Here is a 245,182-nt window from a genome sequence, read left to right on the forward strand (position 1 = left end):
CCAGGTTTAAGGAAGGACATTCTGGCAATTGAGGAAGTGCAGCGTAGATTCACTAGGTTGATTCCTGGGATGGCAGGGCTGTCTTACGCAGAGAGATTGGAGAGATTGGGCTTGTACACGCTGGAATTGAGGAGATTGAGAGGGGATCTGATTGAAACGTTTAAGATAATTAAAGGATTTGATAGGATTGAGGCAGGAAATATGTTCCAGATGTTGGGAGAGTCCAGTACCAGAGGGCATGGATTGAGAATAAGAGGTCAGTTATTTAAAACAGAGTTGAGGAAGAGCTTCTTCTCCCAGAGAGTTGTGGAGGTGTGGAATGCACTGCCTCGGAAGACGGTGGAGGCCAATTCTCTGGATGCTTTCAAGAAGGAGCTGGATAGATATCTGATGGATAGGGGAATCAAGGGATATGGGGACAAGGCAGGGAGTGGGTATTGATGGTGAATGATCAGCCATGATCTCAGAATGGCGGTGCAGACTCGAGGGGCCAAATGGTCTACTTCTGCACCTATTGTCTATTGTCTATTGACTGAACCTTCTTAACTAACCTTCCATGTGGAACTTTGTCAAAGGCTTTGCTGAAGTCCATATAGACTACATCCACTGCCTTACCTTTGTCAACATTCCTCGTAACTTCTTCAAAAAATTCAATAAGGTTTGTCAAACATGACCTTCCACGCACAAATCCATGCTGGCTACTCCTAATCAGATCCTGTCTATCCAGATAATTATTAATACTATCTCTAAGAATACTTTCCATTAATTTACCCACCACTGATGTCAAACTGACAGGTCTATAATTGCTAGGCTTACTTCTAGAACCCTTTTTAAACAATGGAACCACATGAGCAATACGCCAATCCTCCGGCACAATCCCCGTTTCTAATGACATCTTAAAGATCTCCGTCAGAGCTCCTGCTATCTCTACACAAACTTCCCTCAAGGTCCTGGGGAATATCCTGTCAGGACCTGGAGATTTATCCACTTTTAAATTTCTTAAAAGCGCAAGTACTTCCACCTCTTTAATTGTCATAGGTTCCATAACTTCCTTATTTGTTTCCCACACCTTACACAATTCAATATCCTTCTCCTTAGTGAATACCGAAGAGAAGAAATTGTTCAAAATCTCTCCCATCTCCCTCGGCTCCACACATAGCTGACCACTCTGATTCTCTAAGGGGCCAATTTTATTCCTCACTATCCTCTTGCTTTTAATATAACTGTAGAAACCTTTCGGATTTACTTTCACCTTATTTGCCAAACCAACCTCATATCTTCTTTTAGCTTTTCTAATCTCTTTCTTAAGATTCCTTTTACATTCTTTATATTCCTTGAGCAATTCCTTTACTCCATGCTGCCTATATCTATTGTAGACATCCCTCTTTTTCCGAACAAAATTTCTAATATCCCTTGAAAACCATGGTGCTTTCAAACCTTTAACCTTTCCTTTCAACCTAACAGGAACAAAAAGATTCTGTACCCTCATAATTTCACCCTTAAATGACCTCCATTTTTCTATTACATCCTTCCCATAAAACAACTTGACCCAATCCACTCTCTCTAAATCCCTTCGCATCTCCTCAAAGTTAGCCTTTCTCCAATCAAAAATCCCAACTCTAGGTCCTGTCCTGTCCTTCTCCATAATTATATTGAAGCTAATGCTATTGTGATCACTGGACCCGAAGTGCTCCCCAACACATACATCTGTCAGCTGACCTATCACATTCCCTAACAGGAGATCCAACACTGCCCCATCTCTAGTCGGTACTTCTATGTATTGTTGCAAAAAACTATCCTGCACACATTTCACAAACTCTAAGCCATCCAGCCCTTTTACAGAATGAGCTTCCCAGTCTACATGTGGAAAATTAAAATCTCCCACAATCACCACATTGTGTTTACTACAAATATCTGCTATCTCCTTACACATTTGCTCTTCCAACTCTCCTAGAACAGCAACAAATTCCACTTCACATTCCCACACCAACGTGTCTGTCCAAGGCCTCCTTCACTGCCAAATTGAGGCTAGTCTCAGATTAGAGGAATATCGCCTTGCTAGTCTCCAACCTGATGACATGAACATCCATTTCTCCAACTTCCGGTAAACACTCCCCCTCTCCCACTTACCTCACCTGCCTATCATGCCCTTTACCTGGGTTCACCTATCACCCACAAGATCTGGTTTCACCCCTTCCTTCCACCTTTCTACACTGGGCCATCTCTCTCATTCTTTCTCGTCCTGATGAAGGGTCTCAACCTAAAACGTTGACTGTGCATTTCCCTTCGTAAATGCTGCTTGATCCACTGAGTTCCTGCAGCTCCTTTGTGTGTTGCTGGACTTTAAGAACAGTCTTTTAATGTGCCAAATGTTTGGTTGGCAGTAAATATAATAATATTCTTCTATACCTTGGCTTATTAAATGACTCATTGTGTCTGCCACAGCAACACTGGTGCATGATATGACATCATATTGTGAACTCATATGGGCAGTAGAAAAGCTGGCCCCACAGCACAACTCATCCAATCTGAACACAGTGCCTTCTTGAGCAATTCCCATTTGCCTGCACTTGGCCCATCTCCTACTCCTACTCCATGTCTTTAAATGTTGTGATTGTACTGCCCTTCTGCCACTTCCTCTGGCAGTTCTTTTTATATACTTCCTGTGGAAAAGCTTCCCCTTAATTGCCCTTAAACCTTTCACCTTAAACCTATGCAATCTAGTTTTGACATAACTACCCTGGGAAAAACTTTGTGACTATTTATCTTAACTATACCCTCACAAAACTTTACCATGAATTTGTGGAATTTATTACCACAGGCAGCTGTGGAAGCCAGTTCGTTGGGTGTATTTAAGGCAGAGACTGATAGGTTCTTGATTGGACATGGCATCAGTTATTGAGGATATGGCACCAGGGATTGAGGCTGAGGAAGGAAGAAAAGAATTTGCCATGATTGAATGGTTTTGCAGACCTAATTCTGCTCCTATATCTCACCGTCTTATGGTCCTAAATTCAATCTGCGATTCCTGTGCCCATTTCTTCAGCTGATCTACATTCTGCTGCAGCTTCAGAAAACCTTTCTCACGATTCACCACACCACCGATTTTAATGTCATCAGCAAACTTATTTATCATTCTCATGTAAAACATTGATGCGTATGACAAACAGGAGACATACCATCATTCGCTGTGAGACACCACTGATCACAGTCTACCAGTTTGAAAAACAACCCTCTGATGCCTACCCCCAAGCTAATCTTGTATCCAACTGGCTAGCTCACTTTGGATCCAATCTGATCTCACAATTCAGACCAGTTTGAGGGAAATGTGATTTAAAAGTCACTGATCTTGCCAATTTCTGTGAATTCACTAATCTATTGGATGCATTTCATCAGTTCTCAATGTGTATATATTTTTTTAAACAGCAATGATTCTAGGGACAATGCAAAGCAATTCACCAGTGGAAAGGGTATAAATTGTGCATTCAGGGGGTTTGGGGTAATGTTTTGGGGCCTCACCAATATGCTAGCCATGAACAGTTCTAATGATCAACTGGAAAGTGAGCTGTGGTGAGAGGGCTTGCATATGCCTAGGTAAGTGTTTTAATGCTTGTTATTTTGTCCTAATAAACATTGTTTTGCAGTTCTAAGTAGATCATTAGAATTTGTACCTTTATAGCCTATCCATGTCAGATCTGAGAACCTAATTGGTGTAACAAAACACATACACTCCAAACATCAGGGCCCCTGCTTCCTGCAGCCAATCAAGAGTGGGGTCACATGGGTTGCATACAGCAATATCTTAAATGAACAAACCACACAAACTTAACCTTTCATTTGCCAATACAGAAAAGTAGTATTGCTACACACAAGAACAGCACTCACATTTGGAATTGATCATATTCTCCCCATTGCTGTCTAGTTGCACACAAGGAATTACATAATGGCCCAGGGAATATCGCCATTATGTGAGTCAATGTAGAGAGTAACAATGGAGAAAATATTTAAATGAAGCCCTAATAATTATGTTAAATGGTATTTGCCACTTCTTTTTTCATCTATTTCTGCCTCTTATTTCACAGAGGAAGAGAGATAGTTTTTATATTTTTGTCTCTGGATTTTGTATCCAGAAATTAAATATGTCTTTTGCCTATGTTTCTTGTTTTTCTTGTGTGATCATTTTGCTTTTCCCTCATGTTGCTAGTGCTGGGGATATTCCCCTGACAGCGGTTTCCATTGTAGTGAAATTAAAGCAGAAGGAATGAATTTCAGAAATTAGTTCTGCAAATAATAGTGATGATTTTTAAAATTATTGCACTCCAATTGGAATTATACTTTCTCTCACAAGGGAAAGAGATAATCTCCTGTATCCAAGATTGTAAAATGTGCACATTTAATTTCACAGAGACTCACAGACTCAATTTATAAGAAATGGGAAATAATTATACAAGACTTTTAATAAATCTATAGATGTATGAGACCTAATTTTATCAAAAAATGCACACAGTGTACTGGATATCCAGGAAGGAAAATTCAACATTAACTCTGGTCATTTTAATTCCCAGTTGACAGCATTTAGTTGAGTTCCTTCACAGCAGTAGCCAGTAGTATTACGTTCAGGGTTGGAACAGCAGTTCAATCTACCACTGGGGTTGCCGGATGGAAAGGACTCTGCCCTAACTATGATATTATGATTTACAACAGTACTGCTTATTATAGAATAAAGCAACACTCTCCACCAGAAAGTTTCCATCAAGGGCTTCTGCACTGCAAAGCCACTTTATTCTCTGTTGTCATCCAACTACCAGAGGGAATTGATAACAATTCCTTGCTACAGTATATAAATTGATAACTACAGTAAAAGAAGTGAGACTGGTGAGCTTACGAGGAATTGCTGAAATAGGGTGAATAATGAAGGCCCTTGGCTGACGAAGGTCAAACCCACTTTGCAAGATTCAGCAGAGCATTTTCACCTCCCCTGACATAAGCCACCAGAGTTTTAGAGATATTTCAGGATTGCTTTGCATTTTATAAGATCCATGCAATGGCATTGAATGCAACTGCAACAAAGGTTCCAAAGTGCAAGTACATATGGTGGTGTTGTCCATCATGTCCGACAATGACAGGAAACCTGTGCGGGAGAGCTTTTAAAGTGGAAAAGTCGTTAGACTGGGGCAGTTCCTCTCTATCAACCTTGGAAGTCCAAATCCGGTGGTGTGAACAAGTGTCACAAAATGGCATCTTCCTTGGGTGCAATGGGGAATCATGACATCTTCTGTGCCTTATCATCCTCTTTGCTTTCCATAGATCACTGCAGTACTGCCTTCCTGACAATTGGATCTTACTGTAGATCTCATCCACCCAGTCCGCCAGGGCTGACTTCACATGCCAGGACAGGTATCTCACCAGGGTATGAGGCTGCTGGCTACCCTACCTGGTTTAGCTTGCCTATCAAAACAGTGAACCAGGGTGTGGCTGTTGTCACATATAAACAGCTACTTGGAGCCACTGGTGAGAGCTGAGGGTCTGGTGGGGACCAAAAGTAAGTGAGCTGCCCCAGAATGGATAAATAAGCCTATACACCCCATAGACCCAAGCAAAGTACATACATGTTACCTTATACTATGTCGAGATTCATTTTCTTGCAGGCATTTATAGAGAAAAGAAGAAATGCAATAGAATTTTATGAAACATCTATACAAAAAATTGACAAACAACCAATATGCAAAAGAAGCCAACATTTTTAAATACTGAGAACAAGAGTTGTTAGGAGTCATTGAAAGTGAGTCCGTAGGTCTAGGAATAAGTTCAGAGTAGTGGTAACAGAGGTTATCCATGCCGTTCAGGAGCCTGGCAGCTGTAGGGTAATGGACAGCAAACACGAGGAAATCTGCAGATGCTGGAACTTCAAACAACAACACACACAAAATGTGGCAGAACACAGCAGGCCAGGCAGCATCGATAGGGAGAAGCACTGTTGACGTTTCAGGCCGAGACCCTTCGTCAGGACTAACTGAAAGGAAAGATAGTAAGAGATTTGAAAGTACTGGGGGGAGGGGGAAATGTGAAATGATAGGAGAAGACCAGAGTGGGTGGGATGAAGCTAAGAGCTGGAAAGGTGATTGGCGAAAGTGATATAGAGCTGGAGAAGGGAAAGGATCATGGGACTGGAGGCCTTAGGAGAAAGAAAGGGGGGGAGCACCAGAGGGAGAAGGAGAACAGGTAAACAACTAAATATGTCAGGGATGGGGTAAGAAGGGGAGGAGGGGTATTAACGGAAGTTAGAGAAGTCAATGTTCATGCCATCAGGTTGGAGGCTACCCAGCCGGTATATAAGGTGTTGTTCCTCCAACCTGAGTTTGGATTCATTTTGACAATAGAGGAGGCCATGGATAGACATATCAGAAAGGGAATGAGACGTGGAAATAAAATGTGTGGCCACTGGGAGATCCTGCTTTTTCTGGCGGACCGAGCATAAGTATTCCACGAAACAGTCTCCCAGTCTGCATCGGGTCTCACCAATATATAAAAGGCCACACCGGGAGCACCGGACGCAGTATACGACACCAGCGAACTCACAGATGAAGTGTCGCCTCACCTGGAAGGACTGTCTGGAGCCCTGAATGGTGGTGAGGGAGGAAGTGTAAGGGCAGGGGTAGCACTTGTTCCGTTTACAAAGATAAGTGCCAGGAGTGAGTTCGGTGGGAAGGGATGGGGGGGGGACGAGTGGACAAGGGAGTCGCGTAGAGAGTGATCCCTACAAAAAGCAGAAAGGGGGGGGGGAGGGAAAAATGTGTTTGGTAGTGGGATCCAGTTGGAGGTGGCGGAAGTTACGGAGAATTATATGTTGGACCATGGAGGCTGGTGGGGTGGTAGGTAAAGACAAGGGTGGCGGGTGGATGGGGTGAGGGCAGATGTGCGGGAAATGGGAGATGCGTTTGAGAGCAGAGTTGATGGTGGACGAAGGGAAGCCCCTTTGTTTAAAAAAGGAAGACATCTCCTTCGTTCAGGAATGAAAAGCCTCATCCTGAGAGCAGTTGCAGCAGAGATGGAGGAATTGTGAGAAGGGGATAGCCTTTTTGCAAGAGACAGGGTAGGAAGAGGAATAGTCCAGGTAGCTGTGAGAGTCTGTAGGCTTGTAGTAGATATCAGTAGATAGGCCGTCTCCGGAAATGGAGACAGCAAGATCAACAAAGGGGAGGGAGGTGTCGGAAATGGACCAGGTAAATTTGAGGGCAGGGTGAAAGTTGGAGGCAAAGTTAATGAAGTCAACGAGCTCAGCACACGTGCAAGAGGCAGCGCTAATGCAGTCGTCGATGTAGTGAAGGAAAAGAGGGGGATGGATACCGGTATAGACTTGGAACATGGACTGTTCCACAAAGCCAACAAAAAGGCAGGCATAACTGGGACCCATACGGGTGCCCATGGCTACACCCTTGGTTTGGAGGAAGTGGGAGGAGCCAAAGGAGAAATTATTGAGAGTAAGAACTAATTCCGCTAGACGGAGGAGAGTGGTGGTAGAGGGGATTTGGTTAGGTCTGGAATCCAAAAAAAACCGAAGAGCTTCGAGACCATCTCGGTGGGGGATGGAGGTATATAGGGACTGGACGTCCATGGTGAAAATAAGGTGGAGGGGGCCAGGGAACTTAAAATCATTGAAAAAATTCAAAGCATGAGAAGTGTCACGAACATAGGTGGGAAGAGATTGAACAAGGGGGGATAAGACAGTGTCAAGGTATGCAGAAATGAGTTCAGTGGGGCAAGAGCAAGCTGAGGCAATAGGTCTACCTGGACAGGCAGGTTTGTGGATCTTGGGTAGGAGGTAGAAACAGGAAGTGTGGGGTGTAGGAACTATGAGGTTTGTGGCAGTGGATGGGAGATCCCCAGAGCTAATAAGGTTGGTGATGGTATAGGAGACAATGGCCTGGTGCTCCTTAGTGGGATCATGATCAAGGGGTAAATAAGAGGAGGTATCAAAGAGTGGTTGCTGTGTCTTGGCCAGGTAGAGGTCAGTACGCCAGACAACAACAGCTCCCCCCTTATCAGCAGGTTTTACAGTGAGGTTGGGATTGGTGCAGAGGGAGCAGAGAGCAGAGCATTTGGAAGGAGTGAGGTTGGAATTGGAACAGGGTGTGGTGAGGTCAAGGGTAATAGACAGTTCAGGTTCATGGATCATTGGGATCTCTTCTGGGGGAGGTTTGACCTGTACAAATGTGATGGGTTGTACCTGAACCCAACAGAGGCCAATATTCTCGCAGGCAGGATTGTTATAGCTGATGGGGAGGATTTAAAATAATTTGGCGGGGGGGTGGGAACCAGAGTGAAGGAACTCAGCATGTTATGGATGGTAAATAAGCAAAGATAGCATGCAGTAAGTCTGCCAGGAAAGCAGGCAGACAATTGGACAACATTGCAGCCAGCAGGGTGAGTATCAGTGCATGATGGGCACAGAATAACATAGGTAACAAATAAAGTACACAAGGTTTTGTATCTCAATGAATGGACTATAAGAAATAAGGTAGATGCTCTTATTGCACTTCTACAGATTATCAGGTATGATGTCGTAGCCATCATTGAATCATGGCTGGAGGAAGATTGTATTTGGGAGCTGGATGTCCAATGTTACACCTTGTATTGGACAGATTGGAAGGTAGGCAGAGGGGGTGGCATGGCTCTGCTGGTAAAGAATGGCATCAAATTAGTAGAAGGATATGACATAGGATCAGAAAATATTGAATCTTTATGGGTTGAATTAAGAAATTGCAAGGGCAAAAGCACCTTGATGGCAGTTACTTTCAGGCATCAAAACAGTAGCTGGGATGTGGACTACAGATTATAATGGGAAATAAGAAAGGAGTGTCAAAAGGGCAATGTTATGATAGTCATTGGAGATTTTAAAATGCAAGTAGATTGGGAAAATCAGGTTTGAAATGGATCTCAAGAGAGTGAGTTTGTTGAATGCCTGTGAGATGGCTTTTTAGAGCAGCTTGTCATTGAGCCGACTTAAGGATCAGCTATGCTGGATTGGGTGTTATGTAATGAAACAAAGGAGATTAGGGAGCTTTAGGTAGGGGAAGCCTTAGGGGGCTGTGATCACAATATGATTGAGTTCAACTTGAAATTTGATAGGGATAAAGTAAAGTTTGATGTGACAGTATTTCAGCAGAGCAAGTGAAATTGAAGTGGTATGAGAGAGGAGTTGGCCAACGTATTTTGGAAGGAGATGCAGCAGGAATGAAAGCAGAGCAGCAATAGTGTGAACTTCTGGGAAAAATTAGAAGGAATTACATATACTTTAAAAACAAAGGAATATTCAAATGGCAAAACAATACAACCGTGGCTAACAAGGGAAGTCAAAGCTAATGTAAAAACAAAAGAGAGAGCATACAACAAAACAAAAAATAGTGGGAAGACAGAAGATTGAGAAGCTTTGAAAAACCTACTGAAAGCAAATAAAAGAATCATTAGGAGAGAAAAGATGAAATATGAAAGCAAGCTCAGGATGGATAGTAAAAGCTTTTCTTAGTAAGTAAAGATTAAATGAGAGATAAGAGTGGATATAGGACCGTTTCGAAATGAAGGCTGGTGAAGTAATGACAGGCGCCAAGGAGATGGCAGATGAACTAAATGAGTATTTTGCATCAGCCTTCGGTGTGGAAGACACTAGCAGTGTGCCAGATGTTAAAGGGTGTGAGGGAAGAGAAGTGAATGCAGTTACTATTATAAGGGAGAAGGTGATCAAAAAGCTGAATGACATAAAAGTACATAAGTCACCCAGACCAGATGAACTGCACACTAGAATTCTGAAAGAGGTAGCAGTTGAGGTATTAGAAATGATCTTTTATGAATCATTGGACTCTGGCATGGTTCCAGAGGACTGGAAAATTGCAAATGCCACTCCACTCTTTAAGAAAGGAGGGAAGCAGAAGAAAGGAAATTATAGACCAGTCAGCCTGACCTCAGTGGTTGGGAAGATGTTGGAGTCAATTTTTAAGGATGAGGTTATCGAGCACATGGTGACACAGGACAAGCTAGGACAAATTCAGCATGTTTTCCTTCAGGGAAATTATTCCCTGATGAACTTGTTGGAATTCTGTGAGGAGATTACAAGTAGGATAGATAAAGGAGATGCAGTGGATGTTATTTATTTGGATTTTCTGAAGGCCTTTGACAAGGTGCTACACATGAGGCTGCTTACCAAGTTAAGAGCCCATGGCATTACAGGAAAGTTTCTAGCATGGTTAGAGAATTGGTTGATTGGTAGGATGCAGTGAGTGGGAATGAAAGGATCCTTGACTGGTTAGCTGCCAGTAATTAGTGGTGGTCCACAGGGGTCGGGGTTGGGACAGCTTCTTTTTAAGTCATATATCAATGATTCAGATAATGGAATAGATGACTTTGTTGCCAAGTTTGCAGATGATACAAAGGTTGGTGGATGGGCAGGTAGTGTTGAGAAACAGGAAGGCCGTAGAAGGACTTAGACAGCTTAGGAGAATGAGCAAGAAAGTGGCAAATGAAATACAATATTGGAAAATACATGGCCATGCACTTTGGAAGAAGAAATAATGTGTAGACTATTTTCTAAATTGGGAGAAAGTCCAAAAATCTGAGTTGCAAAGGGCCTTGTGCAGAACACCCTAAAGGCTAACTTGTAGGTAGGGTCAGTGGTGAGGAAGGCAAATGTAATGTTAACTTTCATTTCAAGGGGACTAGAAAAGAAGAGCAGGGATGTGATGCCAAGGCTTTATAAGGCACTGGTGAGGCCTTGTCTTGAATATCATGAACAGCTTTGGGCTCGTTATTTAAGAGAAGATTTGTTGGCATTGGAGCTGGTTCAGAGGAGGTTCACAAGGATGAGTCTGGGAATGCAAGTGTTATCATATGAGGAACATTTTTGGATCTGGTTCTGTACTCGCTGGAATTTAAATGTTGAAATGCCTAGATAAAGTAGATGTGGAAAAGAGGTTTCCCATGGTGGGGGAGATGAGGACAAAAGGGCACAGGTTCAGGATAAAGGGTTGTCCATTTAAAACAGAGATACGGAGAAATTTCTTTAGCCAGAGAATGGTGAATTTGTGAAATTTGTTACCACAGGCAGCTATGGAGACCAGGTTGTCGGGTGTATATAAGGTGGAGATTGATAGGTTCTTGATTGGCCATGGCATTAAAGGCTTGGGGGAGAAGGCCAAGGAGCAGGGCTGAGGAGGGGGATAAAGATCAATCATGATTGAATGGTGAACAGATTCGATGGGCAATGTAGACTAATTCTGCTCCTATGTCTTATGGTCTTATAGTCTATAACTGTTCCTGCTTGTTATTAGCAGTGAGAAGAGGGCATGGCCTGCATGGAGATAGTCTTTAATAGATGCTTCTTTCTTGTGGCAGTGCTCCATGCAAATATACTTTACACTGGGGAGGACTTTGTCTATGATGGGGTGGGCTTTATCCTCTATTTTCTATAGACTTTTCCAGCTTATTACATTGTTGTACCATTTTTGTATAGACAGGGAGATTGATTAGTTTATATTCTTAATGTTTTACTGACTGACTTTGTTAGCTCCAATTCTGCAGATGTTGGAAAGTCAACAAAGTACATAGCAGAAATTCACATCTGATAAAAGCACTGAGTATTGCATTATTGTCCGTCTCTTCTGATAAATAAATATGGAATTCCTTTCTCAAAAGGCAATATGATCAATTAGCTATTCATTTGTATGTCACCCTAATCATGTCATGTATACATCAATCTATTAATTGTAGAAATTCCATTAAAGCACTTCCAACTATTTAAAATTACTGTTTTATCTGTCGATGGAGAACAATTTCTCTGAGGCTCCAGGCCAAAAATAATTCACAAATACTAAGTTATCATAAACAAAATTAAAGTCAGAAATGCCTCGATACTGGCAACCCAGTTAATCCAATAAAGTCATTTAGTGATCACTGAATTAATTACTTTTTCAAAACATTTGAATTATGAACAATGAATCAATAGTTATCAACAGTGATAATTCAATAATGGATATTAATATTCCAATTTAATTATGTCATGGCAGATTAAGCTTAATTGAAGTGTATTGTCATTTACTGAAGTACAAAGGAGAAAGATACTTCTAAAAATTAAAGTGGATTAAAAACTGCATCTTGTATTTCTGTATGATCCTGTTCAAAGAGCTTAGTGTTGTCGAAGGTCCAATCCTGCTCTGCCTACAATGGGCACAGTTGAACTGTATTGATGGACAATCCACACAGATAATTGGTGAAGGCAGTGCGGTAGATGAGGTTTACATGGACTGTAGTAAGGCTTTTGATGAAGTATCACATAGGCAACTGGTCTAGAAGTTTAAGGTACACCAGATTCAAGACATGTTGGCAAATTGGATCCAAAACTGGCTGGATGATAGGAGACAAAAAGTAGATTGTTTTTCAAACTGGAAGTCTGTAGTAAGTGGTGAATCTCAGGCTTAGTACTGGAATCGGAGTTGTTTGTTATATATATTGCTTGGATATAGGTGATTTAATTAGCAAGTTTGAAAATGACACTAATCTAAAGGTTGTATAATTTATACAAACTTCAAAAATAAATGTACTTTGAATCTTTGAATTGATGATACTGTAGATGATGAAGAAGTTTCTCTAAGGATACATCCAGTAGATCATCTAAAAAAGTGGATGGAATGGTGGCAAGTGGAAGTTAACCCAAAGAAGTATGCACTTGGGAACTCATATTATGAAAAGATATATAGAGTAAACATAGGTAGCTTAAGAGGACTGCTGAAAGTGGAGACTGCATGTATACAGGATAGTGAAAAAGGCATTTGGAATGTTTGCTAATTGGCCAAAGCATTGAGTATAAGAGTTGAGACATCATGTTGTAGTTGTACTTTAGTTATACTGCATTAGAAATATTGTGTACAGTTTTGGTAACCAAGCTCTAGGAAGGATATGGTGGCAACACAAAGAACACAGAAGACACCCACCAGGATATTTCCCAGAAAAGTCAGTTGCTTTATGTACAGACTGGATAGGCTAGTTTTATTCTCATAAGAACATAGGAGGCAGAGGATTAACTTTATGAAGGGCATTGACAAGATAGGTTGCAAGAATTTTTTTTTCTGCAGGGTCAAAATAGAGGAGAAAGGTTTAAGGTTAGAAGGGAGAGATTTGAAGTATTTTTGAAAGATGCATTTTTTATACAGACAGTCGTGATTATCTAGAACACATTGCCAGAGTAGAGAAAAGATGCAGATACATCTACAATATTTTAAAAGCATTTAGATGGGTACTTAGATAGAAAGAATGTAGAGGAATATAGTGCTATGCAGGCAAATGGCATTGGCATAGATTGGCATCACAATCATATATCATGAGGGCCCCATTTCTCTGCTGTGCACGTCTGTGATTTCACAAATGAGTCCAAAATGTTTGCACCTCTTGTTGGATTCTCCAGATACTGTTTCAAAAACACCTCTTCCTGCCCAACCTTTATCTCCTGTATTAGGGAAGTTACAATCTATATTGGAAAAGCTAAAGTCCCTGACAATAATAACGATTTTGTTCCTGCTCCTTTCTATGTTGGTGGTCTGATTAGCAAACTTATGAGTGATATGAACATGACCAGTGCTGTGGATAGCAAGGAAGGTTGTCAAAGACTACAGAGGATATAGGTCCATTGTAAATTTGAATGGAAAACATGTTTATTGGGCTTTTGCATATTCTGCTTGACCGTAAGGGGAGGAGAGAGAATATCCAGAAAGGCTGCAATCTTTGATTGTGATGGCTGCTTTACTGAGGCAGCGAGAAGAGTAGATGCAGTCCATGATATACTGAGTTGTGTCCACAATTCTCAGCAGCTTCTTGCAATCTTGGGCAGAGCTGTTGCCATACCCAAACCATGATACATCTAAAAATTGGTGAGTATCAAAAGGGACTTGCAAATTTTTTTTAGCCTCCTGGGAATTTGAGGCCCTGCTGCTTTTTCTTTGATGTGACATCAATGTGGTTGGACCAGGAGTCTATTGGTGATGTTCACTCTTGGGAACTTGAAGTTCTTAAATCTCTCAAGCTCAGCACCACTGATGCAAACAGGAACTTCTGCACTGCCCCCTTTTCTGAAGTTAATGACCAACTTTTCTATTTTACGAACATTGAGGGAGAGGTCGTTTTCATGACACCATTCCACTCAGCTCCCTTTCTCTTCCTGTACTCAAACTCATCATTATCAGCAATTCAGCTCACTACAGTGGTGTCATCTGCAAACTGGAAGATGGAATCCAAGCAGAATCACAGTAATGATTGTATAGGAAGGGAAGTAGAGGGCTAAGGACATAGCCTTACCATAGAGGTATTCCTGCCAATCCTTACTGATTGTGGCCTGTTGGTCAAGAAGTCAAGAATCCAGTTGTAAAGCGCAGTGTTGAGTATGTTTGAAATCATAGATCTGAAGGCAAAAATATAGTCAAAAAACAACTGTTTAATGGAGTTGTCTGCTGTCCATATGCTAGAAAGATAAATGCAGGCTTACTGAGATGGTGTCCTTTGTGAACCTGTTCTATCAGTAGGCAAATAGAAGTTGGTTGAAATTATCTGGGAGACTAGTGTGGGGGCTTTGGAAATGATAAAGAAAAGTTTCACCAAGATATTGCCTTAATACAGTGTATTAATTATAAGGAAAAATTAGACAAACTTGGATGGTTTTCTCTGGAGCATCGAAGACTGAGGAGATAAGCTGACAGAAATATATAAAACAAAACTGAATAAGATAGACGGAGTCTTTTTTATCCCCCAGCAGGAAATGTCGGTCTCTTGAGGACATAGGTCAGAGGGAGAACATTTAAAGGAGATGTGCAAGGCAAGTGTTTATTTTTTTTTACACAGAAAGATAGAAGATGCTACTAGGGGAGGTGGGTAGAAACAATTATGCCAGCAATGTTTACGAGGCATTTACTCAGGTGAAGGCAGAAATTGGAGGTATATAGACCAAGTAATGTAGGTGGGATTAATTTAGACTGGCATCATTGTTAATGCCCATACGGTGGACAGATTGACCTATTTCTGTGCAATATTGTTCGATGTTCTACATTCTGTATACTGCAGTGGAAAGTGATAGGAAAGAAAGGGAAGAAGGAAATCACTCCTGCATGTTTGAATGCTATTGGAAGAAATGATATTGACTATGTTTTGAACAGCTATTGCCAACAGTCCTTGATCACCAGCAGCTGACAATGATGTCAATGTGCATTTTCTGCTTTCTCTTCTCACCTGCCATTGCACAAGTTTGACCATATAGTTTAGCTCCCTTCTCTTCAAGCCAACTTAAAGAGTCTCACTGTGAACCTTGTACCGAGAGCAGATCATCACGGTAAGTTTGGGCTGTAAATGCAGACCAAAATTTTGGAGTTGCCTCCATGCAACTCAGCCTTGAATTAGACTTGGCTATGGAGCAGCAAACAAATGGCAGCAGTTTATTTGGCCACTGTGGCACTTACACCAAGCTATTCTCATTTTCATGACATTTTCCAGTTTGCGATGGCACAGCCCCAAGTACTATGTGTCAAAATAGTAATGGTGACAGCTGCCAGGGTTACACAATGATCCACAACCCAATCTTTGTAGCTTGTTTCTACCACCAGTTATTAGATACAGCTTTATTAATACAGTGTCTGCCAGTCACATCACACTGAATAATTTCCTGCTTCAGGAGCCCTCAAAGTGCCTCAAAAAGTGAACAACACAAAGCGCAGCTTCACCACCAGGCCCTCTGGAAAAGTGGCTGTGGTGACAAGTATTCCACTGCAGCAGAAAGTTTGAAGAAAGTACTAATAGTTCACTCAGAACCCATTCCCGTCATCTCCAAGCTTAATTAGACAGTAAGTTCTGAAAGCTGAGCGGGAGGAAAGCTGAATAATTTGCAGCATAGGTCATGAATGGTCTGTCATTTGAAACAAGGATTAATTTGTAGCTTTATTGTAAATAGATTATGAACAAAGCATATCTCAAATGAAGACAAAATCTGAATTTGTAGTGCTTCCTCGCCATCTGACTCGGGTATCCTTTGCAAATTAACATATATTTTCTTGACTCTTTTTTTTTTAAAAATAGGCTAACAAGTTATTAAGCTTGTTAGTTTGTATTTTTGCCTTGTTCCTGTACACTCTTCTGTCTCCTCTTAGCCTTGGGTGATCTACATCACTTTGGTCTCCTAACAAAATGCTGTATTTTCCGTATTATAGTTCAGCTGAATATATGGGAAGTATTTTCAGTTTTGATTCTGAATTTGATATTTGACTTTTTGCATTAAAGTCATTTGATCTGATTAATCTTTTAAACCTGAAAAGCAGCTGTCATTTTCAATGCTTATAAATCATTTACAATGCAGATGAACTCTAAATCAAATGAGTCCTTGAAATAATGTGGTAGGAATTTGTTTTCAGGAAAAGGTAATATCTTATAATTCATTTCAATACTTCAGACCTGGAGTATATGCTGACACAGAAATGCAAAGCAGTCAGCTAACCTCTCAGTAGAATTTAAGTAGAATTCTTGCACAGCACTGTGATTGGAAACAGCACAAGCTAAAGAACTGTGTGCCTTGAGATAATTAAAACAATTATAATCACTTAGAGAGCTGAGAGTACAAATTGTCCTAAGTAACAAATGGATTCCACATGGATATGGATGTCAATAAGGCAACGTTATCTGTACGTTGGAAAATAATGGCACCAAAAGCACTTAAAGACTGATAAGGATGAACAATGAAATAACTAGTTCTGTCATTTGTCGAAACACAATGCAAGTTCAAGACACAGGGTGCTGGAATCTGAAGCAATGATCTACTAGAGTAACTCAATTAGCATTTGTGGGAGGAAAATAATTGTCAATGTTTTGGGTTGAAACCCTTCATCACAACAGAGGGTGGAGAGGTAAGATGATCAGTATAGACAGGAGAAGGGAAGTATCATGAAAAGATTCTGAGACAATAGGTTGACTGAGGGGAGGTGCAAAATGATGGGCAGGTAGTGCCAGCTAGGGAGGTCAGTGGGACTGGAGTTGGGAGACTGGCAGGTGAATGATTATGGGAGCCGGACAAAGTGAGAGGATAAAGAAAAGAAAACAGATGGAGAGATGTCGGGGTGGAGAGTGTGAAGATGAGAGAAAGCTTCAGGAAGGAGATAAGCAGGAAGGCAGCACTACCAGAGCTGATTAAGAATAAGTAAAGGAAGTAAGAATGAGAACCATTAGAGAAGGGAGAGGTGAACAACAGCTGAAGCTAAAGGGGGAGTGGGCGGAAAAAACCTGTGGGTGAATTGGGTGAATGTAGTCACGAGGAGGAAGGGGACTAAGATGGGTGAAGGGTGGCTGGGGGAAATGTGGGAAAGAGGACAAAAATGAGGAGACTGGTGAATCAGGGGAGGAAGAGACAATAAGAGCGTAAGACATAGCAGCAAAATTAGGCCATTCGGCCTAGTGAGTGTGCTCCACCATTCCATCATGGCTGATTTTATTATCCCACTCAACCCCATTCTCCTGCCTTCTCCCCTAACCTTTGACACCCTTAGGAGGGGAGCAAAGGGAGTGGGGAAGATGGAACAATCAAAGGGCTGAGGTTTACCTAAAACTGGAAAACTCAATATCCATGCCATTAGATTGTAGACTACAGCGGAAAAATACACTGTAAGTTGTCACTCCACAGGTTTGCGTTAGGGTTCTTCCTGGCAATAGAGAAGGTCAAGGATGAACAGGTCACTCACTCACTGTGGCACAGGAAGAACAGTTGAAATTGTAACTTGAAGCTCAGAGTGGCCATTATGGATGTTATTTGTTAGTCAGAATTCTAAATTTAATAATAATAAGGGCGCACATTCAAATATAGGGTATGTTGGGTGATTGTAACCCATATGCATCCTTTGTAAACCCATATGCATCCTGATCTGGGGATTCTTTACCATAGAGATGAATATATTCAAGACAGACATTGATAGATGCTTGGATACAGAGGAGAATTAAGGGACATGTGGATAGTGATGGAAACATGAATGGATATATTAGTTCATATTATTTAATGGTTGACCAGCTTTGAGAGGACTCTTGTGCATGTTTCCTCTGATCTTGCTCTCTAGTCACCGCCCTACTTCATTCTCGACGTTCAATGGCTTATCTCTGGAAAAAGATTAAGTTTTTGTATATTACTAAGATTTTATATGATTCTCCTCAGCTCCCTTCTCAAAGCACTGACCACCAACTCTGCACGTAATCGCAAGAAACTGCAGAATTGCGAACACAACTGAGCACATCATGGAAATGAGCCTCTCTCTGTGGACTTTGTCTATACTTCTCACAGCCTCAGTAAAGCAGTCAGCATAATCAAAGACCTCACACACCCCAGAGATTCTCTCTTCTCCCCTCTTCCATTACGCAGAAGATATAAAAGTCTGAAAGCAGGCACCAACAGACTCAAGAACTATTTCAACCCTGCTATTTTAATAATACTAAGTAATTTCTTAGTTCAATAAGATGGAATCTTGACCTTAATCTACCTTATTATGATCTTTCACCTTATTGTTTACATGGACTGCACTTTCTGTGTAGCTATTAAACTTTACCTTGCATTGTTACTGTTTTACCTTATACTGCTGTTATGTACCTGTGATGTGACAGTGGTGTACTTGTCACGTGACAGGTGTTGAAGCTATACTGGACTTGAAGTAATGGTCTTGTGATGATGGTGGAGTGACATCATTTTCCCGCCAGCAGAGGTCATGGGACAGGGTTTTTTTTTTGTTTTTTTTTGTTTTTTTTTTTGTTTTTTTTTACAGGGTATAAAAGGAGGACCCCTCCCTGTGAGGAGGGGCAGTTCGTGGCTGGATTTGCCATGTTGACTTCATGCCACTGCGTGATTTAGTGTTATGATGCAGTTTAGTTGGAAGATGAAGTTTTATTTAATGCCTAAAGTTTAAAGTGTCATTGCCAGCAGTTTCTGTATATTACTGCTAGTTGAGAATCAGTGGAGAGTGAAGACCAGAGTTTGGGAGTTAAAAGATCGAGGAGAATCGATTTCGATGGTGAAACAGGTTTGATCTTGTTTGATCCTCATTCGGAAGGAATTCGTTGACTGTTCTCGTGTTAATCTCTGTGAATAATAGCAGAAAGGATTGGGAACAGTTCTGTAAAGGAAAGGTCAGCGCCTTTAAGCAGTTTCATTTGTCCATCTTCGTAAAATTCTTCATGGGAAAAGTTTGATTTGGGAACCGAAACAACACGACGTGAAAGAGAACTTAAATCATCTTAAAAAGTCTCTCCCTTAAATGGACTGTGAGCATTTTGAACTTTTGCAATACTACTTTGAAGAACTGTTTTTGCAACATCACTTTAAGAACTGGTTAAGCTGCCGCACAGCAGCTGATTTCCGGTTAGTGATTTGTTTACTTTTGGGGGGTTTGTTTTCAGTGTTTAATAAATGTGTTATTTGTTATAAAAACCCCTGCCTAACTCATATATTTATTGTTGCTGAGTCCGTAACACTGCCTTAAGATCTGATCTGTATGAAAAATATGCAAGACAAATATTTCACTGTATCTCGGTACATGAGACAATAATAAACCAATTCCAATTCTGATTTCAGCCATAACCTTCAATTGGCTAGCATCAGCCTGGAATCTACAACAGAGTATTTCAGATCAGCAGGGCTCAGCTTTGTAGGGTTTTCGCCATGATACCAAGGTCTCTCACATACTCTCCAATTCCCCTTTAAAACTTAACTGCACGTTTATCCTTTTACACTTTGTGGAGCTGTGCTGTGCAAATAATTGCAACAGAGGCTATACTTGAAAAAACTTCCGTTGGTTGTGTAGCATCTGGAGACATCCTGAAGTTATAAAAGATCCTACATAAATTTAAATCCATCCTTTCTAAGTTGCTCATTTTATTTTCCTGATCCTTAATAACTCACTTTTACCAAAATAAAAAAATAAATGTTCACATTTCAAGAGAATGCAAAAGACAGTTAGAATGTATGCTTAAGGAGATATAAAGATAGTGGAAAAATCTAATGGAAAATCAGAGTGGATTAGAATGAGAAACCATTGATATGATAACACTTAAAAATTACTCTTATTCTTAGTACTAGCCGACACTTCAAAGCACCTGATTGAATCTGAATTGAATCCTCACTCATCTGCACGCAACATACAGTTTTTGGGCAAGTATGAAGTTTGTACTTTGGGAGGTCAACTGCAAGCTGAAGGTATACCCTTAATGCAAAGACTTTTAACAGCATTAATATACAGAGAAATCTTGGAGTCCAAGTCCATAACTTCCTTAGAGTAGCCATACAAGTATACAGAAAATGAAGTTATATGGCATACCTAGATCCAAGATGGTGGCACGACACAGCTTGCAGCGGCCACTCCAGAACTGATTATCTGTTATTTGTGAAGCGGGGTGCCGTGTGCAATCAAAATCGATTGAAAACAGATGTGGAAGCATGGAGAAACATCGGGAAATTCCAGGTAGACCTTCTTCGCTGCTGCTGCTGCTGTGAGGTCCGGGACTCTGCTGGGAAGAACAGGCCCCCAGTCCTCGGGGTCGCGTTGCCGATGGCCGTTGGCAGGGCTGTCTTAATATGCTTGGCAGAGGATGGTGCTCGGAGGTTCAACTGACTCAGGTCGCTTTCGGTGTGGGCTGTGTCTGCGAGGCTGGTTTCGACGGAGCTTCCATTGTGTGCTACGTCTGTGAGGCTGAGTTGGGCGGCGCCTTGTAAGTTCATAGCGGGGGTACTCCCTTCTGCCACCGGCGTGGGATGGCGAGTCTGTCGGGACCCTGGGGGCTTGTGGAAACTGTGGTGATTTCTTTTGAACTTACAGTCCTTTAACATCTTGGACTATTTTTACTGTGCCCATAGTCTGTTTTTTTTTGTCAATTATGCTATTGTTTGCACTGTTGTAACTAAATGTTGTAATTATGTGGCTTTGTCCAGATCTTGTAGCTATAGTTTTTGGTCTTGTATTTGTCTGGTGGATTTGGAGCTCCTTTCTGGGGAACGCGCCGGACGGTAGCACGATATTAATATGCAGCAGCCTCTCCAGACCCTGGATTGGGGATTGCCAAACGTTATGTGGATTTTCTGGTGTAGTCTGTTTTGTCATGTGCTTTTGTGATATCATTCTGGAGGAACGTATTCTCATTTTTTAACTGCATTGCATTTTTGGTTTCTAAATGACAATAAACTGAATCTGAATCTGAATGCTTGCCTTCATTAGTCATGGCATTGAGTATAAGATTAAGGAAGTCAATTTGTAGCTATATAAAAAACCTTTGTTTAGACTACACTTGGAGTATAGTGTGTAAACCTGGTTGCCACATTAGAGAAAACTATTGGATAAGGTGCAGAAGAGGTTTCAGCAGAACGCTGCTTAGATTAGAGGGCATGAGCTATAAGGAGAGATTGAACACAGTTGAGTTGTTTACTCTGGACATTCGAGGATGAGGGCAGACCTGATAAAATCATAAGCAGTGTAGCTGTGGTGGACCACAGCTCTTTCACGAGGTAGAAATGCCAAATGCTAGAGGACATACACTGAAGGTGAGATGGGGAAAATATAAAACAGATGCATGATGAAACAAACACAAGAAAATTTGCAGAATCTGGAAATCCAAAGCAACACATAAAATGCTGCAGGAACTCAGCAGGCCAGGAAGCATCTATGGAAAAGAGTGAACAGTTGATATTTTGAGCCAAGACCTGAATCCTGAGGAAAGATATATTCAACTTTTAATGGAACAAAATTATTGACATTCAGAATTTCCAAGTTTACAATTCCAATAATGAAGTGGAATAAAAGTTAAAACTTAATTCAGAATGTTGACTGTAAACATGCTTTTTTATTCTAGTCCTTCATATTTTGTCCAAAATCATTTGAAACAGTAGGTAAAATAATTCTACATGACAAAAGGTCAAAATGAAATATTGTAATATTAGGCTTCTACATATTTCACTTGGCAGGATTTTTCATTTAATTTAAATTAGGTTTGCAATATGACTAGGTTCTCTATTGCAAAATTAAAGGTCCATTGCAAAGTTTGCATCATACATTTTTGAGATGTTTAAAAAACTTTTAATCATTGATCAATAAGTGTTCGGGAAAGCTAATGAGCTACATCATAGAGTAATTGCTTTTATTTTGGCATAATTTATATTCTCTCTGTGTTACGATAGTAAGAAATTACTGAGCATGCCCCAGAACAATTTATATCCTGACATTAAAACTGTTTTTTTATTCAATATGTCCAACAGGGAGCATAAGTAAATAGATCATCGGTGCAATGAAGATCCACGCTGAAAATGTTCATTTAAAATGACAACTTTCATTGGTATCTCAGAAATCAAGACTTACAACACCATGGGTAGCAATTTCACTTGTGCCTACTGCCAGTGAGTAGAAGTATAGAACGATTAGATAGATGAAAGTATGGCTAAGGAATTGATGCAGGAAAAAAGGTTTCATATTTCAGAACTCTTCTGGAGAAGGTATGAATTCTATACAAAGGCTGGATTACATCTGAACTCCAGGAGGACTAATATTCTTACAGGCAGGTTTGCTAGAGCTGTTGGGGAATGCTTATAGTAATTTGGCAGGTGGATGGGAACTGGAGAATTGGACAGTGGGTGGGGCAGTTTGTATACAAGTAAATGCAATGCATAGTGAGGTTGTGAGGAATGACAGGCAGATGAGTAGAAAAATTTTCAGTCAATGATTGAAGTGTGTCTTTAAACTAAATAATAAGTTCAACAGTTTGGAAAAGTGAGAATAAGTTCAAAGGGAATGAGTGTTTAGGAGAATTAAGGTAATGAAAGTCACCAAGATAAATAAAAAGACAAGAAGTTTAAAAAAGGGAGAAGAATTTAACTTCTTGCAACATGGGACAAAACTGAAAAGACACTTGGCCATTAGTCAAAGGGTCATGAATAAAGGACTGAAACTGTTATATTTGAATACACATAGTATATAGAATAAGGTAGATGATCTTGTAGCACAGTTAGAGATTGGCAAATATGGTGCTGTGGACATTACTGAGGTGAGGCATGGCTGAAAGAAGGTAACAGTTGGGAGCACAACATAAGACTATAAGATCATAAGACAGAATTAGGCCATCTGGCCCATCGAGTCTGTTCCGCCATTCAGTCATGGCTGATCTTTTTTCTATCTCTTCCTCAACCACAGTTCCCGTCCTTCTCCCCATAACCTTTGATGCCATGTCCAATGAAGAACTTATCAATCTCTGCCTTAAATACATCCAATGACCTGGCCTCCATAGCTGCATGTGGCAACAAATTCCACAAATTTACCACCCTTTGGCTAAAGAAATTTCTCCGCATCTCTGTTTTGAAAGGGCACGCCTCTAGCCTGAGGCTGTGCCCTCTTGTCCTAGACACTCCCATCATGGAAAATGTCCTTTCCACATCTACTCTGTCTAGGCCTTTCAACTTTCAAAAGGTTACAGAGATTGCCCTCCCTCCATCCTTCTGAATTCCAGAGAGTACAGACCCAGAGCCATCAAGCGTTCTTCATATCATAACCCTTTCATTCCTGGAATCATCCTTGTGAACCTTCTCTGGACCCTCTCTAAAGCCAGAACATCTTTTCCAAGATGAGGGGCCCAAAATTGTTCACGCTATTCAAGGTGAGGCCTCACCAGTGCCTTATAAAGCCTCACCATCACATCCTTGCTCTTGAATTCTAGGCCTCTTGAAATGAATGTTAACACAGCAATTGCCTTCCTCATCACTGACTCAACCTGCAAGTTAACCTTCAGGGTTTTCCTGCATGTAAAAAAAAAGGCAATGTTATAATTATCATGGGAAATATCAATATGCAGCTAGATTCTCATCACAAACAATAGCTAGTAACTTCTCTTTGGAGTTAGATGACATATTAAATGTGCCTGTAAAAGTAGACAGATGCTGTCAACCAAAAACACTGTAATAAAGACACACATGAGCAAGACAGAGCATACTGAGACTCACACTCTTTGATTGAAGGTATTTTGCACACTTTATCTGTTTCAGGACAAAAAGACGGCAATTGGGTGACCCTGCGGTTGGATGGGGCTGCAGTGAGGATCCAGGTGAATGCAGGTGCAGCAGCATTGCTAGTATCAAAGATAGCTTACAAAGAGAAATTGCAGCAACTCACGCCAGAGGGGGCAAGGTTGATTTTAAAGATTTACACTGGTGAGGTTGTTCCAGTGAGGAGAGTAGTACTTGTTACGGTGAAGAATAATGAACAGAGAAAGAAACTTCAACTGTGCATTGTCAAAGATGGTTATCTCGTGCTTCTGGGCCACTTGTGGTTGGAACAGCTCAAATAACACTGATACAAAGTGCATTTGATTGATGGGAGCACTGGTCTACAAGAAGTAATAAAAAAACACATAGACGTATTCAGTAGAGAACTGGGCAGTATGAAAGGTGTCCTGCTGAAGGGTTCTGGTCCGCAAATCACTCTTTTCTTAGATGCTGCCTGGCCTGCTGAGTTCTTCCAGCATTTTGTGTATGTTGCTTGAATTTCCAGCAACTGCAGATATTCTCTTGTTTGAGTATGAAAGGAATTACTGTTAAAACTGGCTGTTAATCTTGACACAACACCTGAATGCCTGAATGCAAGATCTGTTCCATACACCCTCAAACACAAGGCAGAGGCTGAATTTGAAAGACTGGTGCAGAGAAAGGTATTGGAACCAGTGTGTGTATACACATGGGTAGCTCTTGTGGTTCGTGGCCTAGAAAGGGATGGGTTTTTAAGGCTTTCTGGAGACTTCAAGGTAACCATTAACTCAGTTCTTACAGCTGATCAATACTCTCTTCCCCTTATTGATGTCCTTTTTGCAGAGTTGGCCAGATAACAGATATTTAACAATAGACAATAGATGCAGAAGTAGACCATTCAGCCCTTCGAGCCTGCACCACCATTCTGAGATCATGGCTGATCATCTACTATCAATACCCAGTTCCTGCCTTGTCCCCATATCCCTTGATTGCCCTATCCATAAGATACCTATCTAGCTCCTTCTTGAAAGCATCCAGAGAACTGGCCTCCACTGCCTTCTGAGGCAGGGCATTCCACACCCCCACAACTCTCTGGGAGAATAAGTTTTTCCTTAACTCTGTCCCAAATGACCTACCCCTTATTCTTAATCCATGCCCTCTGGTACTGGACTCTCCCAGCATCTGGAACATATTTCCTGACTCTATCTTGTCCAATCCCTTAATAATCTTATATATTGCAATCAGATCTCCTCGCAGTCTCCTTAATTCCAGCGTGTACAAGCCCAGTCTCTCTAACCTCTCTGCGTAAGACAGTCCGGACATCCCAGGAATTAACCTTGTAAATCTATGCTGCACTTTCTCTATAGCCAGGATGTCCTTCCTTAACCCTGGAGACTAAAACCGTACACAATACTCCAGGTGTGGTCTCACCAGGGCCCTGTACAAATGCAAAAGGATTTCCTTGCTCTTGTACTCAATTCCCTTTGTAATAAAGGCCAACATTCCATTAGCCTTCTTCACTGCCTGCTGCACTTGCTCATTCACCTTCAGTGACTGATGAACAAGGACTCCTAGATCTCTTTGTATTTCTCCCTCACCTAACTCTACACCGTTCAGATAATAATCTGCCTTCCTGTTCTTACTCCCAAAGTGGATAACCTCACACTTATTCACATTAAACGTCATCTGCCAAGTATCTGCCCACTCACCCAGCCTATCCAAGTCACCCTGAATTCTCCTAACATCCTCATCACATGTCACACTGCCACCCAGCTTAGTATCATCAACAAATTTGCTGATGTTATTCTCAATGCCTTCATCTAAATCATTGATGTAAATCATAAACAGCTGTGGTCCCAATACCGAGCCCTGTGGCACCCCACTAGTCACCACCTGTCATTCCGAAAAACACCCACTCACCGCTACCCTTTGCTTTCTATCTGCCAACCAGTTTTCTATCCATGTCAATATCTTCCCCCCCAATGCCATGAGCTCTGATTTTACCCACCAATCTCCTATATGGGACCTTATCAAATGCCTTCTGAAAATCGAGGTACAATACATCCACTGGATCTCTCTTGTCTAACTTCCTGGCTACATCCTCGAAAAACTCCAATAGATTAGTCAAGCATGATTTGCCCTTGGTAAGTATCTAGATATGCCACTATTTCATCTTTAATAATGGACTCTAGCATCTTCCCCACTACTGATGTTAGGCTGACAGGACGATAGTTCTCTGTTTTCTCCCTCCTTCCTTTCTTAAAAAGTGGAATAACATTAGCCATTCTCCAATCCTCAGGAACTGATCCTGAATCTAAGGAACATTGGAAAATGATTACCAATGCATCCGCAATTTCCAGAGCCACCTCCTTTAGTACCCTAGGATGCAGACCATCTGGACCTGGGGGTTTGTTAGCCTTCAGTCTCATCCGTCTACTCATCACCGTTTCCTTCCTAATGTCAATCTGTTTCATTTCCTCTGTTACCCTATGTCCTTGGCCCATCCATACATCTGGGAGATTGCTTGTGTCTTCCCTAGTGAAGACAGATCTAAAGTACTTCTTATATTCTTCTGCCATTTCTCTGTTTCCCATAACGATTTCACCCAATTCATTCTTCAAGGGCCCAACATTGTTCTTAACTATCTCCTTTCTCTTCACATACCTAAAAAAGCTTTTGCTATCCTCCTTTATATTCCTGGCTAGCTTGAGTTAGTACCTCATTTTTTCTCCCCGTATTGCTTTTTTAGTTATGTTCTGTTGTTCCTTAAAAATTTCCCAATCGTCTGTCTTCCCACTCACCTTAGCTCTGTCATACTTTTCTTTTTAATGCTATGCAATCTCTGACCTCCTTTGTCAACCACTGTGACCTCTTTCTCCCCTTTGAATCCTTCCTCCTCCGGGGGATGAACTGATTTTGCACCTTGTGCATTATTCCCAAGAATACCTGCCATTGCTGTTCCACTGTCTTTTCTGCTAGGATATCCATCCAGTTAACTTTGGCCAGCATCTCCCTCATGGCTCCGTAGTCTCCTTTGTTCAACTGCAACACTGACACCTCCGATCTGCCCTTATCCTTCTCAAATTGCAGATAAAAACTTATCATATTATGATCACTACCTCCTAATGGCTCCTTTACTTCAAGATCGCTTATCAAATCCTGTTAATTACACATCTTTAAATCCAGAATAGCCTTGTCCCTGGTCGGCTCTCATACAAGCTGTTCCAAGAATGCTTCTCGTAGACACTCTACAAACACCCTGTCCTGGGGTCCAGCACCAACCTGATTCTCCCAGTTCACCTGCATGTTGAAATCCCCCATAACTACTGCGACATTGCCTTTGCCACATGCCAATGTGGCAAGATTTACTTGTGTCAAGCATACTTGCAGATGCATGTGGAGCCAAGGTCACAGAACTATAGTGACTCACAAAGGAAGGTTCAGATACTAAAGGCTTCTGTTTGACATCACCTTGGCTCCTGCACTTTTTCAGTGAGCAATGGCCCAAATCTTGAGTGGGCTGGCAGAGGTGCAATGATCTTCGGATGACTTACTCATTCCTGGAAAAATGAGTCTGAGCATCTACAAGGCTTGGATGCTGCACTACAAATAATCCAGTAATATGGGCTGAGAGTCCGGATGAACAAGTATGAGTTCTTTTGACCTTCGAATAAATACTTGGGCCATATGATCAACACCTCAGGGCTTCATAAGGCGTTATCAAAGATGAAGGTAACCACAGGATGTAAGACAATTCTTAGGACCACTAACATACTACACAAACTTTGTTCCTAACCTAGCTACCATGCTGAAACCACTTTATGAGCTTTAAAATAAATCAACACACTGCTAGTGGACAGACCATTGTGTAGAGGCTTTTAAAAAGGCCAAAGTACAATCTGACGTGCTCACACATTTCAACCCATCTTTGCCCATACAGTTGGCCTGAGACACATCATCCTATGGTGTGAGTGCAGTTATCTCACACACCATGCCAGCAGGTGAAGAGTGTCCAATCACTTTCATGTTCAGCACATTAAGCAAGTCAGAAATTCACTATGGCCAGAGTGGGTAGCACTCACTATTGTCTTTAGAGTTACAAAATCCCATCAATTCCTCTTTGGCTGATGTCTTACACTGCTGACAGATCATCGCCCCTTGCTGTCAATTTCTGTTCCACATGCCAAGACTCCTTCCCTGGCTGCTGGTCGAATGCAACATTGGGCTCTGTTATTATCTGCACATTGGTATGATATAAATCACAGAAGGACAGAGCACCATTCAAATGCTGATAGACCACGCAGACTTCCTTTAGCTGTTACAGCTCCAGAGCCATCCCTGAAAGAGATCTTTTACTCCAAGGAAGTACTACAGCTCTGCTAACTGTAGTGCAAGTTCTATCTAAAGTGGTGAACAGGGCGTCTCATGAATGGGAATGAGATCCAACCATAGAACTGAAATCTGACCAGTCTTGATGGAAGAAGCTCACAGTCCAATCAGGAAGTTTAATATGGGGCTACTCTGTTGCCATTCCTACGCCATTCCTACAAGTGGTTGACAAATGTGGTAGAAACATAGAAAACCTGCAGCACAATACAGGCCCTTCGGCCCACAATGCTGTGCAAACATGTACTTACTTTAGAAATTACATAGGTATACCCATAGCCCTCTACTGTTCTAAGCTCCATGTACCTATCCTGGAGTCTCTTAAAAGACCCTATCCTATCCGCCTCCACCACCGTTCCCGGCAGCCCATTTCAAGCACTCAGCACTCTCTGCGTAAAAAATAATAGTTCAGATTTGATTTGAAATGGTGAGAGAACAGATGCTGTGGAAATACAGAGAGATTTGGAGCAATGTGCATAAAAAACCTACGCCTGACATTTCCTCTGTACCTACTTCCAAGCACCTTAGTACATTGTCTCATCAGGGTTCTATAAAGCTGGACAAGACAACTCCACATTTGTACTCAAATCCTCTTGCAACAAAAGCCAACATACTTAGATCCTTTATTTACAAATTTCATCTATTCATAGATTTTCTTGCACCATTTATTTGGAAAGCCATCTTTTACTATTTTCAGCAAGAAGATCATAGTTTCACACTGTTTGCCTGAATTCTCCCATGACAAACACGGCAATGCCTTGTTAATGTCAATTTATATACCAGCAAGAAATCGCATTGAGAGAAGAGACTGACCAGCCTTTCATTTGTGATGCAGTTTAGGGTCAATATTGCCAGTGAAAAGTTTTGCTTTGTGACCAATATGCATGGTATGTCACATTGAAACTTTTCAAAGGCAGTTCCTAATCTGTTTCATTCTCACTTTTCATTAAGGCAGACACAAACTGACATCATCCATTACATAACACATATGATAGCTCCTGCTCCATAAAGCCAAGCAGCAGACAAAATCACCACTACAACATGTTCTTTTGTAGCAAACTAACACAGGCTCCATTTCCTTGTGTCTCTCATAAGTCAAATGCTGTTTAATGTTCCTTGCCAAGACTCCGCTCTGGTCAGAAAGTGGTATAATGACACTAGAAAATTGTAAGGTTTGGTAATAGAATACCATAACATTGTACCACATCTTGGACTCGTATACTTCCGCAATATTTTCAGATTTTCTTGCCTTTGAAGTTGTACATTCAAAATTAATATCAGCAGACTTTTGGATATTAAGGAAATCAGGGATTATGAAGTTGGTACAGAAAACTACTGAGGTGAAGGATCAGCTCTGATCTTACTAAATAGCAGAGCAGATATGATTGGCCAAATATTTTTTCTGTGTCTGCCTTCTCCTGGACTTGTAACAATCAATTGCTTCTATTTTAATCCAAGCGTAAGCAATTTATATCTGGACAAATGAACATCTGCTGTTTAAGTTTTGCAACACATTGTACGTTTCCTGAAAAATTCTAATATTCAAAAATGTTCTACCTCAGTCCTCTTGGCTATTTGCACAATAATTGAATATTTATTAATCCAAACCTTGCAGTGAACTTTCCACTGTAAATTGGAATGAAAATTTCTTATCGTACAGTAGTTTTATGCAGGAATAAAGGGCATTATGTAAACTGATGGTCGAATATTCTCAACTTTTCACACTCACATTCAACTGTCATCCAAGTGCTGTCCTATGAAGACTCCTACCAGATCTGCATATAGTCAGCCCATAATGTTTGGTTGCAACTGCTTAGTTATATATCATCTTGCAGTCACCACAAAGTCAAACTGTTTTGTGTAATTTAGGTACTTCTGCAGCTGGTGTGCCCAGATCCTGGGTTGTCTTCTCCGGAAACTCACCTTGCTTCAGTTTCTGCAGTTCTGTCTCCATCTGGTTCTTCGATATGTAGAGAAGATTGCCTTTACATCTGGTTTGGTAAGATGAGTTCTGTATGCTATCATACGCATGTAGGTATTTCAGAACACTTTTGCATTTTCCCCTTTTATATACCTATTTGTGATTTTGTAATATACATATGACTTATGACTTTCCAATCTAGCCTTCATTTCTGAGACCACTTCCTGTGCAATCTTTACTTCTCTGTTCTTTGTCTGGCTGCTCAAATTTTAGCCCTAAAAATGTCAAGATTCCCTCAGAAGCCACAGTAAAGAAAGGAGTTATTCACATTTACTCCATGCATGTTCCTGCATTCAGCTTTCATTTCTAAACACTTCCAGAACCTCACCACTTAGCCATTGGAAAAGAACAAATCTCGCCAGGAGTGAATTTTATTTGAGCCAATGAAAAGAAGCAAGGTGTAAGCAGAGCTGACAATGTGGGAGCAACCATTGTGGGAGTGAGCCAGTGTTAAAGTGGTTAGGATTTGGCTCAACAGGCTTCGACGAGAACAGGCGGAGGTTAAGGTCATTTGTTATCACTTGTTTCGATTGTGGAACTTGGTATTGAGAAGTTGGAGCCAAAAGTGTAAGAAGTCCAGCAAGAAGTAAGTGTCCTGAGTGTGAAACTCAAAATTTTCAGAGAGGAGACACAGGTAAGAGCAGGTAAGCTTTTTTCTATTGTCTGTAAATCCTTACTCCTTAGTTCAGTGTAGGCAGTATCATTAAGGCAGTGAAATGCTTCTCCTGTGAGATGTGGGATTTCAGACACCCCTTGTTTGAGGGAATCTCTGCTCCAGGCAAAGCCCAGTGGAAACTCTCAAAGTTGATATGCTGGGTTTAACTTTTTGGAGTGAAGGAAGCCAAGGGAAGACCCAGTAGAGGTATATAAATTAGTTGGCTTAGATAGGGTAGATAGTAGGAAATTTTTCACCATAACATGGATATCTAAAGTCAGAAGGCAAAAATTTAAGGTGAGGAGTAAGAAGATTAGATAAAAAACAAGGATTTTTAAATGCAAATATTACTTGCTTTCTGAAACATACCACCTAAGGATATGGTGAAGATACTCTAATAAGATTGTGTGGAAGACTTCTGAAGTGTTTAAGAAATGGCTGATGTGCTACGATATGAAGCTGCAGAGGAAATCAAGCAGAGTTCTTCTGTTTATTGACAACTGTAAAACATTCCCTAATGTAGAATGTTTGAGAAATACCCAGCTGAAATTTCTGCCTGTCAATACAACATTATTGGTGCAGCCAATGGATATGGGAATCATAAAAAAAATTAAAATGTTGTGTCACAGGAAGTTGGTGAACCACATTCTCAAAGCATTTGGAGAAAGTCTACTGATATCTCCTTCAGCAGCTGAGGAAATGAGTGCAAGGGTTAACCTTTTTCGGATAGTGCAGTTTGTCAATGATAGTTGGCAAGAGATAAGCAGCAAGACAATTCCAAACTGTTTTGTTCACTGCACTTTCAAGCATACGGATGTGGAGATGCCAGAAAAGGGCAGGAGTGAAAATGAAATGATTTCACTACTTCAATAATTTGGGGACTACACAGAATTTGATGGTATCAATGATCATCTTGAATGTTACAATGAAAATGAAGATTTGGAGGATGCATTGTATCAAAACACCAAGGTGGGGAACACGGAGATGAGGAAAGTGACGAGGATGAAACAACGGAACCTGAGCTAGTGACTACACAGAATGCCAGGAAATTTATTGTTGGATTATGACATTACTTCATGCAGGAAAGCAGTGAAGCAGCCCATTATCGGCACTAGATGTCTACACTGATTTTGTTCATTTGCAGTCAATCAAAAGAACACTTCAGCACACACTCGATTAATTCCTCTGTTGGTAACCATTATGAACTAATACATAGTTTTACAGTACTCTAGTAATTTTGATTATGTTCTAATTTGTTCTACATTTCATTTAAATCCTTAATATGTTACTCAGTTAAACAGTAGTTTGTCTCGTTTACTGCCTTCCTAAGTACTTCCATGAAACTCTGGATAATTGGAGCGCCTACTGAACTGGGCCAAAACATTCTGGTCCCAAAGTCCACATTAACCGCAATCCACAGCACATTATTATTTACTTAGGGAGATGACTAGTGATCTGAATGTATGAATACAAATCTGACCATAGCAGCTGGGGGATTAAATTTATTTATTTATATAATCCTAGAATAATATAACTGGCAAGCTCTGCAGCAGATAATGCTAGTTCATCATAGCTCCAGTGAACTATTTTGATCCTCACCTCCAGCGTTTCTTGCATGGAGTTTGTATGTTCTCTACCTCTGTTAGGTCCTCTCTCAGTCTTCTCTACATCCCTGCAGTGAAAGGAATCTATTGGATTACCATAAAGCCAAACTGGTTCATCAACAATCTGCAATGAAGGAAATCTGCCAGGCTCAACTGGTCCAGCCCATATGGCCAGTTAATGTGGTTAAATCTTTACTGCTCTCTGAAATAGGCTCATATAGGCTTTAGCAATAAATCCTTTTTCAACAGTCACATGCACAGGCCATGAAACAAGCAAGCAAAAATGTCCGTACAGCACACATATTTACAAATTTATTGCATTCAAGTGCATTTCAAGTACACGGAAGTAAAACCTCTATAATTTTCAAATACAGTTACAATAATGAAGTAGAGTATCAACTCCAACACTGTATATGGAAAAATATCTTTAAACCATACATGGCAACAAAGGTGAACTTATAGATCATAGATTGATAGAGCTACACAGTCCTTCAGTCCAGCTTGACAATTTTAAATATTGGAATTGTACTCACTCCACCACTTCATCTGGCAGCCTGTTCTATATACGCACAAACCTTTGTGTGAAAGTCAAAGCCCTCAGACCCTCTTTAAATCTTCCGTCTCTCACCTTCAACCTACAACCTATGATCTGTAGTTTTAGACTTTCCTACCCTGGGAAACAGACTATAATCTGAAGTTGCTTATAACCTGAAGAAATTTTGGCGTTACCCAAGCTTCCTTTGCTCCAGGGAAATAGGCCCCACATATTCAATGTCTCCTTAGAACTCAACCCCTTCAGACAAGGCAATATCCGTGTGAATCCTTTCTATGACCTTTTTAACTTCAAGAGCCTGGGACATGAATGCCAAATATTAAACTATTTCAAGTTTGAAATAGTGCAATGAAGCAATCTGTTCAATGTCACCCAAAATCTGGCCCTACGTGTCATAGCCCATTCAGTTTTCAAACAGCTGGTATCCACCTGTGAGTACCAGTGGCAGGGTGTCTATTTTGAATCATGTTTAACATGTTGCCCTGTTGCATTAATTATGTCTTTCTAATGTCAGACAGCTAAGCTGAACTGAAGGCAAGTTGGTGTGAGGCCATATTTGAACTTGCGAGGCTGGGTAAAGGGAAGCAAGAGCCATTTTTGTTTCTTCTTGCCCCAGAAAAATATATCAGCACTGCTCCTGTGGTCCTTTTCAGTTGGACTCGCAGCCAAGGATGGGACAGAAATTCAGGCAGTGATCTCTACCAGTGAGTCAGGGTGCTGTGAGTTTCTGGAGCCCCAGTGCGCCAATTGACTTTCAGTGATTAGAAATAAGTAGGCCACAGTTAGATTTATAAAAAGCAAGTAAATCCTATCTAATTTAAATTTAGTATGTTTCCGAGAAGATTTGATTTTCTCAAAACAGAGTCAAAAATAGTTTTGCTGGGCAAAAATAAACTAGCTATTAATGAGGCTCAGCACTCTAAATCAAGAAATACATCACCCATACGTTGACAAACAACACTTACAGGTGCAGAAATCCCACTTGAAAGTAACAATTCATCATCAGCAAGCATCTCAGAGAGAAATGATTCACAAGGGGTCAACACAGCAGGTTCCCACTACTCCAGTTAAACTTTTGCCTCCTACTCATGCCTGTGCAATGATTCATCTAATCCAGCCCCCACCAACTCCCCATCTGCAAAATGTAGGCAGTCCATAGCTGTGCTGGAACTTGCAGCAGGTTGTATGAGAAACACAAATTCTGTGAACTCCCACTTGTTTCCTTGCTCTTGGACCTCAAGCTAGATTTTGCTGTAAGCTTCCAAATATAAGTAAATGTTACATAATAATACAGGGAACTCAAACATTCACAAATGGCCTTAAATTAATAACCTAGGAATTCTGCACTCATTTGTCTGACAGTAAACAGGTTACCACATACACAATGCAACAGGCATGCAGTGCTCCTCAGGTACATATTTAAGTATCAATTTATTATTGAATTTTCTTTCCACACATCAATCAGGAATGGTTCCTGGTTTCAGAGTGCATGTCCATCACCACACATTGATCTCAAACAGCTTCAGACTTGCAACTGACATGAAGGCCCATCACACCCTACACAATTCAAAGGTATCATTCGGTTATCACATGTTAAGTTGCTGGTTTCTCATGTCAAGCTGGTCCATTTCAGGATACTTTTGCACCATACTTCTCCTGTACTTTGTCAATTTAGAAAGTCCACTTCTTTATGTAAAAGAAATGTTGTTTTATTGCAGTATTTGTGTTTCTTGATCTTCTGGCTGAGGGTTTGGAACATTCAAAATGAGGCTGGAGAAAAAGAAAGGAAAGACAAGAGGAAGGCAATGTAATCAGGAACCAGAAGGGGCTGTTCACCTTCGTCTCACTGACCATCATGCAGCACTGGAAATTCTCAGAGCCAGCTCAATCCCTTCAGTGTTGCCTCCAGGCTCGGCTGAATTTCTCATTCAATCATTAGGGATGGTCATTAGTCATGGGTATCTGATGACTTCCTCTATTCTTTTACGGCTTCAAAGTTAAGAAGTTCATTGGACTCATGGTTCCTACTGGGGATCTGAAATTTTTTCATTAACCTAGCCCGTCTGTTGTATTTTTTTCCATTATCTGCCAAGCATAAGCAAAGCCTTTCTTATCTTCTGAGAAGAGCTTCAAAGCAGGGAAAGGTTTACAGTCAGGAGACTCAAGTATCACCCTTTCTCCAAACACAGTAGAGTTGTAACAAAACAGCATAATTTTTATTCCCCTCTGTCACAAGTTCCCCACCTTAACCTAGACGTAATGGTTTAACTTGCTATCAGATGAGGAAGTATGGAGAAGAGAGCACCTCTGAAGAGTGCCAGCTGGAGGAAAATGATTCAAAGGAACTGATGGGTTAATTAAGAAACTGTAATAGATGGAGTATTGGTGAAGAGGGCGATCAGATGAGTGGAAACTCTTTATTCAGAAGGGAAGTTCACATGCTCGATAATGGAGTTGAAGTCTGCTTAATGTAATGGCATGTTGAAAGCTCCAGCTTCTCCTAGGCTCAAGCAACATCACAAAAGCTCTTCCCTTTTGCACACAATTCTCTTGTCTTGAAATTACAGAAAAGAAAGCAAGAAGAAACCTTGTAAAATAAAAATCACACACACTGAATCTAACTTCCGGATAGTGCATTGGTCACGCACACCCCTTATCTAACGTGCTTGAAAAATAATTGTGCTCGAGAAGGGTTAGAACTCTATTGTTATTTTCTTAACTTTATTTGCCATCTGGGGGTGGTGGGGAAGGTGGCAAAGGAGTTATGTTTTTGATGGCCTCACATACAGGTTTCACAGATACCCAACAATATCAAAGATTTCTTTTTCATTTGTTTATACAACAGACAGCCAAGTTGATCAACATGCAACAATGTCACAGCTAATGAGAAGATGCTGCCAGTATCCTGTAGAGAAGTGGATGAGATTGTGGCAGAAAGAGGAAATGGTGATCAAGAGCAGCAGATTGTGACTGGGAGTCTGACTATGGGGATTAAGGACAGAAGATGGCAGTGAAAAGGGTGCAAGATCACTATCAGGAAGGAACGATCACACAGGAATGAAAGAATATTGGTTGAGGAGGTGAGTCCTATTGCTAGGGGGCCATACATATGGTGGAGTTTAGTGTTAGATTGTAGACTAACTTGCTAGATTAGAGGAAGGACTCTATCAATAAGAAGAATATGTCCATACAGATGGAAACCTTAGATCTTTTGTGCCAAGCAGCACCACCACTTTAGTGGATTAACAGCCCTACCTTCTTTATCTGCATCATGGTTTAACAAATTGGATCCAGGCATGTCACTAGTGCAGGATCAGCTCAATAAATTGAGCTTCACAACAATGGGTTAATCGCGAGCAAGAGCAGAAGAATGCAAATTGACATGAGCTAAATACCAGGCAAATATTCCACTGTAACTCTCCTGGCCCAGGAGGCCCTGTAATGGGAAAGTTACAATATAAAGTAAGAAGTTTTGTTTTTTGCTACTGATATGATTTACAGCCTTGTAAAATAGATGAAATAATGGTGATAATATAACTTCTGAAAACAAACTGCCTTTGTCATAAATGGGATGTGAGCAAGTATACACAGAAGGGTCAAAGCTTGATCATGTGACTCTCTTTTACCATTGGAGTGACCTTTATTGGTGACCTCATTCCACAGCTTAAATTTATCAGACTGGCAAGACTCTCTCAGAGTAATGAAACAATGTAAGAAAACTAGTTTGAATCAATATGTTTAATTAAAAATGGTAGTGATCTGTTAATGGTGTAGTTAATGAACAGCAAGTTTGTTTACATGTTGCTACATTAAAGTAAAATGGAATGAAGTTTTGACTGAGAATAGAGACAAATAAATGCTGATGTTATTTGATACAAACATTACACAAAGCCAGATAGTTTTCCTGATAAATACAAACATAAATATTTAAATCACTGTTTCAAATTTCATGAATTACTGTAATTTTTTTTAGAGGAATCATGGTCAACTGTAACTATATATTCAGAGAATATACATGTATGAATTAACCTATAAAGGAGTCTTCTTGCATGCTAATTCACCAAGAAGTTGCATTGAATATAAATGTTTCAGAGAAGAGCTTCAATCTGAAAGTTTTATTCTGTATAGGATTTTTAAGGAGTATTCCCTCCCAAAAGAAAAAGATTTGGTACTGTACTTAAAATTTCAAATAAATTGGAGTAATACTCTTTCTATGATCCTGTTGAAAATAAGCATCCTAAACCAAGCATTTACCATAAAAATATGGATTAATTTACTAAATGTCAGCTTAACCAGTAAAAATTAAAGCAGATAGCAAAAATTGTGATAGTTTTGTTAACTTAGCAGCATAGGAAATACTAGACTATATTCTATTTAGAGATGTAGTGCAGAAAAGGCCCTTCTGGACCAACAGGCTACAGGACAGCTTCTTTCTACAAGCCATTAGACTTATAAATTCACAAATCTGTACATTGCAACAGAGTCATTACGCAAAGATTTTTACTCCCTCAAGTTGTGGGACAGATGAATTTAAATAAATTCAATTCAACGGCCCTTCAAACGCGGAAGTTACCACAGCTCCAACAATTTCTAAAAGTTTTTTCTGCCAAAGGCACTCCATGCAAGAACAATTCAAGGACATGTAATTGTTCACAGCTCTCCACCATACATCTGTAGAAATATACAAGAGACTTCAGTGACAAATCTCTTCAAACTCCAAACGAAGTATAACTGCTGGGGTGCCTTCTTCATAATTGCATCAATGTATTGGGCCCAGGACAGATCCTCCGAAATGCCGACACCAGGAACTTGAAGCTCCTTATCCTTCCCTCTGCTCACCTCTCAATGAGGAATGGTGTGTATTATCTTAAGTTCTTCTTCTTGACGCCCACAATTAATTCCTTGGTCTTGCTGACACTGAGTGTGAGATTGTTGTTGTGCAGCTAGGCAATCAGACATTTTTGTGAGTCTCCTCTTCGCCGTCTGAGATTCGACAAACTATGGTGTCATTGGCAAATGTATGGATGGCATGTGAGCTGCGCCTAGCATCTATGTTGATTGTCAACAAGGAGATTTTATTAACAATCTGCACTGTTGCTCAATAAGGAAGCAAAAGATCCATTTGTAGAGGGAGGGACAGTGGCCCAGGCAGTTTAAATTTCAGCATGGATGAGTTGGGTTAAAGCGTTTTTCTATGACTCATGACTCTAAGCCGGAGATTCTGTTACAGAGGGAGGTGTTGAGACCAAACGTACAGTTTACCAGCCAGCATCTGTGGAATGTGTGGAATGATGATATTGAATGCTGAACTGAAGTTGATGAGCAACATTTTAAAGTATATTTATTATCAAAGTAGTATATAGTGTACTACCCTGGGATATGTCTTCCTGCAGGTAGCCATGAAACAAAGAAACACCTTTCAACCTGTTCAAAGAAACTAAAGAACAAATCATGCAAATGGCAAAAGTGAATGATTGACACACAGAATATTAAAGATCAAACTGCAGAGTCCTTGAAGTGATATATGGTTGTTCAGTTTAGTGTTGTGTCATTCGCTGACTGCTGCCTGCAGAGCCAGTCTGCACCATAGTGCCCCAAACAAATTGTACAAAATAGCAACAGAAGAACAACAGAAACCAGGAACACATGGAACATGAACCACAGAGTCCTCCAAAAATGCGTCCACAGCCATGAGCCACTCTGATCAAACCTTGCAGCTTGAGGAAGACTCTTGCATCTTCCTCCAGGAGCAGTGAGCGAGAGGGAGAGTGAGGCTGGTCAAACACAGATAGACAACACTGAACACCCACTCTCCTTCTGCTCTTGTCCCCATTAATCTCAATCTTGCTTAGTGCTTTAATCAACGAGGGGCAATGGAGCTTATCATAGGTTTGCACTCCGCCTCTAGACCACAAACACTGCTTTCAAACTTGTCAAATTTCCCCGGAGACAGCAAACGTACCAGATCACTTAGTCAGCTCAAAGACACATTATTAAAATGTAAATTATAGCCTCCTATTGCACACTGGTTAGTAATAGAAATATATTTAAAAGAAGTAGTTTTGCAAACTGTGTAGAACTTCACTGTTGGTCATGCTGATCGCTGACACCATCTTGTCTTAGATTCTGACGTAAGAGACACTGTTCTTCAGGTGGAACAGAACTGAGTGGAGGGCAGAGGCTATCACAACATTAGTGAACCACTTTGAGTGATATCCAAACTGGTAGAAGTCCAATATAATGGGAAGGCAGAATTTAATGCAGTTTATGAGCAGCTGCTCAAAGCGCTTCATTGTTATTGATGTTAGTGCCACTGGACAGGAGGTGTTAAGGCAGATTACCATTGGCCTCTTTGGCACTGGAATGATGGTAGTGACTTTTGGCAAGCATGATGGACTGTTTCAGAAAGATGTTAAAGATGTCCGCGAGAATATCTGCTAGCTGAGCTGCACAGTCTCTCAGCACCTGGCCAGGTAAGTTGTCAGACACCACAGCTCTACGTGGGTTGACCCCCAACTAGGGTCTTCCTTACCTTGGCTGTGGCAAGTCAGGGTGTCTGCTTGTCAGAAAGAGGGGGCCTTCTCCTACACATTGTTCAGTGCATTAAGCCATGTGTAGAAGGCATTCAACCAATCAGGAAGAGAAGTGTCACTGTCATTGATGCACAGTGTGGTACATTATGACCTGAATACACAGCTACATTCATCATGTGTTCCTGCTATCACAGGAATTACTGTAGGTTCTCTATGTGTAGTCCCATTTCACTTTCCTGATGGCACAGGAAAACACATCTCTTTCTGACCTAAGAGTCGTCTTATCCCATGGACTGAAGCACAAAATGTTGTGCTTTCAGCAATGCCTAGACCTCTGCTGTCACTCATGGCTTCTGATTGGTGGAAATGGTAATGGATTTAATGACGCCATCTTTGTTACACTTAACCGGATCACTGCATATGTACCAATGTTTATATGATGATCATAATTACGATCTTCTCTCAGCCACAACTCAGTGATACTCATGACATCATATCTGCCAATTTTTAACTGCACTACATAATCATCTAATTTATTCAAAGTTTAAAGTCCAAAGTAAATTTATTATCAACGCACGCATATGTCACCATATACTAACCTCAGATTCATTTTCATGTGGACATTCACAGTAAATACAAAGAAATGTAATAGAATCAATGAAAAAACACAGGTAAGATGGATAAGATGGGCAAGATTGAACCAATGTTCAAAAAAACTGTGCAATTACAAAAAAACAACAAAACAATAATAATAAATAAATAAACAGCAGTGAGAAGAGAGCATGGCCTGGATGGTGGAGGTCCTTGATGATAGATGCCGCTGTCCTTCAGCAGTGCTTCTTGTAGATGTGCTCAGTGCTGGGGAGGGTTTTACTTATGATGAACTGGGCTGCACCCACTACTTTTTGAAGGCTTTTCCATTCAATAGCTTTGTTGTTTCCATACCAGGTTGTGGTGTAACCAATTAATATACACTCCACCACACATCTATAGAAGTTTTTTATGCTGCATGTTCCATATACTGTGTTCAAATAAAGCTCCTTTAGTTCTATATTTATCATCCTTTTAAATTCACCCCGATGTGACTGAAAGTCAAATTTTCACCCTTTTCTAAACTTCTTGTCTCTTTATTTATTCTGGAGACTTCTGTACCTCTGTTGCGCTGTCCTTCACTTTTACTTATTCCTCACTTTTCTAAACTGTTCAAACTTCTTCAAACCTACTATTTAGTTTAAAGACACAATTTCAATACATACCAGAGACTGCAATTTTTCCATGTTAACCACCTATCCTTCCTCAGAGAGTCTCCACATACTGCATCTCCGTCCTATCACTCTAGTTCCCATCTCCCTGGCAAAATAGTTTAAACCATCCCCAACAACTCCATCAAACCTGCCCTGAGGGATATTGGTTTCCTGCAAGTTCAGGTGTAACAGTTCCTTTTTGTATAGATCATGCCTTCCCAAGAAGAGATCCCAATGATCCAGTAATCAGAAACCTTGTTCCCTGCACCAATTCTTTAGCCATGATGAGAGGCATTGATCGTGTGGATAGCCATAGGCTTTTTCCCAGAGCTGAAATGGTTGCCACAAGAGGACATGGGTTTAAGGTCTGGGGAGTAGGTACAGAGAAGATGTCAGGGGTAAGTTTTTTACTGAGAGAGTGGTGAGTGCGTGGAATGGGCTACCGGCAATGGTGGTGGAGGCAGATACGATAGGTTTTTTTTTATTAGAGACTTTTGGACAGGTACATGGAGCTTAGTAAAATAGAGGGCTACGGGTAAGCCTAGTAATTTCTAAGGTAGGGACATGTTCGGCACAGCTTTGTGGGCCAAAGAGCCTGTATTGTGTTGTAGGTTTTCTATGTTTCATGCATTCATCTGGCAAATTATCCTATTCTTTCGTTCACTGACACCTAGCTGAAATGTAAAGGATTAAAGTGCTTGCTAGTCAAAAGTTGCTTCTACCATGTCAGTTGTTCATTGGCTCTTACCCAATGGTTGCCTTACGTGCTACAGCACCATCTTCCAATTCTAGGTGCCCCAGCAGTATGAGACTAGCACATACGACAGACTCATTCTCTTTTCTTTGTCTCCAGGCGCTCAGCTTCACACAGAGGTCACGATCAGTGCTGAAGAACCATTGCAGATATAGGAGGCCCTCACGCACACTCAGATAAGTATCTGTTTATTGAATCTTTAGTTTTGTAGTCTTGAAGAGACTTAACAAAGTATCTGTTGAATTAGAAGTGTTACTGAATGTTCAGTGTCGTAGTTTTTGTAACTTAGGGTGCCTTAGATGTTTGGTCGAGTGTTTTACTGTTAGTAAATAAATGGTTAACGTGCTTACTCATATGCTCACCCTCCCCCTTTCTTGGTCTGATCCAAGAAATCACCAACCCTGGCACCTGGGAGAGGCAACGTACCATTCAGGTGTCTCTTCACATCAATAGAATCTCCTGTCTGCTCCTGTAACTATTGAATTCCCTATCAATACTGTATCTTCCCCTCTCCCTTTCTGAGCCACAATACCGGAATCAGTTCCAGAGACCTGGTTACTGCAGCTTTCCCCTGGTAGGTTGTTCCTCACCCCACCCCCCAACAGAATCCAAAATGACATACTTGTTATTGAGGGACATTGGCACAGGGTACTCTGCTCTGTTTTCCTATTCCCTTTCCCTCTCCGGACAGTCACCCAGCTACCTGCCTCCTGCAACTTAGGGCTGACTACCTCCCTATAACTTCTATCTATCAACTCCCCATTCTCCCAAATGAAATGAAGGTCATTCACCTGCAGCTGCAGTTCCCTAACATGGTTTGCAAAGAGCTGTAGCTAGATGCACCTCATACAAATGTAGTCATCAGGGAGACTGGAGTTCTCCCGGAGTTCTGGAGTCATTGAGTCGTGAAGAACACAACCCCTGACCCTGGATTCATTCTCACTGCACTTGCTATGCACTAAGACAATAAAAGAAAGGAACTTACCTGGAACCTTTCCATCTTTGAGCTTAAGACTTAAGCCAAAGCCTGATTGAGTGGAGTTGCAAAAACAACATCACATCCAACATTATTAAGGCTAAGGAAACCACTATGGACTTCAGGAAAGGGAAGTCAGGAGAACACCTCATTGATGGGTGAGTGATGGAAAGAGTGAACAGTATCAAGTTTCTGGGCATTAACATCTTAGATCCTGAGTCCAACAGGTTGATGCTATCATGAAAAAGCAATGCCAGCAGTTGTATCGTGTTAGGAGTTTGAGATTTGGCATGTCACCAAAGACTCTTCTATCTTCGGCCCACTTCCCAATTACCATATTTCATCAATCTTCAGCAATGGTTTTAATACAATCATAATGTTAGAACATGTTTCATGTTTTCTAATCTTGTTGTGAAGTGGTGCATGAAATAAAGATGAAGATTAGTTTTATTTGTTACATGTACATTGAAATATTGAAACATAGGTTGAAATACGTTCTGGATTGAAATGCACGTCCTCAGATCAACACAGACCGAGGATGTGCTGGGGGCAGTCCATGTGTCACCGTGCTTCCAGCACCAACATAACATGCCCACAACTTACTAAACCTAGCCACTACATCTTTAAAATACCTGAAGACACTGGAGCATATGGAGGAAGCCCACTCAGAAATGTGAGAATGTACAAATTCCTTATAGACAGTGACAGGATGAGAAACCTGATCAGCAGCTCTCAAAAGCATTACATTAGCCGCTACATTCCAACATGCATGTTTCCATTTTAAAACTTTCAGCCAGCCTTTTCTGGTCTGTAAGCATAGTAAGCTACTATTACTGGCAGCTTTACAATGTGACCATCATGAGAAAGTACGAACGCAAGAAAATCTGCAGATGCTTGGAAGTGCTTATTACAGCTGAGCTAGTTTCGGTGTCTGACTGGTACATGTTTTTAAATTCAGCATGCTTTTTAAATAGTGGCAATTTACTCAAGGGTACAACTCAGAGTAAAGGGCCATACCTTTTGAACTGAGATGAGGAGAGATTTCTTCAGACTGAGGGTGGTGAATTTGTTACCAAGTCACTGAGTCTATTTAAGGCAGAGATAGATAGATTCTTGATTGATAAGGCAATTAAGGATTATTGGGAGAAGGCAAGAGGATGGAGATAAAGAAATGAACCAGGATTTATTTCTGTAGTGGAGTCCAGAATTGGCCCAGCTCTGTTTCCATATTTTATGGTCTTAATGTCAATAGAAATCTCTGAGCTTTGCCCATAATCTGATAGTCAGCTACCAGCAGTGTTTATATCAATGTGCTAGTTGTTAACTGGTATTTCAATTTTATTGTCACCATATTTCCACTCATTATTGCCACTCAGAATGTTTAAGCTGTTTTTGTTTTTTCTGTTCAATCTGTTAATAATCTGTTTTTTTTTGTTGCAAGAACAGGAAAACAGATTATTATCTGAACGGTGGCCAATTAGGAAAAGGGGAGGTGCAACGAGACCTGGGTGTCATTGTACACCAGTCATTGAAGATAGGCATGCAGGTACAGCAGGTGGTGAAAAAGGCAAATGGTATGTTGGCATTCATAGCAAAAGGATTTGAGTACAGGAGCAGGGAGGTTTTACCGCAGTTGTACAAGGCCTTGGTGAGACCACACCTAGAGTATTGTGTGCAGTTTTCGTCCCCTAATCTGAGGAAAGACCTTCTTGCCATAGAGGGAGTACAGAGAAGGTTCACCAGATTGATTCCTGGGATGGCAGGACTTTCATATGAAGAAAGACTGGATCGACTAGGCTTATACTCACTGGAATTTAGAAGATTGAGGGGGAATCTCATTGAAACATATAAAATTCTAAAGGGATTGGACAGGCTAGATGCAGGAAGATTGCTTCCGATGTTGGGGAAGTCCAGAATGAGTGGTCAGAGTTTAAGGATAAAGGGGAAGCCTTTTAGGACCGAGATGAGGAAAAACTTCTTCACACAGAGAGTGGTGAATCTGTGGAATTCTCAGCCACAGGAAACAGTTGAGGCCGGTTCATTGGCTATATTTAAGAGGAAGTTAGATATGGCCCTTGTGGCTAAAGGGATCAGGGGGCATGGAGAGAAAGCAGGTACAAGGTTCTGAGTTGGATGATCAGCCATGAGCATACTGAATGGCGGTGCAGGCTCGAAGGGCCGAATGGCCTACTCCTGCACCTATTTTCTATGTTTCTATGTAAGCTTCATTCCCCATGTGCTGTTGAGGAAGCAGATGTCTGCAGAAGGACTTAGACAGATTGGAGGAATGGGCAAAGAAGTGGCAGATGAAATATAATGCAGGGAAATGTGTGTTCATGTTCTATGGCACAAGGAATTTTCTAAATGGGAAAGTGTTGGAAATCAGAGGTTCAGAAGGATTTGGGAGTCCTTGTGCAGGATTCCCTGAAAATTTACGCAGGTTGGGGCAGTTGTGAGGAAGGTAAATGCAACGTTAGCATTCATTTCAAGAGGACTAGAATATAAAAGCAAGAATATAATGCTGAGACTTTATTAGGCATTGATCAGACCACTCTTAGAGTATTGTGAAGAGTTCTGGGTCCCTTATCTAAGAAAAGATGTGCTGGCATTGGAAAAACTCTAGATGAGGTTCACAAGAATGATCCTAGGATTAAAAGGGTTAACATTTGTGGAGCATTTGATGGCTCTGGGCCTGTACTTGCTGGAGTTTAGGAGAATAAGGGGACCATTGAACATAGAACATTGAAATCTATCAAACATTGAAAGGTCTGGATAGAGTGTATATGGAGACGATGTTTCCTATATTGGGGAGCATCTAGGACCAGAAACCATAGCCTGAGAACTTAGAGGCATCCATTTGGAACAGAGAGCAGGAAAGATTTCTTCAGCCAGAGGGTGATGAATCTATGGAATTCACTGCCACAGATGGCTATGCAGGCCATTAGGTAAACTTAGGTTTATAGGTTCTTGATTTCAGGGAGAAGGCAGGAGAATGGCGTCGAAAGGCATGACGATTCAACCATGATGGAGTGACGGAGCAGACTCAATAGGCCGAATGGCCTAATTCTGCACTATGTCTTATGGATTTTATGATCAAATGGATTGTATCATATTTTTGATTTAATATAGTAATTTAAATTGAAATTATTTGTCCAGGATAATTGATGATGATTCACAAATGCTCTTTATTTATGACACAAAATGCAGAGAATGATTGAACATTGATCTCGAGGAAGCTTTTGTTCTAAAGACGAATAGCATGAAAAATAGATATGATCATTTTTAAACAATGCAACAAGACTATTGGAAGTTTTCATTTTGTTTTGATGTAATTGACTCATGGTTAATACTTGAATGAATAAATTTCTACCTAAGTGACAACAATCCAGGGTAACGAACACTGATTTGGTCACACTATTTAATGATGTTTCCTGCCAAAATATGCAGTTGGCGCTTTAGATCTCTTTCAGATCAAAGTTTCAATTGGAAACTATAATAAAACAAACTGTCTGTGGCTTGTCTCAGAGTCGACTCCCTTCAGCCTTGACATTCATGATAGTTCTTGCTATTTTATATTTCTGTTTACAGTTGCGACCACATGATGCTTATCAATGGAGAATTGGCAGATACATCAAATCTATATTACTACCTTTTGATTTCTTAATCACTATCTAGTTTTCACCACCTTCTTTCCAGATTCTACTTTTAAGTCCAGATATTGCCTCATCAATCTGAATCAGAAGCCTGATATTTTTTAATAATTTATTGTATTCATATTTATTTATTTAGAGATTCAGCACAGTAATTGGCCCTTCCAGGCCAAAGAGCCAATTATACCCATGTGAGCAATTAACCTACTAACCTGTACGTCTTTGGGATGTGGGAAGAAACTGGAGCACCTGAAGGAATCCCATGCAGTCTCAGGGAGAATATATAAACCCCTTATAGGTGGCAGTGGGAGTTGAACTTGGACTGCTGGCACTGTAAGACATTGCACTAACTGCTACATTATTGGGCTGCATCCAAATTTAATTTAATATTTAAAATCTCACAATAAGGAGATTTTAATCACCTTGAGATGGAACCCTGCAAGGGAACAAAACTTTCTGCTGCTGTTCTTTAAAATTATGATATTAGAACCTTCAATATTAAATAAAGTTTTGCTGCTGGGCATTGAATATAGTCTGAAGGAAGTTTGGCTTGTTGCGCACACAGCACACACATAACATAACATTGAGTTCTAAATCCATCATTATACACACAAAATCCATTTCCAATATTCCAACACAAAATGCTGGCAGAACTCAGCAGGCCAGACAGCATCTATGGGAGGAGGTAGTGACGAAGTTTCTGGCTGAAACCCTTCATCAGGAGTGAAGTAACATGGGATGGTCGAGGGGGGATAAGAAGTGGGGGGAGGGATGAAGTAGAGAGCTGGGAAGTGATAGGCTGAAGGGAAATGGGCTAGGGGGAAGGTGGAGAATTATGGGAAATAAAAGAAAAAGAAAGGTAGGGCTGGGGAGAGATTATAGTGAGGGGGGTAAAAGAAAGAGAACGAGAACCAGACTAAAATAATAGATAGGGATGGGGTAAGGGGGGGAGGCAAGGGTATCAATGGAGGTCTGTGAGTTGAATGAGGCTACCTAGGCGGGAGATAAGGTACTGCTCCATCAACCTGCGTGTGGCCTCATCTTGACGGTAGAGGAGGCCATGGACAGACATGTCGGAGTGGGAGTGGTCTGTGGAATTGAAGTGTGTGGCCACAGGGAGATCCCGCCACTGCTGGAGGACCGAGCGCTGGTGTTCGGCGAAACGGTCTCCCAGTCTGCGGCGGGTCTCCCCAATGTATAAATGGCCACATCGGGAGCACCAGATACAGTATATCACCCCAGTTGACTTGCAGGTGAAGAGGTGCCTCAACTGAAAGGACTGTCTGGGGCCTAGGATGATGGTGAGGGAAGGAGTGTGGGGGCAGGTGTAGCACTTCTTCCGTTTGCAGGGATGAGTGCCTGGAGGGAGGACAGTGGGGAGGGATGGTGGGGGGGATGAATGGACAAGGGAGTCACATAGGGAGTGATCCCTGCGGAAAGCCGAGAGTGGAGGGGGAGGAGAAGATGTGGCTGGTGGTGGGATCCTGTAGGAGGTGGCGGAAGTTACGGAGGATTATACATTGGATCTGTAGACTGGTAGGGTGATAGGTGAGGACCAGGGGGACTCTATCCCTGGTGGGCTGGTGGGGGGATGGGGTGAGGGCAGAGGTGCATGATATACGGGAGACACGATGGAGGACAGAGTTGATAGTGGATGAAGGGAAGCCCTTTTCTTTAAAAAAGGAAGACATCTCCTTTTTCCTAGAATGAAAGGCCTCATCCTGAGAGCAGATGTGGTGGAGGCGGAGGAATTGAGAGGAAGGGATAGCATTTTTGCAGGAGACAGGGTGGGAGGAGGAATAGTCTAGGTAGCTGTGGGAGTTAGTAGGTTTGTAGTAGACATCGGTGGACAGGCTGTCTCCAGAGATAGAAACAGAAAGATCTAGAAAGGGGAGGGAGGTGTCGGAAATAGACCAGGTGAATTTGAGGGAGGGGTGAAAGTTGGAGGCAAAGTTAATGAAGTCAACGAGCTCAGCATGTGTGCAGGAAGCAGCGCCGATGCAATCATCGATATAACGTAAGAAAAGAGGAGGATAGATACCGGTGTAGGCTTGGAACATAGATTGCTCCACATGGCCGACAAAAAGGCAGGCATAGCTAAGACCCATGTGGGTGCCCATGGCTACACCTTTAGTTTGGAGGAAGTGGGAAGAGCCAAAGGAGAAATTGTTAAGGGTGAGGACTAATTCCGCGAGGTGGAGAAGAGTGGTGGTAGAGGGTGACTGGCTGGGTCTGGAGTCCAGGAAGAAACAGAGAGCTTGGAGACCTTCCTGGTGGGGGATAGAGGTATATAGGAACTGGACGTCCATGGTGAAAGTGAGGCGGTGGGAGCCAAGGAACTTGAAATCTTCAAAGAAATGTAAAGCATGGAAAGTATCACGGACATAGGTGGGAAGGGATTGAACAAGGGGAGATAAAACAGAGTCAAGATAGGCAGAAATGAGTTCAGTGGGGCAGGAGCAAGCACAGACAATGGGTCTGCCTGGACAGACAGGTTTGTGAATCTTAGGTAGGAGGTAGAAACGGGAAGTGCGGGGTGTGGGCACTATAAGTTTGGTGGCCATGGGTGGGAGATCTCCTGAGCTGATGAGATCGGAAATGGTTTGGGAGACAATGGACTGGTGCTCCCTAGTGGGGTCATGGTCCAGGGGTAGATAAGGGGAGGTGTCAGCGAGTTGTCGTCGTGCCTCCGCTATGTACAGGTCAGTGCGCCAGACAACAACAGCACCCCCCTTATCAGCGGGTTTGATGGTAAGGTTGGGATTGTTGTGGAGGGAATGGAGAGCTAATGTTTAGTCATTCAGTATTTTCATAAATAAAAAGGACAATTAAGGAATTGGGGCATAAGACCATGAGACCATAAGACATAGGAGCAGAATTTGGCATTTCAGCCCATCAGATCAGTTCTGCCATTTATTATCCATGGCTGATTTATTATTCCTCTCAACCCCACCCTTCTGCATTCTCCCTGTAACCTTTCCCGCCCTGACTAACCAAGAATCTATCAATTCTGCATTAAAAATACACAATATCTTGCCCTCCACAGCTGACTGTGGCAATGAATTCTACCGATTCACCACCCTCTAGTTAAAGAAATTCCTCCTCATTTCTGTTCTAAAGGGACATCGTTCATTTCCGAGTCTGTGCTTCCTGGTCCTCAACTCCCCCACTATAGGAAGCATCAACGTTCAATAAATTTCAATCAGATTCTGCGCACCCCCCCCTCCCTGCCGCACCTTCTAAACGCTAGAAAATATAGGCACAGAGCCATAAAATGCTCCTCATGCATTACCATTTCATTCCAGGATCATTCTCATGAACCTCTTCTGGACCTGCTCCAATGCCAGCACATCCTTCCTTAGATAAGAGGCCCAAAACTCCAAGATAAGGGTCACTATTCTCCAAGTGCAGTCTGAACAATACCTTGTAAAGCTTCAGCATAATGTCTTTGCTTTTATATTCTTGTCCTCTCAAAGTGAATGCTGAGACTCCCGCCCAGTGTCCACTTGTGACATTGGATCAAGCAGCGATAGAAATAGCTGACAGTCCTCTGAAACAGGCATTAAAAAAGGTGAGGAACACTCAGAAGATGAAGCTGCTTCTCTTCTGTGATATGTTGGGTCTGTTGTGCACACTAATGAGGAGTAGTAATGCTTGGTTCCTGACACAGGTGCAAATCACATTGAGACCGATTAGAAAATATGGCAGGTTCATTTGCCATCTTCCCAACAGTTCTAAAAGACATTGCTGAAGGTTTCCAACAAAAAGGAGAACTTTAGAGTATTGATTTGGTATTGAAGCTGGGAGACTGCAGCCAGCCAATGCTCATGTGCTATACACTTTCTGCAACCTCTCCCAACTTTCAGCATAGCCACCAACTTAGGTAGGCAGTGCAGCCTCACATCTTGTAAGCTACTGGTACACATCAGCAGAGACTCACATTAAGCCATTACCTCAGGTGTTGTCTTTTGTGGAGATTGTACATTCGGTCTGTTACCAAGTGGTGATCCAGTTTACACCCAATCCTAAAGACATGTATGTTAGTTGTTTATTGTCCATTGTAAATTACCCATAGTATGTTGGGATTTGGAGAAGTTGATAGGAATTTGAAGAATACAAGAAAATATGGATTAATTGAAAATTAGTTGTAAATAGACATTTGATGTTTGGCATGGTCTTGGTGAGCCAAAAGTATCTCTTAAGGCACAAGATCATCTATCACAAGGTCATCTGCTTCAGTAAAAAAAGTCACATTATATTATATTATAATTATAATATAATTATAGAATTATATTGATGAAGCCCGAGTCTTAATTTTGAATGAGGTGCAGATCATTGAGTTCTAGAGTATAGTCCAAAAGAGACAATTGTTTCATGTCCAAAAATAGGCATAACTAACATTGTTTATCTGACACTCCAACAATCAAGACAGAAAGACCATTGCTGCAAACATTATTCTCATAGCCGAGTTTAATTGTGGATCCTTTATTCAACCATCTACCACACTATCCAATATTTGTTTATACTTTTGATCTTAATGCTATTCCAGCAATTATTGATTCACCTATCCGGATGCATCATAGTTTGGTTTGGCAACTGCCCTCCCTTTGTCTGCATAAAACTGCAGAGAATTGTGGACACCTTGCAGCACATCACAGAAACCAACCTCCCCTCCATGGACTGACTACACCTTGCTGCCTTGTTAAGCAGCCAACACAATCAAATACCCGAACTCATCCCCTTTCCCATCCACACATTCTCACCTCTCCCCACTCCCATCAAGCAAAAGCTTGAAACCCGGCTCCAGGACAGCTTCTATTCCACTCTTATAAAATTACTGAACCGTCCACTAGTATGATAAGATGAGCCCTTGACCTCACAGTTTATCTTGTTACGGCCTTGCATCTTATTTGCAGCCTGCATAACTGTAGCACTTTATTCTGTATTCTGTTATTGTTCTTCCAAGTACTGCTCAGAGCACTATTATAATGCATGGATAGCATGCAATACAAAGTTTTTCACTGGACCTCTGTACATGTGACAATAATAAATCAATTCCAATTATTCCCACATCCTGTGGAAATGTCAGTGTGAAAATAATCACCAAACCTTTGGAAAAGTAATTTCTGTAATGCTGTCTATACATCAGACCTTTGGTTACAAAGGAAAAGATTTTGAACAAGGTCATGAAAAATATAGCACATATCAATTAGAACAGAATTACTTGAAAAAAAATAATTGACCTGGTGAGTAAAATCAATGGCAAGATAATTGAGAGTGAAACTTCCAAATCATACTACAAATGAGACAGATTCAAAGCATCATAATAAGGGTGCATGGGCAATATGTTTGCATATTTTTTTCTGAATTGCAGAAAATAATAGCTTATATTGCACTTTCAATCGTATTAATAATTTGCATTCTCCAAATTTATCCATTTTGATGCACTTGTAATGTATTCTAGTAATAAAGATAGAAAATATTTTCAACAGGCAAACATTTAATATGCTCGCTTGAGATTTCTCCCATTTGTAAATTTAATTGCTGAGACTCATACCTCTAGTGGATACATAAAACAACTTAAGCAGTATTTCCAGCCTATACATTCAATGCAGCTTGAAAAATCTGCAGAACATGAAAATGATTATTTGCTTTTTATGGTATGCTTTTCCTTGAGCTCAAAGCAATTTACCTTATTGATAATCTCTATTTTTTGTTAAAAATGTGATTGTTTAAAATATGTAATTACATTTGCTATGCAAGATGTAGATGTGGTTTCACCACAGAGATCCTCAGATAAGACAGAGAAGCAGAGTTAAGCCATATGGCCCATCGACTCAGTTCTCATTTCTAGTGATGAGTGCTAACTTGGAATATAGTCCTCAGACATTGAAAGTTAAAATATGCATTCCCAACTCTTGATAATAGTTTCATCAGATGGTTTCAGCATTTTCTTGATTTACCTGGTTATACGTTGAGAATTAAGCTGAATTCTTTCAAGTTGAGTAATTGAAAACAAATATTTTGTATAATACAATTCCGAGAGCACTTAAATTTGATTGAAAGCAAACACTCCCTGTATTACACTTACTGCCATTGTATATTTCACTTCAGCAAAATGATCACATCTGCCCATTACAGAGTCTCACAACTGTCAGAATCATTACTAATCAAATATCTCCGCCTTCACTCTCCACATGGTAGCTACTGAGTGAGTACCACTGACAGAAATCTTGATATATAGTCTTAATTTTCTAAAATATATAATAAAATCTGTGTTTACACTTCACCTGCCGTCCTACACTAACAGGAAATTGCAAGTCCCATATTAACCCACTCAGGTAAAATGCCTATACAGATTTATGAAAATGAGCCAATCATAAACCTCCAAATACACACTATTCTATTACCAAGCTCTTATCCCAGTCAATCTTTCATGTTTTCTTACAAATTCACACTCAGTCCTCATTTTGAAGTTATCACAATGCATTTTTCTTTCATCATGAAGAAACAGATTTACAAAACAACATTTGAGGTATCTTTATTTAGGAAGAAACTACACAAAGCAACTATGTATCTAGCAAATAAATAATCCTTTGTAATGAAATTATGAAAAAGGTTTACTTCTGTTTGCATGAATTTTACTGTTGTACATAATATTTAGAATGTGCTTCAACAAAATAGGATATTTCCCTGCTATAGGTGAGTGTGATTGTGGTTGACCAATAATAATAATATTATTATTAGTATTACAGGATCAAACTCAAGAATTACCTCATAGCTATTTATTTATTGCAACACTTTAAGGTTCTTTCAGCTAAATAAATTTTGAAGTTCCACCAAACAACAGGATCAATTTTCAGGAAAGGATAACTTACCATAATTCAGAGTTCCCTCTGAAAGGTATCTGATCTTTTGCAAATAAATACAATCTGTCCCTTCCAGAACAAAACGCTGAATGCTGCCTTTTCTAAGCAATTGCTAATTATGGTATGAAAATAGGACACATCGGTTCTAATCATTGTATTTGCTACCTTGAATATTTTAATCTCAGTGGGATTTCTATATCCAGTAATTGCTGAAGAAATTGCTCTGTGGTACTGGCTGAGATTGCCAGAGGCAAGCTGCTACCTTTGCAGTGATTGTTATCCACGTTTGCATGATTTCACACTTACTCCATACGTTCAGTTGTCAGATGGAATATATGCCACAACATGAGTAACCTGATGTGCTTTGACAGATAGACAGAGAGCAAAAAGAATCAATTAAAGTTCTTCACTGCTGAAATCTAAACACAAACTTACTGGAACATTATGATGCACCTGTTAAGTAGTTTGCATTTTGAAGTCCTGTAACCTTTAAATATTTCCCAGCTAGTTTAGGTAATAGCAATGTTAGAAAGTTCCAACTCATTCTGAGTTTATCTGTCTCTGAAAGTGAAACATTATACATTTTGTTTTGTCTTATAAATCTGAGGGCTTGTGCCAGATGTCACATTTCTTAGCTTGATAGACATTCGTATAATCTCATTGATCAGAGCTGGACAAGAAGAAATTTGAATATATAATAGACCTATCATTATTTAATATTTAGCTAATTACAATTGTTGCATTGAACTGTGTAATTATTACTCTCTTTGTAGTTTAACTTTTCTATGCTTATTTGTGTTATTATATTGCTACCAACATAAAGTAATGTTGCTGTTCATTGTGTTCTCTAGTGGTTGTGGTTGCTTTTGTAATAAGTTAGTTGCACTTGTGCAAATCATATTACTTGAATAGGGACTATCTGATTGGTTAATTGTTATCTATGGAAATTCAATGGATTTAGCAATCTGATTTAAAAAGACTTCACCAAGTTGTCTCAGTCTCTTTTCTCTCTATTCTTTCCCCCTTTGTTCTTTCCCCTGTCACTCGGACTGACAATTCGCCTAGATCTTGCTTCAATACACCATCTAGTGGAAGCTTAAGGGTGGAGGAAAACTATTTAATGTTGCTATCCTGAAAAAACAAATCAGCACTAAAAGTAACATTATATTCAAATATAGTTCATACAAACTAGAGGAGTACCTAAGAAATCTTCCAATTGTCATCTAGTGTTTAATAAAAAGCATTTAGATTGCAATCCGATGAGAAAAAAAATATCATTTGAATACCAATAAAATATTGATTGCAATCCTTCAAAATATCAACAGCAATCCTATAAAATTCAGATTGTAATCCTAAATTCCAGCTGCAATCCTATAAACTTCCTATCAAATAAAAGTCTAATTATAATCTTAAAATAATATTTCAATTCTAATCCTAAAAAGATTATTCCAATCACAATCATAAGATATTTTGATTGGAATCCAATAATATTTTCACACATTCCAGTCGTATTTCAATCACTGTCCAAGTGATTGAAAAGTATGTAAATTCAGTGTTCTGTAAGCTTGAATTAAGACAATTGTCAAAGTCATGAAACCTACTTCAGAATAAGGGGGACCTGAACCACTTGTGTGTGAGCAAATGACTGAGCGTTTGAGTTCTTACCTGAAAAAAAATCAATTTGACGAGATTAATGAAAAAATCTAGATGAAATATACCATCGCTGTTGATTCTATTACAAACCATATAGTAAGGTCGAGAGAATGCCTGAGGGAAAAGATAATTTGGATGAGTTTTAGCAGTTTTATCGTAGTTAAAGATATGAACTCATAATCAAATGTATGAACAAATGAAAATGTTAATGGAGCAAATGGAAAAGCTAACTGAACTATTGGAAAAAGAAACAGTGAGTTGTGATAAACTATGAAAGCAGCTTGATAGAGAAAGTAAAAAGTCGAAAGACCAAGTCTTTGAATGAGCAAAAAAACAATATATATGTTGTAATCAGATCGAAATGCATTGTACAGAGCAAATAGAAGCAGTATCAGAAAGCTCCGCAGGGATGTCAAGTAGGTGTTTCAGCCAGTGACACCTCTCCTTGGGTAACACACCCCAATATTGGACAGTACTCTGAGACAGCACCACCATCCAAACCTCAAGGAGTTATGGTACAGATATGACATGGACTCTACAGTGACCTCTTGTGACTCAAGTGAGGAAGACAGTGAAGAAACAAGAGGATTAGCACTTGTTCTAATAAAGACCAAGGAAGTGAAGATGCAGAACAATGAAGATGGAACCTATGAAAGACAGATGGCTTTCCATCAACCATCTGAACCAGAAAAGATAGATAAGAAGTCCAAAGAAGTTCTACATCCTAAAAAAGATTTGAAAACCTGAAATGAGCTCCAATGTATTAAGAACATGTACAAACTGTACTCATATGATGACATCCAGATTTTGACTACTATGTTGTGTCTTCAGCAAATCAGACAGTTGACTTGTAGAGTTGTCTATAAAGTGGGAGATGACATACAATATGGTTGGAATGCTATTAAGAGGAATAACAGGCCTAATGCCGACTCATTGGAGGAAAATGATTAATTGCAAGCTGAAAGATTTCTTAAGATGTTTCTGAATATGAAAAATGCTGCAGGACAGTGTGGTTAGGTTATTCACGAGTTCCAGAAGTAAATGAAGATAACATAGTTGTCTATATGTATGGTCCCTTGAATTCCAATTTTATGGCTGGGTTTGAAACCACATTTTTCCACAATGGTGAAGCTGACAAAACGGAATTGTATTGAAGTTGGTGGTCCATGTAGTGAGCTAATGCAAGCTGTGAAACAAGGGCACTGGAATATCAATATCCAAATAAGGTCATCATAGGTGGATCAGTTATCTGTTACCCAACAGCCACTGACCATGGGTCAACAGTCATTGCTTGCAAGTCCACAGCCACAGCTACTGCAGGTGAGTCAAGAGCCAACACCTTATGAATGAACAGAAGAAGCCAGACATTAGAGCAACTCCTAACTAGAAAACTAAACTAAGTCCATTTGAAGTGGTAACAAGCAATCATATGCCACTGCCGGGAGCCCCCAATCTGAGACAGGCTGATATTATGGCAGACTGTTTAGCTAACTATTGTGTGGAATTAGCCCAAGCTGTACAGTCTGGTTCCTCAACAGATTTCTGCTGCTTGGCGTGATTCAACAGAAGGAGGACACAATCTGATTCCTGGTGAGTGGGTCCTATTTAAAAACCACATAAGGAACGACAAGGAACTCAGTGGGAAGGTCCTATCGAGTGCTGTTAATTAGCAACTCAGCAGTGAAAGCAGAGGATAAAAGTAAGTGGATATATGCTAGCCATTGAAAGCGAGCCAAAGTTGTACCTGATGAAGACAACAAGTGCTCTGGTTAATGTACTAGTAACCTCTGGCTCATTGACAATGTTGCTCGGTTACAGTAAGCTAATCACTTACCAGTCAGAAGACTTCAAACAAAGTCGACAACCATTATGAAGTTTATACTAATATTATTTGCTGTTATTATATTTTTGCTAATTTTCCCTACTCATAATATGCCAATTGAAATGACCAATAACATATACTTATGAGTTCACATGAATTTACTGATACTGCTGACACCTCTAGCTGTTGGTTATGTCAATATATACCACACAAACTGAAATAGTCATCATGTGTAAGGTAGTTCATCAAAATCATAAGGCATTAGATTTTCTCTTCACAGTTGGGGGGGGGGGGGGAAACATGTGCAGTTCTAGGCAAGGAATGTTGCACTTACATACCTGATGAGTCTGAAGGCAAATGATTTGACTGATCATATTCATAAAGAAAATGCTAAAGCACATCAATCTGATGGATGGGATTTCTTTGACTGGATTTATTTAAGTCTAGGAAGCTGGGGTTACTCATTATTACGAGTCATATTATTTATCCTGATACGTATTATCATAATTTGAATGAGGGTGATTATTGATTGACAATTCAAACTCACATTATTGTGCCTCCTTGCAAAGACAATCTACCTAACAATGACATAATCCTATGAAGTTCCAGAAGTTTGATATTTTGATAAGTTTGATATTTCCATAACTTTTTAATTTTTAATTATTTTTAATTATTTTATGCGTACTGTAGTTACCACGTTTATCTGCCTATAAATTTTTGGATGTAATGATTTTGGATGTGTGATTGAGAATCAAAGGGGGAAATGTAGGATTAGGCTGAATATTTGTTACTTTTGTTGTAGATTAACTTTCTCATGCTTGTTTGTGTTTTTGTATAATTGCCTATAATTGTTCAATGTGTTCTCTCGTGATTGCTGTTGCTCTTGTAACAATGGTTGCAGTTGAGGGTATCACATTACTTGACTATGGGCAATCTGATTATCTCTAATATGCTTTAACTAACTATGCTCTGATTATCTAATTATCTATGGAAATTCAATGGAATGAGCAACCTGGTGTAAGAAGACTACTCCACATTGTCTCAGTCTCTTTTGTCTCCCATCTTTTTTCCCCTTTGTTCTTTCCCATGCCACCTGGTTTTCTTTCTTTCTCTCTCTCTCTCTCTCCCTCTCTCTTACTCTATCACTCCCTCCCTCTCCCTCTCCCAATCTCTCACTATCTCTCTATCTCTGTCTCTCTCTTGCTTCTTCTTCCTGCTTTCATCTGCTTTGTCCTTGTAACAATAAACAATTGTTAGCAACAAGTTTATGCCTCATTCTTGACTTCTGAAGAACCGTGGATCAAATTCCTTCACAGAAAAAACTTACAGATTGCTTTAAGCAGGAATTGATAAATGATCAATAAATCACACCCTCAGGATATTTCTCTCAATTTATTTCATTTAAGAAAACTACTGAGCTTCTTAAGTTAACATTTCTAAGCAGTGCCTTTATCCAAAAACAAGAGAAAAGGTCCTGATAAAATTCCTCCTGCATTTTGTGTGAATGACTTTTACCCAAAAGTGGTGTTCCACATATTACCAAAAATCCATTTGCCTGTGTACAAAGAATGCATTGATACAGCAGATCTGGCAGAACTACTTACCACATAGAAGAAAATTTAGAGCATACAAAGCTCAATGTGTTGACTGTTGTTAACGATCTTTCAACCAATGCTAAAGTAATCTTTCCAGTTAGTCTGGATTTTTTTAATACTGCCTTCAATTTTCAAGAGTTAACGAGAATTAATAAAGGATAAATGAGACTTAATTGACTGATGTTTCATCTTCTGAATTTGTTGCAAATTGCAACTTATCTGAAATCCAAGGTATAAAGCAAACTCCACTTATCAATAATAATGATGAAGTTCTGATGAAGGGGCTTGGTCCAAAACATTGACTGTTTATTCCTCTCCATAGGTGTTGCCTGATCTTTTGAGTTCCTCCAGCATTTTGTATATGTTCCTCTTATCAATATGACCTGTTTCACAGACTATATCAATACATGAAATATTGCATATGTTAAAATGCTGCTGTCAGAATAAATTACATATGACTAGTGTGTATGCTACAATAAAATAACTTTATTTCCTACTCCAGTATGATAGATCTTTTTGATTGACCATACTTGATATAAACTCAAAGACAAAAATAGACCAGGGTGCCACTCATAATAAAGCAAAGTATTTTAATTTTAAAATAATTGCCATTACCTAGGCTGCACAAAATCCAGGAAAGTGTTCAGTCATTTCCACAACAGAAGAGAATCAAATGGTTTGATATACTGAGAGCATTAAAAGAAGAAAAAGCTCCCAAGTTTGAAAACAAATTAAACCCTCTTAGCCCTCATTTCAAATAGAAACAAATACAGTAGAAATCAACCCTGGAGGGTGGAAACATGGTGAATGTGGAGGCAGGATGGTATGATCATTCATTATAGAAGAACCGTATTAGCATAAATTTCTCCTTAAGTTCCATCGAATGTCATGCAGATTCACCAGTTGGCTGTTGACAAAAGTAAACCAATTTACCATTTTAAACTGTGGTTTGGGTAGAACAGTTTATTCAGTCTGCATTCATATAGGGGATGATCTATTGTGGATTGGGTGTTGCTTGATAAACCAGATTGATTAAGGAGCTTAAGGTACAGGAACCCTTAGGAGTGGGTGATTATAATATGATAGAATTCAGTCTGCAATTTGAGATGGAGAAATGAAGTCAATGTATTAGTATCACAGTGGAGTAAAGGGAATTACAAGGGCATAAGAGAGGAGCTGGCCAAAGTTTATTGGAAGGGATCACGAGCATGAATGGCAGCGGAGCAGCAATGGCTGGAGATTCTGGGAGCATATCAGAAGGCACTGGATAGATGCATCTCAAAGAAGAAGGAGCATTCTAAAGGCAGGATGATGCAACCATAACTGACAAGGGAAGACAAAGCCAACACAAAGGCAAAAGAGAGGGCATATAATAGGTAAAAAATTAGTGGGAATCAGAGGTTTAGGAAACTTTAAAAAAACAACAGAAGTCTTTTTGGGTTGAGACCCTTCAGCAGGACTGGAGAAATAAGGATTCTCAGCCTGAAAAGTCCACTGTACTTTTTTCCATAGATGCTTCCTGGCCTTCAGCATTTTGTTGGAGTATTATGAGCAGTTCTGGGCTCATTTAAGGAAGGAGGTGATGGCATTGCATCATATGTGGAGCATTTGATGTCTCTGGGCCTTTACTCACTGGAATTTAGAAGAATGAGAGGGGATCTCATTGAAACCTATCAAATGTTGAAAGGCCTAGATAGAGTGGATGTGGAGAGGGTGTTTTCAATGATGGGGGTGTCTAGATCCAGGGGACACAGCCTCAGAATAAAGGGATGCCCATTTAGAACAGAGATGAGGAGGAATTTCTTTAGTCAAAGGAATTTGACTCCATGGGCAGCTGTGGAGGCAAAATCATTAATTGTATGTAGGGTGGAGATAGGCTCTTGATTAGATAATGTGTGAAAGTTTACAGGGAGAAGGCAGGAGAAAGTGGATGAGAAGGAAATAGATTGGGCACAATGAAATGGTGGTGCAGATTCAATTGGCCAAATGGTCTAATTCTGCTGCTATGTCTTTTGATCTTGTGTTCTTATATGGCAACCCTGCCATCCTGTTAATTAATCTGGTGAGATTACTTTCCACATTATCTGTAGCATGTATCTCTTTATGTAGGAGAATAAACTGGTACACAATATTCAGGATTCAGTCTTTCCAGATTGCTTTATGACAGATCCAATTGTCTTTATCCTTGCACTAAAATTACTCTTTTGACAACCTAACCTGGTCCCACAACACCATCTCAATAGCATTTTCTGAGGAGATTCAGGTGTGCAAGGCCACCCTTCTAACAAATTTCTGCAGGAGCACCATCCAGAATGTTTGGTTTGGCTGCATCATCGTATGGTATGGAAGCTGCAAGGCATTGAACCACAAGACCCCAGCGTATAATAAAAACTGCTGAGAGGACTACCAGGGTCTCCCTCCCCCTTATTTGTGATACTTACTGAGAGCATTTTATAATTAGGTCCCAGAGCATTGTTGAGGATCCCAGCCACTCATTTCTTTGATCCACTACCATCAAGAAGGAGGTACAGGAGCATCAGCACTCAGACTGCCAGACTAGGTAACAGCTTCTTCCCTCAGGCTGTGAGAATACTGAATACCCTGCCACCATCGAGGTCTTCTCACTAAGACAGTGAGCTGTGAGCTGCTTACTGTTTACTCTGCTGTTTATTGTTTACTGTTTATCTGTGCTATGTACTACATGCACTTTGAATTATATTTTCTTAACCTATTTGTGGTAATATTTTGCTTTTCGTGCTGTGTGTGATATATGGGATCATGGGTGCACAATAGTCCATAAGACCATAAGATTTAGGAGCAGAACTAGGCCATTTGGCCCATTAAGTCTGTCGCACCATTCAATCATGGGCTGATCCAAATCTTCCAGTCATCCCCACTGCGCTGTCTTTTCCCCATACACTTTGATGCCCTGGTTAATCAAGAACCTATCTATCTCTGCCTTAAATGCATACAACGACTTGGCCTCTACAGTCACTCATGGCAACAAATTCCACAGATTTACCACCCTCTGACTAAAGTAATTTCTCCGCACCTCTGTTCTAAGTGGACTGCCTTCAATCCTGAAATTGTGCCCTTTTGCCCCTCATTATTTTAAATACCTCTATAAAGTTCCCCCTCAACCTTATACGCTCCAAAGAATAAAGACCTAACTTGTTCAGCCTTTCTCTGTAACATAGGTGCTGAAACCCAGGTAACATCCTAGTAAATCTTCTCTGTACTCTCTCTATTTCGTTGTTATCATTCCTATAATTCGGTGACCAGAACTGTACACAATACTCCAAATTCGGCCTTACCAATGCCTTGTACAATTTTAACATTACATCCCAACTCAATGCTCTGATTTATAAAGGCCAGCATACCAAAAGCTTTATTCACCACCCTATCCACATGAGATTCCACCTTCAGGGAACTATGCACCATTATTCCTAGATCACTCTCATTCCTCAATGCCTGACTGATTACCATGTATGTCCTATTTGGATTATTCCTACCAAAATGTAGCACCTCACACTTATCGGCATTAAGCTCCAACTGCCATCGTTCAGCCCACTCTTCTAACTGGCCTAAATCTCTCTGCAAGCTTTGTAAACCTACTTCATTATCCACAACACCTCCTACCTTAGTACATCTACATACTTACTAATCCAATTTAGCACCCCATCATCCAGATCATTAATGTATATGACAAACAACATTGGACCCAATACAGATCCCCGAGGCACACCACTAGTCGCCGGCCTCCAACCTGACAAACAGTTATCCACCACTACTCTCTGGCATCTCCCATCCAGCCACTGTTGAATCCATTTTACTACTTCAATATTAATACCTAACGATTGAACCTTCCTAACTAACCTTCCGTGTGGAACCTTGTCAAAGACCTTACTGAAGTCCATATAGACAACATCCACTGCTTTACCCTCATCAACTTTCCTCGTAACCTCTTCAAATAATTCAATAAGATTTGTCAAACATGGCCTTCCACGTACAAATCCCTGCTGACTATTCCTAATCAGACCCTGTCTATCCAGATAATTATATATACCATCTCTAAGAATACTTTCCATTAATTTACCCACCACTGATGTCAAACTGACAGGCCTATAATTGCTAGGTTTATTCTTAGAACCCTTTTTAAACAATGGAACCACATGAGCAATATGCCAATACTTCGGCACCATCCCCGTTTCTAATGACATTTGAAATATTTTTGTCATAGCCCCTGTTATTTCTACATCAACTTCCCTCAAGTTCCTAGGGAATATCCTGTCAGGATCCAGAGATTTATCCACTTTTATATTCCTTAAAAGTGCCAGTACTTCCTCCTCTTTAATTGTCATAGTTTCCATAACTTCCCTACTTGTTTCCCTTACCTTATACAATTCAATATCCTTCACTTTAGTGAATACCAAAGAAAAGAAATTGTTCAAAATATCCCCCATCCCTTTTGGCTCCACATATAGCTGTCTACTCTGATTCTCTAAGGGACCAATTTTATCCCTCACTATCCTTTTGCTATTAATATAACTGTAGAAACCATTCGGATTTATTTTCACCTTACTTGCCAAAGCAACCTCATGTCTTCTTTTAACTTTTCTAATTTCTTTCTTAAGATTCTTTTACATTCTTTATATTCCTTGAGCACCTCATTTACTCCATGCTGCCTATATTTATTATAGATCTCCCTGTTTTTCCGAACCAAGTTTCCAATATCCCTTGAAAACCATGGCGCCCTCAAACTTTTAACCTTTCCTTTCAACCTAACAGGAACATAAAGATTCTGTACCCTCAAAATTTCACCTTTAAATGACCTCCATTTCCCCATTACATCTTTCCCAAAAAACAAATTGTCCCAATCCACTCCTTCTAAGTCCTTTCGCATCTTCTCAAAGTTAGCCTTGCTCCAATCAAAAATCTCAACCCTGGGTCCAGTCCTATCCTTCTCCATAATTATATTGAAACTAATGGTATTGTGATCACTGGACTCGAAGTGCTCCCCAACACATATGTCCGTTACCTGACCTATCTCATTCCCTAACAGGAGATCCAACATTGCCCCTTCTCTAGTTGGTACCTCTATGTATTGCTGCAAAAAACTATCCTGCACACATTTTACAAACTCCAAACCATTCAGCCCTTTTACAGAATGGGCTTCCCAGTCTATGTGTGGAAAATTAAAATCTCCCACAATCACAATCTTGTGCTTACTGCAAATATCTGCTATCTCCTTACAAATTTGCTCCTCCAATTCTCGCTCCCCATTAGGTGGTCTATAATACACCCCTATAAGTGTTACTACACCTTTCCCATTCCTCAATTCCACCCAAGTAGCCACCCTAGATGAGCCCTTTAATCTATCCTGCCAAAGCACTGCTGTAATATTTTCTTGGACAAGCAATGCAACACCTCCTCCTCTTGCCTCTCCGATTCTATAACACCTGAAGCAACAAAATCCAGGAATATTTAGTTGCCAATCACACCCATCCTGCAACCATGTTTCACTAATAGCTACAACATCATATTTCCAGGTATCAATCCATGCTCTAAGCTCATCCATCTTTCTTACAATGCTCCTAGCATTAAAATAGATGCATTTAAGAAACTTTCCACCTCTTCATCTCTGTTTATCCCTAACGATGTGATCAACTTTATTATCTTTTTCTTCCTTCTCCCTTACATCTTCAGTCTGAGCGCTCCCCTTCTCTATCACCTGCCTATCCTCCCTCACACACTGTCTACTAGTGTTCTCTATTTGTGAACTAACCTCCTCTCTCCTAGTCTCTTCAAATTGATTCCTACCCCCCAACCATTCTAGTTTAAAATCTCCCCAGTAGCCTCAGCAAATCTCCCCACCAGGATATTGATCCCCCTAGGTTCAAGTGTAACCCATCCTTTTTGTACAGATCACACCTGCCCCAAAAGAGGTCCCAATGATCCAGAAACTTGAATCCCTGCCCCCTGCTCCAATCCCTCAGCCATGCATTTATCCTCCACCTCATTCCATTCCTACTCTCACTGTTGCGTGGCACAGGCAGTAATCCCAAGATTACTACCTTTGCAGTCCTTCTTCTCAACTGCCTTCTTAACTCCCTATATTCTCCTTTCAGGACCTCTTCCCTTTTCCTACCTATGTCATTGGTACCTATATGTACCATGACATATGCTGTAATATATTCTCGGACAAGCAATGCAACACCTCCTCCTCTTGCCTCTCCGATTCTATCACACCTGAAGCAACAAAATCCAGGGATATTTAGTTGCCAGGAATATTTAGCTCCTCACTCTCCCTCTTCAGGATATCTTGGACGTGATCAGAAACATCCCGAACCCTGGCACCAGGGAGGCAAACCACTGACATGTGTTGTGCATTTTGTTATTTTTTGTCAGCAGTGCAGTGCAAGACATAATGGTTGGTGTCAAAATGGTTGATGTGACATGTCTAGTGTGTTTAGTTTAGTGGATAGTGCTTGTCACTCTCACTTTCAGCTTCCACTGCTGGCTAGCAGTCCTGCAAAAAGGAGAGCTGAATGTGTAATTCTCTCCCTGCCAGTACATACCCTCTCCAACAGCAAGCCTCATGCAGTGCCTCCTCACTGGCGACACATGGAATCTGAACTCCTTTTGGATTCAGGCTGAACGACAGAGGACGGGGAGGAGGTCTGGCCCTTGCACACATAGCACACAGGCTCACCTGTGTGTGGACACGCCATGGTGCTCATGAACCAGATCCCCATCTATGGGTAAATAGCCCCACTGCCTTGTGGGCAGGTTTGGGAGAGATGAAAGCTATGGGAGTAAACCCAGACAGCAGGTCCGGAGTGGAGCCCTTAAGGCAGCTGGACATCATTGAATATCCTTCTGGCACCTCCTGCAGCCAAGCTGCTGCCAAATATAATGCTTCATTAGCTTTCCTTTGGACCACAGTGGTGAGGCCGAGAGGGGGATCTCAATGCTGGGCAACTCAGGAATCTCCATACCTTCCATCCAGGCTTGTGATGTTGACCATCATACATTATCCTTCGAGACAGACGCCAACCACCAATCATAGTGCAAGACATAAGAGGTTATAAAAATAAATAGTACAAAAGATGCTGTCCTTCGGATCACAAACAATTCAGAAATCTTATGGTAGTGGGAAGAAAGCTATTCCTAAAACATTGAGCGAGAGTCTTTGGGCTCTTGTACCTACTCCCTGACGATAGTTATGAGAAGAAGGCCTATCCAAGATGGTGAGGGTCCTCTAATGATGGATGCCAACCCTCTTGAAGCACCATCTCTTGAACATGTTCTTGATGCTGGGGAGCTGTATGCCCATAATGCTGAGTCTACAGCCTCCATACCAGACTATGACACAGCCAGTCAGAATGCTGTCCTCTGTACGGCGCTAGAAAGTTGGTGCTTTCTTTCAAGATATACCAAATCTCCTCACATTCCTAAAGAAATACAGCCTCTGGTGTGCGTTCTTTGTCATTGCATTATTGTGCTGAACTCAAGATTGTTCCTTTTGAAGCAGTTGGGAACCTCTGATTATAGCAGTGAAATGTTGAAGATGTCCTTGAACATTCTAATCAGTAGTCGGCATAAAATTTCAGTATCCAGCCAGGTACACCATCAGAGACACCTTGCAATGGTTCACTCTCTTGAAATATAGTCTAATATCAATCTCCAAGACAGATCATTGGGTCACCAGATGCTACGGAAATTCAGAATGTGCATAAAAGGCATAGAGATCATAGGGGAGTGAAGAATCACTGCCAATTATGCTGTTAGGTTTCACCTTATAGAAAGTAATGGCAGTAAAATTCTGCCACAGCTCCCATGATTCTGATTGCCAGAGATCTAGCCCTCAGCAACTTCCGATATCTTTGTTCATCCAGGGCTTTTGGATTGGGAAAACTCAGTATGTTCTCAAAGGCACACACTCATCAATGCAGGTCTTGATGAAGTCAGTGTTGGCTGTGGAATATTTGTCCAAGTCCTGAATGATTCAAAGTTGTCCTGTAAATTGCTCCTCCACCTTCCTTGACCATATCTTCATGGTCTTCTCAATTGGTGCTGTGGTCATCAGTCTCTGTGCATATGTTGGGAATAAAAATGTAACCAGGTGATCGGGCTTGCCAAAGCAAAGGCACAGTATGGCTCAGTAATCGTTCTTGATGGAAGTGTGATAGTGATTGAGTGTGTTGGCTCATCTGGTTCTGCAGATGAAATGATGATAGTTTGTCAAAAACTTCTTCAATCTGGCCTAGTTAAAGACACTACGATAGTAGGAAAGGCATCAGGGTATACTGTCTCATGAATGCTGATCACAATGCTCAACATATTCAGTGGCAGCTTGATATTTGACTGGGTTGAAATGTACACTGTTACCAAGATGACAGTGTTGAACTCCATTGGCAGATCAAACAGATGACACTTGACTGCCAGATGTTCCTGGTTGGAGGAGAAGAGGACTGAGACAGAACTGCTACATCTTTGTACCACCATGAGTTAATAATGATGAAATTCTAACATTTCTTTTGCCTGCTGCTGCCATTTAGTCCACACTGCAGACGTTGAAGCCCTCTTGTTGATGCACTGTGTCTGGAGAGCTGTGTGTGAGCCATGTCTCTTTGGAACAGAGTACACAAGTCTCTGATGACCCCTGGTACTGCAGACCCCAGCCAGCCTACTTGCACTGTAGCTCATACCTATGATAATTTTGAGGTGGAATATATACAGAGTGAGATGTGGGAATGAATAGCATGTTTACAGGGTAATAAATGAAAGAGGCCCATGATTTATTAAAACACAGCTGGAGATTATTCAGTCCATCAAGATCAAGCCAATTTCCAAAAGAGCAATCCCTCTTTCTATTTCCCTGTAACGATATAACTTACTCTCTCTAATATGCCAATCAAATTGTCTTTGATTATTTTGTCACACACCCTTACTAAGAAACATTTTATCTTGGCCAATTAACCTAACAATGCATTTATGATGTGGGAGGAAACTGGAGCAATTTATGTAAATGCAGCCAACAGGCAAATTTGCAAACTCTACATAGATTCAAACCCAAGTCCTTGAAATTCTGGGACTGCAACACCACCTTAATACATTGCTGCAGTGAAATCTAAAAATAATTTTAAAGCTACTTATCATACACTATCAGTCTGCTCTCCCCACAGTCAGAGATTCCTTATTCTAGCATCCACTGACTAAATCTCCCTTCTACTTGTCATTTGCCATTTACTAGCTATAGACAGTATATTAAGGTCAAATAAATAAACAGAATCTCAGGTCCTCGAGCTTGTTGAGTTTTTTGATGATTTTTATCCTCCGGTAATAATTGGGTGTAGCATAACTAATGACTGGCTCAACTAGCCTCATTATAATTGGATTTGTGCAGCAGCTGCAAATTGAAGTTGTACTATTTACAACTTTTAGAGTATCCACTGGAACATTGCAGATTACTACTAAGTTGGGCAATAAAATATAGTTGACAGATATGCTTGGTGCCCTTGCTGCACTTTATGGATGGCTAGATCAGTTATTGGAGATCAAGGCTACAATGTCACTTTCCCTTAGCCGGTAACCTGATGTGCTGAATGATTACCCTGGTGATTCCAGAGGACTACTTGAATGATAAAGCTTCTACCTTTTTCTGCCCAGTGTCATTAACAAGAATTTTTGCTCAGTGGTTGAATCAAACTATACCAATTGAAGGTTCTGAGGCATTAGCTGAATACCTATAGGCATTTTAAAATGATTATTTGACTACATTATAAAGGAAGCCAGTGGGCAAGTGAATATATTTTTCTATAATGACACACAACCTGGTCGTTTTGATTTTGTTATGGGAAAACTGAGTGCCTTAAAGCCACACTAAATGTCCAGCAATAGCAACATCACACAGCAAAAACTCTCAAACAAGTTTCCAAACCTCTTTTATTACTTTATTGTGAACATCTCAGAGTTTACGCATTTAAAATTCAACACACAAGGATCTAATATTCTTAATTGATCTGTGATTTCTTATGAATTACAACTAACATAATGCTATTCACAAATTAAACAGATTTTGCAAATTAAAGACTCCATTACTGAGATCAGTCCAGACATAAACTTCGCTTGGCAAGTAAGTGTTTGGTGCTAATAACATACTTGTTCAGTTTGTGTCATTGCAATCCTTTAAGCCACATGAGTATACAACAAAAGCCTTCTCGTTATGTATAAAATTCATTAAACTGTGACAAAGAAGAATGTTATGCTAATTAAAGTTATTACTTTATTCTTCTCAATATGACCATCAATTTAATTCATCGCCTGAGACTGTAATCTTCTTGCAAGTGCAATTATATTTTACAGATAGCCAGCTGATTATGCAAAACAGAAATAATTCATCAGAAGATTTAAAAAAAGACTAATCAACAAAATATTTAGTGAAAGTTATATCCTCAGCTGTTATACAATAATGAAATCTTACTAACAAATATATTAGTCAAGCTGCATTGGGGATGCACAAAGCATGCTTGATTTTTTGAAAATTAATACATTTAAAAGAATCATTTTAATAAGCATCTGAGAGCTGCAGCTTCAACTAAAAGCATATCGATCCTTCACCGGATGACTGCCCACCAATGCTGACAATATCTCTTGAAGATCTATCTTTGTTTCTCTTGCAAATAACTTTTTTTCAATGTTAAATCCTGCAAGTAAACCAAGCAATGGCCATTATAAGTAACTAATTATGAAAGAGAAACACACTGAGTAAAATGCATACAACCCATGTTGCTGGATAATTTGCACCAATGAAAATAATTAGATTTTGTATAAATTGGTGTTATCCAATTAACAACCTTTGGTACACTAAGATTAATTATCACTTCCATTCATTTCACCTGAAATTATCATCTAACAGTGAACCCAGGAAAATATCGTGCCACTTTCTGCTGCTGTGTAATCATTCTGACTGAATTCATCCCCTTAAAGTGTTGGGGACTCAGTACTGAGTAAGGTACACAAACTCTGACAAGCATAACAGTATTAAACCACCAGCTACACTAGTGAACCCTCAGGCCTAAACTTCTCCAACTGGCACATAGGATTTTTTTCAGATTGGGATGAAATGGGAAAACCCCATTTATCCATTTGATATTTGTGAACTTTCTAACTCAAAGAGTAGCATCCTTGATGTGTATCATGGAGCCTGCTACTGAATTTGATCTGTGAGCATTTAACTACAGGGTGCTGTGTGATTTGGTCTGTACTGCAGCAGAGTAACACAGAGACACCACTAATGCTGGTCATTCGCACAGAGGCCTAGGATACTCCAGAAATGGTCAAAAAGAGATGCACTGATGATATTGCAGGTGAAATATAAGCACTATGACAAGGAACTTCTTTCTGACTGATGCCTAATGCCAGAAACACCTTAGTCTTGTTATCCAATCCACAGATGCAGAAAGCTGGGCAGAAATGGACTCTGATCATTGCCAGACTCATTTGGCAAAAATGCATGAGATTGTGCAGTTAACTCACAAATCAGCAAGCCAGGTTCTACTCTGACTTCAGACACCATCTGTGTGAGCTCACACCATTCTCCCTGTGACAGTGGGGGCTTCCCCGGGCAATCTGGGTTCCTCCCACATTCCGAAAAGTGCTGGTTTGTTCATATGGCTGGCTACCGAATAACACTGTGTAGCAGGATGGTAGGAGATGTGTGTGCGACTGCTTCAGAAGCGCAGAGAGGACTCACCATGATGTTGTCTGGGATGCAGCATTTCCAGGCTCTCCTGTCTGTGAAGAGGGACAGGAGAGCTGGGCTAGTTTTCCTTGGAGCAGAGGAGGATGTTGTGTTCTTGATATCAGTATATATGATGAAGAGCATAAAAAAGGTAGCTAGTGAGAAAAGAATTCCTTAGTGTTACCCTCAACAAGAGAACATTGTTTTCATGTAAGCGGGAGGAGATTCAGAGTGGATTTCAGAAAGGGCTTTCTGTTCACCCAGCTCTACCTGTGGCTGTAGTGGAGGTGCATACCGCAGCAACATTTAAGTAGTATTTAGATGACCACTAGAAAGGCTGTAGTATAGAAGACTACAGATCAAGGTACTAGATAATGAGATAAGTATAGGCCTTTTCTTATGCCTTATTTACTAGCACCAAAGGATTCTTACCTGTAGAGCAGCAATTCATTTCCCATTCCCCTCTGCAACTGCTGATTGATAACCATCACTGTGTCGAGCATGGAGAGCTGAATGATGTGCAGCTGCTTTATCGAATTGTACAGCTCTGAAATATGGCCTTTAACTGACTACATCCACACCGACCTGTCTGCCCATCAACAGTAACTACAACAGACCACATTAACTTTTTTTCTCAGCAGACAGCAATCAGCCCGAGAGGTCATTCGTTGGTGACACAGCACAAGGTTTAAAAAGAGCTCCGCTGCTTTTAGGCTTTGTTCTCAGCAGGCAGTGATCAGTCCAAGAGATTGTTCATTGGTGATACAGTGTGGGGTTTAAAAAGAGCTCAGGTTTACTTTTTGGCTTTTTCCTCAGTTGCGTGGCAATTAGCACTCGGCCGATAAAAAGAAAGAAGGTGTAAATGGAACAGTCATTATTGGAGTGGGTCAGTGTTAGAGTGGTCTGGCTTTGGCTCAACAGGCTTAGGTGAGAACAGACTTGAGCAAGCACAGACAGAGGATCTAAATAAGTAAGAAAGTTTCGAGTAAGGTTTTTTTTAGTACATAAGGTTTTTTGTCATTTAGTGCACTGAGAATCGTTGCAGGGCTAGTGGTATGTTTCTTGCGTGAGAAATGGGAGACCTAAAGTCTCCCTAATAACTACATCTACATAAAGGTTACAGAGTTGCAGCTTTTTAGATACCATGTTAAGGAAATGGAGCTGCAGCTGGATGATTCTGGCTCTGTGACTCAGAAGGGATGGGAGAGAGAAGAGGAGTGATAGAGGATTTGATCAGAGGAGTGGAAAGCAGATTCTGTGAAAGAGACAACCAGATGGTATGTTGCCTCCTAGGTGCCAGGGTCAGGGGTATCTTAGATCTCAGCCAGATGTAGTACAGCATATTGGTACCAATTACATAGATAGGAAAAGGGACGAAGTCCTTAAGAGAGAATATAGAAGGTTAGGCAGAAAGCTGAAAAGCAAGATCTCCAGCATCGTAATCTCTGGATTGCTGCCTGTACCAATGCTTGTGAGGTTAAGAATAGGACAATATGGCAGGTGAATGTGTGACTGAAGAATTTGTGCTGGGGACAGGGTTTCATATTTCTGGATTATTTGGATCTCTTCAGGAGAAGCTATATCCTGAACAAAATGGATGGGTTACACCTGATCCCAAGGGGAGCCAATATCTTGCAGGCAGGTTTGCTAAAGCTGTTGGGTAAGGTTTAAACTAATTCGGCAGGAAGGTTGAAACTGGAGTAATAGGGCTGAGGATAGGGCAGTTGATACACAAGTAGATGCAGTGTATGGGGTGTCAGGGAGAGGTAGCACCTCTGGGGGAGCATGTCGAGTCCTTTTTAGGTGGATTGTCCACCTTTAGTCCCTACCTGGCACTCAGCTCTCACCTTTGGCTCCCCATAGCTGTTTGCGTGTGTTACGAAGGTGAAGCAACTCCGAGGGGCCAAAGGGTACAAAGTTGCCCCCTCCTTTTTGAGAATTGCAAGATCGCTATTATTTCGGGTCTGAGACCCAGGAAATGAGAGAGACACACACAGAATACACAACCAGGTGGAATGTGTCCTGATGTAAGCGGAACGGAACCACTGATTACTGAAATTGTCTCTTGGAGAAGGAATTGTGTATTGAGTACTGTACTATTCATTAAAACCCCTCAGGGGACAACCAGAGTGGTCTGGTTGAGGGATTGCATCATCCCAACCTGATTGACATCTGAGACCCCGTGAGTAAGGATAAAAGAGGGGTCTGGGGAACACCCCTTTAGATGCACCAGGAGAAACTCTAGAAATCCCGTGACAGCATTTTATAGCAAAAGCCGGTGAGAGCTCGTGTGCATCCTCCCTTGCCTGGGTGGCGGGCTCATCACGGAAGAACAGTTTAGCTAAAGGAGAGGTCACAATTGAACGGCCATGACAACGAGACACCTGACGGATTGAAATCATAAAGGAAGGTTGGAAAAAACCTGTAGTGGTAAATGTTCCCATTCTATTTCTCTCTCTCTCTCTCTCTCTCTCTCTCCAAGAATTGCAACACAGTGACACCCAAAAGACAGCAGCTTGTGTGAACTGCAGCGAACGTTATATTTCCATCGGACAATTCATTATCCCCTAGACAACGATAGAGCTTATTTCTTATTGATTACTATTATACCCGCACTTTTAGGTTTAGTTTTGACGACGTATATTATCTGTATATTTGCCTTGATATTATTTTTGTGTATTTTTACTAATAAATACTGTTTAAAAATAGTATCAACAGACTCCAACAGACGTCTCTATCTTTGCTGGTAAGTCACTCAGTTACGGGGTTCGTAACACATGTGACAGCGGCCACGACCTGGGCAATGGCTTCAACAAATCGGCTAAACCAGTTGAGTGTAGCCGACAGGTCTCAAACCCTCGGTGAGATAGGGAGTTGTCTATCCCAGCATGTGAAGACAGACTCCGGCGGATTGAGCGGATGAGACCGATGGAAAGTCTAGCGGTCAAGAAGGCAGTCTCTGCAAGCGTTGTGGAACATGTAGAGCATGACATAGACACAGAAGATGTCCTGGTCATCCACTGCACCTATTCCTATCTCCAGCCGTCTCAACTTTTCTTGCCACTGGATCCAGATAGGAATTGGCAAGAGAGAGTGAAGCTGATGCTAAAACCAAGTGCTAGTCTCAACACAATAGCCGGCTGGTGGCGTAGTGGCAGCAGCGCTGGACTTCGGGGCGAGAGGTCCAGAGTTCGAATCCAGCTGACTCCCTTGCACACTTTACATCCGCGCTGAGCTGAGCATCGAGATAGCAACTCGACCTCGTAAAAAGTACTAATGGCATCAATGTCTTCATTGATGATGATGGACAAACATTATTATTATCATTAGATGCAGTGTGTAGTGAGATTGTGAGATGATAGGGCAAAATTGCAGTCAGTGGGATGAGTTAAATTGTAATGGGGGACAAAGTCAAAAAGAGTGATGCATACAGGACTGGAGGTGATATATTTGAATGCATACAGAATAAAGCAGATAATCTTGTACACTTAGAGATTGTCAATATGATGTTGTGGGCATCTTTGAGTCATGGCTGAGAGAAGATGATAGTTGGGAACTTAAAATTCAAGGATAAATATCGTAACAAGACAGGCAGATAGGAAGAGGGTGTGTGGTGGCTCTAATGGTAAAAAATTATATCAAATCCTTGTAAAGAGGTGACATACCTCTAGGATTGGAAAATGTAGAATTCCTGTGGGTAGATTTAAGAAAATGCAAGGATACAAAGAGACTAATGATATAGGCCTCTAAACAGCAGCCAGGTTGTCAGGAACAAATTACATCAGGAGATAAGAAAAAGCATGCAAAATGGGCAAAGTTGTGATAATCATGGGGGATCTCAAAATGCAGGTAGATTGGAAAAATTTGGCTGGTGCTGGATCCCAAAGAGGGAATTTGTAGAATGCCTACAAGATGGCTTTTTAGAACAACTTGTGGCTGAGCCCACTAGAAGAATGAAAATTCTGGATTGGATTTTATGTAATGACCCAAGTTTGCTTAGGAAGTTCAAGGTAAAGGAACCCTTAATATGATAGCATTTTTCCAGCAGTTTGAGAAGGAGAAGCTAAAATTGGAGGAATCTGTATTACAGTGGAGTAAAGGGAGATACAGAGGCATGAGATAGAAGCGGGCCAAAGTTGATAGGAAAGAGGCACTTGCAGGGATGACAGCAGAACAGCAATGGCTGATGTTTGGGGGGGAAATTTGTAAGGCATAGGAATGATACATCCCAAAGATGAAGAAGTATTCTAAAGGGAGGATGATGCAAACATGGCTGACAAGGTATGTCAAAGTCAACATTAAAGCAAAAGAGAGGGCATATTATATAGGGAAAAAAATAAAAGGAAAATAGATTGGGAAACTATTAAAAACCAACAGAAGGCAATTAAAAAGCCATAAGAAGAGAAGGGATGAAATATGAAGGTAAGCTAGCCAATAATATAAAAGAGGACACATAAAACATTTTTTTTCAGATACATAAGGAGAAAATAGGGACGAGTGAAATTTGAAAATGACACTGGGGTGGTAGTAATGGGGGACAAAGAAACAGTGGAGCAACTCTGTAAGTATTTTGTGTCAGATTTCACTGTGGAAGACATTAGCAGAATTCCAGAAATGTGAGAGTATTGAGGGCAACAATGATTGCTGTTGCTACTACTAAGGAAAAGGTGCTTGCAAAATTGAAAACTCAGAAAGTCGATAAGTCAGTATGACCAGATGGGCTGCACTCCAGGGTTCTGAAGGATGTAGTTAAAGAGATTATGGAGGCATCAGTAATAATCTTTCAAGAATCACTAGATATTAGAATGATTCCTGAGGACTGGAAAATTGTAAATACCACTCCACTCTTTAAGAAGTCTGGGATGCAAAAGAAAGGAAATTATAGGCTCGTTAGCTTGACTTTGGAGGTTGGTTGGAAAGATGTTCGAGCTATTATTAAGGATGAGGTTTCGGAGTACTTGGATGCACACGATAAAGTGGTTTTCTAAAGAGGAAATCTTGCCTGACAAATCTGTTGGAAATAACAGGCAGGATAAATAAAGGAGAGTCAGTGGATTTCCAGAAGTCTTTTGATGAGGTGACACATGAGCCTACTGAGCAAGATAGATCCCATGGCATTACAGGAAAGGTACGAGCATGGATAGAGCATTAACTGATTAGCAGGAGGCAAAGAGTGGGAAAAAAGGAGCCTTTTCTGGTTGGCTGATGGTGACTAGTGCTGTTCTGCAGGGGTCTGTTTTGGGACCACTTCTTTCCACGTTATATGTCAACGATTTGGATGAAGGAATTGATGGCTTTGTGGCCAAGTTTCCGAATGATATGAAGATAGGTTGAGGGGCAGATAGTGTTGAGGAAGCAGGGTGGTTGCAGGAGGATTTAGACAGATTGGGGGAATGGACAAAGACGTGTCAGGTGGAATATAATGCATGGAAATGCATGATCATGCAATTAGATAGAAAGAATAAAAGCATAGTCTACTTTCTAAATGGGGAGAAAATTCAAAAATCTGAGGTGCAAAGAGATTTGGGAGTCCTCATGCAGGATTGCCTAAAGATTAACTTGCAGGTTGAGTCAATGGTAAGGTTTGCAGATGTAATGTTAGCACTCATTTCAAGAGGACTAGAATACAAAAGCAAGGATGTAATGCTATGGCTTTATAAGGCATTGGTCAGACAGCACTTCTGAGCATACTGAACTGTTCTGGTCCCATTATCTAAGAGAGAATGTGCTGACATTGGAGAGAGTCCAAAGGACGTTCACATGAATGATTCCAGGAATGAAAGGGTTAACATATGAGAGGTGTTTGATAGTTCTGGGCTTGTAGTCACTGAAGTTTATAAGAATGAATGGGGATCTCATTGAAACCTATCGAATATTGAAAGGTCTGGATAGAGTGGATGTGGGGAGGATGTTTACCCTAGTAGAGATGTCTAAGACCAGAGTGCACAGCCTTAGAATTGAGGAACTCCATTTTGAACAGAGGTGAGGAAAAATTTCTTTAGTCGGAGGATGGTAAATCTGTAGAATTCTTTGCCACAGATGACTGTGCAGACCAAGTCATTGAGTATATTTAAGGTGGTGGTTCATAGGTTCTTGATTAACGAGGGTGTCACAGATTATGGGAATAAAGCTGAAGAATGAGGTTGAGAAGGATAATGAAGCCATGATGGAATGGCAGACCATATATAATGGGCCATATTGCTCCTATGTCTTATGGTCGGTCTTGTGGTCTTAATGTCTTATATTTTTCCATGCCTTGCCTATTCAACTGCCTGTTTATAACTGTCGTTGTAATTACATCATATTCTACCACCTCCTCTGACAGTGGTAGAATATGTCCAAGTATCAACCACTCACTGTGGGAAAAATCCTTCTACTCAAACCCCCTTTAAAACTCCCTCCTTTCCTCTTTAACCTATGACCTCTTGTTATTGATACCCCCTACCATAGGGAAAAATTCTGACTGTCTAGTTAATGTGTGCCTCTTATTGTTTTATGCAATTCTGCTAGGTCGTCTCTCAGCTTTCTCTCCAGGGAAAATAAACCCAGCCTCTGTGATTTCTCCCCATTACTGGCTCAATCCAGCCAACAGCCAGGTGAATCTCTGCTGCACCCTTTTCACTGCAATCACATCCTTCCTGTGGGGCAGTTACCATAACGACACACAAGATTCTAAACAGTGTTTTGTGAAGTTGTAGGATAATGTCACAATACTTTTATGATCTGCAGTAAAGGGTGGGCATATCTTATACATGCAGACTGCAGTTGCGGGAATATGGAGCAGGAAACAACATTCAACTCAAGTAACATCTGTGGGGAGAATGAAGGTCAAAACTTATTGAGTCCTGATGCAGGGCTTCGACCCAAAACGTTGAGACTTCCTTCCTGTCCACAGATATTGCTTGACTTGCAGAGTTCTTCCAACAGATTGTTATGCTATTTACCTGCTTCGTGACATTGTTTCCCTCTGTTGCAACTTTCAGGGAACTATGGACTTGGGCCCTACCGTCTCTGTTCATCAACATTCCTTGCCACCAACCAGTTACTGGAGTTTAGGAGAATGAGGGGGAATCTTATTGGATATTGAAAAGCATGGGGAGTGGGGGAGTCTGGGACCAGAATGGAAGAATGTCCCTCAAGAACAGAGATGAGGTGGAATTTCTTCAGCCAGAATGGCAAATCTGCAGAATTCATTGCTACTGATGGCTGTGGAGGCCAAGTCAATAAGTATATTTAGAGTGGAGGCTGATAGGTTTTTGATTAGTAGGGACACCAGAAGTTACAGGGAGAAGGCAGGAAAATGGGCTTGAAGGGATAGTAACTCTGCCATGATGGAATTCTGCTCCTATGTCTTATGGTTCCTGTATTTTACCTAACCCTACTTGACTGCCCAAAATGGACATCACATTCATTAGGATTAACTTTCATCTGTGAGTGTTATATCCAGCTTTCCATTGGATCTATATGCTACTGCATCCCTCAATAATTTCCTTTGCTCTTCGCAATGCTACCAGTTTTTATGTCACCTCAAAATATATGTTAAAAAGGTGATCTAAAAATAAGGTGAATTAAATATATTAAAAATAATTAGCAAACCATCCTTTACTTACAAATTGCCGGTTAAGAAATATCATCCACAGAATATCTTGATTTACCTTATCATTCGGTTAGGGTCTGCAGCACGGGCCACAGTCCTCATTTGTTATTTTCATAACCATCTGGAAAAATGCAAGAGCACAGAGTCACTTTAATATGTATGCATAAGAATATACAACAAATTAATACATTTTACAATCAGAAAATTTCTAGTATTTCTCTCTCTTTCTTATGAGTACATTGAAGATTTAATTTGGCAAAAGAATGCTAATTTCTGCTAATAGTCTGAGATTAATGGTGAGCAATATCAGATGTTGTGTCTAAAAACACTGTGGCTGGCTGATGTGTATAAAGCATTAGAATAATTTTACACAATATTGATAATTTGTCTTTGTAAACACTGTGTTACTAGCTCATTTACAGCCTTATAACATGCAAGGAATAGTGGACAGCAAAAATGGAGCACTTGATACATTCTCCTAAATTTTAAGCTTGTTAATCTAGTGTACATGCTGAACCAATATTTCTGGATCAATATTTGTTTATTTTTTCCTCAATAAGTAACTTCATGAAGAATTGTGATTGTATGTTAAACCAATTGATGTGTATCATTGAGGTCCATCAAGTGATTTAACTCAATGGTAGGTTATTTCAAAATGGTTCCAGTTAAATGGTATATTTTACTTGATGAATCCCCACATAAATATAGATAAACTGCCATCTTGTTTTTGTAAAGTACTAAATCTTACCAAGTCAAGTACTAAATCTTACCTAATAAACCTACCCTTGAACTTTGCTGACCTCCTTAAATGAAATCCAGTGTTCTGAATTTCTCCTGTCCCCTTGATAACTGAAATGTAAACCGTGACCTTTCAGCCAATTCTCTTAAATGACACATCTAGCACAACTAGAAGTGTCATTGTTCTAGCCAACCACCAAACATATACTGTAGGTTCTGATGTCCTGAACTAGAGAGAAGTAGTTAGCAGTACGCATGAATAGTATGTTTTTTTCACAGACTTTCTTTAGGAGAAGGAAACCTTGTTTCTAAATAAATGTTTTACCTAGTATTTAAAGCAGATAACCAAGTTACAACCTTTATAATCAGGAAAAAGGGACATAATTAAATCTTTGGGCAAAACTAATAGGTAAAACACTTTTATTCCAAAGTGATAATGTTTTTAAAAATAATTAATAAAGGGAAGCATTATTAAAGGACAAATTTTTAATTAACTATCTTTAATAAATACTGTAAATCCAGCCACAAAAGAGGTGCTTAAGAAGAAGAACAAAGATCAACAAGGACTGAGAAGAGCAAGAAACAGAATCTGGCAACTATTGTTCCAGTTAAGGCTGACACCAACAGGAAAAAGCGAATCTCGGTTCAGTCGCTGGGATGTGTCTAAGGAGAAGGTCTTGCTGGAATGGAAATTGTAACGCACTATCGGACACAATGCTGAGAGGGAAATCAGCCATGACTCCAGCTTTTGATTATTCTCTTCATATAGAAATCAGATGAGAACAGGGTCAATGAAGACACATGAAACTCCAGTAGTTATCTCCAATCTTCAGACACTACTCCATCCACCTTGATTTGTCTGTTTTCCTTCTCTCTCTGCGTCCCCATCCATCAGTCAATTGCTAGTCTTCCGACTCCACCCTTCTCGCCTCTTCCACCAATCATCACCTCCCAGTCATCTTAAACCCCTCCTCAGTTCACCAATTACCCTCAAAGCTCAAAGTAAATTTATTGTGAAAATACATACAGCACTGCGCAAATGTCTCAGGCACAAATATGTACTGTAACTCGGATGGCCAAGACTTTTGCACAGCACTGTATTTGTGCTGGAGAGTGAGTTTGTAAATCTGGCAGGAGCAAAGGATGTTGTAAATGGCAAGGATGGAGTGCCATGGAGGAGAGTAGGATGGGTGGCAGAGAAGGTGTGCCAGCAGTGGTAGGGGTTGCAGACTCACCCAGGCCTGAGACACCAGGAAAGGTCACTTGGTTCCAAACAATTGGATTATTGATCATTACAGAATGTCACTCTGGCACTGCCTGCTCCCTCCACTCTCTTTTCGCCAATTTCCAATCACTATTCTCCTCTTCCTGCCTCCTCCCCACTCTCAATCCAAAACAGAGACCCAGAGTAGAGCTAGATTTATCATCACCTACATATGCAGTAAAATTTGTTTTTTTTTTTTTGCAGTAGTACAGTGCAATACATAAACTTACTGCAGTACGGTACAAAAATCTTAGGCACCCTATCTACATATATGTGCCTAAGACTTTTGCACAGCACTGTATATATTACCACATACTACTACTTTGGGGTTCATTTTCTTGTTGCAATTTACAGAGAGCATAGAACAATACAGCACAGTACAGGCCCTTTAACAGGTCCTTTAACTTCTGCCGGACGATGCTGAGGATGTTCTACGAGTCTGTGGTGGCCAGTGTTGTCATGTTTGCTGTTGTGTGCTGGGACAGCAGGCTGAGGGTAGCAGAAACCAACAGAATCAACAAACTCATTCGTAAGGGTTGTGGGGTAGAACTGGACTCTGACGGTGGTGTCTGGAAAGAGGATGCTGTCCAAGTTGCATGCCATCTTGGACAACGTCTCCCATTCACTCTATAATGTACTGGTTAGGCACAGGAGTACATTTAGCTAAAGACTCATTCCACCGAGATGCAACACTGAGCGTCATTGGAAATCATTCCTACCTGTGGCCATCAAACTTTACAACTCCTCCCTCGGAATGTCAGACACCCTGAGCCAATAGGCGGGTCCTGGACTTATTTCCACTTGGCATATTTTACTTATGATTGTTTAATTATTTATGGTTTTATTTTGCTATATTTCTACACTATTCTTGGTTGGTGTGACTGTAACAAAACCCAATTTCCCTCGGGATCAATAAAGTATATCTGTCTGTCTTCAGCCCACAATGTTGTGCTGACCCTTAAACCCTGTCTCCCATATAACCCCCACCTTAAATTCCTCCATATACCTGTCTAGTAGTCTCCTAAATTTCACTAGTGTGTCTGCCTCCACCACTGACTCAGGTAGCGCATTCCACACCCAACCACTCTCTGAATAAAAAAACCTTCCTCTAATATCCCCCTTGAACTTTCCACCCTTTATCTTAAAGCCATGTCCTCTTGTATTGAGCAGAGGTGCCCTGGGGAAGAGGTGCTGGCTGTCCACTCTGTCTATTCCTCTTAATATCTTGTATACCTCTATCATGTCTCCTCTCATCCTCCTTCTCTCCAGAGAGTAAAGCCCTATCTCCTTTAATTTCTGTTTAAGAAGGAAGAAATATGATAGAATTTTACTAAAAACTACACATAAACAAAGACTGACAAATAGGTAATGTGTCAAAAATGACAAACTGCAGGTTGATAATATTGCGAAAATGTATTGTATAAGTCCTTGAAATTGAGTCTGCAGACGTTAAGATTAGCTCAGACTAGTGGTAAATGAAGTTACCCATCCAGTTCAGGTGGCTGATGTTTGTAGGGTAATAACTGCTCCTGAACCTGGTGGTGTGGAACCCAAGGGTGCTGTATCTGCTACCTTATAATGGTCCAAGAAAAGCATATGGCCTGGATGGTGAGGCCTTTGATTATGGATGCTGGTTTCCTGTGGCAGTGCTCTGTGTAAATGTGCTCAATAGTAGGGAGAGCTTTGTCTATAACGGACTGGGCTGTATCCACAACTTCTGTATGTTTTTTTGTTCCTGGGCATGGTGTTTCCATACCAAACTGTAATACAACAAAATAAGATGCTCTTTACTGTGCATCTGTGGACATTTGTCAAAGTGTTTTGGTGATATTCCGAAAGTGTGCAAACTTCTAAGAAAGTACAGGCGCTGTCATGCCTTCTTTCTAATGGCACATATGTGCTGGTCCCTGGACAGATCCTCTGATATGTTGACACCAATGTATTTAAAGCTAATGACCTTCTACACCTCCCTTCCTCTAATAAGGACTGGCTCTGGACACTGGATTTTTTTCCTCCCGTAGTTGATAAACATCTCTTGGTTTTGCTAATGTTGAGTGAGAGGATGCTGTTGAAGCACCATTCGACCATATTTACAACCTCCCTCCTGTACGTCGACCCATCACTACCTTTAATTCGGCCAATGACAGTGGCATTATCCGCAAACTTAAATAATGTTTTGGAGCTGTACTTTGCCACACAATCATAAGAACAAAAGAGAGTGGAGCAGAGCACTAAGCACACAGACCAGTGCTGAACCTGTGCTGATGGTGAGTTTGGAGGAGATGTTGTTGCAATCTATACTAACTGGGAAGTTGAGCATGTAGTGATGCCAGTGAGAAGATTGAGGATCCAGTTGCACAGGGAAGTACTGCGGTTCAGTTCTTGCAGCTTAGTGATTAGTTATGAGGGATAATTGTGTTGAAAATACCTTGGAATCCATTCTTGCAATTTCCCTTCTTTCTATGTTGGCCACCTCACCACTCCACTCTTAAACCTGGTGCAGCATTTTGCCCCAGAACATTTTATCCTTCCACCAATGCTGCTCGAGCCACTGAGTTCTTCCAGCAGATCGTGTGATCAAGCTTTGCTATCATAACCTATGTATGATTTAGTTGGAAACATAGAAACTATGTTTCCAGTTTTCTATGTTCTATGTTTCTTTGCTACAATAACCCATGTATGACTTAGTTGATCAAGTGGATGAAGAACTAAAGAGAGAAATTGGGCAAGAAGCCCAAAAGAAATCAAAACTTTAACGAGATCAGTGGAGAAAATTGGACAAATAAAAATAAACAGGCTACAGTGACTGACTAGAATCGCTGCAGTTTACACCTGAGTGTTTGATTCAGCCATGTAGAACCTTCAGACTGTTATTTTAACCAAAGTATTTCTAAATGGGGAAGCTATTATGTGGTCATAAATGAAGAAACATACTTCACAATAACAGTGCTTCTCTTTAAGTGCAAATATGTTTGTGCATAGATAAAATGTTAAAAGATAGGAGATCAATGGCATGTTGCTATCATCTGTTATAAATACTGGCTGAAAATTCTACCAGTTCCATCTGGTTCAGTCCCAAATGCGAAGTTCTTCCAATTACTCTTCGGAGATAAAGGTGAGATCTGCCTTTTGGCAAAAGTAAGACTGGCAACGTTTAATAATACAAGATTTGACCATCACTCTCTCCCTGCACCTTGAGCAGAGGCTGTTCCATTATAACCAAGGGTTCAGTTCCAAAGCACAAAATACTATATAATAATAATTCATGCTCTTGCTTGATTGCTAAAGGTTTAAAACTTGCCCATGGCAAAATTACAAACTGTCCCTGCTGTGCTGCTCAACTATCATTTCAATTCTCATTAAACATTATACTCGCTATCCACGAAATTATTTCAAAACTCTCACTCGTGTTACTACCTAAGCTTTGCAACTTTCGTCAGTCCATGGGCAAGCTTGTGTCTCATACTCCTCTGATTCCGGATCACTACTGCTCATCTTCCCTCCACTTCATGCCTCTGCCACTGTCACAATGGCAAAGACATGAAGATTGCTTCTCAATGTTCACCACTTTGCAGATTTGTACCCCCCCCCCTTTTAAAGCAATGTGCTCAATAGCACCATCAATTTCTGATTTCTGCTCAGTGCCTGGCTCCTCATTAAGCATTTCATAATCATTGCAAATGCACAGTGTAAGGGAACACATTGAATTTGTTATTATACACTTGCTAGAAATAAAATCTCTTCTAGGTGCTAAATGCCTCTAAAATAAGTGGTTACTGTTCATTGATCAGAAAATTCAGAATGCAGAATTAAAAATTATAGTGTTGCTCGAAGAAAAAGGCTGACTATGTTTTCTTAATGGGTCACTAATCATGTCGTATTAGAACTACTAGATCAATGTCTCCACGAGTTTATGCTGAGAACGGTGATATTTTCATTCCTCTTTGGGTAGCTTTAAACATTACAATAGACAATAGGTGCTGAAGTAGACCATTCAGCCCTTCGAGCCTGCACCGCCATTCTGAGATCATGGCTGATCATCTACTATCAATACCCAGTTCCTGCCTTGTCACCATATCCCTTGATTCCCCTATCATTACCATATAAATCTACTTAGAATGAAATTTTCTAAAATTTCTATCAACTGATACCAATGCAAAAATGTCAGAAGAGTTTGCACTAAACCCCTCCTCCACGTTATGTAAATAGAGACAGGCTATGGAGCCAAAAAAAAGACTTCTGCTCTCATAGCTCAGCACTCACCGTTCAATAAAACATCTTTTGTTCCTTCTTGCTCTCAGACTGTTGACCAGGATCCACTTTATACCAAGATGTCCTCCCTTACAGCAAAACATGTTGAGGCAAATTTCCCAAGATTCCTTACAGGAAGATGACTATCAAGATTTCAGAACTATCATACTGCAGCTAGTCTTCATATGTCCATTTCTCACTTAAAAATGCATCTCTTCATTTGGACCAACAACCATTTGCACAGTGAAGTTATGTACATGCAGTTCTCCATGTGTTTGCCTACAGCTCACCCCGAATGAGATTGACACACCATTCTGAACATAACTTGGCCTCTTTGTCTTAATGTACTAAAACTTAATCTGTTTTCATTTACTGAAATGATCCTGTCTTGACGATTTGTATATTTGCAAAGGCTACATTTTTCATCATTTTGTCAGGTGGTGAAAATGTTATAAAGCTTCAAAAACAAGAGGAAATCTACAGATTTTGGAAATCCAAGCAACACACACAAAATGCTGGAGGAACCCAGCAGGCCAGGCAGCATCTATGGAAAAAAGTATAGTCGACATTTCGGGCCAAGACCCTTCAGCAGGACTGGAGAAAAAAAGATGAGGAGTAGATTTAAAAGGTAAGGAAGGGAGAGAGATACACAAGGTGACAGCTAAAACCGGGAGGGGGAGGGATGAAGTAAAGAGCTGGGAAGTTGATTATTGAAAGAGTTTCAGGGCTGGAGAAGGGGTATCCAATAGGAGAGAACAAAAGGCCATGGAAGAAAGAGAAAGGTGGGGGTGTTGGAGCACCAGAGAATGGAGTTGGGTGGGCAAGGAGGTAAGGTGAAAGAGGGAATAGGGCATGGGGAATAGTGAAATATGGGGGGTACAGGCATGTTGCATTACCAGAAGTTTGAGAAATTGATGTTCATCCCATCAGATTGGAGGCTACCCAGACGGAATATAAGGTGTTGGTCCTCCAACCTGAGTGGCCTCAGCGCGACACGAGAGGAGACCATGGATTGACATATTGGAATGGATAGTGGGATTAAAATGGGTGGTCACTGAGAGATCCCACTTCTTCTGGCAGATGAAGTATATGTTATAAAGCTTGTTTATTATCATTTCTATGTTTCTGGGCACAGTGCATCTAATTATAAAACCAAAGACCCCATATCCTTTGGGAAATGGATGCCAGCCAAGCCTCATCTGTCTGCTTTTATACCTGAATCAAATTTCAATGTCCACTCCAACAAAAGATCTCATCAGAAAAGTCATCAACCTATCTCTTCCACCACAAATACTGCCTGACATGCTATTTCCTTTGTTTTCTGTTTAAATTCAAGTAGCTTCACCCTGGAATGACTGAAGAGATTGGTTTTATTATTTCAACCCTGTACAGCAGCAAAGAGCAGGTCATTCTCCTTAATGCAGGCTTTGATGCCAACTGTCTCCAAGAATTCATAAATATTCTCTAGAAGGCTCACAAGATCTTCACATTAATGTGGTTTCCTCAAAGACAATGTGGGATTTATAAAATAAAGGTGGCCATCAAACCGTCTCACACGAAGACTTGGGTCTCAATTAACAGAGGATTCTTGCTTAATGTCAAGACATCATTTAAGAAGTTTGTCAACTCTTTTAGTTGGCCTAGCTCTACTTTCATTCTCCTTCACTCCACAGGCTCTGGGTAGTTGAGACATGTGAAATGGGGCACATTAATGAGCTGTTTGCCTCAAGCGTTTCAACTGAGCAGGAATCTGCTTACTGTGAATCTGGTCCCAGTTTCTAAGTATAAATCTTGAGGTACAAATTTCAGAAGGATACAATATAATGTGGATCCTTTGCAGCTGCAACCTCAGCTTGACTGATGAATGATTCAACACATAGGGAGATGCACATGTTTGCACATCATCTATTGACAAGGAACACCATTTGTATTGTGCTTTTAGATCTGCTAAATTTGAGACAGAGAGTCACTTGTGGGGATTTTTTTTTTACTCAACTGCAACACTTGTTCAAATCATTACATAGGTGATTGTCAGTCTATATAAGGAGGCAAGTAAGGTCTCCATTCAGCCCAAATTACTGGTTCTTAGACAACAGGCCAAGATGCATCACTCCTCCAAAACAGCATTGTCTTTTATTTGATGATAGAACAATGTGTCATGGAAACAAATTATCACACCATCCACCAATCATTTTCCTATACTCATCCCCCATCTTTTGCATTCCCATCAACTCCCTTCCTCCCCAACCAATTCTCCTACCACCAACTCAACACTGGGGTCAATTTATAACAACCAATTAAACAACTGGTATGTCTTTGCCCTGCAGGTGCAAACCAGAACACCAGAGATAAATGCATCTAGGCACAGGAAGATCCCCGTACAAACAGGATTGAATCCATGTCATGGGAGCTGTGTGGTGGTACCTAACACATTAGCTGAGACATAATAAATCATATACGAAGGTGATTGATAACTTGTTGGATTCAGTACTCAGTATTTCTATTTATACTCTCCAAAATGCTTTATTTAAACAGGTGTCAGTTATGTCTCATTTGGTTAATTTATACTTGAATCAAAGACAGAAGTCCCACTCTGAAGAGCTGAGTTCCAATTTTGCAATACAGAGGGAGTGCTTTATTTCTGTTGGAGACGTTAAAGTGTGGCCTAGGGCTGACTCTTCAGAAGGAAGTTAATGGTATCAGGGTATGGTTTCGAAGAGCACCAGAGAAGGGAAATTATGCCAAGTGTCCTAGCCAATATGTTTTCCACACTCAATATTATTGAGAGACATTTATCATTTTGCTGTTTGTGGGAGCCAGCAGTGTAGAAATTTGCTAAAAGCACACTGTGGTATTAAAAAGCACAGGATATATGAAACTATATTTTTATTGAAAATATAATTCTTATCCCCTACCTCCACTTTCAATGTAAATAAATTCCTGGTTCTCTTTTAACTATACCATTTGATTACATCTCCCTTTTTCATATTTCCTTTTAAACTGTGTAACTTTACAATTGCAATCAAATTTATCTGCCATGTACTTATCTATCTCACTGTCTCTGTCTTCATGAAGTCTGCTACAAACATCTTCACTGTATACTAGATTCAAATAAAATTGAAAATAATATAATGGTTCAGTTGATTGGCAAGTGTATTATATATTAAAGAATGGAATATCATTTTAATCTATGTAGGACACAATTTACTTCAGGGACAAAATAAAATAGTGGTTATATTCCTAAGCAATTCTCCAGAGGTTTGGACAATTGATCCAGAACCGAAAGCTTAATTTTCACCAAGGCAACTGGTAAATTTAATTTCAAGTGTTTAAGTATGTCTAGAATAAAATAATATCAACATCTTTGAAAAGAATTCAATGGAACTCTTTTTCACTGCTCTCCAACACTTTGACTATGTGCTCAACCAGAATTGCTACTATAACTTCTTTCCCTTACCTCTCCTTCAATTCCCCACTCTGGCCCAACTCTTCCTCCTCACTTCTCCTCACCTGCCTTTTCACCTCTTTCTAGTGCCCTCCTCCTTCCCTTTCCAAATGGTTCACCCTCCTCTCCTATCAGATTCCTTCTTCCCTAGCCCTTTATATTTTCCACCTGTCACCTCTCAGCTTCTTACTTCATCCCCCCCCTTTCCCCACCAACCTGGCTTCACCTATCACCTTCCAGCTTGTACTCCTGCCCCTAACTCCTTATTCTAGCTTCTTTCTCCTTCCTTTCGAGTCCTGATAAAGTGTCTTGGCCTGAAAATTCAACTGTTTATTCATTCCATAGATGCTGCCTGACCTGCCAAGTTCCTCCAGCATTTTGTGTGTATTGCTATGGATTTCCAGCATTTGCAGAATGTCTTGCGTGTATGCTTTGCTGTTCCACTGCAAAGTCTCTTCGAGATATGCCTACCCTGAAGAGATTTAAACCTCTGCAAAGAGAGTTCAGTGAGACCATCTCTCATAGCTCCCCCTCTGTGATCTCTGTTACTCTGACTGTACAAACACGCGCTCACACAGCTACATGTCCCTCTCCCCTTCCCTTTTCATCAATTGTCCACACTAGCCCCCCCACCACCTCTTCTCTTCTCCTTGCCTTCCCATCATTGCCCCCTGGTGCCCCTCTTCCTTTCCTTTCTCCCGTTGTTCACTCTTCTCTCCTATTAGATTCTATTTTCTCCAGTCTTTACCTTTTCCACCTATCACCTCCAAGCTTCTTAATTCATCCCCCTTCCCCCATCCACATGGCTTCATCTACCATCTTCTACCTTATTATATCTCCCCTCTCTCCACCTTCTTATTCTGGCCTATTCCCCCTTCCTTTCTAGTTCGAATAAAGTGTTTTGGCCCATAACATCGACTGTTTATTCACTTCCATAGATACTCCCTATCTTTCTGAGTTCCTCCAGCATTTTGTGTGTGTTGCTCTAGAATATGAACACTTCTGCATGCCAAGATCTTTGTTGTGTTGAATCCAACTAGCACAGATAGCATTTGAGGTAAGGGGTACATCACCCATGATCACACTAAATGGTAGTTATGCTTAAGGAGCCAAATGGCCTATTCTTGTTCCCATTTTATTGTGATCTTGTACTTCTTTGTACTTTTCTCTCCTCCCATATTGGCAAGCTACAAGAAGTCCCCTCCCACACCACAGTTGATTGTGATGAACTCTCTCCATACAACAGATGTACTTTTTGGAGTGCATCCTATTTAACAAGATTCCAACCAGAAAAAGAGGCAAACACAATGGGACAAAGTTCCACTGCAGCATTTTTCTGGAGAGTTAAGGTTGCCCACATCCTTTTACAAACAAGGGAAAACCTGCAGATGCTGGAAATCCATGCAACACACACAAATTGCTGGAGGAACTCAGCAGGCCCGGCAGCATTTATGGAAAAGAGTAAACATTCAATGTTTTGGGCCAAGACCCTTCAGCAGGACTGCCCACAAGTAAGAGAAAATCTACAGGTGCTGGAAATCCAAGAAACACACAAACAAAAGTAAATCTGCAGACGCTGGGAATCTAAGCGGAACCCTTCTGAAAAGTCTCAGACTGAAACGTCAACTGTTTACTTTTTCCATAGAAACTACCTGGCCAGCTGAGTTCCTCCAGCAATTTGTGAGTGTCGTCCATATCCTTCTATCTTGTTTGAGTTTTGAAATGTCTTCTTTACAAACATAAAATAGGTGCCTATGCATTCAAATTGGTAAGTATTGCCACCTAGAGACAATGCTTTGTAACAACCTTACAGTTTGGCTCAGCATTATTCAGAATAAATTAATCTTCAATCAAAAAGTCACTCTTAAAGGAAATAAGAATAATTAATTACCTATATGAAAATTGCAAGGAACAGGGGAAAATGATAGTCAAGGAGCAGGGTGGACATCTCATCCCATGATCTACCTTTTCCTACATCAACTTACACCTAACCCCCTGCAAGAAAAACAGCTTCCATACATGCTCAGATACAATGGGCTGGCAATTAAGTCTTTTTTAACTTAGACCATGATTCTTACGGTGGAGTCAGAGTCATACAACATGAAAACATGCTCTTCAACCTTCCGAGTCCATGCCAAACATTAGCTACTTAATTACACCAAACCTAGTTATTCTATGAACAAACAGACAGAGTTTAGATCTAAGATCATAATGTAAGGTTGGTATTATCCATTATTAAAGGGAGCAGTCCTTTTAACATATGCAAAATAAAGTCTGCTTAAGGAATGAATTATGTGCTGTTTATAATGTAGCAGTTCTCATGTTGCCCCAAGATCATTTGGCCACTTGACTCTTCTGGCTTGACTCTGGGCCTATTGTCCCACAGGGAAGCTGGCTCATAGGCATGGCTCAATGCTGCAAATTAGGGCACAGGGCTGCAAAGTGGGGTCGAGTACCAGTGGCTGGCCACACTCCTAGAATGGTTTTGACAGTCAGTGGGGTTGTACCTGCAGACCCACGGACTGTCAAAGTTCTCATTGAGTGTCAATGGCATTCACCATATTCAAAAGGACTTGGGAGCTATTACAAAATGCAAGTAATATTTTAACACACCTCCCTCCAATTCCCTTCTTTACTTCCTTGCGTTTATTCCCTGGTCCACTGTTCTCTCGTCAGATCCCTTTGTCAGCCCTTTGTTGCTTCCACCTATCACCTCCCACCTTCTTACATCATTGCCAATCTCACTATCGCCCACCTACCTATTTTCCCCCTCTCACCTGCATCCCCATCACATGACAGTTCTTGCTCCATCTCCTCCCCCCACCCCTCTACTCTGGCTTCTGCCTTCTTCCTTTCCATTCCTGAGATAAGGTCTTGACCTGAAACATTAGCTGTCTGCTTCCTTCTGTAAGTAATGCTTGATCTGCTGAAATCAACCAGCATTTTGTAAATTACTAAAAAAGTTATTTTGAAATTAGTGTACTGAAGCCAGCATTTATATATACAAAGCATTTACAAAGATTTAAAGTAACCTAAAACAAAGAAGTACCACTGACCATCTGTCAACAGATATTCTCAAACTGAAGTCACTCTCCTTGCAGTGAGTTTACCTTGGGACATGTTTATTCAGTAGATTTTCCAGCCTGGAACCTGTGATGGCTTGCTGGACTCCATAAGGAGTCCAGGTGTACTGTACAGGAGCAGCCAGAGGCACTGGTGACCTTGTGGATAATGCCACCCCTGGATTAAGTCCAGTGCTGCTTACTTGAGTCTTTCCAGCACAAGAGCCAGAATCTGGCACAGGATTAGCCTCAGTGTTTATGGTCACGATCCTATGTTCATTAAATCTATGTCCCTTAACAGGGAAGGGCCTTTATTTTCACCATCCTGTCTCTTGGCCTTAATCATGGTTTGACTGTCTTTTTGATGTGAAAGCTCAAACAGGCTTCCAATTTTACATTCCTAAACTATTCCTCTCTTAGTGTATCCCAGATAAAACTAGCTCAGCAAACAGCATACTTTTCACTTCAATAAATCTATGATGGTCTTCATTCAATTGGATTTCCTGAGTTTTGCTTTCAGCTGCTTTGTATGGTGTACAAACAATAATAGAGCAAAATTTCACATCTTTAGATCAATCTTCGCTGAAACGATTAACTACTGCATATCGATAATGCATTTGATACTCATTAAGTTCCTCAACAGTGCTAACCTTATCTAACTCTGATACTTCATCAACATGCTCTTGCTTCTCTGCAGGTTCATGCCATCTTTCAGACTTAAGTGATACTGGGTCTTTCTGAGTAGATTGTTCTGAAGCCACACCTGCAATTTCATCATCATGGGTTGTGTGATAGACTTCATTCCCTGCATCCTCTTGTCCATGATAAAGTCCATCTGTTGATGAGGGTAGTGCATCTGAATTCTCCAATACTCTGGTACTATGGTCAGTATTATTAGGCAGACCATCCTCTTTAGTTTTACTGTATTCTTGAATATTTTCTACCAGTCCATCTTCATCCCCTGTCCACCCATTTGGATCATTCCACTGCTCTTTTATCATCCCATAATCTTCCATTCCATGAAGTAGATCTTCATCTTTATGGTTATTTGCGGATGTATCATTGTCATAAGGTGGAATTTCTTCCTCATGAACAATCTCAGCGGGGACCTGTAAAATAAGTAATATTAGTTTTACTAAATCAGAAATTGTAGTATGGTTATCATAGTCTTCACATAGGAATCATTTCAGCATTCTGGTTGAAGGTTCGTTACCTTTGCACTGGATATCAACATTACAACATGTGAATTAGGAACAGAAATAGACAATCTGGAACTTTGACTCTGCTCTGCCATTCATCCACACTGTGACTGATCTCCCACCTCAGTACCACTTTTTTTTAAGAAGTAACACCACATCCCCTGAATCCTTAAATGTCCAGGAATTTATCAAGCTTGGTCATAAATGAAAATAACTCCAAAATTACTCTGCTTCTTTGTTATGTTCATAAAAGGAGAGAATCTAATAGTTTTCATTTTTAAATTCCACCTGCCATCCCCCGCCCACTCGTTTGTTCATATTTCCCTTATGCCTCCGTACTCACAATTCCACCTATTTCAGTGTTATTAGCAGACATTGATAATAGATTGTGAGTACTTTTAGCCAAGAGAAATCCTTTTAATTCTGCACTCGTCACGATTTGCAATCTCCCCCCACCGCGAAGGATTTACCTATTTCACTTATTACTCTCAGTTTCTTAGTCAAACCTCAATCCATCTCAGAATATCACTCTCACACGCTCTACCTTGCTGCCCCAACATTCTGAGCAGGACTTTATTGAAAGCCTTCAGAAAATCTGTTTATCTATTGGTTCCCTCTTTAATATTGTGGCGAGCATTTGGTTCATAATGTCCCACCATAATCCCACAAGAGCATTTTAAAGCAAGAACAATAAACAGTGCTGGTTATTAGAAATGCAGGGCGGGCTGTTGACCCCCGGAGCATCACAGTGTTCTAGTTGTTACATCTTCAATGAAATCCAGAAGATCAGTCAAACACTACTTTTCTTTCATAAACCTACATTGATTGCACAAAACTATTATTCTTTTTAAGATATTTTGTTATTGTATAATTTCATAATATTATTTTATAATTGTTTTCCTACCACTGATATTAGGTTCTCTCACTGAGCCTAGCAGGCTGTAACTATGCATATATTAAGAAAACGCTTAAAATCAATTAGATTCCCACTCATCTTTTTCTTACTATCTCTGCCACCAATCTTTGCTAATAATTCTATTGGATTAATGGCTCAATTATCACTTCTCTTGCTCTCTCAGGGTATAAAGCTATCTCCTTTCCTCTTACAGGAGGTGAATTAATAATTCCACTTGTTGGAGTTCATCCTACGTCATTGGAACCCTACTTTTGTGACTCTAATCAGCACAACTCTGCAGGGAGGTCAAAATTATGGCTGCTGCTTTTAACTCAAAGCATTTCACACTCTGTCACGGTCAAGCTCATTCATTGATATTGAACATGACCTTCGGACACAGGTAAGGCAGAATTTAAGATCATGGGAAGTTGTGTTCACAGGTTTCGAGTGAAAATAAAAAGAACTGCAGATACTGAAAACAGAAAACACCTAGCAAACTGGGCAGCATCTGCGAAAAACACTTCAGGTCTGGGACCTTTCATCAGAGTTCTGTCCAATGAATAGAGTTTCATCAGGACTTACATCAGAATTCTAGACATCCAAAGGTCAGCTGGTGGTTGACCTCTGTCTCTGGCTGAATGCACTACCGTTTAATAATCAAACACCAGGACTGCTCAGAAGGATTCCCAGAAAGAGATAGCTCTTTGGTGTATCCCTGACCTCCTGCAGATTGCCAGAAGCCGACCAAAAGCCAGCTGGTGATTTTACACTAATTTAATTTTACAACTCCCTCTCAAGAATTTCAATGGACAGTCAAGCAGTCTGGATGCAAGTCAGAGCTGGCTCTGGTCTTGGATTGAGAGGCAGCTGTGTACCTGATACTATGGGCACTGCTCCTGACATTCCTGCCAGCCCTAAGCTTTGCCAGCAGTTCAGCTTGATTGGTCGAGGAGTGGAAATCCACATGCACTGGGGACTAACACCTCCTATACACTGTTAATGAACTGTTCATCACCTAAACGATCTGCATTGAGATGTGCAGAACAAGAGGCCTGGGTTGTAGAATACATTTATTTTATAAACTATAGGAGGCCTTTCTCCTTCTCAATTGACTTTTTAATCATTCATATATTGAATTACGTTGTTAAGCAACTGTGGGTAAAAACTCTTTAATCTCTGCTATCCAAAGTGCATATATATTCATTTGGCAATTTATACATTGTTTGAAATATCTTCTTTGAGTAAATATACTTTGAAGAGTAATCCTTAAGGTCAGCAGTGGTGATCCTCCTCTTTCAGCATTTTTGCCCCGTTCAAAAGGGCAACAGGGTGGTACTGCAGTAGTTCTGCTGCTTCACAGCTCCAGCAGTCTGAGTTAAACCTGACCTCTAGGACCGACTTCGTAAACACATGGTTCTTGCTTGTATGCTCCACTTTCCTCCCACATCCCAAAGATGTGCTGGCTGCTATCTTAGATAGCCACTGCAAATAGCCCTAGTGCAGAAACGAGACTGCAGATACCTACATCGGGAGCAACAAACAATCTTCTAGAGGAACTTTATGGGTCAAGCAGCATATGTGGGGGGGGGGGGGGGGAAGAATGTTAATATTTTGGGTCTAGCGCAGTCTAGGTGTAGGAGAATCAGGAGACAGGGAACAGTTATTGGCTATGTGCAGGAGAATAGGTCATGGGGTAAAGGGACTGATGGGATTGTTCTGTGAGCCAGTGCTGGCTCAACGCACCGAATGACTTCTTTCTCTTTCATAAGGAAACAAAGAAATATGAGCAATTCATGAAAAATTCTTGTCCAATAATGTATTCTTAATGCTGTTTCTTTAATAAGGAACCATACTTGCAATTTATATCTTGCCTTCTAACTCATAAGAGATACATGCTTTCTAACAGCTACCCTATCAATTTGGTGTACATAAAAATTCAATTAAAACCACCCATGACTTCAATGTGAATTAATTTTTAAACTCTGGCATGCTTCTCATCAGTCCATCAGTTAGACCATGGACTGCTGAGTGTCATTCAAAATCATTTTTCTCTCAAACTAATTCACCAAAGGAAGAAGATGGATAAATTGCTCCAGTGAACTAAAGGGTATTTTGTCCTGGACTAAAATAAATGAATATTTTTCACTGAAATACATGTAGATTAAATGGAGGAGAGAGATTTTACTGATTCTTTCAGATTATTTCAATTACTCCTGGTGCCCTGGAAACTATGGAAACCAAAGATGTATTTGCACACTGTATGGAGCAACTAATCATAAGTAGTATTTCCCCACTAGTGATCTGTTCAGGAACTGAAGAAGTGCTTGAACACAATTTCCTTCTACTGGAACGGTTTTACAAACACAAGATCTAATTTTTACATAAGATCAATAAAGCATTAAGAGTTTCCATGGTGCTCAAGTTTCCATGAAAAATAGGTGAATATACATTCCACTACACAGGGTGCTACAATAGCGTAACAGTTACTGTGGTGCTATTACAGCTCAATGTTCAATTCTGCTGTCATCTTTAAGGGCCCTGTATGCCCTCCCTGTGGCACATGTGGGTTTTCTTCTGGTGCTCTGGTTTCCTCCCACAGTCCAATGATATATCATTAAGTAGGTTAATTGGTCATTGTAGACTATCCCATGATTAGACTAGGGTTAAATCAGGGATTGCTGACTGCATGGCTCAAAGGGCCGAAGGGGCCTATTCTGTGCTGTAATGAATATTAATTTTACATAAACTTCAAGCATCATTAAAGGAATTGGGACCAAATTATCACCTTGAATTAGTACCAATTATAAATTGAAACATGAGATGATAGCATGCTCGCACTTTTAAGGAAGTGAGAACCAACTCACAAGTCACAACAGATCATCTGCTGTTGTGTTCATCAACAGATTATATTAAAATGAGTCAACTATAAACAAACACAAAAGTATTTACATCAGCAATTAACATTGAATGCAATTGAATATGAATTTTATTCTCCTTTAAGCTTACAACATAATGAAATAAGATCACATTTCTTTGTCGCTGTAATATATTCCCCATATACAGTATATTACTCCACATGTGGTCTATATATATGCAATTTCTTTTCAAAAACTAAAGCTGGGAAATCCACCCAACATAAAATCATTTGAACTGCAAGAGCAAAGTTGGCTAATAGGCAGCTGGAATTGTGTGAACTCTACAGAAATATTAGCTCCATGTAGTGTACTTATCTATGATCAAAGCTTTAGGGAGACTCAAGCTGAAACTTAGCATTAAATTAAAATTATGAATTCAGAAAGCTCTTTCATAATCGAGGGCTTGATGCCTACTTCCTTTTAGTTTACTCTTGTGATGTGGGCATTCTTGGCAAGGCTGTCAGTTCCTTCACATTATAATGTCTGTGGTCCTTCTTCTTAAACAGCTGTACTTTAAGCTTGAAGGTACTCCCATGCTGCTATTACATATATAATTTCACAGGTCTTACCCAATGTTGGAATTAGAATGGCTTTCTGTGATTGTTGCCTTGGAAGGGGAAGTGGAACTCCAGAACATCAAGAGCACTTGTGATTCTGTGTAGTGAAGTTCACGGATTTAAAGAGTGCTGCTAAGGATATATTCATCAGCTGCTGCAGTTCCTGCAGTATGAGCCTGTGAAGGGTATACCGTGCAGCTGTGAAATGCTGTTTGATGGCGTGCATGTTGGTTGTCAGACTGCAAATCAAGTAAACACTTTGTCATAGATGGAAGTGAAGTTCCTGAGTGATCCTGGAGTTGTACCCATGTAGGAAAATTATCTTAACTCCATTACCTGGCTGAATTGAGGATGTTGTCATTTTATTCGAGGGGGAGGCAGTGATGATCCACTTGCCATTGGGAATTATCTCCTTGAATTTCTCGTTATTGGTTGCATTGTGATGTTGATAATGAGAAATTAGAGAACAACATTGCTGTTGGTTGGTAAATATATTGGTAAATAAATTAATTTCATTTAATATAGTCACATGTACTGAGGTAGACTGAAATCTTGGTTTTGCATTTTATCCTATGGATTATTTCTTTACAACAGTGCATTAAGGTAGTACAGGGGACAGCAATTACAGACTGCAGAATAAAGAACTACAGTTACAGAGTGCATTGCAGGTAGACAATAGGTGCCAGGCCATAACAAGGTAGACTGTGAGGTCAATGGTCTGTCTCATTGTACTCGGGACCATTTAATTGTCTTATAATGATGGGATTGAAGCTGTCCTTGAGTTTGGTGGCATGTACTTTTAAGGCAATTGCATTTTCTGCCTGATTGGGGGGCGGAGAGGACAGAATGATTGGGGTGGGCAGGGTCACTGTCTAATGGATGTGGTAGAAGCAGAAATATCAGTAATATGTAAAGTCCTATAAATAACAAAATTTCAACTTACTTTCTGAAAAAGAACCCACTCTTACTTAGTTTTGCGGATCGCAGAAAGGTCACCTGTGTTCTGGCCACAACTGCCATTTTGAACTTGACGTCACATGTCATAAGTACAACAGGTCCTGCAGATGCTGGAAATCCAGAATAACACATACAAAATGCAGGTGGAACTCAGCAGGTCAGGCAGCTTTAATCAAAAGGATGTTTTGGTCCAAGATTAAGGGTCTGAACCCAAGACGCCAATTGTTTATTCCTTTTCATAGATTCTGCCTGACCTGCAGAGTTCCTCCAGCATCTTGTATGTGTTACTTCAGGTTACATGTCATTCTAGCCCTCTTTCCCACTGCTACACCAACTTGACTGCCCTTGGCTTTCTCCATTTCTATGAAAAGGCCAAGAACAAAATGGAAGAATCACATCTTACTGTATATTCCAGTGACTAGCTTACAATGCAATGGTATGAACATTGAATGTTCCAGTTTGAGGAAACAGACACCTTTCTGTTCTCCCAAACACACTCATCTGTCCTGGTTTTCTCCTTCCTTTGTTCACCTACCCTCTGCAACCCTCCTCCCACCTGATCTATCTACCCATCATCCCTCCCCATATGTTTTCACCTATCATCTGCCAGTCTTTCTCTCACTGCTATATACTGGTAAACTTTTATTTCAGTCCAGATGCAGGGTCTCAGCCTGAAATATCGACTTCCTCCTTTTGTCTGCACAGATACTGCACTGCTCAACCTGGTAGTCTGTTATATTTTGTGATACTAGTTTGTTCCTTTTTGCTGATGTTAGTCCAGAGATGGACTTGCCTATCACCATTCATCTTCTACCAGGCAATAAAGCTGGAAGGTTAATTTTAAGAGTAGAACCGAGGTAAATAAGTGAGCCTTGTTTGAGGAGTAGAGTATATAAACTCTGATCCCATTGGACCAACTGGTTATTTTGGTACTAAACCAACTTTCGGATAGAACAAGCATGAAGCCAGAGCTTAGAGAACTGGTAAAGAGGGCTCATAGGTCTAGATGTCCTACTCCTTATCCTAATACTTAACTTTTTATATCACCAATAAAAACAAACCATGATAAAAATTGCTCAAACAGAATTGTCTGGAAAAAAGAATTTGATTAATTATTTGGTCAAATGTATACCTTGCCTTTGAAATAAAATATGAAAATGTTTCAAAACAGCTTGATGGTTATCAGCAATAGCATCTGGTAAACATTCAAGTTTATTAATGATATTTAGGAACCTTGCAAAATCATATTATGCATCTACAAAAGAACAAGAAAAACAAGCACATCAAAGAATGACAAATTTTAACCTGATCAATAGGTAGATCCACTCTCATGTCTGCATCTTCCCTCACCTCAGCAGCATCTTGGGTTTCTTTCCGAGGATCTTGAGCTTTAAACACTCCATTATCTTCTAATCGAAACAAACATAATATCCATCTTGTTACACACAAATGCAATAATGTTTACTTTACATCTACTAACGTTGCTTTGCTGGAAGTATACCATATATTGTGTGACAATCAAATGGCCCAGAAGAATCACTGCCCTGCATTTAATTTTATCAAAAAAATGGTCACCGTTTCTTATTCACACCTACTCTTCCAGCAACAACATTAGCAATGTGAATCTGACTCTAAGGCTCAGTGCTGATGTTAACTTCATTAGTACAGTGTTCCTAGACGGCTGGATTCTCCAGTCGTGAGGTGAGTTGTAATAACTTCTGCAACATTCAATGCTACTAAATCACCAAGTAATATATCAAGAAAAATATTCAAGAATTTTAATGCAATGGTTTATTTCATTAAAGATTTACTTTCAGACAAATCATGATTTTGGGCCATAAGATTACTTGAATGCCTTTTGTCAAATCTATCCCAAGCTTCATGTAGTTGATTAACATTATGTGTTTTACTTAGACCATAGTACCATAAAACCTTAAGGTATAGGAGCAGTATTAGGCCTTTCGGCCCATTGAGTCTGTTCTGCCATTCCATCATGGCTGATTTATTATCCCTCTCAACCCAATTCCCCTGGCTTCTACCCATAACCTTAGATGCTGTTACTGATTCAGAACCTATTAAGCTCCACTTTAAATATACCCAATGACTTGGCCTCTACAGCTGTTGGTAGCAATGAATTCCACAGATTCCCTACCCTCTGGCGAAACAAATTCCTCCTCATCTCTAAGTGAATGTCCTTTTTCTGACCTTTCCATACTTCTGAGACTTATCTCTTAATAATGAGACCCAAATTTGTCGGAGGCTGCTCTCAAGAGTATATGGCCTTGTTTACCTACTTTCCCTTTTTCCCCATTTCTTCTAGCAATATTAATTTCTTGATTCTGTACAAATATTTGCTTTTATATTCTGGCTTTTACATCCTTGCTTTTATATTCCTACTAGAATATAAAAGCAAGGATGTAATGTTGAGGCTTTATAAGGCACTGGTGAGGCCTCACTTGGAGTATTGTGAGCAGCTTTGGGCTCCTTATCTAAGAAAGGATGTGTTGACATTGGAGAGTGTTCAAAGGAGGTTCACAAAAATGATTCCAGGATTGAAAGAACAACACACACGAAGGACAAAGGGTCTTGGCCCAAAATGTCAACAGTGCTTCTCCTGTAGATGCTGCCTGGCCTGCTGTGTTCCACCAGCATTCTGTGTGTGTTCTTGTTTGAATTTCCAGTGTTACGTACCCATGACATGTGACAGTGGTGTACTTGTCATGTGACAGGTGTTGAAGCTATACTGGACTTGAGGTAATGGTCTTGTGATGGTGGAGTGACGTCATTTTCCTGCCAGTAGAGGTCATGTGACAGGTTTTTTTTACAGGGATAAAAGGAGGACCCCCTCCCTGTGAGGAGGGGCAGTTCGTGGCTGGATTTGCCATGTTGACTTCATGCCACTGCATGATTTAATATTATGACGCAGTGTGGTTGAAAGATGGAGTTTTATTTAATGCCTAAAGTTTAAAAGGTCATTGCCAGCAGTTTCTTTATAATACTGCTAGTTGAGAATCAGTGGAGAGTGAAGATCGGAGTTCGAGAGTTAAAAGACCGAAGAAAGTCGATCTCAACGGTGAAACAGGTTCGACCTTGTTTGATCCTCATTCAGAAGGAATTCGTTGGCTGTCCCGGTGTTAATCCCTGTGGAATAGCAGAAAGGATTGGGAACAGTTTTGTAAAGGAAAGGTCAGTGCCTTTCAGCCGTTTCATTTTCCATCTTCGTAAATTCTTCGTGGGAAAATTAGTTTGACTGGGAATCGCAGCAAGGCGACGTGAAAGAGAATTTAAATCATCTTAAAAAGTCTCTCCCTTAAATGGACTGCGAGCATTTTGAACTTTTGCAATACTACTTTGAAGAACTGATTTTGCAACATCGCTTTAAGAACTGTTTAAGCTGCCGCACGGCAGCTGATTTCCGGTTACGTTGGTGATTTGTTTACTTTTGGGGGTTTGTTTTTCAGTGTTTAATAAACATTTTGTTTATTATAAGCACCCCTGCCTCACTCATATATTTATTGTTGCTGAATCCATAACACCAACATCTGCAGATTTCCTCATGTTTGCTCCAGGACTGAAAGGCCTACCAGATTGAGAAGCATTTGATGGCTTTTGGCCTGTAGAGTTCAGAAGAATACCGGGGGGGGGGGGGGGGGGGGAGGGAATCTAATTGAAACCTACCAAATGTTGAAGAGCCTTGATAGTGTGGACGTGAAAAGGGTGTTTCCTCCGGTGGTGGGGTGGGTGCGGTCTAGGACCAGGGGGCATAAGAATTTCTGTAGCTAGAGAGATTAGTGAATCTGTGGAATTGGTTGCCACAGGCAGCCGTGCAGACCAAGTCAAAGAGTATATTTAAGACAGAGGTTAGGAGATTGCTGATTAATCGGGGCATGAAATTACAGGGAGAAGGCAGAAGACTGGGGCTGAGAGGGAAATGGATCAGCCATGGTGAAATGGTGGAGTAAACTCAATGAGCAAAATGGCCTAATTCTGCTCCTGTATCTTATGATCATAATTGATAGATTTTGAATGTTGTCCAGGACAGGTCCTTATTCACATACAATCCTCGTCAGCTGATTATTAAATTAAAGGAAACATCATGGCTGCCAAATTCTGGCCCCTGTAAACAGTTATTAAAGCAGAGCTTGTTTTTATCACCTTGAAGTGTTAACATTCTATTTGGTTTTGAGTAGATCTCCAAGTACGAAGACACACCTTTTTCCATCTTCATAAAGAACCCTAAGGCATCTCCCACTAAGATTTTCCTTCCCCTCCCAGACCACCACCTGCAGCCATATTCTAGTTAAAAAACCCAGTCGCTGATTTCAAGTAGTAGCTTTCTAATAACATCCTGATTGTGCCTTATTGTGGTTGTAAATAATTCATAATAAATCACGTTTTCAATGAGGAAGAAAATTCAAGCCTAAAGTCTTTACAAGTGCAAAATATCTCCTGAGCTAACTTTAAGATAGTTATATGTTATTTTTTTTAAATTAAAAAAAAATGTTCAACAGTAGTTCAATACCGGTAAACAAATTCTAGCAGTGAAGTTACTGACCATACATACAACTTCACTTCCTATGATTAGAATGTAGTCCTGTACTGACATGGATATATGGTTACGGGGTCTTGTTAATCTCCTTGTACAGAATGTGGACAACATTCAAAATCCTCACTGTTTGGGCATGCTCCATCTCTACCACTCCCTATTCCAATGGAAAATGGGCAATATAATGAGCTAACTAGCTAATGTTAGATTCAGACAGCTGTTCCTGCTCTAAAAGTATTGAGAATATTGCATTTGACCTGCACAGAGATTTAGTTCCATGTTGATCCTTGCATTAAATTCTTTGCATGTGTTGCTTATTGTACTCAATTTGTTTATTCACCAATCATACCTGGAATATCACTGATAGCCTCTTAATCTGTAAAATAGCTAGCTCTTAACATAGCCCTACTGCTAAATCACATAATAATCTCAGGGGCTTTGTGACAAAGGAACAATATAAAACTGCAGGCATGACATTACCATTTAAAAATAGCATAAAGTGAAAGGCAAGACAAAAAGAGAATTTTGTGCTAGAGATAGGTGAGAAAGCAGTGCTTCCAGAATAATGAAACAGGAATCAAAGTACTTAAGGAAATAGATTAGCCGTTTGTCACAAGAATAGATAGTGTATCAGCTGCAATAGCACCAGATGAGGGGAAATGAGAACAACGTTCAGCCTATACACCAGCACTCATAGAACATAAAACATTGAGCAGAGAACAGAAAGTAAAGGAGCTGTGCCAAACATGACACCAAATTAAACATCCCATCTGTCTGCATCCCATAACCTTCCACTTCTTGCCAGTTCAGATGTGTGTGTCAAAATTGCTCTTAAACATCACTCTCATATCTGCTTTTACTACACCACTCAGCACACCCACCCTCCAACAGCCCACAGCAATGTGTTCCAGACACCTAATATTCTCTCAGTAAATAAAACTTGTCTCATGTATCTCACCTTACCACATCTCACCTTAAAGCTATGCCAACTGATATTTGACATTTTCACCTGTGGAAAAACACTCCATTTACCCTGCCTGTGCCTCTCATAATTTAATCAAGCTTCTACTTAACTTTGAACACTCCAGAGAAACAAATTCCCCTCAGCCACCAACAATCCAACCTCTTCTTATGGTGAATACTCCCTAATCCAGGCAACATCCTGGTAAATGGTCTGAGGGTAGATGGGTAGATAAATCACTTGGACCAGAAGGACTGCACCTTAGGGTTCTGTAAGAGGTAGCTGATATGTTTGTGGAGGTATTAGTAGTGATCTTTCAAGAACTACCAGATTCTTGAATGTTTCCAGAGGACTGTAAAAATGCAAATATCTCTCCATTCTTTAAGAAGGGAGGGAGGCAAAGATAGGAAATTATAGGTTAGTTATCCTGACGTCAGTGGGTGGCATAATGTTAGAGTTTATTATTAATGATGAGGCTTTGGGGTACATGGAGGCACAGAATGAAGTAGGGTGAAGTTATCATGGTTTCCTTAAAGGAAAATATTGCCTAACAAATCTGTTAGAATTCTTCAAAGAAATAGCAGGCAAGATAGGTAAAGGAGCATCAACGGGCGTGAGGGACAGAAGGCGAGGAATGGGAATAATGGGAACTGTTTCTGAGTGTTTGCTTGTGTCTAGTGTTGCTCCAAATGTGTTAGTGTTGGGTCTGCTACTTTTCACGTTATTTATTAATAATCTGGATGACAGAGTGATGACTTGTGCCAATTTTGCAGATGATACAAAGGTAGATGGAGGGACTGGTAATGTTGATGAAGCAGTGAGTTTGCAGAAGGACTTGGAGTGGTTAAGAGAATGGAGAAAGTAGTGACTGACAGAATACAGTGTTTGATCTTGCACAATAAAAGCAGGGAGCAAATTCAGAACTAGGAAGTTAAAAAGGACATAGGAGTATTGGTGCAGCATTCCCTAAAGGTCAACTTACAGGTTGTGTTGGTAGAAAGGAAGGCAACTGCAATGTTAGCATTCATTTTGAGAGGACTAGAATATAAAAACAAGAATGTAATACTAAGACTAATACTATGAATTGGTCAGATGATATTTGGAGTATTGTAAGCATTTTAGGTCCCATATTTAAGAAAGGATATGCTGACATTTGAGAGGATACAGAGGAGGTTCACAAGAATGATTCCAGGAATGAAAAACTTGTTGTATGAGAAGAGTTTGATTATTTTGGGCGTGTACACAATGGAGTTTAGAAGAACGAGGGGGAAAACTCATATTTAGTGTCGAAAGTCTAGATAGATTGGACATGGAGAAGATGTTTCCAATAAAGGGAAAGTCTAGAACCAGAGGGCACAGCCTCAGAATAAAAGGGTGACCCTTTAGAACAGAGATGAGAAGGAATTATTTAGCCAGTGAGTGGTAGATCTGTGGAATTCATTGGCACAGCTGACTGTGGAAACCAAGTCATTGAGTATATTTAAAGTGCAGCTTGATAGATTCCTGATTATTAAGGGCATCATGGGTTAGGGGCGAAGGCAGAAGATTGGGGTTGTGATGGGAAATAAAGGCAGCTACATAGGAATGGGTGAGCAGACTCAATGGGCTGAATGGACTAATTCTGCTTCTATGTCTTATGGTCTTAGTCTAAACCTTAGAAATGCTTCTTTGTTCCTTTTAGACTAAAATTACACCTTTTATCATCCAAATTTTCCAAACATTCTCTTTCTTTCTCTCTGTACATAGTGGTCCTAAGCTCTAGTCAGATAGCCTTTAAATGACTCCCTCATGTCAGATGTCAATTTATGCAATAACAGCCGCTCCCAGTCTATTCTTCTCAGCTCCAATTGTCATTTACCTTCTCCAATTTAGCATTTTCCTCTGGTCCAGACTTATCCTTGTCTACACTCATTTTGCACAAATTAACAAGGATGTACAGTATTCCTAACTTAAGTATGCTAAATTTTAGTTTCAAAACCTTATTATATCCTACCGTATTTTGCCAAAGGGCCAGTTGAATGCTTGTGGTGTTTGACCTTCATGGGCTTTGCACGAAAAATTGAATTTTTCTCCCTGGATGGTTTTGCTTCCAGATATTTTGATTGCCCTTGAACCATTTGTGGAGCTCCCACAAGTACTTGTCCATCTGCTGTAGAATGGGAGCTATCACCTTCAGACTGGGTATGTGAGAGAGAAAAACATTTTTCACATTCTTAAAATTGTTTCTTATCCATATATAAAAAGATAAAACACTTGCCCAATTAGTATGTGTGACATATTCATTTCTCATTAATCCTTTTTTAATTATCCTTAAAGCTCATGGTAATAGTCAGCAATTCATTTTCCCTTAATTCCTCTGCGATCTTGCTGAACAGTGTATCAATCATCAATCTGGGCAAGCTCATGATTTGTTGGCTGATAAAAGCACTATTATTTACAAAAAAAAATCATCACTGTATTGGGAAAAGCAAGGGACTCTTATGCTACAGCAGTAAAGCTGTAAAACGTTCTTATCAGAAGATAATTTATTTAATTCATTATTCCTATTTGTACAAAATAGCTGCAATATTGATGCTGAGATGGAGATGGTAGAAGTTGGGAGCATAGTCAATTCAAAATAATAACTTGCTTCAAATTGTACTCCATGACACCAGAAATATTTTCTATCCTACCACTTTGAAACAGATTATTTCTCTGGACTTCATTCAGTTTCAAAGATCACACAGTGAAAAGTTGTTTGCATTTTTATGGCAGGTTTGAAGTAGAAAACAAATGTCCCAAGTTACTTCACAGAGATGTAATTAGGGAAGCAAAAACATCACAGCTTTCAACTCCAACAACAACTCTTACATTCCGATCCAAATGGCAAATTATATAATCTTACATCTCCCATTCTCAGACTTGAGAAATGGAGATGAGACTAAACAAATTAATTCTCTTGACATATAAAAAAGTCCTTGCCTCATCAGCCTAGATTGAACTTAAAGAAAGATCCAGCGACTTTAAGGAAGGGCAATATTGATGATTGAAACAATATTCAATACTGTTCCTAGATCTTTTAGCTTTGATGTAAGATGAATCAGATGTAGAATAAAATTTCACCATAGAGCCTTATAAGGTCTCTGAACACCAGTGTCAAAGTAGACTTCCTCCCGATCTTATGTAGAAGTTTACACTTCACATTGCTTTTCTGGACGGAATTAATAAATTACGTCTATTTTGGAGTATTAAAGTAGAACCATGAGGGACCATGTTGTGAATTTCACAATTCAGCCTAAGTCAGATTCAAATCCCTATCCAAAAGAGAAATAACATGTCAAAGGGAGCCAATCCAGTTAGAAATCTCCTAAACTCCATTGTGAATTTCACTGAGATAAATTGATGCTGCTTTTTTTTTATATCAAGCCAACTTTTGCTGCTTTGTTATATTTCCCAAAATGTTCTGCATACTACTGGAGGATTATTGACTTGAACTGTTTAACTTTTGCCACAGATGCTGTCTACTCACTTGACTAAGTCAGCATCAGATTTTTAATTTCATATTTCTAGCACCTGCAGTATTTTTGCTATTCTAAGACAAGGTAACTAATAAATATTATTTTGAGAACAGCTGGGATGCACCCTGTTCAAAGCCTGGAAATCTGGTGATGATGAAAATGATTTCAGTTAGCCATCTGAGAATCAAGTGATTCTCAGTTCAAGGGAGAGATTTTGGATTTTATAAGCAGAAGGGATATACGGATTCTTTCAAACATTTGGCAGCATTCGAGAGAAGATCACAGAGTACCATTAAAAGTTTAGCAACTACAAAAGCCTAGGCTGGATCTACTGAAAACCAGGACAGATGATTAACAGTATAACAGTGACAGTCATTGTTGGGTCGGAGCAATGAACTTACATCTGGACAAATAACTTCTAAAGGAATATCCAGTGCTGTAAACGTCGATTGGACTTTTTTCCACAGATGCTGCATGGCCTGTTGCGTTCCTACAGCACTGTGTGTGTGTTGCACAGTGGATTTAATTTGGGATTTTTTACACTGACCAACAGAAAAATAGTCAACAGAAAACAGATCTCTACAAAGTGATTGAAATTAATTACAAATATCAAACACAAAATAGATTGCACAAGTATTCAGCCCCTTTAACATGCCACACCAAGCGATCACTGTTGCAGCCCATTGCTTTCAGATGTCATATAATTAGTTAAATGGAGATCACCTGTGTGCAGTCAAGGAGCTTTGACTGATTGTAGTAAAAATGCAGCTGTATTTGAAGGACCAACTGCTGGTGAGTCAGTCTCCTGGCAAAAATTACTCCATGAAGACAAAAGATCACTCCAAGCAACTCCATTCAAAAGCACAAGTCAGAAGACGGATACAAGAAAAATTCCAAGTCACTGAATATCCCTTGGAGTGCAGTTAAGTCAATCAAGAAATGGAAAGAATATGGTGCAGCTGTAAATCTGCCTAGAGCAGGCTGTCCTCAAAAACTGAGTGACTATGCAAGAAGGGGACTAAGTGAGGGAGGCCACTAAGAGACTTATGACAACTCTGGAGGAGTTATAAGCTTCAGCAGCTGAGATGGGAGAGACTGCACATGTAAAATCTCCTGCCCAGGTGCTTCATCAGTCAGTGCTTTGTGGGAAGGTGGCAAAGAGAAAGCCACTGTTTTAAAAAAAAAATACACATACAATTTTGGCTAGAGTCTGGCAGAAAGCATATGGGAGTCTCAAAAGTCAACTGGAAGAAGGTTCTGTGGTCTGATGAAACCAAAATTGAGCTTTTTAGCCATCAAACTAAATGCTGGTTGGTGTAAGCCAAATATCACTCATCATCAAAAACAAGGCAACCCTACCGTAAAGCATGGTGATGGCTGTGGGGAGCTTCACTGCAGCAGGCCTTGGAAAGCTAATGAAGGTAGAGGGTAAAATGAATGCAGCAAAATACAGGGAAATCCCTGAGGAAAACCTAATGCAGTCTGCAACTTGGAAGATTTTGTTTTCCAGCAAGACGATGACCCGAAGCATAAAGCTAAAGCTACACAGGAATAGCTTAAAAACAACAAAGTTAATGTCCTGGAGTGGCCAAAAAGTCTAGACCTCAATCCAGTTGAGAATGTGGCTGAACTTGAGAGGGGCTGTTCACTCACACTCCCCATGCACTCTGATAGAGCTTGAGCAGTTTTGGAAAGAAGAATGGGGAAACATTGCAGAGCTGGTAGAGACCTATCCACACAGACTCAAGGCCGTAATTGCTGCCAAATGTGCATCTACTAAATATTGAATAAAGGGGTGAGTAATTATGAACTTAATTATTGTTTACAATTGTAATAAATTTTGATCACTTTGTAGCGATCTGTTTTCACTTTGACATGTCTTTTCTGTTGATCTCTGTCAAAAAAGCCAAATTAAATCCACTGTGATTCAATGTTGTAAAACAATAAAACATGAAAACTTCTAATGGGGGGGAATACCTTTTATAGGCATGTTACATTTAAATGTACATGTTGCGTCTGTCTATTTGCAGGAATAATTGGTCAGTGCTAGTAACATAAAACTAAATCATAATGATTGGCACCCTTTTTATATTTGTTGTCTTTTGAAGTGTACAGAAGTAATACGGAGTTACAGAGAAAGGTTGAGTAGGTTAGGACTTTATTCCCTGGAGCGTAAGAGAATGAGGGGTGATTTGATAGATGTGTATAAAATTATGATGGGTATAGATAGAGTGAATGCAAGCAGGCTTTTTCCACTGAGGCCAGGGTTGAAAAAAAAGAGGTCATGGGTTAAGGGTGAAGGGGGAAAGTTTAAAGGGAACATGGGGGGGGGCTTCTTCACGCAGAGTGTGGTGGGAGTGTGGTGAACTGCATATACCTGTCTGGACATGTCCCCTGCTGACTGCCTCTGTGGCTCCTCCCACAGGCCCCTGTATAAAGGCGATTGAGGCCGGAGTCCGGCCTCTCAGTCTCCAGGATGTAGTATGGTGGTCACTCACTGCTTGTTCCTTCTTCCAGTCAATAAAAGCCGATATCTTGCCTTTACGTCTCAGAGTGAGTTATTGATGGTGCATCAGGGAGTGTGGAATGAGCTGCCAGATGAAGTGGTGAATGCCAGCTCACTTTTGATATTTAAGAAAAACTTGGACAGGTATATGGATGAGAGGGGTTTGGAGAGATATGGGCCATGTGGAGGTCAGTGGGACTAGGCAGAAAAATGGTTTGGCACAGCCAAGAAGGTCCAAAAGGCCTGTTTCTGTGCTGTAATGTTCTATGGTTCTAAGTGAAAATGAAGTACTATGAAACGTGGACTACCAGCTCACTCGGAGTCTCTCTCACACCATAGTGTAGCCTAATTACATCCCCAGATTTGAACTGAGCTGATTCTGACCTTCTGATCAAGGAGTGTGAGTGTATAGTTCCTTGAAAGTGGCATCACAGACAGATAAGGTGGTGGGGGAAAAAAACATTTGGCACTGTAACATTCATAAGTCAGGGAATTCAGTGTGGTAGTTGGGACATTGTGTTGCAGTTATACAGGATGTTGGTGAAGACACACTGTTGTGCTGTGTACAGTTTTAATTACCCTATTATAGGAAAGCTGTTAAGCTGGAAAGGGTGCAAAGATGATTTGTGAGAATGGTGCCGTGACCTAAAGGCTTGAGTTTTACAGAGAGGCTGAGCAAGCTATGACTTCATTCTTTAAAACATAGGAGAGTGAGGAGGATGAGCCCTCAAATTTACTTTGTCCTTCTCTGACACCTTTCTACACATTCTTGATCTCTCTGTCTCCATCACTGAAGACAGACTATCTACTCATATCTTTTATAAACCTACTGACTCTCACAGCTATATAGACTATGCCTCTTCCCATCCTGTCATTTGTAAAACTGCAATTCCATTTTCCCTGCTCCTCTGCCTTTGCCACATCTGCTCTCGGGATAAGGGCATTCCATGCAAGAACTTCCAAAATGTCCTCCTCCAAAGAATGGGGTTTCCCTCCCACCACTATTGAGAGGTGACCTAATAGAGGTGTATAAGATGATGAGAGGCATTGACCATATGGCTAGTCAGAGGCTTTTTCAAAAGGCTGAAATGGTTGCCACAAGAGGACACAGGTTTAAAGTGCTGGGAAGTAGGTACAGAGGAGATATCGGGGGGAAATTTATTTACACGGTGAGTCCATGGAATGGGCTGCCAGCAATGGTGGTGGAGGCAGATACGATAGGGTCTTTTACGAGACCTTTGGATAGGTACATGGAGCTTAGTAAAATAGAGGGCTATAGGTAAGCCTAGTGATTTCTAAAGTAGGGACATGTTTGGCACAACTTTGTGGGCCAAAGGGCCTGTATTGTGCTGTAGGTTTTCTGTTTCTACTATTGATGCTGACCTCACCCACATCTCCTTGATTTCCAACACATCTGCTCTCATTCCATCTTCGTGCCACCATAACAGGGATAGAGTTTCTCTTGACCATATCTGCCACCCCATGAGCCTCTAATTTTCCAACACCTATGCCATCTATAATGGGATTCTATCACTAAGCACATCATTTTGTCCCACTCCCCCACCACTCACTGCTTTCCATAAGAAGCACTCTTTGTGTAACTGCCTTGTCCAGTCATTCCCATCATCCCCACAGCCCCCATCCCCCACTTATCTCCCTCCCAGCACTTATCCCTGCAAGTGGGGCAAATGCTACACCTGCCCCTACACTTTCTCCCATTCGGGGCCCCAAACAGTCCTTTCAGGTGAGCTGACACTTAACTTAGGAATCTCAGTGTCATCTATTGTATCTGCTGCTCCCAGTACAACTTCTTCCACATTGGTGAGACCCAACATAGATTGGGAAACTGCATCATCGGACATCTAGTGCAGGATTTCCTGATGACCTCCATTTCAATATAACTTCTCATTCCCACTCCAACACGCTAGACCATTGCCTCCTTAGACTGATCAAAGCCAAAAGGTTGATACAACATAGTGGACAAGGGCCATATTGTCATGCGTTCTACTGCCATGATGAGACCACACTCGAGTTGAAGGTGCGATACCTCATTATCTGTCCCAGTAGCCTCCAACCTGATGGCACAAATATCGACTTCTCTAAATTCAGATAATATCACCCCCTCACCCCTCTCTCTTTCAGCATTCAGATTCTCCACTCACCCTTTCTCTTCTCACCTGCTCTTCACCTACCACTGGTGCCCCTCCTCTTTCCCATTCTTTGATGATCCATTCTCCTCTGCTAACAGACTCCTTCAGCCCTCTTCTAGCTATCACCTCCTATCTTCTTGCTTCATCCCTCCCCCAATTCACACACTCGCCTTTTCTTCTCACCTGGATTTTCCAATCACCTTCCAGCTTACCGCCCCCTCCCCTCCCCCACCATCGTATTCTGTCATTTTCTCCCTTACTTTTGAGTTCTGACAAATGTTCTCAGCACGAAGCATTGATTGTTTATTCCCTTCATAGATGCTGCATGATTTCCTCCAGCATTTTGTGCATGTTGCTCAAGACTTCCAGCATCTGTAGAATCTCTTGTGTTTATGATATGCCATTGAAAGTGTTTGAGATGCATAAAATAACAACACTTAACAGGTAGATGGCCAGGAAAGGTTGAGAAAGATATGAGCAAAATGCGGGTAAATGGAACTTGCTTAGATGGGCATCTTGCTTAGCGTGGATAAATTGGGCTGAAGTGTCCATGAGCATACTGTCTTACTATATAACTCAGTCTATAACGCTGTTTCTGCGTCAAAATAAATTTAACAGTGGTGTCTGGTATCAAATTACAAATATTTATCATCTTCCACAAAAACCTTTCACTATTTTCATTAAGCTATCAATATCTCCACTAAAGTAGCAAGAAAAAAAAACAAACATTAAAAATTCTTTTAAAAAATTACTTTGTCTATTAAAAGTAATGAAAATTAAAAGAGATTGTTGACAGAATATTTTCTTTTTGCATGTCAACACTTCAATCATATCAAACTTGTCCAAAACATTGTCAATCAGTCATGACAAAAAATCAATAATCGAAGTACCAGATAAGAACGAATTATAAAATTAGTAAACAAGATGGTAAAATAGGCCTGGAGTGTTGACCTCAGTGGATAAGAAAATGTTAGTTGTGGTATAATAGGATCTGTTGGCTTAAAATAACAAATGACAAAGGGTGGAGCTACCAAGGCACTAGAGAGCAGTTTCTTCAAGCTTATCTGCAAAAACAGCTTAATTTCTACTTTTAATGTGTCTTTTTCTTATGGTGGATAGAGTTCTGTCAGTGTCTTTGACCTGCAGCTGCACTCAAACTGTGGTTCTTTATGGCAATAGACCCTGCTCCCAGAGCTCAATGATCGGCTGTTTTTGGATTATGCCAAGGGTGCCGTCTAGAAGACACGCGTGCCTTTGGAGTTCTGATGCTTTGCCACCCTGTGGATGAGCCAATTTCTGGCCAGTGTTGCTGGCCGTGGCATCACGGGAGACAATGGAGTATCAGGAACAGTGGATCAGCTGTCAGGGGTCTCAGTACTCAGCGAATCAGGGTCTTGTTGAACGATTGTCAGATGAATGATTAGTTTTTTGTACTACAGATCATAAACTCTCGGAGGGCTTTGCTATTGCTTGCTTGGTGGGTGGTGGCTGTTGATGCTTTCTGCTGGAAATATGAGGGTAAGGGACAGTTGGTGCTTTGCTGTGTTTATGTGGGAGAGGGAAAAGAGGGATTTAGGGCTCTAACATTTTAAAATTACTCATTCTTTGGGGTACTCTTCTGTTTACATGGATGTCTGTGAAGAGCAAGAATTTCAGGTTGTATAATGTATAATTCTGTGATATTAAATTGAACTACTGATTTCACATTCCATATTTTTACCATGCATCATCTTCTAACCCACAAATGTACAGAGAAAGAATTCTACTTGTATAGAGGGGCTAAACGTGGGACTGTTGTTTTCCAAGCTAATCAACTGCTGGACACAGCCAATTTACCTGTTGGGGAGAGGACAAAAATCCAGAATCACTTGATTCACCATGGGATATGTCATGCAGCTCAAACTGAGAAGACAAAAATTCAAATTAATGGCAATTTAGCAGAATTATAAGCCCAAAATCTGGGATAGGGAACATACAGGTTCTTTGTCAAAGCAGAAAATTAAAATGATCATGCTCTCTAAAACTAGAAAAATGGCACTTCCAATTACCACAGGCTATAGAATTTCAGAAATATAGTTTGGATTTTATTCAGACGCAAAGATTAAAGGCCCATTGTTTTCCTTTTATATTCATTGCCAATCTTCCTCTGTTGAACATAGAATCCATCTTGAAAATTTAGAGAGGTGCCATTACATGTGGTTTGCTTTTACACACCAAACAGCAGAATGTTTAAACAGGAGCTTAACTTAACTGTACCTCACAGAATAATCCCAATAAACATAGATCAAACAGAAAGTGACAGACAGTAGTAACACAAGAAAAGATCTTCAAGTGCACCAGCATGAAGATCATTTTGGCAGATATTAAAGAATAAATCTGCTTTGGTAGATGATAGTCAAAGTGAGTAAATATGAAATTAAACAGATTTTGTGTTATTGTTAAATCAAGTGAACTCCTAATCAATATTGACTGGTATTGAATAGGAATCAAGAACCAGGCCTTTTTGCCTTAACATCCTCTCTGGTTTTTTTAAAAAATTCAAAAAACAAAATACTATGGTGTGTCTTAGAAGAATACATCATGAAACCTTTTGGGCCTAGATTCATCCAGCCCATTAATAATGATTGCTGAACAAAAAGGCAAAGGCAAATCCCTCCAGAATCTTTCATGCTCTGCCTGCAATACTTGTGAAATGCCTCATTTCTTGAGATTTCGAGAGAAAGGACACAGTAGTGGCAAAGAAAGGGGCAGAATCAAGAGGTGATGGTCAGCTGAACCATCACCTCTCCATGGTGCTGTCCCTTCCTTCCTCCTGTCCCAAACACACTTCATTCCCTTCCAGTCACATACTGATTGCTTCTTTCCGACTTGCCAGTGGCATTGTAGCTTCTTCAGACAGTCCCAAGGCTAGATTAAGTTTGAACTCAAAGATTCTTGGAATTCTTGGTTTTTTTTTTACGATAAGGGATAAGTTCAAGTACTCAGTTTACATTGGAATATACAACAAAACCGGAATACCTGGAGATGATCCATGCAGTCACAGAGAGGATGTGTAAACTCCAAACAGAAAACACCTGATATTTAGTTATTTTAATATATCTGAATTAATCAATAACCAATAGCAAGACCATTCTTGGACTTCAGCATGAACAGTTCTTGAAAGCATCATTTTATAAAACATATTCTTTGCTTCATGATGGTACTAATGAGATAAATGTTCCAAATCCATGCTCATTTTCTTTTTAGATTTATTCTTGTCCACACCATTGGAGGGCGTAATAAACTCTTTAGTTCTCTTCTTCCATTTCAGAATATGGATTGAACAAAAGGTCAATCAAAATCACATCCTTAATTTCTTTGCTCCTCTCCAAAAATATGTGCAGCAAATGATATTTACTTACATTAATGGAATAACAGCATTTTAATATAAGAATGTAAGAAATAGGAGCAGGAGTAGGCCATCCAGCCCATCGAGCCTGCCCCGCCATTCAATAAGATCATGGCTGATCTGTCTGTTAAACTCAGCTCCATCTACCTGCCTTTTCCCCATAACCCTTAATTCCCTTACTATGTGAAAACCTATCTAACTGCATCTTAAATATATTTAGCGAAGAAGCCTCAAGCTGCTTCCCTGGGCAAAGAATTCCACAGATTCACCACTCTCTGGAAAAAACAGTTTCTCCTCATCTCCATCCTAAATCTTCTCCCCGAATATTGAGGCAATGCCCCCTAGTTCTAGTCTCATCTACCAATGGAAACAACTTTCCTACTTCTATCTTATCTATTCAAAATTTTGAATGTTTCTATAAGATCCCCTCTCATTCTTCTGAATTTTAGAGAGTACAGTCCCAGGCAACTCAAATTCCCCTTCATCTCTGGAATCAACCTGGACGACCTTCAAAGCCAGTATAGACGTACAAACAAGCTGGATGAACTCAACAGGTCGGGCAGCATCCGTTGAAATGAGCAGTCAATGTTTTGGGCCAGTATATCCTTCCTCAAATAAGAAGACCAGAACTCACACAGTACTCCAGGTGTGGCCTCACCAGTAACTTGTATAGTTGCAGCATGACCTCCCTGCTCTTGATTTGCAAGATATTCCAATTTTGAGGTACCATCTCAAACTGTAAAGAAAAACTACATCACAAAACACCAATAATTCTTCTCCCATTCACCATCCCAATCCGGCTTTTCAATCTGTGCTATACTGTTATAATGAGAATCAACACTTCATCTAGGCAGACTGGTACCCACAGAATTCCGGCTCTTTGCTTGGCAATATTTTTCTCTTTCCTGTGCTTCTTTTGTTTAGTTAGACCACACAAGATTACACAGACTACTCAACATTAACAACACACTGAATAAGAATCTTAATCTTCTCTAACTGGCCCATAATTTCACCCTATAAAGAGAGATGTGGATATATCCCAGACCATTATAGGCACAGTCCTCGCCACCACTGATAGAATCTACATAAGGTTCTGCTGTATCCATCATCAAGGAACAGCATTTCCCAGCTAATATCCTCTCGTTACTGCTACCATTGGGTAGGAAGTACAGGAGCTTGAAGTTCCACAAATATCTGGTAATTGAGCTGACCAGCACAACCTTAATCTTAACTCAGCTATAGAACTCCACAGACCAGCCCTTGCACTACCATGGACTATTTCTAATTGTGTTTTTTAATTTGATGTCTTCTTTTGCAGCCTTTTTCTTCATTAGCTTGTAGAGTTTGTTTATATTCTGTGTGTTATCTGAATCATATGCTGTTGGAAACCAGAAGCCAGTTTTCATTGCGCTTGTACCTCAGCAACTTGACTTGCTCAGATTTCATTTGGTCCACCTCCATTTTTCCTGCCAGCTAGATAAATTGAATATATCTTTTTCTCTCAGCTCTGTAAATTTAACTGTTAATCTTTGCATAGATGCTGTCTGAATTGTTGAATTACTTCAGTATTTTCTGTTTTGTTTTCACAATTCCGGCATCTGCGGTGTTTTTTTTAAATTTTCTTATCTTATTGTACAACAGCTTATTTTCCCACAAGAGTTTCTGCAGATGCTGGAAATCTAGGGTAACACATACAAAATGCTGGAGGAACTCGACAGTCAGGCAGCATCTATGTAAAAGAATAAACTGTCAATGTTTTGGACCAAGACCATTCATCATGACTCTATCAGTTTACTTTACCATTGTAGAAATCCAACTAAAGGTTTGTGAAACAAGTTTTACTTTTGGATTTTTTGCTTCATGTTATTAAGTTGTATTAAATAATAAATTGCAAGTACAATTCCCCAAAGCAGGAATCAAGCAAAGCCTTTGTTATGGGCTATTAAGCTTGGCAAACCTATCTGCAATTATCAACTACAACAGCTTCTTACAGTTTAAAACAATACTTTGCTGTCAGATTTTGTTTTCAAGTTGTCTAGAGGTCCCTCGTGGTTTGATCTCTTGATGCTTCGCTGTAGTGAAAGCTCACACTGTTAATGTACCCTGACTAATTTAGAGGTACAGTACAGACTGTTTGCATTACAATCATGCTTTTAAGTTGATTTTAATTACATAACGTTGCCATAAGAACTTTTGAAAAGCAATGAGACAAGAAGTTATATGCTAAAGGTATTGCAATCATTGCAATAGGTGTGATAATGTGCTTAAAAATTATAAGGTATCTTAAAAATAAATAAAAGATGTTTCCCTTTATATCAGAATTGGTAAAGCAAGAAGGAGCATGACTATTGATTCAGATTCATTAGATGTAGGATCCTTGGCTGTATTCTCAGTAGATTTTGAAATGTTATAACCATGCTGGATACTTGGTCAATGACTGCTCTGATTCTACCAGTTCTACTGGAACAACAGCAGAGTATGGGATGCTCTTTCTACCTCTACATTTAATTTGTTTCATTTTGTATTCATATACTGTATACACAAACAAATAAATTATAGCACCATGGAATTTGAAAAGTCTTAAAATATTTTGGTCCTTGGTGATAAACTTTACTGAAATGAAAATGTTCTTTGGTAATTCCCAAACTTGCTTCCAGCATTCATCATCACCTGATGCAGAGTGGGTCTGATATCACCATGCATTTTACAAACGTCGCTACAATGAGAGTGTTATTTTGCCCCCAATTGTTTCCCCATTCACTGTTATTCTATTTGTCTCTCTGAGTTCAGCGATCACTTGCTTGTCTGATATACATATGCTTTTATTCTGCACAACTTTTGTGGTGGCTTAGCAAACAAGCCAATGTCTGACATAAATACATTGCATACAAATGTCTTGTTTATAATATTTAAATTAATTCACAGGATTCCTTGGGAGTAAACAGTAATAATATTTGAGGGGAAAATTGTGATGCGGTAACGACAAAAGAATACTTTAAATACCTCATGATATCCTGATACTTTGTATGTGATCTCCACATATAATCAATTATTTTGGACCCAGTCCCTATAAGTAAGTGCAGATGTTATTCTGGCAATGGGATTAAGGAGGAGCTAAAAGGGGGTATGTGGCCCACTCTATACCCAGTTAAGGGTGTAACTGGAGCAAAAGATTTTAACTGTTCTTCAGGGGATGCTGTGAAATCTCTATTGGTTTTCATTATCCATCATGAGGTTTTACATCAATTATTAATTGCTCAGCTTTAGGATGTTAGAAATTTATTTCATTTTAATGTTGAGCATTTTTTTTCAATAAGATGTGGAATATTAGAAGACCTAGGAATGGAGAATGTTTCCATTTAATGCATCCTTTGCTGCAAAAAAAAAAATCCAATCCAGAAGTAATTTTTAGCCTTCAAATAAAAGCAACCATAGGACAAACATGACACCTCCCTTGCCAGTAACCAGGAAATGTGTAAGAGTCTGATTATGTGGTATCAATCAGTGTCCTATTACATTTCTGGATTAGAATTACCCTAAAACTCATTACTTCGCAGCCACTTGATAGATGAAATTTTTATTTAAGGCTGATTTTAAATCCAAATTTTAGGAGTGAAAACAACCAATGAATAGTATCAACTTTCCCTCAATATATAGTTAGCTTTGTACAGTAATTGGAAGTGGGAATCTGCCCATGTATGAAATTGCAATGTGGCAGAGTTAATATCAGTGCAAATGATTCCACAAAACATGTGGTCAAACTATACATAGTTATTAAACTAAACACTCCAATTCATCTTTTTGTGAAAAGAAATTACTACTGCCAACCAAAGGCATCATACTTTACTCTTAATTAGAACCAATTCTTTCCTCAGAGACTACTTATTTGATTTTTTTTGCATGTCCAATCTAATTATTCATTAAAGTGGAAAGAAAGGTATAATGTCTAAACTGTGACATATTTCCTTGCTGTTGCTGATTGATGGTATGACATTTTATAATTGATTGTGAAATATTGGCTACCTGCAGTATCAATTATGCTTCGTAGAAAGCATTGGCAATTATGAAATGTCATGGCCTATCCATCATTCACGGGTTCTTTCGGTTTTGTTTTCAGTTTGCAGACTAACTCAGCAAACTTCAAGTAACTGAGTAAATTTTTGATAAAATAAAAAGAAACTGGTAAAATGGAAAGATTTTAGCATAAAATGTGCTTGTATAAAAGTTGATGTCTTTTTCTAAAATGTTTATCAAAGAGAATTTGTTCAATTCTCCATGCAAATTTTTAAAAAACTTTCAATTAACCAACTTTTTTGCTGAAGGGGATTGATGGGGTTGCTCATAGTACTGATAAACTGAATTAACCCCTCATTGCTATTTGAAACTGAGAAAATATGAAGATGCTCAGCCCTTGACTGAAGTCAGCCTGACTGCATTTGATAGTTGTAAGGTCCAAAACACACTGCATCAAAGATAGAAAAGCAAAAAAGTTTCAGCCTTGGTGATTAAATAGTAAAGGAACTGCATTACAAAATTAATTGAAAGCTTCTAATTACTAAGTATATTTGTCCCTTCAAGCCACTGAATCATTAAATCTGCCTGGAAAGCTGAGGAGCTATTAAAATAACTTATGGGAACTGGAAAGTTGTTTCAACTGCTCAAGCAGCATAAACAAATAAAAAACTCTGATTTGAACAGGGCAGCATTGGAAATAATGGCTGAGGAGTTTTGACAGATATGTGATTGGCACATATAAAACGATAATGGAAATTTACCTTTAACCCAATGACAAGACATATGGAAACTAAGCATATTAGTATTCTAACAGTGTAACAAGTTTGTGAGTGTTGATAATGCAATTTATAGCATATTCAATTGTTTGAACACACATTCTAAAAGGGAGGATACAAAACTGTTCCAGTTAATCTCAAATGTACTTTCATAAGGGTACCCTAGTCCAAGTATAGTCTACAGATGAAGTAAACCAGAAACTTATGGGAGAGTTAGACATGCAAACATATCCAAACTTTTTGTTTTAATTTATCTACAATATTTGATTGGGCAATATTATCCAGTATATACAGTTAGAGATAAAGGTATTACTTCCTTTCACACAGTCAATTGATTTGAATGCAACTACAGCATCAAACATAACACAAGGTACACTGCAGATGCTGTGGTCAAATCACCACATACAAACAAGCTGGATGAACTCAGCAGGTCGGGCAGCATCCGTTGAAACGAGCATCAAACTTATAACCATACAACAATTACAGCACGGAAACAGGCCATCTTGGCCCTTCTAGTCCATGCCGAACACTTACTCTCACCTAGTCCCACCTACCTGCACTCAGTCCATAACCCTCCATTCCTTTCCTGTCCATTTACCCATCCATTTTTTAAAATGACTTACATGGTCTGTATGCTTTATACACTAAATGGCCACATTATTAGCTACATCTACCTGATAATGCAAATATCTAATAAGATTAGATTAGATTCAACTTTATTGTCATTGTGCTGAGTACAGACACAAAGCCAATGAAATATTATTAGCATCCAACCAGAAGTGCAAAAGAATGTTATTTACAAAATAATTGCAAATAAAATGTAAGTGCTACAGCATACAGATATAAAAGTCCTGAGACAGTACAATATGGGTGGAATACTGCTTAGCACTGTGATGTGAGGTTCAGCAGAGTCACAGCCTCAGGGAAGAAGCTCTTCCTGTGCCTGCTGGTGTGGGAGTGGAGTCTCCTGTAGTGCCTACCGGATGGAAGGAGAGTAAAAGGTCCATGGTTAGAGTGAGATGCATCCTTGATAATGCTTTTTGCACTGCCCAGGCAAGCATTTATGGTAGATATTCTCAATGGCGGGTAATTGGGTGCCAATAATCCGCTGGGCAATTTTCACACTGGAGTGCTTTGCGGTCTGATACAAGACAACTGCCATACCACACCTGAGATGCATTTGGTGAGTATGCTCTCAATGGTACAGCGATAAAAGTCCATCAGTATCCTGGGACAGAGGTGAGCTTTCTTGATGCTTTGCAGGAAATAAAGGCGCTGTTGCGCATTTTGATCAAGACGGAGGAGTTCAGGAACCAGGTGAGATCATGGGAAATGTGGACACCAAGGAATTTGAAGCTTGATACACACTCCACTACAGCTCCGTTGATGTAGGTGGGGATGTGTGTGTGGCTCCTAACAGGACTGAAATCCACAATGATCTCCTTGGTCTTCTGGGCATTAAGGGCCAGGTTGTTGTCGGCACACCACGCGGCCAGGTGCTGGACCTCGTCCCTGTAGGCCATCTCATCATCCCCTCTGATCAGCCCAATCACCGTGGTGTCATCTGTGTCATTATGGAGTTAAAACCTTGTACAGGCATGCAGTCATAGGTGAAAAGGGAGTATAGAAGAGGGCTCAGCACACAGCCTTGAGACATGCAGGTATTCAGAGTGAGAATGGAGGAGGAGAGGTTATCTAACTTAACAGATTGGGGTCTGTTAGTCAGAAAGTCCAAGGTCCAATTGCAGAGGGATGCGCTGATACCAAGTTGGCAAAATTTTTTGATCAGCTTGGAGGGGATCACAGTATTGAATGCCAAACTAAGGTCAATGAACAGCATTCTGACGTAAGAGTTGGGGTCGTCCAAGTGGGTCAGGGCAGACTGAAGTGCCATGGAGATGGTGTCCTCTGTTGACCTGTTGGTGCGATAGGCAAATTGATGGGGGTCCAGGGTAGTGGGCAGACAGGATTTCAGATGTGATAGAACCAGTCTCTCAAACCACTTTGCAATGATGGGGGTGAGTGCAACTGGGCAGAAGTCATTCAGGCTTGTGGCAGTGGAATGCTTCGGCACTGGCATAATGGTGGCAATAAGCCAATCATGTAGCCGAACTCAATGAATAAAAGCATGCAGACATGATCAAGAGGTTTGCTCGTTCAGATCAAACAACAGAAATGGGAAGAAACATCATCTAAGTAAGTTACTTGGTCAATGGAATGATTATTGGTGCCAGATGGGGAGGTTTGTGTATCACAGAAACTGATGATCTCCTGCGTTCATTCAACCATAAGAGATGGGAGTAGAATTAAGCTATTCGACCCATTGAATCTGCTCCAATATTCTAGCATGGCTGATTTATTATCCCTCTCAACCCAATTATGCTGCCTTCTCCCCAAAATCTTTGATGCCCTGACTAATCAGGAACCTATAACCTCCACTTTAAATATATTCAAAGATTTGGCCTCCACAGCTGTCCATAACAATAAATTCCATAGAATCACTGCCCTCCAACCAAAGAAGTTCTTCCTCAACTTCATTCTAAATGGAAGTCCCTCTATTTGGGGGCTGTGGCCACTGGTCTTACACTCACCTACAATAGGAAACATCCACTCTATCTAGGCCTTTCAATATTCGATAGATTTCATTGAGATCCCCCCCCCCCCCACATACTTCTAGACTCCAGCAAGTACAGGCCCAGAGCGACCAAACACTCCTTATATGTTAACCCTTTCATTTCTGGAATCATTCTCATGAACCTTTTCTGGAACCTTTTCTCCAGCGGGTTCAACCACAAGCTGCTGTAAAAAGCCATTTCCTGGTATTCTTCAAATTACCTCTCTTGGGATCCAGCACCAAACTGATATTCCCAATTTATCTGCAAATTGAAATCCCCTATGACTATCATAACATTGTCCTTACTACGTGGCTTTTCAATCTTCTGTTGTAATTTATATCTTGGCTACTGTTCAAAGGTCTGTATATAACTCCCATCAGGATCTTTTTACAATTGCAATTTCTTAACTCTACCCACAAGGATCCTACATAATTCAGAAAATGTGTAGCTCAGATGGTTGATGGATTCTACATCTTTTGACCCTACAGTACGACCCTACTGATTTGGTTTTATTTTTTACCAATAGGGTCACCCCAGCCCCTCTGCCTACCTGCCTCTAGATCTCTACAGTTTTTCAAAGAACGGTGTGGGAAACAATAAACATACAGTGAGCAGCAGTTCTATGGGTGAAAATGCCTTGTAAATAAGAGAGGTCAGAGGAAAATGGTGTAAGCCGACAGGAAAGCAACCATATCTCAAATAACCACACGTTACAACACTGATGTGCAGAAGAGCATTTAGCATTTCTGAATGCATGTCAAACTTTAAAACAGATGGGCTATAGCAGCAGAAGACCACAAATATACAGAAATACAATCAGTGGCCACTTTATTAGATACCTCCTGTATCTAATAAACTGGCCATTGAGTGTATATTACATTGGTGGAGTGCAATGTCAGCTTCAGGTAAGATATGTTGGGAGAAATAATAAAGCAGGAAAAAAATCCAATACAGTACTAAAGCTTTTTTCTTATTTCAAACCAATACATTTTCCCCTATTTTGTATAGATTCATTGCAAATTGCTATGTTCACAATCATGATTGAAAATACCAATGTAAAATTGTCACCCTGTTACTACACTCACCCATCATGGCTGCAACAAATTGTGAATTAGGCTGTAAATACACTGTGAAATATGTTCTTTGAATACTTTATGCAGTATATGTGTGGACTACAGAACTAGGAATACATGGGATTTAAAAAATGAGCTGCTGGAAGAACTGTGTGTCCCAGCAGCTTCTGTAGTGAGTAATGGACAGACGACAGTTCAGTCCATATGAAGGGCCCCAATCCATAATGTTAACTGTGTATTTCACTCTGCAAATGCCTCCCGACCTGTGAGTTAATCAAGTAGCATGTTGCTTGCTTCAGATTCCAGCATCAGCAGTCTCTTATGTCTAGCTGGAAGGATTTATCTTATGCTATGACACACAAGAACATAAAAAACAAGAGCAGGAATAGACTAACTGGCTCCTTAAGTCTGCTGCTCCACATTTTATAGTTTCATCGGTGATCTAACATCAGCCTTGCCCCACTTTCCTGTCTTCCCCACAATACTTGATGCACTCCTGATCCAAAATGTTCCTACCTCAGCCTTGAACATTTTTATTGCCAAGGGACTATACTATAGACAATAGGTGCAGAAGTAGACCAATTCGGCCCCTTGAGTCTGCACCGCCATTCTGAGATCATGGCTGATCATTCACTATCAATACCCAGTCCCTGCCTTGTCCCCATATCCCTTGATTCCCCTATCCATCAGATATCTATCTAGCTCCTTCTTGAAAGCATCCAGAGAATTGGCCTCCACCGTCTTCCGAGGCAGTGCATTCCACACCTCCACAACTCTCTGGGAGAAGAAGTTCCTCCTCAACTCTGTTTTAAATAACTGACCTCTTATTCTCAATCCATGCCCTCTGGTACTGGACTCTCCCAACATCTGGAACATATTTCCTGCCTCAATCCTATCAAATCCTTTAATTATCTTAAACGTTTCAATCAGATCCCCTCTCAATCTCCTCAATTCCAGCGTGTACAAGCCCAATCTCTCCAATCTCTCTGTTTAAGACAGCCCTGCCATCCCAGGAATCAACCTAGTGAATCTACGCTGCACTTCTTCAATTGCCAGAATGTCCTTCCTTAAACCTGGAGACCAAAACTGTACACAATATTCCAGGTGTGGTCTCACCAGGGCCCTGTACATTTCCACATTTTTACCTGTAAATCATTCTTTCAAATATTTGTATCAATTTTTGTTGAAGTTATACCCTCTAGGAAGTTGAATTGGACACTTCCCATCACAATTTTATGCATGTGATGATGACATTAACATGTGTAACTTATTTGAATTATTTAATGACAGAAATGGGATCAAAAGCTAGATGACCTTTATAAATAACTCACAATGAAACACTCAGCACACAGTCAGTGCATTAAAAATACCAAATACTTGTCAAACAATAGCGTCCTCAGCTCTCCAGAGTGGAGAATGCCAAAGGTGCACCATATTCTAAAGAAGAAATTTAACCTTTTCTTCATCTTGAATGAGCAAGCCTTCATTCTAAATTATCCTCTTTTAGTACGAGATCCATAGGTGGAAAGGGGCCCTCATCATCACACCAGCCTAATTCCATCAAAATTTAATAAGGGCTACTGTTACTCTTAAAATTCACAGAATACATGTCCAATACATTCATAAGATAACCCCCCCCCCATCCTAGAATCAGGATCAATATAATTTTTGACCTGCCTCCAATGCAGGTTCATCCTCCTTTTCATAAAAGTAGACAACCTTCCTTCTGTTTCAACAGCATTATGTAGTCTCCTACCAATTAAACAATCTTCTGCTTTCTGTAGATAACCTCACATTTCCACACATTTTACTCCAACTGGACAGTAGATAATAGGTGTTCTATATTTTGCTTGAATCATTTGTCATAGACTTGCAGTTTCTCTCTCTGCTTCTCCACATCTGCTTTCTCCTCTTCCCTTCTCTTCTGCTTTTCCTTCCATTCTCTAACGTCCTTTGGATTCTTCTCCATCTTTTGGCAAAGATGTTGTGATTGGAAAGAAAGCCAAGTCATTAAGCTTTTTTCCCCATTACCTCACTCAAGTATGCAATTAACCCTTCACTTCACTCTCCTATTGGCTCCTGGGATATCATCTTCTGGCTACACAGTCCACTTGGAGGTTACACAGAGGCATAGCTAGTACAGCGCTGCCTCATGTCTCCAGAAACTCAGATTCACTCCTGATTTCTGGTGCTGGCCGTGTGGAGTTGGCATGGTTTGCTTGTGATTTCCTCAAGAGCGCTTTGGTTTCCTCTCACATCCTGGAGACATGTAGATTAATTTGCCACAATAAGCTAATCTTAGTGTCTGAGTGAGTAGTAAAATGTGGGGACAATAAAATGGGATTAGTTTACAATTACTGTAAATGGGTGCTTGATGGTCATGTGGTCTCACAAAGCCAAAGGGCTTGATTCCCTGCTGACTAGTTCAATCGGAATTTGGATCCTCCATCACCAATCCCGACAAGTGATAAGAAATATTTAACACTGTTCTGTCATCTCTGTTCTATCTATCAAGTAAATAGCATTTTTCATACCCTAAGAGATTCTAGAATAAATTGAACATTTGTATGAATTGCAGCATGTACCCAAAAGCATATAACATTATTTGAGACAGAATTGAATTCTGTATGTATTTAAAATTTTACATAGACTATAAAATTTTGACTGAGAGAGACTTTTTTCCTTGAAGCAGAGGTGCCTGAAGGGGGACCTACAGAGGCATACAAAATTATGAGTGGCCTTTCACTAAAATCAGAGGTCATATGTTTACGGTAAGGAGTGAGAGGTTTGGAGGGGATCTAGTGAACATTTTTTTTTCACTTGCAGAGTAGTTGGAATTTGGAACATATTCTCTGAGAAGATGGTGGAGGCAGATACAGTATCTAAACAAGCACCTGAATTGCCAAAACACAGAAGGCTGCAGAGCAAGTGCAGCTGAATGGGTTTGTATAGATGGGTGTTTGATGCTTAATGTGGACATTCTGCGACAAAGAATCTCTTTCTGTGATAATGGACTCTATCATAAATGGAACTCCCTTGCTCTTTTTAAATCATTTGCAATCTCCTAAATGGCACTTCAGTTTAACATGAATTTCAAAGTTGTGCTTCTAACAATATAGTACTTTCTAGTTTACACAATATTCTGGAGTGCACAAGGCCAAGGCACAGCTGTAACCATTAGGTCAGCTGTCACAACGAACTAAAGGAGAAAAATGGCTTACCACTTCCAATCTTATTAAAAACATTGTATCTGCCAATTAAAATTACAGTTCTCTGCAACCCTTTTGATTCATTTATAAAGCACTTTCTAAACTAATTATAGCCTGTGAAGGATTAACTTCGTCTATTAATTACTGAGATCTGTCAAATAGAACTTACCTTGCTTTATAAGTGTAATCTATTTGCCGTATGTTACTGTTTAAAATAAACATCTTCATATGCTTGAATACGTTGGCAAGCTGCACATTTATACTCTTAAATGTTAAGAGAAGAAGTGGGATGGGGATCTGGAAAATCGGTTTAAGGAGTGCAGTAGTGAATTACAATCAGATCAATCATGATCTCATCAAATGGTGGAGTAGATTCAAGGGGCCAAGTGGCCTAATTCATTATTCTCAAGGGTATATTCATGTGAAAAGCCATATCAAAGGAGGCCAGAAGGACACCTATCATGACTGATACAGCAGAGTTGGGAATGCAAACCAGCTGAGTATATTCAAGGATGAAATCAACAGATTATCAGACTCTCTGGGTATCAGAATATACAGGGGATAGGACAGCAGAGTGGATTTGGGCTCAGGATATTCCAAGGTATTGATTTTCGGAGCAGAGGAGGCACATGGCATACTTATTTAATCTCTTCCAAACTTCCATTCCTCTAACAGAATCTCTCCGCCAGCCAGATAGACAGTTGTCCATTGCTCCCTCATTTGAGATTGTCTCTTCCACTTCTGCAGGCAAGTAGTCCAGATTGAACCATGGCAAAACGGAAGATTTCCTGGCAGAGGACTCAAGGCATTCTGATGGCACCACAGCTTGAAGCCCAGAAAGGAGGCAAGTGAATCATCTCTTGTACATCAGTGGTTCATTGGTGCCCCTGGGGGAAAAGGAAGCATCTGTTTCTTTCCAGCACACATGCCTGTCTAATCTTATTGTAGGCTTTTGCTTGTACCTGTCATACACTCTCAGATGGGACCACATCCAAAGACCCCTGTCAAGGTAGATCCTTTGGTGCCAGACACGCCTAGTCAATTTCAGGCTCTCGTCCTATTCCACAAATCCATCTTGGCTCTTCTTAGACAAAGGTCTGCATTCAATTACGAGCATTTTGACAGCTCTCAATGGCACCATCCCCTGTGAAGCTGGATTATAGTCAGAAAATGGGTAGCGAGCATACCTGGCGCTTAAGCAGTTTTATCTCCCAAATGCCATTACAGCTGTTGGTCTAGAAACAGTGTGTTGGCCTAGAAGCAGTGAGGTGCTGTTGTGTATTCAAGTTTTATCACAGCAAGAGATTACCAGCTGGATGAAGAAAAACATACATCAGCATTTTTAACACTTCCTTGTAAAGTGAAAAATCCCCTCTGATTTGATGGGAATTCCTGGTCCACGAATGGTCATGATGGCATTGAGGACAGAGTATTTTCATTCCACGTCCATAAATACCACCTCCCAAACTCTCATCCTCCCATCCCAACAGGAACCTTCCGCATCACCTATCTGTCTGCATTCCCACATTAGCCTCATCAGCCATGGCAGAACTCGCACAACACAGAGCAAGTCATTCTGTACCCCAAGGGACCACCGAAGAAGAGAAGTCATTGAAAAGCAGCTAACAAGTTAAAATAAAGAATTCAGATCTGCTTTAAGGAGGAGATCTAATGAGATTTAATGGAGCAATGAAATAGCTACAACATGTCACAATGATTATAAATTTCCTTCTGGTGTGCCTCAATTTTGGCACAGAATATTCAGGGAAACAACTTAAGTACCACTTTTGTCATTTTCCCAAAATTTCCAAAGTACATCCTCTTATATTAAAGCAAGAGCACCCCTGTGGATATTTACCCTCATTATCTCTGTGTTATAGATATGATAGTCTGCTAACATGCTAGATAATTTGCTGATTTTCATTGATTTGACACTGTTTCCATATTCATTCAACTATTAATTTGTGGACTGTGCCTAGTTAGCCAGGAATGCTGCCATTCCTGTGTATTTGTTTCTCCAAAATATAACACTATATAATAACCAGTTCTCTTTTACTAAATCATACGTATAGAGTCTGTTTTTTTTTAAAAAAAAGCACCTGCTACAGTGACCAGATCAGAATGTGCTTTTTTTACTTTCATATTATCAAATAGTAATAGCATTGTCAAAGGTGAAAGAGAAGATGTAAAAAGTTTATACCCAATTTATGTTGGTACAATAATAAGCAAAAATTAAACTGGCTGAGATATTTCTTTGCCTTAAGCAAAAAATTGAAGATGGCCTAATCAATGTCTTTGGAAATAATTACAGGATTTGAAATGGTAAACCTGGTGCAGCTTCCTCCTACATGGAGTCATGGAGTCTAGACCCAGGAACCACATGCATTATGGATCTGGATCTCGACGCACTCAGGGCCATCCGGGAGGCTGAAAACTTCATAGCTGAGACTTTTACTGAGGTAGTCACACCCGGGTGCAGGCTTTCAGCTCAAAAGTTCCAAGTAAATTTATTACCAAAGTACATACATGTCACCATATACATCCCTGAGATTCATATTCATACTTGATAAATCAATAGTTGAATAATAAACACAATAGAATCAATGAAAGATCACACCAACTGGGTGTAAGACCACATGAACAAGGCGAGATCCATCTTCCAATAGTACATGGGTGATCACCAGTAAGGGGAGTAAGCAGTCAGTGCAAGGTTTCCCTGTGGCCATTCCCCTCAGCAACAAGTATACTGCTTTGGATAATTGGATACTGCTGGGGGTGATGAAGCATCCAAGTCAGTGGGACTATGGCTAGCCCTGAGGCTCAGAAGAAAGGGTAAATTCAAACAGAGCAATAGTGATAGGAGACTCAATAACTAGGGGGACAGACAACATATTCTGTGGCTGTGAAAGAAAAGCCAGATTGGTGTGTTGCTTCCCAGGTGCTAGGATTCAAGATATCTCAGAGTAGCTACAGAATATTCTCAAGAGGAAGGGTGATCAGCCAGAGGTCATGGTACATATCAGCTCCAGTGACATAGGTAGAAAGGGGGAAGGGGTCCTGCGCAGTGAGTATAGGGAATTCAGGAGGATGCTGAAGATCAGGACATCTGAGGTACCGATTCCTGGATTATACCCAGATCTACGTGCTAGTCAAGGATGACAGTATAGTTAAATAAATGGTTGAGGAAGTGGTGCAGGGTCACGGTTTCTTAGAGAGGCAGTTTGTAGAATGCCTACGAGATGGATTTTTAGAGCAGCTTGTGGTTGAACCCATTAGGGGAAAGGCAATTCCAGATCTGGGGTTGTGCAATAAACCAGATTTGATTGGAGAGCTTTAAGTTGAGGAACCCTGAGGAAGCAGTGATCATAATATGAAAGAATTCACCCTGCTGTTTGAGAGGGAGAAGATAGTCAGATGTATCAGAATTACAGTGGAATGAAGAAAATTACAGAGGCATGAAAGAGGAGCTGGTTGGAAAGGCACACCAAGTTGATTGGAAGGGCACATTAGCAGGGACGATGGCAGAACAGCAATGGCTGGAGTTTCTGAGGCAATTTAGAAGGTACAGGATGGATACATCTCAAAGCTGAAGAAGTATTCTAAAGGGAGATTGAGGCAACCGTAGTTGACATGGGAAGTCAAAGACAGCAGAAAAGCAAAAGAATAAGGCATATAATGTAGCAAAAATTAGTGGGAGGTTAAAGAATTAAAAGGCAGAAGGCAACCAAAAAATATAAGAACAGAAAAGACTAAATATAAATGTAAGCTCAAAGAGAATACCAGAAGTTATTTCAGATATGTAAAGAATAAAAGAGATTTGACAGTCAATATTGGACTGTTGGATACAAAGCTGGAGAAGTAATAATAGGGGACAAAGAAATGACGGATGAAATCAATAAGTATTTTGCATCAGACTTCATTATAGAAGACACTATCAGTATGCCAAAAAATACAAAAGTGTCACGGGCAGAAGTGAGTGTAGTTGCCATTACCTAGAAGGTGCTTGGGATGCCGAAAGGTCTGAAGGTAGACAGGTCATCTGGACCATGTGGACTACACCCTAGGGTTCTGAAAGAGGTAGCTGAAGAGATTGTAGAGGCATTAGTAATGATCTTTCAAGAATCACTAGATTCTGGAATGGTGTTGGAGGATTAGAAAACTGCAAATGTCACTCCACTTTTTAAGAAGGGTGGGAGGCAGAAAAAAGGAAATTATAGGCCAGTTAACTTGATTTCAGTGATTGGGAAGGTGTTGGAGTCACGATTAAGAATGATGTTTCAGGGTATTTGGAGGCACATGACAAAGTAGGCCACAGTCAGTATGTTTCCTTAAGAGAAAATTTTGCCTGACAAATCTTTAAGGATTCTTAGAGGAAATAACAGGAGGATAGACAAAAGAGAGGCAGTTGATGTTCTTTACTTGGATTTCCAGAAGAGATTTGACAAGGTACCGCAAATGAGGCTGCTTAACAAAGTAATAGCCCATGATATTGCAAGACGGATACTAGCATGGATTGGAGATTGGCTGACTAGCAAGAGGCTAAGTGTCAGAACAAAGAGGGCCTATTCTGGTTGGCTGAAAGTGACTAGTGGTGTTCTGCAGGGTTTGGTAATTAACCTCTTATTTTCATATTAATTGATGATGGAATTGATGGCAACATGGCCAAGCTTGCGGATGATGCAAAGACAGGTGGAGGATCAGGTAGTGTTTTGGAAGCTGTGAGTATGCAGACAGATTGGGAGAATGGGCACAAAGAAGTGCAGACGTGCAAACAGACTTGGGGATCCTTGTGCAGGCTTCCCTAAAGGTTAACTTGCTGGATGATTTGGTGGTAAGGAAGGAAAATGCAATGCTGGCATTTAATTTTGAGAGGATTAGAACACAAGAGCAAGGATGTGATATTGAGGATTTATAAGGCATTATTCTGACCGCACTTGGAGTATTGTGAACAGTTTTGGGCCCCTTATCTAGTTAAATAAATGGTGGTATTGGACAGGATCCAGAGGAGGTTCATGAGAATTATTCTAGGAATGAAAGGGTATGAGAAATGCAGCAGAAGCATTTGAAGGGTTTGGGCATGTACTTGGTGGAGTTTAGAAAAATGAGGGGGGGGAGGGATCTCACTGAAACCCATCAAATATTTAAAGACTTAGACAGAATGGATGTGGAGAGGATGTTTCCTATAGTGGGGAATCTTGGACCAGAGGGTACAGATTCAGATTAGTGGGACACCCATTTAGAACAGAGATAAGAAGGAATTTCTTTAGCCAGAGGGTAGTGGATCTGTGAAATTAATTGCCACAAATGGCTGTGGATGCTTTCATTGAGCATATTTAAAGCAGAGGTTGATGGGTTCTTAGTCAGTGCGTCACAGGTTATGGGGAGAAGACAGAAGAATGGGGTTGAGTGGGATAATAAATCAACAATGATAGAATGGTGTGGCAAGCTCAATGGACCGTGTGGCCGAACTGTGCTCCTATGTCTTATTTTTAGGCAACAGTGAATCTAAATTGAGATTGCAGTTTTTTAGAGCATTTTCCAGAACCTCCCTATTGAATTCATATACAATCCAGATTTTAAAGAAATGACCAATAAATACAGACAGAAAAGTACTGTTTAACTCAGATTGATTGATAGTTTTACGGTAATTTCAATTCACATGGCTTAAAGATGTTCATTTTAAAGTAGTTCATTCACTTTCTTTCACAACTTTACCAAGACATATTAGTGCCATATTGTACTTTAACAATGGAGAATTTGAGGAAAAGTCTGTGCAAAGTATTTGTAGAATTATTTTAATTTTGTGAATTATAGTTATGCCATCTAAAATAAACATTATCTAACTGAATTTATAACTTTAGTAGTTATTTTTCAGTAGACATGCTCTAAACAACATGGCAAAGTATTCCACATTTAAATTAATTTCAGTTTTATAACAGACTTAATTTCATTTTAAACAGTATTAATTACTAATGTCTATGCAGGGTCATAAATGGATTAATAGAAAAATCTGTTCATAATTTTGAAACACTGTTTAAAGGATTACAAATATGTTAACTATTTTGACCCATCTCATTTTAAATCATTACAGAAATAATAGATTTATGAAACTGAGTTATTGCAGTAAACTCTAGCCTAACTGTATAAAATGAATTTAATTATGACAGAGCAAGGATAAAGTAACACAATACCTTTCCTCTGGTCTTTTGGCCTCTTCGGATTGGAGGAAGCAGATCAGAATGAAATCTGTAAGGAAATGAAAAACTATCTGCAGCCATTATCATAAAAAGGGGTCAGAATCTATTGACACTTCATTTCCAAGTTCACAATTCATCTTATGCATTAATTCAGGAACTATTTCAAATTCTTCACCTTTATTCTATAACATTCTGCAAGTCACTATATTTGATAAATATCAAATTAAGTGCATATATTGTAAATGCTAAGCTTGTCAAAATAAATTAAAGAAAACTATCAAACTGATCATTTTATGAAGCTGCCATGATAAAGTTTTACAAGATTGGTCAGTTATTAAGATGTAAAATTATAAAGAAATTATCAATGAATCTACTGATTCACAGCTGTCTTGACAACACCTTACTTGTAAAATTGCCATTCCTTTTTCCCAGTTCCTCTATCTCTGTCACATGTGTTCCCAGGATGAGGCTTTCCTTTCCTGAACATCAGAGGTATTGCTCTTCCTTTTTAAAATTTTTTTTTAGAGATACAGCATGGTAACAAGCCCTCCTGGCCCAGCGAGCCCACACTGCCCACTTACACCCATATGACCAATGAATCTATTAACCCATATGTATTTCAGAAATCGGAATACCCTGAGGAAACCCACGTGGTCACGGGGAGAAGGTAAAAACTTCTTATAGACAGTAGCGGGAATTGAGCCCAGATCATTGGCGCTGTAAAGGCTCACCCATATCCCCTCCATTTCCCAGACCTGCCCTCAACTCTGCCGCCTTAAGAGGGATAGTTCTTTTTATCCTTACCTACAACTCCACAAGTCTTCGCAAGCAACACATCATTCTCTAAAGGTTATGTCATATTCAGTGGGATCCTAAACCAAACACATCTTTATCTTCCTGTCACTCTCTGCTTTCTGCAGGGATCACTCGCTCCATGATTCTCATGTCGCACTCCACCGTTCTCCTTTCTGGAACAAGTGCTACACCTGCCCATTCACCTCCTCCCTTACCACTTGCTATTCAAGCCCCCAAATAGTACTTCCAGGTCAAGCAACACTTCACCTGCAAGTCTGTTAGGATCATCTACTGTACCCAGTGTTCCCAGTTTAGCCTCCTCAAAATTGGTGAGACCTGGTGTAGATTGGAAGATCACATTGTCGAGCACCTTCGCTCCATCAGCAACAGGGAAGAATTCCCAGTGGCTAATCACTGTAATTCCACTCTCCATTACCATTTTAACACGGTGTTCCATGGCTTCCTGCCATAATGAGGCCACTCTCAGGTAGGAGGAGTAACACCTCATATTCCACTTGGGTGGTGTCCAACCTGACAGCATGAACTTAAATTTCTCCACCTTCCAGTAATTTCTCCTCTCTCCCCCTTCTCACCTTTTCCCATTCCCTACTCTGACTCCCTCTTACCCCTTCTCCTCTTCTCATCTGCCTATCGCCTCCCTCTGCTGCATCCCCTCCTTCCCTTCCTACTATGAACCACTCTCCTCTCCTTTCTTCCTCAGCCCTTTAATTTTTCCACCTATCTTCTCTTCTCCCATGTGCTCACTTCAACTCACTCACCTACCTTCTCTCTCACCTGGCTTTATCTATCACCTTCCAGATTGTACTCCTTCTCCTGCCCCTACCTCCTTATTCTCAATTCCTCCCCTTTCTTTTCCAATCCAGATGAAGGGTCTTGTCCCAAAATGCCAAAATTTTATTCTTCTCCATAGATGCTGCCTGACCTACTGCGTTCCTCCAGCACTCTGGATTTTCAACATCTGCAGAACCTCCTGTGTTTACTGAAACCTGCTTCACTATCACCCAGTCTCACCAACTTACTATCATCATCGAACTTGCTAATCATACTACAAGATTTCAACATAGGCACCCCACTACTCACTACTCATTGGTCGGAGAATCAAACTTCATACACAAGTTTGCTGACAACACCACAGTGTGGGCAGAATCAAAGGGGTGATGAATCGGCATACAGGAAGGAGATTGAAAACTTGGCTGAGTGGTGTAATAACAACCACCTTGTTAACAACTCAATGTCAATTACCAAGGAATTGATTGGAGACTTCGGGAGAGGGAAACCAGAGGTCCGTGAATTTCTCGAGGGTCAGTAATCATCGGAGGATCAGAAGTGGAGAGGATCAGTAACTTTAAGTTCCTATGTCACTACCTCAGAGGATCTTACCTGGACCCATCATATAAATAATACTGCAAAGAAAATACAACAGCATCTCTACTTGCTCAGGAGTCTGGGGAGGTTTGGCATGTCCTCGAAAACCTTCACAAATTTCTAGAGATGTGTGGTGGAAAATGTTCTGACTGGCTCCATTATGGCCTGATATGGGAGCTCAGAATTCCCTCCAGTAACTGCCCTACAGTCAGGCTCACCAGCCTATAGTTCCCTGGCCTGTTCTTGGTACTACTCTTCAACAATGAAATACCATGAACCACCCTCCAGTTTTCTGAAACTTAGCCAATGGCTAACAACAAAGCCAATATTTCCATAAGGACCTTCGCTGGCCTCCCAGAAGATCTAGGAGTGGACTTGGTCAGGTCCTGAGATGTGCCAATCGTAATGTGCTTCAAGGCTGCAAACATCGCCTTCCACATAAAGTTCATGTGATCCAAGACTTTACTACTAATTACACACATTTCTTTGGCATCCATGATATTCTTCTTAACACCTAGGAAAAATATACCTGCAACTCCACACAAAGGCAGTGCTGGTGGTCTTTAAGAGGAGCTAGTATACAGTAGATCAAAGATCTCATTCTCTTTGTAATCAACAGAACCATAATAAACATTTCTCTTTCTTGTCAGTCTTAATCCCAATCCCCTCTAAAACCTCCTAAGTAGACTGAGCTTCTCTTTCTTCCTCTGTGAAGCAGTTGCCCATATTTCTCTTAGTTAAGGATATTGTGAGAGAATGTTTCTTCCCTGCTATCAGATAGTAGGTGAGGCAATATTACATATTGGACGTTCTCTCTTTTCCCCTCTTCCATTGGATAGAAGAAACAAAAGCCTGGCTCAAGGACAGCTTCTATTCCACTTTATAAGCCTGGGAATGACCCCCTTGTATAACAAGACCTCACAATCTACCTTGCTGTGGCCCATGCACCTTATAGTCTGCTTGCAATGCATTTCCTCTGTAACTATAACCCAATAATCTGCATTCCATTATTGCTTTTTCCTTGTACTCACTCAATGCACTGATGTAATGAAATGAGTTGTATAGATGGCATGCAGATTTTCTCAATGTTACCTGGTGTGTGACAGTAATAAACCAGTTTAGCAATACGGGCCAGGGTGCCCACCCACTTGTCAAGATTCCATCAGCATTACTTATGGGTGATTCCTGGTGCTTGGTGAAAGCCAATCCCAAGTTCTGGCACTCCTCAGAACAGTAACCTTGGCCTAAGCATTTTCAACTGCTTCATCAGTAATCTTAATTTCACAAAATGGAACGTACCCTAACAATTGCACAATTAATTCCAAACTTTATTCCCAGGAAAATAAGGCAGTCCATGCCTGTCTGCAGCAAGATCAACACAATATCTAAGTGACAGCCAAGTAATTATCAGCCAAGTAAATTATCATTCCTATCTAAATACTTCACTTTGCTCAACCATTGCTGTTCCAGCTGCTACCATAAAAGCCATGGCCAACAAACTCCGGGACAACTTCTTCCAACAGGGCATCCGACTGATTAATTCATGCTGATACAAATGTATTTCTGTTACATTGACTGTCCTGTCATACATACTATTTATTATAAATTATTATAAATTGCACATTGCACATTTAAATGGAGATATAACGTTAAGACTTTTACTCATGTATATGAAAGATGTAAATAATAAAGTCAATTAAATTCAACCATTCAAATGATTTTCCACTATTGATTGTCTCATTAGCAACATCCTGAAGGCCACCAATACGCAGAAACTTAATTGCAAATGACATATAAATGCCATTGGGGCTGGAGCAGGTTAAAAACTGGCTAGTATCATTCTCTTTCTCTCTCTCAGTCTTAGTCCCTTCCTGGATTCGCTACCCATAATCTCAAGCCATGATCGTGAATGGATAATCTTCACGTTCGTTATTGGGTTTTCCTGGAACAACACACAGGAGATCCATTATCATCCACAGCAGCTGAGACTGCTTGACAAGCTGCTCATCACTTTGTGTATCCAGTCCTTTTTCCAGCAGTATTCAGTGGTTGAAAGGAACTAGTATATACTGCTTGCACTGTGACACACTGCTTCAACCACATGTCCCAAACTCAGGGCACAGAACACTGAGAAACACCAGGACAAGTGATACAAGGAGTCAATAACATTTTTCCCTCCCCCTCCACTCTTCTATTCCCACTCTGACCTCATACCTGTTCTCACCTGCCTATCACCTCACCCTGGAGCCCCTCATCATTCCCTTTCTCATCTGTACCACTCTCCTCCCCTAACAGATTCTTCCTCTCCAACTTTTCTGTCCTTGCCATGACGCTCGACTCCTGCTAAGCGAATCTGGGGCTTTGAGGCCTAGACCTCACCTATACAGGCATGTATAGATTAGTAAAAACACAACCAGACAAATATATATGTATATAGACCAGACCTTCAGCCCATTCAATTAAACCTTCAGTCGCCACAACTACACTACACCACCCTAGGACAGTGCAATGGCTGAAAAGTAGGCGACACTGCAGCTTGAGGCCTGAGCCCATTGAGTGTGCTAATAGTTCTGCAGTCGGCCACAACAGAGCTTGACTTCTGCTGAGCTAAACTTTGGGAGGGCAGCTCTGACTCTGTTCTGGACATCGTGCCACACCAACCTCCGTGAAGCACAATGGCTTTGTCCCCTCAGTTTGGAGGGCTGCAAGCAGGCGACACTGTGGCTTGTAATCATTAGGTGTACGTTTAAGTAGAATAGTAGCACCTTTTGGTGACTCCGTAGAAGCCGCTGCCACCATTTGCACCACCATCTTAATGGAACATTTTGTGTGTGTTTCTCTAAATCAAACTCCATTCTTTCTTGGACAAATGGTGACATTTTTTTTTTAATTATGGCAGAGTCAGGACACTAGCGCTTCCTACTTAAACAATTGGAGGGAAAACCCCAGCATTTGCCTTGTTGTAGTGTGGTAAACTATATATACCTGTCTGGACATACCCCTCTGCTGACAGCTCCTGTGGCTCCTCCCACAGACCCCTGTATAAAGGCGATTGGGGCACTGCTCCTCTCTCAGTCTTCAAAATGTCGTGTTCCCTTTTGCTGTTAATAAAATCCTATCGTTCACTTCCAGTCTCCGAGAGTTATTGATGGTGCATCAATTTTATTAACAGCAATTTGAAAACATGGAGCGCATTTTATGACCCGACACATTGGATCTCGACCCTCAATCCCAGGAAGCCGGCAATGCTTTCGAACTCTGGCTAGCATGCTTCGAATCGTACCTGGAGGAGATTCAAGTGACCAAGCCTGCCACGATGCACAGAGTTCTCCTCTCCATGGTCAGTCCGAGGGTCTACTCCATGATCAGGGACCAAACGGACTACCAGGGCGCGCTGGATGCCCTCAAAAGGCAATACCGGCGGCCGGTGAACACCGTCTACGCAAGACATCGCTTAGCGACACGGCAGCAGCAGACCGGAGAGTCGACCGTTGAGTTTGTCTGGGCCCTACAGACACTCGTGCGGGCCTGCGATTGCAGGGGGCTGACAGCAGAACAGCATGCAGAGCTCCTAGTCAGAGACGCCTTCATTACAGGGATCAGGACATTGTACATGCGCCAGCGGCTGCTGGAACACACTGATTTTAACTTACGTTCAGCAATCGAGCTGGCCGACACGCTGGAGGCCGCTCTGCACAATGCTGACGCTGTCCAGGCGCGCGATCTCCCACCGGCCTCATGGACGCTGCAGACCCCAGAACCGGCCGGCAAATCAACCTAGGCTACTGCCAGTCGCGAGTCCGTAAAGTCCCCGCAACCTGCCGGCGAATCGACCACGGCTGCTGCCAGTTGCATGTCAGCGAAGTGTTACTTCTGCGGACTCGAGAAGCACACCCGAAAATGCTGCCCAGCCTGAGAAGCTACTTGCTCCAGCTGCGGAAAGAAGGGCCACTTCGCCAAGGCCTGTAAGTCCAAACCATGAGTGGGGTCGAGCAGCGCCGCGTGCGAGGCATGGGGTTCGCTATCTTGCCTCCCTGCCATGTGCGAGGCATGGGGGCAGCCATCTTTGTTGGTGCCACCTCGCCCCACCTCCGACCCACGGGTGCATACCAGGCACCAAGACAGTGATTCAACTCTGGCCTCCGTGACCCTTGACCAAAGTGCTCCACACCAGCTTGCAAGGTCAATGTTGGACATCCTGGTGGAGGGGCACAGGACTAGCTGCCTGTTTGACATGGGCAGCACTGAGTTTTATTCACCCGGACACGGTGCAAGGCTGCGGACTCGTGACATGGCCGGTAAGCCAGAGGTTCACCATGGCTTCTGGATCGCATTCCACAGACATCCAGGAGGGTTGTGTAGCGGCACTAATGGTGCAGGGCACAGAGTATCGGGACTTTGTCTTACTGGTCATGCCTCAACTGTGTGCCCCTGTGCTATTCTGTCTCGACTTCCAGAGCCACCTGAAAAGTGTGACAATGGAGTATGACGGGCCCCTCCCACCAATCACTGTCAGGAATCTTCAGTTCTGTGGGAATTCATCACATACCCCGCTACTGCCCCCACACACACACCGACCCGCACATCCCACCCAACACCATGCCAACAGCCGCACTATGGACACCACGCAGCCTCTCCACCCTCAAGATTCCTCCCTCACCACTGTTCGCCAACCTGACCCCCGACTGTAAACCTGTGGCAACTAAAAGCAGGAGATACAGCGCAGGGGACAGGGCCTTCATTAAGTCGGAGGTGCAGCGGCTGCTCAGGGAGGGGATCATCGAGCCAAGCACAAGCCCTTGGAGGGCCCAGGTGGTCATTGTTAGAAACAGGCAGAAAAATAGGATGGTCGTGGACTATAGTCAGACCATCAATAGGTTCATGCAGCTTGACGCATACCCACTAGCCCGCATCGCGGATATGGTCAGTCAGATAGCTCAGTACAAGGTGTACTTGACCATAGACCTAAAATCCGCTTACCATCAGCTCCCCATCTGCCTGGAGGACTGCCCCTACACTGCCTTCGAGACGGGCAGCAGGATCTATCACTTCCTGCACATCCCCTTCAGTGTCACGAATGGTGTCTCTGTCTTCCAGAGGGAAATGGACCGGATGGTGGACCAGTGCCAACTGGAGGCCACGTTCCCATATCTGGATAACATCGCCATCTGTGGTCACGACTGACAGGATCATGACAACAACCTCCAATGATTTTTCCAAGTGGCCAAAGCTCTTAACCTTACCTATAACAGGGACAAGTGTGTGTTTGGAACCACATGACTCGCTATCCTTGGGTATGTCGTGGAGAATGGAGTCATTGGCCCTGACCCCGACCGTATGCGCCCCCTGTTGGAACTCCCTCTTCCCAACACCCTCAGAGCCCTCAAACGGTGCCTGGGCTTCTTTCCCTATTACGCCCAATGGGTCCCTCACTACGCAGACAAGGCCCACCCCCTGGTCAAGTCCACCACATTTCCCCTCTCAGCCGAAGCCCATGTGGCCTTCAGCTGCATTAATGCCAAAGCAACAATGCATGCGGTGGACGAGACCATTCCCTTCCAAGTAGAGAGTGACGCCGCCGACTTTGTGCTGGCTGCTACCCTCAATCAGGAAGGCCAGTAGCATTTCTTCTCTCGTACCCTTCAAGGCCCTGAAATTCTGCACTCCACGGTGAAGAAAGAAGCCCAGGCCATAGTGGAAGCTGTTAGGCACTGGAGGCACTATCTCGCCAGCAAAAGGTTCACCTTGCTGACCAACCAGCGCTCAGCTGCGTTCATGTTTAGCAACCAACAGCGGGGCAAAATCAAAAATGATAAAATTTTGAGGTGGAGAATCGAACTCTCCACCTACAACTATGATATCCTGTACCGGCCTGGAAGGCTCAATGAGCCCCTTGATACCCTATCCCGGGGAACATGTGCCAGCGCGCAGCTCGACCGGCTATAAGCCCTCCATGCAGATCTTTGCCACCCAGGGGTCACCCAGCTTTTCCATTTCGTGAAAGCCTGGCACCTGCCTTACTCTCTTGAGGACATCAGGATGATGACCAGGGACTGTCAAGTTTGTGTTGTGCAAACCGCACTTCTACCGTCCTGAAAAGGCACAACTTATCAAGGCCACCCGCCCCTTTGAGCAACTGAATGTCAACTTTAAGGGTCCCCTTCCCTCCACTGACCGCAATGTGTACTTTCTTAACATAATCGACGAGTACTCGCAGTTCCCCTTTGCCATCCCCTGCCCCGATACCACCGCCACGTCCGTCATAAAAGCCCTGCGCCAGCTCTTCACTCTGTTTGGATATCCCTGCTATGTCCACAGTGACAGAGGGTCCTCCTTTATGAGTGACAAGCTGCGCCAGTACCTGCTGGCTAGGGGTATTGCTACTAGTAGGACCACGAGCTATAATCCCCAGGGGAATGGACAGGTGGAGAGGGAGAATGCCACAGTGTGGAAGGCCACACTTTTAGCCCTTAGGTCAAAGGGTTTGCCGGTCTCTCGCTGGCAGGAGGTCCTCCCCAAGGCACTCCACTCCATCTGCTCCCTGTTATGCATGTCCACCAATGCCACCCCTCATGAACGACTCTTTTCTTTTCCCAGGAAGTTTGCCACTGGGACCACCCTACCAGCTTGGCTGACGTCCCCAGGGCCAGTGCTGCTCCAGAAACATGCGAGGAGCAATAAATACTCCCCAATGGTCGAGAGGGTTCACCTACTTCATGTGAACCCCCAGTATGCCTATGTGGTCTTACCTGATGGGCAGGAGGACACAGTCTCCATCCGCGACCTGGTGCCCGCAGGAGCACCAGACCCCTACCCTGAACACTCACGGTGACTATGAACCCTGTACCCACCGATGTGTATACCCACGAGACACCATGCACACCAAGCCCTACACAGACTCCTCACGACACTCCCATACCGGGCGTCACGCACACACATGTGGGGCTACTGATGCATAACGGGCTGACACCTCAAGTCAGGCCAGAGCCAGCACAACCACCGTCACTGGTGCAATCATCACCAGTGCTATGTAGATCGCAGCGACAGACTTGACCGCCTGATAGACTTAACCTGTGAATATACTTGTAAGAAACTTCGCCCCGTGAGACTTTCTTTTAAAACAAAGGAGGGGTGAATGTGGTAAACTATGTATACCTGCCTGGACACGCCCCTCTGCTGACAGCTCCTGTGGCTCCTCCCACAGACTCCTATATAAAGGCGATTGGGGCACTGCTCCTCCCTCAGTCTCCAGGATGTCGTGCTCCCTTTTGATGTTAATAAAAGCCTATCATTCACTTCCAGTCTCCGAGAGTTATTGATGGTGCATCATGTAGGTCAAAAGTATGATTTATAGTTACTTTTTAGAGGGAGTTAAGGTGGACAATAAATTCTGCCTTGACAGTGATGCCCATATGTTAACCAGAACTTTTAGAATAGTTTTGAGAATCCTCACATCAGAAGAATTTAGAAATCCAGCATAAGCAAAGGTTCAAAGAGGTTCAAAGGTCAAATAGAGCGCACCATATCATAAACAACCTGACATTTACCCTGCTGCACAACCACTGCCTCATTTATGGCAGAGTCTGCTGGTCCCACATTGATAAAATTCCATAGAACTGGACTGGAAGCAAAACATCCTTGATTTTGTTAACCAACACTAAGGGTGAAGTCACTTACTTCTATTAAATAGCACTGCAATCAAGAGCTGTGTGATTTAATCATACACATAGAAGGCAACGCATCAAAAATGATACATATTTTTCCACCCATGCATTTATTTCACAGGTGATTTACTTTCAGATTATAGATGCATAGTGCAATTGGAATCTTAACCGATAATTAACTTGGTTAAATTATCACATCAGTGGGCAGTGAAATTGTCATTTACACTCAGAGAACAAAATCAATAGTCAATTTTGCACTTTCTTGGTTGAACTAATCTTTTCCTGCATGAACAAGTTTTCAGCCTACATACAAGATGAGAGAATAGAGTTTCTAGTATGTTATTATTCTGTTGAGATATTAATTTTTATGCCACTTCACAAAATACATTAAAATGAATTTAACTGTGGTTAAAAGTAATTATGACTTCCAATAAAAATATAAATATTCAGACATTATTGGTAGGCTAAGATAACCGCTGATAGGGCTAAAACACAGGCAAACCAACTTCATATAAAGCATATAAAGTAAATAAGTCTAGAAATGGGATGCTAAGTTCAAATTTGAAAGTAAAATTTATTATCCGAGTTCATACATGTCTCCGCATACAACCCTGTGATTCTTTTTCTGTGGGATTCAGGAACCATATCTGTCCGAATCTGAACTCCTGAAAGGGAAAGGTCATTACCCAGCAGTCATAGGACACATCAATACTATCAACATAAGCAGAAAGAGGGATGAGGTCCTGTAATGTGAATTTAGGCACTGAGATAGGAGGCTAAAAACAGTACCTCCAAGGTTGTAATCTAGCACGAGTATACAATTATGAAGATAGATTAAATGAATGCACAGTTAAAGGTATGGTGAATGAGGTAGGCCTTTAGGTAGTTGTATCATTGAGGCTGTTTCTGAGGAAAATGCAAATTGTACAAGCAGGACAGTTTGCACCTGAACTAGAAGAGGAGTGATATCCTGCAGGGATGCTTGCTCATGGTGTTGGAGCAGTGATATTACTGCATTTCTAGTAATGTGATTGATAGAAGGGCAAGACAAGCTGCTCAGAATATCAAGATTTCAAGTGCGATGCACGGGGAGGTTAAAGAGGAAGAGGTATTGCAATGTTGATTAGAACAAACATCACTTTGTACTCAGAAAGAACATCTTAGAAAGTTCTCCCAACAAGGACATTGAAATAAAACTTAGGCATAAGGGAAGGGAAATCACTTTGCTGAGATTATAATGGAGGTCATGCAACAGTCAATACAAGATAGAAAAGCAGATACGTAGTCAAGCAGAAAGTTGTAAAATCAATAGTGTTATAGTTGTAAAGGATTTTAACTTCCTCAATCTATATAGTTATTTATTTATTTAGAGATACAGCATGGAATAGACACATCCACCTTTTGAGGTGAGCTGACAACAACCCTGACAACCCCAATTTAACCCTAACCCAATCACAGGACAATTTACAATAACCAATTAAACTACCCAGCATGTCTTTGGACTGTGGAAGGAAACCAGAGCACCCAGGGAAAACTTACACATTCCACAGGGAAGACAGATAGTACAAACTCCTTACTGAGGACACTGGTATTGACCTCCGAACCCCAATAGCAAAACACCAATGGATACAGGATTGCCTTAGCGAGAGGAGGCATTTGAAAAGTGCATTCAAGGCATTTTTCTTGAACCAATACATAGTTAGTCATAGTGATGGGGCTCTACAAAATATAACTTTAGAAAATGTAGCTAGCAGTGGTTGAACTGTCAGTGGGGTATATTTTGGGAACAGTGATCATAATTCTGCAAGTTTTAAGACTGTCATGGAGACATCCACAAATTAGCTTTCTAAAGTTGGTGAAGGGAGCAATTTCAATGGGATAAGGGAGGACTTCGCAGAAACAGACTGAGAGCAGCTTCTTTTGAGTAAAACAATATCTAAAAGTCTTCTAAAAGGGAGGTTGTGAGAGTACAGGGCCAAGGTGTTCCTGTGAGGATGAAAGGTTATGATAGCAAAATTAGGGAAGTTTGGATGGCATAAAAACGTTGAGTCTGAAAGAAGTAAGCATAAAACAGGTATAGACAACTGAAAACAAGTGAGTTTCAAAAAAGGATATAGTCAGTGTAGGAAAATCCTTAAAGATAAAATTATACCACAAAAAGGGACCATTAAATTTCATAAACAGACAACATTAAGGTGAATCCCTAGACATCGTACAAATATATTAAGAAGAAAAGAGTAACAATGAAAGAGCTTAAGGGCAATATGTGCATGACACCAGCAGGTAAATAGAATAAATGCAAGCAGGCTGTTTCCACTGAGGTTGGGTGAGACTAGAACTGGAGGTCATAGGTTAAGGGTGAAAGGTGAACATGAGGGGGAACTTCTTCACTCAGACGGTGATGGGAGTATTGAGCGAGCTTCCTGAGGAAGTGGATTCAATTTCAACATTTAAGATAAGTTTAGGTAAGTACATGAGGAGTGTGGAGGGCTACAGTCCAGGTGCAGCTCAATGGGACTTTGTAGAATAATAGTTCAGCATGGACTAAATGGGCTGAAGGGCCTGTTTCTTTGTGGTAGTTCTCTCTGGCTCTATAACTCTGTGTCAGTATTCACTGAGGAAAAGAATATGGTGTAAGTTGGTGATATTCTGAGTATGTTAGCATTAGAAGGGAGGAAGTGCTGGATGCCTTAGGGTACACTAAGATGGATAAATTCCCAGAAGTCTATGTGATGCATCCTAGGCTGCTAGAGGAGACAAAAGAGAAGATTGTCGTGACAAACATTTTCACATCTTTGTTAGCCATAGTTGAAGTATTGGATGATAGGAGGTTTAACAAATGTTGACCCTTTATTCAAGAAGGGTCGCAGTGACAAATATCTACAAGCCAGGGAGACTCACTTCAGTAAGGAAACTATTGGAAAAGATTCCAAGGGGTAGGATTTAATTGGAAAGGCAAGGATTAATTTGGAATAGTCAGCACAGATATTTTTCATTTGAAACCCTATTTCACAAAGTTGAGTACCTTTTTAAGGAAGTACCTAAGCATATTGAAGGCAGGAATGTGGTAGATGTTTGTTTTTAAACAAACTTTGGTAAAGCCTTTCACAAGCTCCCATGTGGTAGGCTGGTTAATTGAATCCAAAATTGGCTTGGTAACAGGAGCAGTGGTGGTAGAGGGTTGCTTTACTAATTGGAAGTTTGTGACCAAGAGTATATCACAAGCATTGGAGCTAGTTCATCAGATATTTCTCTCTTGGAAACCAATGTTGACAGCAAATGGAAGGTAATATTCTCTGCATATGGCCATTGGCACAGCTCACTACACCAATCCAAAGAAGATGTCAACTCAATTAGTGCAAAAAACATTTTATACACATCAAGTAACAAACTAAATGTGAATGTATGAGATGTAAGTTTGCAGATGATATGAAAATTAATGTTGTTGTGGATATTGAGGAAGGTTGTCTAAGGATCTAGCGGGTGTGGATCAGATGGAAACTTGGAGGAAGCATTGGCAAATGGAATTTAACAGACATGCTGGGCTGAGGGGTCAGTTTCTCTGCCATATTACTCTATTATATTAAAATGCCTACAGACAGGTTAACCACGTATCACACTGGTTGTTAGTAATGGTGAAGACAGGCCTGTCACTTTGTATCACTGGTGGAAGACAGTATTGATGGGAACGGGCTTGTGACAGTGACAAAGCTGAACCCATCAGGACTGAACACCATTTTTATTTACACCTCCCAGAAATATCCTTCAGTACAATATAGTGGTGGAACTCAGCTCACCAGTGCTGAGCAAATATGTTATATATTAACGAGCATTCACTTATCCAGTGACACAAACAGCTGGTTTGTGGCAACATGATTCAGATTCAATCAATATTTCTGAGAAAATTATTTCATGAAGCATTAGAACACTTTGTCCTGTTAAAATAAACAGCTCTCACAGCCCTTTGATAGAAGAGACCCTAAATTTACAAATCTTCAATAGCCCTTAATACCATTCATGATGGCAATTCAAAGGTGTTGCTGGTTCATTTAGCAGAAAAACAAAGAGTTCTCAAGAGAAAACAAAGCAGTGTTCTCACATTGCTTTTGCTCTTGGAAACCAATGATGACAGCAAACTTAAGATAATATTCTCTGGATATGGCCATTCACACAGGTCACTACACCAATCCAAAGATGATGTCAATATTTTATACACATCAAGTAACTTTCTGTCACATGATAAGTGCTTCCTGTCACATGCTGGAGAAAGACAGCAACCAACTTCAATCGTGCTGATGTTCACAGCCATACTACACCAGCTGTTTTTACAATGTTCATTGCACATGTCAAAGACAGAGGTTATAATGAACTAAATAGATTGAACTATTTAAAGCAATTACAAGTTGTGGCTGCCTTCTGAATCACACAACATGCAGTAACCCCAGTTATCACAGCAATGGGAAGTAAAATTGACAAAACTTATTTTGCACTTACTTTGTTGTACTGGTAACTATGAGTCACCACGTATGCTGGAAATCAGCACTATTGAGCACATATTTGTTACTGTATAACACTGTGATTGATACAGACCTGCATTTTATAACACTGTGGCACAGATCCCAATATTACACTGTAGGTCTGGCACCAGTGAGTACTGGTCTATCACTGTATAAATACGTCAGTACAGTACTTCTGCAGGTTTGTCAATAAGTAACTTTGGTATTCAGTCCTATTATTGTATATTCTGGGACCACAGTATCTGTAGTACGGATATATGGTTCATAATGGTCACTCATTGGTGGGCAAGCCCGTTAGATGCCACACTGTATGTATGTTCTCATTCTAATGCTACTGCGCATTCATACAAACTGGCTAAAGCACAAATGCCCTCACCCATAGCCTCCCACTTGTTTATTCTTCCCCCCCCCCACCACAACAATCACCACCTTGAACCCTGCTACTTTCTTTCTTCTATGGCTTTTAAGTCTTTTTCCATCAGATTCCTCCTTCTCCAGCCCTGTATCTCTTTCAACAATCAACTTCCCAGCTCCTTAACTCACTATTCCCCCCACAGTTTAATCTATCATCTTGTGTTCCTTCCTCCCCTCCCCCACCTTCTTACTCTGACTCATCTTTTTTCCCCAATCCTGATGAAGGGTCTTGGCGATGCTGCCTGGCCTGCTGAGTTCTTCCAACATTCTTGTGTGTTGTTTGGATTTCCAGCATCTGCAGAATTTCTCCTGTTTGTGATTGGACTTCCTTGCTTGAAGTCCTTCCCCCTCCCCACTCTTTTATTCCAGCTTCTTTCCCCTTCCTTTCCAGTCCTGATGAAGGATCTCGGTCCAAAACGTCAACAGTTTATTCCTTTCATAGATGCTGCCTGACTTGCCGAGTTCCTCCAGCATATTGTGTGTGTCACTGAGAAAAGGGATGTCTGATATCAAGTATGCAAACCAGGCACAAAACATGCGGTATGAGAATCTTAAATCCGTACATTAAATGCACACGAGAGGGCAGAGTAAACAACAGAGGAGGGCACAATCTACTCTCCCAACCACCCAATCCAGCATGTCCTTTCCCAAGTTTGATATACAAGGGGTGATTGATAAGTTTGTGGCCTACGGTAGAAGGAGACAATTTTAGAAAACCTAGCACATTTATTTTTCCTACATTTACACACTTAGTCCAGGGGTCAATAGAGCATATGGATCCCTTCTTTGTAGAAGTCGCTGTCTTGGACCTCCAGAAGTGGTCCACAGCATGGGGTGATTGATAAATTCATGGCCTAAGGTAGAAGGAGATATTAACTTCAAACGGTGCATTTTCACTCAAAGAGTTGAACTGCACGCACACGTAATGAGAGCCGCATAACTCATCGCCTTCTACCTTAGGCCACGAACTTATCACTCACCCCTGCTGTGGATGATTTCTACAAAGAAGGGATTCATATGCTTCACAACTGCTGGACTAAGTGTGTAAATGTAAGAGGGGACTATGTTAAAAAATAAATGTGCTAGGTTTTCTAAAGATGATTCCTCCTACCTTAGGCCACAAACTTATCAATCACCCCTCGTACTCTATTGTTTCTGCATTGACCTTATCAGTCAACTTAGAATCCAAAGAAACAAAAAAAAAATGACAGTACTGCCAGGTGCTTGGTCTGCCTATTACATTAAAATACTGGGGTACAGGCTAGAAGGGGAGAGGTCTCATAAGCTTCAAGGTAAGACAGATGTGATGAGTAAAACAGCAAGGGGTCAGTAAGTGGAGTAGTGAGGGGATAGTGAGGGGTCAGTGAGGGGACAGTGGAGGTCAGTGAGTGGAGTAGTGAGGGGCCAGTGAGCAGACAGTGAGGGGAGTAGTGAGGGGACAGTAAGGGGTCAGTGAGGGGACAGTGGAGGTCAGTGAGAAAGTGGCTAGGGAGAGAGAGGTAGTCACAGGCAGAGGAGGAGAAGGGCAGTGAACGGTCAGTGGGAGGAAAGTGAGACAGACAGGAAGGGGGAATGAGGGACAATCAGGGGACAGTAAAGGGGTTGAGGGAAGGGGAGAGGGGCAGTGAGTGGGCAGTAAAAGGATAGTGATGGGGACAGTGAAAGCACTGGAAGGGGTTGTGAAGTGGAGTAGGAAGCAGTGACGGATTGGGGCAGAGGAGGCAGTGAGCAGACCTCGAAGGGACAGTGAGAGGGAGAGAGGATTGAGCAAGGGGACAATGAGGAGGAACGAGTGGACAGTGAGAGTCAGTGTGGGAATAGTGAAGCGACAATAAAGGGGAAATGAGGGGCAAATGAGGAAGAAAGGGTAGTGATAGGGAAATGAATGAAGCAGTGGGGGACTGAGGGGGCAGATCTTACAACAAAATTATGATAAACTATTCAGGCCTTCTCAATGTACATTGGTGTGAGTGTCTTCAGTACCTACGTCCTGTTCTCTCAGGTGACCTGCAGGGGTTACCCTTTACCTCTGCTTCCTGTGAGCGAGAGTATTATCCACCAGCGTTCAGGCTATGATAATAATAGGCTTTCAGAACTTTTGTTTGATCCTTTGCCTTGAAAATTACTGAGCTTTGTTTATTGCATTTGTTCTGACAGCCCTGTGCTGCAGCTTCACTAGACTGGTACCTTCAGCGGTTTAAATACTCCTCCAAGCATGCCTTTCTGAACTCCTCATGAGGGTGCAGAAAGCAGCTCAGAGCAGGTTAATCAGACTGATAACTGGAATACCCAGGTTGTCTTACAAGGAAAAGTTGAGCAGGCAAGGCTTGTATCCATTGAAGCTCAAGTGAATGAGAGAAGACTTAATTGAAATGAAGGAGTCTTGATATAGTGGATGTGAAAAGAATGTCTCTTCTTGTGGAAGAGCACTGAAATGCTTATAAAAATAATTCTGATTCCTTTAGCCCAACTGGTCAATGTTTCTTAGACATTGTGAGAATACCTGTATCCTCCACACACTCAGGGAGTGTGTTTGAGTTTCCAAACCATCCAGATGAAAATTCTTCCTTTGATCAATCCTCTCTAAACCTATGCACACCAACTTTAGGTACCTCAGCTTTGAGAAAATGTTGTTTACTATTTACCTGATGCACGTCCCTCATAACTTTGTACACTTCTATCAAAATCAGGTTTAATATCACTGACATATGTTGTGAAATTTCTTCTTGTGCGACAGCAATACATTGCATGACATAATAAAAGTTGTAAATTACAGTAAAAAAAATATATATAAATATATATATATATACCTGAATGTGGTGAGGTAGTGTTCATGGGTTCAATAACCATTCAGAAATCTGCTGGCACAGCGTAAGAAACTATTCCTGAATTGTTGAGTGTGTGTCTTCAGGCTCCCTTACCTTCTTCTTGATGGTAGCAGTGAGAACATGGCATGTCCTGGGTAATGGAGGGTCCTTAATGATAGCGCATGCTTTTTTGAGGCATCACCCCTCTAGATGTCCTGAATGCTGGGGAGGGTATTGCCCATGATGGAGCTGACTGAGTTTACATCTTTCTGCAGCTTATTTTGACCCTGTGCAGTGACTCCCCCCCACCCAACCAAATGGTGATGAAGTCAATTAGAATGCTCTCCACAATATATCTGTAGAAATTTGAAGTGTCTTTGGTAACATACCAAATCTCCTCAAACTTTTGATGAAACATAGCTTTTGTCATGCTTTCTTTGCAGCTGCTGGGTCCAGGATAGCTTCTCAGAGATACTGACACCCAGGAACTTGAAATTGCTCACCCTTTTCAATTCGATGAGGACTGGTGTGTGTTCCCTTGTCTTACCTTTTCTGAAGTCTACAATCAATTGTTTTGTATGATGGACTTTGCATGCAAAGTTCTTGCTGTAACACCACTCAACCAGCTAATCTAACTCACTATTGTATGCCTTCTCATCACCATTTGGCATTCTGCCAACAATAACTGTGTTGTCAGCAAATTTACACAGATGTCCGCTGTTTTACAAAAGTTCACTTTATGCCACTTCGCTTTTACAAAAGACCTACATTAGTACCTGTTATCGCTAAAAAGGCACCTGCTTTAAACATGTGTTTAACCTGAGAAAGACTACCATGACTGTGAAGTCTTGCACAGGTAGGTGTGTGTGCATGCATGTACGTGCCGATTTTTTTTCTACAAATTGGTTTTGGCCAAGTCTTCCTGATTCTGTTAAGTGAAACTACACATACATTATATCTACTTTATATAGGCTGTGTATTTATCATTTCATTCCTGCTTTTGCTATATGTTAGTGTTATTTTAGGTTTTATGTGCTATTTGGTGTGATTTGGTAGGTTATTTTTTGGGTCTGGGAATGCTCGAAAAGTTTTTCCATATAAATTAATGGTAATTGCTTCTTCGTTTTACGCCATGTCGCCTTACGAAAGGTTTCATAGGAACGCTCTACTTTCAGATAGCGGGGAAAACCTGGACATGGCATTTGAGCTATACCTAGCCACAAAGTCATTGGTGTCAGGACAGTAGACCTAAGCACACATTCTTGAGGTGCACCAGTGTTGATTATTAGCAAGGTGGATATGTTTCTTTCTGATCTGCACAGACTGTGGTCTTCTGTTGAGGAAGTCGAGAATCCAGTTGCAGAGGGAGGAAGAGAGGCTCAAGTTTTGGAGCTTTTTGTAGGAATGGTTGCGTTTAACACTGAGCTGAAGTAAATAAACCGCAACTTGAAGTAAGTATTGGTACCATTCAGGTGATCCAAGGCCATATGAAGAACTAATGAGATCGCATCCACTATAGAGAATTGTAGTATTGTGGTGACAGGCAAATTGAAGTGGGTCCAGGTCCATCCTTAGGCAGGAGTTGATTCTAGCCATAACCAACCTCTCAAAGCACTTCATCACTGTAGATGTGAATGCTACTGGATGACAGATGCTACTGCGCTCACCTTGGCTCTTCTTGGGCACTGGTATGATTGTTGCCCTTTTGAGGCAGGTGAGAACTTCCACCTGTAGCAATGAATACACCACTAGGGCCTGTCACCTTGCGAAGGTTCACCCTCATCTGACATTAGCCTCTGAGAAGATCACCGGGTCACAGTGTGCTGCAGGGACCCTCATAGCTGTAGTTTTATTCTCCCTTTCAAACTGAGCACAGAAGACATTGAGTTCATCTGGGAGTGATGCATCATTCATTATAAGTTTCACTTTGTAGGAAGTAAAGGCCTGCAAACCTTACCAGAGTTGACATACAAACAATTCCACCACTAAGCTCAATCAGAATTGTTCTTTTGCTCATGAGATAGCTCTCTGGAAGTCATACCTGGCCTTTGTGTATAGTTCTAGATCACCAGACCTGAATGCCACAGATCCAGCCCCCAGCAGACATCGAATCTGCTGGTTCATCCATGAGTTTTGATTTGAGTATTATGGTTTGTGACAACTGTGTCTATTCATTCAGAATCAAAGATGAATCCATGAATTCTGTAAAGCCCACAGCTTCAAGATGTCCTGTAAGCATTTTCCGTCTCCATTTTCAATGCCTTCTTGGTCCTCTCCATTAGTGCTGCCGTCTTCATTCTCTGCCAATACTTAGGGAGTAGAAGTACAGCCAGATGATCAGACTTTCCAAAATGAGGGAGTAGGATGACATGGTCAACATTCTGGATGGTAGCAAAACAATGGTCCGCTGTGTTGGCTCCTTTGGTTCCACCAGTGATATGTTGATGATAATTATTTAGAGGCATTTTCAAGCTGACCTAGTTAAAATCCCCAAAATGTTGGAGAATGTATCAAGGTGCACTCTTTCATGCCTGTTGATTACATCACTCAGCTTGTCTAGAGTCTGTTTGACATTGGCCTGAGATGAGATGTACAGTACATTGCTACCAAGATAATGGCCAAAAACTCTTTTGGCAGATAATATGGATGGCATTATCAGGTTCCCACTCAGCCTGCTCTGCTCCAATGAGAAATCATCGTCAAGTCTCTCCAACTGAAACATTCAATCCCAGCAGCATCCTAGTGAATCTTCTTTGCAGCTTTTCCAGTGAGATCATGCCGTTCCTATAATGTGGCAATCAGTCAAGGTCACAATCAGGCAAGTCATGATCTGACTTATGGAGGTGCATTTCTGAGGTATTGTGTGGTCCTCCCATGACCCTAATTGGTGTATTTGTATGTCTATATATTCCTGTTGCCAATCCCCAATTCACACTACTACTTCAACTTTCACAGCATAGGTCAGTGACAGTGAATGGAGCTACAACTTCAGTATTGTGGTCTTTGCTGAATTCTGAAATGTTCCCTGTCATTGGTATTTCAGCTCTTTTGGCATTATTGCCCTTTGACCTAATGTTACCTTTAACTTCTCCTGTTAGGCACAGCCAAAATAATTTCCCTCTTTCTTTTAAGGTGGAGATTTTTTCCACCTTAAAATAAAGATAAATGTTGTAAACTATGTCTCACATTTTCAGTCTTATTGTTGATCAAGAATTGGGGCAGGCTTCTCTAATTTAATTGGAGGAAGGACTGAGAGACCTGAGAAATTATGTGGTTTTGGTTGTAAATACTGACTTTCAGAAGTCAGTACTTACAACTGTGCATCACTCCTTCATTTTAGTGTCTCTCTAGTGATTGTTATGTTCAAATCTTCTTGTGCTCACTCAGGGAAAAAAGTACACAGTGCAGAGCAGAGAGAATCTGAACAGTAATGATATGTCACATTACAGCAGAGAAGCTTAGAGACCATACAAAAGGAAGCAAGAATAGAAAAAAGGAACAGGAATAAAGTCCAAAGGCAGTACTGATTTGCCTTTTCATTCTTTAACGCCTTAACTCAATCACAAGTTTATTTCTTCATGTGCAGAATCACAAACATGAGAAAATCTGCAGCTACTGGAAATCCAAGCAACACACACAAAATGCTGGAGGAACTCAGCAGGCCAGGCAGCATCTATGGAAAAGAATACAGTTGACATTTCAGGCCCAGACCCTTCCTCAGTACTGGAAAGAGGAGGTCAGAGTGAGAAGGTGGGGGAAAGGTGGCAGGTGATAGGTGAAACTGGGAGGGGGAGGGTGCAGTAAAGAGCTGGGAAGTTGATTGGTGAAAGGTTTGGAGGTAGTGGAATCTGATAGAACCATGGAAGAAAAGGAAGGAGAAGAAGCAGCAGAGGGAGGTGAAGGGTAGGTAAAAGATAAATTGAGAGAGGGAAACAGGAATGGAGAACAGTGGAGGGGGCAGGCCGGATGGGGGGAGGGGGCCATTAACCAGAAGTTGGAGAAATTGATGTTCATGCCATCAGGTTGGAGGCTACACAGACGGAACACAAGGCGTTGCTTCTCCAACCTGAGTGTAGCCTCATTGCAGAGGAGAGGAGGTCATGGAGTGATATGCTGGAATGGGAAAGGGAAGTAAAGTTGAAATGGGTAGCTACTGGGAGATCCTGCTTTTTTGGTGGACAGAGGGCAGGTGCTTGGTGAAGCGGTCTACATCATGTCTCATGGGTACAGTAGATATTTCACCCTCTATCAGTTTACTTCACCCCTCCCCCTCTCTCGGCTTCACCTATCATCTGCCACCCTGTACCTCTTCCTCTCCTCTCCCCACCTTCTCACTGACTTATCATTTTCCCAGTTGTGGTGAAGGGTCTCAGCCCGAAATGGTGTCTGTTTACTCTTTTCCATAGATGCAGCCGGGCCTGCTGAGGTTTTTTCCAGCACACAATGCAGAACTGGGTTTTATACACTGGAGTATCATGCCATTTAAAAGGTGCCTTTAGCTTCTAAGATCTCCTTCTCTTCTGCTTCTACTGGTTCTCATCTGTTCTGAATCCATGATGCAGCCACATTTGAAGATGAACTACTTATTTAAAAACACTTGAGTTACATTAAGTATATATATATATATATATATATGTCTATTAAATAGTTGGATTAAAATAGGTAGTGCAAAAACAGAAATGACAATGATATCTAGAAACTACTCTCTTACTTTCCCCTCCAAACTGGGAAGCACTTACAAAGAACGAGCAATTACAATGAGAAGCCAGACATACTTCTAGACAAAAAGCAAACCAATTTGTACAGTACCACAAAATTTCAGTGCTCCAATTACATGTTGTACAAGGTAGTTTGATGTTGTTGGGAAGCAACTGGATTGTATTCAGGGGTTTCAAGCACAGCTGGAATGAATGGAAATTATGTTTTTATTTGTCAATGATGTTGGCAAATATGAATACGTTTCTAATGACTTAGATATTAGGGAAGATGGAAATCATATTACTACTAATGAAACTTCCAGGAGAGAACTTTTTCCAAAATTTAAATATACCAGCCAGGAACTTCCCCGACTCTCAGTCAGTATTAACATTTAATCTGGGTGTATTTCCCGTTACATCAAAGGGTATATCCTGGAGAAACCACGTTTAAAGATATCAAGCATTGGGCTCTGAAAAGAATGGAAATATCTCAGAATGTTTCATCCCAAAGAACAGGCAGAGCTCAATTATGGTTCCCCCTACCAAAAGACACATTTAAATTGTGATTCTACAAGCTTGTAATTAGCTTTATTTGTAAAGCTTGAGGACTCGATGATTTAAATAATACTGTATAATGATATTCTATAAACATGATACAATCATTGTTTTTTCTTTCTACTCATTTCTATAAGTGTATACCTCAGATAAATACCGTGGAGATTTATGATATATATGATTATATGACATATATGTACAATGTCTGAAATACATCTTATGAAAATGCTTGTTTGATGAGGAACTTCAATTAAAAAAAATAAATTACAAAAAAAAAGAAAAGGTGCTAATGTGCTAAAGAAGCTGAGCAAATTATGCCAAATGATATCACACATGAAACATAGAATAAAGAAGTCATTAACACTGTATAGAGCCTTAACATACCTAATGCAGACTCTACATCAAAGGCTCTCAGCAACATATGTGATTTCTTACTACATAACATTACTGTTTCGGCCAAGCAGCATATTTGGACTCATAATAAAGGCAGCAGCATATCATCAGCTCTGTCACATTCAGAACTAATTTTAATGTCAGTCACTCTTCACCCACTATTAAGCCAGGTTTGTGTTGCCTTGTTAAACCTTGATGCAGCTGTGATAAAGCTGCAGTATTAGAGTAGGCCACTTGACCCATCATGGGTGCTGCACAAAACAGTCAAGCTTGATTCTATTCCATTCCTCGTTTGCAAACATTTCTCCCCTTCAGGTATCTGTCAGCTTATTACAGTAGTTTTAAATGAGATCTTCACAATTGTTTGCAGCAAGAGTCCATGTTTTAATAGAATGCAGATTAAGTAATATGGAGCAAAGCACTGGAGCAACTCAAACAAGTCAGACAGCATCTGTGGAAGGAAATGGGCAGGTAATGTTTTGGGTTGAAGCCCTTCATCTGGACACACCTTACCTATCCTTGGACCAGTATTCCACCAACAATCATCAAGCCACTCTCTTCTGTACCATCAACAACCTGAACATTTCAGGAGATCTCCCCTCCACAGCCTTCAGTCCTGTTATTCCCCAACACTGCACCGCTCATTGAAGCTTCAGGCAGTCCAGATGAAGAGTCTCCACCCAAAATGTGACTGCCCACTTCCTTCCATGGGTGCTACCTGATCTGCTGAGTTCCTCCAGTGTTATGTACGTTGTTCCACATTTTAACCCTTTCATGTGCATAGAAATGTTTCTTATATTCTTCATTTATTTCTGATTTTTTTTTAACTTTATGTATCAGTTCTCCAAATAATTTGCCAGCTTGGATTTCTACTCATATAGTGGTTTTGCTGGTCGTCATAAAGCAGTAGTTCTTGCTGTTGAGATCATCATATGTCACTGTTATTGGTTTAATACATTGTTATGTGCAAGTGCATAAAGTTTAATTTGTTTCTGACAAATGACTGTTGCACACTCGGAGCCTTCACTTCATCCTGACCGTAGGTATAATAATACATCAATGCCTCTGACTCAGTCTAAACCTGGCAAGGAAACCTTGTCAAATATCAATCATCAGGTTCAGTTCAGTCCACTCAATAAATGGTTTTGTCATGTGTCAATGACTCTGCTCCCGGCAAGAGGCCTAATTGTATATCAGTGCTCCTTCTTCAGGTCCATTCACTACTCCTGGCATCACTGCTGACAGGAGCTCATCAGGTCTTAGTTCTACTGCCTCGCGCCAATCTTACAATGAAACTGTGCTTCCCGCTGCACTCCTGCTGCAAGACTGCATCTTACACTACTGCTCATTCCATGGTTTCAATGAGAAGTGAAGAAGGGGATGCCAAGAACGGCACTAGGCAAAGCTAAATATCAGGCACTAAGCAAGTCAAGCTGTAATGTAAGACTAATCAGAAAGTCAGCACACCTCACAACCATCGGATCAAGTCAAAGCTCTAATATAATGTGGCATCTAATTATAAATAGAAGTGAATATTTAACCAGATACAGAGAGGTGAATAATTCTGGTGGAATCCACTGTGTTACTGCTAAAGACAAGGCTAAGCTTTTCATCTGGAAGTACTGAATTCATGATTCATCCTAAGATTTGCATCACTACAGAAGCTTGTCCTTAGACAATTCAGATCCCCATCAGATATCAATTAGAAAGCACTGGATACAGCAAAGCCAATGGGACTAAGTATCATCGTGATTATGGTACTGAAGACCTGGGCTCCAGGACTAGCCAAACTTCCAACCAAGCTGTTTCAATACAGATGTAATACTGGCAGAAGTCCAACAAGCAGGAAAAACAAAACCCAGCTAATTACCACCTAAATGACTCTATTAATCATTAGCAAAATAATGGATAGTATCATCAAGCAGAACATACTTACCAATTTGGGTTTCACAAGGAACACTACACTCCAAACTTCAGCAAAGCATGGCTTAAACAGGGACCATAGGGCAGAATTCTAGAGTTGAGATGCGGGTCACTAACCTTGACACTGAGGTGGAATTTAAACAAGTGTAGATCAAGGAGCCCTTGTAAAACTGAAGTCAATTGGCATCAAAAGAAATGGTTAAAATCAATGGGGATGTACACTAATGAATGTTCAATGCCATAAGTGAATGTAGCAAGGTCTAGTCAACATTTAGCCTGGGTTGATAATATTTGTGCCACAAACAAGTCAGACAACAATCACCTCCACAAAGACAGAGTCTGACTGCTTACTCTTGACATCCCAAGGTATTGCTATTGCCAAGTTTCCTACCATCGCCATTGACCAGACACTCAATTAGATCAGACACATTAATACTGCTACTATAGGATAGATATCCCAGAGGAAGTGACTCACCTTCTGATAGCCTGAAATGTTCACATCCACAACCAGCACAAGATTAGAGAACAATGGAGTACTTTTCTCTTGTAGTTCCAGCCATCCTATGCATTCATTTCCTTCCTAAACATTCCACCATCCTGAACATTCACTCCCTTCTCACTGCTACATGAGGGAATGAACACTGTCCAATATTAGTAAACATCCCCATTGACTAACACGAGGAAATCTGCAGATGCTGGAAATTCAAGCAGCACACACAAAATGCTGGTGGAACACAGAAGGCCAGGCAGCATCTACAGGAGAAGCACTGTCGATGTTTCGGGCCGAGACCCTTCATCAGGATCCATTGACTGCCATTTACAAAGTGTATTACTGTTCCTTGCCCTAGCTATTCGGAGATCATCTCCCAAACCTGCATCTTCAACTACTATAGAGGACCAGAAATGAGTATCCTCAAAATTCTCATTTTTTGCAATGTGCTGTTGAAATTTTGTAAGTTTATCCCTACAACTACCATTGACTGTAAAAACTCTAGTCAATTATTTTCTCCCAAATTAGGTGCCAACATGAGCAAAGTGTACAATTATGTTCAGATGGAGCAGCAAACTTCATCTCAGATAAGTGAATGCAGATTGAATCAGGTACATTTATAAGATAGGAGTTGACTGTGGCATTTAGATAACTGAACTGACAGTTATCCACCCTTAAAATGTAAAAGGTCCAAACTCATTGAGTAAACTACTGGCAATAAATGGACATCTTGATAAACTCACTGGATCAAGCTGTTTCTTCTTATGCTGTCCCAGTCACCAGACGCCCAGGTTAAAAGAGGAATATTTTTAAAGTTAGAGATACAGCATGGCAAAAGGTCCTTCCAGCCTAACTTGTACATCTTTAGAATGTGGGAGGAAACTGGAGCACCCAGAGGACGCAGCCCATGCAGACACAGGGAGAGCACACAAACTCCTGACAGAATTTAAGCCGGGACGCTGTCACTGCAATAGCATAATGCTAACTGCTATGCTACTGTGCCGCCACGGAAGCATGGTGATTACAGATGGAGAGGAGAACATTGAGAGGGATCCAAGGAAATGTGAGTCCAGATTCGTTTCGTAGAGGAGTTGTACTGGATTAACAACAGTAAGTTTCGACCTTCAGTTTGCTTGGTTCTTTCTACTCTGTTGCACATTGTTAGGATCTTGGACATCAGCATGTTCAAGTTCACTTTGAAATTTGAGGAGAAATTGAATTCCAATGCATCGGTATTTCAGTACAATAAAGGAAATTACAATGGCATGAGAGGAGAACTGGTCAAAGTTGACTGGAAAAGGACACTAGCAGGAAGGACAGCAGAGCTTTTGCGAAAAATGAGGCAATATATATTTCAAATAAGAAGAAATTTTTGAATGGAAGAAGGACAATACTATGGCTCACAAGTGAAGTAAGAGCCAAATCCAGTGAGAAGATAGAGGATTGGGAAGCTTTTTAAAACTTGCAGAAGGAAACTAACAAGGTCATTAGGAAGGAAAAAATGAATTATGTAAAGAAGCTGGCAACTGATATCAAAGAAGAAACTAAAAGCTTTTTTAAGTATATAAGGGGTAAAATAGAGTTGGGGTAGATATAGGACCAATAGAAAGTGAAGCTAGAGATATTGTAATGAGAGATGCAGAGGTGGCAGAGGAATTGAATGCATATTTTGCATCAATCTTTACAGTGGAAGACATATGCAGTATACCAGACATTCAAGAGTGTTGGGGAAGTGAAGTATGTGCAGTGAAAATTATGACTGAGAAGGTGCTCAGGAAGCTTAATGGTTTGAGGGTAGATAAGTCTCCTGGACCTGATGGAATGCACCCTCAGGTTCTGAAGGAAACAGCTGGAGAGATTGTGGAGGCATTAACAATGATCTTTCAAGAATCCATAGATTCTGGCATTGTACCAGATGAATGGAAAATTGCAAACGTTACTCCACTATTTCAGAAAGGTGGGAGGCAGCAGAAAGGAAAAAGTACACTTGTTAGCCTGACATCAGTGGTTGGGTATTTGTTGGCATTGATCGTTAGGGATGTGATTACGGAATACCTGGAGGCACATGACAAGACAGGCCAAAGCCAGCAGGGTATCCTGAAAGGAAAATTCTGCCTGACTAACCTATTGCAATGTTTTGAGGAAATTACAAGCAGGCTAGGGAAAGAAGATGCCATAGACATGGAATACTTGGATTTTCACAAGGCTTTTGACAAGGTGCCACACATGAGGCTGCTTAGTAAGAGCCCATGGAATTACAGAGAAGTTACTAGCATGGGTGGAGAATTGGCTGATCGGCAGAAAACAGAGAGTGGGAATAAAGCGATCCTATTCTGGCTGGCCTTATGGTCTTATGTTGCACCTTAAGTTTAATTCACATCTAGTTTAAGCATGAAATCCTAACTGAAATGCATTTCTATGGAAAACAGAAATATAGGCAGTTGCTTCTTGATTCATTGGGTCATGTAACTACCAGTCCAATTTTGTAGTTGCTGTTAACAGGCCATAACCACACAAAATACTGTAAACATAAAGAAGTCACATGCTGTGAATGCAACCCACACTATTGTTATCTTAATCCTGCCTTCAGCTGGAGGAATACAGTGCTCCCAGAACAGTATTGACAACAATATCACTATTTCATTACACAGATATTTCAATATATTGCTTGTAGTAAATAATTAAATGATAAAATATTCTTCTACATGCATGCATTTTATGCGAACAACTTTGCTCCTGAAAATTTGGCAGTTACTTTAAAGAAACTTTAAAAACAAAATCCACTCCTGAAGAACCTTAAAGTCCTTGCAAGAAGCACTTAATTTTGCACGGTGTAGTATAATTTATGCATTTAATAATGCAATACTGACTAAGCAACTTTTTAAATACACAGTTATATAGTTAGACAATGTAGAACTAATGCAGCGTTTAACACTCACCCTTGTGTCTCTCGTACTGTAATTTTCTTTGACAGGACCTGATAATAGGGCAGCTTCTTGAATTTCTCTGATCCAACAGCCACGTAATATTGGTTATTTTCTAATTCAGCCGCACCAAGCAAGGGCCTTCCATCCAGTGTACAGAGTCTGTGTATTCACAAACAAAAGGAACATTTTAATACTCTACAACAACACACACAAAATACTGGTGGAGCACAGCAGGCCAGGCAGCATCTATAGGGAGAAGCACTGTCGACGTTTCGGACTGAGACCCTTCGTCAGGACACAAAGGATTTTAATACCTTTTTTTTTTCAAATCTATGTATTATTTCTGAGTGACTGAATCTTGATGGAAGTGATTAAGCTGAGGTGATGAAGTGATTTTCTGCCAATTGTCTAGACAGCAATTGCAAGTCCCATATGACATTTTGTCTAACTTCTGGTCAAACATCTCCAAATAAATACCTATTATTAAGATCAAATATTGACCATAGTAAATTCAAAGGGAATCTAATTACCCACCTAGGAAATCCAAGGACATATAAGGGAGACTCTGGACATGCTGTTCCCATGTAGAGTTTTCGACCTTGTTTTCTTTTAGCAGATGCTGACTGACCTGATTGGTGTTTACAGCATTTCTTTTGGTGAAAAGGAGGATAAAACTCATTCCCTGAGTCCTTGGTCCTCTCATTTGTGCTGAGAATTGAATATCCAGGGATTTTAATTAGGAGGTTAACCTGCGAAATTAAATCCCTTGTTGAAACCATATCTCATTGAACAGAACCCTTTCTTTACCGGTTTAATAGCCCTTTACTTTTTCCATTTGGAGACACTGAAGGATCATTAGGGCTCAAGTGACATGTGCATGGGTAGTTTCAGTGCACAAATAAACAATGTTCACCAGAGAAAGAAATGAAAATAGAAAACACCAAAGAAAAATGCAGAACAAGTAATAAACACTTTAAGGCGAACTAGATAGATCAAAATATCTTTTGGGGCCTGTTACCAACTCCTTTGGTAGTTTATGAGAAAAGATTTAAATGAAAATATTTCCTTGCCTCACTGCTTCAGGTGCTAATTAACCTGCTGTGTATTTCTTGTGTCTGTGTTATGTTCTCCAAAATCACATGATTTGTCTCAAAAGCGGCAAAGCTCACATAAGGAATTTGTCAGGCACACTGACAGGAGTGGGTGACATTTTAATGCCAAATTCCATGATACCATACATTGAAAATTAAGGTGAATTCCCCATAAAACAAGATTTGAAAATAATAAAAAGTATTATTTTTCCCCAGCGCCACTCAATCTTGGACAGTCTCCAGATAACAGGCCTTACTCCCAGCCTCGCTCTGTTGCTGAATTGTAAGATTATTCATCTCAGCCAATGCGCTGAGCCAATTCAGTTCATCAGAAAAATAGAGTGACTGTCTCTGCCAAATAGGAAAGAGTTCAGAGAAGGCAAGTGGCATGGCAAGTACATGTTCCCTCTTCTACTTCTCCGCAAATCACTTGCTTGCTATTCCATATGTTACACTTTGATCTCATAACATGGAGAAAATACTGCAGACACCAGGCTAGAAACAGAATGCAGTTGCAAACGTTAATTCAATCAGGCAATATTTGTGGAAACTATAACATTCTTGCAGCATTTTTCTTTACATCATGATGGGCAGGTACCATTAGTGCACCATTTCATCATAAATGAAAACACAGAGAAAAAATGTATTCACCACAAAATAACAGTATTTATTCTCTATTGTAAATAGTAAAAGCTATGCATTATGCAAATCAAAATATGTCCTCGCAGAAAGTGATTTAGAGCATAAGCAAATCGGGTCAGGTTGTGAATTAAGCCTTCACAAATTATGGACTTGAATTAAGGCTATGGAAAATTAACAGAAAATTCATTAACCTGCTGATAGGAAATTCTTTTATATCTCTTGTCATAAAGTTGTTAATGTTCTTCAAAATTGGATATTTTATTAAACTGACTTGGGCTTACTTTATTATTTCCTTCCCCCATCTGGATGCATCTGTGCATCATCTCTCTCTTATCTGATTTCACATCACCTTTCAGCCTCTAGCTCTATCTTCCCCCTCTCCCCCTTCTTCTGCCTCATTCTGCCCAACATTTTCCCCTAGCCTCTCTATAAAGACTTCTCCCACCCCACCTAGCTCCATTTGTCATTACCATTTTCATCTCTCCTGCTTCCAACCATCACCTACTAGCCCCTGTCTCACCTCTTTACACTTGCAATTTTTCCTCTACATTTTCTGTCCTAATGTAGGGTCTCATCCCAAAGCATCAGCTATCTTGACTTTGATAATCTTGATAATGCTTGACTTTCCAACTTCCTCCTGCACATTATTGTTCATTCCAGATCCCAGCATCTGTCAGTCTCTTGTGCTCTGACGCACATTCATATTTGCCACTAATTTCACATACTATGTATGACATTAACCTCATAGGTGTATTGTGCTATCAGGGAATTAAATTGCATAATAGTCCTGAGTGTTGCATAATCAAATTCCTATGAAGAATAGAGATTTAATGAAAATCAGACTAGTTGCACATCAGTAAGTTGCATGCATGTGATGTACAATGTCCAAAATACCCTGGATATGCCCAGTAGAGTCCAACCATGAGCAATGCACATCCAGATGTCCCATCTGTAATTTTCAGAGCTATTTTAATTTTCTTGATGATATGATACCTCTTAATATTGTTTTTTTTACTTCACTCTTCCCTTACTAAACCCTCCGTGCCTCTGTCAGATCTAAAGGGGAACACACAAATCAGTTCTCAGTACAATGTTAGCAACGCAACTTAGTGGGTTCCCTTTAACTAACTAACTTGCTTGGTTCTACTCCTAGCTGTCCATTTCGCTCTCTGCTAGAGCAACTACACTGCACATCAATCCAGTCATAAACACAAGGAAATCTACAGATCCTGAAGGAACTCAGAAGGCCAGGCAGCATCTATGGAAAAGAGTGCAGTTGACGTTTCGGGCCAAGACCCTTCATCGGCACTGGAGAAAAAAAAGCCGAGGAGTAGATTTTAAAGGTGGGGGGAGGGGGGGAGGGGGAGAGAAACACAAGGTGATAGGTGAAACCTGAAGGGGGTGGGATAAGATAAAGGCTGGGAAGTTGATGATTGAAAAGGATATTGGGATGGAGAATCGGGAGTCTAATAGAAGAGGACAGAAGGCCATGGAAGAAAGAAAATGGGGGAGGAGCACCAGAGGGAGGTGATCAGTGGGCAAGGAGATAAAGTGAGAGAGGGAAAAGGGGGTGGGGAATGATGAAGGGGGAGCATTACTGGAAGTTCAAGGAATCAATGGTCATGCCATCAGGTTGGAGGCTACCCAGATGAAATACAAGGTTTTATTCCTCCAGCCTAAGTTTGGTCTCATCACAACATGGATAGACATACCAGAAAGGGAATGGGAAGTGGAATTAAATAGGTGGCCACTGTGAGTTTGCGCTTTGTCTGGCAGACGAAGCGTGGTTGCTCAGTGAAGTGGTCTCCCATAAGGTCTCACCAATATACAGGAGGCCACACGGGGTGCACTAGACACAGTATATAACCACAACAGGAGAAGTGTCATCCCCCTCTTTCGCTATTCCCCATCCCCATTTTCCTGTCTCAGCTTATCTCCTTGCCTATCCACTGCCTCTCTCTTTCTTCCATCTTCTTTCTTGCGTGGCCTTCTGTCCTACCAGACTCCCCCTTCTCCAGCTAATCTTTCAACAATCAACTTCCCAGCTCTTTACTTCATCCCTCCCCCTTCAGGTTTCACCTATCACCTTGTGCTTTACTCTCCCCTCCCCCCACCTTTTATATCTACTCCTCAACTTGTTTTTCTCCAGTCCTGCCGAAGGGTCTCAGCCCGAAATGTTGACTGTACTCTTTTCCATAGATGCTGCCTGGTCTGCTGAATTCCTTCAGCTTTTCCAATCCCCGGCCCCACTCTGTTCCCTAACCCATTCAAAAATCTAAACCAACCTGACCACCTTTGGCATCACACCCAGTACCCTCTCCCACCCATCTCACAGTAATTTCTCCCATCAACTGCCCTTTTGCATCATGGTACACTAACCTCAAAATGTAACCCTGCATTACTTACTTCCAACGTCCTGAACACCTAACCCAACTGGCATCATTCTGGATTGACAACCGGTTTCTTCATATTAACCCAATCCCCACCCAACACTCCGGCCCCCACTCTCCTCAAGATCAATCTTCGCAGTTCACATGCAGAGAAGGTATGACAAAAATGCTTGATTCAATGGCTAATTTAATGCCACAAATTTTAACTGCATAGTAATTCAAATGTTGGTGATATATTTATCCAATTCTAGAATTTTTGGACATAAATTTAGGATGTGGAGGTTTTAGCCTGTTCTACCAGATTCAAAAACCCCACCTAACTAAAATCCAGCATAACGAATAGGAAGGTGCACACTACAGCAAAATCAACACAGTTGAAATTCTGAAATCAAGTGTAGTAGACATAAAACAAACAACTAATCATTAATTAAAACAGTAATTAATACCAATAATATTTCCATGATCAGAGTAAACCAAAAATAGAAAGTAAATTTGACATCTAGGAAACCAGCAAAATAAATAGATCAATAAATATTGAACAGGCAGACGGATAACAATCAGTAAAATTCTGCAAAATATCAATTTCAAGTGCCATCACCCATCATCCTGGTCTCTCAGTACCCTGAGGATGTTCAAAATAGAATTTCAATGTAATAGGAACGTGCGAAGTTAAATAATTCCCAGCAGAATCAGGAAACCTATTCACAGAGATGTCCATTTATGTTTGAAATCTCCTTAAACATATTTTCGCCTCAGGGTTGGATGAGAACCTTAATTTATTGACCAGATACTTGCATTTCAAAATCCAGAATATACCAGTGTCTGTACGTATCTTGTGAACCACAATTCCCTTATTTCATGCATTTTCTGTTTAAGTTGCTAGAAACAGTAGTAAATCAAAAAAAACTACCGTACCAATATTACCATCCTAGCTCTGATAGAAGGCAATTGACCTGAAACATTAAATATGTTTCTCTCTCAATTGAGTTACCTTTAACAGCATTTTGTGTTATTTTATGATCCTAGTACAGAAATTTTTAAGCTGTACAAGTTTGAAATGGTGATGAAAATATCTGCAAATACATCGCCTCTGGATACTCTGAACTGTATAGGAGGAATCAGGCAGATGATTCTCCAGCACCATTTCTACCCCCGAGGACCTTTTTTTGGTGAACAGCTTGATTAAGCAACTTGAGCACATCAAACTTCTTAGATGTAAACTGTGCCCTCATGTCCGGCTTGGATTTTAAAAATGATATAAAGATTTACCTCTGACAAATTATCAATGCAATGAGAAACCTGCTCTTACTAAGTAAATTTCCCTCATTGTCTGTTCATGCGAGTGAACACGTACAGTAAAAGACTGTCCGAAGAAGCTCAATTAGCTGAGAAGCACCATGACATTGGAAAAAGGATTACTCCCATCATATCACTTCCTTCTAAAAGGCTATGGGGAATGGACGAGGGGATGAGAACAATTGTATGGGCCCTTTTTGGAGTGATGGCACTGGTATGATGGGCTCCAAGACCTGTTTCCATGGTATAGGGTTCAATGATTCCATCACAATGATATATAAAGAAAATTCAGGACATAACAATGAAGCAGAAAGTGAATCACGAATAAACTTCCGGTAATAGATGAATTAATGTGCAGTCTAATTTTTTGCAACAGATTCCATTAAAGTTCAGCAAACAATTTTTTTAATGTGAATTTTTCCTTCAAACCCCTATCATCTACCAAAATGATTTCTCATAATCATTAATGAGATTGTGCTGGAAAAGAGTCGCAGGAATTTTCCAAGCCTTCTAATTGCAATTCACTCAACTCCATATGAAGGGCTTTAGTTAATAGCAACAATGTGATAAAAGACACAGTCTAATTTCTACTGTGGCATTCCAATTAATAAGCTTCAGTGTTATTCATAACCCTAGGTGGAATACAACAGACAAGAAATTGTAACACTTGGCACAACATTATATGCAACTAAGGAATTCCACTTAAATTTTAGCTGGTAAACAACATCTTCAGCACTCCTCCAGGTATTTGATTCAAGCTTTCTGTGTATTCACAAGGAAACCTCAGCATATCTCATGGCACTTGCACGATCTATGAGTACAAAACCAAAAAACTGCAGGTTTCAAACTCTGAATCTGACGTTAATCGTTGTTGAGGTCCATGCGATATTAGTAAGGTGCCTTCTGCCTCATCATTGGTACCTCAATACTCACCATTCTTCCCTCATTCGCCAATTGATCTTCAGGGTCATAGTGCTGCTGATTGCCTCCGATTTTGCAATTCCAGTAGTTAGTACAGCAGTGGAGAAAAGCCAACAGCTTTTCTTTTCTCGAGAAGTTGCTTCTTTTTTTAAAAAAGAAACTAGCTCAAAATTTTAAACAGATAGTAGTTTTTATAAATGTACGAAGTGGAAGAGGGGGGCTAAAATGAACCGTAGATCCATTGGAAGATGAAAAAGGAGGAATTAAAACTGGGTAATATAGAAGGTATTGAACAATTATTTTGTGTCAGTCTTCATGGTGGAGGACCCATCGTGGAGGATGTTTTGGGTAAAATGGGAAATGAGGATCTCAATGTTATAACTAAAGAGGTAGTGCTGAGCAAACTAGTGGACCTGAAGGTAAGTAAGTCCTGATGGAATGCATCCAGGCATTTGTGATAATTTCCCAAAATTCTCTGGACTCTGGGCAAGTACAGCAGATTGGAAGGCAAAATGACTGTATGCAGAAGGCAAGTAACTATAAGCAAGTTAGCATCTATAGTTGTGAAACAGATTGAAGCTATCATTATAGAAAAAATAGTGACACACCTGGACAGAATTGATTCTATCAAGCAGATGCAGCATGGATTCAGGAAGGGCATGCCCTGTTTGACAAACTTACTGGAGTTCTGTGAGAATATAATGAGCGCAGTGGATTGAGAGGAACAGGTGAATGTTGCATACTTGGTTTTCCAGAAGGCTTTCAATAAAGTGCCACACAAGACATCTATAAATCAAGGTTGCATGGAGTTGGGGGCAATATATTAGCATAAATAGAGGATTGGTTCACTAGTAGAAGGCAGACAGTCTGGATACATGGGTGTTTCTCTGCTTGGCAATCAGTGGTGAGCAGAGTGCTGCAGGGTTCAGTGCTGAGCCAGCAACTGTTCACGATATACATTAACAATTTAAGAGAGTGATAGATTGTAGTGTATCTAAATTTGCTGGTGACACTAAATCAAGTGGGAAAGCCGATCGTGCATTGGATATGGAGAGACTGCAGAGACTATAGATAGGTTAAGTATAAGGGTAAAGGGATGGCTGATGGATTACAATGTTGGTAATGTGAGATCATCCACTTTGGAAAGAAAATTATTCAATCATATTATTATTTGTAGTGAAATATTACACCATGCTGTCTTGCAGAAGGACTTGAGAGTTCTTGCATATAAATCACAAAAGGTTGGCTTGAGGGGGCAACAGGTTATCAAGAAAGCAAATAGAATGTTGGTCTTCACTGCTAATGGGACTGAGTTTAAGAGCTGCAACAGTACATGGCACCAATGAAGCTACTCCTGGGTTACTCTGTGCAGGTCTGGTCTCGTTACTTGAGAGAAACACTGCTGCTTTTCGAGGTGGTTCACTGGGTTGGTTCTGAAGATGAAGGGCTTACCATATAACCATATAACAATTACAGCATGGAAACAGGCCATCTCGGCCCTTCTAGTCCGTGCCGAATGCTTACTCTCACCTAGTCCCACCGACCTGCACTCAGCCCATAACCCTCCATTCCTTTCCTGTCCATATACCTATCCAATTTTTTTTAAATGACAAAACCAAATCTGCCTCTACCACTTCTACTGGAAGCTCATTCCACACAGCTACCACTCTCTGAGTAAAGAAGTTCCCCTTTGTGTTACCCCAAAACTTTTGCCTCTTAACTCTCAACTCATGTCCTCTTGTTTGAATCTCCCCTACTCTCAATAGAAAAAGCCCATCCACGTCAACTCTATCTATCCCTTTCAACCTTCTTCACTCCAAAGAATAAAGACCTAACTTGTTCAACCTTTCTCTGTAACTTAGGTGCTGAAACCCAGGTAACATTCTAGTAAATCTCCTATGTACTCTCTCTATCTTGTTGACATCTTTCCTATAATTCGGTGACCAGAACTGTACACAATACTCCAAATTTAGCCTCACCACTGCCTTGTACAATTTTAACATTACATCCCAACTCCTATACTCAATGCTCTGATTTATAAAGGCCAGCATACCAAAAGCTTTCTTTACCACCCTATCCACATGAGATTCCACCTTCAGGGAACTATGCAACATTATTCCTAGATCACTCTGTTCTACTGCATTCCTCAATGCCCTACCATTTACCATGTATGTCCTATTTGGATTAGTCCTACCAAAATGTAGCACCTCACACTCATCAGAATTAAACTGCAACTGCCATCTTTCAATCCATTCTTCTAACTGGCCTAAATCTCTCTGCAAGCTTTGAAAACCTACTTCATTATCCACCACGCCACCTATCTTAGTATCAGCTGCATGCTTACTAATCAAATTTACCACCCCATCATCCAAATCATTAACATATATGACAAACAACATTGAACCCAGTACAGATCCCTGAGGCAGACCACTAATCACTGGTCTCCAACCTGACAAACAGTTATCCACCACTACTCTCTGGCATCTCCCATCCAGCCACTGTTGAATCCATTTTACTACTTCAATATTAATACCTAATCAGTGAAATTTCCTAACCAACCTTCCGTGCGGAACCTTGTGAAAGGCCTTACTGAAGTCCATATAGACAACATCCACTGCTTTATGCTCATCAGCTTTCCTAGCAACCTCTTCAAAAACTTCAATAAGATTCGTCAAACATGACCTTCTATGCACAAATCCATGTTCCTGTTCCTAATCAGACCCTGTCTATCCAGATAATTACATATACCATCTCTAAGAATAATTTCCATTAATTTACCCACCACTGACATCAAACTTACAGGCTGATAATTGTTAGGTTTACTCTTAGAGCCCTTTTTAAACAATGGAACCACATGAGCAATATGCCAATCCTCCGGCACCATCCCCGTTCCTAATAACATTTGAAATATTTCTGCCAGAGCCCCTGCTATTTCTACACTAACTTCCCTCAAGGTCCTAGGAAATATCCTGTAAGGACCCGGAGTCTTATCCACTTTTATATTCTTTAAAAGCACCAGTAAACGCCAGTACTTCCCCTTCTTTAATCATCATAGTTTCCATAACTACCATGCTTGTTTCCCTTACCTTACACAATTCAATATCCTTCTCCTTAGTGAATACCAAAGAAAAGAAATTGTTCAAAATCTCCCCCATCTCTTTTGTCTCCACACATAGCTGTCCACTCTGATTCTCTAAGGGACCAATTTTATCCCTCACTATCCTTTTGCTATTAATATAACTGTAGAAACCCTTTGGATTTATTCTCACCTTACTTGTCAAAGCAACTTCATATATTCTTTTAGCTTTACTAATTTCTTTCTTAAGATTCTTTTACATTCTTTATATTCCTTGAGCACCTCATTTACTCCATGCTGCCTATATTTATTGTAGATCTCTCTTTTTTCGAACCAAGTTTCCAATATCCCTTGAAACCCATGGCTCTCTCAAACTTTTAACCTTTCCTTTCAACCTAATAGGAACATAAAGATTCTGTGTGACAAGTTAAAGGATAAGACACTAAAGATCTGTTAAGTTCAAAAATTGTTTAAAGCCAGTGAAAACACATGTTAAAAAGGGCTAAAATACTTACAGGTATTTAATTCATTTCATTGTTTCTTTCATTCTTTATTGTGTAAAGTTAAGCCCTGATAGTATTATCAGTGATCTGCAGAGTAGCCTTGATCTGCTAGCCAAAGGTTGATTGCTTCTGTCTCCATCCACATACCCAGGAGACATCACGGTACTGTCTTCACCTGAGTAAATTCTCAATAAGGAAATCACATCACATCTTTGTCGTGATTATCTCTCCCCATTTTTCAGGGGCGTAACATTATGGAGGCACCACTGAGATGGCGCTTCAGATGTCTGTTGTCCACAACCTGGTGGCCGAATTCTGCAGCAGCTAAATTCTCCCCACAATACAACTCTGGCATGCTGTAAGCAGTAGTAGGAGGGTTACATACCCTGACTAGAGACAATTTGCTCGAAGTTTGTGATTTTCTTGACCTATCAGGCGAGCGAAGAACAACTGTTGAAGGAAAGTCTGGCATATCACTAGTGACTCATGTAATGAAATTTCTTGAAAGAGAAGTGGCAGAGTGAGACGATAATGGCCGGTCAGAACTGTTGCGACTGAAAGAGCAAATTGCAGACTTGACTAAGGGTACAGATAATGGAGCAGCCCCAGCCGGGGAAAGTGAGCAGCTCACTCCTGTTAATGCTGCTGTTCATGAGCCTCAGTACCGGTCTCAAGCTACCGTGAGCCCACAAGTCAGCAGGCAGCCTCCGTCAGTACTCAGCCGCAGCAGCCAAGCCCATGCTGGCGCAAAGATTTCAACATTTTCAAAGATTTTCAAAGATTTCAAAGATTTCTCTGGCCAAATAGGCGAACCAGGTCAAAAGGATAAACTGACGTTCTCCAGCTTTGCTCAGCAGATTGAGAATGGACTGAACAAACGTTATCCTGAAATAGAAATAGTAGATGCCGCAATTAGAGCTATTTCTCCAGGCTCGCAGTTACACAGCTATTTGGAGGGAAGACCCAACCTGACTCTCCCCACACTCCGACGCATCCTGCGCTCCCACTTCCAAGGAAAGAGTGCTTTACGAGCAGCTAGATTCTGAAGCAAAGAACAGCAGAGAAACCCCTCAGAGTGTCCTCTTGCGGGTTCTAGATTTGAGGCAGAAAGTGCTGTTTGCTTGCCAAGAGTCAGAATCAGGGCTTGGGTATGATCCAGCTTTAGTCCTGCGCATGCGTTTACACACATTACTTACTGGTCACCTTTTAAAGAGGACGTGACCATGTTATTTCAGCCAGACCTGAACCCACAGTGGCCAGGTGGTCTTGAGTTTTACAACACACTAGTCAGAGTCAGGAAGGGTGTACTCCCAGTTTTCACAGTTGATGTTTCTAACCCAACTGGCCATGACATTGTTCTGCCGGGGCGCACTTTAATCGGCACAGTACAAACTATTATGATGGTTCTGCCTGCCCCGATTTCTGAGAAAGTTGCAACACTAGCCACAGTGAGCCACACCAGCATGAGACCCTCAGGTCGTGCCAGTGAACAGTGGGACCCACCTGTAGATCTAAGTCCCCTCAGTGAGGATCAGAGACCGGTAGTCAGACAGATGCTTAGAGAAGAGGGTCATTCCTTCTCAAGGTCGGACAATGATATTGGCTGCATTGAAAACTTGCATATGACTATTTTGCTCAAAGACACCGAACCAGTCAAACGCACATATATATCAGTTCCAGGCCCCCTGTACCAGGAAATGAAGGGTTACCTCCATGATCTGATAGCACAGGGCTCGTTCAGGAAGTCCAGCTCCTCATACTCCTCCCCGGCTGTGTGCGTTAGAAAAAAAGGTGGCACCCTCCGGTTGTACATAGATTACAGAGACCGGAACAGGAAGACCCATCCCGACCGTCAGTCTATCCGTCGTGTCCAAGACATCATGGACAGTCTAGGTGGTAACTCCTGGTTTTCCCTCCTCGATCAGGGAAAAGCTCACCACCAGGGATTCACGTCAGAAGAGAAGACAGCTGTTGTTACCCCGTGGGGGCTTTATGAGTGGATTCACATCCCTTTCGGCCTCATGAACGCCCCTGCGCCCTTCCAACGTTGTATAGAGGAATGTTTGGAAGGGCTTCAGGGTGACATCTGCGTTACTTATCTGGACGATACACTGGTTTTCAGTAAAACCTTCGACGACCATGTGAATAATGTACGAACAGTGCTGCAACACCTCAGAGAGTAAGGCATCAAACTCAAGCCAAGTAAGTGTGACCTATTCAAGCATGAGGTCTGCTGTTTGGGCAGAAGGGTTTCTGCAGAGGGCAGTAGAGTTGATCCAGCCGACTTCAAAGCTGTTAGAGCACTAAAAGACATCAGACCTCAGACTTAGGGCCAACTCAGAAAAATATTTGGTTTGCTCACTGGCAGTACATAAAAGACTTTCAGCGGAAAGCCAGCAGTCTGTATGAGCTTCTGAAAACAGATCCGGCTGAAGTTCCTGACAACAGAAAACCACAAACCAGGGTAAAGAAAGTGAGCCATGTTGTACCCTCAAACAAGCCAATCATGTGGACAGACCAGCACCAACAGGTAATTGAACAGCCGATTGACTGTCTGCTCCATCCACCGGTGTTAGGTGTCCCTGATTTCACTCAGCCATTCACTGTACACACGGATGCATCACACCAAGGCTTGGGAGCGGTGCTGTATCAGAAACAAGACGGCAAGCTTAGAGTTATTGCTTATGGCTCTCGCACATTGACGGCAGCAGAAAGGAACTATCACCTCCATGCAGGCAAGCTAGAATTCCTGGCTTTAAAATGGGCGATCACTGACAAGTTCCGCGATTATCTGTACTATGCCCCGACCTTCACTGTGTATAGTGATAACAACCCGCTCACCTACATCCTGTCGACTGCAGAACTGAACGAGACCACTTCCAGGTGGGTTGCAGAGTTGGCTGATTTCCACTTTACCATTAAGTACAGACCGGGAAAAGAGAACAGTGATGCCGATGCTTTGTTGAGAATGCCGCTGGATGTAGAGTCAATGATGAGAGAATGTTCAGAGGAACTGCCGCCTAACACCATCGCTGCCGCCATACAAGCTGTTGAGGTACAGAAAGAGTCCCCAGCAACTTGGTCACTCACAGCTGTATCTATGTCAGCCTCAGCTGAAAATGAGCCAGCCACTGCGTCCATCAGCCCAATACCAAAAGAACAGTTAAGAGTAGCACAAAAATCAGACCCCGTCATCTGTCCTGTGTTAGAGAGTAGACTGTCAGGTTCCAAGCCACCAGTCAGAGAGCTGAGAGCATTCAGTCCAAGGACAAAATGCCTGTTCAGAGAATGGGACAAACTGACAATAGACGATGATGGCATTCTACACAGAACCACCACTGCCTGCAAGCAATTAATCTTGCCGGAAAGCTACAGAGGGAAGGTGTTGGAAGAACTGCTCAATCACATGGGACACCAGGGCGCTGATCACACAGTATCTTTAGTGTGTGACCGCTTCTTCTGGCCATATATGCAATCAGACATAGAGCACTACGTGACCAAAGCCTGCACTTGTCTAAAACAGAAAAAGCCGTGCCACGATACCAGGGCCCCCTTGACAAATATTGTGACAACACAGCCACTTGAATTGGGGTGCATTGACTTCCTCCATCTCGACCGATGCAAAGGTGGATATGAGTACATCCTTGCTATGTTTGATCATTTCACACGTTTTGCTCAGGCATACGCAATCACATCAAAGTCAGGGGAAACTGCTGCAAATCTCATCTTCAATGACTATGCCCTGAAGTTTGGCTTCCCCTCTCGCATCCACCGTGACCAAGGAGAAGAGTTCGAGAATCAGTTGTTCAGTCAGTTGAAGAAGCTCAGCGGAGTGGCTGGGTCCAGAACAACGCCCGGTCGAGTGGAACACATGAATAGGACATGGTTGCAAATGCTAAGGACACTGACGGAGACACAGAAATCAAACTGGAAGGAGTCCCTGAACAAACTGGTGTGTGCCTATAACTGCACACTCTGCGAAGTGACAGGCTACTCACCATTTTACCTCCTGTATGGGAGATCACCCAGGCTGCCAGCTGATATGCTCTTTGGACTGCACACAGAGCCAGGTTCCAGTGATCAGCGAAATTATGTTGAAAAATGGAAACAAGGTATGGAGGAAGCATACACCATTGTGAACCAAAATGCTCAAAGGGCTGCCGAAAGGAGTAAAATGTACGATGACACAAAAGTAAGGAGTTCAGTGCTACAACACGGTGAGCATGTCCTGATACCCAGAGGAGGACCAGGTAAACTCTGAAACTATTGGGAGGACACAGCCCACACAGTGGCGAGACAAATGGGGTCTGACCTGCCAATTTATGAACTGAGACCAGAAAGGGGTAAGGGACGCTCCAGAGCCCTGCACAGAAACTTGCTAATGCCCTGTGATCACTTACCTTTCGAGACACAACCAGAGATAGCTACAAACAACCAGGAGAGACAGGAAAAGAGACACCAGCCTGCACATCAAACTCGGGAATCAGACGAGGACAGTGAGGATGAGTAGGAGCTTCATTATGAGCCACTCCGGCCCCCCATGGTGCCAGCAGAAGGAAATGAGACATTGGGTGAACCAGAGATGGAGCCTGAACACAGGCACCCACCAGCAGAAAGGAGGGTTGAAACACAAGCTCCTGTTGCACCACCCACGCAGCCTCCTGAAGGGGATCAGCTGGAGGAGTTTAGTGCACCTGCTGAAAACCCACCTGGTGAGGAAACAGACTTACCTGCTGGAAATCTGCCTGATGAGCATTCCTCACACCCCTCGTCTTCATCAAGTGCTGCTACTGAACCTGAGGAGCTGCCGTACCAGCCACCACAAAGGCAGAGACACCCGCCGAGACGTACGACCTACGATCAGCTTGGCGCCCCTTCCTGCTACAGTGTCCAGCCAGCACCTCAGACGTTGCCTCTCTACCATGCACCAGGACTGGTCCCATGGCTGCCACCCATACAGCCATTCTACTTCCAGCCTCCCCCCATGTATGGACACCAGCCAGTGTGAGCTTACAGACTTGATGTTTGACTAACATCACGGGCAATGCATAGACTATTTATGCAGATCATTGCCATGAGAGACTAATGGACTGTTGAAAGACTGTTTCAGTGGCTTGTCACCAGGCAGGGACTGTGGCCCTGTGATTGTGGACTATTGACAGTCATCAAACTGTGTCCCTTGAGTACCAACTCACAGAAGGTCTTCAGTGCCAAGTTCATAAGAGACTGGGAAAAAAAAAGGGAAAAGGGAAAATTGTTTAATGTTGGGATAACATTTATTTTTGTAGGGGAGTGTGTGACAAGTTAAAGGATAAGACACTAAAGATCTGTTAAGTTCAAAAATTGTTTAAAACCAGTGATGTTAAAAAAGGGCTAAAATACTGACAGGTATTTAATTCATTTCATTGTTTCTTTCATTCTTTATTGTGTAAAATTAAGCCCTGATAGTATTATCAGTGATCTGCAGAGTAGCCTTGATCTGCTAGCCAGAGGTCGATTGCTTCTGTCTCCACCCACATACCCAGGGGACATTGCAGTACTTTCTTCACTTGAGTAAATTCTCAATGAGGAAACCACATCACGTCTTTGTCGTGATTATCTCTCCCCATTTTTCAGGGGTGTAACAACTGTACCCTCAAAATTTCACCTTTAAATGACCTCCATTTCTCTATTACATCCTTCCCATAAAACAAATTGTCCCAATCCACTCTTTCTAAATCCTTTCACAACTCAAAGTTAGCCTTTCTCCAATCAAAAATCTCAACCCTGGGTCCAGTCCTATCCTTCTCCATAATTATATTGAAACTAATGGCATTGTGATCACTGGACCCAAAGTGCTCCCCAACACATACCTCCGTCATCTGACCTCTCTCATTCCCTAACAGGAGATCCAACACTGCCCCTTCTCTAGTTGGTACCTCTATGTATTCCTGCAAAAAAACTATCCTGCACACATTTCACAAACTCCAAACCTTATGAAGGGAGATTGACTCATAGTGGATTACACTCGCAGGAACTCTGAAAAATAAAATTATGCAAAGGAAGACAAGATAGAAGCAGGGAAGTTGCTTCCACTGGTAGGTGAAAGTAGAAATGGAGGTCATAGGCCCAAGAATTAAGGGAGCAGATTTAGGATGGAAATGAGGCTACCTCATTAAATATATTTAAGGCACTGGAAGATTTTTGCATAGTAGGTGAAATGTTTTTAAGTGGATCAAGATTAGCTTCATTTATAACATGAACATCAAAACATTGAAACACATTATTTAGTGAAGTAAGTAGTTTGTGCCAACCACACAGTCTAGATGCTGCTGGTGCTAACATATCATGCCCAAAACTTACTAACCTTAACCATAACTATATCTTTGGAATATGGGAGGTCTGTGGAGTACATGGATGAAACCCATGCAGTCATGGGGGAGAACATACAAACTCCTCACGGAAAGCAGTGTGAATTGAATCCTGATCCTACACAGCTGGCGCTGGTTAACCACTATGCCGAAGTCAGGATTATGCAGAAAAAGCAGGTAACTGATCTGAGTCAGTTACTCAGATCAGGCACATTCTTAATGAACAGTAGAGCAGACCGCACAGGCCAGTTAGCCTACTCCTGTTCCTATTTCTTATATTCCTTCAGAACTCCCTTCACCCCTCAAGCCCCTTGTCAAATCTCCTCTGCTCCTCAAACTGATCATTCTCTCTACATCCTACCCAATCTGGACCAGCTTCACGGCCTGCTGGATCCCTCAGTATTGTTCTTTTTCCCAGTATCAATCCCTTGTTATTCTCTTCACCTGCCCACCCATACACACACAAACAGCATGAAATGGAGATTCTCCCACCTTTCTTGATAGTTACCCCTCAATTTCCACCAAATCTGCAATCCTCTCCCAATGCATTTCCACCTCAACTTTTTTCCAGAGCAGAGTTACACCAGCACTCTGCACTGCTACACACTTCCTCCATCACCTCCACACTCTGCAGTAGCAGGAGGTAATCGGATGTGGCCTTTCTTAATCTTTACACTTTTATGGCCTGTTCAACTATATGTGGACCTTGGTAACTTGTTCCAAACTGGTGCAGGCAGCTTTCCCAGCACCTCTTCAATACAAAAGTCTGCACTTTGAAGAATCTTTCCCACTTAAAGGATTATAAAATAAAATTTATCATAAGAGTATGGTGTATTGGCCTTCATCAATCATGGAATTGAATTTAGGAGCTGAGAGGTAATGTTACAGCTATATGGGACCCTGGTCAGACCCCACTTGGAGTACTGTGCTCAGTTCTGGTCACCTCACTACAGGAAGGACGTGGAAGCCATAGAAAGGGTGCAGAGGAGATTTACAAGGATGTTGCCTGGATTGCGGAGCATGCCTTATGAGAATAGGTTGAGTGAACTCATCCTTTTCTCCTTGGAGTGAAGAAGGTTGAGAGGTGACCCGATAGAGGTATACAAGATGATGAGAGGCATTGATCGTGTGGATAGTCAGAGGCTTTTTCCCAGAGCTGAGATGGTTGCCACAAGAGGACACAGGGCTAAGGTGCTAGGGAGTAGGTACAGAGGAGATGTCAGGGGTAAGTTTTTCACTCAGAGAGTGGCGAGTGCATGGAATGGGCTGCCAGCAATGGTGGTGGAGATGGATATGATAGGGTCTTTTTAGAGGCTTTTAGATAGGTACATGGAGCTTAGAAAAATAGACAGCTATAGGTAAGCCTAGTAATTTCTAAGATAGGGATGTGTTCGGCACAACTTTGTGGGCTGAAGAGCCTGTATTGTGCTGTAGGTTTTCTATGTTTCTATGTAAAAGCAAATAAGGCTCAGCTAGTCAAATACCTTTAGAACAACAGACCCAATACATAAAGCCTCACATTCAACCAACCACAACTGTTTCATTATTCATGGTGGTTGGTAGATTTTATAGCATTCCCCTTTAACAAGTTCAAAGTAATCAACTCATCTCAGTTTTAATTTTCCAAAAGTTATGTTTTTCCTTTTTTTATGAATGCTCATCTGTTCCTATTGTTCTTTCCCCCAGTATTTGTTTCAAAACGTCCTAACTACTTTATTTTTATACAGCTCAGAGTAGCAAATAATTATATGAAAATAATCAACTCAGCCTTGAATCATTTTGTTTACACATTTATAATTACCAAAATCAGACCTGAAAATTGTGCATCCCCTGTACCTGGAAACCGCACACCCAGAAATTATTGCTAGTTACGATTTTGTATACTTTTCCTATTGTAATGTTAATTTAGTTTTAGTTATCATAGGAACTACCGTTAACAATAAGAACATAACTACATATTAATTTTTAGTCAATAAGAATAATTCTATTTGCCCCGCTCTATATGCTGTATTTTGATCTGAAATTGAACTTACATGAACTACATTGCAAAACATGTGAACAGTGTGAAATTTCACGACAAATGTATTTGCATTTCTTACCACTTGATAGCGTTTAATAGTCACCAGCAATGGCAGAGAATTCCAGCCTTAACAGAAACAGATAGTATCTCACATATTTTTAGTACCTGACTAGTAAGAGTAAAAGTCTACCTCTGAACAGCTCCAGTGCGTAAGTGAACTTTTTCTGTGATCGAGGCAAGGACACGGTTCCAGTCTTGGACTGTATGTTTTGGTAGAAGCAATCTCACAGGGGGTATCAGCAGGTCTCCATTGGTAAAGATGCTAACGAACAGTGGAGGAAGATGGAAATGTAGAAAAAAAAACTGTTGTTAGTTCATAAAATTATTTCTTTAAGACAATTCTTACATCTTATACTGAACTCATTATCAGCAAAGAGGGATGAACGATCCAGCAGTCTCAGGAAAAAGAGGGATGGTTAGTAAATATTTCAGTTCTTAACAGTTCTCAGGTCGAAGTGATGCTGAAGATGACTAGAATTTAAGTAAAGGAAAAGGGGAAGAATCTGGCAAGCAGCAAAAAAAGACCTTCAAGGAAACAACAAAACAGAGCTGGACTAAAAAAATGTATCATAAGAGAAATCAAAGATAAGCAAAAGCTTTGTGGTAGAGGTCAGAGGAAATGGTGACAAAAATCAGTACCAATGTATATATACTGCCTATAATCCTTTTCATACCAATCTGGTTAGAATAAATCCCTTCGTAGTTTGCAGTACTGAAGCTTCACAGTATCAAAAGGAAACAGTTAAAAAAAAGTTCTAGACAGACACATTTCCAAGCAGAGCAAGAAAGCAGTCAATTGAAACAAATTGTTTCATTTACAACAAGATTATAGATAATTTATGAAACAAAGAAATGCACAAATTTAGATGTTACTTCTATGTTATCTTGCAGAAATTATCCAGTGTATCATATTCAATCAACTTAGTTCAGAGTAAAGCAAATGTTTAAGTGGATACTATTCCAGCAACTAACAGTCAAAAGAGTTCTTCATAAAGACCTTTATCCCCACTACTTAAAGGAAAAAATTACTATTAAAAGAATGCTTTCATTGAAATCTGTGGTCATAAATCAATTTTTGTTGATATTTTCCAATACGAACCCTGATGAAATGAGCTTCAAATTACCTCGGACTTTTTGGAAAATGTTCCTACAGATGTGGACAGCTGCTCTGAATCTTCTGCCAATTTCAGCAGATGTAGCCCAATTCACAATCTGAATTTAAGGAGCAGCCATTCCCAATCCTGTTCCAGTATTAGCATCACTAGAAGACAGCAGTCTTCTAATTCCAATGGCAGGGAAACAGACCCTGAAAAGCGTGTGCATTTATCCTACAGTACTGTCCTTTATCTCTGTCAAGCGCCAAACTGGAGTATGTGGATATAAACGGGACGTTCAGCACCAGGAACATTTCAGAAGGATCTGATTAGTTTAATTCTTTATTGAGGTGACTCGCATGTTTTATTAGATCCACAAGGAAATTTCAAATAACACTCATTAAAGGGCCTCCTTGCTGCCAATTTAAGAACTACTTTTTGGTGAATGAACTCATTAATAAAAGCAAAAATTTTATGGAACTCATCACAATGTAATAGAAATTCTTTTGAATGGGGCATTCTTTTACTATGCACTAGATGATACGCTGGAAGCCTGGATGAAATAGGCATTCCCTAGTACAGGAGATACATGTTAGGAAAATACACCTTAGTCCTCTGTATGGGATGGAATTACTGACATGGGATGAGGGTCCTAATGCAGGATCCCCTCACACACACAGATGCTGTTCAACATGCTGAGTTTCTCTTGCAGATTTTTGTTGGTAGATGCTAACATCTACAGTCTCTTGTGTCACCAATGAACATTGATTGCTAGATCCATCATTCTGTATATACTAGTATTTGACATTGCTGTTTCAACATTCATATTTCCAATAGTAGATTGGGCTTAATTCCAAGAGCAGTTCTTCCTAAAGGAAGAAAGTTTGCTCCAGAGCTAGCTAAATGGCCCATTCTTACATGAACCAATCAGAGAAACTGCAATCTAAGTAAACCATGAATCCTTTCGCAGTGGATACAGCCATCCATTTTCCTTGGAGGGGCGGTGGGGGTGGTTTTTTTGGATAAGGCCTGGATAGCATGAACACGGAGAGGATATTTCCATTAGTAGGAGTCTAGGATCTGGGACAGAGGCTCAGAGTAAATAGGCAACCCTGAGATGAGGAAGAATTTTTTCAGCCAGAGTGGTGAATCCACGGGATTTTTAGCCACTAAGGGCTGTAAAGGCTGAGTTATTGGGTGTATTTAAGACAGAGATTCATGGGTTATTGATTGGTAAAGGGTTATGCAGAGAAGCTAGGAGAATAAGATTGGTAACAAAAAATATCAGCCATGATTGAATGGGTCAAAAGGCCTGGTAGTTGAACAGCTCTGCTCGTAACTTATGGTCTACAGTGTTATGAGGGAGCCCAGAGTAATCTACCATTTACTTTCCACTCCCAACAACATAATCTTCTACTTGAAGAGTAGTTTCCACTCCCACATGGGCCTCCACCACTACAAACTATCTATCATGCTAGTAGAAGAAGAGATCCCATTTATAACTGCTACTTTAAGAGTTCCCATGCCAGTGTGTAACCATGCTCTTAATTTCATACTTCCTACATGCACTGGATATTGCCTGCTGTTATCCTGCATATCCACGCTGAAGGCCTAAATTCACAGTGCTTATGGACATGACCCTTCACACATTGTGCAGGAAAGGAACTCACTGTCCTGCACTAATCCAGGAGGCCAGGTCCTCTGGAGATCACACTTCTCACCTGCTTCAATGTAGTTTCTGGGTCAGTATCTCTTAGCATCTTGGTGGTAGAGCTGGGAAAACTGATACCTCATAACTCCTGCCACTTTTTGTTTAATCCTGACCTTATCTGTCTGTGCAGAGCTTGCATGTTTTTCATGTGCCTGTATGTGACTCTTGATTTCCTTCCATATCCTTAAAATGTGGGTCAGGAGGTTAATCAGTCATTATAAATTGCCTACAGTATATTTGAAAGTGTTTGGACTTGGGGGGGGGGGAAGGGGGATTGATCTGAATGTAGGGTAAAGAAAATAAATCTGAGTAAAAAGAGGTGCTTGATAGGCAGCTCACACTAGGTGGGTATAAGGGCTTGCTTCAGAGTTGTCTTTTTATGACTGTCTTCTTTCATTGGACCCCACCAGAGTGAGTTTGTACACTATATCTGTAAGACATGTCAGGACATTATCCTCTTGTAGATAAATTCCTGCCAAATAACTCAGCCAAATCCAGTTTTTATGGAGCATTTATTCATGTTATCCCACAACTGATTGCTTTACTTTAGATAATTTAGTTTAATTTTTTAAATTTAGATAATATCTAAAAATTGTTCCAGTTAGGACTTTAATTTTTACTTTGTATTCCAGGATACACAGTGACATCCAGTGGTATAATTTTGCCTTACATAATCCGTTTTCTACTGTTGGAGTTTGATTATCAGCATTTCAACATCTCACCTCAAGTTTCATGAGTAGACTTTTTCATTCCTGTGTCACACAGGCAGCTTTTAAAAGTGAGTCCATAATGCATGCTCATTTGCACACATAACACATAGAGAGCATACAGTAGCAATTTCGGTCTCATTTATAACCATCCAGTATCTGACCATCATATTTCTGTTTACACGATAAGGCAATGTATGAAATAAAATAAACCCAAATGGGACAATGGCTATTTCAAGATCTTAATTGAACACTACAAAAGCATTAACAAGAGAAAATCTTCAGACGCTGGCAATCCGAGGATTACACAGAAAATGCTGAAGGGTCTCAGCAGGCCAGGTAGCATCTATAGAAAAAAGAACAGTGAACGTTTCTGGCTGAAACCCTTTGGCAGGAAACTACAAAAGCATTCACCATTAACTTTGAAAAGCAGAGTGAAAGTGAAGCCATTCTCCAAGCTAATGGCTACAGTCATCCTTAATATCTCTCCTCATAAACACAGGTAATACTTCAGTTATTCTCTGAAGTACTGTTTGAAGGACTGCCTGACACTGGAGCATTCAACCATAGCTTTCTATACACAGTACACTAATGCACGGATCTAATTTTGGACTCAGCAAATCATCAAATAAGGCTGCATCACTATATGCATCATATCAAGAAAGAGCGTATTAGGATGCCAGGAGTGTTGGATATTTGGAAAATGAGACTTTGTTCCATGGAAGGAAATTAACATAGGACATGGAACAGTGCAGCTCAGGAACGGGCCTCTGGCCCACAATTTCTGCACTCATCAGAATGTCAATTTAAACTAATCCCACTTACTCCTGCCTATTGTCTGTATCTCTCTGTTCCTTGCCTGTTTATGTCTCTGTCTAAGCCCCTTAAACTTTGCTCGCTTATCCGTTTCTACCAGCTCCCAGGCAGCCAATTCCAGGCACCCACGTGTTTAAAAAAAAAATTGCCTCACTAATCTCCTTTAATCTTTTCACCATCCCCTCATCTTAAAACTATGCCCTCTAATATTTGACATTTCTATCCTGGATAAAAAGACTTGTTCCTGCTGAACCTCTTGTGATCCCTCTCCTAAATTCACATCCTTCCTGTAATACAATGACCAGAACCACACACAATATTCTAAATGGGGCCTAACCAAAGTTGCAACTGCATCATGACTTCCTAATGTTTACACAAATGAAAGCAAGCAGGCTATTTAGCTTTTCTTTAAAACCTGCCTAAACAGCCAATTTCATGGAGCTATGGCCTTGCTCTTCAAAGTCCCTCTATAGTACATCTGAACAACTGGCATCCCATCGCACTTACCTCAATAATAAGCAAAAGCTTTGATTGGCTGGTTAAGGACTACATCTGCAACATGCTACCACCCACACTAGACCCCCTACAATTTGCCTACCCATACAACCAATCGACAGACGACACAATAGCCACAGCTCTACACACCGTCCTTACACATCTGGAGAAGAAGGATGCTTATGTGTAAATGCTGTTCTTGGACTATAGTTTAGCATCACCCTGCCTTGTGCAGTTGGATCCTGGACTTCCCATCAAATCACCAGCAGATGCTAAAAGTGGGCTCCCTCACTTCTGCCCCTCTGACCCTCAACATAGGTGCCCCTGAGGGCTGTATTCTTTACTCTCTGTATACCCATGACTGTGTCGCCACCCACAGTTCTGATCTGCTAATTAAATTTACTGATGACACTACATTGATTGGCCTAAGCTCAAATAATAACGAGGCAGCCGACAGAGAAGAAGTCATCCCCCTGACACAGTGGTGTTAAGAAAACAACCTCTCCCTCAATGTCACAAAAACAAAGGAGCTGGTTGTGGACTACAGGAGGAATGGAGGCAGGCTAACCCTTATTGATATCAATGGGGTTGAGAAGGTAATTGGCTTTAAGTTCCTTGGCATACACAACACTGAGGAACTCACATGGTCTGTACACATGGGCTATGTGGTGAAAAATGCACTATAGCACTTCTTTCACATCACACATGTTGAAGAAGTTTGTTATGGGCCCCCAAATCCTAAAAGCTTTCTACCAGGGCATGATTGAGAGCATCCTGACTGGCTGTACCACTGTCTGATATGGGAGCTGTACTACCCTTAATCACAGGACTCTGCAGAGAGTACTGCGGACAGCCCAGTACATCTGTAGAAGTGAACAGGTGTGTAAAATGGGCCCGAAGGATCATTGGAGACCCGAGTCACTCCAACCACAAACTGTTCCAGCTGCTACCATCCGAGAAACAGTACCACAGCATTAAAGCCAGGACCAACAAGCTCTGGCACAGCTTCTTCCACCAGGCCATCAGACCGCTTAATTCATGCTGACACAACTGTATTTCAATGTTATATTGGCCATCCTGTTGTACATACTATTTATTACAAATTACTGTAAATTGCACTTTACACATTTAAATGGAGATGCAACATAAAGATTTTTGCTCTTCATATCTATGAAGGATCAAAGTAATAAAGTCAATCCAATTCAATACTCTTAAAGATATGTATTCACCTCCCAAAAAACATCAACTCACATTTGACCAGATTAAACCTCATCTGCCAATCCTCTGCCCAGATTTCCAACTGATCTATATCTTGCTGTATCCTTTGACAACCTTCCTCGCTACTCATAACTCCACCAACTCTTGTGTCATCTGCAAATGTACTAAGTGGAGCTTCTACATTTTCATCTAAATTTTTAATACACATATTACAAATAGAGTGGTGATCCTAATGGATCACTACTGATTACAGAACTCCAGTCTGAAAATCATCCCTCCACTTTTTCTGTCTTCCATGACCAAGTTAACTTACCGATTTGTCATCATACTCATGTGACTTAATCTTTTTGAGCAGCCTATCATGAGGGACTTCATCAAATGTTTGACTTAAAGCCCATGTGGACAACGTACACTGCCTCATAACTCATCTTCAAAACTGCCTCAAAATACTCAAATGAGTTTATGAGGAAGGACCTCCTCTGCATAAAGCCATGAAGAACCTAGAATGGCGGTTAAAATTGCCATTTGACTTGGAATACAAAAGATTGTTTTCAATGGTTAATGAACCAATAAGAAGGTTCAGCATACCAACAGAAATTCCTCCACTATCCTCTACTACTCTTCACCGGCTAATGCTAAGGGACCTGAACAAATGGTTAGGAGCTAGATGCCACAGTTCATCTGTGGAAACCAAAATTATACTATTGTGTGTTCAGGAAACCTATATACAAGTCCCAACACTCAGTGGCCACTTTATTAGGTACCTCCTGAACATATGGAGTGTACGTTTATAGTCTTCTGCTGCAGTAGCGCATCTACTTCAAGATTCAATGTGTTGTACATATAGAGACACTCTTCTGTACAGCACTGTTGTAACGTGAGGTTATTTTAATTACTCTCGCCTTCCTGTCAAGCTCGAACCATTCTGGTCATTCTCCCCTGACCTCACTCATTAACAAGACTTTCTCACACCCACACAACTGCCTATCGTTCACTGAATGTTTCTTTTTAACTCCTCACACTATTCCCTGTAAACTCTAGAGACTGTTGTGTATGAAAATCCCAGGAGATCAGCAGTTTCTGAGATACTCAGACCATCTCATCTGGCATCATTCCACTGACAGAGTCACTGAGATCACATTTCTTCACCATTTTGATACTTGATCTGAACAAATGAACCTCTTGACCATGTCTTTATGCTTTTATACACTGAGTTGCTGCTACTTGATTGGCTGATTAGATTTTTGTTTTTGTGAGCCAGGTATATAGGCACACCTAATAAAGTGACCACTGTGTGTACATTTCTCATTGGCTAAGTATATATTAATGCATGATTTTATTAAACTTCCCGCCTGATAATTAACTTTAAGCCTTACATTAAGCTTATGACTAGCACCATCTTGTGGATTTGCTTAGCCAAAGCAGAAAAGCACAATACATCTGAAGACAATTCTCTGTCCATTTGCATGACCAGCTGTCAAAACTACTGGATTTATTTTACGAATATATCTTGACATCTTGTTATTAACATTGTGTGTTTTTCTTAATATCTCCTACATGATCCTAATTTTTATATAAACATATTCCCAGGCAAAAAATGTTAAATTCCTAACATTCACCACCCAAACAGCAGCAACAATTTTTTTCCTGAAACTATCCAGTGGAATTCAGTAAATGAGATTAAATATATCATAGTTATAGAGCACAGCACAGTAAAAGGCCCTTCAGTCCATCTAGTCCATGCTGAAACCATTTAAACTGCCTATTCCCATCAACCTGCACCCAGACCATAGTCATCCATACCCCTACTATCCATGTACCTATCCAAACTTCTCTTAAACTTTGAAGTTGACCTTGCATGCACCACTTGTGCTGGCAACTCACTCCACACTCTCATGACCCTCTGAGTGAAGATATTTCCTCTCTTGTTCCCCTTAAATTGCTCACCTTTCATCCTTAAACCACAACCTCTGGTTGTGGTCTCATCCAACCTTAGTGGGAAAAGCCTGCTTGCATTTACCCTTTCTTTACCTATCATAATTGTGCATACCTCCAACAAATCTCTTCTCAATCAGCTACGTTCCAAGGAATAAAGTTCTAATCTATTCAATCTTATAAATCAGGGTCAGACCCAGCAACATCCTTATAAATTTTCTCTGTAATCTTTCAATCTTATTTACATCCTTCCTGACCAAAACTGCACACAATACTCCAAAATAGGCTCCATTAAAGCCTTTTAACAACTTCAATATAACATCCCACTCCTGTACTCAATGCATTGATTTGTGCCCCTATTTACCTGTGAAGCCACATTCAATGAAGAATGTACCTGTATTCCCAGATCCCCCTGTCCTACCATATTTCTCAGTGCCGTACTGTCCACTGTGTAAAACCTACCCTGGTTGGTCCTACTGAAGTGCAAAACCTCACACTCATCTGCATTAAATTCCATCTGCCATTTTTTGGCCCCTTTTGTCAGCTGATGCAGATCCCTCTGCAAGCCATGATAGCCTTCCTCACAGTCCATTACACCCCCAGTATTGGCACACCACTAGTCACGGGCCTCCTCCAGTCAGAGAGGCAACCAACCTACCACCACTCTTTGGCTTAACCCACAAAATCAATGTCAATTCTCAAGTTGTGCTCAATATTAATACTTATCTTGCAACCAAAGTCTATCATTATTTGAATAAACTGGACATGTTTTCTAATTTGCATGTAGTTATGCATTTAGTGCCATGTTTGTATTTAGCAGGAGCTAACTTTATTAGTGCCAACCAGCAATAAATTCACTCTGGTCCATTTCTGACCCATGAATGCACTAGATAGTAATTTTCATTTAAAAGTGATAAAGGCTTCTGTCTCTCAAGTTTGTTTCATAACATGATAAAATCTATGAATAAACTCTTTTCGAGCTTCCAGTCACATACAGGTATCGATTATAATAGAAGTTTCAATGACAAACTGTGCTGCCTTCATCAGGGATGATGCCCAGGCATGTCCAGTCCAGAGATATTTATAGCCCTGTCATCCGTCCCTCAATTGGTTAGTGCTCATCCAATCAGGTTTCTGCTCTCCCACCTTGTTTACAAACAATTTCCAGTTCTTACTTAGCACAAGACCTTCATCTTTGTTAAAATTCCTTTCATCTAGTTTTACTTCAATGGCTTCCTTTACCAGGTGGCCTCAAAAACCTATGGTCATCGGAAGTGCAATGTTCTAATAAAATCTATAACATTTCCCAATGAGATCAAGCTTACAAACTCAAGCCCCAAAGATAAGGCAGCTTGACAATTTATTATCTGAGAGTAAAGTGCCAAGGGTTAAATTGATAACATCAGAGCATGGACTGTGTGTTAGAATCTTATCATGGAGGGATGTATAGTATGTCACCATACTTTGGTCTAAATGATAGCACTGTATCATGCGGAAATATGACCATACCCCATACCCTGGGTTGTAAGATGTCTCTACATGGGGGTGGGGGGGGTGGTGTGAAATCATAACAGATCTGTACGATAGGACTGTTGCAAATGTTGCTGTAAGAGAGACATGACAGCAGAGAGACATGGTATTATGTCATTGTACAGTGGTACATGCTGGTGAGCATCTGGCATATGTGTGCAAGATGACACATAGAAAATTATGTCAGCATGTAGACTGCCCCTTGATTCTCTAAACCCCACACATAATATAAAAGATACATAATGATTTTCTTTATTGACACATGAAGAAGTGAATTATTTTTACAACTCAAGAGCAGTGAGATGTTTGCACATGAAATGTCTCACACCAGTTTGATGTCAACTAAACAATTGCAACAACACATGACGTTGGATGGCACATTTTGAAATCCTCACAGACCTGATATACACATCAATATTTGAACAGTAGGTGTATGCTTACTGATTAAACTAGTGCTGCTTGCATAGCTCTCAAAACAACCAAATACAAGCGAAATACAAAATGTTTGTTGCTGTAAGTGCAGCAACAAAAGTCTCACTGAGAGGAAAGTCTGTTTATATTCCTTTCCTTGATCTTTTATGAATATACACCAAAGCTTATAATTTCACGTTCACATTTCTTATGTTATATACGAGGTAAAATAACAAAACTATTTACAAGTTATGTTTCATATTGTCTTTGTAAAAGATTAATATTAATAATGGTTTTTATTAAATGCTTCTTTTATTTCAATCTCTCTGTTATGCCTTTACTAATATTATGACAATGAATACACATAAACATGCCAAAGCACTCATCCCTTTTTTGAAAAAATGCCCATAATTATTGGGTCTAATTCAAAAATCAGTGATAATCTCTGCTCAAAATTACCATAGCATGCAAGAGAATTTTTTTTTTAATAAGTTTCTTGCCAATTTGGACCCATGCTTTCAAAAAGGTTCCTGAGTACAGGTTGTATGACTGAATCTTTGCACGATATTTACTAAAAACTCATTTGGAGAATCTGAGTGCTGATGGCAAGGTTTACTTTGCACTTTCGGCTCTCACTGAGACCACCTTCCCCAGCTATTCTGTTGTGCCATGATACAGCTGAATGATTTGCTGATCCATCTTAGAACACAATTACGCCTCATCTATGATGATGCATTCAGATTGGGTAAAGACTGCAAGGCACTTACCCTAGGGGAATGAATAAATCAGTTTATTTTTACAGCAAACCGACAGTATTGAAAATTCATATACAGCAAGTGCCATACTGTGAATCAAATGCCAGTTCCTTGAATTAATTACTCAGGCTTCATCATCATGCCTTGCCCCTGGTTCAATAGTGTCTTATTAGATGGAGTACTCATCTCTCAAATATCTTCCACTATCCTCCATCTGCACGAGGTGCACCTTGATGACCTTCAGCTCATGTGGGAAAATAACATGTACAGGGAGGGAAATAGTTTCCCCTAAGTTGTAGCAGACAGGTTCCAGGGTGATTGTCAGAAGAGGGAAAGGAAACAGGCATCCAGTGCAAAGCAGCCCTATGGCCATTGTCCTCAATAAGTAGACAACGTTAGATACTATTGGGGGGGGGGAGAACAACCTACCAGGGGGAAATTGCAGCATCTCTAGCACTGAATCTATCTCTATGGCTCATGAAGGAAGTGGGGAGAAGAGGAGCAGATGGATTGTGTGGATGTGAAAGAGACAAGTAGATGGTAGGTTAGCTCCCAGGTGCCAGGGTCGGGAATGTCTTGGATTGGGTCCACAGCATTCTAAAAGTGGAGGGTGAATGTCCAGAAGTCATGGCACATATTGGAAACAACAACATAGGTAAGTAAGTAGGTAGAAAGTCCTAAAGAGAGAAAATAGGGTGTTACATAGAAATCTGAAAAATGGGACCTCCGTGGTAATAATTTCAGGATTGCTGCCTGTGCTACATGCCAGTGAGGGTAAGAAAGGGATGACTTGGTAGATGAATGCATGGCTGAGGAACCGATGCATGTGGCAGGGGTTCAGATTTAAGGATCTGCTGGAGACCCATGGGTCCCATGGGACCCATGGGGAAGGTATGATGTGTTCAAAAAGGACGGTTATACCTGAACCCAAGGACGACCAATATCCTTGCAGGAAGGCTTGCTAGAACTGCTGGGGAGTCATAGAACACTACAGTACAGAAACAGGCCATTTGGTCCTTCCTGTCTGTACTGTACCATTAAACTGATTAATCCGGTCAACCTGCACCCGGACCATAGCCCTCCATATCACTCTCATCCACATAGCTACCCAAACTTCTCTTAAATGTTGAAATTGGACCCACATCCTCCAGTCGTGCTGTCAGCTTGTTTCACAATCTCACCACCCTCTGAGTGAAGAAGTTTACCTCATGTTGCCCTTAAACATTTCACCTTGAACTTATTACCTTTTTATATCTAGTTACACCCAACCTCAGTGGAAAAAGCCTGCTTGCGTTTACAAAAGCCTGTTTTGTATATCTCTTTCAAATCTCTCCTCAATCTTTTAAATTCTAGGGAATAAAGTCCTAACCAATTCAACCTTTCCCTATAACTCAGGTCCTCAAGAGCTGACAACATCCTTGTAAATTTTCTCTACACTCTTTCAATCATATTTACAGCTTTACTGTAAGTAGATGACCGAAGCTGTACACAATACTTCAAATTAGGCCTCACCAATGTCTTATACATTTACAACAAAACATCCCAACTCCAGAGCTCAGTAACATTGATATATGAAGGACAATGCCAGAAGCTTCTTTATGATTGCAACTGTTCTATGTTCAAAGTCAGTTTTATTATCAAAGTACATATATATCACCACATACAACCCTGAGAATCATTTTCTTACAAGCATACTCAATAAACCTATATAATAAGAACCATAACAGAATCAACAGAAGACTGTAACCACTTGGATGTTCAACCACTGTGCAAAAGACAACAAACTGTACAAATAAAAAAAAGAATAAATAAATAAATAAATAAATAGTTAGATAAATAAATAAGCAATCAATATCAAGAACATGGGATGAAGAGTCCTTGAAAGTGAGTCCATAATTTATTGGTACATTTCAATGATGGGGCAAGTGAAGTTGTGAAGTTATCCCCCTTTGTTCAACAGCCTGATGGTTGAGGGGTAATAACTATTCCAGAACCTGATAGTGTGAGTCCTGAGGCTCTTGGACTTTCCTCCTGATGGTGGCAGTGAGAAGAGAGCATGTCCTATGTGGTGGGGGTCCTTGATGATGGATGCTACTTTTCTGCAACAGCATTTCATGTAGATGTGCTCAGTTGTGGGGAGGGCTTTAACCATGATGGACTGGGCCATATCCACTACCTTTTGTCAGATTTTCCATTCAAGGGCTATGGTGTTCCCATACCAGGCTGTGGTGCAGCCAGTCAATATACTCTCCATTACACATCTATAAAAGATTGTCCAAGTTTGAGTTATCATGCCAAATCTTCACAAACTCCTAAGGAAGTAGAGGCACTGCCAGGCTTTCTTCATAATTGCAATTAAGTGCTGGGCCCAGGACAGATCCTCTGAAATAATGACACCTCGAATGTAAAGTTGCTGACCCTCTCCACCTCTGATCCTCCAATGAGGTCAGGCTCATCGACCTCTGGTTCCTTCCTGCTGAAGTCAATAATCAGCTCTTTGGTCTTGCTGATATTGAGTAAGAGGCCGTTGTTCTGGCACCACTCAGCCAGATTTCCAATCTTCTTTCTATATGCTGATTCATCAATACCTTTGATTAAGCCGACAGCAGTGGTGTCATCAGCAAACTGGACTATGGTTTTGGTAGTGTGCTTTGCCACACAGTCTAGGTGTAAACTGAGTAGAGCAGAGAGCTAAGCACACAGCCTTGCAGTGCACCTGTAATGCCACTTTCAGGGAATCATGAAACTGTATTCCAATCTCTCTGTTCTACAACAATACTCAGTGCCCTAAAGCTCATGGTGTAAGAACTATTCTGGTTGGTCCTTCCAAATCAAATCAAGTTTAATTGTCATTCACATCATGCGTGGATATAGCCAAATGAGACAACGCTCCTCTGGGGCCAAGGTGCCAAAACAAATGTGTGCATTCAAATAATGAGAAAGGAGTGAAAGAAAAGAACATAGTCATTTTTTTAAGAAAACACATTTTTAGACCAAGTTCTTGAGTGATGTCCCACAAATTGATGGTTCCCAGCCTGTAATTCCACTGATCCAGCACTGACAGAGGAGGCCATCCCCCAACCCCCAACCAAGCCCAGACGCCACACTGCAGTACAAGTATGGGGATTGAGGCCTAGTCCTCACCAAAACCAAGGCGACACTGCTGTCTCATTGCCCATCTCACCACCAAACAAAGGAAGCTGGCCTGTGGCAAATTGCAACACCTCACACTTGTCTGCATTTCCATTTGCCATTTTTCAAGCCCATTTTTCATCCACTCGTCCAGATCCTGCTTCAAGTTTCAATAGTCTTCCTCACTGTTCACTACACCTCCAATCTTAGTGTCATCCACAAATTTTCTGATCCAGTATACCACATTATAATCCAGATCGTTGATATAGATGATAAACAATGGATCCAGCAAAAATCCCTGTGGCACACTACTAGTCACAGGCCTCTAGTCAGAGACAACCATCTACTACTCTCCACCCTTTGAACCTTCCTCAAGGCCAATGTCTAATCTAATTTGATATCTCATCCTGAATGCCAAGCAACTGAACCACCTTGACCAAGCTCAAAAATGGAAACTTGTTAAAGGCTTTGCTAAAGTCCATGTAGACTATATCCACTGCCTACAGGAGGAACAGGCTATGGGGTTATAAATACCACCGGACTAGACATATTCAAGCATCATCCTTGAAGAAGATGGTAGAGTTTATCATCTAAACATTGGTTATAATTGATACCTGTGCCCAGCTGGAAGCCCCAGAATAGTTTATTCATCCACTGCCTTGCCTTCATCGTAATTTCTTTGAAAAAATTCTATAAGTTTAATAAGACACGAATTACCATGCACAGAGCTATGCTGACTATCTCTGATCAGCCCCCATCTATCCAAATACTTATATATCCGGTCCTTTAGAATGCCTTCCAATAATTTTCCTACTACTGACATCAGGCTCACCAGCCTATAATTTCCTGGCTTATACTTAGTGCCATTTTTAAACAACACATCATGGGTTATTCTCAAATTCTACGGCACCTCACTTATGGTTAGAGATGTCTTAAACATCTGTGCTAGAATCCCTGAAATTTCTGTACTCAACTCCCATAGGGACTAAGGCAACACCTTGTCAGACTTCTGTGTACTGATTAAGGAAGCTTTCCTGAACACACTTGACACACTCTTTCCCATCCAGCCCTTTTACTATATGGGAATCCCAGTCAATATGTGGAAAGTTAAAAATCACAACTTTATGTTTCTTGCAACAGTCTAAGAACTTTTTTCAAATTTGATTCTCAAAATCCTGCGGACTGTTGGATAGTCTATCATATAATCCTATTAACATGCATGTCCATTTCTTTTTCATCAACTCTACCCATTAAAGCCTCACTAGCCAAGTCCTAGTTCCTGTTAAACTAATTTGGTAGGAGGACAGTAACCAGCCTAATAGGGCTGTGGATGGAGCAGTTGGTATACAACTAGATGCAGTGTGTAGGGAGACTGTAAAGAAGGACAGGCAGATGATAGGGCAACATTGCAGTCAGTGGGGTGAGCTAAAGTGTAACAGCAGGCAAAAATCAAAAAGGGTGAAGAGTACTGTACTGAAGGTATTAGAATGCAGTCAGTTATATGGAATAAGGTAGATGATCTCGTAGTGCAGTTAGGTATTGGCAGGTATGATGTTGTGGGCACAACCTCCAAGGGTACAATATTATATTAAATGGACAAGTGGCTGGGCAGAGGGGGTGGGTGGCTCTCTTGGTGAATAAATAAATCCAATCCTTAGAAAGAGCTGACAGAGGATCAGAAGACATAGAATCCTTGTAGGCAGAGTTAAGAAACTACAAGGGTATAAAGACCCTGTTGGGGGTTATACTCAGGCCTCTAAAGTGTAGCTAGGATGTGGGCTAAAAGTTACAATGGGAGAGAGGAAAGGCATGTAAAAAAGGGAATTTTGCAACAGTCATGGTGAATTTCAATATGCAGGTAGATTGGGAAAAGCAGGTCGGTGTTGCATCCCAAAAGAGGGAATTTGTAGTATGCCAAAGAGATAGCTTTTTAGGGCATCTTGCGGTTGAGCCCACTATGGGAAGGCAATTCTGGATTTGCTGTTGTACAATGAACCAGATCTGATTAGAGAGCTTAAGAGGCAGTGATGTTAATATGATAGAATTCACCCTATAGTTTGAGAAGGAGATACAAAAGTCAGATGCATCGATATTACAGTGGAGTAAAGGTACTTACAGAGGCGTGAAACTGGAGCTGTCCAAAGTTGATTGGAAGGGGACACCAGCAGGGATGACGGCAGAACAGCAAAGGCTGGAGTTTCTGGGAGCAATTCAGAAGGCACAGGAAAGATAAACCTCAAAAATGAAGAAGTATTCTAAAGGGAAAATGAGGCAACTGTGGCTGACAAGTCAAAAGTGCATAAAAGCAAAAGAGAGGGCGTATAACATCACAAAAATTAGCGGGAAATTAGAGGATTGATAAGATTTTAAAAACCAACAGAGGGCAGCTGAAAAAGCCATAGAGAACAGATGAAATAATGAAGGTAAGATAGCGAATAATTTAAAAGAGGATACAAAACATTTTTTCAGATATAAGGAGAGTAAAAGAGAGATGGGAATGTATATCAGACCGCGGGAAAATGTTACTGGAAAGGTAGAAATGTGGAACAAAGAAATGGCTGTTGTATTTTGCATCAGCCTTCACAGTAGAAAACACTAGCAGAATGCCAAAAATGTGAGTGTCAGTGGGCAGAGCTATTACTAAGCAGAAAGTGTTTGGGACACTGAAAAGTCTGAGGGTAGATAAGTCACCTGGAACAAATGAACACCACAGCTTGCTGAAAGAAGTAGCTGAAGAGATTGTGCAGGCATTAGTAATGATCTTACAAGAATCACTAGATTTTGAAATGTTCCAGAGGACTGGAAAATTGAAATGGCACCCCACTCTTTAGGAAGAGAGGGAGGCAGAAGAAAGGAAATTATAGGCCAGTTACCCTGACTTCAGTGGTTGGAAAGATGCTGGAGTCCATTATTAAGGATAAGGTTTCACGCAGTTGGAGTGATGTGACAAAATAGGCCAAAGTCAGCATAGTTTTCTAAAGGGGAAATCTTGCCTGACAAATTGGTTGCAATTCTCAGGAAATAACAGGCAGGATAGACAAAGGAGAGAAGTGGATGTTGTTTATTTGGATTTTCAGAAGGCCTTTGACAAGGTACCACACATGAGGCTGTTAACAAGTTAAGAGCCCATTGTATTACAAGAAAGGTACTAGTATGGATAGAAGATTGGCTGACTGGCAGGAGGCACAGTGGGAATAAAGAAAGCCTTTTCTGTTTGGTTGCCAGCAACTAGTGGTGTGACACAGTGACAGTGTTTTAACTGTTTCTTTACACATAATATGTCAATGATTTGGATGAAAGAATTGATAACTTTGTGCTAGTTTGCAGATGATACAAAGATAGGTGGAGGGGCAGGTAGTGTTGAGGAAGCAGGGTATCTGCAGAAGAACTTAGACAGATTGGGAGAATGTGCAAAGAAGTGGCAGATGGAATATGGTAGTAGAATTTTATGATGGTACTTTCCCTAATACAGTATGATGTACCATGCCCGAGAATGTTATACTGCTGTGCATTAAGTTAGTCTGATGTTACTGTGGCACAGGATATGACAATATTTTGCAAACTGAGAATATCCTACCATAGCTAAGTACGAAAGGTCAGTGCCTTAAGATGATCTGATAGTACTGTGTCATAAGATGCTATGATGACACCCTGCCATTGAATAGTTTGAAAGAAATCATACATGGTTTCATGGAGGTGCTAGGATGCCAGTCAGCATTTGGGAGAGTTTAGAACCCTGGGCTGATTGTGATGTAGGTCTTGGGTGCTGGGTCTAGGAGATTTGGGCTGAATTGGGGTTCAGGTTCTGAGCTATTCACACATTTGGAGGAGGTTGTGACACCACTGAGTAAGGGTTTGCGAGGTGGGGAGCAAGATAAACCACAACACTTATTTCAGCGGGGCATCTGTCTGAACTGGTGACAATAGAGAACACAGAATCCAAAAGGAGTTTTGGAATGTAAATGATGCCACCTGACATACAATTGGCTGAAAGTTCTGTCAGATGTACAAAGCAATTCTTAAGCAGATGTGCCTGGTTAAGTTTGTGCAATTTGGCTTGGAAATGCATGCAAATGGATTACTCTCCACAGAAAGCCAAATTACGGTGATCAACAAAGAGAGCCGGACATTTCAAAATCAGGTCGATTGTGCATTCCTGGAACACAACCTTTTGGCAAGTTAATTACGTTTGGAGGTAATGACCAACGTATCCATGAATAAATAATTAATGAAAATCAAAAATCTGCAAATGCAAGATGTCTGAAATGTAAAACAAGAATGCTGGAAACACTCTGCAGGACCTGAGAAAAGAGAAACAAGTCAAAGATCCTTCATCAAAACTGGGAAAGATAGTAAACAAGTTAGCTTGAAGTTCAAGTTAGGTGAAACTAACCTGTTTTCGCCCTTTCCTGGTTCTATGACCTGAAACAATAATTCTGTTTCTCATTTCATGAATGGCTCTTTGGCATGTTGAACATTTCCAGCATTCACTGTTTTTACTTCATGAATAAATAAATTTTATAATTAATTTTGTTCATATCTGGGGGTTATCTATCCACCTGTAATTTGTTTAGGGAGTTAATCAAAATGAATGTTACTGCAGGCAGAGCACAAATTAAATTAATTGAATCCATGAAGCACCTTTATAGACAGGAAACCATGTGTTTCAGTGGAACACGGGCTGCTGTTCTGCTTTGACATTGTATCATTTCAATATTCACGATGTTTCACAACTGTACATTTAAAACATGATTGTACTTCCAGTCATGATGCCTACAATATATCTGTCATCTGTTCTTACATTCAAGCATTGAATCTTAAAAGCAAAGTAACCTTTCCTTCACATTAGAATTCCAGCACATGGTGGGTTTATCAGGCTATAAACCAAAATATAACAGGCTATTGCCTAAATTGCTATGCTTCATCAAGTGCCCCTCACTATTTTTATAAAAGGGCAAATATTCCAAAAATGTACCTACTTGATGGTATATGGTTCATAATTGTATTTCTTCCATCGTGCAGAAACAATAATTCGGCTGTGAACAACTGGTCGAATCTGAAAAAACAAAGCTCTAGATTAACATACTTGTGTTACAGTGTCTTGCTGGAACAAGTTGCATGATGTGCTAGAAGGTGTCAAGTTCAGGCGAGTTGTCCGATCCACTACAAATAGATCCAATTTAATTTAAAAGCATCAGTTCTTAGGCCAACATGATTGGTATTAAGCCTTGGATTAGTCTGCGATTGCAATGATCGGTAAGGTACCTACACCCAGTATGAAGGCATTCACAGATTCTTCCTTGAAATAATTTTGTTTGTCATTTATCATCCAATCAGTTCTGTAAATTTTGACCTGTTCAATTTTATCTCACTAATGCTCTGTGAAACAAAACCATCAAGTTAGGCCCAATATGAAATATTACAAGTTTGTTTCTTTAATTAATTTTTAAAGTTACAGATTTAACTTTAAATACAGAAAATACAGTAAGATAAACACAGTAATGAAAATACCATGAGGCATAGGAGCAGAATAAGGCTATTCAGCCCATCGAGTCTGCTCTAGCATTTCATCATGGCTGATCATGGATCCCATTCAACCCCATGCACCTAACCCTCATCATATCCCTTCATGCCCTGACCAATCAAGAATCTATCAACTTCTGCTTTAAACATACCACAGACTTGGCCTTCACTGCAGTTTGTGGCAGAGCACTCCACAGATTCACTACTCTTTGGCCAAAAAATTCGCCCTTTCTTCTGTTCTAAAATCGCCCCTCGATTTTGAGGCTGTGCCCTCTAGTTCTGAATACCCCCTCCCCTATAGGAAACATCCTTTCCACATTCACCCTATCTAGTCCTTTCAACATTTGGTTGTTTTCAACGAGATCCCAAGAACACTCTTCTAAATTCCAGTGAGTACAGGCCCAAAGCTCCCAAACACTCCATACATGTTAACCCCTTCATTTCCAGAATCATCCTCATGAACCTCCTCTGGACTTTCTCTGATGGCAGTATATCCTTTCTGAGATAAGGAGCCCAAAACTGTTGATAATACTCTAAGTGCAGCCTGACCAGTGTCTTCACCATTATCTCCTTGTTTTTATGTTCTATTCTACTTGAAATCAAAGCAAACATTGCATTTGCCTTCTTTACCACAGATTCAACCTGTGAATTAACCTTCTGGGGGTCTTGCGTGAAGTCTTGCAAGCAGATCAGAATCAGATTTAATATCATCAGGATATGTTATGAATTGTGTTAACTTTACTACAGCAGTACAATGCAATACACGCTAAATAAATATAGAAAAAACACTAGAGTTACATTAAGTATATATGTGTCTATTAAATAATTACATTAAAACAAGCAGTAAAAAGTAACAGAAATAAAAAAGCAGTGAGGTAGTGTTCATGGGGTCAATGTCCATTTTAGGAATCAGATGGCAGAACAGAATAAGCTGCTCCTGAAACACTGAGCGTGTGCCTTCAGGCTTCTGTACCTCCTGGGGTTACCTGTGGGTGCACCTGGACAACAGACCTGAGTGGGGCACCAACACAGAGACTGAGTTCAAGAAGGGTCACCACTACTTCCTCAGGAGACTGAGGTCCTTGGGAGTGTGCAGACCTCTCCTTCACATGATCTGCCAGACTATCGTCGCTGGTACAATCTTCCATGCAGTCGTATGCTGTGGCAATGGCATCAACATGGGGGATGCCAACAGGCTTAATAAACTGATTGGAAAGGCTGGCTCTGTTAAAGGAGTCAAACTGGACACACTGGAGGCTGTGGTAGAATAAAGGACCATATAGAAAACCCTGGCAATTCTGGACGATGTTTCTCACCCTATGCATGACACCTTGGCTGAACACAAGAACACTTCTAGTAATAGACTAAATCAACTGTGATGCTCCAAAGAGTGCTACATGAGGTCATTCTTATCCTCGGCCATTAGGCTCTTTAATGAGTCAATCCATATCCAGGGAAGTGATGACCCACCCTCCTCCTGTTGCACTGTTTGAGGCAATATATTTTTTATTCTTTCTTACTTCTCTCCTAATATTTGTATACTTGCATACCTGTATGCTTGTAATGCTACTGTGACATGGTAATTTCCCTTAGGATCAATAAAGTATCTATCTCCTTCCCAACAGTATGAAGAGGGCACGTCCCAGGTATCAGGGGTAAAACTGTTGGATGTACCTTCAGCCCCAGTGGCCTATTCCAATAGGTGAAAATATTCATTATCCCTACACAAGCTGAAGCAGCTCAAGACACTGACTCAGTACTTTTTCCAGTGCACATTGTGAGTCAGTACCACAAGCAAAATGTTGAAAAACTGCATACCATGATAGAAAAAGTAGGACATCATGAGAAAATATTATTCTAAATACAGATGACTACTGCACATAATAATCTTATTGATCTTGTCATTCACTCAGTTATCTCAACAGTATTAGAATATAAACAGAAATGAGTCTTTGAATTATATCTAAATTCACACTTTTTCCAAAACTATGGCTATTAGGAGAAATGATTGTTTATTGTTTTATCTGTACTGTATTATTGTTATAATAATAATAATGAAAAAACACAGTTAGAAATTAGAATATTTACAGCAGGCAGAACATGAACACCTAATACAAGAAGGTTGAAGTCTATTCCATTGAGTTTCATCATTGGTACAAGGAGCTAAAGGAATCTAGGCATTCAGCCAAGTACTGAAGACCTGGAAGACAGGAGCCAAGTAAACAGCCAAGGTACAGTAGACCTTTCAGTTTATAATACATGCATGTCTGATGACCTGAAACTTACCATATCCTATGCAAATATAATCAGATAAAAATGGCACATATTTCAGAGGAAGTTAATCTTTTCCGATATTGTCGTTAATTGTGAGTTCTTCATGTCAGGTTCACAAACCTGATGAAGAACTAAGAATCAACAAAAACATATCATTATACTAAATATGGGAAAATTCATTTTGATGAAGATCAAGAGAAAATCTAAACCTCGGGGTGCCTAATTTGAACAGTTAATCAATCACGTCTACTAAATTACCTTTCATTCTTCCTCATATTCATACCAAAGTTCTCTCCTTGTCACTTAAATATTATTAAGCAGCCAGTGGATGGCATTGTAAAATTGCAGGCTAAGATGTTTAAACCCAGAAAAATCACTCTTTATCTTAACATTAATAATGCCAGCTTAATGATTAGGCATATTCAGTACTGAAAGTCTTTGAATGGACATGTGAATGTTACTTTACAAAAATGGTATGGTGGCACAGCTGGTAGATCTCCAGTCACACAGCTCCAACAACCTGGGATCAATCCGTCTGGCCTTAAGCACTGACTGTCTGGTGTTTGCATGTCCTCCCTGTGATGGGGTGAGTTTCCTCTAGCTGCTCCAGTTTCCTCTCACATCCCAAAGATGTTCAGGTTGGAAGGCTAATTGGTCACTGTAAACAGGCCCTAGTGTGTAGATGAGTGGTAGGATCTCAGGGGAGTTGAAAATGTGTGTTGAGGAGGGGTTAAAATGGGGTTAACATAGATTTAACGTAAATGGGAAGTGTGGACTTGGCCAGAAGGGTTTAATTCTTTGTGCTACATCTCTCTCGTATAACTCTATTAATGTTGCTTTGATATTCGATGAGGAAATAGCACCATAACTATGTTGTTGACATTTGGTTTTATCTTTCTGACCCCAGCCCTAACTCCAAGTCCCTGCACTAAGGTAAATTCCTGTTCACCAACTGCCAGCTTAAAAGCAGCCAAGTCATTGATGACTTACGTGGACTTTACTTTAACACAATGACAGGTCCAAAGATATCACGCTTGACAACCACCAAAAACTACAATGCCTGTGTGTTTGATTCCTGCTCTCTGTCCGGCAGCTTCCTTGACATGAAAGCACTGCTGGACATTCTCAGCGTTCCAGTTGGTCTTAAATGGCCAGAGAACGCAAACAGTGTGCATCACCAAAACTGCTTTCCACCTTCAGTACGTTACATGCTTCCGTCACCCTTATCATATCCATGTCTTCAAAACCAACATGCTCAAACATTCCAATCCTACCCTCACCCTTCTGTATCAATGATGCTGAGGTGGAGATGGCCAAGTGCTTCAAGTTCCTGGATGTAAATATCATCAGCAATTTGTCCTGGTCCAGCCACGTAGAAACTATGACTGAAAAAGCACACCAGCACCTCAACTTCCTAATAACGCTAAAGAAATTCAACACATCCCACGTGAATTTTTACAGAAAATATCCTACCTTGATGCATCACAGCTTGGCATGGCTACCCTTAAACAGAAAACATACTGCAAATAATAACACTCGCAGAATACTGGAGGAATTCAGCAGGTCAGACAGCATCTTTACAGAGGAATAAAGAGTCAACATTTTGGACTGAGATCCTTCATTGGGGTCCAGTGAAGGGTTCCAGTCCAAAACATCAACTCTTTATTCCTCTCCATAGATGCTGTCTGACCTGCTGAGTTCCTCCAGGTGTGTGTGCCTCTCTGTGTGTCATTCACTTTGGGATGGCACTGCTTTGCACCAAACCTAGAAAATCGCAGAGAGTTCTGAACACAGCTCAGTCCATCATGCAAAGCAGCCTCCCCTCCACTGACTGTGTGTATTGTTCCCACTGCTTTGAGAAAACAGCAAACATAATCAATGACCTCTTCCACCCCAGTCATTCTCTCTGATCCACCCTCCTGTTGGGAAGAAGATGCAAAAGCTTGAGAGCATGTATCATCAAACTCACAGACAGCTTTTAGCCTGCTGTGATCAGAAAATTGAATGAACTCTTATGTACTATAAGATGAAGTCTTGATCTCTCACTCTGCCTTGTCATGTCATGCATCGGTTTACCTGCAGTGCATTTTTTCTTGTAACTGTAACACTATATGTTGAATTCTATTTTCCTACTTACGAGATCAGGGTATTTATAATGGAATGATCTGTCTAATTCAAAGGAAAGCTTTACACACTATCTCGATGTACGCAACAATAATAAACCAGTTCCAGAATTCAAATCAATACTTGCTCTCAGATACCAAATTCACCAACCCTCATATCAATATCATTACACCTGGCTGTACAGTGCTGAATGGATTGAATTTTAATTCCACATTTTCAGCCAATAATTGCAACTATGGGGTTTCCTCTTTCCCAAGTCTGCAACATCTTTCAGCCCTCTGTGACACACATCACATTTCTTTTGTTTACTTTACATTTGCAACACCTACCTTACCTCAACTTCACCAGACATTCAGGGGCCAAGTCTGGAACCCTCCCTGAAGGCAAGAGCCAGTGTATTCTGTGGTTTCTTTATCATAGTGCTGAACAATGCTCAAATCAAGTCAAGTCATCACTTTTTATTGTCATTTCGACCATAACTGCTGGTACAGTACACAGTAAAAACAAGATAATGTTTTTCAGGACCATGGTGCTACATGACACAGTACAAAAACTACACTGAACTACGTAAAAACACAGAAAAAAAACTACACTAGACTACAGACCTACCCAGGACTGCATAAAGTGCACAAAACAGTGCAGACATTACAATAAACAAGACAATAGGCACAGTAGAAGGCAGTAAGTTGGTGTGAGTCCAGGCTCTGGGTATTGAGGAGTCTGATAGTTTGGGGGAAGAAACTGTTACATAGTCTACTTCAAATGCTTCGATGCCTTTCCCAGACAGCAGGAGGGAGAAGAGTTTGTATGAGGGGTGCGTGCAGTCCTTCATAATGCTCTTTGCTTTGCGGATGGAGCGTGTGCGTAAGTGTCTATAATGGTGGGAAGAGAGACCCCGATAATCTTCTCAGCTGACCTCACTATCTACTGCAGGGTCTTGCGATCCGAGATGGTGCAATTTCCAAACCAGGCAGTGATGCAGCTGCTCAGGATGCTCTCAATACAACCCCTATAGAATGTGATGAGGATGGGGGGTGGGAGATGGACTTTCCTCAACCTTCATAGAAAGTAGAGACGCTGCTGGGCTTTCTTTGCTATGGTGCTGGTGTTGAGGGACCAGGTGAGATTCTCCGCCAGGTGAACACCAAGAAATTTGGTACTCTTAACGTTCTCTACTGAGGAGCCGTCAATGTTCAGTGGGGTGTGGTTGCTCCGTGCCCTCATGAAGTCAACAACCATCTCTTTAGTTTTGTTCACATTCAGAGACAGGATGTTGACACCAGTCCGTTAGCCACTGCACCTCCTCCCTGTATGCTGACTCGTCGTTCTTGCAATATAATTAAATTGTTGGTGAAAGATCACAAATGAACTGCCCTATTAAAATAAAAATGCTTCCCTACTTAAAATTTGATCCAATATCTTGTGATTTAAGTGGCAGTCTTGAACTTCCATTATTTGTGCCATTTCTTAGTCTGTCCAGAGTCCATTGGATTGCACATTCATTTGCTCACTAGTCACACAAACAAATTTTGTACCATGTGAAAATATAGATTTTTTGAATATCACTTTTCCCCAAGGGTAGGGGAGTCCTTAGCTAGGAGGCATGGGTTTAGGGTGAAATGGGAAAGATCTAAAAAGGTCTGAGGGGCAACTTTTTCCTCGTAGAAAGTGGTGAGTATATGGTATAACCTACCATTGAAAGTGGTGCCATGAAGCAGGTGCCATGGTGCCAACTAGAGAGCACTTGGTCAGAAGATGGAGGGGACGGATCTGGAAGGATAATGGCGAAACGTGGGAAATTGGGACTCAATGGGTGGATAATGTGGATGGGATGGACTCATTGGGCTGAAGAGCCTGTACTGTTCTACAAGGAGAAGCTGTTTCTGAAGCAATGTGTTAACCACTGTTAAAAGTCCCGAGCAATTATGGTGTTTCTTCTGTTAAAACGTTGAGGACCAAATTATAATGACATTGCAATGAATACATAGTATCTTTCAGATATGAATGTAGTTAAATTTGCACAGTAGGGGAGCGTAATCAATTATTAATGCTTCCACTTGCAGCAAAAGATTAATGTAAAAGATAACATGTAACAAGCTGAGACGGAATGAAGTAAATTAAATTAATTCACCCTCCAGGAGTGCCAACATAAAACACAAGGGGTTACACAATTCAAATTTATTGTTGGATTTCTTCTCAGTTTGGGGAGAAAAATCAGCATTTCACTATAATGCCTTTTGAGACCAGTTACATGTTTCATTTTATCAATATAAATTTACTGTTAAGCACAGCTCACCTTTTTGGACTAAAGGCTTGCTTCAAAATGGATAGTAATTTGAATCTAAAAACTGTGGCTGAAACTGAACTCAGCTCTAATTCTGCTCTATTTGCTGGTATAAATGGATTGGGTCACTTTACATGTTTATCACCAAACCTACAGCAAAACTTTAGTGCAGCTGCGTTATGAAATACCATGTGGCTCTGACATTTCAAGGCAGAGTAGGGTGAGCTGAGTGGTAGGTGAGGTGGGATCTGTGTCAATGTACTCATAGCACATAGAACCCTCGACAAATTCCAGGGACCAATGTTCTTGTCTGAGCACCATGTCTCAAAGGGCTGTCTGGATTGCTTTGGAAGCCAGGAAGTTCATGAACACATTTGTATTTTGCTTAACATTTCCATGTTCTACCAACTTCATACACCACCATCAAACATCATGAATTCCTCCTACAAATAAAACTTCCAATGACATACTATGCAATGCATTCATTCTATGATTGTTCACCACTGAAACATTTGATAACATATATGAACCTTGGTTAACTTTTTATAGACTTCGGCTGAGCAAAAATATTTCCTTCCTGAACTTAAAACATGTCATTTTTCATTCAATTTCACCAGCTTCTTACTGAATTAACTTTCCCAAGTATGGACCATTCTCAGGGCAGTTGCTCCTTCTTATAATATGAATCAGAACCTGATTTTTCTCTCTCTGACAGGAGCTAGTATCCACAACACAAACAACATCAGAAACTCCACAGGTAGAAATGGCTCCCTCAGTTTATCATTTCCATCTCTTCAGACATTTTATTTAGTGCCAATGATATCCAATGATATCCACATACAATGTTTTTTTTAATGGAGCTGATTATAGTTGAGGGATTTGTTTAGAGTAAATAACAAAAAGCTATTCTCACAAACAGGATAAATAACCAGAACACACAGATTTAAGATCATTAACAAATCATAAGGAGAGATTGTGTAGATTAGGACTTTATTACCTGGGAGATTGAATGGTGACCTGACAGACATACACAGTATAAGATAATAAGAGACACAGATATGGTGAAAGATATGGTCTACTTCAGAGTGCTGAAAACAAGTCATAAGTTTAAAATCAGAGGCAAGAGATTTATAAAGGACATCAGGGACAGCATCTTCACACAAGGTGTGATGCATATTTGCAATAAGCTGCCAGAAATGGTATTTGAGGCAAGCACATTAGTAACATTTAAAAGCCATCTTCAAAAGTGCATGGATAGGAGAGATTAGTGAGCAGTGAACCGAACGTGGGCAGATGGGACTAGCACACTAGACAACTCAGTTGGCATGGATGAGTTGGGCTGATCAGCTGGTTTCTATGCTGTACGACATTACAACTCCACAAGGAAGATGATGGCATTTTTACAGAAAAACATTTCTGTTTTGAAAGGAACAGTAGAAGGGGTAGAAGTAGATTCAATTAAAATTATTCTCTGTTTTTTTTTTCAATAAATAAAAATTTGCAGAATTTTGGAGAAAATACTGGGGGGGGGGGGGGAGAAGAATTAATGGATGACTCACTAAAGGAGCCAAGACCAGGAAAAGGTGATGAATGAACTTCATTCCTGCTGTCATATTTCTATGAGATCTGATCTTTTGTATACTTGCTACCAAAGTAACACAATTTTACACAGAAGGCCAAGAAGCAAAGGAAACACCTGTTTATAGAGGACTCTGTCTAATGTGAAATTGCAGGTTCTGGTTTGTGAATTCCCTGCACTTGAATGTAGGTACCAGTTTCAAATGATTCATTACTTGTTTGCAGGTGGCAGGGTGAAGATGCTTCTACTAAAGAAGGTGTACACACTCATTCTATCCACTAGCCCACAGATCTAAGGGTATAAGTGTATAGGACACACTTACACCCTGATTAGGGTCACATGAAGCCATGGGAGCAGGTGGCAGATTGCCAAATCAACATCTGGTACATATCACAAGTCCTGGTTATGCGACGCCAGGCAGACAAATCTCTGAAGAGTATTGATAATGGCTGGGGTCACCTGTCTTGTAAAGACACTGTCCAGAAGGCAATCGCAAACCACTTCTGTAGAAAAATTTGTCAAGAACAATCACGGCCATGGGACCGTGATCGCCTACATTATGTGACACTGCACATGACGATGATGATGTTGATGATTAATTTAATGCCATGCCCAAATTATATGTTCAAATGATCAAATATATAACTTTCAATGATTTGACACTGCACCAATAAAGGTTGATTAAAATCACAGTTAACAATGTAATCATAAAGGTTGAAAAAGAGTGGTGGTGAGGAGGGAGGCGGGTGGAGGGGGAGAGGAGGGAGGCAGGTGGAGCGAGGAGAGGAGTAAAGGTGGAAGGGAATGTGCAGAACTGTTGTGTTCTCTGAGGTTTATAGGACTGCATCAGATCACCATAAGCAGTTGACAAATAAGTGATCAGCAAATGAGCATGAGTACTTTAATCTTAAAGTACAGTAACTCAGCAAGCTCAAGGGGGTGGATGGTAGTTTGGCTACAAGGACAAGTGTTGGGAATGAGTTTCAGCTCATGGAGGGCATCAGCTCAATCAGGTCATTCTCAGGACTGGATGCTCCAAATGTATGTTTGAGGGCTGCAAGATTGCAGCCATCTGGGTTAAGCTTAAGATGCAGATGAGGAAACCTGTGTGTAGTCAATTTCAAAAACAATGGCTTCGGACATTACAGAATTCAATTGGAAGAAATTATTGTTCTTCTGGGATTGAATATCAGAAAAGAAAACATAAGATTTGGATGGTCAGGACAGCCAATGATGTTAGCCACAAATATGTATGATGGAATGCCATGTCTTTTGATGTTGTTACTGAGTAGCATTTGGATGAGAAATAGAAATCAGCAAGGACAGATCCATGGGGAATTCCCGTAGAAATAATACAAAGAAGGTGTAACAAGCCATTGCAGGAAATGTCTGACTATATTTACCAAGAGGGTAAAATCTATTCATCTGTACAATGGAAGAGAAGCACTGAAGATGGATAGAATGGAAAACTATATGGCTCATGAAAGAGGAGGCAGGGTAGCACACCACAACCATAAACACGAGAATGTCTGCAGATGCTGGAAATCCAAAGCGACACACACAAAATGCTGGAGAAACCCAGCAGGCCAGGCAGCATCTATGGGAAAAATAAATAGTCGACGTTTTAGGCTGACCCTTCTTCAGGACTGAGAAGAAAGGGGCCAGATGTCAGAATGAAAAGCTGTGGGGGGGGGGGGGAGGAAAGAAGGATCGCTAGAAAGTGATAGGTGAAGTCAGGTGAGTAGGAAAGGTCAAAGGCTGAAGAAGAAGGAATCTGATAGGAGAGGATAGATTTGCTGTTTGTGATGTTGATGTAAGAGTATGTGATGTTGAAAGTAATATACTGGCATTGGTAAAGAATTGGCCAATCAACAGAACACAGAGTCAGGATAAATGAGTTACTTTCAGGTTGTTATGCTGCAACTACTTACTGTAACTGGGATCAGTGCTGTAAACTCAATTATTTACAACTTGCCTGAAGGGACTGACTATATTTTGGCTAAATATTCTACCAACATAGAAATAGGTACAGAAACAATTTGAGAGCAGGATGTAAAGAATCAATAATGAAATATAGACAATTTTGGTGAGTAGGCAAAAAAAAAACAAACAGAATTTGGAATCTCTTTTGCAGTTTAATGCAAAACCACGATGTTATTTGCTTGTGCAACTGCTGGAAACCAAGAAGTCAACCATTTTGTAGTACTAAGTCAGCAGGTGTCATAGCATTTGTTGAGAGCTCTCTAAGTTGGTCTACTGCTAAGTAATAATTCTTTATAAAATAATTCTTTGGTATATTGTGACCAGGTTGGGCACTAACTGTGATGGTATTGGGAATTCTGACTGCAAAGTTCTAAACTCAAACAAAGACCATACGCTCTACTGGGTATAAGTAGCCATGACTACCTTCACTAAAGGGAGGTAGTAATGTAACTACCCAATCTTCAAAGACTTGCCTGTTTATTCTCCGTGGCGAATTTAGCTGCCGGTACCCGCTATTTGAGCAACGAGTACCCCCCTCCCTACCAAGGAGAAGATATTTCCAGCTAACAAGGTAGTTTAAAACATAGTTCATTTATTTTCATTGATACATACTTAAGTTGAAACAGCATTCTTAAAACACATTTAAGACTCAGGGGAATTCTATTTTAAACATTTCCAAATTACAAACCATTTCTAAAACACAAGGTATTTCCAAAAACACAAAGCACCAAGGATTTCCATCTAAACTATTTCCAACACACAAAGGATTTCCAAAATACAGGTACAATTCCTATAAACTAAAAAGACAAACAAACGAGTTGCAGATGAACAAATCGTCTGTTGCAGAACTCAAAGCTAGTGTAATGATCTCTATTTCAAACTTTGTTTCTTGATGTTTCTTACCTGATTCCTCTTAATAAGCCTGAACTGCTCTCTACATTTATACAATTTCTTCCACTTGGAAGACTAATATTTCCTCAGATATCTTTTTTTATACAAACGGTCTAAGAGCATCTTAGAGACATAGATCTCAAGTTAATATTCACAGTTACTATTAATGCTGTAAAGATAACTTATTTTAGGACACAAAACCTTTCAACATTAATGGATCAATTCAGTCATTTGCTTCCATCTGATCTGCAAGCTTCCTTGAACCAAGCAACTTAGAAGTCAATGTCTTTCTGAAACAACCCAACTTAACAAAATTGGCTTATACTGCATCTTTTGAGCAGTAACAAAGCAGATGCAGTGAGCTACATCCTACCTACTTATTACATAGCTTGTTTGCAAAGCTGTACTTTTTAACTTCAAGCTGATTATGGCTCTACATTTACATTTTAAGAACTGAATGAGGCCCATTTACAACCAGAAACTAAATAAAGCAAAATAGTTGAACTTTACTCACACCTGTTTGATCTCACAAATGGCTGCTGCTGTGCTTAGAAAGTGAGATTAACAAACAACCATGAAGTGAATATCACAATAGGAAAAATCAAAAAAGATGCAGAAACTACAGAACTGAAAAGCAAAAATCATAGAAGCTAAAAATCTGAAACAAAAGCAGAAATTCTCAGCAGGCCAGGTAGCACCTGTAGAGAGAAACATGAAGTCAATGTTTTAGATTAATGACCCCTTCATTAGAACTGTGTTCTGATGGAGAACTATTGGCCTGAAATATTAACATTATTCCGCAGATGTTGTCTGACCTGCTGAGTCAAAGAGAGAGACAATACATAAACAATCCTTCGGGCCCAACCATTTTCACACTTTAATTCCCTCCCCCTATCCGTGTTTCTTTTTCTATTCTCCCTATATTCAAGGACTCTAAAACTCATGTTCTCAATATTTGTTATTTAATTATTTATTATTGTTGTGTTTTATCTTTTTTGTATTTGCTAAATTTGTTGGTTGTTTGTTCATCCTTGTGTGCAGTTTTTAATGGCTTCTATTGTGTTACTTTATACTTACTGAGAATGTCTGCAAGAAAATCAGCCTCAGGATAGTACATTATGATATATACATACTTTGATAATCAGTTTACTTTGAGCTTTGAAATTTGAAATTCCAATCAGCAATCCTGTCACCACCAATATTCCAAATCCCATCTACACACTAGAGAAAATTTATAAGGTTTACATTAGCCTTTTAAACCTCCAACCTGCATATTTTGTGTTTATAGGAGAAGCACCTGGAGGAATCCCATACAATTACAGGGAGAGGTCAAACTCTTCAGCAGCAGAGATCGGGATTGAACCTGGGTCACAGGATCTATGAGACATGAGCACCACCAGCTCACCCAGCAGTGCAACTCTCCACTTCCAACATTTGTCTTTATATTTCAGAACTTACAGAATGAGAGAGAATTTTACTGTACTCGTGCATAACATCTTAGTATATACATAAAGTAATCAGGGAGACAAAATTAATGTGTTTTTTTCTTTATTACAAGGGGAATGGAATTTTTTTACCACTATACTAATGAGATCATGTTTGAAGTGGTGTATGCATTTTTGATATTCAGGGAAAGAAGTACTTGCTTTGGAGGAAATTCAGAGGTGCACTGGACTGATTGCTGGCGGTTGCCCTACAAGGAAAAGCTGAGAAAATTAGGCTTATACTTGTTTGCATTTAGAAGAAGAGCTAATCTTATTGAAACATAGATTTTGGGAATTATTTTTGTGTGATAGAAACTGGAACTAGAAGCATACCTTCAGCATTTGGGTTTGCCCATTTAAGACACAGTACAAGGTCACTTGAAAAGAGTGAAGGAGTACTGCAGCAGAGCAAATAAGTGATTTATAAATTCCATGAGCTCCCTTAGCAAGTTGCTATAAATATATTAGAAAGGACAAGGGCAATATTTAGAAGTTTAAAAGCAGAGAAAATTAAATAGTTATGATTACTATACAGAATGATCCTGAAAAAGTAAGCAGCAGAGCAGATGAAAAGATAATACTTTATGCGATCCAGCCAAAACTAGTGATGAATAGGCAAGCATTATTGCACCAGTCACATTCCAGACTGTGCTCCTTGGACAGACAGAGAAGATGAGGGCCAAACCATCATGAGCAACTAAACAAAGAGTAAACACAAGCGATTTAGCAGATGCTAGAAATGCAGAGTAATACATACAAAATGCTGGAGGAATTCAGCTCGTCAGGCAGCATCTTTGGAGAGAAATAAACAGTCAATGTTTCGGGCCAAGACCCTCATCAGGAATGGACAGAAAGGAGGAAGAACCTAGAACAAGAATGTGGGAGGAGAAACACATATTCATTCCAAAAGCTCTATTTTTCAGCTTTCAATCAAGTGTCAAGGATGGATAAGTGGGGGCACTCACACTAAGTGTAGTAAAGGCTGGGAGCTATTCTGGAAGCAAACATAATGGTTAACGTTCTAGTGCAGGGGTCCCTAACCTTTTTAATACCATGGGCCAATACCATTACACAAGGTGTCCATGGACCTCATGTAGGGAACCCCTTCTCTCGGGCAATGTTGAAGGAGGGCTGCACTGCTGGAAATGGCACTTGTCAATTGAGATGCTTAAGGGAGGCCCCATTTGCTCCTTTACCCCCAGTAAAAGATTTCATGACACAACCTCCAAGAAAAGCCAACAAGTTCTCACCAGCATCTTAGGCAATAACTACATAGGCTTCCGTTAGTCTCGAGAGACCATAGATTTGTGCTTTGGGAAGTTTTCAGGGCATAGGCCTGGGCAGGGTTGTATAGAAGACCGGCAGTTGTGCTGCAAGTCACTGATGTTGTCCAAGGGAAAGGCAAGGGCTGATAGAGCTTGGCAGAGCAATGTGTGGTTAAGTGCTTTAGCTAAGGCTCAAACTAGCGACCTTCAGATCACTAGACCAATGCCTTAACCACTTGGCCACGCGCCAACTAATCATCAATAACTAATCATCAAACAACACCAGTAAAACAGATTTTCTGCCTGTTGTCATTTTCCTGCTTGTGGAAGTCTTCTATGCTCAATTTTGTAATGAAAATAGAATACAGTTTACTGTTGGTACACTACATTTGCTGCCTTGTTTTTCACACATTTTGTGTCATGTAGTTTATTAATCTCCAATAATCCACTGGTTGTTCAGAAATCCCAATGGTTTGACATCTAGTAAACTTCAAACCATTGGGGCCAGATATCCTTAACTGCTCCATCAGGGCTGGGATTATTGCATTCATTTTAAGCTTGTCATGTTCACTGGGGAAAAAGTATATAATACTGTATAATACCTTTAAAAAGTGAATTAAAAGAATGTCAGGCATTAATACCATCCTGCAGATGGAAAATCTGACAGTCCAACAAAACCAAATCCTAAATGTGTCAGATTATTCCTAGATTTGTAAACTTGTTGAATAGTTTATTATTACATACAAAAGAATGTAACAATATTCTGTTTGCATAAAGCTCACAGAGTAAATGGTATACATGTCAATAATATAACTGTACCTTTCAAATAAGATGTTAATGGATCACAGATATAAGTTGAACAAGTGAGATTCTGGCTCCAGGTCAGATTGTCTCATACCAGCTTTAACATAATGCAGTGGGTTTGCATCCACGTTGCCAAACACAGTTTCCTACATTGTGGGAGCTAGGGCATGCCATATCAGCACTGTTAATCCTAAGAAAGCACACTGTTAATGGAAAGTCTGCAGCTACTGTAGAGCTGTGAATGCAGTTCATCACATCACAACACCACCTTCCCCTCCCTAGACTCTATCTACACTTCTTGCCTCCTCGGTAAAGCAGCCAACATAATTAAAGACCCCAGACATTCCCTCTTCTCCCCCCTCCAATCGGACAGGAAAAAAATCTCAGAAAGCATGTTTCAAAGAAAACGTTATAAATAAAGCTAAAGCCAAACTTAAAAAAAGCACATGCCACCATGTTAAAAGAAGTGTTTATCCTGCTATTATAAGATAACTGAACAGTTACCTAGTATGATAAGATGAACTCAATATCTACCTCATTGGGGTCTTACACCTTAATGTCTGCCGACATTGCACTTTCTTTGTAAGTGTAACACTTCAAACTGCATTCAGTCATTTTTTTCCCTTACCTGGGTAATGAAATGGCATGTATGGATGACATGAAAAGCGTAGTTTGTCACTGTAACTCAATTTGTGTGACAATATTCAACTAAGCTACTGAAAATATAACCAACTGAAAATAAAGCTACAAGAAATAAGCATCACATACAGAGAAACTCACCATTTCATTTATCTTTTTCTGTGGCTTCTTTGTTGTAATTTGTAAATAACTGAAGAAAAATAAGAAAAGTTTTTAAGGCTGGCAAATTAAATTCATTGTCAATATTTCATATTCACTTAAGTTTTTTTTACTCCCCTATATCATGCTCATTAACATATATAATTTCATAATGCATTTTCACAGAAGTCCACGCAACTCAAAAAGTCCAGTGCATTTCTGTCAAACAAAAATAAACAAAATATTTCTCTTGAATCTTCTTTCATACCCATTATTTATTACAGTAAAGAAAAATCTCAGCGTCTTCTCTCCCTCCAAAGGGGAAATAGATCATTAGTTCTGATGGAGTAACACTTCAACATGAATTATAAAAATTGTGATATTGATACTGATCATCATAATGACGAATTGTCATAATGATGAAACAAAGCAATATTTTGATGAATTAGTCAAACAAAATGTAATAGATTCAATAAGATGTAGATTTGGAACTAACCCAAAATCAACCACACCAGCTTAAAAGATCAAGCACAAATTACAACCCTTGTAAAATACATTTGCACTTTATGATGTTCCTGACCTGGCATACTGGTGCAAGTCCGGCATTCACACAATCATAACAGTTACCACAGTGAGCTTTTGCAAGCTGCAGCTGTCTATGGAAGTTAAGCTTTTAAATACTAATGCAAACATGAGGAAATCTGCAGATGCTGGAAATTCAAGCAACACACACAAAATGCTGGTGGAACACAGCAGGCCAGGCAGCAGGAAGAAGTACAGTCGACGTTTTGGGCTGAGACCCTTTGTCAGGACACGGTCCAAAACGTCGACTATACTTCATCTTATAGGTGCTGCCTGGCCTGCTGCATTCCACCAGCATTTTGTGTGTGTTGCTTTTAAACACTAACGTGTGTTCAATTTCCAAAAAACTGACTAATATGTGCTAATAAAACATTGAGATAAACCTGTAATTTAAAAAATTCTTTGAATAGCCTTAAAAATTGTTTTCATACTAATGGTGACACTGATTGTAATGCAACATTTTTAGTGATAAATCTATTACAAGATGTGCTGACAACTCTACACATATTCAAACTCCTAAACATACCAAAAGGTGACAATATTTGAACAATATTTAAATAAAAAATGCTATACGATCATACTTGTTGATTGAATATATTAGGTTCTGTAAACTGCAGTTAATCTTTAGCAGAAAGTTGAATAAAAAGCCATTTTAGAAAATGTGCACAATTTGAGTGCAATTTCCATTTTGATCACCAATACTGAACCCCATAAGAACTGTGCTCCATCATTGGTGACTGAAGTACAAGATGAGAATGAGCATAAATAATTTTATGTAGACTTTTTTGTCAGAAGTGTTGAACTTCAAAAGTACCAATTTGACATCTCAATTAGTCTGAAAGATTTCAGCATAAAATGTCCTTTCAGGTGTAATTCTGTTTAGCATTTCTCATTTGTATGTTAATTGGAAAGAAAAGAAAGATGCCATTGTCATTGATATTTTGCTCTGTCTCATTTCTATTAGTTTAGGTCAGGCATAGGCTTCAATTTTTGAGTTCTCATCAAAAATGAGAAATTTTTGAGTTTTGATTGTTTAAAACCAGAATTTCCATAATTAACAAGGGAAAATAATTTCAGGTTATGTTGCAACAAGTTAAGATAATTATCAAACTGGTGTTCATAAATAGCCAATACCTAAAATCATAATCAGATATTAGACACAAATTGCACACTGAATATTATGTAAAAATTATATAGTGTGTACTAGATAAAACTGATTTTTAAATTACATTCGATGCTAATGGAATATAATGGACTGTAAATGTTCTTAATACCCTATCAAACTATTTGCATATTCACTACTGCTTTGAATTGGGCTCGCTATTTATCCTATCTGATTCAGAAAGGCCTTTTTTTCCTCTGCAAATCTGTGCACAGGGCTATTAGATCGGAATTGTTCACCATGTACACCCTTCATGCTCTCATCAGTTCTAGGAAAATTACATTGTCTACCCTCACACATATGTGACAAAGAAACAGGTCAACCATCTTACAGAGGACCATCAAACTTACATTGGACCCAAAAAACAGGCTACACAAAAGTAACAGTGGTATAATACTCACTCCAGGGTTTTAAACTTCTCCACTCCTGCAGCCACATAGCTGCCGCCATTTTCTAGTTCATCCAGATCAAAGACTTTGTGACCCTCCTTAGGAGTGTAGATGTTCCTGACTGCCCCAAAGGGTGCATTAATGCCCTTGGTGACCTGATTAAGGAAAGTGTCAAAGGTGGAGACTTGTTTGTTGATGAGAAACCTTCTGCCAGTGAAGAATGGATCCCCATTTCGGTAAACTATCACACTCTTAGCTGCCGGTGGCTGTGGAGGAGCTCCTCTTGATGCTGTGGCCATGGCCTTTAATGATAACAACAATCATAATAATGATGATAGAAATGTCTGCAGTCACTTTCATTCACAGTCAACGAGTTTTGCATGGACCTTCAAGATAAAGTCTTCTCCATAACGTTCCACAGTCAAATTGTATGAAACATGGAGCCAGTCAGCTTGTGTGTCTGCTACCTTAGTTTTGGCCTCACTACAGTAACTTAAGGAAGCAGTACCTGAACCACAAAATTACCTTTTCTGACTTGGGAGGAAAAATTGTGACCTTGAAATAAAGCAAAACAAAACACCTTAGGTTAAATACCAGGTCTTATTAGGTTAATGCTTGTACATCAGACAACAGTTCAAACTAATGCACGTCTTGTTATAATGTTATTAAACATTAAGTAATAATGAGCAAGCAAAACAACATCTTGAAATGCTAATGAATATTACCTACACATGCTCCACACATATTAGGCAGTTGCTTTTACAATTATGCAACAGTAATATAGCTGTCATTTAAATATGGCGTGCAATAAAAAAAGGGCAGAACATCCCAAGGAAATGGCCAAGGACACAGTGAAGGAGCCTGAGGGAATGTCTGTAAATTGACATTGAGATGGTAATGCACAATACCTTGAGTAGAGTTCTAAATTGTGAGGCTTATGTTTGAAGGGTCCGTCACTAATGGTGTGGGTAGGCAAAAGGAGATTGCAGAAATTAAGAGCCGAGGGCTCACGCTAAAACATGGTACTAGTAGATAAAATGGAGACAGAGTCAAGAAAGTCACTGGAATTCAGCAAAGCAACTGGTGAGCAGACTGAGCAGGATCAGGTGCATACCTTGTAAAAACTGTTCTTCATGTAACCACAGAGCTAAAATGGCCAGCATAATTTACAGAAGAGGAAGATGAAATAATCAAGTTAAGGCAAAATCTGAAAATAGCACATTCTGGCTACAGAATGGTGCTCTTTGTTGTAGTTCACAGGACCAGAATTCAATCCTGATGTCAGATGCCTACTATGTGGAGTTTGAACCTTCTCCCTCTGATCATGGGACTGCTGGGTGTTATGATCTCCCCCTGCATCCCTAAGGTGTGCTGGTAGGCTATATGCAACTGTAAATTACCCTTTAGAATAGGTATGAAAATACAAAAAAGAACCATGGGAAGTTGGGAGACAAATGTGGAAGACAAGGAGAGTCAGAATGGGAATGCCAAGATTGATCAGATGGCAGCCAGAAAGGGTTGAATGGCCTCCTTCTATGCCGGATGTATTGAGATTTATGTAAATCTTCTTTTCAGGTGTGAAATAAATTAATCACCATCTACAACATAAAATTAGCAGCTAAAGTCCTGGAAAATATGAATAAATAAATTATTTCCTCCAAATGTATAATCTAAACAATGAGCTGTTAGAAAATTATATCTTAATTAACAAAGGGAAAAAGAGATTTAGGAAAAAGTTATAATGCTAAACCCATGGAACACAGCAACTAGTTTGAAAATTGCAGGTCAATATTATATAAATACACATTACAATGTATTTTATCCCAGTAAAATTCATCCCACCTTCACACCCCTCACCAATCGCTGAGGCTGGGGAATTCCAGTTAACAAAACTTGTGTCATTGTTGGAGATTTCCTAATGATGCACTACTGCATTCATCAGCCTGATGAGTCAGGCTCCCTATTAATATAATAATTCTTAATCAGTTTTAAATCTTGGGATGTGACAATTCTATATTGTTATGATGAGCAACTTCTGACCTGATCTTTATATCAGAATTGTTCCTGTATACTCTCCAGCATTCAATCGTTTCTTTAAATTCTTTTTTCATTATAGAATAGAGATGATATTTCCTGGCTTTCACATATAGCCACTGGTCAGCATTGTACCCAACCAAAAGGACATGAAATTCTGATGGAAGTTTATTAACATGAAATGTGGGGTCTCCTTCAGAAACATCCACTCTTTATTCCTTTCCAGAAATGCTACCTGACCTGCTAAGTTCCTGGAGCATATTTTGTATCAGTCTCGATTTCCAGAATCAGCAGAATTTCGTGTGCTTACATTAACTGTTTCTTTCTCCACAGATGCTGCCTTGCCTGCTGAGTGTTCCAGCATTTTTTTGTTTAATTTCTAATCCACACCAATTTCTTCTTCTCATTTATCAATTCAAACAAGTTTTTTTAATTTTCTGCAAATAGTCTGGAAAACATGACCAACTTCCGTGAAAGTTATTTTGTAGATCTAAAGTGATTTTTGTTCGAACTGATGGTGAATGGAATGGAATGTACTGGAATGGATAGCCCTTAACTTTTACTGCTGCATTTAATGTGAGGAGGACGAGTGGTTAGTCCAGGTAGCAACCTGAATTGACCAAATCTTACTGTGGAGTTTTTCATAATGTGCAACAACAATTGTCACTCTAAAGCAACACGAGTGAATCTGCAGATGCTGGAATAAAAACACAAGATGCTGGCAGAACTCAGCAGGCCAGACAGCATCTATGGGAGGAGGTAGTGATGACGTTTCGGCCCGAGAGTTCTGCCAGCATTTTGTGTTCTTAATTGTCACTCTAAACAGGCTAAGCAGTTCAAATGACTGAAAGCAGAAATTTGCAGCACCAAAGACGACAATCTGACCCATTGTGTCTATGCTGGCCAAACATAAATATTAAGTTAATCCCATTCATCTTGATCCTCAACCCTGCAGATTATGGGACTTCAAGTGTGTACACAGTACTTTTCAGATGAACTTGAGGAAGTCTCCACACCAGCCTTTCAAGCAGCAAGTTCGAGACCTCCCCTCCCCCACCACCACTGACTGAGGCAGATTATTCCTCATAGCCTTTCACCACTTAGTTTATACCGAAGGCCCATGATTACTGATCACTCTGCTAATGTAATGGGTCCTTTCTGTTTATTCAGCCTAAACATCTCACTTCTCAATTATATCTTCTTTGGCAACAACATCATCTATTTGCACCCTCTCCAAAGCTCATATTTTCTTCAATCCACAAGGTGATTAATTGTGAAGACTCAGCCCACTATTACATGCAGCATACATTGCACTGTACCACAATAAAACTGATCCGCAAACTTACAGTTAGAAACAAAAGTCAAATACTATTAATTTGTCCATATGAATGGACTGGTTGGATAGGTTTCTTCAAGTTAACTCCTGATGAACAGGCAGAGAATCTCAGACAAGCCTACCTGAGTTTATTTCATACACCTCCAGGCAACGATTATAAGAACACACTTGGTGTATCAAAAGCTGATGCTCTGTGTGACCTCAGCCAGGATGCATGATATGGAACATGGGTACCTATAAGGGAAAAAAGTCATTATTGTTTAAAAAATGAAATTAAAAGTAATTTTAAAGTTCTTTGTCACTAATCATTCCAATATTTGTTTTACTGCATCTTGAATTCAATTAGTGCATGAAATGTTTCACTAATAGCTGGTTGAAATGTTATTAGGGATCATAATTTCCATTAAAGGTAAGTAATTATTTTTATCTTTTGTTGGCCAGCAACCACTGTATGGAATGAAATAAATTTTAAAGTCACTGGTATAAGGGCACTTAGTTCAAACAAACATTGAATCACAAATGTATTCGCAAGAAAGTAACATGCAATCAACTGGAGGAACTCAGCGGGTGGAGCAGCATCTGTTGGGAAGGGGAGAATTGTCACTATTTTGGGTCAAAATCCCGCATTTTTGGTCAGATTTGATCTAAAAGAGTGACAATTCCTATTTCTGCCCCGAAATCTTATAGTTGTATGATCTAAGTGGTTCAGCAGAACTTGCTGACTAAAACTTCAGTGGAGTTTTTCAAACTTAACGTCATGTCCTTTGTTTGTAATTGTATATAACAATGGCTTACATTTAAACGCAGATGATACAAAAATTAGCCATGTGACTGATAGCAAGGAATACAAGAAGATATCAATGGACCCTCCATCCTAAACATCAACCCCATCATTCACGCTATGTCATCTTCGTGCAGCTATCATTGGACAGAGGGTAGAGAATTCTGGAGTCACACATCATTAGGTTCAAGGGTAACTATTTCCCTTCAGCCAACAGGTTCTTTAACCAAACTGCAGAACCCTAATCACTGCCTCAGTATGTCAACACCATAACCACTTTGACCACTTTGCACTACATTGGTCCTTTTGCTTTTGTTCTAATTGTGCTCTTTTGTGTAAATGTTATTGTATAATTTATTTTTTCCTTGTGAATCTTGTATCTTGTGATACCACTGCAAATTTTACATTGCACTTGTGCGCACGTATACTTGTGCAAATAACGATAAACTGAACTTTGACTTTGGACTGATCAGCAAGCAAAATTATAGCAGATTGCAACTGAATCCAGAAATGTCAAATGCAATGCATCTAGGAAGGAAAAGCAAGGCAAGAAAATACATAAGTAGTGAGATACTGAGAGCTATTGAAGAATAGATGGATATTGATCTATGTGAACACAGATTTTCAAATACAACAAAGCAAGTAGATGGAACAGGTGAGAAGATACAAGGCACATTTGGCTTTAATGGCTCAGCTACAGAACCTAAGAATGGGAAGTTATACCAGAACTGTATAAAACATCTAGTGCACCATAGATTCATGAGATTATAAAATCACACAGCACAGAATTGGGCTTTCTTGACCCACCTCATCTACACAAACTGTGATGCCTATCTACTTAAATCTCTTTCACTACATTAGGCCTATATATCTCAATAACTTTCCTATTCAAGTAGTTTTTTAATTACCTTTCAAGCATTATTGTGCCTGCCTCCATTACCTCCTCTGGCAGCTCATTCCAGGTAGGCACCATGCTCTGTGTGAAAAACTTCCAACTCAGATCTTTGTTAAACTTTTTGCTCACCTTAAAGCTTTGCTCTCAAGTCTTGGACTCCACTATTCTGAGAAAAAGACTCAGACTTTTATCCTATCAATGTTTCTCATAATCTTATAAACTTCTGTAAGGTCCCTCTCAGTTTCCAATGTTGTAGTGAAAATAAACCCAACTGTCTTCTAACACTGTTTCAAGCAAAATCCTTTGATAAGATAAGCAACGTGAATAGGGAAAATTTATTCTGAACATCCCATGGCTTGTTGGGTTTAAATAAAGGAAAGACTGGCTTAGTTGGAGTTGTGTTGTTATGAACAGAAGAGGTTGAAAGATTTAATCGAGGTATATTAAATAATGCAGTATTTATATAGGATGCTTTAGAAAGATCAATTATATTCGAGAGATTGAGGACATCAAATGTTGGGGGTAGGGTTTCATACAAATTGAATGTATAAGCAAAAATACAGGAGAATTTTCACTTAAGATTTATGATGTTACATTTAGTTATTCCCAGATAGCTTCATCATTAATAAATTATCTGCTCAGTCTTGCTTATTAACTTTGATGACCATGATATTTTATGTACATACAAAACTTCATGAATCTCGTTAGTGAACAAAACTATCCAATAGGTCAAAAAATCTAACTGTCCAGCATGCATGCAAATCTTGAAAAATCAGCACAAATAAAAAGGACAATGTGTAGCATACAGCACCTTTGTAATTATCTAAATGAATTTGTCTTAAAGATCAGTATTTCTTATCCATTATTTACATTCCAGTTTTTTGCATAACTTAAATACACTCTAAGCAAACACATCACCAAAATCCAGACAGAGTTAATACCTCTCTCTACAACTAGATCCTTGACTTTCTGACCCAACAGACTGCAATCAGTAAAAATAGTAGCAACACTGCCACCAGAATTATTCTAAACATCAGTACTCCGCAACGTTGCATCCTCAACCCCTTAGCCTACTTCCTGGACACACATGGTTGTGGCCAGCGTCTGCTCTAACTCCATTCAGAAGTTTGCAGATGATACCACTGTAGTGGGCCACATCTCAAAATACAATGAGTTGATGGAGATAGTAAGCTTACTGATATGGTTTCATAACAACAACCTTTCCCTCAATGTCAACAAAACCAAAGAACTGGTCATTGACTACAAAAAGGAAAGCAGTTCAAATACTCCAGTCTACCTCAATGATGTTCAGGTTGAGAGATGGCAAAAGCTTCAAGCTCCTAGTCACAAATATCACCAACAGCCTATCCTGGTCCAACCACAATGATGTTACAGACTGGCCTTACCAGTGCCTCTACTTCTTCAAGACACTAAATAAATTCGGCCTGTCCCCATCAACTCTTAACAATCTTTAATCGATGCACATTTTGTAGCATTTTTTATGAATGCAGAATTGCTTTGCATGGCAACTACTTTGCAGATGAAGACAAGAATCTGCAGAGAATTGTGGACAGAACTTAACACATCACAGGAACCAACCTCCCCTCTATAGACTCTGCCTATATACTTGCAGCCTCTTAGCCAGAATAGTCGGAGACCTCATCCACCCTAAACCTTCTCTTTCCTCCCCTCGCCCATCAGGCAGAAGGTCCAAAAGTGTAATAGCGTATACTACCAGGCTCAAGGACAGCTTCTATCGCATCATTATCAGATTTTGAATGGACTTCTTTTACAATAAGATGGACTCCTGGCCTCCCCATTTACCTTGTTATGATCTTGCTCTTATTGTTTACTTGCACTGCACATTTTCTGGAGCTGTAATGCTTTACTCTGCATTGTTATTGTTTTACCTTGTCCTACCTCAATGCACTTTGAAATGGTCTGATCAGTGTGAACAGCTCGCAAGGCAAGCTGTTCACTGTATCCAGGTGCAAGTGACAGAAATCAACCCATACCACCTCTGAATGCAATTGACATGAACAGGTGAACACTACAAAAAGCAGAAAAAACAGGCTAAACCTGCTCTGTGTAAGTTACTACTACTGACCTCTATTCACTGAAGGCCACATTCAAAAGATGTTGCAATACCAATAAATCTAACAGGCCATCTGTTTTACATGGGAGCAACTATCACTATCCACCATGTTTTATTTCAGAACATGTCTGTGTTTCATGTTGGAAACACTAGCAGCATCAGTGAGAAGAGAAGTTATTGCACAGGCAGACACTGCCTGGCCTGATGAGTCCTTGACTCCAAGCAGAGAAAGATCCCTCTAGTCCATCTTGACCATTGTCAATAACAAGTACCCATATCAATCCCATTTACCAGCACTTGGTCCATAGCCTTCAAATTGATTTCTCAGATTCTGGTCCAAAATGTTTCTTAAATACTGTGACAGCACCTGCCTCTACTACTGTTTTAACGTTTTTTTTTGTTTTTATTTCAGATGTCCATCACGTAATGTTTTAATCACACGGGATTTAAATACTTCTGCTCATGATAGAAAAGATCCATCTGTAAATATGAAATGATTGCAACCCGCTAACTTCTATCAAATTATAGTTTACCCCTATCAAAGTGTTGGAAACATAGAAATGTAACGCGAGGCCGATTTCCCGCCTCTCCATGTGCTGGTGGGGGGGGGGGGGGGGACCTGTAGAGCTATTCCCACAATCTCCCTAATTGGCCAAAAATGAAGCGATTGTATCCTTTTAAGTGAAATTTTTATTGAAACACACTCCAGAACCTGTTGCAACCACCTTGTTTTGCTGTGGACGGCTGCAGAGAAACAACTCCACTGGTTTATGACGAAGATTTGAACTTTAAAAACATCGAACTGCCAATAACGTGGTTCACGTAACGACAGTGACAACGCGGTGTTTAAAAAATGATCGGTGATGTTCGTAAAATGCAATGGTTGTCAGGCACGGAGTAGTACCTAATTTTCGCAGGCTCGCTGTTAAATCAGAGGATCATAAGGTTTCGCCCTTTCGTTCCGCTTCCTCTTCAAGAAACTTAAAATGTCCTCAATTTCACTGTCGAGCACGAATGATACAGAAATACAGCAGTGTGATAGTTGCTGAAAGTGGGACTTATCAATACTTACGATAACCGTAGTAGGAATCATGGTCTGTGGTGCAATAGTGGAGCGTCGGATCACAGCACAAATGTACAACGCCGTATCCCGGGTATAGCTCTAAATAGCCGGCCTTACCAGGCTTTTATTCCCAGCATAATGCGTATTCGATTAGAAGACAGGACCTTCAGAGGGGTTAAACACGGGCGAACAGAACGGGGGAGAGAGTGGGAAATCCAGGTTCATGGACTCACGGTGCAACCCTTCCAGTAGCCCAACAACACGTGAGAGTGAGAGAGAGATGTAACAGAAGAGGTCGGGAAAAATAACCAAGGTAAAGTGTACCGTTTAGCTCACTTACTCTAACCATGTGAGTGAAGGGCTGTGGATGCCCGTGGTGTCGGTGCGTCGCTCCTCTTGTCCTCCTTAGACCTCACTCCCGGCTTATTGCAGGGGCGCAATGCTGGAAGTCAGCAGCCGTCCCGACCTCCATTCCTATTGATTAATTCCGATTCACACGAAATACTGGCCCTGGGCGAACAATACAAAGACGCTGACTTTCTTTCCTTCCTTCTATTGGCTGCTTGAAAATGTTGCCAACAGCCAAGGGCGTAAAGTTTAACGAGAGCTCTCCCAGTTCTACTTTAAACTATCGTTTTTGTTCTCACCTTCACATTCTTTCCAATATCACACCTTAATTGCTTTCTTTTCCCATCGCCCGCTCTTTCAGTCCTGTTACCCCTCTCTCCCTTCCTCCTTGGTCCTGTTTTCTCCTATTCTGGTATTTATTCTTACTCAAAGTCTCCCTGTTATTATTTTCATAACACTTGCTTGCTCTCGTATTCAAGGTAATTTGAAACTTTGTAGGAGTTAACTTAAGAGAATGCTCATAGCTCTTATAAGACGTTAGTGGTCAAATCTTCCTAACGTGCCTTTCCAACTCTGGCTTCTGCCACCTGGCAACACAAAGGCAGCAAGCAGGTCTAAGTTATATTCCCTCACGCCATCCTGATGTGGAGCTGAACCGTTGTTTTCTTACTGACTCTGGATCAGACTCCTGAAATTTCATACCTAATATTCACCAATAGGACTGCCTTAGTACACAAAAAGACAGTAGACTGCAACCATGGCATAAAATGCATGACGCTCCTGATGCAAGGGTTAACAAAGAAAAATTCTTAGCAACTCTAGCTCTGAAATCATGCCTTCCAGAAGTAATCACTAATATTAGGAAACCTCAGCTTCATTATACATAAGATTCTGCCTTTAGTTAACTCCAAAGATATATTACTAATTTGTGCACTGTTGAAATTTTACCTCTGCTAGAACAATTATGACTAATTCTCTGGAAAAGCAATACTGGAATAAGGTTGTGTCCTTAACTTGCATGTTTTGAAGAAGAAAAACATTTCTATGAAAACTGCATCTTTAACATATGTGAGCTGCTTTAATTGTAACTGTCTTTTGAGAGCAGCAAGGCTAGTTTTAGAAACTCTTTAACCCGAAAGCATTCCATGGAGCTGACTGCACGCCTTGTACGGGCATAATTAGCAAATCATTAATCTTGCTTTTTTTTTATCTGATTTTGTGACATTTTGAAAATGAAACCAGATTTCAAAAAAAAAAATCCTTATACAGTTATAAATAATGAACTGTTGACTGATATCTGTACGGTTGGAGAACAGGCCAGTTTCACTACACAAGCTCTTTACGCTCAAAGCCTTTCGCATGAATCATACCTGCTTTAGATGCTCAGGTCTGCTCCTGTTGCTGTTAATCTTAGAGGTAGTTCTCAAGGTTCTAATAGTTAAGTCAAATTCTGCATACTAACATATCAATTCATTCACAACAAGCTCTGAAATGTCTGCGAAAAGTTTTGGAGCAACACTGAGAAAGAAATATCATACAACATATACAGCAACTTATCCTGTACTGTATATCATTGGACGCTGTTGCTTAGAAACACATAAACAGTCTCAAGTTTTATGACAGAACCTAAACATGGTGTGATGACAGGTAAGATACTATTTAAAATATTAATAATTGATTTCAGAATCAGAATCAGGTTTAATATCACCGACATGTGTTGTGAAATTTGGTGTCTTTGCAACAGCAGTACAATAATAATAGAAAAAAAGTCAATTTCAGTAAATGTATATATAACTCTATATATAAAATTGTTAATTTAAATAATTTGTTTATTTTTGCACTACTTTAAAAAGTAGTGAGATAGTGTTCATGGTTCAATGTCCTTTCAGAAATCAGATGGCAGAGGGGAAGAAGCTGTTTCTGAATCTCTGTGTATGTGCTTTCAAGCTTCTGTACCTCCTTCCTGATGGTAAAAATGAGAAGAGGACATTTCCTGGGTGATGGGGGTCTTTAGTGATGGATGCCGCCTTCTTGAAGCATTGCTCCTTGCACCTTTTTAAAAAGAAAAGCATCAAGTTGTAAATATTTTAAATACAGTACTCCGAAGTTAAATACTAAAGAATATCCAGATATTTAAACAATGTGGACAAAATCATGGGTGGCTTCATTAGTATTTGCAGAGGACATGAAAATTGGTCAAATTGTGTATAGTGAGGAGCTTGGCAAAAGGACCAAGAGCTGGTCAGGAAGGTTTAAACTAATTTGGCAGGGGTTTGAGAAACAGAGCGATACAGCTGAAGATGGGCTAGTTGGTTTACAAACTGAGGCAGTGTGTAGTGAGCCTGCAAACAAAGAGAAGCTGATGATACAACAAATTGCAGTCAACAGGATGAGTTGCAATGTAAAAGGGGGACAAAATCGAAAAGGGTGAACACAGGACTGAAGATTTTACGTTTGACGGTGTGCAGTATGCAGAATAAGGAAATGAAATTGTGGCACAGTTACAGAAACAGATCGGCAAGGATGATGTAGGCATTACTGAATCATGGCTGAAAGAAAATTATAGCTGAGAGCTTAATGTCCAAGGACACACATTGTAATGAAAGGACAGGCAGGAAGGAAGAGAGAGAGACTTGGCTCTGTTGGTAAGAAATGAAATCAAATCATTAGAAAAAGGTGTCATAGGATCGGAATCATTGTGGGTGGAACTAATTATCTGCAAGGGAAAAAAGACCCTGATGGGAGTTATATCTAGTCCAGCAAAAAGTAGTAAAGATGTAGTCTACAAATTACAAAGGAAGATAGAAAATGTGTGTCAAAAGAGCAATGTTATGATAGTGCAAACACGAGGAAATCTGCAGATGCTGAAAATTACGACCTGGAGAAGGAAGTGAAGGCAGATACAATTACACTTAAAGGACACTTTGACACACGTGCACAGGCAGGAAAGGTTTAGAGAAATAGCCAATTCCAGACAAATGGGCCAACTTAGGTCAGCAAGTTGGTCAGCAGAGACCAAAGTGCCTGATTCCATGCTGAAAAAAAACTTTCTAAATGCAAGAGCAACACACACAAAATGCTGGTGGAACACAGCAGGCCAGGCAGCATCTATAGGGAGAAGCACTGTCGACTTTTCAGGCCGAGACCCTTCGTCAGGACTAACCAAAAGGAAAGGTAGTAAGAGATTTGAAAGTAGTGGGGGGAGGGGGACATGCAAAATTATAGGAGAAGACCGGAGGGGGTGGGATGAAGCTAAGAGCTGGAAAGGTGATTGGCGAAAGTGATACAGAGCTGGAGAAGGGAAAGGATCATGGGACGTGAGGCCTCGGGAGAAAGAAAGGAGGTGGGGGGAGCACCAGAGGGAGATGGAAAACAGGCAAACAACTAAATATGTCAGGGATGGGGTAAGAAGGGGAGGAGGGGCATTAATGGAAGTTAGAGAAGTCAATGTTCATGCCATCAGGTTGGAGGCTACCCAGCCGGTATATAAGGTGTTGTTCCTCCAACCTGAGTTTGGATTCATTTTGACAATAGAGGAGGCCATGGATAGACATATCAGAATGGGAATGGGACGTGGAATTAAAATGTGTGGCCACTGGGAGATCCTGCTTTTTCTGGTGGACCGAGCGGAGGTGTTCAGCGAAACAGTCTCCCAGGCTGCATCGGGTGTATAAAAGGCCACCCCGGGAACACCGGATGCAGTACATCACACCAGCTGACTCACAGATGAAGTGCCGCCTCACCTGGAAGGACTGTCTGGGGCCCTGAATGGTGGTGAAGGGGGAAGTGTAAGGGCAGGTGTAGCACTTGTTCCGTTTACAAGGATAAGTGCCAGGAGGGAGATCGGTGGGAAGGGATGGGGGAGACAAGTGGACAAGGGAGTTGCGTAGGGAGCGATCCCTGCGAAAAGCAGAAGTGGGGGGGAGGGAAAAATGTGTTTGGTAGTGGGATCCCGTTGGAGGTGGCGGAAATTACGGAGAATTATACGTTGGACCTGGAGGCTGGTGGAGTGGTAGGTAAGGACAAGGGGAACCCTATCCCGAGTGGAGTGGTGGGTGGATGGGGTGAGGGCAGATGTGCGGGAAATGGGAGAGATGCGTTTGAGAGCAGAGTTGATGGTGGATGAAGGGAAGCCCCTTTGTTTAAAAAAGGAAGACATCTCCTTCGTCCTGGAATGAAAAGCCTCATCCTGAGAACAGATGCGACGGAGACAGAGGAATTTTGAGAAGGGGATAGCCTTTTTGCAAGAGACTGGGTGGGAAGAGGAATAGTCCAGGTAGCTGTGAGAGTCTATAGGCTTATAGTAGATATCAGTAGATAGGCCGTCTCCAGAGATGGAGACAGAAAGATCGAGAAAGGGGAGGGAGGTGTCGGAAATGGACCAGGTAAATTTGAGGGCAGGGTGAAAGTTGGAGGCAAAGTTAATGAAGTTGACGAGCTCAGCATGCGTGCATGAGGCAGCGCCAATGCAGTCGATGTAGCGAAGGAAAAGAGGGGGATGGATACCGGTATAGACTTGGAACATGGACTGTTCCACAAAGCCAACAAAAAGGCAGGCATAACTGGGACCCATACGGGTACCCATGCCAACACCCTTTTTACTCACCCTCTCAATCTAGATCGAGAGGCATCTCCATCCTGTTTGATCAGAATGTATCCTTTATTCAACATAATGTAATTTCTGATACAAATGGGCGCTTTGTTATTGTTTTGGGGAGTCTTGAGAATAAACTAATCGTATTTGCGAATGTATAGGCTCCAAATACAGATGACTCCTTCTTTGAATGTCTTTTCTCTTTTCTGCCTGATTTGAATCGGTGTTCCTTTGTGATGGGTGGAGATTTTAATTTTTGGCATGACCCTGTATTAGACCACTCTTCAAGTAAAACTCCAGTCACTTTTTAAATCTTTTTTATCTCAATGTGGTATTCTTGACGTGTGGCATTTTTTACAGCCCCAAGAAAAGGAATATTCATATTTCTCTCAGGTTCATCATATGTACTCTCAGATGATTTTTTTTAATAGATAGAAACTTGCTTCCACTGGTACGATCCTGTGATTATAAGGAGATTGCTTTGTCTGATCATGCACCTGTGCTTCTGGCTTTAAGGTTACCTGTTTACTCTGTACCAAATAGAAGTTGGCGTTTTAACTTATCATTGTTATCTGATAAAAATTTTCAGAAGTTTTTGGAAAACCAAAATACTTTTTTCTTTAAAGAAAATTTTAAAGGAGATACTGCTGGTAATATAGTCTGGGATACATTTAAAGCATATATTCGTAGAGAAGTTATCTCTTACTCTACCTATATAAAGAAAAAAAGCTGACAAAGAAAGGTCTGACCTAGCAGCGATATTAAAAGATCTTGATCGAAAGTATGCCCTATCTCCAGATCCAATTATATATAATAAGCGTATTGAAATCCAATCCAAGTATAATCTTCTGCTGACTTACCCAATTGAACAACATCTGTTGAAAGATAAAACTCAATTTTACATTCACGGGGATAGAACTGGTAGTTTATTAGCCAATCGCTTAAAATCTTTTACAGTTAATCATCAAATCACAGAAATTTTTAAAGATAATGGAACTAAGACATCCGACCATTCTGAAATTAACAATGTATTTAAAGACTTTTACCTTAAGTTGTATCAGTCTGACTCTTCTTCAGATGATACCTATATGAATGCTTTTTTCAGTAATAGCAACATTCCTACATTATCTGCTGATAGCCTAACACAGTTAGATCAGCCTATATCCAATGAAGAAGTGGCTGAGGCTATACATGCTTTACATTCTGGTAAGACCCCAGGACCTGATGGCTTTCCTGGGGAGTTTTATAGAACTTTCACTACATTACTTACACCTTATTTATCCTGTTTTATCAGAGTCCTTTAAATCAGGTAAACTCCCTCAATCTTTTTATGAAGCTTTTATTTCTCTTATTCTTAAAAAAAAATCTAGCTGAATGTTCTTCATACAGACCGATTTCTTTATTAAATGTTGATGCAAATATTTTATCCAAAATCTTAGCTCGAAGACTTGAAAATATTCTACCATCTATAATATCACGTGACCAGACGGGATTTATTAAAAATCGTTACTCACATTTTAATATACGTCATTATTGAATGTGATATATTCACCATCCAAAAAAATATCAGAGTGTATATTATCCTTAGATGCAGAAAAAGCCTTTGATAGGATTGAGAGGAATTATCTTTTTAAGTCCTTAGAAAAGTTTAATTTTGGGCCTAATTTTATTCATTGGGTTAAATTAATCTACTTGCCTCCTACCACTCAGGTTATTACTAACTCTCAAATTTCTAAGCCCTTTAAATTACAGCGGGGAGCGAGACAAGGTTGTCCTCTTAGTCCTTTACTTTTTGCTTTAGCTATAGAACCCTTAGCAATAGCACTTCGAGAATCTAAGGATTTTTCTGGTGTACTAAGGGAAGGTATGTCTCATAAAATTTCATTATACGCTGATGTTATTTTACTTCTTATCTCTAACACTGAAACTTCTTTACCTTTGGTTCTTTCTTTATTCTCCCAGTTTAGTTCTTTTTCAGGATATACGCTGAACCTACATAAAAGTGAGCTATTTCCTTTAAATGACCTAATGTCATCAAATGCCAAATTTCCGTTCAAAGTTGCTACAAGTCAATTTACATATCTAGGTGTAACAATTACTAAAATTTCAAGAATTTATTTAAAGAAAACTTAAACCCCTTATTGAATTATGTGAAAAAGACACCTTCTAAATTGTCCCCTCTTTCTTTATCCCTAATTGGCCAAATTAATTCGATTAAAATGAAGACTCTTCCTAAATTTTTATATCTTTTTCAGGCCTTACCTATTTTTATTCCTAAGACGTACTTTGATTCTTTAGATTCAATTTTAACCTCTTATATTTGGAATAATAAACAAGCTCGTTTAAGTAAAGTTTACTTACAAAGAAATAAAGAGATGGGTGGACTAGCCCTACCCAGTTTTTATGTTTTACTATTCAGCTGCCAATACAAGGAGTATTACTTTCTGGTCCTATTATATTTATCATAAAGATTACCCCATCCCTGACATATTTAGTTGTTTACCTGTTCTCCATCTCCCTTTGGAGCTCCCCCCCCCACCCCTTCTTTCTCCTGAGGCCTCCTGTCCCATGATCCTTTCCCTTCTCCAGCTCTGTATCACTTTCGCCAATTACCTTTCCAGCTCTTAGCTTCATCCCACACCCTCCGGTCTTCTCCTATAATTTCGCATGTCCCCCTCCCCCCACTGCTTTCAAATCTCTTACTATCTTTTCTTTCGGTTAGTCCTGATGAAGGGTCTTGGCCCAAAACGTTGACAGTGCTTCTCCCTATAGATGCTGCCTGGCCTGCTGTGTTCCACCAGCATTTTGTGTGTGTTGATGTTACGATAGTCATGGGAGATTTCAATATGTGGGTAGATTGGGAAAGTCAGGTTGATGCTGGATCCCAAGTAGGGAAATTTGTAGAATGCCTATGAGATGGCTTTCTAGAGCAACTCATGGAATCACACTAGAGGACCAGCTATTCTGGATTGGGTGTTGTGCAATGAGCCAAAATTGATCAGAGAGCTTAAAGTAAAGGAACCTTGGGGACCAGTGATCATAATATGAGCAAATTCACCCTGCAGTTTGAGAGAGAGAAGCTGAAGTCAGATGTATCATTATTACAGGGGAGTTACAGGAATTATAGAGCTATAAGAGAGGAGCTAGCCAAAATTGATTGGAAAGAAACACTAGCGAGGATGATGGCAGAGCAACAATGGCTGGATTTTTGTAGAGCAATTCAGAAGGTACAGGACATATACATCCCAAAGAAGAAATATGCTAAAGGCAGGATGTTACAACTGTGGCTGACTAGAGAAGTCAAAGTCAACATAAAAGCCAAATGGAGGGCATATAATAGAACAAAAGTTACTGGAAAGTTACAGATATAAGAAGCTTTTAAGCACTAACGGAGGCCAACTAAAAAGTCGTAAAGAAGGATAAGATGGAATATAAAGATAAGCTAGCTAAAATATTAAAGAGGATACCAAAAGTTTCTTCAGATATATAAAGTGTAAAAGAGACAAGTATAGATATCGGACCACTGGAAAATGATACTGGAGAGGTAATAATGTGGGACAAGAAAATGGCGGATGAACTGAATAAATATTTTTATAGTCTTCACTGTAGGAAACATTTGCAATATGCTGGAAGTTTGTAAGTGTCAAGGGACAGAAGAGTGTGAAGTTGCCATTAATAGGGAGAAGGTTCTTGAAAAATTGAAAGGTCTGAAGGCAGTTAAGTCAGTTAGACCAGATGACCACACACTAGGGTTCTAAAAGAGGTGGCTGAAGAGATTGTAGAGGCATTAGTAATGATCTTTTAAGAATGACTAGATCCTGGAATGGTTCTGAGAGACTGGAAAATGTCGTTTTTCAAAAAAGGGAGAGAATGAGAGAAAAGGAAATTACAGGCCAGTTAATCAGACCTCACTGTTTGGGAAGATATTGGAGTCAATTGTTAAGTATGTGATTTCAGGATACTTGGAAGCATATGATAAAATAGGCCATAGTCAGTTAAAGGCCCATGGCACAATAGGGAAAATACTAGCATGAATAGAGCATTCGTTGATTGGCAGGAGACAAACATTAGGAATAACGAGAGCCTTTTCTGGTAGGCTGCCAGTAACTAGTGGTATTATACAGGAGTCTGTGTTGTTAGGACCACTTCTTTTTTCATTATATGTCAATAATTTGGATAATGGAATTGATAGCTTTGTGACCAAGTTTGCAGGTGATATGAGGATAGGTGGAGGGGCAGGTAGTTTTAAGGAAGCAGAGAGGCTACAGAAGGATTTAGACAGATTAGGATAATGGGGAAAGAAATGACAAATGGAACACAGTGCCGAGAAGTGTATGGTCATGCACTTTGGTAGAAGTACTAAAGTGTAGACTATTTTTAAATGGAGAGTTAATTCAAAAATCTGAGGTACAAAGGGACTTGGTAATCCTTGTGTAGTATTCCTTAAAGATTAATTTGGAGGTTGAGTCAGTGATGAGGAAGACAAATGCGATGTTAGCATTCATTTCAAGAGGGCAAAATATAAAAGTAAATTTGTAATGTTGAGGCTGTATAAAGCACTGCTTAGACCTCACGTGGAGTATTGTAAGCAGTTTTGGGCCACTTTTGTCAGAAAGAACATGCTGACATTGGAAAGGGTTCAAAGGAGGTTCACAAAAATGATTATGAGTTTGAAAGGCTTGTCATATGAAGAATGTTTGATGGCTCTGTGCATCTACTCACTGGAACTCATAAGAATGAGAGATGACCTCATTGAAACCCATCGAATGTTGAAAGGCCTTAATCGAGTGGATGTGGAGAAGATGTTTCCTTTGGTGGGGGAGTCTAACACTAGAGGACAGAGCCTCAGAATAGAAGGATGTCCTTTTAGAATAAAGATGAGGAGGAAACAAGAGAAAATCTGCAGAAGCTGGAAATCAAAGTAATACACACCAAATGCTAGAGGAACTCAGCAGGCCAGGCAGCATCTATGGAAATGAATAAACAATTAACATTTCAAACTGAGACACTTCATCAGGACAGCAATCCCTATTATGTCTGGTTCTCCCAAAGTATCCCAAAGTATCTCTCCCACTTCCAGAAATGCAAATAGTGTGCTTTGTTATACAATCAACTTAACCATATAACAATTGCAGCATGGAAACAGGCCATCTCAGCCCTTCTAACTAATTTTTTGTAGAAATTCCTCTGAGCTTCTTGTTAAATATTTTAAAGTCCCCTCTTCTACAATGCTAGTTGCTCCTTTACTGTCAATTTTCTCACTTATTTAGGATGATTTTCTCTCTAAGGGGCAATAGTTTTCCATAATAATTTCTGTGGTAAAGCATTCTGTGAGTCCTGGAGAAATTTCTTCAAAAGACAAGGGCATCACCAAAGCCTCCTACTTGGTCCTAGTAATGTTTAAATTCATAGCTTTACAGCCTTATTAAAAATTTTAAATCTTAAATCTCCCCTCAGACCTGTAAGTTTCATATCAATTCTTAATTTCAACACAGCAAAGAAGCAGGAAGGAAAGAAATGTGGGGAATTCCTCAGAAGGAACAAAAAAGGAATAAAAATCAAAAGCAACCATCCTCATTAACATTGATGGTGAAGGACAAGCAGGGAGGTTCAGAGACCAGAAGGATGAAAAACGTACCACCCATCAGGTATCTTGTGTGGGGATGTGAGCAAGGTGGTAGCAAAGTCTTCCTCTCACAAGAGACATTTCAGAGGCCTTCTTAAGTTAGATATAAATGATTGTGGGAAAGCAAGAAACCTAGAACATCTTAAATACCACACCAAATTAAGATTTTGAAGTAACAAGAGGCATTAAGTATTACAAAATCTATCCTTGCTCAATTATTTCTTTTTAGTAAAAACCTCCCCATTATGCAATACTCCTCTTAAAACAATCATGTTTAGCAAATTGATAAATTAGTTAGCTTATTATTGTCATAGGTAGTGAGGTACAGTTAAAAAAAGTTGTTTTGCAAGCTATCCATACAGATCGTTTCATTGAGGTAGTACAAGGGAAAACAATAACATTGAAGAAGTGTTTCAGTTACAGAGAAAATAATAATAAAATGCAAAGTCATAACAAGGTAGATTATGAGGTCAACATGTTTGATCTTGAGGAAGTCAAGATATACTTAAAACTTTGCAGTTACACCTTAAGGCTACCAACCCATTCAATCTGAGTGGTTTTCCCCAGGCTACAGGTAACTGCCCAACAGGATCAAATATATAATTGATTTGTCCTTGAATAAGTGGAATAATCATCCCCAGAGAAAGCTTTTTTCACAAGCTGCTGGAAAATAATTATTAAGATTGAAGAAATTCAATGCACTCAGTCACAACACTGGTCAGGGAAAATGCATTTTTTCTATTACAATGATAATTAGTAGCTTATCTTTCATAGCATGTAATTCTGTCGTAGAGTGAGACACAAGATAGTTTCTAAGGTCTCATGAAAGAGCTCATGACACCTGCATTGAATGTGGTGCTTCATTTCACACCTAGAGATCCTGACTGAAAGGATTTAATTATACAGATGTATTGTTTATGCTGGCAGGCAATATGTTGGGATTGATGTCAGCAAGATTAGAATCACTGTGTTATATGAGTTCCCTGTAGTTACAAACACGTCCTTCTTTCTTTTGCAGCAGATACTTCCCTTGTCATTTTCCAATTTATTCTAATCTTCTGAAAATTTTTGCTGCTTAAGTTAGTTGAAGAATTGAACAGCATGGCACATTTTGCACTATACAGTACAGGACAATGGTTAAAAGCATTTTTCCGGAGTAAACATGATCTTAACCTTAGGCACATTTTCCATAACCATTCAAAGCTCAAAGTAAATTTATTATTTAAATACGTGTACGTCACTGTATTCTCCCCTGATTCATCACGAGATGCATTAGAATTGCCAAGATGACTCAGTTAACGATCTAATAGGAAGTACTTAAACTTTGCTCAGTTCCTTCCTTCTGATAACATCACTGGAATCAAAACTCTACGCATGTGCCATTATGCCCATTGATTATTGTGCTGTAATTAAATTTATCCACTCTCCACTTGAGCAAAGTCAAGAGCATGGTTGACAAGGCCAGCACTGTCACAAAATTAATAGACTAAATGCCACTTTCAATGCTGTGCTCTTCTGTGAACCCTGTTAAATGGCTTTGTTAAAATCTTGCACATAGGAATTTGATAAAATTGCATTGATTAATGCACTAAAAATAAAACACAGGAAATTAACCATCCCTCTTACGAGGTCTCTCATTTTGCATAGAATCTAACTTTGTAAGAATAGTGTATTGATGGGCTTCATAATGACACTGATCTCAAGTCAGCTTTAAACAATAGCAGATATTGTGCAAAGTTGATCTGCAGTTTTTGGGGGATTAGTAAAATCTTAGAGAAGTTGCACTGGGCTGTTAGTTGTGAATGGATTTCTCATTGATCAAACCATAGTAAATTTTACTATTAGAGTACATACAGTATACGTCACCACATGCAACCCTGAGATTCATTTTCCTGTGGGCATACTCAGCAAACCTATAACAGGGTCAGCCAGAGTGCTGAAGACAACAGACTGTGCAGATGCAAATATAAATAAATAGCAATAAATAATGAAAACGTGAAACAACAAGATAAAGAGTCTTTAGAGTGAGATTATTGGTTGTGGGAACATCTCAGTGGATAGGCAAGTGAGTGTAGATATCCCCTTTTGTTCAAAAGCCTGATGGTAGTAACTGTTTCTGAACCTGGTGGTGTGAGTCCTGGAGCACTTGTACCTTCTACCTGATGGCAACAGTAAGAAAAGAGCATGGCCTGGGTGGTGAGGATCTTTGAATATGGATGCTGCTTTTCTATGACATGTGTTTCTTGTAGATGTGTTCAATGGTTGAGAGGACTTTACCTGGGCCAAATCCATTACCTTTTGTAGGATTTTCCATTCAAAGGCAGTAGTCTTTCCATACCAGGCCTTGATGCAGCCAGTCAATACACTCTCCAATATACATTTATAGAAGTTAGTCTAAGTTTTTGGTGACATGCCAAATCTGGGCAGACTCTTAAGGACTCTTAAGGAAGTGCTTTCTTTACAATTACACTTACATGCCGGGTCCAGGACAGGTCCTCTGAAATAGTAACACTTGGAAATTTAATGTTGCTAGCCTTCTCTACCTCTGATGCTCCAATGAGGGCTGGCTCATGGTCCTCTGGTTTCCCTCTCTTGAAGTCTACTTGAATATGGTGTTGGAGCTGTGCTTAGCCACACAGTCATAAACGTAAAGCGAGTAGAGCAGGTGGCTAAGTACAAAGCCCTGTAGTGCTCCTGTGCTGAAGGTGATCATGGAGGAGCTGTCTTTGCCAATCCAAACTGACTGAGTCTACAAGTGAGGAAATCCGGAATCCAATTGCACAAGCTATTGAGGCCATGGTCTTGGAGCTTATTGATCAGTTTTGAGGGCATGTTGGTATTAAATTCTGAACTGTAATCGATAAAGAGCATCCTGATATAACTTTGCTGTCCGGATGTTACAGGGTTATGTGAAGAGCCAATGAGATGGCATCTGCTGTGGATCAGTCACTCCAGTAGGCAAATTGGAGTGGATCCAAGTCGCCTCCCAGGCAAATTGTGTTCATTGTGGGAAAATGTGTAATCCTCTACTTTGTTTCCAAGCAAGATAGATCTTGGCATTTTCTAAATGGTAAAGGACAGGCTCCTCAGAGAAGCAATTTGGTACAGTGCTTCATTACAGACATCACCAAAGGTCAGTGGGCTAACACTCAGAAGCCTCAGGACTCACACCACCAGGTTCAGCAACAGTTATTAATCCCCAACCATCAGGCTCTTAATGCAAAGGGAATAACTTCACTCAAAGTTGAAATGTTCCCACAACCTGTGAACTCACTCTCAAGGACTCTTTATCTTATGCTCTGATACTTGCTTATTTATTTATTATTTATTATTATTTCTTTCTTTTTGTATATGCACAGTTTGTTGTCTTTTGCACACTGGTTGAACACCCAATTTGGTGTAGCTTTTCATTTTGTATTGGTGGTTATTCTTTGGATTTATTGAGTATACCCACAAGAAAATGAATCTCTGGGTTGTAGGTGGCGGTATGTATGTACTTAGATAATAAATTTACTTTGACTTTATTGCACTTATCAGAAAAAGGCTGGAATGCAAAATGTTGGCACTTCTGTATCGCTGGGTAGAGTCTTGACAGACTCTATCTGTGTACAGCAATCAATTCTGCATATGGCTCTTCAGGAAGAAAATTTGACTGTAGTGGGAGTGTATCCCAGATTTACCAAATGATATCTGATCTATAAAGATAAATGATAAGTATTAATTATATAGACCAAAAATATATTTTGTTGAGAGAAAATAGAGGGGGAACTAATTTGGGTGCTTAAAGTAATTATTGCTTCTAATAGTGTCGAGAAAATAAAGGCATTTCCTTTGATAGGGCAGTCCCAAACAGAAGGCATAACTTAAATGGCAATGGCACTGGAAAAAGTGATGATTTCATAACTGATATTGATAGATTTTTTTAGACAGACAGTTAAGGGTTAAAGAATCAGGCTGCACTGAAGGAGATTAGTCATGATCTACTCGGGGTTTAAATGCTTTACTCAGTTTGAATTATCTGCTTGGTTTTTCAGCATGTAACTATTTTTTAACTGAAAGACAAGTAACAATTACAGATTATACAGTTAACAGATCAATAACGGTAAGAATATTATCTGATGTGGTTGATGCACAGCTATTATTTCAGGGTTCTAAACTCACATTGTTAATGAGGTGTAAACTACTTGGGAAGCCACTGCTATAATTTCTATACAGAGCAAAATCACATGTCTGGTGACCAATCAAGTTTTGTAAATCTGGTTGTATGGAAAAAGTTGAGGATAATTAAAAACAAAACTGGCTGGGAAGACTAAACAGAAAATGCTGGAAGCACTCGGCAGGTCAGGTGCAATGTTAAAGATATAATCTTTCATATGAATATTTAGCGATGATTAGGTTTATTAATAGTTTGGAAACTGTTAAAGATCTAACTAGAATCTACAGTTTATGAATAGTTTGAAAACAATTTGTAGAAACACAAGATAGGCATGTCTGGCTTCAATGTCAAAAATCTTCCTAATAATTCCCACACCAAATTCCAGGGCAATGCATAATCCTCAGTAATTTGGTTCACAGAGCTAAAAGTCTTAAGGAGTTGTAACGTATATTTTGCAATGTATAAATTATTAAAGCATTGTAAACAGTAGCAAATTTCTCACAGAATGAATCTCAAAACAGCCAAGCTATTCTGTAGTTATTTCCTCAAACGTTCTTTACATAACTTATAATTAATGGTCTGCAATGGAAATTTGCTTTATTTCACAACCTTCCCGATGGTTGTATATTGTTAAGACATTTGAAATGTGCTTGTGGTTGGAATATAGGCAAATGCAGCAGAAATCTTGCAGTGGGGAATGTACAGACAGAAAATCAATGAAATAAATTATGATTTCTCTTTTTGATTATGTAAATTTGGAGAATGCACTCAGTGGACACTTTATTAGATACCTGCTGTACGTAATTAAGTGACTACTGAGTGTATGTTTGTGATCTTTTGCTGCTGTCACTCATCTGCTTCAAGGTTGAATGTGTTGTGCTTTCAGAAATGCTCTTTGGCACATCACTGTCATTGCACATGGTTATTCGTGGTTATTTGAGTTGCTGCTGCCTTCCTGTCATCTTGAACAACTGGCCATTCTCCTCTGGCCTCTCTCATAAACAAAGGCATTTTCGCACAAAAAGCTGCTACTCACTGGATGTTTTTTTTTTTGGGGGGGGGGATTTTTTTGCACCATTCTCTGTAAACTAGAGACCATTATGCATGAACATCCCAGGAGTTCAATAGTTTCTGAGCTACAGAAACCACCTTGGCTGGCACCTGCAATCATTCCACAATCAAAGTCATTTCTTTCCCTTTCTAATGCTTGGTCTGAAAAACAACTGAACTTCTTGACCATGTCTATATGCTTTTATGCTTTGAGTTGCTGCCAGATGATTGGCTGATTAAATATTTGCCATTAACAAACTGGTGTAGAGCTGTATCTGATGAAGAGCGCACTGACTGTAGAACCTGGTGCTAGAAATCAGACAACTCCTCCATTCTTCAAATAGAGCCTGTGTTCTCTTCTGCAGGTCTGAAACATCATTTCTAACCATGCACCCATCCAATCTGGATCTCTAGTGCAGATGTTAAAACACAACCATGAATCCTAAAGTGATATCTAATACTTCCTTTTCAACATCATAATCTCTTAATAGTTTTCACATTTCTTTTAAAATTGATCTTCTTTATTAGATTCTTCTTCAGTTGTCCTTCGAAATCCGATGACGACGTCCATTCCTTTAATGGTGAGCTCTTTGATGACTATACAGTCCTGTCCTGGACCCAGGTAGTTGTGGTAGTGATAGCAATCATGGTTGCATTTCTCCTGGCTCTCTTCTGCTGTCTTCTGGTTGTTCTTTCCACCTCTGCTGCCTAAAGATGGGATAGGATCTAATACATTAGTAAGGACAATAGGAAGATAAGTAACAAAAAAAATTCCAGCTGAAGAGTTAACATGATATTTATGCCCAGCTCCCAACATAAGAATTAACTTTGAGCAGCAGCTTGTCATTTGCAATACCAGGGCTGGGAAATATTATTTAGCCTGCTTCTAAGCATCACAATAGGTTTCTAATTTGAGCTGACAACCCGCCACACACACACACACACACACACACACACACACACACACACACACACACACACACACACACACACACACACACACACACACACACACACACACACACACACACACACACACACTCACTCACTCACTCTAGCATTAGACCGGGGAGGTGACCAGAATGTCAGGTAATCACAGACTGTCTGTGGTGCTGCTGGGGTCTGTAGGACTATTACTGGTCCACGTGGTCTACTGTGCAGAAAGTTCAACCTCAGAATTGTAAATCTTTTATTGTGGCAGCTATGCCACAAAATATCCTGGACGATCTGAAGGGCTCATATGCTATGTAATGACTCCTTAAAAATCATGTTATGTAATTCCACAAAAATTTGGTCCCTTTCTTATTGTCCACATGACCATAACAAGGGCCAATTCCTAATGAGTATGTTTGTCCTTGACACAAAATTACTGTGCTATTGTAATAGTAGATTTTAAATTTAAATTCTACAGAACAACTTGCAATTTCAATTTCCTTTAATATTCAACCAGAATTATTGTGGCTGAGGGCTATGTTCCACCTTTCTGCAGGCTGAGGTCAGATAGGTATTCTAGTTGTGAATAGTTAATCATTTTACTCCACTACATTTTGTCAATGAGGAACACCTATGCACTTCAGTCTCAGAACAGTCCATTCATTACTGATCTTTTTATTGAGTAAGCAGTGGCATAATGGTTAGCACAACACTTTACATTGCCAATTACCCAGACTCAATCCTCACCACTGTCTGTGAGGAGCATATGTATTCTCCCCATGACCATGTGGGTTTTCTCCGTGTGCTCCAGTTTCCTCCCACTTGGTCTTTGTAGATTGTCTTCTGATTAGGCCAAGGTTAAATTGGGGCTTTTTGGGCAGAGTAGCTTGAAGGCTGGAAGGGTCTATTCCATACTGTAAACAAATATTACATTTTCAGAATATTAGCTACTTAGGAAAATCAGTGAGAAGATTGTTTGCATGCATTTTTGGGACAGAGGAGAATTAAGTACAGTCTTTGGAAAACAAAATTGATGACTTCAGAGCAAGCTTGCAGTACCAGAGGGACATCAGGGAAAGCTGTGTACTTGGTTTCACAGAAACATGGCTCATACCTGCCATTTGGATGCAGTGCTGCAGCTTGATGGCTTCACCAGTCTCTGCAAAGGCAGGACTGCTCAGTCTTTTAAAGGCAGAGAAGGTGGAGTATGCTTTACGTTCAGCGTGATTCTGTCTCACTCCTGCTCAACCAACCTCGAACATCTAGCAATTTAGTGTCATCCATTTTATCTGCCGAGGGAGTTTCCCACCGTCATCATGGTAGCAGTGCACATTACACCTCAGGCTAACACCAAGCAGGCTTTGAAGGAGCTGAGCACTGTAATCAGCAGTCATGAAACAGCCTACCCTGATGCCTTCCCTGTCATTATGGGAGTTTTCAACTAGTCGAGCTTGAAGAAGTCTCTGAACAACTGCCACCAAAATATCTTCTGTGGAACTACTGGAGCCAACACACTTGACCACTCTCATTCCACCAACCAGAACACTGACTGTGCTGTCCCATGGCCACACTTTGGAAAGTTCGACCACCTGACCGCACTTCTATTCCTGGCATCTCAGCACAGACTAAAGACAGCAGCACTAGTGGTGAGGACCAAGTAGGAATTCTCAGGGGAGGTGGAGGAGCGCTTACACAATTTATTTGAGACAGTGGACTGGACAATATTCAGGGATTCATCTTCAAATCTGGATGAATATGCCACAGTTGTCACCAACCTCATCAAGGCCCATGTGGATGAATGTTTGTCTTTGAGAACATACCAGACATACCCAAACCTAAAGCCGTGGATGAACATAGCATTCTAGACTGGTGATCCAGAACCACACAAAAACTCCAGGTATGACCCATGGAAGGTATGTTAAGGGTGAGAAAACAATTCCTATTGAAGATAGAGATGGAATCCAAGGCATATCAGCTCTGGTAGGGTTTGTAGGCCATCCCTTCTTACAAAGTGAAGCCCAATAGCATGAATGGCCAACGTCTTTCACTCCCAGATGAGCTCAACAACTTTTATGCATTCTTTGAAAGAGACAATAAAACTACACCTGTGCGAATCCCTACATCTTCTGGTGACCCTGTGATCTCTGTCTCAGAGGCTGATGTCAGAATATCTTTCAAGACATCAGGCCCTAATGAGAATGTATTGAAAACCTCTGCCAACCAACTGGTGGATTGGTTCAAGGGCATCTTAGATTTTAAAATTATTATGTATTGCAATGTATTGCTGCTGTAAAACAATAAATTTCACAACATACTATCTGCCTGTGTTATTAATCCTGATTCTGATTCTGAAGTTCATTCTCAACAATAATGAAAGAACCTTTCTGTAATTTCTTCACAATCTCATACAATGGATCATAACCAATTCCAATCATATTGCTCCTTCCTTTCCCTTGATTTCAAATTTTTCTTCACATTTAACCAATTTCATCTAATTAACATAGAAAAGTAATGCTGTTGAGACTAGACGACCTCCAAATGTCAAATGCTAGGGCTGAATTACAGAATGATTCCTGTAGATAAAATGGCAAACCAGTGCGGAACTCAAATCCCCCAGGTTTCTAATTTTTCAAGTTGTCCCACAACAAGATGCAGCTAGCAGGCCTGCTGTCAAGTGCTGCAGCAATCAATCCTCATTTATGATCTTGTATTCTCCCTGTGGCCATATGCATTTCCTCCAGGTGATCTGGTTTCCTGCAGGTTGAATGGCGACTATAAATTGCATCTAGTACAAGTGGATGGTATAATTGTGAAGCTGATGGAAAATGGGGGAAAATAAAAATATCTGTAATTAGTGTAGTATTAGGATAAATGGGTGCTTAATGGTCAGTTCAGACCCATTGGGCTAAAGTGTTTTGTTTCTGTATCCTGCAACTTTGTAACTAATTACACTATACTGGTCTTTAGAAAACTTCTTTCATATTAAGAATTAATTATGAAGAGCAACAGAAGGCCAATCTCTGGCTTCCAAGCAAATTCTACTGAAAGCGATCAGTAAATATTATGGTATTTGTATCTTCCAAAAGCATATGTACCATCCTTTTATTGCAACTAGAAGACTCTCTGCAAGTTGAAATGAGGAGCAATTAATAAATTACCTTTACAAAATTACCCAAAACAGATGAGGAGAATAATCCCATGACTCTCCCCATCCAAAGTTTTGTCCTTTTGTGTATCAATCAAATGTTGTATGGCATGACTATAGATGAACAAAAGATTAGGAACAAAGTTTAGCTTCAAGGCAAATCGGTGATCAGAAACCTCATTATGCATTAACACTGCCACCTCAAAGTGCATAGATCACAAATTTTTGCCCATTGTGTTTTTCCACTGAAGCCTTTCCCATTGCTTCAGTGAAGACATTACTGAAACTAATCCACATTCACCATCCTCAATTATTGAACAATGAGGCTATTCACTCTAATTCAGAAAATGTCCAATAATTGACAGCTATAAATCAAAATCACCAAACAATCAAGTTATTAAAGAGCAAAACAGTGCAGTTGCTGCTAGTCTGATGTATCAACAGAACCTGAAAATGAACAGTAAATCTGTCCTAACAGTTTAAAGCAAGTCTTAAACTAGTATTAATGGAATGTTTGCATTACTACGTTGTCATTCTTACATGGAGCAGTTCAAATCACATTCCAGGAGCTGCTAAAACCAGCAGCACAGGAGAATGACTACAATTAATTGCCACTAATCTTAACTGGAAATTTAGTGAGATCATCATATTTAAACATTACATTTTCATGGTGTGGCAGGCATATTGCAACATAGTCCTCAGAAGCTTCTGTTTGGACAGAAGAAACACAAGAAAACTTGTGACTGTTGTTTGTGATCTGATGCCACGTCAGTCCAAATTTCACAGCAGATCTGCTAACAGTAGTCCATCTATTGATTGCACTGTTCGACAGTCTGTATCTAAAATAAAACAATGAATTCCAGCTGATCCACACACATCCTCAGACCTCCAGTGCAATTGTAAGGTTTGTGCAAATGGTTCTGCCAAAATCTGTCAGTCTGAAGCTCATGATGCTAATGAAATGTGGGTTTTTACTGTGAGTTTACTACAAACGCATGTCATCTTAAATTTTATCAGTCCCTTACCAGTCTTGAGATTATAATGGAGCTGGAATTGAATTGGCTAGTGTAATTGTATCCCTGTCTATAGATATTAATTTTTCATATATGTTTCCATTATTCATACCATGGCCAATCATGCATTCACCCCATTAAAGTACTCAACATCTGTGATTAATTACTTTTTTTGTCCCTGTTGTCTCTTTCTGTTACTTTGTTTTATGCATTGTCATGTTATACAGTGTTTGTCAGAGTGAATATTTCACTTGAATGTCTAAGAGTATGTCACTAGCTTACAGGTGCTATTCATATCACTTACATACCCCAGTGTTTGGGGCAAATGAGCATTGCGTTGCCTTTCACCTCACAGAATGAAGTAGGTCTGAAGCTCACCATCAAGTGATGACACC

The 245,182-nt window shown here is 40.4% G+C and overlaps 1 protein-coding gene and 1 long non-coding RNA gene across 19 annotated transcripts; both read right to left on the minus strand.

Moving 5' to 3' along the window:
* Positions 1-68,248: 68,248 nt before the first annotated feature.
* LOC132400704 (doublecortin domain-containing protein 2) lies at positions 68,249-227,389 on the minus strand. 18 transcript variants are annotated; one of them, XM_059981961.1, is made up of 16 exons: positions 226,227-227,389; positions 224,263-224,432; positions 219,211-219,322; positions 215,731-216,273; positions 213,589-213,637; positions 197,577-197,653; positions 194,714-194,797; positions 178,924-179,055; positions 160,457-160,603; positions 131,871-131,943; positions 112,441-112,506; positions 104,445-104,628; positions 98,250-98,353; positions 91,072-91,530; positions 77,720-77,782; positions 68,249-69,027 (listed from the first exon to the last, which is right to left on the minus strand). In XM_059981961.1, the coding sequence occupies exons 4-15, from the start codon at positions 216,015-216,017 to the stop codon at positions 77,732-77,734; spliced, it is 1,713 nt and encodes a 570-aa protein (XP_059837944.1). In that variant the 5' UTR covers positions 216,018-216,273; positions 219,211-219,322; positions 224,263-224,432; positions 226,227-227,389; the 3' UTR covers positions 68,249-69,027; positions 77,720-77,731. The 18 variants fall into 18 exon arrangements, with proteins under 18 accessions (XP_059837944.1, XP_059837945.1, XP_059837942.1 ...); XM_059981962.1 differs by lacking the exon at positions 226,227-227,389 and adding an exon at positions 225,641-225,783; XM_059981959.1 differs by lacking the exon at positions 226,227-227,389 and adding an exon at positions 225,219-225,373.
* A 12,182-nt stretch (positions 227,390-239,571) lies between these two features.
* LOC132400708 (uncharacterized) lies at positions 239,572-241,512 on the minus strand. The gene is made up of 2 exons (XR_009514343.1): positions 241,377-241,512; positions 239,572-240,404 (listed from the first exon to the last, which is right to left on the minus strand). It is a non-coding gene; the product is annotated as an uncharacterized LOC132400708 (long non-coding RNA).
* Positions 241,513-245,182: the final 3,670 nt, after the last annotated feature.

Source organism: Hypanus sabinus, chromosome 10, assembly GCF_030144855.1.
Source record: "Hypanus sabinus isolate sHypSab1 chromosome 10, sHypSab1.hap1, whole genome shotgun sequence".
Classification (NCBI taxonomy): domain Eukaryota; kingdom Metazoa; phylum Chordata; class Chondrichthyes; order Myliobatiformes; family Dasyatidae; genus Hypanus; species Hypanus sabinus.

Coding starts and splice junctions, on each gene's coding strand:
- LOC132400704 (XM_059981961.1), bottom strand. CDS start 216,017: ATGGCCACAGCATCAAGAGGAGCTCCTCCACAGCCACCGGCAGCTAAG. Junction 160,604..178,923: donor CGCACTGGAGCTGTTCAGAG/GTAGACTTTTAC, acceptor GTGAATACACAG/ACTCTGTACACTGGATGGAA. Junction 77,783..91,071: donor AAGTATCAGAGTTAGATAAG/GTTAGCACTGTT, acceptor GCATTTTTCCAG/ATGGTTATGAAAATAACAAA.